The 288,358-nt window shown below is 42.9% G+C and overlaps 3 protein-coding genes and 2 non-coding genes across 6 annotated transcripts; 3 read left to right on the top strand and 2 right to left on the bottom strand.

The window, feature by feature from the left end:
• The first annotated feature begins 9,127 nt into the window (after positions 1 to 9,127).
• Positions 9,128 to 61,902, top strand: LOC145359340 (transcription factor CP2-like protein 1). The gene is made up of 15 exons (XM_080213943.1): positions 9,128 to 9,261; positions 20,231 to 20,382; positions 23,312 to 23,388; positions 24,375 to 24,480; positions 32,284 to 32,390; positions 35,116 to 35,268; positions 36,156 to 36,266; positions 36,356 to 36,456; positions 39,961 to 40,012; positions 41,901 to 41,994; positions 51,259 to 51,349; positions 54,719 to 54,816; positions 59,001 to 59,143; positions 59,283 to 59,334; positions 60,964 to 61,902. Exons 1-15 carry the CDS (start codon positions 9,176 to 9,178, stop codon positions 60,999 to 61,001), a joined length of 1,461 nt encoding a protein of 486 aa, XP_080070069.1. The 5' UTR covers positions 9,128 to 9,175; the 3' UTR covers positions 61,002 to 61,902.
• trnac-gca (transfer RNA cysteine (anticodon GCA)) lies at positions 21,877 to 21,948 on the top strand. Its single transcript has one exon. It is a non-coding gene; the product is annotated as a tRNA-Cys (tRNA).
• Positions 61,903 to 77,680: 15,778 nt separating the features above from the next.
• Positions 77,681 to 211,131, bottom strand: LOC145358994 (F-box/LRR-repeat protein 20). 2 transcript variants are annotated; one of them, XM_080213352.1, is made up of 16 exons: positions 210,941 to 211,131; positions 170,745 to 170,836; positions 158,695 to 158,756; positions 137,161 to 137,215; positions 120,809 to 120,883; positions 115,441 to 115,535; positions 110,998 to 111,066; positions 107,095 to 107,190; positions 102,130 to 102,256; positions 101,584 to 101,658; positions 98,446 to 98,576; positions 97,706 to 97,766; positions 97,204 to 97,248; positions 89,313 to 89,369; positions 85,456 to 85,668; positions 77,681 to 83,800 (listed from the first exon to the last, which is right to left on the bottom strand). In XM_080213352.1, exons 3-16 carry the CDS (start codon positions 158,754 to 158,756, stop codon positions 83,693 to 83,695), a joined length of 1,269 nt encoding a protein of 422 aa, XP_080069478.1. In that variant the 5' UTR covers positions 170,745 to 170,836; positions 210,941 to 211,131; the 3' UTR covers positions 77,681 to 83,692. The 2 variants fall into 2 exon arrangements, with proteins under 2 accessions (XP_080069478.1, XP_080069477.1); XM_080213351.1 differs by lacking the exon at positions 170,745 to 170,836.
• On the top strand, positions 160,820 to 161,012 carry LOC145359362 (U2 spliceosomal RNA). Its single transcript, XR_013889573.1, has one exon. It is a non-coding gene; the product is annotated as a U2 spliceosomal RNA (small nuclear RNA).
• A 25,006-nt stretch (positions 211,132 to 236,137) lies between the features above and the next one.
• Positions 236,138 to 286,831, bottom strand: med1 (mediator complex subunit 1). The gene is made up of 17 exons (XM_080213881.1): positions 286,703 to 286,831; positions 276,896 to 277,002; positions 276,076 to 276,154; positions 274,139 to 274,193; positions 273,884 to 274,016; positions 271,602 to 271,630; positions 270,647 to 270,718; positions 269,869 to 269,943; positions 266,913 to 266,986; positions 265,276 to 265,365; positions 262,844 to 262,955; positions 257,369 to 257,493; positions 255,397 to 255,518; positions 253,843 to 254,044; positions 248,923 to 249,018; positions 247,702 to 247,807; positions 236,138 to 245,669 (listed from the first exon to the last, which is right to left on the bottom strand). The coding sequence occupies exons 1-17, from the start codon at positions 286,818 to 286,820 to the stop codon at positions 242,438 to 242,440; spliced, it is 4,827 nt and encodes a 1,608-aa protein (XP_080070007.1). The 5' UTR covers positions 286,821 to 286,831; the 3' UTR covers positions 236,138 to 242,437.
• Positions 286,832 to 288,358: the final 1,527 nt, after the last annotated feature.

Below are 288,358 nucleotides of genomic sequence, written 5' to 3'. Positions count from 1 at the left end.
AAATGGGGATCAGGAGCATATCAGCCATGATCGAATGGTGGAGAAGACTCGATGGGCTGAATGGTCCAATTCTGTTCTTATATCTTATGAACTTATGCTCATCTGGGAGTCATTGCAAATCTGACCTTCAACCAGTAAAGAAACACAAATCAGTGCACCAGCCGTGGCATTTTTGGTAGCATGTCTGCTTCTGAGTCGGGAAATTGTGGGTTCAAGTCCCCTTCCAGCATTAAAACCTATTTTGATATTTGGGTGCCATGCTGTGAGAGTGCTGCATAGTTGGAGGTGCTACTTTTTGGATACATAGTTTAACCAAGACCCATCTAACTTGTCAGATGGACATGAAAGTTTGCATGGTGCTAATTTGAAGATCAGGGAAAATCCCCGTGGTCAATATTTCTCCCTCGATCAACATCAAAACAAATTAGTTGACCATCAGTTTGATGTTTGCGGAAGTTGGTGCGAGGGTATTGGCAGCTGTGTTTCTCACACTTCATTAATTATAAAGCATTGTCAGGTGTCCTGAGACCAAGAAAGGTGCTATCAAAATGCAAGTTCTTTCTTTATCTTCACAAAGTCAGGTGGCACAGTGGTTAGCACTGCTGCCTGACAGAATCAGGGACCAGGGTTCAATTCCTGCCATGGGTGACTGTCTGTTTGGAGTTTGCAGATTTTTCCCATGACTGCGTGTGGGTTTCCTCTGGGTGCTCCAGTTTCCTCCCACAGTCCAAAGATGTGTGGGTTAGGTGGATTGGCCATGTTAAATTACCCTTATTGTCAAAATATATGCATGTTAGGTGGATTTGCCATGCTAAATTACCCCTTAGTGTCCAAATATGTGTAGGTTAGGTGGATTGGCCATAGTAGATTGCCCCGTAGTGTACAAAGATGTGTAGGTCAGATGGTACATGTGTGATGTTACGGGAATATGGCAAGGAGGAGGGCCTGATTGAGTGAGATTGAGAAAAAAAGAAAAGTACTCACTAAGATGTCCTTCTATGGATGGATAGATTCATCGGACCCCTCCGCAGAGGACTGGACACAATACGCAGAGTGTCTGGAGTACCATGTAAATGTGATGTGGAGATGCCAGCATTGGACAGTGGTACCATGTAGATTCCCATGGATTACACCTCATGACCTCATTACACCTCATGGCACCACGTGACTGAGGTACCCTGTAGATGGACATGGATTACACCTCATGGGAGACAAGGTCAAGGCCATAAACAAGGCATCAGCCCCCAAAAACACACCTGAGCTCAAATCATTTTTGGGAATTGGAAGTTACTTTGGGTGTTTCTTTACCAAACTTATCGATGTTATTGGGCACCTTGTTTATTCTGCAAAAGAAACAGACGTGTTGATCTTGGAAAACTCCCCAGAAAGAAGCTTTCAACCGAGTAAAATAATTTCTGCATTCTTTGAACTTGTCGGTACATTTTAACCCATCTAAGGAACTGGTGTTGACCTCCGATATCTCTCCATATGGCATTGGTGCAGTGTTGTCCTATGGGATGGATGACAGATCTGAAAAACCAATGGGATATGTCTCAAGAATCCTCTCAGAAACTGAAAAAAAGCCATTCACAAATTGAGAAAGAAGGATTATCAATAGATTTTAATGTCAAGAAGTTTCACCAGTATTTATGTGGTAGGAATTTTGCCATCATTTCTGACCACAAACTGCACTTTGGTCTTTTTAAAGAAGACAAGGCTATTCCACCAATCACATTGACAAGAATTCAATGTTGGGCATTAATTCTGTTCGCCTATGAATATACATTCAAACACCGAGCTGGAGCACACAGAGCAAACGTGGATGCATTTAGCAACTTACCTTTATAAGAAAGTGTTACGGCTGCTCCAGTAAAACAGGAAATTGTCATGGTGTTGAATTTTTGGGTATGTTGCCAGTCTTGGTGAAGCAAATCAGGGACTGGGTCAGTCAGGATCCACTAGTGTCCAAATAAGCAAGATAGGGCATTGGTGAGGCCGCAGCTGGAGTACTGTGTGCAGTTTTGGGCGCCGTACTTACGCAAGGATATTTTGGCCTTGGAGGGAGCGCAGAGGAGGTTCACTAGGCTGATGCCGGAGTTGAGGGGGTTGAGCTATGAGGAGAGGCTGAATAGATTAGGCTTGTACTCGTTAGAGTTTAGAAGAATGAGGGGAGATCTCATTGAGACGTATAAGATGATGAATGGGATGGATAGGATAGAGGTGGAAAGACTCTTCCCGCTCAGAAAGGACAGTAGGACTAGGGGGCACAGCCTCAAGATAAAGGGGGGGGGGGGCGGTTTAGAACAGAGTTGAGGAGGAACTTCTTCACTCAAAGGGTGGTGAATCTCTGGAATTCTCTGCCCGTTGAAGTGGTGGAGGCTGCCTCGCTAAATATTTTTAAGACGCGGGTTGATGGGTTTTTGATAAGAGAGGGGATTAAAGGTTATGGGGAGAGGGCGGGAATGTGGAACTGAGCCACGACAGATCAGCCGTGATCTTATTGAATGGCGGGGCAGGATCAAAGGGCTGGTTGGCCTACTCCTGCTCCTATTTCTTATGTTATGTTCTTATACTTACAGGCTGGACCAATGAGGCAGTTCCTGGAGAAACAAAACTATTTGTTACCCACAAGGATGAATTGAGTTTCCAAGATGGCATTGTACTCTGGGGACCGAGAGTAGTCAGTCCCTGTATCAGGCAGAGAGCTGCTCCTAATGGAATTACACAGAGATCATCCAGTCATCTCAAAGATGAAGATGCTCGTCAGAGATTATGTGGTGGTGGCCTGGCATTGATGCCAGCATCGAGAGCCTAGCCAAGCATTGTGAACAGTGCCTGCTGCAACCCCACTGCACCCTTGGAATAGCCAGGCCGGCCATGGGTAGGAGTCCAAATTGATTATGTTGGTCCCTTCATGGGCATAATCATTCTGCTCATTGTTGATGCACACTCTAAGTGGATGAATGTTTTTGAGGTGAAGTCTCCTTCATCGTACACTTCCACTGAAAGATTACATCAATGTTTTTCATTGTGTCTGACGATGGAACAGTATTCACAAGCACTGAGTTTCAAAACTTCACCACACTCAATGGTATAGAGCATATTAGAACTGTGCCTTACCATCCAGCATCCAACTGACTCGCTGAGTGAGCCATCCAAACTTTTTAAGCCTGGCCTAATGGAGCAGTCAGGAGGAACCCTGGAGCTCACACTTCCTTCTTAGCCACTGGACCGCTCCACATGGAACAACAGGAGTCCCGTCAGCAGAGCTGTTAATGATCTGTCACCTCAGAATGAGACTGAGCCTCATGTTTCTATATTTGCCAGGGAGGGTAGAGGCCAGCCAAAGCAGTCAGAAGTCAAGTCATGATTCATGTCAGTCAACACGGTTGTTTATGATGAATGATGCTGCGTATGTGAGGAATTTTGGTCGTGGGTGGAGTTGGGTCTCTGGAATCATTATTGCTGAAACTCCTGTCTCATCAAGTGGACATAGAAGGAAGAGTCATCCAAAAACCCATGGACCATTTGAGATGAAGAGAGATGGCCCAGCAGCCAGATTGCCATCAGGAAAGGTTGCCGACTGTTTTAGCACTCAAGTACCTGGTCATCCTGTGGCAGGCACAACCAACATCTCCATGGAAACAGATAGAATTGAACTGCCTGTGTCGGAAGAGACACCTGTCATTGTGGTTTTGGCTGATGGCAATCCTGTGGAAGTGCCCCAGACACAGGGGTTACACTGCTCCACAAAGATTCAGAAACCCCTGAGAGACTTAATCTATAATTGACTAACTCCATGTACTAAATGGACTGTGTAAATTGATTATTGACATTTGTATAAAAGGATTTAGAGGGGAGGGATGTGGTGATTGTCCTCTTAAGGATCAATCTGCAGAGTAAGGGTCACATGACCTGGGTAACCAATCAGGGAGCAGAGTGGGGATCACCCTGGTAAGTATGGGTTTCTGAACTCAGAATCATCTCGGGAGCTGACTGCAGCCTCTGTATAGTTTTAATCTGTAAGTAAACAGGTTGTTTTTCCCTAAACTAAGCATCTTTACAGTAACTGTGTAATGTGTCATTAAATGCCCGAACTAAACATCAGATCATAAACGTTTCAGAATTCAGAGCAGCAAGAGGCCATACAACCTGCTCCACCAGGCAATGAGACCATGGTTGATCTGATCTCGGCCTCAACTCCACTTTATCCCCCATTTTCCATGTCCCTTGACTCCTCTATTGTTCACAATTCTGTCCACCTAAGACTTGAATTAACTCAATCTCCACAACGTTCTTGGGTAGAGAATTCTAAAGACCCTCTGAGAGACAAAATTCCTCCTCTCTGTCTCAGATGGGAGACGTTTTATTCTGAAACTTTGTCCTAGATGCCTCCTTGAGGGCAGCACTGTGGTTAGTACTGCTGCCACACAGCGCCAGGGACCCAGGTTCAATTCCAACCTCAGGTCACATTCTCCCTGTGTCTGTGTGGGTTTCCTCTGGGTGCTCCGGTTTCCTCCCACAGTCCAAAGATGTGTGGGTTAGGTTGATTGGCTGTGCTAAATTGACCTTGCGTTTGGGGGATTAGCAGGATAAATGTGTGGGCTTACAGGAATAGGTGGGATTGTGGTCAGTACAGATTTGATGGGCCGAGTGGCCACCTTCTGTACTGTAGGGATTCTATGATTCTAGGGGAAACATCCTCATAACATCAACCTGTCAAGCCCCTCAGAATCCAATAGATTTCAATACTATTACCTCTCATTCTTCTGGACAATGAGCATAGGCCCAATCTACACCATCTTTCTTCGTAAGATATCCCCTTCATCCCAATAATCAAATCAGTGGCTCTTCTCTGAACTGCCTTCAATGCAAGTATATTCCTCCTTGAATAAGGAAATCAATACTATCAGCAGTATTCTGGGTGTGGTATTACCAATGCACTTATGGCAAGACCTCCTTGCTTTTCATCTCTATTACCCTTGCCATAAAAGAGGCAATGAAAAATGCAATGATTTCAAGTTGTTCTGGAGCACTGTGTCCAGTTCTGGGCAGCATACTAGAGGAAGGGTGTTGTTGTATATGAATGTGGTCAACTAACTCGTATGGCAAAATACAAGAACAAGAAGGTTGCCACATGATGGGTTACTTCACCAGTTAGTCGCGCTTTATTAGACAGACACTGGCACAGTGGTTAGCACTGCTGCTTCATAGTGCCAAGGACCTAGGTTCAATTCCTGGCTTGGGTAACAGTCTGTGTGGAGTTTGCACGTTCTCCCTGTATCTGTGTGGGTGACCTGGTTTCCTCCCACAGACTGTGTTGGTTAGGTACATTGGCTGTGCTAAATTCTCCCTCAGTGTACCTGAACAGGCCCCAGAGTGTGGTGGCAGGGGATTTTCACAGTAACTTCATTACAGTGTTAATGTAAGCCTACTTGTGACACTAATACGTAGACTTTAAAACTTTTAGATATGGGGTTCTTTCAGTCTAGGATGGAAGAGAGGGAAAAACCTGTAAATGCCTCTGATGATGTCACCACTCCTCACGTGACTATTCAGAGGTAATTACAATATCTAGCATCCCTCTGCCTTTACTTCAACACTACGGCAACAAACTTTAAACATAACACTTACCCACTATGAACATAGGTTACCTTACCAAGTATTAGTATATATGTACAGTTAATACAAAAGTCTTTTGATGGACATCGATTTTATTTTGCTAAGATATGATGTTCTGGAGTTTTATCTTCAATATCCTCAGTAGTCTGTTCTACACTAACATCAGGTACTTCACCCAATGAAGTTGCTTTGTTGTCAGCTTCCAGAGATGTAGCTTGTTCTATTGGAATGGTATCTGAACTGGGTTCTTAAGTAATCCTTGGTTCAGGATCTTCACAACTCGGGTGTTTGACATAAGCCTTTCTGATACAGATTCCGCTAATTCACTCTGAAGTGAGGATTTGATCTGTGTGTCTCATAGGAACATAGAGATTAGGAGCAGAAGCTAAGCAAATTCAGCTCTTCGAGCTCCACCATGACTGATCTCTCCCTGGTCTCAAATCCACTTCCCCACTTGTTCCCCATATCCCTCTTTCCTTTTGTTTTGGTAGAAATATCTCTATCACCCTCTCGAAATCATTCAGACTCCACTGTGTTATGGAGCAGCAAGTTCCACAAATTCACCCACCCTCTGCAAAAAGCAGTTCCCCCTCATCTCAGTTTCACATCTCACCCTATACCTGTGATTTCTTGTTCTAGATTGCCCCATAAGAGGAAACATTTGATCTACTATTATTTTATCAATTCCTTTTAAAATTTTATATACCTCGATCAGATCCCTTCTCATCCTTTTAAGCTCCAGCGAGTATAAACCCAAACTGTTTAATCTCTCCTCGCACAAAGGACAAAGAGCACCACAGCATAGGAACAGGCCCTTCAGCCCACCATGTTGTCCTATCTAGACCAACCGCCTGTTCATGTGTCTATCCAGATAAGCCTTAAATGTTGCTAATGCGTCTGCCTCAACCATCCCACTTGGCAGTGCGATCCAGGCCCCCACCACCCTCTTTGTAAAAGACTTTCCCCCGCACATCTCACTGAACCTTTCCCCCCTTGTAATTATCATTTCTGCCCTGGGAAAAAGCTTCCACCCTAACCTATACCTCTCATAATTTTATAAACTTCAACCTCAGAATCAATCTGGTGAACCAAGGAACAGAAATTGCTGTGTGTGCTCTTCTTAAATTTCCAGTTAAGACAGCATCCTTGTCTATTGCATTACTTTCTACATGAATCTGAAATTGCAATTCGCAGTTTAGGGAAACAGTTGTTTAATACTTAGAACCTGATACCTATTGTTTGGCTATAAATACCTTATGTTTACCCTTGGGCACAATCACATAGAACACACGTATTCCACAGAATGGATCCTCGATATAATAGATCATTGTAGGAGCTCCCAGAGTACGCAAATTCTTGTAAGAATTAACCCTCTGTGTGTGTCAGCAGACAAATCCATCTCTCTAATGCTGAGTTCTTTTTCTTTTGTGCCTTATTCAGCAAGAACATAGTATTTACTCATTATTAAATAACAACTAACAATTAGGTTAATATCGCTGCCCCTCATCATCAGAGACCCAGGTTCAATTCTTGTGTCACTGCCTGCGTGGAGTCTGCATGTTCTCCCCATGTCTGCATGGGTTTCCTCTGGGTGCTTCGGTTTCCTCCCACAGTCCAAAAGATGTGCTAGTTAGGTACATTGGCCACACTAAATTCTCCCTCAGAACAGGCACCAGAGTGTGGTGACTAGGGGATTTTCATAGTAATTTCATTGCAGTGTTAGTGTAAGCTTAAAAAGTAAAGTTTATTTATTAGTCACAAGTAAGGCTTATATTAACACTACAATGAAGTTACTGTGTGTGAATCCCCTAATCGCCACATCCCAGCACCTGTTCAGGTCAATGCACCTAAGCGGCACATCTTTCAGACTGTGGGAGGAAGCTGGAGCACCCTGTGGAAAACCACACAGACACAGGGAGAACCTGCAAGCTCCACACAGTGACCCAAGCTGGGAATCGATCCCAAGTCCCTGGCGCTGTGAGGCAGCAGTGCTAATCACTGTGTCGCCATGCAGCCAAACTTGTGACACTAATAAATAAATTTTTTTTAACTACTTTGAACGCACAACTTACTATCATTTCTCTCTCCAGTGTTAATGTCAAAGTTGTGACACTAATGAATAAACTTTTCCCTTGGTAATGCACTAAAGCATTGGTCTATATGCTCAGAGCTCGGAGGGGATTCTAACCCTGCTGGCACGGTGGGAGATCTATGTAGGTAAAAGCTTGCCAAAGGGTTAGAATCCCCTCTGAACTCAGAGCACATAAACCAATGCTTCTGTGCAGTACCATGGGAAAAGTTTATTTATGGGCATCACAAGTAGGTTGACATCACCAATCGATGGGCTGAAGGGACGTATCTGCATTCTATGGCTCTCATTCAATTTTCCAGCATTTATCCCTTTTCCTTGAATGTTGATATTCAAATGCTCATCCAAATACTTTTTAAAGCTTGTAAGCTTCCCAGCCTCCACTACCTTCCCAGGCAGCGCGTTTCAGATTCTCATTACCCACTGAGTGAATTTTGTTTCTTTTAATTCCCCCTCTGAAACTCCTGCCCCTCAACCTAAAACTCTGCCCCCTCATGATTGACCCCTCAACCAAGGGGAACAACTGTTCCCTATTCACCCTGTCCATAGCCCTCGGAATCTGATACACCTCAATCATCACTCCCTTTGCCTTCACAGTGGGCAGCATTGCTGCTTCACAACAGCAGAGACCTGGGTTTGATTCCCAGCTCGGATCACTGTCTGTGAGGAGTCTGCATATTCTCCCCATGTCTGCGTGTGTTTCCTCCCACATTCTGAAAGATGTGCTGGTTAGATGCATTGACGTGAACAGGTGCCAGACTGTGGCAACTAGGGGAATTTCACAGTAACTTCATTGCAGTGTTAATGTAAGCCTCACTTGTGACTAATAGATAAAGTTTACTTTCTTCCCTGCTCCAGAGAAAGCAAATCCAAGCCTATCCAATCTTTCCGAAATAGCTCAAATGCTCCATCTCGAAATGAGTGGCAAAATCTTTTAAAAACTCTTGACATTTTTTTCCTCCATGGTTTTAATGGTTGCATTAGGCAATTAACTTTGAACAGTTCAGCTGCCCTGCAAAGTAACAAGCAGCGCATTTTTTTTGCCAATAGGTGCCAGCAACAATTTGTAAACTCGTGAAATAAAATGGGATGCAATGAACAGAAAATCAAAAGATTTGTGGCATGAAGAAAGTATATTCCTTTGCAAAAACCTGGATCAAAAACGTTCTTGTTTCTAGTTGGAGTCACACTGTTGCAGCAATGTTGTGGGCCAGTGGCCAGGTTTTCACAGGGCGTGGACTGATCATTCACCTGAAATGGCGTTTTAATGCAGTGCCTGAGGGGGCTGTTTCTCCTCTATTTGCATGTAAATTGCTGCGTAGAACTTTCCACCCATTTCCCTCCCGCCAGCTACTGCCTGCAGAATATAAGGACAGGAAGGGCAGGTGCTCAGTTTCCAGCTCCCTCCGACACCCAGCACACTGCTGCTCACCCCTTCAAACTTTCCCAGCCTGGAAATTCACCATGTTGTACTGGCACAACCAGACAGAGCATTACTGGCCAGCTCAAACAGAACACTACCACCAGTACGTCACTGCGAATGGAGGACGGTGAGTAAGAACATTGCTGTACAGAAATCTGTAGGCTTTTTGAGTTCTTTTTTAAAACTGGCCGTGTTTGATTTTTCCTTCAAGTACCTTTGCTGGGTGCAATTTTAATTCCCAAGAGAAAGTTGATAACAATCTGCGTATTGGTTTTGGCTTTACGGGCATTCTCTAACTCAGAGGTTGTGGAGTCAAAGTCATAACTAGGTTGACACTTCAATGCCGTACCGAGGGAGGGCTACACAGTCAGCGTTGCCAACTTTTGGGTGAAACATTAAATCGAGACTCTGTTTGTCTCTCAGGTGGATGTAAGTGATCCCAGGGCGCTATGTTGAAGGACAGAGGGTACTTGACGCAGAGGGAGTAAAGGTGTGGAATGCCCTGTCTGCAGCAGTTGTGGACTCGCCAACTTTAAGGGTGTTCAAATGGTCATTGGAAAGGCATATGGATAATATTGGAATAGTTTAGGTTAGAGGGCCATTAGATTGGTTCCACTGGTCGACGCAACATCGAGGGCTGAAGGGCCTGTACTGTGCTGTAATGTTCTATGTTCTACAGCTGCTGTCCTGGCCAATATTTATCCCTCAATCAACGTCACACAGTGGCACAGTGGTTAGCACTACTGCCTCACAGCGCCAGGGACCCAGGTTCAATTCTGGCCTCGGGTCACTGTGTGGATTTGAATCATAGAATCCTACAGTGCAGGGGGAGGCCATTCGGCCCATCGAGTCTGCTCTGATCACAATCCCACCCAGGCCCTATCCCCCTAATCCCATGTATTTACCCTAGCGAGCCTCACCCCCGGACACTAAGGGGCAATTTAGCATGGCCAATGCATCTAACCCGCACATCTTTGGATTGTGGAAGGAAACCGGAACACCCGGAGGAAACCCACGCAGACACAGGGAGAATGTGCAGAACCCACACAGACAGTGACCTGAACTGGGAATCGAACCCGTATCTTTGGTACTGCGAGGCAGCAGGGCTAATCACTGTGCCACCATGCCACTCATTAAGTTTGTACATTCTCCCTGTTTCTGTGCGAGTTTCCTCCCATAGTCCAAAGATATGCGGGTTAAGTTGATTGGCCATGCTAAATTGCCCTTAGTGTCAAAGGGATTAGCACAGTAAATATGTGGGATTACAGGAATAGGGCCTGGGTGGGATTGTGGTTGGTGCAGATTCAGTGGGCTTCTGCACTGTAGGGATTCTATGAAGGTGGACCGGAATTATCATTGCTGTTCCTGGGATCTTGCTGTGTACAAATTAGCTGCTGCCTTTCATACATTGCAATGTTTGGTTGTAAAGTGCTTTGGGACAACTGGTGCTTCTGAAAGGCGCAAGTCTTTTTTTTCTTCTGAGACTACAAAGACCCTAAAAATGATGTGCAGGTTAGATGGATTGGCCGTGGTAAGTAGCGCCTCAGTCTCCCAAGATGTGTGGGTTAGGTGGAGTAGCCATGGTAAATGCGTAGGGTTACGGGGATAGGGTGGGGGACAGAGTAGGTGCAGGTTCAATGGGCTAAATGGCCTCTTCTGCACTGTAGGGATTCTATGAAACTCCTGGTGACAGCTGGAGATGACCACAGTAGATTTGTTGAAATGTTATTTATATGTCAATTAAAGTCAGTTTGCTTCTGGGACAAAAGATTGCTGATCGCTATCCCCACTGCCCTGCCCCATGGGATTTGGGCCACATAAAACTCACTTGCAGCAGTGAGCAAGGAGCTGTTATCATTTCACTAAAATATTCAACTAAAGCTCTATCCACTTGTCAGTGTGGTTCAGATGAAAGGTTCTGCTCAGTCCACATGTGAATTATCACAACCTGTCCCGGGCACCATGCCTTAGTGGTCTTGGAGAGAAAGAGGAGTAGGTATGTTACCTGTGCGCCACGGAATACTTTACGGGGAGAAATTAAACAAACTAGGCTCATAGTCCCTGGAATTTAGAATGGGATTAAAATATTGAACATTTTAAGGGAACAAATAGATTGGATGATTGTTTCCACTGATGAGGGAGGGTCTAAGACTCAGGTGCAGGGTCTAAAATTTATAGCAGGTCTGTTCAGGAATGAAATTAGAAAACACCTCTTATTTCGTTGCATGATTGGAATTCTTTCCCTAAATGGCAATTTTTGATTGGTTGTTAATTTTAAAACTGAGATTCATTGCTGCTAGCCAAAGAAAACAAGAGATATGGGACAAAGGTGGGTATATGGGCAGCACGGTGGCACTGTGGTTAGCACTGCTGCCTTACAGTGCCAGGGACCCAGGTTCGACTCTGGCCTGGGGTAACTGTCTGCGTGGAGTTTGCACATTCTCCTCGTGTCTGCGTGGGTTTCCTTTGAGTGTTCTGGTTTCCTCCCACAGTCCAAAGATGTGCAGGTTGGGTGGATTGGCCATGCTGAATTGACTCTAGTGTCAGTGGGCTAGCTGGGATAGATGTGTGGAGTTACAGGAATGGTGCCTGGGTGGGATTGTAGTTGGTGCAGGCTTGAAGGGCTGAATGGACTCCTTCTGTACTGTATGGATTCTATAATATGGTGTTAGGTCACAGATGAGCCTGAATGGATGTGCGAGGAACTAATTTGCCTCTTCCTGTCGCCATGCTCCTATAATCCTCATAGAAACCTACAAAATGCTAGCAGGACTAGACAAGTTAGATGTGGGAAGGATGCTCCTGATGGTGGAGGTCTCCAGAACCAGGGGTCACAGTCTGAGGATACGGGGGTAAACCTTTTAGGACTGAGATGAGGAGAAATTTCTTCACCCAGAGAGGTGTGGAATTCGCTGCCACAGAAAGCAATCAAGGCTAAAACATTTTTATGTTTTCAAGAAGGAATTAGATATAGCTCTTGGTATCAAAGAGTATGGGGGGGATGGGGAGGGGAGTCGGGATCAGGAGTTGGATAATCAGCCACAATCATAATGAATGACAGAGCGGTAGAGAAAGGCTGGATGGTCTCCTCCTGTTCCTAGTTCCTATGCTTAAGGATTTTTATTAGTGTCACAAGTAGGCTCACATTAACACTGCGGTGAACTTACCGTGAAAATCTCCTTGTCACCACACTCCGGCATCTGTTTGAGTACACTGAGGGAGAAATTAGCAGGGCCAATGCACCCTAACCAGCACGTCTTTCAGACTGTGGGAGAAAACTGGGGCGCCTGGAGGAAACCCACATAGACACAGGGAGAACGCGCAGACTCTGCACAGACGGTGACCAAAGCCAGGAATCGCACAGGGGTCCCTGGCGCTATAAGCCACACTGTGTCACCCCATGCTACCAAGAACAGGGAGTTCTCTCATGTTCCCAACATGACTGGTTGTGGAGTCACCCTGCTGTGTTTCCCCTGGCAGTAACCCCACTTCAACAAATTAACTGAATGTAAAATGGTCTTTCTTGGTGTCCTTAAGGTGAAAGTCTCTTTTTTTAATCTAGAATGCACATTTGCTGATATCTTAAATCTGAATAAATCTTAAAGATTATATTTCCTACATATATTGCATGCTCCCTTTTTGGAAATTACCCATTGAGTGAATCAGGATTGAAGGAAAGCTGATTGATTCTAACTATTGAGAAGGCTACAAGAGATCCTGCAGTAAGCTCCTGAGACATTAGTGCTTGTGTGAAATTTCTCTGTCCAGTTTTTTAATGGAAACGTTTGCTTTACATAAATTAATTCCTCCGTTATGTCAGTAACAAATGAATCCCGTGTAATGCATGAAGCATTGATAAACTAACATCTCTGACTATCATGTCAGTGAGAGAATACTTGTTTAAAGTTAATTCTCTTCTCCTACTGTGAAAGTACTTGTTCAGGCTGGCCTCCACTCCAGAGACACATGAGAAACTCTCTGGTACTTATGTGGGAGATTTAAAAGTGAAGGACAATCAAATCCTCCAAGACTTAAATCCTGCTCCTATATCCATGGAGCAACCTTCAAAAGCTGCATTCACACTCCTGGACAGGATACAAGTAAAAACAAATGATTTACGTGGATATGGAACTTTTCATAATCTCAAGATATGAACAACTAAAATAGGTGCTCTGGTTTCCTCCCACAGTCCAAAGATGTGCAGGCTAGGTGGATTGGCCATGTAAATTGCTCTTTAGTGTCCCAAGATGTGTAGGTTAAAGGGATTAGTTGGGGGGGTCTGGGAATTGGGTGAGATGCTCTGTCAGGGAGTCAGTGCAGATTTGATAGGTCCAATAGTATCCTTCTGCACTGTGGGGATTCAGTACACCAAGTGTTTTAGTTGTGTGGTGTAGTCATTGTTGTAAGACAGACACAGCAGCTAACCCCACACAACAGCAACGTGACAATGACCAGGTCATTTTTGTGACGTTGAGTTAGGAATGAATGTGGACCAGGACCTTGTTCACTTCAACACTGTGCCGTGGGTTTGGCTGTATACACAGTAAGAAGTCTCACAACACCAGGTTAAAGTCCAACAGGTTTATTTGGTAGCAAATGCCACTAGCTTTCAGAGCGCTGCTCCTTCATTAGGTCTTTGTATACATCAGAAGGCAGACTCACTGCACAGTGTCAGCAGAAAGAGTACCTCTGACTGTGCAATCTTCCTTCACTGGAGCAACAGCCTAAATATTTGTGCTCAGGCTCCTGCAGTGGGACTCGAACCCACAACCTTTGAAATCAGGAGTGCTACCACTGAACCATCATTTTGAGAGGTGATCTCTCTAAACTAAAATCTCCCCGTCCCCGCCCGCCACCCCCATTCTAATTGCCTTTGTCATTCCTTGCTTCATTCACAGAATAGAGTTCCTGCAGTGCAGGAGGATGCCATCAAATCTGCATTGACTCTCTGTCAGAGTATCTCACCCAAGCCCATCTAATTCCCAAAACAGCCCAGTAATCCCTTTAACCTACACATCTTTGGACACTATGGGGCAATTTAGTTTCAGTTCTTCACATTTTCCTCTCTGTCCAAAGATGTGCAGGTTAGGGTGGATTGGCCATGTTAAATTCTCCTTCAATGATGGGGAATAGAGGGATACAGGCGGTTGGTCTAGATAGGACAACGTGATTGGTGCAGGCTTGGTGGAACGAAAGGCCTGTTCCTGTGCTGTGGTGTTCTTTGTTCTTTGCTCTTTGTCCCAAACAGGCGCCGAAATGTGGCAACTAGGGGATTTTCACAGTAACTTCTTTGCAGTGTGAATGTAAGCCTACTTGTGACTAATAAATAAATAAAAAGTAACCCCATGATATTGCTCGCAGTGTGTGGCTAATATGAAAGCAAGATGTGGAGATGCCGGCGTTGGACTGGGGTGGGCATATAAGAAGTCTCACAGCACCAGGTTAAAGTCCAGCAGTTTTATTTGGTAACACAAGCGTTTGGAGCTCTGCTCTTTCATTGCTCACCTGATGAAGGAGCAGTGCTCCAAAAGCTCATGATTCCAAATTAACCTGTTGGACTTTAACCTGGTTGTACAAAAGAAAAGTAATGATGTATCACATTATGCAACACATATTAATCTGCTGGTAAAATGCCACAAAGTTGAACTGTTATTAAGTAAATGCAACGTGAGTTAGTCTGCTTAAGATGCTGTCGATATTCTGGCTTTGGTATTTTCAATTGCTGTTTCTCTGTATACAGAAAACCAGTCAGGATAAAATACCCACTTGATCAGTACCCCATTCACCACCTTAAATATCAACTCCCTCCATGACCAGTACATATAGCAGCATTGTACAGCATATGTGTACTGTAGTAACTCATAATCATAGAATCTACAGTACAGAAGGGGGTCATTCAGCTCATTGAGTCTTCACCAACCACAATCCCACCCAGGCTCAGTCCCCATAACCCCATGCATTTTACACTAGCTAGTCTCCCAATCGCTAAGGGACAATTTAGCGTGGCCAATCCATCTAAACTGCACGTCTTTGGACTGTGGAAGGAAACAGAGCACTAGGAGGAAACCCACGCAGACATGGGGAAAATGTGCAAACTCCACACAGACAGTGACCCAAGCCAGGAATCAATCCTGGGTCCCTGGTGCTGTGAGGCACTGCCACCGTGCTGCCCGTATTTGACAGCAATTTCCAAGCCTACAGTCTCCACCTAGAGGGACTAGGATAGCAGACGCATGGAAATACCACCATCTGCAAGTTCCCCCGTCCAAGCCTCACATCATCCTGACTTGGAAATATATCGGCTGTTCCTTTGCTGTCACTGGGACAAAAACCAGGAACTCTCTCCCTAATAGCAATGTGGCCGTACGTACACCACCAGGACTGCAAGGGCTCAATGAGGCAGCTCAAGACCACCTTCCCAAGGGCAATTAGGGATGGGCAATAAATGCTGGCCTAACCAGCAACATTAATATTCTTTAAGGTATCTTTAAAAAAGGTAGGTTTCTTTAGGCTATTTGCAAGTGTAATATGCGTGAAGAAAATGTGTGACAATTCAATTGACAGCCAATGAATGGCTTTTTAAGTAGAACATGTTGGCCAATGTTTACACAGCAAGATCCAACAACCAACTAACCAACTGACATAAATAACCATTCAAATTTGTTTTTATGGTACTTGCTGAAGAAATGAACAATGACCAGTGCAGTGACAGAATTCCCCTGCTCTTCTCTAAGTTGTGCCACAGGAGGTTTACTTACAGCTGGGCAAGCAGACTAGGCCATAGCTAGTCAACCTCCAACAATGCAAGGGCCACTCAGCATTGTGCCAACATGTCATTCCATATGTTATGCTCAGGTCTTGAATTGGGGCTTGAACCCACAACATTCTGAGTCGAAGGCTGGAGGACTATCCTTGGACACAATATACTGTTCTTGCTTTTGGTCAGAAGCCTCACAGCGCCAGGGACCTGAGTTCGATTCCCAGCTTGGGTCACTGTGTGTGGAGTCTGCATGTTCTCCTGTGTCTGCGTGGGTTTTCTCCAGGTGCTCCAGTTTCCTCCCGCAGCCTGAAAGATGTGCTGGTTAGATACATTGGCCATGCTAAATTGTCCCTCAATGTATCTGAACAGGCGACAGAGCGTGGTAACTAGGGGATTTTCATAGTAATTTAATTGCAGTGTTAATGTAAGCGTACTTGTGACACTAATGAACAAATTTTAAACTTAAAACTTAAGGCATAAGAAATAAGAGCAGGAGTAAACCAGATGGCCTGTCAATCCTGCTTTGCCATTCATTACGACCATGTTTGATCTTGGGCTTCAATTGCATTTTCCTGCCTGTTCCCTGTATCCCTTAATTCCCTGAAGGACCAAAAATCTGTCTATCCCAGCCTTAATGGAGCCTGTTAGCTTGCCCAGAGTTGTTAGTCCAAGAAAATGTTATGTGTTTGTGTGTGTGTCCTGGTGTAACAGACCGAGTAATTGCAGACTCTCCAAATCTGATAAGAATTGGTATTGTTGTAATATTTTGAGGTTACAATACCACCTGTGAGGAGAGTAAGGATAGTTTGGGGAGGTGATGGCCTAGTGGTATTACCGCTAGGCTATTAATCCAGAAACTCGGCTAATGTTCTGGGGACCGAGGTTCAAATCCCACCACAGCAGATAGTGGAATTTGAATTCATTACAAAAAAAATTGGAGTTACGAGTCTAATGATGACTACAAAACCATTGTCAATTGTCACAAAAACCCGTCTGATTCAATGATGTCCTTTAGGGGAGGAAATTTGCTACCCTTTCCTGCTCTGGTCTACATGTGATTCCAGAGCCACAGCAATGTGGTTGACTCTCAACTACCTTTGGGCAACTAGAGATGGGCAATAAATGCTGGCCAGCCAACAATGCCCATGTCCCACGAATGAATTAAAAAAAACTCATTGCCATTATAGCATCATCTATTTTGCTATGGAAGAGCTTGCATTTATATAGCACCTTTCACAACCTCAGGACATCCCAAAGCACATTACAACAAATGAAGTATCTTTCAGATGCAGCAATTGATTTGTGTATAGCTAGGTCTACAATAAAACAAATGGTGAGATCATCTACTTTTCCAGAGCCCGACCACCTCTTGTAGTGCAGCACTCCCTCAGTACTATAAGTGGAATATAAATTGGTCAAAGGATAACTATTGGCTAGAGAATGGGGAGATCTACCCTTTTGCTGTTCACACAAGTGTCATGAGATCTTTTACATTCTCCTTAGAAGATAGATTGGGCTTGTTTAATGCTTCACTCAAAAATGTCATCTCCGACTGTGCTGTATGCCCTCAGTGCCACACTGGAATATCAGCCTAGACACAGTGCTGGGATCTCCGGAGTTGAATTTGATTTCAATTAAGCTGAAGAAATGGCCACGTTACCCATTGAGTTAAGTGTTATAGTCATGCCAGAGTCAAAAAATGCGAGGGTTTTACTATATTATGTATGGTGACATATATTTAGTTAAGTTAATTTTGTTAGCGTCACAAGTAGGCTTACATTAACATCGCAATAAAGTTATTGTGGAAATCCCCTAGGCGCCTGTTCGCGTATGCTGAGGGAGAATTTAGCATGGCCAATGCACCTAACCAGCATGTCTTTTGGACTGTTGAAGGAAACTGGGGCACCTGAAGGAAACCCATGCAGACATGGGGAGAATGTGCAGACTTTTCACCTCAGAATCGAACCACTGTGCCACCATACCGGGTTAGCATTCCTGCCTCCTGAGCCAGAAACTCAGGGTTCGAGTCCCATTCCAGGGAATTACTAGCAATGGAGACAGATGAAAGTCTGCCTTAATGCATCACCAGGTGTGGGAAGAGAATTGGAATTTTGATCCAAAAAAGCTTGTGTCTTATTTTTGGCTCATTTTCTGCACTGCAGGGAATCTATGATTTTAAATTGCAAATGATTTAAAATGTTTTAAAAATTCTGAAAGAAAATATGGATATAATATGTCAGCTGAAAGAGAAATTCCTCTGGAGGAGTTAAAGAGCTTTGAGGAGTTATATCAGAGTCCTGAGGCTATAATCTGCACTTATTCAGAAAGTGAGTCTTTATTTTCTCTAAAATTTCTCACAAAATGTTTTAATATTGTCAAATATTTCCCATCGTCCCCTGAAGGTTCAGTTCTATGGTATGCCTTACATTACCTAGCCCCAAATTGGTGGTATTCTTGTGCGATCCCAGACACTGAGCACTATTCAACTGTAGCTGCATCACAGCAGAGCCCATTTTAGTCTGTCCCCACATGTTTAGGAGTCGTTGATATGTAGAAAATAAGAGCAGGATTAGGCCACTCAGTCCTTCACGCCTGCCAGCCATTCAATATGATCATGGCTGATCCTCTATCACAACATCATACTCCACTCTCTCCCCATCTCCCATGACACCTCCAGTGTCTAGAAATCTATCTATTTCCTTCTGAAATACATTCAGTGACTTTCTGGTCCACAACCTTCCAGAATTCTACAGGTCCAGCATCAACAATGGCAGCTGTGCTAACCTTTCCACCCCTTGCTCTGTGGATACTGAGCTAGGTTGTGGCACCTCTACGATTACCCTGGCAGTTGGCATGGTGGCACAGCGGGTAGCACTGCTGCCTCACAGCGCCAGGGAATGTAGTTGGTACAGACTTGATGGGCTGAATGGCCTCTTTCTGGACAGTAGAGTTTCTATGATTTTATGACTCTGCTTTCGAGACATGCTTCACTGACCTGTCAGTGAAACTACAAATAGAAGCTTTCCTACAGCAGCAATTTTGCTCCAGTGGTTTAAGAAATAGAAACCACTTCATTCTAGATTCACACTCCAGAATTTACTGATATCTTTGCTTAGATATGCCATCGTTTGCTGAGATTATAACATGAGGCCCTGTCTGCCTTCATATGTGGAAGTAATTTTTTTGATGATTCGTTTCTGGGACGTTGGTGCTGCCAGCTGGCCAGTATTTATTGCCCATCCCTAGATGGCTGAGGGCAATTGAGAGTTAACCACATTGCTGTGACTCTGGAGTCACGTGTAGGCCAGAGCTGGTAATGATGGCTGATTTCCTTCCCTAGAGGGACGTTATTGAACTAGATGGGCTTTTCCAACAGTCGACAATGATTTTGTAGTCATCAGTAGATTCTTAATTCCAGATTATTTTTATTGAATTCAAATTCCACTACCGGCCGGGGCAGGATTTGAACCCGGATCCCTCAAACATTAGTTGAGTTTCTGGATTAAGAGCCTAGCAATAATACCACTAGGCTATCACCTCCCCAGCAAAATGATCCCATGATATTGTGTCAGTAAAGTGTAGGAGATTTCTCGTCTCCCCTCTTCCACCAACACCCCCCCCCCCACCCCCACTTCCACAACACCCCCCACCACCACCAATGTATCCTTCACCCAGCATCATTAGATTATCCGGCCATTATTGAATGTGTCTGGGATCTTGCTGTGATAAATCACAACAGTGACTATATTCCAATTCCCTTCCTCTTAGGCAGTCCCTCAGGATGGAGGATGATTTACTTCCATTCTGTTTTGATGGACTCTGAGATGGCTGCCACGTCTTCTGTGCGAACTCCAGACTCTGCCACAAGCGGGGCAGGTAGTCCTTGAAGGGCTGGGTAGATGGACTGTTTGGAGTTTGTGCGCTCACTCCAATGCCTTGCCTTTATTGCTGCGTTCTCCTGACAATCTCTCAATGTGTTCGGTGCCTGCATGAACTTGCTCCACTTTGGTTAGTTACAAGCCAGGGAGCCCCATGAGTCAATGGGTACATTTGATTCTTCAGAAATGCTTTGAAGACATCCCTAAACCCAAACCTGCTGAGTCTGGGTCCCCAGTTGCTTCAGGAATCTGGTGTGAGCACTTTCGTTGGTTGTAGAACACTTTGGGATGTCCCGCGGTGCCATAGAGATGGAAATTCTTGTTTCTTTCAATCTCATGAGAAAACTGTTGAAAAAGACAATGAAACCTCCGTTTTTGTTACCCCCGATATCAGCACCAGCAAAATAGTCAAGGCTTTACTCTGTTCTGTGAAGTGACTGCAAGTTTTCTTCTTTCAGTGAGATGTTGCCCTTACCACTCTTCAAGCACGAAGACTCGGCCCTCTCATCTGACCATGAAGCGAGTGCCATTACCTTCCAGTACATACTGGGTGCAGCTACATCACCTGCGGTTAAACTGCACGAGGAGACACTCACTTACCTCAACCAAGGTATGCTGAGCAAAGTGGCCGAATTACACAAGATAGGCACAGAATAGGGAAGTCACCCTAACTCGAGCATCCAATAAAACCTTGCACACCCTCTGTAGCAAAGGGATTCTCTCCCCATTTCTTCCCTCTACAGGTACCATCTCCCCATTTCCCCAGTAATCTATCTAAAAGGTCCACTTCATCTTGACTCCTTGAGTAAAGTAGGACTCCCAAACATCAGTTCAAAATGAACCTTTTACTCGTTTGAATGCATGTTCCCTTGGCCAACTGTTACTGTTTAGTTTGATGTCATGTTCTGGATTAGGTTTTTTTTTAAGATGTTTATCTTACAATGCACTCAGAGATCGTATCACAATCATCATAGAACATAGAATGGCTACAGTGCAGAAAGAGGCAATCCAGCCCATCAAGTCTGAACCTACCACAATCTCACTCAGGCCCTATCCCCGTAACCCAATGCTAGCTAGTCTCCCTGACACTCAGGGGCAATTTAGCATGGCCAATCCACCTAGCGTATCTTTGGACTCATCTCCATTTCAAAAGTAGAAAGTCCCAAGTCCCTCAATCTTTCTTCATGAGTCAGACTTGGCTCTGCTGAAAGGTTTGCAACATAACACAGCTGCTCTGTAAGTGACTTGTCCCATTTGCTTCCCATTGCTGAATAGAGTCAGTCATTAAGGCACAGAAGGAGGCCAATCAGCCCATTGAGTCCATGCTGGCTCTCTGCAGAGCAATCCAGTCAGCCCCATTGCCCGATATTCCTACAGGTTTATTTTCCACAACTGCCCATCCAATTTCCTTTTGAAATGTTTAATCTATCCAACTCCCGTCGCTCTCATAGGCAACGAGTCCCAAATCATTACCACTCGCTGCACAAAGAAAGTCTTTCCTCGCGTCTCTCATATGTCCTTCACAGAGTCACAAAGTTGTTACAGGGCAGAAGAAGTCCATTTGGCCCATCTTGTCTGCACCAGCTCTCTGAGTGACCAATTAACTTAGTGCCATTTCCCCTGCCTTCTCCCCGTTGCTCTGCACATTCTTCCTTTCCAGATAACAATCTGATTCGGTTTTGAAAGCAAAAGTATAATTTTTATAATCCTTTCCTCTTCCTCCAGCTGTTTGCTACTGACGGATTCTCCAGTCTCACCGGCAGTGCACCTATTTCCCCCCCACTTCCCAACTTGTTTTCCAGCACCATGTGGTGGAATCAATGGGAAATTCCATTGACAGCGGGGGGAGCTGAAGGTCCCACCACCAGTGACCGGTACCCCACCTTTCACTGCTGACAAAACTGCTGACGGGAGGCTGGAGAATTCCGGCCATGGTCTCCTTGTCAGGCAGCTCCTTGCACTTTGTACCAAATGATGATCCTGACCAGATGAGTGTTGCTAGGCTGTTTGATCTTGGAACACTCTCATAGCCAACGTCAATCCTCTTTCCCTTTAGCATCCACCTCAACAGGGATTTCTGGATTAATCAACACCCATGACATGAGGGGGTATAGCTCAGTGGTAGAGCATTTGACTGCAGATCAAAAGGTCCCCAGTTCAAATCTGGATGCCCCCTATCTAATATTTATCTTAGCAAAATAAAAATTAAAGTCACACACCCCACCCTTCCGCAGTTTGTAACTGCAGCAATGAGCTATAATAATCCTGAAATGAGCTTTTTGGTGCCACTACTGAAAGAGTGGAAGATTTTTTTGGGCAGCATGGTAGCACAGTGGTTAGCGCTGCAGCTTCACAGCTCCAGGGACCTGGGTTCGATTCCCAGCTTGGGTCATTGTCTGTGAGGAGTTTGCGCATTCTCCCTGTGTCTGTGTGGGTTTTCTCTGGGTCCTTTGGTTTCCTCCCACAGTCTGAAAGATGTGCAGGTTAGGTTGATTGGCCAAGCTAAATTGCCTGTTAGTGTCCTGGGACGAGTGGATAAGTATGTAGAGATCAGGCTTGGGTGGGATTGTTGTTGGGGCAGACTTGATGGGAAGAATGGCCTCTTTCTGCACTGTCAGGTTTCTAACACCCATTTGCATTTATATCGTACCTAAGGTGTGATAAAACATCCCAAAGAGGCTTCACAGAATTAGCATCATCAAACAAAACTTCACACTTTTTTTAATTGTGGGGTGTTACTGGCTGGTCAGCATTTATTGTCCATCCCTAGTTGCCTTTAGAGTTAAGATTGTCATGGCTCTGGAGTCAGACCAGGTAAGGACGGCAGATTTCCTTCCCTAAAGGACATTAATGAACCAGATGGGTTTTTCCCCGACAATCAGCAATGGTTTCATGGTCATCAGTAAATTCTTAATTCCGGATATTTTTTATTGAATTCAAATTCCACCATCTGTCGTGACAAGATTCGAACCCAGGTCCCAAAAACATTAGTTGAGTTTCTGGATTAATAGTCTAACGATAATACCACTAAGCCATCGCCTCCCCTGAGGAAGGCAAAGAAAGAATGTAAGGTCAGGTGACCAAAGGGTTGATCAAAGGTAGGTTTTCAGGAGCGAGGTGGAGAGTTTTAGGCTGGGAATCTCAGAGCTTTAGGTTCTGGCAGCTGATTGCACAGACGCCAATGGCCTGGCCTTGAAAATCTGCTTACACCAGAGGCGAACATTAGAGGAGAACAGAGATCTCGTAGGGTTGTGGAGTTGGAGGAGATTACAGAGATGGGGAGAAGACAGGGTCACGGATTGGGAAGCCTAGTTGGCTTCCTACTTTGGGCACTGCACACTGAGGAGTATTATATTTCCACAATTGCTGCCCAGCTGAGAACAGGCACCTCACGGTAGAGCCTGGAGTTTGATCTTAGGGCCCTGCCAAATTGTGGGTTTTTTAACACAATGGATAAAGTTACTGAGGAGAGTGATAAAGAGATCTGAAAGCATTTGAGCTGTTCCTTTGGCTACATGTGTCTGTTGTTTCTTATTCAGGTCAATCATATGAGATCCGCATGATGTGTAATCAAAATATGAGGGGACTATTGGAGCCAAATGGGAAGTTGTTGAAGGTGAGTGTGGGGAAGGGAGCATGGTCAAGAAGAATAAAGGTCTAAATGTGGGTTAGGAAGTTCCAAGCAGATACACCAAATGCTGAGGAACAATGACAATAGTTTCCTACACAACTTATTGATTTGGCATTTGCTTACCAGCAGAGCTTACCCAGCACAAAGCAAAATACTGCGGATGCTGGAAATCTGAAACTCCTGGAAATACTCAACGGGTCAGGCCGAGAGAGAGAGGGAACCCTGCAATGGTAGTGAGCTGTGGAAACCACAGGCCCTGGGACCCCAACGCTGAGGGCTTTCCATCTGGGGCTTTAGCATTAGTCAGGCAGCAAGATGGAATGTCAATGCCTGCCTGTGGGGGGCAAATGATTAGGACATTGCAAAGAAAGAGAGGGGAAAGGAGAAGAAGTGTGGGAAGGAAATTCCAGAGAATGGGGCCTAAACATGGCCACCAAGGACGGAGTGAAGGAACTCAAGGATGGGCAAGACTGCAGGATTGGAAGAATGCAGGATTCACAGAATCATATAACTTATGGAATCCCTACAGTGCAGAAGGAGGCTATTTGGCCCATTGACTCTGCACTGACTGTCTGACAAAGTCCCAATCCCCATAACTCCACGTATTTATCCTGCTAATCCCCCAAACCTACACACCTTAAGACATGAAGAAACAATTTAGCATGGCCAACCCACCTAAGCTGATATCTTTGGAGCGTAGGAGGAAATGGGTGGAAACCCACACAGACACGGGGAGCACGTGCAAACTCCACACAGACAGTCACCCACGTCAAGAACTGAACCCGGGTCCCTGGCATTGGTGAGGCAGCAGTGCTAACCACTGAGCCATCACCATTCTCAAAGGGCAGCTGATTGCAGACGGGTGACGATATTATATCAGGTGGTTGGGGAAGGAGGAACTCTGTTACCGTAAACAATGTTGAGTCCCCGCCTGCCCACAGTCATCCTTTTTCATCATTTTGTTTTTGCAGAGTATAGTCAGGGTGGTCTTTCATGACAGACGTCTGCAGTACAGTGAACACCAACAGTTCCAAGGCTGGAAGTGGAACAGGCCAGGAGACCGACTGCTTGATATTGGTATGTTCCATTTACCATCCGCATTATGGATGACCCTGAGGACAGCTTCCAGTGAAGGAATCCTTCCCGCTATAGAACATAGAACATAGAACATAGAACATAGAACACTACAGCACAAACAGGCCCTTCGGCCCACAAGTTGCACCGATCACATCACCTACCAACCTACAGACCTATCTATAACCCTCAATCTCATTAAACCCCATATACTCATCCAGAAGTCTTTTAAAAGACCCCAGCGAGTTCGCCTCCACCACCACTGACGGCAGCCGATTCCATTCACTCACCACCCTCTGAGTGAAAAACGTACCCCTAACATCACTTCTGAACCTCCCTCCCCGCACCTTAAATCTGTGTCCTCTCGTAGCGACCATTTCAACCCGGGGAAATAGCCTCTGAGAGTCCACCCTATCCATTCCTCTCAACATTTTGTAAACTTCTATCAGGTCGCCTCTCAACCTTCGTCTCTCCAGGGAAAAGAGTCCCAGCTCCCTCAACCTAACTTCATAAGGCATGCCTCCCAGTCCAGGCAACATCCTTGTAAATCTCCTCTGCACCCTTTCAATAGCTTCTACATCTTTCCTATAGTGAGGCGACCAGAACTGCGCACAATACTCCAAATGAGGCCTGACAAGGGTCTTATAAAGTTCCAGCATTACCTCCCGACTCCTAAACTCAATCCCTCGATTAATGAAGGCCAGTACACCATACGCCTTCTTGACCACCTCCTCCACCTGCGAGGCCGATTTAAGAGTCCTGTGGACCCGGACCCCAAGATCCTTCTGCTCCTCAACACTACTCAGACTTCTGCCCTTGATAGTGTACTCGTTCATCCCGTTGGTTCTGCCAAAATGGACGACTACACATTTATCCGCGTTGAAGTCCATCTGCCACTTCTCCGCCCAGTCCTGCATCCTATCTATGTCCTGCTGCAACTTTTGCCATCCTTCCAGATCATCCACAACACCACCGACCTTCGTGTCATCAGCGAACTTACTTACCCATCCCTCCACTTCCTCATCCAGGTCATTTATGAAAATGACAAACAACAAGGGTCCCAGAACAGATCCTTGAGGCACTCCGCTGGTGACTGACCTCCATTCAGAAAAAGCCCCATCCACAACCACTCTCTGCCTTCTGCAGGCAAGCCAGTTCTGGATCCACAAGGCCAAAGGCCCTTGGATCCCATGCCCTCTCACCTTCTCAAGAAGTCTTGCATGGGGGACCTTATCAAACGCCTTGCTGAAGTCCATGTACACTACGTCCACGGCACTTCCTTCGTCAATGTGTTCAGTCACATTATCGAAGAACTCAACTAGGCTTGTAAGGCACGACCTGCCCTTGACAAATCCATGCTGACTATTCCTGATCATGTCAAACCTCTCCAAATGTTCGTAAATCTTGTCCCTCAGAAGCCTCTCCATCAGCTTACCAACCACTGAGGTCAGACTCACCGGTCGGTAATTTCCCGGGCTATCTCTGTTCCCTTTCTTAAAAATAGGAACTACATCCGCAATCCTCCAATCCTCTGGAACCTCTCCCGTCTCCATTGACGACGCAAAGATCATCGCCAGGGGCTCTGCAATCTCTTCCCTCGCCTCCCACAGTATCCTGGGGTACATCCCATCTGGTCCCGGCGACTTATCTACCTTGATAGAATTCAAAAGTTCCAACACATCCTCCTCCTTAATATTCACGTACTCAATCCTTTCCATCTGCTGCAAATCCATAACAAAATCTCCCAGATCGGCTTCCACCGTGAATACTGAGGCGAAGTACTCGTTAAGCACCTCCGCCATTTCTTCTGGTTCCACACAAACCTTTCCCCCCTCACCTTTTATAGGTCCTATCCCTTCTCTTCTTATCCTTTTACCTTTCACATATTTATAGAAGGCCTTGGGATTCTCCTTAATCTTACTCGTCAAGGTCTTCTCATGACCCCTTCTGGCTCTCCTAATTTCCCTTTTAAGTTCCCTCCTACAGTCCTTATACTCCTCAAGATCTTTAACATCTCCTAATTCCCTGAACCTCTTGTACACTATCAAAAAAAACTGTACCAGTAATCGGCCTAATTTCACATTCAGCAATCCCAACAGAGTTGCAATGCTTCAAGATGGCCTGGGATGCTGGACTCAGTATCTTCATAAAACCTAATTAAACACTCCACTGATGTCTCAGTTACTGAAATACATTGTGCTGTATTGTCTATGGAGTCTGCACAACGTTCCTCTGGGTGCTCTGGTTTCCTCCCACACTCCAAAGATGTGCAGGTTAGGTGGATTGGCCATGCTAAATTGACCCTCAGTGTCCACAGATGTATACTTTGGGAGGATTAGCCATCGTTGCCGGAATAGAGCAGGGGTGTGGGCCTAGGTAAGATGCTCTTTTGGGGGCGGTGCAGACTCGATGGGCCGAATGTACTTCTGTGCTTGAGAATTCTGTGGTTCTAATGCATATTGAACCATCCAAACTGCAAATACTCAGATTGGATTCCTGGCCTGTGACAGTCTGAGGCAGATAACATTGTTGTATGGTGGAGACATGTTGGGACTTTTTTGTAGCAATGTGTCTCAAAGCACTTCACAGGGACAAAATCAAACAAAACATGAAGCAGATATTTGGACAGCTTGGTGTAAAGATTTTGATTTGATTTATTATTGTCACATGTATTAGCATACAGTGAAAAGTATTGTTTCTTGCGTGCTATACAGAGAAAGCATACCATTCATAGAGAAGGAAATGAGAGAATGCAGAAAGTAGTGTTACAGTCATCACTAGGGTGTAGAGAAAGATCAACTTCATGCAAGCTAAGTCCATTCAAAAGTCTGACAGCAGCAGGGAAGAAGCTGTTCTTGAGTCAGTTGGTACGTGACCTCAGACTCTTGTATCTTTTTCCTGACAGAAGAAGATGGAAGAGAGAATGTCAGGGGTCGTGGGGTCCTTAGTTATGCTGACTTAAAAGGACAGAGAGAAGACAGAGTTTAGGGAGGAAATTCCAATGGAGATGGGAGTGAAATTACCTGATTGTCCTTATCCGGAGCCAGGATAACACGATCAGTGACTTGAAAATCCTGTGGAAGATTACAAAAAATGAAATGCATTTGATCAAATACAGCTTGGGGATACAGCTTAGTGGTAGAGCAATTACCCCCAGTCAAGCCATCCTTGGTCCAAACCCAGGTGCCTCTATCCTTCGTCTGGCATGCAGAGCCTGGGAGTGTGGAGGAGGCAGGTTCAATCAAGGCATTCATAGAAACATAGGAGCAGGAGGAGGCCATTTGGCCCTTTGAGCCTGTTCCACCATTCATCGCGATCATGGCTGATCATCCAACTCAATAGCCTACTTCTGCTTTTCTCCCATAACCTTTGATCCCATTCACCCCAAGTGCTATATCCAGCCAGCTCTTGAATACATTCAATGTTTTGGCACCAACTACTTCCTGTGGCAATGAATTCCACAGGCTCACCACTCTTGGGGTGAAGAAAGATTGCCTCACCTGCGTCCTAAATGGTCTACCATAAATCCTCAGACCTGGACCCCTGGTTCCGGACTCCAATTGATGAGGGCTTTAGGTAATTATTTGAAGGGAAACAATGTTCAGGGGAAGGGGGGAAAGGCAGGAGAATGGCACTAAGTCATAATGCTCGTTTTTAGGGTTGGTGTAGTTGTAATGGGCCAAACGATCTCCTTCTGTACTCCAATAATTCTGTCATCTTGTGAAATATCAAATGTCATTGTCCTCTTCTGCCTGGGCTGCAGAAGGAAAACATGTTCAATGAATTAGAATGATAATTAATACATTATTAGACTCTGTTAGTGAGAATATAGGGATAACTTTGTGAATTTGCACCCAGTAAGGAGCATTGCCTGTCAGAAGCACATATTGAGATTTGACACAAAGATCAGCAGGTTTCATTATAATTGCCCAAAGGGAAATCTAACCAGCACAAAACAGTGGAGCTCACATTTGTAAGTTTTACCCTTGCAAGTTGTCAAGTGTTGATTAATGATTCAGGTATACAGGGTGCAGATAGGGCTCTGTTCACCTTACGTCTTGTTTCCACTGCACACAGTGAAACTTGTTTCCCCTCGATACCTGATAAAGTCAGAGCCTTGTGCTGTTTACATTAGATGGTGCTGGTGATAATTCTGCAAGGAAAAAAAGCAAAGGAGAATGAGACAAAAGAGAGCAGTTTACATTATCTCTGTATTCAAAGAGGACTAAATAGTGAAAAATCCACATTTTATTGCACGCCACCTGCTTTGCACAGGATCCTTATGCAAAAGAGGATTCCGGTGTCCTGCTGTTGTCCCTGTTCCATAACAACAAAGACCTGCATTCATATAGCACCTTCCACAGTCATAGGATGTACCAAAGTATATTACAGCCTTCCTCCAAGATGGTGCCAGAGTGAGGCAACTTCTTGCAAGTTGTGCCCAGCATACCTTTTAATTCTATCCTTTACTCTCATTCCAAGCTTCTAAAACTTCATTCTAACTCTTTTAAACTCTACGTTTACACTAGCTATGACTGTAACACTACATTCTGCACCCTCTTGTTTCCTTCCCTATGAACAGTATGCTGTCTGTATAGCACGCAAGAAACAATACTTTTCACTATGTTAATACATGTGACAATAATAAATCAAATCAAAAAGTACCTCTGAAGTGCAGTCATTATTGTTTTTTTTAAAGTTTGTTTATTAGTCACAAGTAAGCTTACATTAACACTGCAATGAAGTTATTGTGAAAATCCCCTGTTGCCACACTCAGTGCCTGTTCGGGTACACTGAGGGAGAATTTAACGTGGCCAATGTACCTAACCAGTATGTCTTTCAGACTGTGGGAGGAAACCCTTACAGACATGGGGAGAAGGTGCAGACTCCACACAGTGACCCAAGCTAGGAATTGAACCCGGATCCCTGGTGTTGTGAGGCAGCAGTGCTAACCACTGTCACCCCGTGCTGCCCAGCAACTGCTGTTTGAACACAGCAAGATCTCACAAACAACAGCATGATAAGGAGCAGATGATATGTTTTGTTGATGATGTTTGAGGAAGTTTGGAGGAAATTATATGACTAACTCTTATTGGCAAGTTTCTGAGCCTTTGAGTTACGGCAGGGAGTGTTATGATTCACAATGTAATTTTGCTTTTGATTGACATGTATACTTAAAATCAACAGGATTTAATGTAGAGGTCACTCATTTGTTGGAACCTTTGTCCTTGACTTAACAACTATCTCACTGATAGGGGGAGCTTGATTAAAGTGTTAACATACGCAAAATCCATCAAACAAATGTGTAATTCCCAATCGCCATGTGTTACGGCAGGGTACTGCAGATAACCAAAGTGCTGGGAAAGAACTTGTATTTTGGTAAGAAGAATAAAGGAGCCGAATACTATTTAAAATGGAGGAAAACTGCAGGAAGTTGCAGCACAGAGGGATTTGGAAATCCTCGTGCATAAATTACAAATATCTTGCACGTAAGTTCAGCAGGTAATAGAACAGGCATATGAATATTGGCCTTTTAATTCAAAGGGAATGAAGTATAAAAATGGGGAAGTCTTGCGAAAATTGTACAAGGCATAGTTAGACCAAACCTGGAATACTGGGAACAGTTTTGGTCCCCTTACCTAGGGAAATGTATATTGGTATTGGAGACAGTCCAGAGAAGGTTCACTAGGTCGATCCCAGGTATCGAGGCATTTTCTTATGCGGAGACATTGGCTCGAAGGGCTGAATGGCCTATTCCTGCTTCTAGTTTCTATGACTGATCTGATGTGATAATCCTCGCATCGGAAAATGCCTCAATACCTGGGATCAACCTGGTTAACCTTCTTTGGACTGTCTCCAATACCAATATATATTTTCCTGGATAAGAGGACCAAAACTGTTCACAGTATTCCAGCTGTGGTCGAATTATTGCCTTGTATAATTTTCACAAGCCTTCCCTATTTTTATTCTTCTTTCCCTTTTGAGATAAAGGCCAATATTCATTTTGATCATTGAATTCAATATCCTGATTGCACCCTCCCCATGGTCTCATTGGCAGAGAAATGGTCTACTTCTGCACCTGCATATTATGGTCTTAACATCAAAGCACGGAATAGTACAGCCCGGAAGGAGATCTTTCAGCCCATCGAGTCTGTACTGGTCTTTCGAAAAGCAACCCAATTGGTCCCTCTCCACTGCTCTTTCTCAATATCACTGCAATGTTTTCTCCTTTCAATCAACCTATCAGGCAGTGCAATCCAAATCATAATCACTCAGAACAGACAATGCAACATAGATTTCTTATAGACCAATGGCCCACTGAAGGCTTTGGTTGACATCTGCAATTAAATTGTTTGAAATTCTTTCATGAAAGGAGAAATATCCTTAACACTTGAAAATATTCTAGCATTCAACAGATTCCTGGCACAATTGTATGACCAATGGAATATAATAGCTCCATAAGACAGCCTATCCACTGGGAGTGTTAAGGAGCCTTGTAGCCATAGGGTCCTACAGCACAAAAAGAGGCCCTTCAGCCCATCGAGTGTGTGCCAGCCATCAAGCACTAATCTATTCGAATCGCATTTTCCAGCACTTGGTCCATAGCCTTGTGTGCTAGGGGGTTTCAAGAGCTCACCTAAATGCTTCTTAAATGTTGTGGGGGTTCCCACCTCTACCACCCTCTCAGACAGCCAGTTCCAGATTCCCACTACCTTCTGCATGGAAAATGCTTTTCCTCAAAATCTTGTGTTGCACCTTTCCAAGGGCGTGCCAGAAGGAGCTGGCCAAAATGAATTCTCTTAAACAGTCATTCGTGTTAAAAATGATTGCAAATTACTAGTTGTTCTTTTTGGTAGTATGCCTGAGTGTTTGCGCTGCACAAAATGCTATATGGCTATAAATCTAGGCTGCAGTTTAATATGAGGCAGCCTAGCTTTTCATTTGTGCTCTGCCTTCCAGATTGGCAGAGCACGAGGTATCATTGGGCCCCCTATGTGCTCTACAGAAAAGCAATTTACTGCAACCGGGTAAATTTTTGGAGCTGGGATAAGTGAGCCCAGTGCGGTGGAGAAATTGTAGGTTTTAACTCATTAAGAGACACAGCCAGCCTCCAACAATCAGCCAAGGTATTATAAGAAGCATTAGCGATTGGGTAGAGTGACGAACAGTATTTGTATGTTAACCAGTTATGCCACGTGGTTTATTGGCAATTTGCAACTGGTTTGCAATTGCAATGCCTCAAATAGTGAGATGTCAATTTTAAAGTAAAGTTTACTTATTAGTCACAAGTAAGGCTTACGTTAACACTGCAATGAAGTTACTGTGAAATTCCCCTAGCCGCCACACTCCGACGCCTGTGCTGGAGTGTGGGTCAATGCACCTAACCAACACATCTTTCAGGCTATGGGAGGAAACTGGATCACCCAGAGGAAACCCACATAGACATGGGGAGAATGTGCAGACTCTGCATAGGTGGTGTCCCAAGCTGGGAATCGAACCTGGGTCCCTGGCACTGTGAGGCAGCAGTGCTAACCACTGCGCCACCCACATTCCTTTGTGCCGTCATCTGATGGGGGTGGAGGGGTGTGGCAGTCTAATCAGGCTATTGTCTTCGACTCAGTTGAGCCAAAATCAACACAGGCTTGGGGCCAAGGCCTGGAGCCTTGCTGCCACCTATTCTTTGGACAGGGAACAGTTCTTTGGTCTGAAACATTCAGGCTTAATTGAACTAATCCATCATTTGCTGTGGTTTTTCTTTCGCACTGTGACATTTTCTTTCTTTCTTAAACGATTTTGTCACTTCAGATATTCCTCTGTCAGTTGGAATTGTCGACCCAAGAATAAACCCCACGTTGCTGAATGCTGCCGAGTTTCTCTGGGATCCAAAGAAACAAACCTCTGTCTCCATTCAGGTTTGTGTCTTCCTCTCACTCGTTCCTCTCTCCTTTCTTTTCACCTCCTTTTAAATCCTCACATTTTCCTTCCACTCTCATCTCTTTCTTCTTCTTTTTTTTATTCCCCCCACCACCCTCAGTCACCCCTCTAATTTTTGTGTCACTTCAGCCCCAGCCTCTCCCTGGTCTTTTCTCCCATGTCTCCTTGACTTATAACCTGGCCCTAGATTTTAACCTTCCTGTAACCAATTCTGTCTTTGGATGTTGCACAGAGCCCACCCTCTGTGGACTGGTGTTTAGAATTTTTCTTCCTCTCTGGCTTCACAAAGAACAAGGAAAATTACAGCACAGGTACAGGCCCTTCAGCCCTCCAAGCCTGCACCAACCATTCTGCCCGACTTAACTAAAACCCCTTACCCTTCCGGGGACCATATCCCTCTATTCTCATCCTATTCATGTACTTGTCACGACGCCCCTTAAAAGTTACTACTATAGCCGCTTCCGCTACCTCCCCTGGCAATAAGTTCCAGGTACCCACCACTCTATGTAAAAAATCTGCTTTGTATATCTCCTTTAAATCTTGCCCCTCACACCTTAAACCTGTGCCCCCTTATAATTGACTCTTCCACCCTGGAAAAAAGCTTCTGACTATCCACTCTGTGCATGCCTCTCATAATCTTGTAGACTTCTATCAGGTCTCCCCTCGACTTCCGTTACTCCAACTTTCCTCATAGTTAATGCCCTCCATACCAAGCAACATCCTGGTAAATCTTTTCTGTACCCTCTCCAAAGCCTCCACATCCTTCTGGTAGAGTGGCGACCAGAATTGAACACTGTATTCCAAGTGCAGCCTAACTAAGGTTCTTTAAAGCTGCAACATAATTTGCCAATTTTTAAACTCAATACCCTGGCCAATGAAGGCAAACATGCCGTATGCCTTCTTGACTACCTTCTCTCCCTGCATCGCCACTTTCAGTGACCTGTATACCTGTATACTCAGATCGCTTTGCCTATCTATACTCTTAAGCGTTCTGCCATTTACTGTATATCGCGTTGGCACCTTTGCAGCTTTGGCACAACAGGAAATTGTCATTGAGGGTTATCTATCAAATGCCATCTACTGTTATTGCCTGGTCTGTGTATGGGCTTTTCAAGTACTTAATTAGCAAACATCACTGTGAAAGAAGATCAATTTACAGAAGTTCAATGAGCCAGCACTGATGCCATAGAAACTTATTTGGATTGCATTACTCCTCTCTTTCCATTGTTGCATTCTTTTTAATGAGAAAATCTGGCAGTAGAACTGACCCAAGTTGCACTCTTCAATTGAGTAAAAATATCTCCATGTCTCCGGATTACATAATGTCAAATCCAAGTTTGCATATTTGTTGTAACATCTAAAATACTAAGTAGACTTGGGCCGTTATCAACCAGATGTTTGCTGCTGGCACAAGTGTTGGGCACATTTACCAGTCCATGGCACAATGCTTTGGAACTCAACTTGTTATGGCGCTGGGTTGCCTATCTCCAGAATGCCACAATTAACCAAGGTCATCATCTCCTCCTTTCATCTTTACGGTCTCCTCACCACCATCAATACCTTCCGAAGAAAGTGTTGCACAAACTTTATTGCTTGCTCAGAGGGGGAAAACGTGGAGGAATGTCACTCAGTCACAACTAAATGTTTTTATATCTGCGTATCTTATAAGTTAAACATTTTGTTGATGCAAAATTTTCTAATCGCTACTATTTTGAGAGTGGACTACTCCTCACTTTTATTCAGGATTTAGCCACAGTCTGAGATTCCTTCCATTCTGTATCAGTTTACAAACTTTACCAGTTCTCATAATTTAAAATAGCCATTTCCTGCACTAGCCATCTCTTACATTGAGTTTGCAGGTGGAATTCCAATTGGGGCAGCACGGTGGTTAGCACAGCTGCTTCACAGGGCCAGGGACCCGGATTCAATTCTTGTCTTGAGTCACTGTGTGTGCAGAGCCTACACGTTCTCTCCGTGGGTTTCCTCCGAATGCTCCAGTTTCCTCCCACAGTCAGAAAGATGTGTTGGTTAGGTGCATTGGTCAGGCTAAATTCTCCCTCAGTGTACGCAAAAAGCCACCTAAGTGTGATAACTAAGGGATTTTCACAGATATTTGATTTGATTTATTATTTTCACGTGTACTTGTAGACAGTGAAAAGTATTGTTTCTTACATGCTATACAGAGAAAGTATACCATCTATAGAGAAGGAAAGGGGAGGGTGCAGAATGTAATGTTACAGTCATAGCTAGGGTGTAGAGAAAAAAGTTAAAAGTTTATTTATTAGTCACAAGTAGGCTTACGTTAACACTGCAATGAAGTTACTGTGGAAAAACCCCTAGTCGCCACATTCGGGCACCTGTTCGGGTACTTAGAGAGGATTGTAGCATGGTCAATTCACCTAACCTGCACATCTTTGGACTATGGGAGGAAACAGGAGCACCCAGAGGAAACCCACACAGACATGGGAAGGATGTGCAAACTACACACAGACAGTGACGCAAACTGGGAAAGATCAACTTAGTGCGAGGTAGGTCTATTCAAAAGTCATTGCAGGGGTAATGTAAGCCTACTTGTGACAATAATAAACACATGAACTTAAATAGTGCAGAGGTGTATAAATATTCAGCCACACTGAGAGGTAACAGACTTACCCCTGCCAATTAAGGAATATCAGTTCTGTCAACTCTGCTCTCCTTTTCCAGGTTCACTGTATCAGTACGGAATTCACACCCAGGAAAAATGGTGGCGAGAAGGGGGTCCCTTTCCGGATTCAGATTGACACCTTCAAGATGAGCGAGAATGGAGACTACACCGAGCACCTGCACTCTGCGAGTTGTCAGGTTAAAGTGTTTAAGGTAGCCACCTTTCCCACCACATTTAGAATAGAATGTGGCTAGAATCCATTTATCATTGTCAAAAAAACAACCACAGCTGCAAACAGCCCGCTATGCTTCATGATGTCGCACAGTATTAACAACATAACCAACTAATTCAATGAGGAATTGAATGAAGAACTTTTTACATGAAAACGTAGAAGGCAGGAACAGGAGGAGGCCATTTGGCCCTTCCAGCCTGCTCTGCCATTCATTATGATCATGGCTGATGGTCCAACTCAATAGCCTAATCCGGCTTTCTCCCCATAATCTTTGATCCCATTCACCTTATTGAATCATAAAATCCCTACAGTGCAGAAGGCGGCCATTCGGCCCATCAAGTCTGCACCGACAACAGTTCCACCCAGGTCCTAAACCTGTAACCTCGCGTATTTCCTCTGCTAGTCCTCCTGACACTAAGTGGCAATTTGACATGGTCAGTCCACCTAACCCATACATCTTTAGAGTGAGGGAGGAAACCGGAGCGCCCGGAGGAAGCCTACGCAGACATGGAGAGAACGTGCAGACTCCGCACAGACGGTGACCCAATGCTAGAATTGAACCTGGGTCCCTGGTGCTGTGAGGCAGCAGTGATAACCGCTGTGCCGCCCACGTATGATTCACATCAGTTCATTTTTAATTCATCAAATCCATTAAATTCCTCTGGAACTTATTGCCTTTTTTTCCTTGCATTTATATAACACCTTCCATTATCCAAGGACACCCCAAAGGCGCGTTAGAGCCAAGAAATTAATTTCCTCTGAAGAATAGTCGCTGTTGTAATGTAGGAAACGCAGTATCCAATGTACACACAGCAAGCTCCCACACACAGCAATGTAATAATGATCAGAACATCTGTTGAATCCCAGCCCAAAGGTGCCGACAGGAAGCTGAAGACTGATAAAGAGAAGATAGAGAAACGCTCACCGCAGGAGAGATCCAAGTACCAGCCAGCGTACGAAACCACAGTCCTGACCGAGGTGAGGCATTAGCTACCGGGGTTTGTGGAGATCTATTCTTTGCCGTATTCCTGACGCGTGAATAATTGTTCTTTAACTGTTTCAATTAGTGTTCTCCCTGGCCTGACACCCCACCCTGTGCGAACATTAGCCCAGCCGGAAGTCCAGGCTACAGCCCAGCCTCTCCAATACCATTCAACCTCCCAGAGGGGTAAGTTAGTTCTGACCCTGAATCTAATACCTGTGCAGAACCTCAACAGACTAAGAATCAGCTCTGTTAAAGACATGTTAACCACGTGTTCCCACTTCTAGAACAGTCTAGGACATTTGTAGAGTAAGAGGGGGAAGGTTCAAGACCGAAATAAGGAGAAGCCACTTCTCACAGAGGGTTGTGAATCTACGGAACTCACTGCCCCAGAGTGCAGTGGACGCAGAATCAGGGGAGGTAATGGACTAGTGGCGAATATTGCTATACTATTAATCCAGAAACTCAGCTAATGTTCTGGGGAGCCAGGTTCGAATCCCACCACGACAGATGGTGGAATTTGAATTCAATAAAAAAAACCTGGAATTGAGGATCTACTGATGACCAGAAACCGTTGTCAATTGTCGGAAAATCCCATCGGGTTCACTCATGTTCTTTAGGAGAGGAAATCTGCCATCCTTACCTGGTCTGGCCTACATGTGACTCTAGAGCCACAGCAATGTGGTTGGCTGCCCTCGGGCACTAAATGCTGGCCCAGCCAGCGACGCCCATGTCCCATGAATGAAATTTCAAAAAAATCAATGGATTCAAGAAGTAAATAAATATTTGATCAAAAGCGGGACAAAGGGCTGTGGAGAGAAGGCAGGGAGGTGGAGTTAGGATGAGATGAAGATCAGTCATGCTGATAGAGAATGACAGAGCGTGCTCAGAGGGCTGAATTGCCTATTCTTGCTCCTAATTCTTAAACAAAAGTATAAGGGAAGGGTTGATGGGTTCTTGATAAGAGAGGGGATTAAGGGTTATGGGGAGAGGGCGGGAAAGTGGAACTGAGCCACAACAGATCAGCCATGATCTTATTGAATGGCGGGGCAGGCTCGAGGGGCTAGATGGCCTACTCCTGCTCCTATTTCTTATGTTCTTATGTTCTTATGTAAACAAAGCTATTCAGCCCATGAAAACCCAGTGCTTAAACTTAATAGAGCCGTTTGTTTTTTTTTTCCCCTTTGGATCTTTAATGGGATGTGGGCAGCACTGGCAAGGCCAACATTTGTTGCACATCCCTAATTGCCCTACAAATGTGTGGCTTGCCCTTGTCCTTTTCAGAGGGCAATTTGGAGTCAACCATATTGCTGTGACTCGAGTCACACGTAGGCCAGACCAGGTAAGGATGGCAGATTTCCTTCCCTAAAAGACATTAGTGAACCAGATGAATTTTCACAACAATCGATGATAGTTGTCATGGTCACCTTTAGTCATTATCATTAATTTTTCAGATTTATTAATTGAATTTTTAAACTCCAGCAGTGGGATTTGAACCCCTGTCTTCAGAGCATTAGAATGGAAATCTCGGGAGTCGGTTTAGCTTAGTAGGCTGGACAGCTGGTTAGTGATGCAGAGTGATACCAACAGCATGGGTTCAATTCCCATTTTGGCTGAGGTTATTCATGAAGGCCCCACCTTCTCAAACTTGCCCCTTGCCTGAGGTATGGTGACAACCTATGATTATTTTTAAAATTCATTTGTGGGACATGGGCATCACTGCCTGGCCAGTATTTATTGCCCATCCCTGGTTGCCTAAGGACAGTTGAGAGTCAACCACATTGCTGTGGCTCTGGAATCACATGTAGGCCAAACCAGGTAAAGATGGCAGATTTCCTTCCGTAAAGGACATTATTGAACTACTTGGGTTTTTCCAACAATCAACAACAGTTTCATGGTCATCAGTAGATTCTTAATTCCAGATACTTTTTATTGAATTCAGATTCCACCAACATCCATGGGATTTGAACCCAGGTCACTAGAACATGAGCTGAGTTTCTGGATTGGTTGTCTGGCAATAATATCACTAGGCCATCGCCTCCCCTGGGACTTTTACACTGGATATCTGTATTTTTCTGAATTAATTTGATTTATTACTGTCACATGCATTGATGTACATTGAAAAGTATTGTTTCTTGCGCATTGTACAGACAAAGCATACTGTTCATAGAGCAGGAAAGGAGCTGATGCAGAACGTAGTGTTACTGTCATAGCTAGGGTGTAGAGAAAGATCAGTTTAATATATGGTAGGTCCATTCAGAGGTCTGTTGGCAGCAGGAAAGAAGCTGTTCTTGAGTTGGTTGGTACGTGACCTCAGACTTTTGTATCTTTTTTCCACGGAAGTGGAAGAGAGAATGTCCAGGGTGTTTGGTGCCCTCGATATTCGTTCAGTGACATTACTGCTATACCATCATCTCTGCCAGAGTATATCACAAAGGATTTTATTAAGCATAAATAACCAGAAGCTGTTTTGAGTGGCAGAAGGGTTGGTAAACAAGACGTAGCATGACAATTGTTCAAATTTGGAATGCGCTACCTGAAAGGACGGCAAAAGCAGATGGAATTGTAACTTGCAAAAGTGAACGGGATAAATACTTGAAGGGGAAATAATTAGAAAAGGGACATGGGGAAGGAACTGAGCAGCTGGATAATTGGATAAATCCTGCCCGTTGGTTCTCATCCAAATTGATTTCCAGTTCTATATGGAGAGAATGAGGTAGGCACTCAAAGTCACAAGCCAGTATTTTATGACCTCACTCAGGCAAGGCTCGTAAAATCCTGCCCGAGGCCAATGGAGAATTCCATTCTGCGAGCCAGATCGGGATGGGTGTAGTGGTGAAATTCCAGTCGTAGAGCGATACAGGATGGAAGCAGGCCCTTCGGCCCAACCAGTCCTTGCCAACCATCGTACCCTCCCAGCTAGTCCCAATTGCCCATGTTTAGCCCATATCCCTCTAATCCTTTCCCATCCACGTACTTATCCAAATGCTTTTAGAACATTGCTACTGAACCTGCCTCAACCACTTTCTCTGGTAGCTCGTTACACATGGGCAAACCCTCTGCATGAGAAAATTGTCCCTCAGGTCCCTTTTAAATCTTTCCCTCTCACCTTAAACCTATGTCCTCTGATTTTCAACTTCTCTTCCCTGGGAAAAAGACTGTGGGCAGGATTTTCCAGCCTCACTCATCGCGAAACCCTAAAAGCCAGCCTGAGGTCAGTGGACATTCCTATGCTCCACCTCTCGCCCGCTCCGATTCCTGTGGCAAAATTCTGGCCGATGTGCGTTCATCTTATCTATGCCCCTCATGATTTTATACACCTCAATAAGATCACCCTTCATTCTCCGACATTCCCAGGAATAAAGCCCTAGCCTGGCCAACCTCTCCCTATAACTCAGGCCCACTCGTCTAGGCAACATCCTTGTTAATATTCTTTGCATTCTTTCCAATTTATCAATGTCTTTCCTATAATAGTGTGATCAAAACTGTACACAATACTCAGCTTGGAGAATAGGAGGCCACTTTTAAAAGAAAGCACCTTGCTCCATTGGGTGACTGAGGCTAAGAGTCTGGAAGAAGAGTGGTGACTACTGGCAGTAGGTTTCTGTATGTTTAATGTTACATGCGGGGTAAATCTACAGCTAAAGAAGGACAAGTAATGTCTGATAAATATGTTTCTGCCTGCAGCAGCTGTTCATCCCCAAGTCAGCAGGTGGACGGATCAGTACAGAGCACTATTGAGGTCAGTATTCTCTTTCCTGCGCTGCACTTTCCTTCAGACACCTCAGGTGTAGTATTTGGTGCAAGTTATGATGTGGAGATGCCAGCGCTAGACTGGGGTGGGCACAGTGAGAGGTCGCTCAACACCAGGTTAAAGTCCAACAGGTTTTGATAGAATCATGAGCTTTCAGAGCACTGCTCCTTCATCAGGTGAGTGACGAGGTTGATGAAGGGGCAGTGCTATGAAAGCTCGTGATTCTAACAAAACCTGCTGGACTTTAACCTGGTGTTGTGAGACTTCTTAATGCAAGTTGAGACAGAAATCTGAGTCAAGTAAAGCACTGATATCTGGCTCATGTGCCCAATGCCTGAATGGCAAGAAAATCTCAAAAACCCAACCATGTGCGATATGAAGAAGAAATCTGAGGAGGTGAATTGTATCTCTTAGAAATCAGTTCTGATAAAATAGCATTTATTGTCCATGCCTGCTGCCTTGTGGGGATGCTGGTGGGCTCTTCTTACACACAGAAGGAGGCCCTTTGGCCCACTGTGTCTGTGCTAGCCATCAAGCACCTATCTATTTAAATCCTCTTTTGAAGAGGAGGCAACTCCTCATTTTCTTTATTCATTCTTTCATGGGATGTGGGTGTCACTGGCAAGGTCAACATTTGTTGCCCAACCCCAATTATCCTGGAACAGAGTGGCTCGCTGGGCCATTTCGGAGGGCACTTGCAAGTCAGCCACATTTCCGTGGGTTTGGAGTCACACATATGGAGTCACCAGAGTGGGTAAGGACGGCAGATTTCCTTCCCAGAAGTGATTGTTTCAAGGTTCAATTACCGAGATTGCTTCACAATTCCAGGTTATTTAATTGAACCTGTGGCAGGATTTGAACCTATTTCCCCAGAACATTTACCTGGGCCTCTGGATTACGAGCCCAGTGACATTACCAGTATGCACTGTCTATCCCCCAGCCTTGTAAATCATTTGCTAGGCCATCTCAGAGGGTATTAAGAGTCAACTCATGTTCCTATAGCAACTATAACACCTTTCAGCAACACCTTTCCCAAGATGTTTCACAGGAGTGTGACAAAGTAAGATTGACGATATTAGGGGATTTGGCCAAAGCTTTAGTCAAAAAAGTATATAGGTGGAGAGGCTTAGATTGAGAATTCCAAAGCTTAGGTCCAGGCAGTTGAAGGGATGGCTCCTAATGTAGTCTGGGCCATACAAGCTGTTGAATCTCCTTTTTCTGAAGGACAATAAAATAACAACTGAGCTTTAAGGGATAATTTTTCAGGGTCATTTACCTAAAATCATAGAACCCTTACAGTGCAGGCTCTGCACTGACCACAATCCCACCCAGCTCCTATCCCATAGCCCCACATATTTACACTGCTAATCCTCCTGACACTAAGGGGCAATTTACCATGGCCAATCCACCTAACCTGCACGTCTTTGGACTATGGGAGGAAACCGGAGCACCCAGAGGAAACCCACACAGACACGAGGAGAACGTGCACACTCCACACAGTGATCCAAGCTGGGAATCGAACCCGCATCGCTGGCACTGTGAAGCAGCAGTGCTAACCACCGTGCCACCTGTCTATATCGTAGCAAAATGTACTGAGTTCAGTTGTACAACTTGCCTCGGGATTTGAGTTCACCACCATGGTTACACTGATCACTCAACTACGATTGCACAGAGGAAAGTCCAGGCGCTGAACTGTGGTTGAACTGGGATGTTTTGGACAGTTAGGGGCTGAACTCTGTGGAGTTCAACAGGTTGTCCCTCAGATGTAAACTACATAATTCATTGCAGTGTTAATGTAAGCCTTACTTATGACACTAATAAATAAACTTTATTCTGGGTTGAATGCTATTTCAAGGGATTTCTCTCTGTTTTGCAGCACTTGTCCCCAACTTTAACAATTCAGGAAACACAACAATGGCTTCACCTGCACCGATTCACCACCTTCTGCAAACTGTTCGCAAATTTCTCAGGTAAGAATCTCAAGTTCTGTTCATGGATGGGCTGAAGATAGAATGACAGAAAGAGGGGTGAATCTTCTCAAGGAGAGGATTAAGTTTGAGCTCCTATATCTTGGGGTCTTATAGTCTAAGAAAATGAGGAAGATTCTGAAGAATCCAACTCTTTGGGTGATGGGTTGCAATAAAATTCTCTCAGTCAATGAAGAAACACTTCCAATAGTTTTGTTTTGAAGAGTAATCATCTCCCGGCTGTCATTTCCAATGAGTGATTCAATCAGAAGGTTGAAATTACAATTACCGATGATTTGTGCTGTTTCAAACTTGCATAACACTTCTTTTGCCTTCATAGAATAGAATCCCTACAGTGCAGAAGAGGCCATTCAACCGATCTGACAGAGTACCTTATCCAGCCCTCTCCCCCATCCTATCCCCATATAACCCCGCACATATGCATATCTCGCAATGATAAGGGGCAATTCAGTATGGCCAATCCACCTAACTTGCACATCTTTGGACTCTGGGAAGAAACCGGAGCTCCCGGAGGAAGCCCATACAGATATGTGGAGAATGTGCAAACTCCACACAGATAGTGACCCAAGCTGGGAATTGAACCAGGGTCCCTAGCACTGTGAAGCAGCAGTGCTAACAATTGTGCCACCGTGCCCTTTGTTAGGTGTCTGTGAAAATACATTCCACTCATCACAGTTTTCCACAAGAGGCTGGGTTTAGCAGGAAATTGTTAGCTGCAATGAACAAGTATTGATCTATATATATCACCTCTTCCTCTGCCTTTGGTTACCACTGCTTAAGAGAGCAACTATAGACATGCATGGGATTGCTCCCTGATTATCTTTGGCAAAGTAACTGCAGTGGTTTGCCTTTGCCTAATGCAGTATTGTTTAGTTGAGTTCATTTATTAGTCACAAGTAGGTTTACATTAACACTGCAGTGAAGTTACTGCGAAAATCCCCTAGTCGCCACACTCCAGTGCCGGTTCAGGTATACTGAGGGAGAAATTAGCACAGCCAATGCATGTCTTTCAGACTGCGGGAGGAAACCGGAGCACAAGCCGGAAACCCACAGAGGCACGGGGAGAACATGCAGACTCCACGCAGAGAGTGACCCAAGCCAGGAATTGAATCTGGGTCCCTGGTGCTGTGAGGCAGCAGTTCTAACCAGTGTGCTGCCGTGCTGCCCCCATGGAAACACACCTGCTCTTACGATATCATAGAATCCCTACAGTGCAGAAGGCGGCCATTCGGTCCATCGAGGCTGCACTGACAACAATCCCACCTAGGCCCTATCCCCGTAACCCCACACATTTACCCTAACACTAAGGGGCACTTGAGCAATCAACCCAACCTGCGCATCTTTGGACTGTGAGAGGAAGCCAGAGCACCCTGAGGAAATGGGGAGAACATGCAAATTCCAGACCGGAATTGAACCTGGGTTCCTGGCACTGTGGGGCAGCTCTGCTAATCACTGTTCCACCGTGCCACTTACTGCCATTAAGGCATATTGGAAGGATTTATAGACTGATAATCAAGCTGTTTTGCATATGAGTGTATCTTTCATAACCATCAAGTTCTGAAGTGGGAATTGGACCCAGAGCTTTTGGCTTAGATGTAGACACCCAACCCCCTGAGCCACAAGAGATCCCTAAGTGTATCACAGGCATACCTATTTCAGATATATTTACCTTAGGGTTTTGAACAGACAGCCCTGATTTTCTTTCTTCAGTCCAGCGATTTCTAGAAGTGTAAGTCCCAGTCCCCAGGTCTCCCGACAGCATTAGAAAAGCGCCCAGGCTTAGCATCATTTGCTCCTTATCTTGAGATTTATCTCCTTCACTATGATGAACTCTGGGAGTATCCCACATCGTGGACCATGAACCTTCACTTGTGTTTCTCAACAGACTGGGAAAAGAACAGCGTTAAAATTAGAAGTGTGTTTTATCCCTTCATTCTGCAGCTACTGATAGGGAGATTTATAGATAACACCTGGTATCTGGGATCTCGAGACTGGTTTTAATCACCCGAAAGGGGTTAGAGAGAAATTTTCCAAAATGCTCCCCACCCCTGCCCCCCCAATCATTGACCCGGCCAGAGGAATGGAGGGGGGGGTCGGGGATGGATTGTTGTTTCTGCCAGTTTGCCTCTTGCAGGAGATTACACAGCTACCCAGGGTGGGCAGAGGAGACAAGGATGCGAGGGCATAGCCTCAGAATAAACCTTTCGAACCGAGATGAGGAGGAATTTCTTCATTCAGATGAGGTGAATCAGGTCACTGTGTGTATTTAAGACAGCGATAGATAGATTCTTGATTGGTAAGGGGGTCAAAGATTACGGGGAAAAGACGGGAGAATGGGGTTAGAAACGTAGAAACTAGAAGCAGGAGTAGGCTGTTCGGTCCTTCGAGCCTGCTCCACCATTCATCTTGATCATGGCTGATCATCAGATTGAATATCCTGATCCCTCCTTCCCCCAATATCCCTTCATCCCTTTAATCCCAAGAGATATATATCTAATTTTTTACTTCAATCAGGCAACATTTTGGCCTCAACTACATTCTGTGGTAATGAATTCCATACAGTCACCACCCTCTGGGTGAAGACATTTCTCCTCACCCTAAAGATTTACCCCATTTCCTCAAACTATGACCCCTAGTTCTGGACTCCGCCACCATTGGGAACACTCTTTCTGGATTATAGAATCTACATTGCAGAAGGTGGTCATTTGGCCCATCGGGCCTGCATCAACAATAGTCCCACTCGGGTTCTATCCCACTAACTCCATATATTTAACCTCCTAATTCCCCCTGACACTAAGGGACAATTTAGCATGGCCAATTAACCTAACCCACACATCTTTGGATTGTGGGAGGAAACCGGAGCACCCAAAGGAAACCCACGCAGAGACAAGGAGAATGTGCAAACTCCAATAGCCACTCACTCGAGGCCAGAATTGAACCCAGGTCCCTAGCGCTGTGAGGCAGCAGTGCTAACCACGGTGCCACCCGTTAATCACTCAGAATTAATGAGGCTTTGGGAACTAGATGTGCTCCTCATCTCTCACCCTGCCCCTGATTCTGCATCCATCTGCTTTTGAATTTTTGTACAGGCAGCATTAAAAAGTTTGCTTAATTAGCCGAGATATGCTAATAATAAAGCAGCGGGGCTGGAGTCTCACTAACATCTCAGTGAGCTCCTGGTGATTTTCTTCTTGCTTCCAGCTAACGCTTAATTGACAGGAGGTCTATCTTAGCTCTTCCCCGAATGGAGACCGTGGGTTTGTTTGTGTACAAAGCCCGCGGCAGATAGCTGGAGACAGCAAAGCACATCAGATTGTCGCGCACTTTCTGTGCACCAGAGTGTCTCGCTGCGAATAAAACAAATCACAGAAAACTCTGATTCACCTGCAATGCAGCGTTAGCATGAGCCTGACAACAGGAATGAAAGAGGAGGCGATAACGGGAAGTGGAAGGTGAAATATAGCGAGAGGAAATGCAAAGGGACAAAGAGGCAATTTGCAAACAAGGGGGAGGAAAGGGAAAGAAGAGAAACAGAAGAGAAATTTTCAAGGAGTTCTGGCCAAAGAGCTGGGATCTAACAATGAAGAGAAGGAGGGTGTGACGGGGAGAGGTTGGAGGCCAGATGTCAAAGGAAGTTGTCTCTCTCAGGAGTTAATGGAAATGACCGCACAGGAAAGTAGTAAGACATCAGTCAGTTAAAGACATGCTCAGCTGGAGTAGGGAATGTTACTGACTGTACCAGCATCAGGGATGGGTTCACGTGTCCAGGCTATCCAGCTAGCTCACTTGTCAACAATCTCTTTCTGCTCTGGTGTTAGAATGGGCTCCTCCAAATAGGGAAGTCTCACAGGGACTTGATTGTATAAAGAGATAAGTTTGAAAGTAACAGTTTGCTGTGATAATGGAAATGAACAGTCAGGAAAGCAAATGGTACATTGGCCTTCATTGCAAGAGGATTTCAGTACAGGACCAAGGATGTTTGCAGCTGCAGAAGATGATGAATGCCAAATGGACTTAAGTTTACATTCATTTATTAGTGTCACAAGTAGGTTTACACTGCAATGTTGTTGCTATGAAAATCTCCGAGTCGCCTCACCCCGGTGCCTGTACAGGTACACTGAGGGAGGATTTAGCTTGGCCAATGCAACTAACCAACACGTCTTTCGGACTGTGGGAGGAAACCAGACCATCCGGAGGAAACCCACGCAGACACAGAGAGGAGGTGCAGGCTCTGCACAGTCAGTGACGCAAGATAGGAATTGAACCTACATCTCTGGCGCTGTGAGGCAGCACTGCCAACCACTGTGCCACCGTGCTGCCCCGCTTGAATCATGTTTTCCCTCCCTGTAGTTGCTGCCAGACCTGCTGAGCTTTTCCAGCATTCTCTGTTTGTTTCAGACAGCATCTGCAGAATTTCCCTTATTTTGATATCCATACTGCAGTTGTACAGGGCCTTGGTGAGACCACACCTGGAAAACTGCTCGCTGTTTTGGTCTCCTTATCAAAGGAAGGATATACTTGTCACAGAGCGAGTACGGCACAAGTTCACCAGGCCGATTCCTGGGATGGCAGGATTGAGGAGAAGTTGGGTCGGCTGGACCTATATTGACTGGAGTTGAGCAGAATGAGGATGGATCTTATTGAAACAGATAACATTTTGCCAGGGCTGGACAGACTGAATGCAGGGATGCTGTTTTCTCTGGCCCGGAGGCCTAGAAAAGGGGGGTCACAGCCTCAGGATATGGAGTAAGTTATTTTGGACTTAGATTAGGAGTAACCTCTTTACTGGAAGGGTGGTGAACCTGTGGAATTCTCCACCACAGAAAGCTGTGGAGGCCAAGTCACTGAATATATTTAAGAAGGAAATGGATTTCTTGACTGCAAAGCTGTCAAGGGGTATGGGCAGAGAGTGGGAGTGTGCTGTTGAAAGGTAGGCAATGGTGTAGAGGTGTTGTCACCAGAGTAACCCAGAGAGCCAGGGTCATGCTCTGGCAACCCAGGTTTAAATCCCAACACAATACAGCAGATGTTGAAATTTTAATTCAGTAAAAATCTAGAATTAAAAACGGTGGGTGCACGGTGGCACGGTGGTTAGCACTGCTGTCTCACAGCGCCAAGGGATCCATATTCAATTCCTGCCTCAGCTCACTGTCTGTGCAGAGTTTGCACATTCTCCTTGTGTCTGCGTGGGTTTCCTCCGACGGTCCAAAGATGCCTGGGTTAGGTTGATTGGCCATGCTAAATTGGCCCTAGTGTCAGCGGGATGAGCAAGGGTGAGTATGTGGGGTTATGGTATTAGGGCATGGGTGGGATTGTGGTCTGTACGGACTCGATGGGCCGAATGGCCTCCTTCTGCCCTATAGGGACTCTGCATTTCTACGAATGACAACCATGAAACCATTTTGATTGTTGTAAAAACCCATCCGGTTCACTAATGTCCCGGTTTTACCCTACATGTGACTCCCTCCCGATCCGCAGCAATGTGGCTGATTCTTAACAGCCCTCTGAAATGGCTGAGCAAGCCACTCAGTTTGAGGGCAATTACGGACGGGCATCAAATGCTAGCGTTGGCAACAATGCCCATATCTCACGAATGAATAAAAAATGATAGAGGATCAGCCATGATCATGTTTGAATGGGGGGTGGAGCAGGCTCGAAGGGCTGAATGGCCTATTCCTGCTCCTATTTTCTGTATTATTACCTTAAAAGTAGCCATAAGAAATAGAGAAGATGGAGAATTCTATTTGAGTTCAGGGACAGGTGAAGGGAGCGTTGACGGTAGGAGATTGGAACTTTGGATAGTCCTGAAAAGCTCTGAAAAGTTGAAAACTAAAAAGTATGGAGGAGCTCAAGGTGCAGTTTGGTGCAGTGGAAGATTTCTGGAGTTAGTGTAAACCATGGGTGTGAGATCTAAGGTGTTTAATGAATGTCGGGTAGATTTATTGGCAAGGATGCACAGGCCCAGGCAACGAGTTGGAAGGAGATTACTGACATGAAGGGGAAGCAGAGTGGGAGAGTACAGAATCCTGAAGGACCCTTGATTAATGGAAATGAGAATGCGAGTGCTGTAATACATCAATCATCACAGAGAAACTTGTTCTTCTAAACGAGACAAGCAGAATGTTCCAGTGCCAGAGGCACATTTGCTCTTCAAAGCAAGGACGAGTTTAAAGTTAAAGTTTATTTATCAGTCACAAGTAGGCTTCCGTTAACACTGCAGTGAAGTTACTGCGAAAATTCCCCAGCTGCCACACTCCAGTGCCTGTCTGGGTACGCTGAGGGAGAATTTGGCAATGGCCAATGCACCTAACCAGCACACCTTTCGGCTTGTGGGAGGAAACCGGAGCACCCAGAGGAAACCCACGCAGACACGTAGAAATGTAGAAGATAGTGCAGCAAGAGGCTATTTGGCCCTTCGATCCTGCTCCACCATTCATCACGATCATGGCTAATCGTCCAACTCAATAGCCTAAGCCTGCTTTCTCCCCATAACCTTTGATCCCATTCACCCCAAGTGCTCTCTCGAGCTGCCTCTTGAATACATTCAATGTTTTGGCATCAACTACTTCCTGTGATAATGAATTCCACAGGCTCACCACTCTTTGGGTGAAGAAACGTCTCCTCGCCTCTGTCCAAAATGGCCTAACCCGAATCCTCAGACTGTGACCCCTGGTTCTGGACACTACCGCCATTGGGAACATCCTCCCTGCATCTACCCTGTCTAGTCCTGTTAGAATTTTATAAGTCTCTGGGAGATCCCCCACCTCATTTGTCTGAACTCCAGCGAAAACAATCCTAACCTAGTCAGTGTCTCTTTGTACATGGGGAGAACGTGCAAACTCCACACAGACGGTGACCCAAGCCAGGATTCGAACCCAGGTTCCTGGTGCTGTGAGGCAGCAGTGCTAACCACTGTGCTGCCCGCTGTTTGGAGTGTGGAGGGGCGCTGGCCAGTTTATTTGAGAATCCTCCATGTTGGGAATGTCAGCAAGGATTGATCGGGCGTGACCACATTGTGGCTAGGTTGACCTTTGCATCGTGCACTTTCACTAATTTGGCAAAACTCGTCAATCAAAATCATTTTGAAGGAAAGGGTTCTAGAATTTTGAAAAGTACTCACACCTGCCAAATACCAGCACTGCCCTTTGACCCGAACTGTTCAAAAAAAAGGAAGAGTGTGTAGTAATATCGCGCTTATTGTGAAGCATCTCACTGCAAATCCAGCAAATCTCAGCTGGCTTCAGCTCGCCTGCAATGCAGTATTAATAATATTCTGACAGGAAGAATGAGAAGAAAGGGGATATTGTGAATAGGAAGGGAAAATACAACTCAGGAAGAAATAGAGAATCATAGAAACCCTACAGTGTAGAAGTAGGCCATTCAGCCCATCGAGTCTGCACCGATCACAATCGCACCCAGGTCCTATTTCTATAACCCCGCATATTTACCCTGTTAATCCCCTGACACTAGGACCAATTTATAATGGCCAATCAAACTAACCCACACATCTTTCAGACTGTGGGAGGAAACCCACGTAGATACAGGGAGAACGTGCCAACTGCACACAGACAGTGACCCGAGGCTGGAATTGAACCCGGATCCCTGGCGCTGTGAGGCAGCAGCGCTAGGCGCTGTGAGGCAGCAGTGCTAACCACTGTGCCACCCCAAAGGATTGGCAACAATCCCAGCACAGTCCCAGAATCACAACTTAAAGGTTAATCACCCGGACACTGCAGGGGGAAAAATGGAGCAAAAGGAAGAAGTTTATTTCATTCTCTTTGAACGTTCTTGTTTACCAGTTCTAAGAATATTGGAGATGGGAGAGGGGTCTGTTGGGCTGAGTCACTGGGGGCATGAAATTCTTTGACAACGTCCAGTAATTTATCAGACACTTTTATGAATAGAGAAGGCTGGAATATCAGATTGGAGAAAACGAGAAGCAGTTGGAAGGAATGAGGTGGAAGGGAGAACGAGGCAGAGGGGCAAAGGCCAGTGAGACTAGATAAAAATCAGTAGATCACTGAAACTTAAAATATTTTGATAGGGCTGGACAAAGTGGATGCAGTTTCCCCCGGGATGTAGAGTCTAGTAAGAAGTCTCACAACACCAGGTTAAAGTCCAACAGGTTTATTTGGCAGCACAAGCTTTCGGAGTGTCGCTCCTTCTTCAGATGAGTGAGGACTTGTGTTCACAAACAGGGCATATACAGACATAAACTCAAATTACGAGATAATGGTTGGAATGCCCCTGTTTGTGAACACAACTCACACATCTGAAGGAGGAGTGAGAATCCGGAAGCTTGTGCTACCAAATAAATCTGTTGGGCTTTAACCTGGTGTTGTGAGACTTCTTCCTGTGCCTACCAGAGTCCAACACCGGCATCTCCACATCATAGGGAGTCTAGGACAGTCTCAGGATAAGTGGTCGGTCATTTAGAATTGTGATGAGGCAGAATTTCTTCACTCAGAGGGTAATGAAGCTTTGGAATTCTCTACCCCACAGGGCCGTGGAGATTCAGTCATTGAGCATGCTCAAGATTGATAGATTTCAGGTTGCTAATGACATCAAGGGATATGGGGATGGTGGTGTTGGGGTAGATGATCGGCCATGATCCAATTGAATGGAGGAGTAGACTCAAGGGGCTGAATGGCCTATTCCTGCTCCTTTGCTGCTTGGGAGAACAGTGGGATGCAGAGGGGAAAGGACACAGAATTCAAAATGGAGTTTGACCCATGTGAAACCTTCTGAGCGATAGTCTGCTGCTTGGTTATCTCCAGAGTTAAGTTGCCAAGCAGGTTTCCACTCATCTCTCAATGTCTATGTTCATTTGTGGAACGTGGGCATCACTGGCTGGCATTTATTGCCCATTCTTAGTTGCCCTTTGGAGGGCCGTCAAGAGTCAACCACATTGCTGTGGCTCTGGAGTCGCACGTAGGCCAGACCAGATAAGGACAGCAGATTTCCTTCCCTAAAAGACATTACTGAACCAGGTGGGGTTTTCCGACAATGGTTTCATAGTCATCAGTAATTCCAAATTTTTTTATGGAATTTAAATTCCACCATCTGCCAGGACGAGATTCGAACCCGGGTCCGCAGAACGTTAACTGAGTTTCTGGATTAATAGTCTAGACATAAAACCACAAAGCCATCGCCTCCCCTAATACCATGAGCCCTAGCTTGGTGTGGCACAGTTGAATTTTAATTTATTTTTAACGCTTGCTAACTGTTCCAAATTCAAATCCATAGGTGCGGATCTGCTTAAACTCTCACGTGATGACATCATTCAAATCTGCGGCCCAGCAGATGGAATCAGGCTTTATAATGCTCTCCGGCTGAGGTAAAGCTGTCACTATCAGCCAGAATCTCTCAACAGATTAATGACTCCTCAACTCCACTTTGACAGGTGCAAATACAACATCTAATGCTGAAGTCTTCAAGATTCTGAAAGGGTAGACACAGAAAAGACGTTTACACTTGTTGCAGGGGGTGTGGGAGGGTAGGGGGTGTGGGAGGGTAGGGGGTGGGGTTGAGGGGGGGAGCGACTGAAAATGGGAACTATAAATATTTGATAGTCACCAATAAATCCAAGAGGAGCTTCAGGAAGAATGGTGGCACAGTGGTTAGCGCTGCTGCCTCGCAGTGTCAGGGATCCAGGTTCAATTCCAGTCTTGGGTCACTGTCTTAGTCACAGATGTTTACAACATGGAAACAGGCCCTTTGGCCCAACTTGTCCATGCTGCCCTTTTCTTTTTAAAACCCCTAAGCTAATCCCAATTGTCCGCATTTGGCCCATATCCCTCTATACCCATCGTACCCACGTAACTATCTAAATGCTTTTTAAAAGACAAAATTGTACCTGCCTCTACTATTACCCCTGCCAGCTTGTTCCAGACACTCACCACCCTGTGTGTGAAAAAATTGCTCCTCTGGACACTTTTGTATCTCTCCCCTCTCACCTTAAATCTATGCCCTCTAGTTTTAGACTTTCCTACCTTTGAGAAAAGGTATTGACTATCTAGCTGATCTGCACCCCTCATTATTTTATAGACCTCTATAAGATCACCCCTCAGCCTCCTACACTCCAGAGGAAAATAGCCCCAGTCTATCCAGACTCTCCTTATAGCTCAATCCATTAAGTCCTGGTAGCGTCCTAGTAAATCTTTTCTGCACCCCTTCTTGTTTAATAATATCCTTTCCATAATAGGGTGACCAGATGGCCTGTATGGAGTTTGCAGGTTCTCCTTGTGCCTGCATGGGTTTACTCTGGGTGCTCCAGTTTCTTTTCATGGGTCCACTCACCTGATGAAGGAGAAGAGCTCCAAATAGACCTGTTGGACTTTAACCTGACATTCTGAGACTTCTTGCTGTGCCCACCCCAGTCCAATGCCAACATCTCCACATCATGGCAATCCAAAGATATGCAGGTTAGGTGCATTATCCATTCTAAATTGCTCCGTAGTGTCTAAAGATGTGTGGGTTAGATGAATTAGCCATGCTAAATGTGTGGGTGTTATGGGGCTAGAGCAGGGGAGAGGAACTGGGTTAGATACTTTGACAAAGAGTTGGTGCTGACTCAATGGGCCAAACAATCTCCTTCTGCACTGTAGGAGTTCTATTTTATGAACTACTTTATCCCAGAGAATGACAAGGACGTGGAAAAATTTACCTTATGGAGTACTTGAGATGAATAGCATTGATTTGTTTAATGAGAGGCTAGATAAATGCATTGGGAGATAGAGTGATGGGAGCAGTAAAATGTGGAGCAGGGACACCAGCATAGACCAGATGGGCTGAAGGGTCTGTGTCTGTGCTGTAACTTCTGTGTAGGTCTGTGAGAAGCTGAGAACAGTCATTATCTCCTGTGATCAGCGAGATCCAAGTGTTTAATCTTGGTAACCTGGAACTGACAGGTATTTCTCACTGGACCCATAACGCATTGCTACAATCTCATGTACAGATTTATAAAATTCTAACAGGATTAGACAGGGTAGGTGCAGGGAGGACGTTCCGGATTGTGGGGAGTCCAGAACCAGAGATCACAGTCTGAGGATTCGGGGTAGACCACTTAGGACAGAGAAGAAGGGACATTTCTTCACCCAAAGAGTGGTGAGCCTGTGGAATTCATTACCACAGAAAGTAGTTGATGCCAAAACATTGAATGTGTTCAAGAGGTGGCTGGATACAACACTTGGGGCAAATGGGATCAAAGGTTATCGGGAGATAGCAGGATTGGGCTATTGAGTTGGACAATCAGCCATGATCGTGATGAATGATGGAGCAGGCTCGAAGGGCTGAATGGCCTCATCCTGCTCCTATCTTCCGTGTTTCTATGCTAATCTATTGATGATATATTCCACTATGTTAACAGTGACATTGACTTAAACTTAAAATAGCTGGGAGTTAAAATAAATGGGTGGGGGAATATTACAAACATGTGTTAGTAATATTATTATTTCAGGATATCCCGTCACAGGATTTAAGGTAAACTTCATTGGTGGGTCTGTGACATTTCAGTACTGAAGGGAACAGTCCCTGGGCAGAGGGACTGTATATTCTCTAGAATAAACTCCCTGGCCACCAATTGTTTACATACAATTACTGCCATTTAGAATACTTCAATAGCTTTTGAATGAACAATTTCCGTTTTGGCCAATATAAAGTACATGATGAATACAACCCTATACTTAGGCAAAGGTTGCCCCCTAGAGGCAATACAAGTTCTTTGACGTTGGCCTCAGAAACAGAGAGTCTGATTTGATATATTATTGTCGCACGTGTTGGGATACAGTGAGGTGTTTTTTGTACACTTTACAAACAAATCATGTTCCTAGCGTACATAGGGGAGAAGGAAAGGAGAGGAAGCAGAATATAGTGCTGCAGTTACGGGTCGGGCGTAGAGAACGATCAGCAAAAGAGCACTATTAGAAAGTTGAGAAGATTTAGTTCAGTTTTAAGAGTGCAGAACAGGAAAAAAAAAGGTGGAATTACAGGGTGTGCTGGGAACAGCTCGCAAGAAATCGCCAAGCACTGGTACCAACTTTTTAAAACAAAATCTTCAGCAGCTGGTGAGAGAACAGAGGCAACGTTTCAAGATGTTTCTGTAAGAAGTAACATGTCAGAATCCTCTGTTTTTTCCAGTGAGGAATTATTCCACCTGAAACGTCAACATTCTTTCTCTCTCCACTGATGCTGCCAGACCTGCTGAGATTTTCCAGCATTTTGTTTGTATTCCCAATTTCTAGTCTCTTCAGTATTTGGCTTTTATCTTACTTGTTCATTAGTTGAGCATTAACTAGAGATTTACTTAATTTTTTAATATCCCTACAAATGCAGAAGGAGGCCATTTGGCCCATCAAGGCTGCACTGGCCACAGTCCCACCCTGGCCCTACTCCTGTAACCCTACACATTTACTAGCCTCCCTGACATTCGGGTTCAATCAACCTAAGCCACACATCTTTTGGACTGTGGGAGAAAACCCACGCAGGCACAGGGAGAATGTGCGGAGTTTACACAATGACCCGAGGCCAGAATTGAACCCAGGTTCCTGGCATTGTGAGGCAGCAGTGCTAACCACAGTGCCATCATGCTGCCTCGCTCAGATTGAGAGACAGAAGCAGATTTCAATTTCTGGCATACAAGTGATTTTTCAACCCTTCAAAGCCAAAGATGAAAACACCCTGGTGACGCTACTGCTTTTGTCCGCAGGTCCATTCGGCCACGCCTGACGGTTTATATGTGCCAGGAACCGCAGCCAGAAAAGGAGAAGGAGGATGGGCAAGACTCTCCCAATGCTGCCATGTGCGGTGCGTAAGCCTCATCACTATCAAAACACCGTGGTTCGGTGCACTGTGACGATGAATAGGTCAGGGAGTACTAAAGAACATAAGAAATAGGAGCAGGAGTAGGCCATCTAGCCCCTCGAGCCTGCCCCGCCATTCAATAAGATCATGGCTGATCTGAAGTGGATGAGTTCCACTTTCCCACTCTCTCCCCATAACCCTTAATTCCCTTGTCTGTCAAAAACCTATCTACCCGTGACTTAAATATATTTAGCGAGGCAGCCTCCACCACTTCAATGGGCAGAGAATTCCAGAGATTCACCACCCTTTGAGTGAAGAAGTTCCTCCTCAACTCTGATCTAAACTGCGCCCCCCCCGCCTTATCTTGAGGCTGTGCCCTCTAGTCCTGCTGTCCTTTCTAAGTGGGAAGAACCTCTCTACCTCTACCCTATCCATCCCCTTCATTATATTATACGTCTCTATAAGATTCCCCCTCGTCCTTCTAAACTCCAATGAGCACAGACCCCGTCTAGCAGGCTGTCTGGCTGCTCCGGTGGGTGAGGAGGGAGTGGGGTCAACACGGACCTGCTTGCTTCGGTCTTTATCCACCTCTCCAAGGGTTGTTAACCCTACAGAATTGCCCTGAAACCTCCAGGAATTGAACGAAGATTCCTCTCCCGGGCACGGCTGTGAGCAATCCCAGAAGAAAGCACGTTGTCCTTTATTTATTTTCTTTCTAACTCATAGAAAACATGTTCAGAGATATTGGAGCTGGGAAAGATTGCTGCTTGAAAATCTAGAATTATCCAATTGGTAACAATGGGGGGGGGGATTTACTGCCCAATCTGCCTCGTGTTTCGGGGCGGTGGAAGACTGCCTACCATTGGTCAGTGGAGGGACCTTTCGGTCCCGTACCCATCAACAGGGGTTTCCTTCTGAATGCTGCCCTCACCGTCTTGGAACCTGCGGACCAGGGGAGTGTGGGGGGGGTGGGGGGGCCCTCATTCCCAATAGAGATGGGGAAAGCTGGAAGAGCTCAGCCTAAAAATTGAGGCTGGTCAGGATGAGGCCTGCAAAGTAGCCACTTAAGGGCCTCAGTCGGTGAATGGCAGGGTTTTTCCACCCAAGGCTCAGGCCACGCAAACATGAAATTGCGTGTGGGTTTGGGGGGGGGGAGATTCCCGTTCATTCAATTTTATGGCCATTCCCCCACCTCCCCACCCCCCAACAACGCAGAAGCCGCATTGGGGAGAGGGTAAAACCCCCACCCCACCCCCACAAGTCAGAGTAAGGATCCTGTCCGATTCTTGGTGCTTGGAACGATGCTCTGGCATTTTTATGGCTGAGCTACAGCAGGATTGACACTTTTTAACCCCCTGTCCACCATTTCCCAAAGGTGAGACCAGCCAACGTGAAGATATTCTCAGAAAAATAACCAGGCTTTAAAGTTAACCTTCCTCAGGCTGGTGAAAGGGAATGACACCAACTCCCCCAAGTGACAGAATGTGGGATTACGGCTTCACTAACTTGTCACCGCTTTGCAAAAAGGAGTTCAAACAATCCCTCTGTGAATTATTAGTTTTTATTTTGCCTTAATATTATGACAGGAGTTCTCTCCCTCACAGTCATAAAGAACTTTACAAGATGCCATTCTGCATAGTGAGTGACACAAGCCTCTCCAAACCAGAGTCCTCGATTGATCAATCACGGCGGAGCAGACATGATTGGCCGAGTGGCCTCATTCAGCTCCTATGTCTTGTGGTCTTGTGATCTATTGAGGACTCTCATTTGGAAAGGTTTTCTCATCCCCATTGTCCTGCCCTTTTCCCCATAACCCCTGATCCCCTTATTAATCAAGAACCTATCTGTCACTGCATTGATTCTGGATGGGGCAGTGAGATAGTCTGAGGGCCAGTCGGATGGTTCCCGAGGGTGAGCGCCTCTGTTAATTTGTAACGGTATTCGCACAATAGACAGGAATGACCCAAGTTCAGGAGATCAGTAGGTTTAGGTTGAGGTGAGACTTAATGAAGGTTAAGAAGTTACTTTGCAGGAGTGGTGTACAAGGCCCTAAATAGTAACCACACGGTAGGGTCTAAAGGAAGAACTAATGAGAGCTTGTCAGGAAGGTAAGGTGATAACATTAAAGCACAGTATCATAGAATCTCGACACTGCAGGAGGCCATTCAGCCCATCAAACCTGCGCCAACAACAATCCCACCCAGGCCCTATTCCCACTATTTCTTTATTTATCTTCCAAACTTTATTCCCTAAATGGTATCTTCTTTGGATTCAGTTATTTAAAGACAGTCCCTAATATCAATTACCAACCAATCAACTTACCACTTTCCTGTGACATCACTCTTAGTGAGCGTGCTGTTTGGTAGCTGTCCCTCGTCAGTCCCTGAGCCTCATGCTCCCTCCTCCACCCCCCAGTGTCCCTCGTCAGTCCCTGAGCCTCACGCTCCCTCCTCCACCCCCAGTGTCCCTCATCAGTCCCTGAGCCTCATGCTCCCTCCTCCGCCCCCCAGTGTCCCTCGTCGGTCCCTGAGCCTCATGCTCCCTCCTCCACCCCCCAGTGTCCCTCGTCGGTCCCTGAGCCTCATGCTCCCTCCTCCACCCCCAGTGCCCCTCGTCAGTCCCTGAGCCTCATGCTCCCTCCTCCACCCCCAGTGTCCCTCGTCAGTCCCTGAGCCTCATGCTCCCTCCTCCACCCCCCAGTGTCCCTCGTCGGTCCCTGAGCCTCATGCTCCCTCCTCCGCCCCCCAGTGTCCCTCGTCGGTCCCTGAGCCTCATGCTCCCTCCTCCGCCCCCCAGTGTCCCTCGTCGGTCCCTGAGCCTCATGCTCCCTCCTCCATCCCCCAGTGTCCCTCGTCAGTCCCTGAGCCTCATGCTCCCTCCTCCACCCCCAGTGTCCCTCATCAGTCCCTGAGCCTCATGCTCCCTCCTCCATCCCCCAGTGTCCCTCGTCAGTCCCTGAGCCTCATGCTCCCTCCTCCACCCCCAGTGTCCCTCGTCAGTCCCTGAGCCTCATGCTCCCTCCTCCATCCCCCAGTGTCCCTCGTCGGTCCCTGAGCCTCATGCTCCATCCTCCATCCCCCAGTGTCCCTTATGGGTCCCTGAACCTGACGCTCCCTTCTCGAACCTCAGTGTCCCTGGGGGTCCCTGAACCTCGTGCTCCCACGTCCAGTGAGTCTCATGGGTTTCTGAGGCTGGCACTCCCTTTATCCTCCATCCCCAGTATCCCTCACGGGTCCCTGAATGTGGCGCTCCCTCCTCGACCCGCAGTGTCCCTCGTGAGTCCCTGATCCTGACTCTCCCTCCTCGACCCCCAATATTCCTGAGCCTCGCACTCCCTTTATCCTCCTCCTCCCCAGTGTCCCTCACGGGTCTGGTGTTCCCCACTCCCTGAGGGCTCCGATCCTCGCAGTCCCTTTATCCTTTGCTCCTGAACAGTGAATGAAGCAATGTGGGAAAATGGGAAATTGTCCATTTTTGCAGGATGAATAAAAAAGCTTACTATCTAAATGGTAAGAGATTGGAGGGCATAGATACAGAGGAAACTGGGTGTCAGCTGAGGTGATGCTTCAGTTATACCAAGCCCTGTGGAGTATGGTGTACAGTATTGGTCACCTTACTTAAGGAAGGATGTAAATGCATTGGAAGCAGTTCAGAGAAGGTTTACCAGATTAATACTGGAGTGGGTGTATAGTCACATGAGGAAAGGTTGGGCAGACTAGGTTTGTATTTGCTGGTGTTTAGAAGAGGTGACTTGATTGACCCTAAGGATTCTCGACAGGGTTGATTTGGGGAGGACGATTCCTCTTGTGGGAGACTCATAAAACTAGAGGTTACTTTTTAGAAGTAAGGGGTGTGTAGGGATATGGATATGGAGATGAGGGGAATTTTTTTCACTGAGGGTTGCAAGTTTTTGGAACTCTTTTCCTCAAAAGGCAGAGGTGAATAGATTCTTGATAAGCAAAGGGGGTGAAAGGGATGTGGAGTTGGGGGTTACAATTAGATCAGCCAGAACGTAACTGAATGGTGGACCTGGCTCAAGAGTTTGAGTAGCTTACTCCTATTCTGAATTTATACATTTGTCTGGTACAGATTTGTCTCAAGTCAAGATGGTTACATTTCATTGCTTGTGCGTTTGATGGCTTTCACATGAATTGAAATAAGTCTCATCTCTCTACTTTCCTCTATAGTTTACAAGGAAATCTACCTGGAAGATTTAACCAAAGCTGAATTAACCAACAAGTTGGCAGCTCTGTTCAGTATCTCACCAAACCAGATCCTTCAGATCTACAGACAGGGAGCAACTGGGATCCATATCCTGGTTGGGGACCAGGTGAGTTACTGAATACTGGCTCACATGGGGGCCAGACTGTGTGGACATTTAAAGTTGCTGGATACATACCATTAGACATTTAGGTTTAAACTGAGTGCAGAAGGAAGGTGATTTTCTAATCTTTATATCTTTCTTGCAGATGATTCAGAATCTTCCAGATGAATCCAGTTTTATAATTAACTCACTGAAAGGTAAATGATCCAACGTGTGTATAACATGAGTGAGCCCACACTTGCAGGGTTGCATCCTGGAATAGCCATGATGAATTCTTGAGGGAAGTTAGTTGTTCTTCCAGTTGAACCCTCTTGAAGTGATTTTGCAAGAGACAGTACTATCTCTGGTGTGTGCTAAGAAAGTCTACCCAAAGCACAATCATTAGTCTCTCCATCCTTAGTACACGGGAAAAACGTGTTGGGAAATGAGGCAAAGAGCTGTCCAGTGGCCAGAAAAGAAGGCCGACTCCACCTCCACTAGTTGTGCTTCTCTTGCCATCATAAGCAACATGAAAGGTCCATCTCAAGGAGCTGGTGACGTATTGGTGTTGTCCCTGGATCAGTAACCCATGCCAATGATCTGGCAGTCATAGGTTCAAATCCTATATGGTAACTGGTGAAACTTAAATTCAGTTTGTAAAGTTTATTTATTAGGGTGGGAATATTTGTGACACTATCTCCATAATCTAACTACACACCAAGGGGCAATTAAGATAAAAGCAAAATACTGCAGATACTGGAATCTGAAACAAAAACAGAAAATGTTGGAAAATCTCAGTAGGTCTGACATCTATGGAGAGAGACTAGAGCCAATGTTTCGAGTCTGGATGACCCTTCATGAGAGCAGTGACGAAGGATGACACAGTAGTTAGCACTGCTGCCTCACAGTGCCAAGGGCCTGGGTTTGATTCTCAGCTTAGTTCACTGTTGATGTGGAGTTTGCACATTCTCCCCATGTCTGCATGGGTTTCTTCTGGGTGCTCGGTACTGTGCCGCCCAGCTGCCCCTTAAATGCTATCGTACCTGCTCCCACCACATCCGTACAGTCATCCAAGACTGGGGGTGGCTAGCTCAAGATAATTGGGATTCATTGAAGAATGGCCAGATGAAAGCAGTAAGATTGGATGGATGGATGGATTATAGATGGATGGTAGATAGGGAAAGCAGCCAGAATTCCATATTCTGGAAAGGTTGAGGTAAAATGGGTTAAAGAATTATTTTCATTTGAACTCATCTTGTTGACTGAGACACACATTAATAGCTTCATATCCTTGCAGCTGCTGTCACTTAGCTGGAATGCAATGGATGGAGAACCCTGCATTTGCAATCTGTACATTACTTGAACATAATAAACACTTTCTTAGTTTAGGTGGCGGCCTGGTAGCACAGTGGTTAGCACTGCTGCTTCACACCTCCAGGTAACTGTGTATGATTCCCGGCTTGGGTCACTGTCTGTGGAGTTTGCACATTCTCCTTGTGTCTGTGTGGGTTTCCGCCGGGTGCTCTGGTTTCCTCCCACAGTCCAAAGATGTGCAGGTTAGGTCGATTGACCATGCTAAAGTTGCCCCTTAGTGTCCTGAGATGCGTAAGTTAAAGAGATTAGTGAGTAAATGTGTAGGGATATGGGGGTAGGGTCTGGGTGGGATTGTGGTCGGTGCAGACTCAATGGGCCAAATGGCCTCTTTCTGCACTGTAAGGTTTCTATGCATGTTGAAATAGCCCAATGTAAATGGAGGATACAACATCTGCCAGACACTGGGCATCTTGTAATCTTACTGTCGAGTTATCAATCTGACTTTGTAAGATATTTTTGTATTTCCCTTGCAGTGGACAGTTTGAACGGTTACTACATGATTTTAAAATAGGAAGCCGGGAGCTTTACATCTCAAAGTGAAACCAGGGAAGTAGTGAACTTTGATCGTCCACTCAGAGCATCTGGAACACCGTTCCACCTTGTGAAAATTATTGCACAATCAATATGATCAGCAATTTAATATCACAGGCCAAAGCCTCCCTCCAAGCACAGCCCTGAGCAGATGGATTCACCTTCGACACACTCTGGGGGTACAAGACTGCGGGATGGAATGTTGAGCCCTTCCAACAGGTGTTTGGGTCGGTCATTGACCTTATAGACGTAACAAAACCCGAAACATTCAGAACCGACAATTCTCAACAGTTTGAGTAGTACTGTTCCAAATTCAATTCCAAAACTATCCGGTGGGAACAATGATGCCATTTAGTGGATATTGGGAGTACAAACCAAGCTCTTAATTTCCAAAGCATTTTGGTGGTGGATCGGGGGGGGGAGGAAAGATAACAGCCTCCGAGATCCTTGTGCTAGTCACGTACCCACTTCAAAACTTCCAGCTGAAAATTGTGACTCAACCCAGACATGGTCCCACCAACCGTCCCTCAAGGATTTCCCAAAAGAAAAATGAATCAGAAAAATACAATAGCCATGATAGAGTATCCATCTGTTGGAACCTTCTATAATATAATAAAAAACAACAGCAAAGGAGGACAGATCTTAAAGCCAATCTCCAGCAGTTTGGACTGCAATAATTTAGGAGATAGAACTGGAGATTGGGACCAGCTGGGTAGCTCTTGTGGGAGCCGGTGCAGACACGATGGGCTGAATGGCCTCTGACTGTGCTGTAAAATTCTATGATTCTAACCTATTTACTTTCCAATGTTAAGATCAATCCCACGAATTGTAGTTAATTCATATTTAATCATTGTAAAAATGTAAACATTTTATATCAGATGTTGAAGTCACTTTTTTTTTTACACATGTAAGTAATGAAGACATAAATAAAAGCTTTACAACACTCCAGAACAATCCTTTCTTTGTGACAGAGGTTTCTCCTGTCAGGTTGACAGCAGTTACAAGTGTTTTTTTTATTTCTCCCCTGAGATTTATAGGATTGACTAATTTGCAGAAACCCCTCCAATTGTAAATCACAAGCTTTCAGCACTGCTTCTTCCTCACCTGATGAAGGGGCCACGGTCCAAAAGTTCGTGATTCTAAATAAATCTGTTGGACTTTTAACCTGGTGTTGAGAGACTCGTTACTGTGCCCACCCCAGTCCAGAGCCGGCATCGCCACACCAATTGTAAATGACATCAGGTTCTAGAGACATAACCATGTGGCAAGAAATTTTAATGATACATTCCAAAAGTTTACTAACCATTAAAAAGGTGACAATTCAGAAAGATAAAAAAGCAAAGAGCCAACGAAAGCAATTAGCAGTAACTAACACTAAGAGAAAGCTTAACTTTAACAAAAGGCTTCTCACTGCCCTTCTCAGAATGAATGGTAAAGTGATGACATCAACGAGAGCCCTCAGCACTTGGCTCTCTTCTCACCTCATGTCCTTTCCCCGAAATGGCTTCTCAGGGTATTTTTTTATTAACCTACCTTAAAATAGTGAAAGGCCACTTTAGTCAGTGTTGTTGGAGAAATAGCCAATTGGTCTATAACCTGTCAATAATGAAATTAGAGTTAGCCCATTGGTTTTAAGCTCGATATGCATTGTGGGTGGGATTTTACAGCTCTGCTCATGTAAGACTGGAAATTCCCACCCAGAGGTCAGACATTTCCATTGTCTGCCCCTCGCCAACTTCAATTCTGTGACAGACAAGCAATAAAATTGTCTCAGTTTTAAGACAACGCTTATGAGTGCGAGGTGATTCATCTTGGTAGGACAAACTTGAATGCGGATTACAGGGTCACTGGCGGGGTTCTGAGGAATGTGGAGGAACAGCATGATCTTGGGGTTCATATCCACAGATCTCCAAAGATTGCTACTCAGGTGGATAGAGCCATGAAGGTGGCTTATAGTGTGTTAGCGTTTATTAACGGGGTTTAAGAGCCGTGGGGTTATGCTGCAATTATACAGGACCTTAGAATATTGTGTGCAGTTCTGGTCACCTCACTATAAGAAGGATGTGGAAGCATTGGACAGAGTGCAGAGGAGATTTGCCAGGATGCTGCCTGGTTTGGAGGGTAGGTCTTATGAGGGAGCTGGGGCTTTTTCTTTAGAGCAGAGGAGGATGAGAGGCAACTTAATAGAGGGTTATAAGATGATGAAGGGGATAGATAGATAAAGTGGACATGCAGAGACTATTTCCTCGGGTGGATGTAGCTGTTACAGGGGGCATAACTAAGATTCATGGTGGTAGACATAGGAGAGATGTCCGAGGTAGATTCTTTACTCAGAGTGGTTGGGGTGTAGAATGCACTGCCTACTGTGATAGTGGATTCAGACACTTTAGGAACTTTCAAGTAGTTATTGGATAGGCACATGGAGCACAACAGAATGATAGGGAGTGGGATAGCTTAATCTTGGGTTTGGACATAGCTCAACATAACATTGAGGGCTGAAAGAGCTGTACTGTGCTGTACTGTTTTATGTTCTTTGCTAACTACATTTCTTGACTCGAGGTAGGCTTAGGTCTTCAACTAATGACTGATTAACATGCTGTTTGTCGTTTGGAGCTGAGGTCCCTCAAGCAAGATCTCATTCAGTCTTTCCCCATTCAAGGTGAACATTCATAATCATCTCTTTACGCGATGATATGAGAACCACATGTTATTCCTTCCTCTGTATTAATGCTCAAGTGTTAATAACATGCTCAGTAAGAAGTCTCACAGCACCAGGTTAAAGTCCAACAAGTTTATTTGGAATCATGAGCTTTCAGGTGAGTCAGCGCTCTGAAAACTTGTGATTCCAAATAAACCTGTTGGACTTTAACCTGGTGTTTGAGACGTCTTACTGTGCCCATCCCACTCCAATGCCATCATCTCCACATCATAATAACCCTATTATTGGGAAAGTTATAAACATTTGGTGTTCTACATTACATTTCCAGCCTGACATATCTATTCATTAATTACTTATTTAATTGTCTCACTTAAAGCCGTCTTCTTAGTTTTAATTAAAACATCTTCCATCAGTTTCAGCCAAGAACGTATTATTTCAAACCATAAAATGAAAACTACAAAATGATTGTCTCATAAACTGAAGCTACCAACACAGGTGAGCAGATAGTCTAATTGGCATTTTGTTACAGAATTAGGAATAATTGGAAGATGCTCCCTCTACTGGCTCATTCAGGCTTGTTTTTCATCCAATTCTCACTTGAGCTGCAGCTTTCTCCTCTCCATCTGTTGAACTTTACTTATGGGCCGTGCTGCCATTGTGCCATGACCAGTCTGGCATTTCGTCACAGTGCCCTACATGGGGATATATTACTGATCTCACTGCAGATTGACTGCATCCATGTTTCAAAATGGTGCTGGAGCATGGCAAATCTTTGTGAGCTATGGTGGCACAGTGGTTAGCACTGCTGCCTCACAGTGTCATGGACCCGGGTTCAATTCCCAGCTTGGGTTACTATCTGTGTGGAGTGTGCATGTTCGCCCCATGTCCATTTGGGTTTCCTTCGTGTGCTCCGGTTTCCTGCCACAGATGTGTGGATTAGCCAACTAAATTGCCCCTTAGCACTAGGCGGACTAGCTAGGGTAAATGCATTGGGTTATGGGGATAGGGCCAGGGTGGGATTGTAGTCAGTGCAAACACAAAATGGCCTCCTGCACTGTGGGATTCTATGTATGGTACAATTTATATGGATAGCACACAAAACAATACTTTTCATTGTACCTCAGTACATGTGACAATAAATTAAAATCTCACTCATATATGGAAGCCTAGTCAGTAAATACAAACAGATAACTGACCACGGAGGGGTTCAGACCCTTCCTCAATAAGTGTCTGAAAACCTGAGCTTCCCAAATGGGTAACAACAGTGGAAATTCTGGTTAATACAATATAAATAGTGCAACTTAAAACTTTACCATGCAGAAGGAAGCCATTTAGTCCATCAGGTCTGCATGGACTCCAACAGAGTACTTTACCAATGTCCTTTCTCCCATCCTATCCCCACACATACCATGGCTAATCCATCTTACACTTACACTTCTTGGGACACCAAGGGACAATTTAGATAAAAAGCGAAATACTGCAGATACCGGAATTTGAAACAGAAACAGAAAATGCTGGAAAAATCTCAGCAGGTCTGACAGCGCCTGTGGGGAGAGAATAGAGCCAACGTTTCGAGTCTGGATGGCCCTTCATCAGAGCAGGGGCAATTCAGGATGGCCAATCCACCTATCTTCGGACCTTGAGAGGAAACCAGAGCACCCAGAGGAAACCCACGCAGACACGGGGAGAACGTGCAAACTCCACACAGACAGTGATCCGAGGCCAGGAATTGAACCTGGGTCCCTGGCGCTGTGAGGCTATGGCACTAACCAACAACCGTGTCGCCGAGACTTCTCTCTTTCCCACTCCCTAACAGCATCAAACTGCAGCAATCCCTCATTTACATAATGTATTTTGATGTGATTTATTATTGTCACATGTATTAACATAGTGAAAATCATTGTTTCTTACACACTATACAGACAAAACATACCTACATAGAGAAGGAAGTGAGAGAGTGCAGAATGTAACGTTACACTACAAGTACACTAGCTGACAAAGTAGTGAATAAAGTAACAAATATGTTCTTTGTGAATCTTGAAAAAAATGTTAGAACGAATAGTGAAAAGTCCCACATGCGTCACTGGTTTATAATTGCCAGCTTGCACTCCCCTGGCCCGCACAACTGAAACAAAAACAAAAATTGATGGGAAAACTCATCAATGGAGGGGGAGCTGGAAGTAAGCGTTAAGCAAGTGGAAGGATTGACGGAACAGGGGAACCAAGGGGAAACTCTACCCCTCCAGGGCTGGAAGGCAATGGGGATTGAATAAGAGTTCACCATGCGAGGAGAACATTAATGTTGATTTGGCAAAATAAGGTTGTGTACAAATGAGACACAGATAGCTACGTTAAAAACCTTCTGAATGCAACAAAGAAAGAGACATCCCAGCAAAAAGAAAAATAAACGCCAAACAAACTGAAGTTGGCTGGCAGGGAAAGAGGTTGTGGAAAAGGGAGTGAGTGTTAGGGGTGACTGAGTGGTGCACTAAGGTGTCCCAAAAGAATGTTGGAAGGGGAAAGCAAGGGAAGATGGATTTGGTGGAAGCATCATGCAGGAGTTGGAAGAACTTTTGGGGAGATGTAACACCTGTCCTTTCACCTCCTTGTTTCTTACTGCCTAAGGCCCCAGACACACCTTCCAAAATGGAAGCAATTTAGTTGTACGTCTTTCAAGTTATACTCACTCTTCACGACATAGTCCCTTCTATCTTGGAGCGATCAAATGGAGGCCGGGTGACAGCATTACAGAAACACCTCTGTTCAGTCCAAAGACCCTGAGCTTCCACTGCTTGATTAAGAAATGGATAGATTTCTAGACACTAAAGACGACAAGAAGTTTGTGGAGTAAGTGGGAGTATGGCATTGAGATAGAGGATCAGCCTTGATCATATTAAATGGGGGAACAGGCTCGATGGGCCAAATGCTTCTTGCTTCTATTTTCTAGTTTTGCTGCTTCTCATTTAATTATTTCAATTTGGCATCCTATAGTCTACTGGACTCAAGATTGAGTTTGACAACTTAGATCATAAGTGCCCCTTTATCTTGTTCCATGTTTCTTTTTCTCTTTTCCTTTTGTTGGAATAGTTTGTCTTGTTTCTTTCTTTATCCAACACATTGCGTTGATGGTTTATATGCAGCCACTTACACCTCATTTGGACACGATCTTTGATACATTAATTATCTCTCCCTGGCTAGTGCAGCATGAATCTTTTGTCATTTAATCTCCTCTAGCCTCCACCCTATCACAGACCTTCTCTTTTCTTCTTCCTGCCCTGTTCCACTGGCTGAAAAACTCCAATGTTTCTCCAGTTCTGATGAAAGGTCGTTAACCTGAAACATTTGCTATGTTGCTCATAGAATCTACAGTGCAGAAGGAGGCCATGTGTCCCATCGAGCCTGCACTGACAACGATGCCACCCAGGTCCTATCCTATCCCTATAACCCCACATCTTTTACCCTCCTCATTCCCCCTGACATTAAAGGGCAATTTATCCTGGACAATCAACCTTACCTGCACATTTTTGGACTGTGGGAGGAAATCGGAGTACCCGGAGGAAACCCACACAGACATGGGGAGAACATGCAAGCTCCGCATAGACAGTGACCCGAGGCAAGAATTGAACTCAGATCGCCCTCTACAAACAATTCCTGACCTGAGTTTTTCCAGCAATTTTTGTTTTAGATTTCCAGCAGCTGCAATATTCTGCTTTTGTGCAATTGAAATAAGTTGCATTGTCTGCTATCTTACCTGGTCGCAGAATCACTATCACAATCATCTTTCACTCTCCAAGTAAGGGCAGGTTTACTTTTCAGGATTGTTTAGACATCAGGATTAGACAGGGTAGATGCAGGGAGGATGCTCCTGATGGTGGGGAAGTCCAGAACCAGGGATCACCTCAGGATGGAGGTGAGCAGACATTTCTTCACCCAAAGAGTAGTGAGCCTGTGGAATTCATTACCACAGGAAGTAGTTGATGCCAAAACATTGAAGGTAATCAAGAGGCAGCTGGATATTGCACTTGGGGTGAATGGAATCAAAGGTCATGGGGAGAAAGCAGGATTAGGCTATTGAGTTGGATGATCTGTCATGATCGTGATGATTGGTGAAGCAGGGCCAAATGGCCTCCTCCTGCTCCTATTTTCCACATTTCTCTGTTTCTATCAGTTTGTCTGACCAAACAGGAACACACCAAGGTGGTCAATTTCCAAGTAGAAATTTCAAAATATGGCTCGAACAGAAACATTATTGCTTCCATAAACCTAATATATATCTGGCAGGTGTGACACCATGATCAGGCAGGGGGTGGGGCTAGCCCATTGCACTGGGGGTGTGTTGACCTGTGCGATGGTGATTTGCCCAGGCTAGGGCAGATTAAAGGATCAGGGTAGTCAATGAGGTTAAACTGAGGCTTTACCTGATGCAATTTTTCAAAGCCACCTCGGCTAAGATGAAGTGTTAGATCCAGCCCAGGATGGGATGCAATGCCTCATTCTGTCAGCTTGGATCTTGTTTTCTCTAGAGAAGGCTGAGGGGGAACATGACTGAGGCGTGTAAGATTATGAGGAGTATGAACAAGGTTCAAAGGAAGCAGCTATTCCCATTGGTTAAAGTACCAGCCACAAGGGGACATGGTTTTAAGGCAGGGGCAGAAGATTCAGAGGGGATTTGAGAGAAAAAATTCACTCAGATGGTGGAGGGAGTTGGAAATGCACTGCCTAGGAAGGCAGTGGAGGCTGGAAACCTTTAAAAAGGATTTGGATGAGCACTTAAAATATCATAACAATCAAGGATTTGGGACAAGCATTGGGAAATGGGATTAGCGTGCCACAAGGGGTAGTTACTGTCAGTGCAGACTCAATAGGCTGAATGGCCTTTTCTGCACTGTATGACTCTATGACTTAGGGGTTCACAGAGTAAACTCCAGATTTTTTCTGTTCCAAAATCGGCAGTTTGCTTCTGTTTTGTTTGCCTTTCAATGAGGCTCCAGGTCAGTGTTGTGTAACACTCCCAAAATCCTGGGGGAGCAGGGCTTAATGGACCAGATAGATGGTTCAGGTGAGATGATAACACATGGATCCATTTGTTCCGTCAGGTGAACTATAAAAAAAGGCCATGACACTGTTCCTAGAAAAACAGTGTCCAGACCAATATTTATCTTTCAAACAACATTATCCACTAATGTAGATTATCTATTTATTTAATTACTGTTTGTAGGATTTTTTTTCTGTTTGCGCTTTGGCTGCTGTGTTTTCTACAACAGTAAATACACTTAATTGCTTGTGAAGTTCTTTGGGATGGTTCCAGGTTGTGAAAGGCAGTGCAGTAATTGTAATTTCTTCTTCCTCTGGGCTCGGAATAGGTTTTACTATACTGTACATTTCCTTATAAACAAACCTCCCATTAAACTAGCACATTTCTACATTAAAGATGTTATATATACATTCTAAAGCAGGCCCACTGGAGAATTAAACAGACAGAGTAGGAAGAGAATTAGAGAGATTGTGTATGCATGAAGGTGACAAAATGGAATAGAACAGGCATGAGAGTGAGAGCAGACACAGGGCGGAATTATCCCAAAAGTTGGCACAGTCTAATTTTAGGCAGGGAAAGTGGCATTTAACTCACTGATGGTAATTGTGACTTTTTCAACTGTACTATGCGGTACTTATCCCAAAGAATTGCACATGTTCTACACTAGCACTGATTGGCAGCCTCTGATGCACCGGCTTCTCCATCACCTCAGTAATGCAATGATCTGGGCACCACAGTTAAAGGGCAGCCCTGCACATAGTGAGCACACTGGCCACTGGGTGGTCATGGCTGCCAAAGTCAAGAAGCATAACTGCCCTGAAATTCACCCTTGAGCGCGTGCGTACTGGACCTTATGGAGGCCCACTGTGGTGTACTCCACCCAATCACCTGGAATTAAGGTCACCAGTGGTCAGTGTCAAAGCCCAATGCAGAAGTGGACAGCCATCTAGTGCCGAAAAAGGATGCATAATCTCCTTTTCTCCACCAGGTAAGTCACTCTTCTCATCAATCATTCATAGGGATCTCAAACATCAGCTCAAAGGACATCATCACTCTTTCCCACACATATCTTCATTTCCCCTGTGGGTCATGTCCTCGTCTCCTCCAAGGTCCCACTCACTATCCTTATCACCTGCCCTGGCACACATCTTGCTCACACTCTCTCCATCTATCTTCATGCCGAACCAGCTGGTACAGAACGAAAGAGGTCCCAAACAGATGGAGGGAAGGCTGAACTCAAGATCCTGACTGACTTTGAGCCAGAGTGCCTCAGCTGACTAGAGAGGACGTGCTCAGTTCTTGTACTGATGGGGAGGTCAGTAGTGTTCAACCAAGTGAGGATCCAGAACTGTAGCATCCATTAAACTACCATACTGCAAGTGGCCTCTGGATTCCCAGGCCCCTTCCTTTCACAGGCACATCTGGAAGTAGCTGAGGGAGTGAATGATGACTTAGAATCCCTACAGTACAGAGAGAGGCCATTCGGCCCATCAAGTCTGCACTGAACACAATCCCAACCAGGCCTTACCCCCCATATCCCTACATATTTACCCAATAATCCCTCTAACCTATGCATCTCAGGACACTAAGGGCAATTTTAGCATGGCCAATCAACCTAACTAGCACATCTTTGGACTGTGGGAGGAAACCAGAGCACCCAGAGGAAACCCACACAGACACGAGGAGAATGTGCAAACTCCACACTGACAGTGACCCAAGCTGGGAATCAAACCCACATCCCTTGAGCTGCAGCAGTGCTAACCCCTGTGATACCGTGCCGCCCATATGATCCTAGACTCCAGCTCTGACCTCAGCACAGAAGAGGAATTCACAGACGCTGATGTTGAAGACCCATCACAGCACTCACACACACATACACCCCACCAGCCCAGAGGCACACACTTCAGACCTACCTCTCCAGCAGCCTCAGGATCACAATCTGGTGAGCACATCACAATGTCCAATCTACAGCAGGTGAAGACAGGGATATTACTTTTTATTTATTTGTAAATCAGAATCTCTACAGTACAGAAGTGGGCCATTTGGCCCATCGAGGCTGCACCGACCACAATCCCACCCAGGCCATATTCCCATAATCCCATGTTTTTACCCTGCTAATCCCCCTGACACTAGGCTCAATTTAGCATGGCCAAACAACCTAACCTGCACATCTTTGAACTGTGGAAGGAAACCCACGCAGACATGGGGAGAACATGCAAACTCCACACAGTGCCCCAACGCTGGAATCGAACCCAAGTCTCTGGCACTGAGGGGGCAGAGCTAACCACTGTATCACCCCTATCCAATATCTGGGAGTACCTGCACTCAGAGGAACGCTGGAGGCCAGGAATTTGCTGAGTCCAAGTCAGATGATGAACGTGTGGACTCGGTCAAGCCTCGGTTGAAGAAGCTCCAAAGGTGACTTCAGGTGTGTTGCCACCCATCCGAATATTCTCTTCCTGTGATTCCATCAGCTCCAGAGGCCGAGGAATGTGGCAGTGCCACACAGCAGGACCCCAAAAAGCAGGCCCACTGAAGGACATCGGCCAAGGCCATCACAAAAAACAAGGAATAGCAGACAACAGACTGCTACTGGGGGATGCACCAACACATAGCAGCAGGGTCAGGAAGGTTAAAAAGTTGTAGTTACACAGCACGGGCATGGCTGTTAATCACTTGTATATAACGTTCACTTCTGTAAGTAAACTCCCATCGATTTCACCCTTTGTTTCTTTGTTATGTCGTGCTGTGTTCCTGTCAGTCTGAAGTGAAAACTTAATTCCTGCGCAAGATAAAGGCAAGATGTCCAGTCCAGGACTTCCTCATTGTGCTTTCTTCAACCTCCCAGCATATTGACGGTGGTCCTCTACAGTGACTGAATCTCAGTGGTAACAACAGTGCAGCACAGTTAGCACTGCTGCTTCACAGCACTAGGAACCCAGGTTTGATTCCCAACTTGCGTTGCTGTCTGTGTGGAGTCTGCACATTCTCCCCTTGTCTGCCTGGGTTTCCTCCCACACTCCAAAGATGTGCGGGTTAATGGATTGGCTATACTAACTTTCCCGTTAGGGAGACTAGCTGGGGTAAATGCATGGGGTTATGGGGATAGGGCCTGGCTGAGATTGTGGTCAGTGTAGACTCGATTCTATGAAACATGTTCTGTGGAATGTTCTGCAGGGCTCCACTAGACCAGTCCAGGCACTGTAATCTCATCTTCAACACATTAGTGTCTGATTTTCCACCCACAACTCTAATAGTACTTCCATACACCAGTGTGTAAGAATGGGACATTTTCGACTGAGGGCACATGCCCTTTTGGAACTGGGTTGAGACTCATTTCATATTGTACCACCACGAGAGGAATTTTCAGCCTATTTATTTGGGCTGGATTTGAACACTCCAAAGATGTGCAGGTTAGATGGATTGGCTATGCTAAATTGTCCCTTAGCATCAGGGAGACCAGCTAGGATAAACGCAGGTGGTTACGTGGATAGGGCCTGGGTGGGATTATGGTCAGTGCAGACACGATGGGCCGAATGGTCTCCTTCTGCACTGTAGGATTCTATGATTCACTAATACTAGCAGTGAAAGGGCAATGTGCTGAATCACTGGCATTCAGTGCAACAATGAATGTGTGACTGGATGTGAAATTGGATTAATGATGTGGTGACATGGGTTTAAATCCTACCACAAATTCAATTAAAATGAATAATTTTTTTAAAAAATCCGATATCAGCAATGGAGATCATATAACTACAGGATCATTGTAAAAGGCCATCTTTTCCATAAATATGCTTCAGTCTTTGCCTGGCCTGTGATTTCAGACCCACAATGTGGTTGACCGTCAACTTCCCCCCCGAAATAAGCCACTCAATTCTATTGCAATGTTAGTGTATCTTGAAGAGGTTTCACAGCCTTGGGTGATCTCATTACTGGAAGGAGGAGAAAAAAGTGTGAAGCTCAGGTAACAAGGATTGATTTTTTTTCAGTTTTGTTCTGGCTGCAGTGTTAGAAGCATAGCTGAAAAGAAGTACCTCTGTTTTTATTTTGTAAGTTTTATCAGTTAGCTGAAAGTACATCTTGTTTACCATCCTACAGTAAATAATTGTTTTGGTAGCTGCAGTAAAGAGTCTGTGCTTCAGTTTTGGGCAACTGTCACAAGAGTATTTGACTGCAGAATTCAAATAACAGCCTCAATCCCAGCATCAAATGAGCACTAGTCTGTGCCATGTTAAACCTGTGAAAAGGGTCTTTGGTTTATGGAGATTGGTTTTGATTGGGACAGCTTATTTTTATACATATATAAAGGTTATACATTAGAGTGATTTTGTTTCTTGTTTGTAATCGATAAAAATTCTTGCTGATTTCTTCCTATACACGTTAGCTATATTCTTAAATGAACTGTTTGATAAAAGCTCCCTAGTGGGTCTTTTGAATCACACTGGAAGTGAAACATCAAGGAACAAAAGAAAATTGCAGCACAGGAACAGGCCCTTCAGTCCTCCAAGCCTGTACCGACAATGCTGCCCGACTTAACTAAAACTCCCTAACTCTTCCAGGGACCATCTCCCTCTATTCCCATCCTATTCATGTACTTGTCAAGGCGCCCCTTAAAAGTCACTACCGTACTCATGTTTATCCTAGCCAAATTCAAGATGCAAATCTTATGATTCAGGCAGGCTTCATAAAACAATTTGGAGTTTTAAACCTGAACCATAATACTATTCAAAAGGTTTCTATGGGGCAGCGTGGTAGCATAGTGGTTAGCACCACCAGTTCCAGGGACCTGGGTTCAATTCCCAGCTCAGGTCACTGTCTGTGCACAGTTTGCACATTCTCCTCATGTCTGCATAGGTTTCCTCCAGTTTCCTCCCAGTCCAAAGATATGTGGGTTAGGTGGATTGGCCAAGTTAATTTGTCCCTCAGTGTCCCAAGATGTATAGGTTTACTGCAGGTAAACATGTAGGGATACGGGGATTGAGCCTGGGCGGGATTGTTGTCGGTGCAGACTCGATGGGCTGAATGGCCTCGTTCTGTACAGTAGGGTTTCTATGGTATATTTCCACTACCACCTTCTCAAGGCTAACTAGGGATGGGCAATAAATTCTGGGCTTGCTAGCGATGCACACACCCCATAAATGAAACATAAACACAGGATCCTAATTGCTGGAATTTTTTGAGTAATGCTCTCTATTTCAACACTGCACATTGCTTTGCAGGTTCTTAATGCCTTGTAAACTTATCTCCAAATATCCTCATTCGTCAATATCTTCATGCCAAGATTGGAACATCAAACTCTTCTAAACAGTGGAATGGTATTACAAAATAGTTAGATCACTTTAAATCAATTCTTATCTATTTTGTAAGTAGTCTCACAACACCAGGTTAAAGTCTTGAAGAAAGGGCAACATTCCGAAAGCTTGTGCTATGAAATAAACCTGGTGGACTTTAACCTGGTGTTGTGAGACTACTTACCGTGCCTAGCCCAGTCCAACACCGGCAACTCCATATTATATATATTTTGTGAAACAAAAAAAATGCCACACAGTAAAGGAAATACTCCACTATTTAATACATTGGCATTATATTATGAACACTCAGTGTTTGAGAATATTAGCACAGATTACAATATAATTGGAATACAGTATGTACAACACAGGTTTTTATATAAGGGATTGAACAGGATTTCAACCTATTTACCAAATGTAACATTTAAATGTAACACGTTCTTTCAAAGCCTGAAAAACAAATTGTCAGGTTATTTCTCATTAGTGAGGCCTGTGTGGACTCATTGCAGCAATGAAATGGCCCTACCCACCTCGATATTGAGAAATGAGACAGACAGCTGACAGTCTTCACTCACTTTAGTGGTTGAAACTCGACGGAGGGTAGAAACATTTAAAAAAGAAAGGAAAAGAAAACTGCAGATTCAACACTGATTTTCAGAAAATTACACCATGGGAATGGTCAGAGAAAACAAAAGAAAAAAAACGCACCAAACGTTTAATCACAGGTTTATATGCATCCAATCTATGGACAGTCCCACCAGGCGTGACATACACAGGAACTACACAGAAGGAAGAAACTTATCACACATCAGTTTAACACCAGGGGACAACCTCTGACATTATTTTGCTGGGTAACCGTACAGGCCTCACTGTAAACTGGCTCTGGACCCAGGTTTTGTTAGAAACTCATTTAATTCTCATTTCGCAGAGAAAAATAACACTAATGCAGAAAAAAAACGCAGAGAAAAAAATGGTTCTACACATTTGCGTACACTCCAACCACTTGCCGTTACTGAAGTGTATCAACATTCCTTCCACAGGTAGCGGGCACTGGGACCAGAGTACAACTGCCAGGAGTCACAGCCTCAATAACTAATGACTTTAATCTCTCGCATAATTTATAAAGAGAATAACCTTGATGATTAAGGCCGCACACCACGCTATTGAATTTTTAAAAATTTTTCCTCTTCCTTTTTACAAAATATGTACATTCTTAAAATGATTTTTCTTCAAGTAGCCTTACCTTGCATAAGTAAATGAACTGTACTGTTTCATCGGACATGTTAAAACAATGTTTCAGCTCCTTAGATTATGCTGTAGCTCGAGAAAGATCGTAATTTTTCTTCTGATCGGGTTAACCCTTTCACCCACTCTCGACATTACATCCAAGCCTGTTCAATACAGCAAGGTCCTCGGTTTGTGTCACAGGTTAAGTGTGTACGAAAAGGCGCACACTAGAATGCTTCTGCGCGCACACAAGGGTTTTTACACTGCATCTTCTCTCCCCTCCTCTCCTGACGGCTTGACTCAAATTGAGTTAAGGCTCCCTCGTACAAGCTGCCATTCTCTCTCACACACACACACAAAGCATCTGCAGGCTGTTCAACAATGATGGGCCTCACAGCCAGATCTACCTACCCAACATCCAATCCAGAAGTACAGATCATTGCAAAGCTGTCAGGAATCAGACTTTCCTGCCTGATTTCTCCATTTCCTGGTCTAGGGAATGGAGTCTAAATTCAGGTCCAGTTGATCATGCAGGAAACTCAATTCAATTGTCTCATTCATACTTAAGAATGTTTCTCTTGGGGGCTGAAAGCATTGAAAATATAGGCAGGCAACAAATTTTAAAATCAAAGGCTGCGATGCTTTTCCACAGCAGGATTGCTTTTGCCTGTGATGGTTCCAAATCAGCATTCCAGGGCATTTTTCTCATTTTAAATCCAATTTTAACTCATAACAACTTTAAAAATGAAACATGTTGGGTGATCATTTTTATTCACTTCAACTACCTCAACAAATATGTCAAACTGTAAAACGATTTAAAAGCCACTTAATTCCTACATTTTCCACTCGCTCGCTAAAGATATTCTAATGTTTAATGAGTTGCACATGTGAGATTGCAGTGATCATGCCAAGTACAGGATCTAACAGCAACACCTCAGGCCTGACTTTAAGTTAGCCCAGAAGGCAGGTACTGTTCTCTATTCTGTAATATCACATTGTAAGAGGGTTCTCTGTCTCCCTACAACACAGACCCCCATCCAACCAGAAAACATCTAACCTTAACACATTGTGTTTCGCTGTGGATTACTCACTATTTCCAATATGCCCATGACTATGTCACTCAATTTCAAATGGAAATAGCAATTGCACAGCAAAGCTTTGCAGCTGTAACAGTTTCAACATCAAGGCCAGCTGATCTCACCACAAAACGTTGCTTGCGAAACGAAGCTTCAGATCAGCAACCGAGCTATAACACTAGTCAACTGATCTGTCACCAGGATTATCAAGTTAACTCAATACGAAGGGGTAGTTGTGTGTGCCTGAATTCAAAAAGCTAAACAAATATTTGCATTCTGGAGAAATGGGCAGCATTGCTGCCTCACAGCTCCAGGGACTCAGCTTCAATTCCTGGCTTGGGTCACTGTCAGTGTGGTATCTACACGAAGTCTGCATGTTCTCCCCATGTCTGTGTTGGTTTCCTCCTGGTGCTCTGGTTTCCTCCCACAGTTCAAAGATGCGCAGGTTAGATGGTTCGGCCATACTAGGTTGTGTCTTAGTGTCCCAACGTGTGGGGTTAGAGGGATTACAAAGATTGGGATGGGGTGGGGGAGGAATGGGCCTGGGTAAGGTAATCTGTCAGACTCAATGCTCTGTGCTGACTCAAATGGTAGTCATGATATGGAGATACCGGTGTTGGACTGGGGTAAACACAGTAAGAAGTCTCACAACACCAGGTTAAAGTCCAACAGGTTTATTTGGTAACAAACACCACTAGCTTTCGGAGTGCTGCTCCTTCGTCAGGTGACTGGGGAGTTCTGATCACAAACAGTGCACATAAAGGCACACACTCAGTTTACAGAATATTGATTAGAATGTGAGTCTTTACAACTGGTCAAGTCTTAAAGGTGCAGATAGCATTAAGCATAGGTTAAAGAGATGTGTATTGTCTCCAGACAGGACAGTAAGTGAGATGTTGCAAGCCCAGGCAAGTCGCGGGGGTTACAAATAGTGTTACATGAATCCAAGATCCCGGTTGAGGCCGTCCTCATTTTGAATTATACCCAGGTAAGTGTTCTCCAAGGCGACCTTCACGGCACATGACAGCACAGAGTCGCTGAGCAGAGACTGATAGCCAAGTTCCGCACACGAGGACAGCCTCAACTGGGATCTTCGATTCATGTTACACTATTTGTAGCCCCCATGACTTGCCTGGACTTGCAACATCTCACTTAGTGTCCTGTCTGGAGACAATACACATCTCTTTAGCTTAATGCTATCTCCACTCACATTGTCTGCACCTTTGATTAGCTGTAAAGACTCACATTCTAATCAGTATTCTGTAAACTGAGTGTGTGCCTTTATATGCACCGTTTGTGATCAGAACTCCCCACTCACTTGACGGAAGAACAGTGCTCCAAAAACTCGTGGCATTTGTTACCAAATAAACCTGTTGGACTTTAACCTGGTGTTGTAAGACTTCTTACTGACTCAATGGGCCAACTTGCCTCTTCTGCATTGTAGGGATTCTATGAAAGCACAGCAGGGTCGTATCACAAATCAGATCTCCTACTGCATTAACTTGATTCTGTGCCTTAACAATGTTAGGAGAGCACTCAGCAACTGTCATTGAAAGAATAATGTCTCCGCAGTATTCTCACATTTTACAAAGGATGGCATCTCTCACTGTGCAAATCAACTTTGCACAGCAGCTTTATCTGATGGGATCTTTCACTTATCTGATGAGGTGCAGAGAAGTCTTTTAACAACACTTCATTTCAACCCACTCCAGTGCCACTTCACCATACCCACTCCCTTTCGATAATGATTTTTTTTAACCAACACGTGATGTGATAGGACATGACCTGATGCATTGGGCTTCCTTTCTTCAACACAAGCATAATTCTTCATTTTCCTTTGTTGACCCACTCACTCCTAGTCAGTACTTCCATAAGAAAGGGCTTACATGAGCTCCAAGTTCTTTCACTGTATAGAAACCACGCTCCCACAGGGTCACAGGAGGGGAAGATGCGGTGGATGGCGCATCAACCACACATGCAGGTAACGCTAATCATTTGTATTTGACATCGCCACATTGTGCAGGGAATAAAAATCCTGATCAGGATCCTCCACTCAGTCAGGGAAATGCAGACCACAGTGCTGATCTGCTGCACTAACTGACACAACACCTGCCACACTCATGCTCAATAACTCTGCATTTGCTGGGAACGGCAGCATAGGTTTTGTATTTTGTCATGTTAACGAGCAGTTAGGGAACCTTTCCCATTCACTCCCGTTTCAGATAGCTAACTTTCAAAGATCTTGTTGCTGTTTCTTTCATTTTTGAATTCCTCTACACCAATGCTGCTTTGGTGATACCACCCATAGCAGGGTATTCAGCAAGATCTGTTCTTGCATCGGTCAGCACTCTCTTTTCATAACAATGTCCACAACTCAAGCCAAGCTCAAAGGGCTTTAAACGTTAATGTGCAGTAGGGCTTTTACTGCAGAGGATGGTCAAAGTTAATGTTTGTGGTACTGATCTTCCAAACACATCGCAGCTCCTTGCCAGATCTAGCTAGGAGTTTGGCCTGATCCTGGAAAAAGAGACTCCATCACATAGGGGAAGATAAAGAACACGCATGGCAAAAAAAGTAGACTCTGCGCCGGCCCATTACAGCAGCACTCTGCTTCCGTACCAGCAATGCTCCTCAATTCAATTCTTTGATATTAATACTTCCAGTGACAACCTGGCCATGAGTCAGCAAATGCCAGATGGACCCACCTGGCATAACTACCTCAAACTGCAAATGGCACAGTTGTCCTGCCATGATATCGAACAATGTGGTTGCATTTCTGGCCAGACATCATACTGGTTTTCTATCATTTAGCATCAAATCCTTGAGGAGATTACCTTTGATTCTCATTAGCTAATCCAAGGTCACTCTCCCAAGCACCACTGGAAATGCACGTTCCTTAAAGGCACAATTGCTGAAGTTTATTCCCGTTCGGTGAGCAAGATCAAATCTGCTCCATTTGAGATGATGGTTCCATTATGCATTGGAGAAGATTAATTATAGATAGAAAATCTACCGGTACCAATTGATACAGTCACCAATTTTACCACTGTGGTGTTATTTCAGAGTTATACTGCTATATAACAATTATTGGACAAGTGAAACCAATTAGCCTCTCAGTTTACCTATCCAGAAATACACGCAAGTTCCCTCCCTTATTCCTATAACAGCACTAATTTAAGATGGATATTATTGATTATAGACATCCAACTAAACAAGAAGCTTTCAGTCACAACTCTCAAACATAGGAGTAGGCCATTTAACCCAAGTCTGTGCTACCGTTCAATATCACCCGTCCTCTTACATTTAACTTCAGTGATCTGTTCAGATGCTATGGTATGCAGAATACTATGACAACATATCATATTTTTCAGTATTTTGCTAACATGATTGTTCTATACTGTGAAACAGGCTTGCATGGGCGTGATTAATATAATTAAAGACAGTTAGAATGCAAGGTTAAAACTTCAGAAAGGGGTTAGGTATGAAAGCAAACATTTTAAAGTTGAGATGAGCAGGGCTAAAATGGGATACTGGCGAGCAGCAGGAATGTAAATTTGCATTAGGAGGAGAAGGGGTGACTTAAGTGCATCTCAAAAGGAAAGAGTAAATTGGCAAAAATCGTAAATTAATAAAAAAAAGTTCATTTTTATCTAAAAATAGCCATAAGATAACAAGAAGTATATATATTTTGGGAAAGGGAACTTCGAAAGGGATGTAAATACAGTAGATTTAAAGATGAAAGGGGAAAATATATGTGAAGACAGGCTGAAGGCAGTATAGGTAGGTGTGGCCATGAGATCCTGAAGGGTATGCATGCTGAAAAAGACCTGTGGAAAGCAGCCTACAGCCTCCTTCAGGGAAGACAAATGCTGTGTCTGCAGGGTTTTGATACAAGCTTTTGGTTTTCTTGTATGAGTGGAGAGGAAGAAGCCTATGGAATAGTTCTCTGTTGCAACAGCAGACTTTTGTGGTAATCTTACTGGAATTTTCACACAGAAAAGCAATGAGGACTATCGTCTAAAAGGGTTGTTTAGCTTTGAGTTTGATTAAGCAGAACTCTTGTGGGAAATGTTTGCAGAACCACTGTAAAGTGCAAATGTAATCTTGTGTGTTTATGGTTTTAAACTAAATGGTTAAACTTATTTAAAAATCACCACAAGTGGTTTGAAACTTTTGCTCCTGACTTGAACACAAATACCTTCTCTTAATCAAATATAAATTGCAAATCATTGCAATAGCCTGTCCCAGTTTCCCTTTGGGCAGCCTGACAATTACCACCTGTCGTATCATAACAATACCCAGACTAAAGCAGGGAATGCTCAACGCACAAAGGACAACAAAAGCATACATGAGATCCTGAAGACCATGCCAAAATAGATGGGAGTGTATCTGACAAAACTGGTCTTACATTAGTCCCCATGGCTGAGAATTTGAAATATCTATTAGTGTACTGAATGTTTGGCCCTGGACATGACTGTAGCAGAAGACACAACAACCAAGTTTACAGTTTTAGACAAAAAGGTGCAAGAAGCATTGGCAGCAGCTGCAAGTGCCTTTCAGATGACTTGATACCCGGAATAAAAAAAAGCATACAATACAACTTGCATTTAACACATTAAAACATCCCAAGGTGCTGAGAAAGACAGGCAGAGACAAACAACCTACAAGGACATTGTTCAGACCAGAAGATAAGGTTTTAATCTGGAAATACTGAACGGAAGGGCCAAGCAAAAATTCCATCTTTGAGAACGCTGCACAGCTGATCCCACCAAGATCCAGAATCAGAAGTACACAGTGGGGTATTATGCTGAAAACAACCTTTTTCTTTTAACTAGCTGATATGTGAACAAAAGCCTCTAGGACTTTGTCAATGGAAAAAGTGCTGGATTAACTGGACGACGCAGGATTGACATCAGGTTAGCACAAAACAATTTGCAGTGACATTTAACATATATCCTACCAGCATATTATGAATGTGATATGCAAACCAGCAGTTAATACAAATAGCTGTTGCTTAAAAGCCCATCAGTAGAAAGGCATTCCCACTAGGCAACATCTAAAACAGGGAGGAATAAAATGTATACGACAAAAACCAGCAGTTCAGACAATCAAAGATATTCGGCTGTAAAAGGGAAGCCACAGAAGAACTGAAAACCAGTCGAAACTAACAGAAACAAGAGTCTTGAACAGAAGGAGGGCACAGCCAGAGGTGGAGCTTTGAAAATGTGCTCCAGCAAGAATATGACAGTTTCTCTCAATTAACTGCTGTATTTTTGGCAGGAAATCGACGTAAACCTGGTCTTGTGTAAATGGAAATGTGCAGATGCTGATCTCTCACCAATGTTACAGCAGCCAATTGGAAGCATCCCTGAAGAAATGTCATCATTTTAAAAAAAAACAAGATGTTAACTAGTAGAAAAGAGGCAAAGCCGATTTTTTTTTTAAACATGTAAAAATATGAATAGCAGAGGATATAAATAAACTCAATAACATACAAATTTTCTTAACATTACTTTCATCTTGCATACAATTGCCAGGAAGGATGTATCTACTGCAATGAATAGTTTTTGTTCTGCTAAATATTCCCTGTGCTACTGAATTGTAAAGGGCAATTTTGGAGGGACGAGGGTTATTGTCCTCTGCATGTTCCATGGCCAGTTCCACCCACTGTGCTGATATTGTGCCTTTATATTCAGAAGCAGTTGTGATGACTTCATTAATTCCAGACTTGCACTGAGATAAACCATAAAGAAACAGCTTCAACCTTTACTCCAAAATCCAGCCCATAGCATACCTCACGCTCCCATGAATAGCTTAACCTCTCAACAAAAATTATGTCCAGAAGGTGAAAGGTTTGTGGATCTAATGGAATGGGCCCTGGGTTCTTTGACTTAAAATAGCCACAGTTGTATTGTCAGTCATTGGTGAACGCTTTTAGGATTTTTTTTGCGGCGAAGGTTTAATTCAGGAACGCATCACTGATCTCAGAACATCAAGCAAGGTTCCTGTAAACTCTTAGTAAAATACGAACACAATGATACACGCCTTGCTTCTTCGTCACCCCAAATCTCAAATGAAAAACGTGCAGATCTTTCAAGAGGGGATTGTATTGACTGTGCAATTTGATTGTAAAATAGTTATTTGTATTTGGCTCCAGCCCTGACATCGAGATGCATTCATATTTGAGATCTTATGAAAATGGAAAAACAACTTTTACACTGGTGTGTCTGTGGTGCTTTACTTGAAGCAAGAACCACAAGCTAGGGAGTGTCAATGCGGAGTTGTACACTATCAGTCAAATAGAAATGATTGGAGAAATATTACAACCGTAGTTCTATATTCTTTGAATTACAGAAACTACTATCTTCTTTTGATACTCAGAGCTAATAGAGAACAATCTTGAGCTGTACAAGGTTTACTTCTCTCTTTCTGTGCAGAGTTTGCTGATCTCAGCTCAGGGAAGGGTAGAATACAACTGGTTTCAGCTGCCCAGAGTTACTGAAAAGAATTTCCCCTAGGGCTCTTGATCTGAATTTTTACCCAGCAATGCTGACCGTGTCAAATGAGGTCAGGTTTGTGACTGAATGGAGTCCATCACCCGGCCTACATGCCCAAACATGCTCAAACACCTGACAAAACTCACAGTTGCAACTCACATCAACACTGACTGCTTGTGCACGATACAGAAGGTGCCACACGCCAAGGAAGGAGTCAACGTGCTCAGGTGGGGAGGGATGAGAACATTTCTTTAAAAAGAAACAAAACAAAGCAGCTACCTTGTGGAGGGCTATGTTCTAGGATCAGCTGTGCAATGCTGAATAATATTGGCAAATTGCACTGCCGATAATGCCATCCCTCTGCTTCCCTTCCAAAGGAGGAATAGCAGGATATCCTGCAGGTTTGCAAGCTCTGTACAAAAACTTTGAACTAAGAATCCAATTGTACAATTCCCTTCCTTTACCGTGTAAAGTGAGACCAGTGGGCAAAAGGGTTAGTACACAGTTTTAAAGGTGGTTACGTCACACGGCACTCTTGTGCTGCCAGCATAGATTATATAATTCGAAAACAGGTTAAAATTTTTCCCCAATGCAATACATGAAAACCAATTTTTTTTTCAATCCAACATTGATTTAAAAAAAATAAATTATCCATATTCTTGGGAAATCTCTGAATTGAATCATACAGTGACAGAACTAGTATATGGCTGCACCCACTTACATGGGCATCACCCACGCTGTCTTAAACCATGTGAACAGTCACAGCCACAATAATTGGACAGCCTTACTGTACAGTCCAACAATCCACCAGGATCACCACTGATGAGGCATTCAATCGTCTCCATTCTAATGCTATTTAAATAGATTTGGAAAAAAAAGAAAGCTGGTGTCATAGGACGATGCAGCACTTGCAGAAACGCTGGCGACCACCGCTCACTGATGCAGGAGGGGTCACTGGAGCGAAGTAAGCATGGACTTTGATGTTCGGTAAGTGCGTCTGCAATTTCAAAAAACAGGAGAGAATTAGGTCAGAACCAAGTTTATTAATTGAACTCGTTGGAATTATCTGAAGATTAAGCTCAAAATTGCATCATCGAGGCCCTATGTTAATCATTCACATCCACATGATATGAGGTTATTGAGGGCATTTACCCACATCATGCTGTCAGGTAATTTTTTTTTATTCATACATGGGATATGGGCGTTGCTGGCTGGCCAGCATTTATTGCCTGTCCCTAGTTGCGCGAGGATAATTGTAATTGAGAATCAACGACATTTCTATGGCTCTGGAGTCATATGTAGGCCAGATTAGATAAGGACAGCAGATTTCTTTTCCTAAAGGACATTAGGGAGCCAAATGGGTTTTTTCCAACAATCGACAATGGTTTCGTGGTCATCAGTAGATTCTTAATTTTTTTTTATTGAAATCAAATTCCACCATTTGCCATGGCAGGATTCGAACCCGGGTTGCCAAAACATTAGCCGAGTTGCTGGATTAATAGTTCATTAGGCCATCGCCTCACTCTTTAATGCTTTAAAAAGAGGGGGATTGTGAAGTGGAAAAATTTAGGTAATGAACTCCTGAGCAGAAAGCCTACTCTGCGGCTCCATGGGTAGCAAGCACACCTCCCAAGTCGGGGGTTGTGGGCTCAAATCCCACTTGATCCCATAATCCAGGCTGTTGCTCCAGTGTGGTACTGAAGTGGCGCAGTACTGACAGAGGTGCTGTCTTTCAGGTGGAATGGGAAAAAAATTAGCTGACTTTTATTGTCTTGGGGGGAGCAGGGGTGGATGCCAAAGATCCCATTTGTGATGAAGAGAGTTCGCCCCAGTCTCCCAGCCAAATATATATCCTTCATTCAATATCACGCCAACATCTAGCTATTTATCGCAATAGCAGTTGTGGGATTCTGCCACGCACAAATTGGTTGCCTCGTTTTCCAACTGTGATCACAATTCAAATTTACTTAAATTGGCTGTAAGCATCTCAAGGTCATTAAAGGCGCTATGGAAATGCAAGATTTCTCTTTTGAATGTTAACATGTATTATGTGTCAAAATCTTAAAATGGAAAGGAAATACATAAACATATATTAACAAAACCCCATTTATCAGTCATGCTGTAATTACAGATCAGTGGCATCAGATGATGCCACTAGTGATTCCCACTACTTTGCTATTTTTTCTATTTACTTTTGATCTCTTGGCACACAAGCTTATAGCTGCTGCCTTGGAGCTTAAACCTACTCCTATCACAATAAATGACTACCCAAAGATATGGGTATTAACTATGTACAGAAAACTACTCATGAACACAAAGTACCCAGGGCCACAATGTCTGCCATCTTTCAACTTGCCTCTCCACCAATAAAAGCAGAGGTCTGATCTCTGGCCTGACAGGAATTAACTCTCGAAAGAACTCATCTAATGTTTACTTTGGAGAGCACATATCCACAAAATAATTAGTTGCATCACTATTGTCATTATAAACTTATCTGATTTGCATGAGAAACATCAAACAAGGCTCATGAGGATACAACAAAAATAATTAAATACAAGGTGTGGGACTGTGGACAAATAACTAGGTAGCAATTACAATCTAATAAATGAAACAAATATGGCTCAAATGCACAGAAGAAAGCAACATGCTTACCCGGAGTCTCTTAATCCCAGCACGTGTTATCTGCTGACAGTCATACAGCTCTATCCTCTCCAGACTGTGACAGTTCTTTAGATGTTCGAGTGATGCGTCAGTAATTAGCGGGCAGTTATCTAACTCTATCACTTCCAATCGATCATGAGCACAGGCCCCATTCCCAAGATGGCGAATTCCATCGTCAGTGATCAATTCACAGTGCGATAAACTCTGCATAGAAACATCAACTTAATTCACGCAGTGCTTTCAACTTCAAACTGTCCCAAGCACTTCAGAAAATAGAAGTGAATGAGCAGATAAAACAATTCCCTGCCAAGGAGGAAAGGACTGGGTAGTGGTACTGAAAGCTTGTTTAAAACAAGTTTCAAGAAGATCTATCCAAGGCAGGGTCAGAACTGGAGTGGCAGAAGGAATTAGCAAGGATACTTTGCAAAGTAGTGCTGAGGTGACAAAGAGAGGGGAGTATGCACACAAGGGCAGTATCAGGCCAATGGGGCTGGGAGAGTTGAGAGAAAGATTTAAAATCTAGGACTTTTGGGCGGCATGGTGGTTAGCATTGCTGCCTCACAGCACCAAGGACCTGGATTCAATTCCCAGCTTGGGTCACTAACTGTGTGGAGTTTGTGTATTCTCCCACGTCTGCATGAGTTTCCTCCGGGTGCTCCGGTTTCCCCCCTCAGTTTGAAAGATATGCTGATTAGGTGCATCGGCCATGCTAAATTCTCCCAAAGTGTACTCAAAGAGGCACCAGAGTGTGGCGACTTGGGCATTTTCACAGTAATTTCATTGCAGTGTTAATGTAAGCCTACTTGAGACACTAATAAATAAACAAAACTTTAAAAACTCAAAATTGTTTTAAAAACGAGTTCCAAAGTCCAAATTCCTCAAGTGCAGAAATAAAACTTGCGTTAAAACCTGTTAAGCTCAGGTGCTACTGCCCAAAATTCTTATTTTAAACATTTTAATCGTTGCTGCAATGAGTTTGTTTTTAGACTAAGTGGAGGTTTCCTGTAAAGGGTGCTTAGTCACACTCCAAATATTTCAGAAATCTTTGCCTTCCGGCAGTTGTTAGGAAAGCAGAAGGAAAGACAAGGCAGCACGTCAAGCAGAGAATAAATCCTAACAATCAGTAGCATAGAAAACTGAAAACCATTACAGCAGAAACTGCAGTAGAATAACTGCACATAATTAAGAAAATCGATATCACAAAAACATTGGCAGGCTGTAAATCTAACTAGCAGAAAAGAAGAAAACAGAACCATTAATGACACACAAAAGAGTTAGAAGGGCAATTAATAAAGAAAAATTCAGACACACAAATCTAATGTTAATTTTTAATTACAGAACTTGGGCCTCCACAACAGTGAACTGTCAACAGCCAGTTGCAGCCAAAACATTGTGATTTCCAAGAAGAAACTTTAGGAGCTAAAGGGAAATGGAGGGGAAGGTGCAACGGGCAGGCAGATTTTTTTTTTCTCTCCCTAGTCTTGTAAATTCTCCTGGCCAGCTGGAAGCAGGTCTCCTGGCCTTCCTGGAGTGAAAATTCTGCTGTTGGTGGTTTGCTAGCTAGCACCTAGAGTCTCTCTCACTCTCTTTTGGGAAGCTGTCCTGACTTCAAGCTTGTCTATGTGTGTATCAAGAGGACTGCAGCATCCAACCAAAAGACTAAGTTCCTGCATCATGTGAGCATTTGTAATTTGTTAGTTAAGAAACATATGGAATTTGTTTGGTTGGAATGATGTTTAGCTGCTAAGGTATAACAGCAAAATATCATTCCAATCCAACCAAACAAATCCCATATGTCATAATATCATTTTTTTTCTTACTTCTAATTGGTAAAAGTTATTGATAATTTTCTTTCTATGTATGTTAACTGTACACTTAAATAAACTGTTCGATAAAAGCTCCCTGGTGGGTCATTTGAATCGTACCTGAAGTGAAGGATCTCATGCTTACGTCAGTCAAATTCAAACTGCAAAACTTATGATCCAGGTGCACTTCACAAAACACTTTGGAGTTTCTGACCTGAATTTATAACAATATGATCAGCTATGATCATGACAATTAGCAGAACTGGCTGGAAGACCCAAATGGCCTATTCCTGCTTCTATTTTCTATATTTCTAACTCCTGTCCTTTTGTACAGCATAAACAGGGGCAGAGTTAGACACAACAAATCTGCTAATGGTAGATATCAATCATAAGCAACATTTTTAATAATCCAACAGTTGAGCCACTCAAGTCCACAGGTGCAACTGCCAGCTTAAAGAACTGATGGAAACTTAAAAAAAAAACCAATCCTGCTATTTGGCTCAAGATCACTGCAAGCAAACGTCCTGATGGCCAAAGTAATTTCTGGCCAAGCAACAAGAAACTTGGCACTGTTCTGTTCTGAACAGATTTAGTAGCCCCAACATAGACTTGACAAGGGGAAGGGAAGAAAGGGAAAAGAGCAAAGTGATAAGATAATAGAGCTAAGACGTGCAAGTTACAGCTTTGAGAGCACATTAAAACACGACTACAATTACACAAGAACCTCTTAAGCAAAGCACCTTATGAAAATTGGGTACAGTGAAGAACAAAGGAGGCCAGAGTTCAAAGATCTTTGCTGATTTTCTTGAAGATGACTGATGGAGTTGATAGAGGGAAATCCTCCTTTGGAGGGCCCAGAACAGTAGTACATAAAAATTAGAGCTAGGCCATTTACAGGCAATGTAAGGAAGCCGACTCGCTAATTTTTACAGATGCGCCATAGAAAGCATTCTTTCTACATGTATTGCAGCTTGATATAGCTCCTGTTCTGACAGATTGCAATAAACTACAAAGTTAAAGTAAAGTTTATTTATCAGTCAAAAGTGAGGCTTACCACTGCAATGAAGTTGCTGTGAAATTCTCCTGGTCACCACATTCTGACATCTGTTCGGGTACGCTGATGAAGAATTTAGCATGGCAAACTCTCAAAAGTGCAAACTTCATACAGACAGCAACCCAAGCTGGGAATCGAACCCTGGCACTCTGAGGCAATAGTGCTGACCACTGTGCCGCCCACATATTGTGAACATAGCCCAGTCAATCACACATACCAGCTTCCTATACATTAACACTGTTTACACTTCCTGCTGCCTTGGGAAAGCAGCAAGCACAATCGAGGACCCCAAACATCCCGGACATTCTCTCTTCAACTTTCTTCCATCGGGAAAAAGATACAAAAATCTGAGATCAACTGACTCAAGAACAACTTCTTCTCTGCTGCCATCAAACTTTTGAATGGATCTACTATATTTTAGGCTGATCTTTCTCTACACCCTAGCTGCAACTGTAACACTATCTTCTGCACTCTCTCCTTTCTTTCTCCCCTATGCACTCTATGAATGGTATGTTTGTATAGCATATAGGAAACAGTACTTCTCACTGTATCCCAATACATGTGACCATAATAAATCAAATCAAATAGAGTGAGGTTTATAGCATGGAAACAGGCCATTCGGCCCAACTTGTCCATGCCACCCTTTTTTTAAGCCACTAAGATAATCCCAATTGCCACATTTGGCCCATATCCCTCAACACCCATCTCACCCATGTAATTGTATAAATGTTTTTAAAACACAAATAAATCAAATCCCTTCCTCAAAATCAAAAGTGATAATCTGGAACTGAGCGTCAAAAAATAAAATAACTGTCGAGGATCAACTGAAATCGTCAAAATGGAGTTTGATGGATTATTTTAAGGCAAGAGCATTAAGAGAATGAAACAGTGGTTGGTGGATGGGATTTCGATACAGATCAGCATGACCTAACCGAATACGCTCGAGCTGAATGACCTGCTCCTGTTCCTATCTTTCTGTTTCTACTCACCAATACTTGAAGCCGTGGGCAGTAGATTGAAAGCTGAATTAAAGTATTGTCTGTAATCTGTCAAAGAAAAACAAAAGTAAATTGAATACGTGAACATAGGATATTGAAACCTACTGCTTCAATACATCGGCTTTGAGATGGGATCGGCAGTGTGTGGCTACACTGCCAAATTTTTGGATGACTTTTCTGGTACAACGGATAGAGCAATTCTCAAATGTTTTGATGAGTGTTCACATCACTGGTTGCAGGAGCATCAAAATGCTAAACATTGGATTATCTTTCCTGAAAACTTTGTTATCTTGACTTCATTCATTCTTTGAATATCAGTAACAAGAAGTCTGCCACCAGTTTGTTCTGAGTTAGCAAGATAGTGGGCAGGGAGGAAGGGAACAATTTCTTTGGAGGGAGGGGAGTAGGGTGAACTGCACATTTGAAAAGTTATCATTTGTAGGATGCGAGCTTTGCTAAAGGGCCAACATTTGCTGCCTGGAGTTTGATGTAGATAAAAGGTTTCCTAGGGCAAAGGGGGTTTTCTTCCCCAAAGCACATTATTGAACCAGTCGGGCTTTTACAACCATTTTGGCAGCTTTGCAATCACGTTTGCAGGTACCAGCTTTGTATTTGCAGATTTCCTTTATTTAAAAGGAATTAACATTTTCAACCAATATGATTGAGCCCATGTTTCCAGCATTGCTAATTGAGCCACGTAACTACCACATAATCATGGGGTGGCCCGGTGGCACAGTGGTTAGCATTGTTGCCTCTCAGCTCCTGGGACCTGGTTCGATTCCCGGTTTGAGGTCACTGTCTGTGTGGCGTTTGCACGTTCTCCACTTATCTGCGTGGGTTTCCTCTGGATTCCTCCCACAGTCCAAAGATGTGCAGGTTAGGTTGATTGGGCAAGCTAAGCTGCCCCTTAGTGTCGGGGGATTAGCTAGGATAAATGCATGGGGTTATAGGGATAGGGCCTAGGTGGGATTGTGGTCAGTGCGGACATTTGGCCTCCTTCTACACTGCAGGATCTAATGATCATACCCACCTGGGTTCTTGCTTCCAGCTGAGTCCCATGGAGACTCAGCTTCAAGCTGCCAAATGCAACCTTATTGTCCCACTTAGTATGCTGGCATGTTTTGCTCTGCAAAATGGCGATACCTTACACAGCACCACTGAATTCCAGGTACCCATCTAAAGAATAGTTACTTGTACGAGTAATATACCCTTGTTAAGAGTCACAGTCTTCAGAAAAAGGGAGAAAATGGGATGATGTTGGAATGAAAATATCCAACTCGTTACAAGTTACACATGACATAAGCTGCATTTTCAGTAGCAGCTTTGTCTCCACGCAAATATGTTGCGAGGAAAAATGAAATTACAATCGGTACAAACAGAATTTTGTATCATTCCACAGATTTTAGTTGAGCTACCTTTATTTTTCCAGTGTTCTGCTGGCCCAACATTTTTGCAATACTGCAAAAATGGATACATCATAGATTACCCATTCACTGGCCAACAGGTGACTTTACATTGTTCTGTACTGAAACAGTTTCACACTGGTTACTGTGATCAGATACTTCAGGAAGTTTGCAATATTCAATGATAATGTCCGGCTGGAATGAGGTCAATGTTATGTATCATGGACCAGGGATTCCATTGGATCTAACAAACACTTTTTCCCAGAAAAGCAATGGTAGCTATTTTCCTATTCTTTCATGTGATGTGAACATTGCTGGCAAGGCCAGCTGTGGTTATTCATCCCTAATTGTTTTTGAGGTTCTACAGGATTTCTATCCAGGATCGGACAGCGTGGTTGTTTACTCAATAGAAACAGAAATTTGTTAAAATTGTATCCTGTAACATGAATGAACTACAATGTGGAGATGCCAGCATTGGACTGAGGTGGGCACAGTAAGAAGTCTCACAACACCAGCTTAAAGTCCAACAGGTTTATTTGGTATCACGAGCATTTGGAGCGCTGTTTCTTCATCAGGTGAGTGGTAGGGGAGACAGCGGCATAATGACATTGTGACGAGACTAGTATTTCAGAGACTTGGGGCAAGGTCCAGGGAGCCAGTTCAAATCCCACTATGGCAGATGGTGAAATTTGAATTCAATCACTCACCTAATGAAGGAGCAGCGCTCTGAGCTTGCAATATGAAATAAACCTGTTGGACTTTAACCTGGTGTTGTGAGACTCCTATGAATGAATTAAATATGCTGATTTTTGGTGGCAATTATTGCATGGTTATATTTCATGAAATATCAAAATATATTTTAAAAGTGCATCTTTAATCATGAATTACAAAATGATGCTTCAAGATTTTAAAAAAGTATGAAAAAATGTACTAACTCAGATGCTGTTAAACAAAGTTTCTATCTTCTGTCACGCCCAGTAAATGCATATTGTATTCATAACTGGAAACATGGACTACATTGACTCGAGATTTTCTTGAATTGCTAACTCAAAAGTGGATATGAAAAGCCAGCTACGATGGTTGCCAAGGGTCAGGTGACTTTCGCAATTTCTCCAAACACTGCCTCAAGCATCTAGAATGTTCCTAATTGAATGACTATGGATAAGTTGCGCCATTTAATGGGCATATCAAGGCAAAGAAAATCTGTGGAATTCACATCTTCTGTTGTTTAGGGATTTATCCAATTGACTTTCAGACTCCTCGAATTTAATACTTGACAAAAAAGTTAATCACAAATTAAGTATAAATAACTCCACATTCATTCTTCATTGTGGAGCAGTGACTTCCAACTTCAAATCATTCTGGGTGAACAAAGAAGTATTGATCATGTGACTGAAACTGGCTACAGAAAATAAATTTCATTGCCCCAGGAACCAAGGTAAAATTAGGCAGTCTGCAAGCAAACAGAGATCACAGCAGAAAGGGCAGCAATAGCTATGCCTTTAAAAACTGCAACATCTCAATCTCTCTCAGTTTCTTCCTTTTCAAATCCATCAGTACGGAAACATGAGCTCCTGGTAAGAACATTGCAAGTAACCGGATGAAAATCCACCTATTTGGGAGTTTTTTTTTGTTTATATCTCCCATTCAATTTGATCAAAGTCCAGTTCAATCCATCAAGTGAGACATTCCAGATCCAAGCTGACAAGACAGGCCTCCCACTTCCTATCTTGGGCTTGATCTACATGATCTAAGCTGATTGGAGAAGGCATTGCACCTTCTCCAAGGTTTGATCTCATCTTCATCTTAGCCAAAAGGCCGAGATGCTGCTTTAAAAAATTGCTTCAAATGAAGCCTCAGTGTAACCTCATGACTTCAACCAACTGCAGGACGTCAAAACTACACTTGATCTTAGCCACTCAGCATCTTTGGGGAAATGCTGCAACAATTCTCATGTACAAATCCAGCTACTGAATCTAGCTCGACTACATTTCTTCATTGGACCTGTAAGGTATACTTTTCCCCAAGGCAAGCCGAAAACATGAATTACATACTGTCCTTTTGTGACTTTTAAACATGTACTGTTCTCTTTATCTATATTTTTTCCACTCGAGCATGTGCACAATGTGAGTAACATAATGTTATACTTTCAGGGTAAATGCACAAATAAATAATCCTCTCACAAAAGCTATTGGTTATTCAAATTGACCACATGCTCTGGAGTTAAGAAACACATGCACTTCCTTTCCAAAGATACACAGATTGTAGAGAGCAAGGGAAAGGAATTGGGGTTACAATTCTTGCTTATCCCTGTCCACAGCACTAACATCAAGGAATCAAAATACGGGAAGTCTGTAGTGGAAAGCATGTTTAACATCTGCATAGAAAGCCAGATCAGTTTTGTTTGGGTCTCATTAGCCATTTGTCCAAAGAATACTGGGCTGAATGTAATTTCTTAAAATGCAATGACCATAGAAATTGCATATTTTGTGATTGTGTATGAAATTTTAGATGGAATGCCCCAGTTTAATTGACTTGCTTCTGCATGAGGAGGTTATGGGGTCCAGACAGAGTTTGAATTCAAATAGGTTACCAAGCCAGTGCAGCACTGAAAGCGAGTGTTGTATTGTTTGGAGTGCCTTCCTTTGGAAGTTCACCCAAAACCTTGCGTGTTTCAATCATTGAGGTCAACACTGAGCATCTCATGGTCAACATCCCTCCCCATCCACCCCCTAATAAAATAGACCTATTGGTCCTTCACTTCTGCAGAATGCTGCTGGCACAAAATGGCATCTCTGCTTGCCCATATGAAGCTCATTTTGAGAGTTACTATGACTGTAACACTACATTCTGCACTCCTTTCCTTCTCTATGAATGTTATGCTTTGTATAGCAGGGCAGAAACAATACTTGTTACTGTATACTAATACATGCGACAATAATAAATCAGATCAAACATAAGCCCCCCCACTAACAAATGCAGAAATTACTTATAGATACACAATGTGAAGTACTTTGTTACTCATTCAACTATCAAGACCTTTCTGCAAATTATGGGCATCAATTCTGAATCCTGTCTTCCAGGCTAAAGATGATCTTGTTCATTTCAGCAGCTGCTTGGCAGAGTTTTAAAAGGGTTGAAGGATCAAGGTTTCTCATGTTTAGTTAGATGTAATCTTGACCGCATTGCTTGTGATGCAGATTACGGGGAATAGTTGATGCATCTGATAGCAACACTCTTGTGTTTAGTTTCCATTTGCGATTCTGCAGCTGAAGACAGATCAAGTGTCAGCTACAGCATCCCAATCAATTAAGCATTGTAGGTAGCTAGGCATTATCTATTGCACAAGTACAGTGAGTGGAAGCCGAACAAGAACAATTGCAAGCAAGAGAATCTAGAACGGGAAAATAACAATACGCCGGTGCACCAGGGGCTATGGATAGGAAGCAATGAGATTGCGCCTGTATTTCTCTTGAGAAACAAAAGAACTTAGCTGGGACTTTCCACCCAGGGTAATAAGAGATTTAATACTGATCTTGGGAGTTATAAATCAGTTCTGACTCCAAAAATAAATTTGCCCCGTGCGGCAGAAGTATCAAGTTTAAGGACACCACCACTCAATGATCCCTCCTGGTTGAACTGAATAAAATGTACTGCATCGGATTGCGTGAGGAAAGAAAACCCTCAAGTCAAGCCATCAGTAATTAAACCCACGTATAAATTAATCCCAATTTCATTGTTGATTGATTAAGGAATTTGCAGATATAGAAACATAGAAGATAGGAGCAGGAGGAAGCCACTCAGCCCTTCGAGCCTGCTCCGCCATTCATTATGATCATGGCTGACTGATCAAATCAATAGCCTTTCATAGAACTCTGCAGTGCAGAAAGAGGCCCAATGGCCCATCGAGTCTGCATCGAACACAATCCCACCTAGGCCCTACCCCCATATCCCTACATGTTATACCCACTAGTCCCTCTAACCTACGCATCCCTGGACACTCAGGGCAATTTCTTAGCATGGCCAATCAACCTAACCCGCATATCTTTGGACTGTGGGAGGAAACCGGAGCACCTGGAGGAAACCCACACAGATACGAGCAGAATGTGCAAACTCTACACAGACAGTGACCCGAGCTGGGAATCGAACCCAGGACCCTGAAGCTGTGAAGCAGCAGTGCTAACCACTGTGCTACCGTGCCGCCCCATTCTCCCCATAACCTTTGACTCCGTTCATCCTAAATGTAGTATGTGTATTAAGACAGTAAGGCATTGTGGTACAGTGGTTAGTGTTGCTGCCTCACAGCGTTAGGGATCCAGGTTCAATTCCCAGCTTCAGTTACTGTCTGTGTGGAGTCTGCATGCTCTACCTGTATCTGCATGGGTTTCCTCTGGGTGCTCCAGTTACCTTCCACAATCTGAAAGATGTGCTTGTTAGATGCACTGGCTGTGCTAAATTCTCCCTCAGTGTACCCGAACAGGCACCGGAGTGGGGGGAGGGGATTTTCATATTAACTTCATTGCAGTGTTAATGTAAGCCTCATTGTGACTAATAATTAAATATTAAAGTCCAGCTCAGATCGAGACAGCACTGTATTAAGTGCAGCTTTGGGACTGAGTTAAGGGGCCATGATATGGAGATGCTGGCATTGGACTGGGGTAAACACAGCAAGAAGTCTGACAACACCAGGTTTAAATTGGACTTAAACCAGGTGTTGTCAGACTTCTTATCAAGTTAAGAGGGCAGAGGCAAGACCAGCTGTCACCCTGCCCCAGTTCCAAAATGATAACCCTTAAAGCAGGCAATACTAAAAACCAGAAGCTATATCCCAATGGTTCCCAGATTTTGGGGTCAAAAGATCTGAGGGTGCAACAGTGGCTACATTGCTCGGACTAAGCTTTTGACAGCTGCAATTCCCCTTTAAATATTCAGGGGTCTTTTTTCTGTTGGAAGACAGGGCTTATTAATCTGTTCTATAATGCCACCACAACAGAAGCCTGTAAAAACCTGAGTCTGTTTTTTCAGGGCAAACAGTTTTAATCACCATCTCCTTGGCCACATTTTCACTCTGGGGTCACCACAAAGTCTGAGGCATTGAAATGGGGTCACATCGGGAAGTAGTCTGAGAAATACTTCAGCCCATTCCTTGATCAACACGAGGAGAAAAAATGTTCCAGCTCATTCCAATTTCTTTTGGTGGGTGAAAAAATAACCTATCGATATGAGCAGTGCCACTGGCTGGAAATTCACATTCATAGAATATAGGAACAAAGGAGGAGCAAGTTATTCAGCCCCTTAAGCCTGTTCTGCCAAACAACCAGATTATGGCTGATCACCTACTTCAATGTCATTTTCCCACACTATCTCCAAATCCCTTGGTGTCATTAATCTCCAGAAATATTTCAATTTCTATGTCTCACACAAACTCCAAGATTGAGCTTCCATAGCTCCCTGGACAAGAGAATTCCACAGTTGCCTCTGGAATGAAGAAATTCCTCCTAATCTCAGTCCTAAAAATGGCTTGCCCCCTATTCTAGGCAGTGCCCTGGCTCTAGACCGTAGCCAGGGGAAACATCCTTCCATCATCTACTCCACTGAGCCCCGCTTTTGTATATTTCAATGAGATTATCTCTCATTCTTCGCAACTCTTCAAGGATACAGGTCCAGTCTCCTCAATCGTTCCTCAGGAGACAATCCTGCCATCCCAGGAATGCCTGTTCTTGGGCAAAGGGGTCAAGACTATACACAATGTTCCAGATAGGATCTAACTAAGATTCAAAAGCATTTGAAACAAGGCATTTTTAACTCCTGCGCTAAAACCAAGCATACTATTTGCCTTCCTAATTGCCCACTATTACCTGCATGATAGCTTTCAGTGACTCATGTTCAAAGAGACCTGGGTGTCCTTGTTCATCAACACTTCCCAGTCTCTCAAGAAAGACTCTGCAATTCCATTCCTCCTACCAAAGTGGATAACCTCACACCCAGCCACATTCTTTCATCTGCCATGTTCTTGCCCACTCACTAAGCCTGTCTAAATTCTCTGGAAGCCTCTTTTCATCATCCTCAAAACACATGTTCCCACCCAGTTTGTGTCATCCGCAAACTTGGACATATTAAATTTGATTCCCACATCCAAATCATTGATATAAGCTGTGAACAGTTGGGGCCCCAAGGACTGATCCTTACAGTATCCCACTAGCCACAGCCTGCCATTTGGAGACTGGCCCATTTATTCCTATCCTCCACTTTCTCTCCGTTAGCCATCATCAATTTGCGCAGTTAATTCGTCCAGCTAATAGACCTGCAGATTCTGTTTTCTCTCTCTCTCTTCAAGGAGGCATTGGCTCAGATTTAAAATCACGGTGTTATTCATCGACAGTGTATGGTCTGTAGCAAAATTGTTGTAATCAGGAAAATCACAATTACCTTTCATTTCACAGAACAAAAGTTTGTAAAAACTCTGAAAATTCAATCACCTGAACACACTCTTCCAGGTCCATCTTTTCAAGCTCATGGCAATTCTGCAAATAGAAACAGGCTGTATTAAGACAAAGCAGCACCTCCCCTGTCCCCCAGTACATTTATTCCTCTAGCAATATTTTTCTTTTAGGTTCCAAACTGTCTATAGGACCCATTGTAGATCTTACACCTAAACGTTGAATACCTTTCAACAAATCAAAAATTTGAGCGAGTGTAAGAAAAATGTCATCTGTAGACAACATACAAGGCCAAATTGTCTTACTCCTCTTGGGGCAAGGTGACACTATTGCAAATACACCTCGCTCTCAGTCACAGCTTCATCCTGAGTAGTTGCTCCTTTTAACAAGCACTTCATTAAGAAAACAGCCTCTGGTGATGCTGATGACTTAATGCACATTGCTCAAGTGTGTATTTTTCAAGGGCTAACCATTTACCCTCCAGGCATCCAAAACATTAATTCAGTGCACAAGGCTACACTTGGGACATCTGTGCACTTACCCGGGCTAATGTCGTAAATCCCACGTCTGTTAACTGTGAACATCTAGCGATCTCTAATATCCTGCAAAATAAAAGCAAAGTCAGTTAATGAGGGAAAACTCGAGTGACAATCTCACTATTTTGTCCTTTTTGGTCTACTTCTGTGGTTTTGCGTCATTACATGTACAAGCAGCGACATTAGAGGTGAATGTTCTATTTTAAAAAAACTGTTTTAAGGTATCCTGAGATTGTGAAAAGCACGATAAAATGCAATTTATTTTCTTTATCATGTCGTCAGCTCAAGTCAATTTGGTTCAAAGGAAATGACAATTAATGTTTAACTAAATTTCCTTTATTTCTTTACCTACTGCAAGCAAGATCAGTTATACATTTCTATCCATAATGATTTTATTTCAGTATTTATGAGATTTTTTTCCTTTTAAATTCAATAGTGTTTGAATTTAGCCCCGCGATTCAAAAACAGATCTGACACAGCAAAGCTTTCAGAATCCAGTGATCTCAGCTGACAAACTTCCAATCACTCCAGTGAATGTCGTTGGTTCAGGACCAAGACAGTCAAAGGGCAAAGCAAAATGTTACGAAAAAGCACAAAATAAAGGGGCACTTCTTTCTTATAGCTGATGTAAATGTAGAACGACAATTATAGTTTCGTATTCAAGTGGTTAATTGCACAAGGATGGCACTAAAAGGTCATTACTCAGCTGCTTCTGCCTTATGTGTAGTTAACAGACTATGCTTACCTAAGTCGAATGCAATTCTGTCCTAATGCATTCAAAATAGCATCGGTGATATTACTGCAGCCAGAGACGCAGAGTGACTGTAACTTATGACATCCTCTGCAAATTGTAATCAGTCCCTCATCTGTGATTTGCTATAAAATGACAGAAAAACAGTAAGTATTTACAGGTTGTGGCTCAAGTAGTGAAATGACACAATGCTGTCATAGGCAGTCCTCAATTTTATGATGTTCAAGTTACGACAAACATGCTTACAATATTTATAAACTGACATCCCATTTCGTCTTTACGACAGCGGTTTCAACATGTACACATGCACTGACTTTCTGCGCCACTCACTCACATGGCTGGACAGGTCAAACTGAATTCATTAAGTTGGAAATGAGCATTTTATTCTGCTAACTTTTATCATGGTGATTTTACTGCATTTACATGCTTATGTTGTATTGAATGCATGTTCAGTCTCGCAGCAGTTCAAGGTGAAACAGGCCAAGCCATCACGTGTCTGGCTTGTAGATGGCATGGTGGAGATGCCGGCGTTAGACTAGGCTAAGCATAGTAAGAAGTCACCTGAAGGAGGAATGACTCTCCAAAAGCTTGCACGACCAAATAAACCTAGTGGACTTTAACCTGGTGTTGTGAGACTTCGTACTGTAGATGGCAGACAGGGTTTGAGTCAGGAGGAGAGTGAAATCAAGGATTCTGCATCTCTTTGATCCCATAGATTTGATAAAAAGACAAGATAGCTGGTCAGCCACCTCACTGCTGAATGCCAAGCCTCTGACCTGCTCTCATAATAAGAAATCTTACAACACCAAGTTAAGAGTCCAACCAGTTTATTTGATAGTAATCTCACAAGCTTTCGGAAAAGGTGTTCGTCAGGTGTGTGGAAGGTTCTGATCAGAGAAGGGCATATAAAGTTACACACAGTTTACAAATTACTGATTAGAATTCAAGTCTTTACAGCTAACCCGCTATTCAAGTCTTAAAGATGCAGACAATGTGAGTGCAGTTCCGACGCGCCACAGCAAAAAACTGCGCCAACCTCCTCAGAAGACAAACACGGGACATGGTGGACAGAGTACCCTTTGTCGTCCAGCACTTCCCCAGAAGCTATGACACCTTCTCCGGAGTCTTCAACACATCATTGACGAAGACGAACATCTTGCCAGGGCCATCCCCACACTCCCACTTCTTGCCTTCAAACAACGGCACAATCTCAAATAGACTGTTGTTCGCAGCAAACTACCTAGCCTTCAGGAGAACAGTGACTACAACACCACACAACCCTGCCACAGCAACCTCTGCAAGACATGCCAGATCATCGACATGGATGACATCATCCCACGTGAGAACACCATCCACCAGGTACACAGCACATACTCTTGCAATTCAGCCAATGTCATCTACCTTAAACGCTGCAGAAAAGGATGTCCCGAAGCATGGTACATTGGGGAGACCATGCAGACGCTACGACAATGGATGAATGAACATCGCTCAACAAGCATCAGGCAAGACTGTTCCCTTCCTGTTGGCGGAGCAGTCACGGGCATTTGGTCTCTGATCTTCGGATAAGCGTTCTCCAAGGCGGCCTTCACGACACACAACAGCGAAGTCACTGAGCAGAAACTGACAGCCAAGTTCCACACACGAGCACGGCCTTAACCAGGATCTTGGGTTCATGTCGCACTATCTGTAACCCCAATGACTAGCCTGAGCTTATAAAATCTCACTTACTGTCCTGTCTGGAGACAATACACATCTCTTTAACCTATGCTAATGTTATCTCCACTCACATTGTCTGCATCTTTAAGAGTTGACTAGCAGGTTAGCTGTAAAGACTTGCATTCTAATCAGTATTCTGTAAACTGTGTGTGACTTTATATGACCTTCTCCGATCAGAACCTTCCACACTCCTGACAGAGGAACACCGTTTCCAAAAGCTTCTGAGGTTACTATCAAATAAACTGGTTGGACTCTAACCTGGTGTTCTGAGACTTCTTACTGTGTTTACCCCAGTCCAATGCCAGCATCTCTACGTCATGTCTGCTCTCATAGCCCAGTTCTGGTTAATGGTAATACCCACTCCTCCCCCAAGGATGTTGATGAGCGGCGTGGATTCAGTAATGGTAATGCCATTGACTGTCAAGAGGCAATGGTTAAATTCTCTCTTGCTGGAGATAGTCATTGCCTGGCACATGTAGCATCAAAGTTACTTGCTACTCATCATTCCAAGCGTGAATATTATCCATTTCTTGCTGCATAGGGACACCGACTGTTTCAGTATTTGATGATTCATAAACAGTGGTGCACATTCACCAGCAAACATCTCCAGTTCTGACCACACGATGGAGGGATGATCGTTGAAGAAAGTGAAGATAGTTCAGCCTAGGATCCTGAGGCACCCCTGCAGTGATGTATGAAGGTTATTGGCCTCCATCTTGCTTTCTATTGGGTATGACGCCTCAATTCCCCATGACTCTAATTTTGTTAGAAGTTACTCATGTCAAATCCAACATTTATGTCAAGATAGTCTCACTAATCTCACTTAACAGCATAACTGTTATTAAAAGGTTAAAACAGTTCCAAGTCATACGTTAAAATATTTTAAGTTTCAGTATGAACATTAAACAAAGAATACTTGAAATTAGAAATCTGGCTGAGCTGTACTGAAATCTGACTAATAATTGACAAAATGCAACATTTTTAAGCAAAAAGTAAAACACTGCTTCCAGGTAGCCTTCTTAGAAAAACAAGTTTACAAGATACATTCCTGGAAGAGAAGGGACAGTGAGTTAAACATTGGCTGAAAGCAAATAACTGTGGATGCTGGAATCTGAAACCAAAAAAGAGAAAATGCTGGAAAATCTCAGCAGGTCTGGCAGCACCTGTAAGGGAGAGAAAAGAGCTGACATTTCAAGTCCAGATCACCAGCTTTGACAAAGGGTCATCTAGACTCAAAACTTCAGCTCTTTCCTCTCTTTACGGATGCTTCCAGGCCTGCTGAGATTATCCAGCATTTTCTCTTTTGGTTTACAAGACACATTTTGCTCTCCTAGAGAACCCAGACAGTTAATAATGCAGGCCATCACTTTCTTGCAAAAGTTGAATTGTTTCCCATCTTCCATTAAGTGTACTTACAGAGCAGGTCTGTAGATTCAGTGTGACGAGCTCAGGACAGTGGGCCCCGATATATTTCAGAGCTTCATCTTCTAGCTGTATATGTAGCAAAGAGGTATAAAAAAGTTATTTAATTTAGCCATTGTTAACAAAAGAGTATCAGTGTCAACTAAAATTCAATTACGATAACATGTGCCTCTTTAGCGATTGATGTACCCAACCTTTAGGAAGAAGTGAGCCAAATAAACCTTCATTTTGTGACGAGAGAGAGACGACGAGGGTGAGGGGGGGGAGAGGGGGAACGAGGGTAATAGAGAGGGGGGGAACGAGAGGGAGGGAGGGAGGGAGGGAGGACGAGAGAGGGAGGGAGGGAGGGAGGATGAGAGAGGGAGGGAGAGAGGACGAGGGAGGACGAGGGAGGGAGGGAGGACGAGGGAGGGCGAGGGAGGGAGGGAGGGAGGAAGAAGAGAGAGAGAATCAATTATTGCCAGACTCAAAATTTATTTCCCATCATTGTTCAGGCAACCACACAACATAACCCTTAGTACGATAGATCGTTACACAGACCTGCGTACATCCTTTAAGAAACAGAGCCTTCAATCCACCGCAGCCTCTCACCAGTGCCTGGATCCCATCCTTCGTCACCTGGTCACACCAAGATATATTCAGCTGTTCTAGAAGTGGACACCCCTCACTGGAAACAAACACAATTCTTCAAGAATAATTGTAGACTTGCAACAGCAGTTTAAAAAACTGCAATTGTGATTTTAAGCAGTATAAAGCTTAGATTCACTGATCCTGAGCTTGCAGCAAGAAAGATTTCTTCACTGGGAGAACGTGTTGGTGAAAGGGCTATGATGCTGCTGTGCCAATTCTCTAAACAAACTTCCAAGTGCAGGATCACTGAATAAACTCTCAATAATAAAATTACATTGGTGGACTGAAAAACATTACTCCCTTTATCATGCTAAAAATGATAGAGTAAAATATTGTCATTTAAAATCAGTTAACTATAGAATAAAAGTGTGCAACAAATTAAGAGGATAGACCACAACAAGATGTTGACAGAGTCACAAGTTATGAGAACCAAATTCAAAGGATTTACAAGTCAACCTTAACATGCATCACTTTTACACATACTGTGCACATGCTACTCAAAGTTACACAAATCTGCGCACTCATTCTTTCCCCACTATCATAAATCAGGCATAATTTGGCAAGTGATGATATTATGCCATGTGATGACTTAACAATGGCATGGCATTTAACAGAAGCTACAAGGAGTGTTTACTTTATTCTATTATTTGAGAGTTCTCCATTGTATAAAAACATTCCACAGTGTTAGTTTTCACACGTACACCGATGACACCCAGCTTTAGCTCAATACTCTCAACTTCTCCATTGTTGCCAAATTATCAGACTGCTAATCTGACAGCCAGTAGTAGATGATCACACATTTCCTCCGATTAAATATTGGAAGATCGGATACATCGATTTCAGTCCACACCCAGAACTCTGTTCCCCAACTGCAGACTACATCCTTATCCAGGCAACATTCTGAGAGCTAATCAGTCTACTTGCCACCTTGATGTCACAGTTGACTTCGAGATGAGTTCCAACCACATATTTGCACTAAGCTTATCTTTTTCCACCTCATTGTCACCTGACTTCACTGCTGCCTCAGTTCGCCTGCTGCTGAAACCCTCAATCATGCCTTTGTTGCCTTGAGACATGATCACTCCAATGCACTCCTGGCTGGCCTCCCATTTGTACCCTCTGTAAACTTGGGCAACATTTAAAGATCTGCTGCCCTGGTCTTAAACTCTCACCCAAATCCCATTTCATCTCTAATCTCTGTGTTCACTGACCAACAACGTCTAAGCAAAATCTTTAGTTTAAAATTCTCATTCTAGTTTACCAAACCCTCCCTGACCTTTCCTTCGCTATCTCCATAATCTCTTACAGCCTCATAAACCCTCATATCTGTACTCTGGCCTCATCAGCACCCCCCCAATTTTAATCGTTCCACCATTTTTGGCCTTGCCTCCAGTTGTCTAAGCCTTGAGTTCTGGAATTTCCTTCTTACACTTCTCTTGTTTCACCGCCCTCATTTAAGAGTGTTTTTCAAATTCAACTCAAAGTTTTTAGCTTGTCATATTTTTATTGCCCCTTTGAAGTTCCTCGGGATGTTTAATAATATTAAGGCACAATAGGTGGCATGGTGGCACAGTGATTAGGACTGCCACCTCACACCACCAGGGACTTGGGTTCAATTCCAGCCTTGGGTCAGTGTGTGGAGTTACGCATTCCCCCCATGTCTGCCTAGGTTTCCTTTGGTTGCTCCAGTTTCCTCCCAAAGTCCAAAGATGTGCAGGTTAGGGTTAGAAAGAGTCAGAAGCTGCAATTTAATTGCAAATAAAATCAATGCACTAGATTACAAAGTGCTCAAGATTGCGATTAATTGACTCGAGTTTAGCTGCCGCAATCAAAGACACGTGCAAGACGGCTTACAGTTTATGATACAAACTCTAATGCAGATCATGCTAAATTGTCCCTAGTGTCCCGAGGATTAACAGGGCAAATATGTGGGATTACGGGAATAGGGCCTGGGTGGGATTGTGTTGGTGCAGACTCGATGGGCCAAATGGTCACCTCCTGCACTGTAGGAATTCTATGATATAAATAAAAGATGTTGTTGATTGGATCTGGGAAATTGCAGCCACTTGACAGTGAGCAATCTGTCACAAACTTCCTTTGAAATCTTTTCTGCAGTCTATGCACCCCTCTCTCACACAATGCAAGCATTAACTCACTGAGCAATGCCGAAGATCTGTTAATTCATTATAAAAAAAGAGCGAGAAGTGCAACTCTAATTTCCCTTGTGGTTCAGACATGTAAATATATCACGCTTATTGTGGTCGCAGGTCTTTAAAAATCAAACTTCCTTTTACAGCCACACTGATAGAGGGACACAGTTTCCTCACTAATCAACTACAAATGACTCCCTGATGATATCAAAGATATTGAAGAGGTTAAGACTCTCCAAGGAGCATCATGATCTTCAAAAAATTGGAACCTGCCGATTATGGAAAGAATCAGAAGCTGCAATTTCATCGCAAATAAAATCAATGCACAAGATTATAAAGCGCTCAAGACTGCGGTTAATCTGAGTGTTTAGTTGCTATCACCAACACGTGCAAGGCTATTTACAGTTAATGGTACAAATTCTAAACCTGCATTTGATTACATTGCATACTTGTATAACATATGTCCTCAGGTTAATTCAACCACTGGATAAAACCAGCATATACTGCCCATTCCTCATTGCTACAAGGGTAGCTTGCATCTTGAATTGCTATTTTGTTTAGTCATTGATACAACTAAGTAGCTTGCTAGGCTGAGGGGACATTGAGGAATCAACCACATTGGTACATGGCAGAAATCACACGTAGGCCAGACAAGGTAAGAATGGCTGGAGTCCTCCCTCGAGGCACATTTGTATTTTGGATAAAATGGTAAATCAACAGCTTCATGGTCACTCCAAAGAATTGTCAAACTGCACAAGTGGGAATTGGTCTCAAGGCCCCCTGGTTATTAATCTAGCAACATAACTGCTACCCTACCATGCCCAACATACTACCATTGATTGTCTGCTTTTAGAAATGTGGCCTAATGGATCCTGCAAAACTGTACTGCGCAGGAAAACGACTACTTCAATGTTCTCCTGCATCACAAAAACTAGTGCTTATAAAATTTTAGACTTCTGCCTTTAATGCAGCAAAAGACAGACTCTCTTTACTTCCCTTCAACTTTTTTTTAAAGCACCAGCCTGTTTTTCCCGATTGGCATGATATTTCACATTGGCATTACCCTTCACACAAGATGGTGTAGATTAGTAATCTGGGTTACTGTCATTCAGAGAAAGCTCGATAGGTTTTGGATATCATGCTTAGCAGTAAAAATATAACCAGGCCCAAGATCAAAGCATGACCTGACCTCACCTGACATAAAATGGGACTTCATCTTAAATTCTACATTAAATTTCATTTGGAGAACATTTTTATTTTGATACGATCATGATTTAAGTAGTAAAGCAGTCTTGTCTCACTGGATTGAGGTCTCATTGTACCATCCACAGCCAAAGAGAATGCCTGGGTATCCCTAGAAAGCGATACAGTTGTTAACACTGCTGCCTCACAGCGCCAGAGACTCGGCTTCGATTCCCAGCTTGGGTCACTGTGTCTGTGTAGAGCTTGCATGTTCTCCCCGGGTGCTCCAGTTTCCTCCCACAATCCAAAGATACGTGGGTTAGGTTGATTGGCCACGCTGAGTTGCCCCTTAGTGTCCCGGGATCCATAGGTTAGAGGGATTAGCGAGGTAAATGTGGGGCTATGGGGATAGGGCCTGGATTGAATTGTTGTCAGTGCAGACTCAATGTGCTGAATGGCCTCATTTAGAACTGCAGGGATGCTAGATGTCTCTAATATCCCCACCCTCCCTGAAGAATAGCATTACAATAAGCATTTAGTGATGCAAAGGTAGTGCGCAGACCCTCAATACAAACCACTGTCCCACCTTTTAATGCTGCTGTATGCCAGTACTTCAATAGTGTGTCACCAGGGTCAGAACAAACAATTACTGACATCAAATTGAGGAGCAGATGAAAGCATTTTGAGTTGTTAATTACTGTGATAAGTCCATACAGTTGCTTTTGGTCATGCAAGTCACATGATCTCGATGACTCTCCAGGGGTTTTGGGTTGGGGGGGGGGGTGACAAAAAGCCTACGTTTATGAGAGAGAAAGGAAACATTAGCTGAGTGTTCCAATTATCAATGTTGGCTCCAAATTTGAAGTAACCAACTTAACAAGAATTTTGTTGCCTCATTCTTCTTTTCTAACCTCCATTCTGCAAGCTATCATGTGGTGATTGAGCCTTACTCTGTTGTGTTGCCCTTAAAGGGACAATTACCATCCACTACTTCCCCGACATCAGCCTGTGCAGCTAAAGCTGCTGGGCTTTCCACATGGCATGGACCTCACCCCATTGTAGGTTAAATACCAGTGGCAATGGGTTTGCCTTCAAGTGGCCATCAATTAAGGGCCTCTAAGTCCAATGGTGGCTAGGCCACATGATTCCTTCCTTGCCTCTTCCCCCTAAAATTTCAGGCTAGCTGGGAGCAGGTAGTGGGAAGGCCACCCGCTGGATTTTATGTGCCTCAGTCATCTTCAAACCAGAAGCAGGGCAGTAGACAATCCAGCCCATCATTTTTCTGTTGGCGTATGGAAAATAGGTCCCTTTTCAAAGGCATACTGGTTCTTATCATGATCCAAATATTGTTAGAATATTTATATGACAATTATACATTTAAATCAGTGGAACATCAATAATTCAGCAATTTACCAAAAGTCAATGCCTATTGCCAGCACAAATTCAAGGTTACAGGCACACAGACACTAAGTGGTCTTAAGCCACACTACAAGTTAAACAAACACAAAACAAATTGGATGGAAACTCTATCACTGAAACTCACCTCAGAGCTTTCAAAGAAAGGTTTGTGATTGATGTGCATGAAGCTAAGTCCAGGCTTCTTAGTTTGGAGCAGAATTTACTTAGACTGGTACAGGTTCTGTAAAACAAGTACAACCTGTAAGTTATCAAGAAGCCAATCCTCATTCCACCTCCTAATTTTATTACTCAAGAGTAATTCTCCAATGATTTTGATGAGGTTCCGCCCTCCTTTGTTCTCTCCATTAGTTGTTGCCTGACCTACTGAATATTTCCAGCACTGTCTCATTCTTCCAATAATAGAAACAGCAAGAGACTGAAATCTTTGCAACCATTGTTTTAATTAACAGCAAGATTTACTTTCACGAAAGCCTCACATGCTGAGCTAAGTTAATTGAGCTCCAGTTAAAGAGTAAACTTATCAGGTAAAATGAAATGATCGTTCAGCATTTTAATGTCTTGCAATGTTGTTTGAAGTAGGGATCCTGGGGTGGATGGGGTGTAGAACCTGACACTGAAAAGGAACAAAATTAACTTCAGCAACTATAATTATAATTAATCTAGATGCTTTAACAATCTTGCAATTTCTACTGTGCAAATCAATTTATTTTAACCACAGCACCGGGCTGCATAATTGGATTGGAAAATTACAAATGCCTCTCCATTATTTAAAGAGGGTAAGAAAAAAAAATAGGGTTAGATCTGTCAGTCCCGCATCAACTGTGGGAAGTTAGTAGAACCGGGTATTTGGAACAGATTTGACGGAGCACTTGGACATTTGAGTTGATCAGAGAGTTTTCTCAGATTTCTTAACAGAAAGTCACATCTGACCAATTGAATTTGTTCATTTGATTTGTCACATGTATTAGTATACACTGAAAAGTGTTGTTTCTTACGTGCTAGACAGACAAAGCATACCGTACATAGAGAAGGAGAGGAGAGAGTGCAGTGTTTAAAGGATGTCACCAGCAAAGCTAAACCCAAGTGCCTATGTTGTCTGCATGGAATAGCAGAGGCATTTTGTCAGGCTCCTCTCCAAAGTGGCATAGTGGTTAGACTGCTGCCACAGTGCCGAAGATCCGGGTTCATTGACAGCTTTGGGATACTGTTTTTGAACAGTCTGTATAAGTTTCCTCTAGGTGCTCAGATTTCCTCCCACCAGTCTGAAAGACAAAAAAGACAGTAGGACTAGGGGGCACAGCCTCAAGATAAAAGGGGGGCGGTTTAGAACGGAGTTGAGGAGGAACTTCTTCACTCAAAGGGTGGTGAATCTCTGGAATTCTCTGCCCGTTGAAGTGGCGGAGGCTGCCTCGCTAAATATTTTTAAGACGCGGGTTGATGCGTTTTTGATAAGAGAGGGGATTAAGGGTTATGGGGAGAGGGCGGGAAAGTGGAACTGAGCAGCGACAGATCAGCCATGATCTTATTGAATGGCGGGGCAGGCTCGAAGGGCTAGATGGCCTACTCCTGCTCCTATTTCTTATGTTCTTATGACGTGCTGGTTAGGTGCACTGGCCATGCTGAATTCTCCCTCGGTGTACCCTGACAGGCGCCGGAGTGCGGCGACTAGGGAATTTTCACAGTAACTTCATTGCAGTGTTAATGTAAGCCTACTTTTGACACTAATAAATAAACTTTAAATTATTAGTAAAAATTAAAGCAAAGTTCATGATAACCTTGTGGCGTGGTTTTGAAATTGCTTCAGGAGTAGGAAACAAAATAGTTATTAAAAGTATGTGATCTGGTGACCTGTGGCTTGTAATACTCCAGGGATTTGCGCTTTTAGCTATATTTATAAATGATGTATTACAAAAAATGGAAGAGTTGTAGATCCAGGTTTGCTGATGACAGTAAGTTAGGTAGCTCAGTAAAGAGTGTACACAGAAGCAGAAAGTTGCAAAGGAACATTGATAGACTGCGTGGGCAAAAATGTATGAATGGAGTTTAATGTGGAGAAATGTGAAGTTATCCACTTTGGACCAAGGAAAGATAGGTTAGAGTGTTTTCCGAATGGAATAAAGCTAACAAACTCTGGAGGTACAATTTTGTATCCATTTGCAAAAATCACTTAAAACTGGTGGACAAATATAAAAGAATAATCAAATGAACTACAGGCCTTTACTTAAGTGGGCTGAAGTACAATGGGGAGGAAGTTATGCTTCCGCTGCATACAGCTTTAGTCAGGTCCCTTCTGGAATACTGCATTCTGTTTTGGGCACTACATCTCATGAAAGATATAATTAGCCAAGGAGAGCACTTACGTACCAGAATGACAAGGTCAAGGTAATAAGCTATGAGGACAGACTGAATAAACTTGGTTTATATTCCCTTGAGTAAAAATGATTTAAGGGTGAATCTCATTGATATGGCTAAACGATAAAAGATTTAGCAAAGCAGACAAAGGAAAACTTTCTTCCGGTCAAAGGATCCAAAACAAGATTATTCAAGAGCAAAGTCAAGAAGTGCTTTTGTACACAAATAGCAGGAGAAATTAGGAAGTTTCTTCGCAGAGGATTGTGGACGCTAAATCAGTTGAAGCTTTTAGGACCAAGGTCATTAGACTTTGAAAGGTAAGGGTATCAATGGACATGGAACTCAAGTGAGTAAACTCAGACATGATGTAATTGAATAGTAGACCAGGCTCAAAGGCCAAATGGCCTACCACTGTTTCCATATTTCTACATTCTATAAAGCTAGTTTCCCAGCATCAGTGATCCTGCTTCATCAAAAATGCTTTAAAAAAAGTCAATTTATGCTGTGACTACAATTTATCATCAAAAAAGCACTCAGATACTTTTGCATTTTCCTCCTCTCCCTTCAGACCATTAACATATAATCCCACCTCATGCCACACTTCATGTGGGAACAGGCTATTCAGTCAAGGTCAGAGTGTATTGCTGCTTTACAATTGCACAAGCTACTTATATTTTTTTTATTCGTCCAGCATTTATTGCCCATCCCTAGATGCCCCTTGAACTGAGTGGCATTTAAGAGTCAACCATATCATTGAGAGTCACATATAAGCCAGACAGGGGCAGCATGGTGGCACAGTGGTTAGCACTGCTGCCTCACAGCGCCAGGGACCCAGGTTCGATTCCCAGCTTGGGTGACTGTCTGTGCGGAGTCTGCGCCTTCTCCCTGTGTCTGCATGGGTTTCCTCTAGGTGCTCAAGTTTCCTCCTACTGTCGGAGAGGTATGCTGGTTAAATGCATTGGCCATGCTAAATTGTCCCTCAGTGAACCCAAACAAGCGCCTGAGTGTGGCAGCCAGGGGATTTTCACAGTAACTTCAGTGCAGTGTTAATGTAAGCCTACTTGTGATACTAATAGAAAACAAATCAGGTAAGGATGGCAGATTTCCTTCCCGAAAAGATATTAGTGAACCAGATGGGTTTAGACATCAGTCAACAATGATTTCATGATCACTGGACTTGAATTCCAGATTTTTTTTTAAATTCAAATTTCACCATTAAGCCTGGATCCCCAGAGGATTACCTTGGGCCCCTGAATGACCAGTCCAGTGACAATACCACTGCGCCACCACCTTCCCTTACATGCACAAAGTGAAAGGTAACTGTTAACATTTCTACTCGAAATCAACTATAATATCAAGGAAAAGCTCGTGCATTACCACGGATGAGGCCTCATAAACCAGGTGTAAGTACAGCTCGCCAGAAATTCACACCTCTCCAGTTATTTTTGCAGATTAAACAGTGGATACTTCGTTTGGGAAATGGGGTAAAGTGTTTTTCTTAAATAAATATAGCGTATCCAGTGAGAGTGATCACTTCCTAATTTATCCGTTTTTCCTTGTCTTTCCAACCAATGTGGCCTCCTGCACTTCAACCTTTGTTTTTCTTTTAATACAAACCTGGATGAGGAGCAAAGGTTACAGCTCGCTCTCAAATTACTGCATTCAGCTTACTTACGCGTCTGTGATTTTTGTGCATCCATTCAGATTTAATTGTTCAATATTCCTGCAGTTCTGAGCAAATGTCCTAGAGTAACAAAAAACGAGAACAGTTACAGTAAAATGCACTTAGAATAAACGGAATATTTCCAGCAAGTGCATATACATATATACACACACACATACATACACACACACACATTGATGCTGAATCAATATTCTTCTTTGTGCATAACAAACAAAAACTTCTTAAAAATACCCTTTGTGTAACAAATGTCTCAAAATGCTTCACAGAAGTGTTATCAAATACAGTCAGTCATGTTCAGAGCATTAATTTGGCAGAGTGGTTAGCACTGCTGCCTCACAGCGCCAGGGACCCGACTTGGGTCACTGTCTGTGTGGAGTCTGTGCGGGTTTCCTCTGGGTGCTCTGGTTTCTTCCCACAGTCCGAAAAACGTGCTGGTTAGGTGCACTGGCCATGCTAAATTCTCCCTGGGTGTACCCGAACAGGCACCACCGGTGTGTGGTGACTAGAGAATTTTCACAGTAACTTCACTGCAGTGTTAATGTAAGTCAACTTGTGACAATAATAAAACAAAAGTACAAAAAACTGATAGGCCCACAAAGTTTGACAACACGCAATTGGACTTCTATCTTTTCCCCTACTGTTTAATTCAACTGGTACTTTTCCCTCATGGCTCAAAACTATTGCTGGGCAAGATCCTACTGGATATTTCTAGTTGGCTGAATATTATGCTACACAGTAGTGAAAAAAATAGAGGAGAGGTCTTTCATTGGTAGGGCAAACATCCCATCTTTCACATCAATGAAAGATGAACATTATGCATGGCCTACAGTACAGTACTCAGATTATTCTTGGATTAACCTTTAACTGTGGACACAGCAGGACGAAGACTGCAAACTGGCAAAGTAATAATTAGCTGTGGCTAGTTAAGCTTTCATATTTCCTGAAGTTAATGATTACTTCCCTGGATTCACTATGAACAATATATCCATGTTCAAAGTTACCAGTATCCAACAGATCTCTTATTGCTGTTAGTATTATACAATAAACAACCAAGTCTGAGTTTACTTTTCATATTTGAGGATATCTACTACATCATCTGTTTGAAAGTTATGCTTTTGAAAGAAAAACTGATGAATGATAAATTGTAGAAATGTTTTCCTTCAGGCAAATATGCTGCCCTTATGGAAAACACTCAGGTTCCAGGTACAGATGTCAAAGTTCAAAAGGTCCCAAATAATAACATCACTTCAGTAGGCTGAACGACAAATAAAGTTCACCACAGGAACAGGCCTTTCGGCCCTTCAAACCTGTGCCAATCACAATGCCCTAACTGAACTTAAGAACCTTCCACCCTTACTCGGTCTATGTCCTTCAATTCCTTTCTTATTCATGTACCCATTCAGGTGCCACTTAGCCTGTTTCCACAACCTTCTCTGGCAGCATGTTCCAGGCACCCACCACTCACTGTGTGAAAAAGCTACCCTCCATATCTCCCTTAAAACTTTCCCCCTCTCACCTTGAACCTGTGCCCCCTTGTAATTGACAGTTCACATTGGGAAAAGGCCTCTAACTATCCACCCTGTCTATTTTGTTGACGTCTATCAGGTCTCCCCCTCAGCCTCTGTCTTTCCAGTAAAAGCAGTCCTAGTTTATTCAACCTCTCCTCATACTGAACATCCTTGAAACCAGGCAACATCCTGGTGAACTTTCTTTGCACCCTTTCCAAATCTTTCACATCCTCTGGTAGTGTGGTGGCCAGAACTGCATGCAATACTCCAAATACAGGCTAACCAAGGTTTTATACAGCTGCAACATGATTTCTCAATCTTTGTACCCAATCCCCAGCTGATGAAGGCAAGCATGCCATATGCTTTCTTAAACATCTTGGCCACCTCTGTTGCCACTTTTAGGAACTGTGGATCTGCACGCCCAGATCCCTCTGTGTTAACGTTCCTAAGGGTTCTTTCATTTACATTATAATTCACACCTAAATTTGATCTTCCATAATGCATCGCCTCGTATTTGTCTGGATTAAACTCCATCTGCTATTTCTGTGCCCAAGTCTCCAATCTATCCATATCCTGTTGTATCTTCTGACAATGCCTAGCACTATCAGCAACTCCACCAATCTTTGTGTCATCCGCAAATTTACTAATCAGATCCTCCACACTTTCCTCCAGATCATTTATATATACCACAGAGGTTCCAGCACAGATCCCCTCAAAACTCCACTTGCTACAAATCTCCATCCTGAAAAACACCCACTACGCTTCTATCTTCTATACTCTATAATCAAGCCAGTTCTGTATTCATCTAGCCAGCTCACTCCAAATCCCATGTGATTTTAGTTTTTGCAGTTAGTAATGAGACATTACTAAAGTCTATATATGCTACATCCACAGCCCTTCCCTCATCAATTATCTTTGTCACCTCTTCAAAAAATTCAATCAAGTTGGTGAGACATGACCTTCCCCACACAAAACCATGAGGCCTGTCACTAACTATCCATTTTCTTCCAAATGTGCGAACATGCTGTGTCTCAGTACCTTCTCCCCACCACTGAAGCCAGGCTCACCAGCCTATAATTCCTGCTTCCTTTCTTAAACAAAGGAACAACACTGGCTACTCTCTAATTCTCTGGTACCTCACCTGTGGTCAAAGATGATATGAAGTATTGCCATAGTAACCTATGATAGATCCCATCTGGCCCTAGGGACTTGTCTATCTTAATGCCATTTAGGACACTCAACGCTTCCTCCTTTGATGTTCTCTAGAGCGTTCACACACCTATCCCTGACCTCAACATCCGTCATGTCCTTCTCCTTGGTGAATACTGATACAAAGTACTCTTTAAGGATTTCACCTGCTTCCTGTGGCTCCACACGTAACTTCCCTCCATTGTCTTCCAGTGGGTCTAACCTTTCTCTTGCTACCCACTTGCTCCGAGAATATGCATAAAAAGCCTTGGGATTCTCCTTGACCATGTTTGCTGAAGACATTTCATGCCCCTTTTCAGCCCTCCAAATTCCTTGTTTAAGTTCCTTTCTACTTTCACTATACTCCTCAAGGTGTATACCCCTCTTGATGAGGCAAGAAAATTATTTTCCCCTTTCAAGTCTTTGTTCATTTGAATTTGAGAGTTTAAATTGACAAATATATTTTGAAACTCCACAGTATGCCAAATATATAATACTCGCATTGATGGCTTTAGATTTCATGACAAGAGTATTTGATAGACTACATATGGAGGAACCAGTACCTTTAATGGGGGAAATCAAGAACAGCAGGACATAATCTTAGAATTAGAGCTATAGCATTCAGGAATTAAATCAGAGAACACTTCCTCATACAAAGAATAGCACAGGGCTGTGAAATGTTGAGACAGTTTAAGGTTTCAGGTCTAAGATAAATGGAATTTCTGCTTGGCAATGATGGGAAGTGACATGAGGCAACAATATTATTTAATTAAGTAGCAGAAAAGGGTCTATCTAGGCTTACTCCTGTTTGTAAAAGTATAACTATTGTTAATAGGGCTCAGGTCAGCAGGTACCTAGTTACACACATTCTGATCATATCCCAATGCTCAGAATTTTGAATGCTTTTTCTAAAAAAACTACAAAGAACCATGACCCAGCTTGCTATTCTAGAAATCTCCGCACTTTGCATGACCTACCACACAATAGCAAGGCCTCACCCTGCAACAAACAGGTTAGCATAGCTTTCTATTGCCTTTTAGAAAATGCATTTCGCCTATCTCAGACAGCTGCATAGCGTTGACCACAACAATGTGCAGCTAGAACACATTCCAATCAGACAGATAGAAATAACCTTAGTTTTAGCAATTGGAACTGGCTCAGAAGCTATTTTATGGCATGTGGAAGTCAAAGCAACAACTATATATATAACATTTAAAACAAATTGGCACATATCTCAATATCTCTCAATGAATCAGACTGTATACATCATGGGTCAAGGTGGCACAGCAGTTAGCACTGCTGCCTCTCAGTGCCAGGCTCCCAGTTCAATTCCAGCTTTGGCTCTGTGTGAAGTTTGCACGTTTTCCCCATTTCTGTGTGAGTTTCCTCTGGGTGCTCCAGTTTCCTCCCACAGCCTAAAGATGTGTGGGTTAGGTTGATTGGCCATGCTAAATTGGCCCTAGTGTTGGGGGATTAACAGGATAAATAAGTAAGGTTATGGGAATAGGGCCTGGGTGGGATTGTGGTCAGTGCAGACTCGATGGGTCAAATGGTCTCCTTCTGCACAGTAGGGATTCTATGGTCTAGTTTAAACTGCAGATGTTTAACTGCATTGAGCCTGGTTCTAGAAACTCTAGCCATCATTGAAAGCCTTACCCTACATCACCATTTGTGAAAATATAGGCATATAACAGTACCATTTTATCATCCATCACCAAAAGATAATGCACGTTTTTACCTTAAAGAGTTATCACCAACACCGAGGCACCCTCGCAGGCTAAGTTTCCGTAAAAATCCACCACATCGTTTGGAAATATTCTCTACCACTCGGCCCTGTGTCAACAAGAAAAATAATTTTTAAGAAAGGACGTTATCCACACATCATGGAATTTTGGTATGCAAGTTATGATTTCAATGTTTTCTAAAAACTCAACGAATAACTTCCATTACTGCTTACAAAATACAATAGAAACATGCCAGAATATATCAACTGAAAATTTTCACTGCTGCTTCATAGTGTCAGGGACCCGGATTCGATTCCCGGCTTGGGTCACTGTCTGTGTAGAATTTGAGCGTTCTCCCTGTAGCAGCATGGGTTTCCTCCGGGTGCTCCAGTTTCCTCCCACACTCTAAAGATGGGCAGATTAGGTGAATTCGTCATGCTCAATTGTCCCTTAGTGTACCCAAAAAGTGCGGCGAGTGGGGGCTAGAGGATTTTCACAGTAACTTAATTGCAGTGAATGCAAGCCTATTTGTGACTAATAAAAATAAATAAACTTTAAACTTCTGATCTAAAATGAATATGCAAAATGACAAAAAAAGTTGAAGATGCACAGTAGATCTATCAATATTCAAAAGATGAAAAGACTGGTTAATGTTTTGTGTGTAGCTCCTTGATTGGAACTGGGTTTACTGTGTTCTAATGAAGCTTGTCTTTCTGCTAGACAAATATACAAACATGAAGCCAGAGGAAGGGGTAGGGGTAGAGCAGGGAGAAGCATAGCCACAAGACTGAAAATTCAAAGTTTAAGATTAGTGAACGGACCAACACCAACCCCTCATTCTCTGCTCCATCTCTGCCTTTAAAAAGACATTTATCTGTGTTCTGACACAAATACAGCTGGCACCAAAACCTCCCGTCATCAGAAGTGACCACTGATGTAACACACCCACTTATAATTACACTGTTAAATTTCTATGCCTCGGCTCATACCAGAAAAATTCACAAACCAAGTTAAGAAACTTAATCCTTCCAACATAATTGTTCCCCAGATGATCCAGGAATTAGCATGAAAATATGCTGACAGAACTAAAACACATTTAAAAAAAATAACCTCAGTATTATATATGCTTTTACATAGAAGGTCCGAGGTCAAACCGATTATTAACAGAAGTATTCTATACAGTAGAAAGATTTGCTCGTCAGAGGACATTCAGGGATTAAAAGTAGTCTCAACAGCCAATGGAATGACAGAAATTCCACTCTGCTGCCAATTTGGGCATTAGGGTTGGTTTAACTGTCAAGGAAGATGGACTGATTATAAATGCCAGGCAGCCTAGACTTTGGACCCAGTTTAAAAGCAGAAGAATGTTGTAATCACACAGCAGACCTGTCAGCATCTTAAAAGAGAAAGTTTCACGTTTTAAGAGCAGTTTCTTTGCAATACCCTTTATAGGGCTGAACGAAGCAAATAGACTGGGGGATATAAAATAACTTATTTAGCAATCATCTCTGAAGAAAGGTCTATGCAAGAATTATTATCTGCTCTTTATTCTAATGGGTTTCCCCCCCCCCCCCCCCCCCCAAAACCAGGCGTTTCTTTTTTTATCTTCAGACTCAGTTAACTGGTCTCAGTGACCGAGATAACAGTGGTTAGCAATGCTGCCTCACAGGTTCAATCCCTGACTTGAGTCACTGTGTGCGGAGTCTGTGTTTTCTCCCCACGTCTATGTGGGTTTCTTCCGGGTGCTCCGGTTTCCTCCCACAGTCCGAAAGATGTGCTGATTAGGTGCACTGGCCATGCTAAATTCCCCCTCAGTGTACCCGAACAGGTGCTGGCGTGTGGCAAATAGGGGATTTTCACAGTAAGTTCAATGCAGTGTTAATGTAAGCCTATGTGTGACAATAACAAAGAAGCTTTAAACCTTATAACCTGCCACTGGATTGCAGCATTAGTTGAATGATAACTTTCATTAGGGTCCAAGCCAACAACTAACAAATATAACTTCCAGCTGGAATAGCTCCTGCAAGTGCACTCTGCAGTTACTGCCAATCATGTGAATTTAATTACTGCAAGACAGTGGTTTTTTTGTACCCAGTGATAGGTATAATTTTCCAAATGTCATCCTTCATTTTCACATCACTGCAATAACCTGGACCATTGATGATCTACCCAAAATAAGTTATTTCAAACCTATATCGGGGACAGAAATTCTTCCAAACTGTTACTAAACATGTATTGCAGGGAACGCCTGCGAAATAGAACACATGGTGTTCAGGTCATTGGAACTAATCATCAGGTAGGTATACAAAATGCTGTCCACCTTTGGGATTTTGAGTAAGGCTATATGGCACACCCAATGAAGCAGTTATACAGCACTCATTCGCTAACTGATTCTGTATTTTCAAAGCTAGTACCAAGTCTCCATCGGATTTTCAGTGAGAGACAAACGTAAAGAAAGTGCCAAACTGACCACTTTTTGTTCACTTTTATCCTTCTTCCTTTCATACAGTCTCCACTATGTCAAAATTTCCAATTCAGTTAGTGTAAGGTGCACAGAATAGGTCAGCTTTTCTTCTCTCTCTAGGTGAGATTGAAGCCATTTCTTGAGAGGCAAATCCTGAACATATTTAGTCCACAACTCTATAACTGGTAGGTACTTCACAAATAGCATTGGCAGAGTCCGAGGGCTCTCAAAATCATGTGCACACTTGGCTTAAGGTAGGATTTGGGAAGAAACTCAAAGAGAAACATCAGTTACATGACATTCGTAGAATCCCTACAGTGCAAAAAGAGGCAATCGGCCCACCACGCTTACACTAACAACAATCCCACCCAGGTCCTGGCCTCTATGCATTCAACCTGGTAATCCCCCTGACATTAAGAGGCAATTTAGCATGGCAGTCAACCTAACTTGCATATCTTTTGGACTGTGGGAAGAAACCAGAACACGGACAAAACCCACGCAAACATGGGGAAAACATGCAAACACCACAGTCACCCAAGGCCGAAATTGAACCTGGATCCCTGGCGCTGCGAGGCAGTGCTAACTACTTTGCCACCCATGTTTGAATCCCTACAGTGCAGAAGGAGACCATTCAGCCCATCAAGCCTGCACTGACAACAATCCCACCCATTCCCTATCTCCGTAACCCCACATATTTACCCTGCTGATCCTCCTAACCTAGCATTGCAGGACACTAAGGAGCAATTTAGCATGGCCAATCAACCTAACGCACACATCTTTGGACTGTGGGAGGAAACCGGAGCACACAGGAAACCCACACACAGATACAGGGAGAACGTGTAAATTCCACACAGAGTCATCCAAGGCTGGAATTGAATCTGGATCCCTGGCACTGTGAGGCAGTGCTAACCATTGTGCCGCCCTGAACTGACAAGTGTCAAGCAATCATGCAGACTTATTTACCAGATTAGGAGCTTCTCATAGCTCAGGGGCAAGACAAAAATTGCAACTGGAAAAATACACAAAGAATGTTTGAAATTAATTGAGAAATACAGTATAACCAACAGGAAGTCAAGGTTTATTGACATAATAGCAATTGCACTTCCCCAAAACATTCCTTGTATGGAGCAATCGGTAGGACAATTAGGAAGTCCCACAGTAACTTGATGCAACTCAGTTCAAAGAGCTGTGACAGAATTTTCCCTTTGGCTTGCACTATCTGCAACGAAAACTCATGCGAGGGAGAATCAGTTATCCACTATAATGTCATCAGTTCATCTGCTCCAAAATATTTCAGGAACAAAACCAGGTATTTCTCTGACGAAAACAGGCTAACGCTTCTGTTGAGGCTCTCTCCCTTTTATAGCGAATACTTGGGCATCCTGAGCCCTTTGTTTCCTGGTACTCTGAGCAGTGCTGCAATATCCAAAACTTCCCACACTGTCAAACCTAGAGCTCACCGACCTATCATGATGACATTTTTTTGACGACCACATCACTTTCTCATTTTCTTTTGTTCTTCGCTTTCCCTGCTATTCCTGAACTTTGGGACTGTAGTAGGCGATATTAAATAGAAATCGCACAGCCACACGTTCTTGGGAAGCTGCCAGCTACCCACCACCAGCACCTTCTAGACATTAAAACTACAAAGGCCACTGAGCCTTTTCCACAAAAGGAGTTAAGCTTACTCACTTTAGAAAAATGTTGAAGCATTTTCTGTGGGAAAACAGTGCATTTTATAGAAAGCGGAATGCTTCTGTTATTCCTGGATGCATGACAGGAAGGAATATACCACTCTACCCAATTAAATAGAGGATGTAAAGCACATTTATTTGGACCAATGCAATCATTTCCTTTCTTGCTTTAGTTTTGTGTGCTTTCTTTATTTGATTTTGTCAACCAAGTCTATTTAATGGGTGCGAGAGGGTGAAGAAGGAGAAACAGCAAAATTCTTAGCATAAAAAGGTCCATGTTAACAATTAAGCATTTGAACAGTCTATAGCAACAACCTTCAACCTTTCAGACTTCAGTTTGCTCCGAACAGTAGACCTTATGAAATCTACCAAGGGGCATTCAATCAAATTTCACACTACACAAGAGCGAAAATCATTATCTGTTACCTAATGAAGACCAACATGCATTTCCTTTGCTGTATATTAATCAAGAAAGATCAACATAATTAGAATTTTTGATATTGACAGAAGAGTGATAATAAAGAATTTATGGTAAAAATACACCTTTATCATTTCAGCTACTGCCCACCTAAGATGAAAGAAACTTGCTCTTATTGTGCCAGCTCACACCTTAAGCCTCCAAAGCATTTTGTAATCAATTAATTGTATTTCCAATATAACCACTGTTGGTAAAGTAAAATATAGACATTTTTAAAAGTTTATTAGTCACACAAAGGCTTAAATTTTGTGCACAGTAACATTCCACAAATGACGAGCTAAGTGAGGTATTAGGTCACAAAGGCATAGAGGGAACCCTCTGCACCTCTTAGAGGCACTCAAGGATCTATTACATAGGCCACTGGCACTTAGCTTTGAAGATCAGCACCTATCGCAATGCTAATGTGCCTCAAACTTAGAATGAGGTTTTGAATCCACTACTTCATCCAGACAAGAGCATTACCAATTCGCCAAGCTAACACACTAAAGAAAGAAATTCATTTCTGTGACTTGTATATGGGTTAGGGCTGGCTTTCCAACTGAATACTGTTGTGGTATTTTCAGAAATAGATAGTTTATGTTAAAAAAAATGGATAAGTTATGTCCATGTCCACCCAATTATGGTCAAAATATACCACACAAAAGCCACTTGCAAGTGAAATTACGCTAGCAAAATACAAATAATGCCATTTAATTTTTTTCACAATATGTAGCTTTCCATCAATAAGATGATCCTGTGCACAGTACCTCAATATCTCTTTGGAAGTCAAACAAGTCGATTCTTTGCCAGTTGCTGCCATCCAGTGCCAGGACATTCCAGTACTGAAAAAACAAGAATTTGGAAAAATTGAGAAAATCTAAATAAACTGACTGAGATGAAAAAAATGCTAAAGATAGAAAGACATGAATAATTGGGCAGAAGAATATTTTTCTTTCGGAATTGTAAGCACAACATAGAGAAAACCAACCTCTGGGAACTGAATGCAAAAATTTAACGCTCCAAATTAAAAGTGCATTGTTACTGAAGCTTCTGTCAAGGTTTCATGATCTGTTAGGGGCATGGCAATTTCCTCGAAGAGCTGTGACAGTAAGTTAGCATCGCCTGGAATGCTACCTGTCAAGGACACTACCCTTTCAATACATTTTCAGTCCCCTTCAATACCTGATACTTTAGAAGAACCAAGTCCATGCAATATTCAACAGATGCAAGCGGATCTGTTCAAAATGTTCATGTCGGAGTTCTATTCTTCCGATCATCCTAATAGTTCCAATTTTCCAATCATTGCAAAATAACACATTATTCTATTTGTAAAACAGCAAGTGCAGCTGAGGGACCGAGTGCATACCTATAAGTTTAGCAAGTGGATGGGGTTGAGAAAAGGTGGTGTTCTTTTCTTTTTTCTACTTTTTCCACACTGTAAAAATTAGTTCTTACCCTACTATAGGGAAAGGAGATAGCAGTTTGGTTAAGTTTCTGGTTCAGTCCCAAGGTTTCAGATGATATGCAAACAGGTGATAAAGTTATTTTAAAAAGCAATATAGATAAGTGAATAATACAATTACACATTAAGGACAGCAGGACAAGTGATGTGTCAAGGCTACAGCATGTGCATGCTTCTGGATGCCAATGTGATTCGTGGCAAATGTGTCAGTTCAGGGTCACTGAGTTGAAGGCTGAGCTGCAGACACTGAACACATTAGGAAGGGGTAAAAGTTACCTGGATGCTTTGTACCAGGAGGCAGTCACATCATTTAGGGTCTAGGACAGGGAGGTGTGACTTCGAGTAAGGCAAGCAAGAGGACCCAGAGGGCAGAAGTCCAGGAACGTCAACCTCTGCAATTGTCCAACAGGTTTGAGTTTTCTCAGCTTGTTTGGAGTGGGAGCTGCAAGCTGGATGAGAAAGCTGACCCTGACACTGTGGTACAGGAAGCCATTCAAGTGCATGGACCAAACAGGAATGTAGTGGTAGTAGGGGATAGTATAGCAAGGGGGAGGTTAACACTGTCCTCCGCAATAAAAAGCAAGAGTGCCAAGGGTTGTGTTGCTTGCCTGGCTTCAAGGTTTGGTCTTCTGCTCAGGGTTAAAGGGGAACAGAAAGGAGGAGGATCCAGTCATCATGATCCATGTATGTACCAGCAACATAGATAGAACTAGGAAGGAGGCTCTGCATAAGGAGTATGAGGAACTGGACACCAAATTAAAAAGCAGTACCTCAAAAGGTTATAATCTCGAGATTATCTGAGCCACGTGTAAATTGGCATGGCGTGCATAAAATTAGAGAATTAAATGCATGGTTTAGGAGAAGTGTGCTTTGGCTAGTGGGGTATTGGCACTAGTACTGGGAAAAAGTTGGGGCTGTACTGTTGGGATGGTCTACACCTGAACCAGGCTGGGGCTAGTGTTCTTGCAAACCACATAGCTAGGGAAGTAGAGGGGTTTTTAAACTAAATAGTTGAGATAAGGGACCAAACATGGTATATCAGAGAGTAGGCATAAGACAAAGAAAAGTGCTAATATGGGAAATGATAAACCAGTGTCACAGGAAAGGTCAGAGAAATAAATCTGAAGAGCAAGTCAAGAGATAAGGTTAGAGATTACAAAATTAAAAGAAGTACAAAACCTAAGGCTTTGTATCTGAATAAACGTAGCATTCAAACCAAAACAAATGCACCAATACAGATATGATCTAATAACTATTAGAGTCATGGCGACAGCATGACATAGATTGGGGCCCAAATACTCAAGGGTACGTGACTTTTAGGAGGGATAGGACATTAGGAAAAGGTGGTTTTGTTAATTAAAGATGGCATGAGCACAATAGAGGTGGATGGCCCATGTTCACAAAAGCAGGATATAGAAACGGATTGGGTATAGATGAAAAATGATAAAAGGTAAGAAGTCACTTGGGGGAGTAGTGTACAGGCCCCTTAACAGCAATCACAAGGCAGAGCAGAGTATCAAAAAATTGTGTAAACTTGTCAGAAAGGCAATCGTGGAGATTTTAATCCACAAATAGACTGGAATATTCTGGTGTGCAAAGTAAACATCAACTTCATAGAATATTTTTGGGATAATTAGATCAGCATGCTCTGCAGCCAAGCAGGAAGCAAGCTGCATTAGATGCGGTATTCTGTGTTGTGCTCTCACAGCAATTCAGAATCCCTACAGTATTGAAGGAGGCCATTGAACCCATCAGGTCTGCACCAACCACAATGCCATCCAGGGCCTATTCCCGTAACCCCATGCATTTACCCTAGCTAGCCCCCCTGACACTAAGAGACAATTTAGCATGGCAAATGCACCTAACCTGCACATCTTTGGATTGTGGGAGGAAATCCATGCAGATACGGGGAGAATGTGCAAACTCCACACAGTGACGCAGACCAGGAATTGAACCCGGGTCATTGGCGCTGTGAGGCAACAGTGCTAACCACTGTGCTACCATGCCGCTCTTGAACAATTATATAACCAGCCAGTAGGAAAGTCTTCAATGTTACAAGGGGAACAAGGTTACTGGACAAAGGTGCCAGCAACATTTGGCACTGCCTCTTCATTTGTAATGTAGGCTAAAATGTCCTTTATTCTATACCAGTTTTAAAACATTATTAAATAGGCACCACGAAACAGACTAGATTCTAAATCACTTTCTCCACTTTTAGAACATGGCTGAAGGAATTGGGGATGGCATTAATCATTTGTATTGAAACACTAACAGTTCATCATGCATTAAGTGACTTACTACACGCTGAGCTTCGTTATAGCCAATGTTGGTTCTGTACAAATCTACCACCACCAACTGGTGCTTCGTCAGACTAGGATTGATTAGTAGCTTTTAGTTAAAAAAAAATCAATTCACATTTCACTCAATTATACATCCTTCCCATAGGGCTAAGTTTCAGAGTTGATCTTAATTTGTTGGCTTGAGTTCTCTTGCCTAGTGAACGGATTGTTAATAGTTTTATTACAAAGGTCTTAGATCAATATTTATTTCAAATAACAATATGCCCTGCTACAAGTATCTTGTCTGCATTTTAGTGGATCCCACTTAAATCTGGTTTAAATCATTCACTACAGCTTCTGAGTTGCCACTTGATCCTCTCTTCTCAGCCAGAAAATAAGGAGTGCCAACCAAGGACAAGGCTACCAATACAGACAACTAAAACAGGAAACTGCTGGAAAATCTTAGCAGGTCTGATGGAATCTGTGGAGAGAGAATAGAGCAAACATTGAATCTAGATGTATAGAAACCAGACAAAGTGGGTGAGATCCTTAATGAATACTTTGCATCGGTAATCACAAAGGAGAGGGACACGTCGACCAATGGTATCTTGGAGGGGTGCGTAAACCCTTTAGGGCAAATCATCATTATGTGGGAGGAAGTGTTGGCTGAATTAAAAAGCATTAAGGTAGACAAATCTCTACAGCCAGATGGCATCTATCCAGATTACTGAGGGAGACAAGAGATGAGATTGCTGAGCCTCGAACAAAAATTTCTGTTTCCTCATTGACCACTGATGAGGTACTACAGGATTGGAGGATAGCCAATATTGTCCCATTACTTAACAAGGATATCAAGGACAATTATAGGTCAGTGAGTGTGGCGTCAGTGACAGTGAAACTGTTGGAGGGGATTCTTAGGAAAAGGATCTATACATATTTGGAACTGAATGGTCTTGTTAGCGACAGACAGCATAGTTTTGTATGTGGGAGATTCTGTCTCACAAATTTGAGTTTATTGAGGTGACAAAAATGATTGATGAGGGAAAGGCTGTGGATGTTGTCTATATGGACTGTAGTAAAACATTTGACAAGGTCCTTCATGGCAGGCTGGTGCAAAGATTAAATCTCGGGATCGAGGTGAACTAGCTAGATGGATTTAGAACTGGTTTGGCCATGGAAGACAGGAGTAGTGGCAGAAGAGCATTTTTCTGAATGGAGATCTGTATCTAGTGGTGTTCCGCAGGGATCAGTGCTGGGACCTCTGCATTTTGCAATATAAGTGACTTGGAAGAACGCAGCTGGTTGTATTAGCAAGTTTACAGATGATACTAAGAGTGCCAGAGATGTGGATAGTGATGAAGAGTGTTGGAAAATACAGCAGGATATAGATAGACTGAAAAATTAGATAGAGAAATGACAGATGGAATTTAATCCAGACAAATGCAAGGTGATTTTGGTAGATGCAATTCAGGTGAGTCATGAAATAGATGGCAGAACCATCAGGAGCATAGACACAGATCTGGGAGTACAGGTCCAGAGATCCTTACAAGTGGCAGCACAGATGGAAAAGGTGGTGAAGAAAGTACATGGCATGCTTGCTTTCATCGGATGGGGCGTTGTGTATAAAAGTTGACAAATTATGTTACAGTTGTATAAAACATTGGTTCAGCCACATTTGGAATACTGTGCCCAATTCTGGTCACCACACTACCAGAATGACGAGGAGGCTTTGGAGAGTGTGCAGAAAAGGTTTACCAGGATGTTGCCTGGAGGGTATTAGCTATGAGGGGAGAATATACTGGGATTGTTTTCCCTGGAGAAACAGAGGCTGAGGGGCGACTTATAGAAGTTTATGAAACTATGAGGTATTTAGATAGGGTGAGCAGACGGAAGCTTTTTCCCAGGGCAGAAATGACAATCACAAGGGGGCTCAAGTGCAAAGGGTGGAAAGGTTCAGGAGATGTGCAGAAGGATTTTTTTTTAAAAAAGCACAGAGGGCGGTGGGGGCCTGGAATGCACTGCCAAGTGAGATGGTTGAGGCAGTAACGTTAGCCACATTTAAGTCTTACCTTGATAGACACAGGAAGAAATGCAGAATAGAGGGATATAAGCAGTTGTTTAGACAGGTAAACGTGATCAGCGCAGGCTTGGAGGCCCAAAAGGCCTATTCCTGTGCTGTAGTGTTCTTTGTTCGATGACCCTTCCTCAGCTTTAACAAAGGGTCATTTAGATTCAAATGACTGGCTCTGTTCTCTCTCCGCAGACGCTGTCATACCTGAGATTTTCCAACATTTTTCTATTTTTACTTCAGACTCCAGCATCCACAGTATATTGTAGCTACTTAATACAGTCCTTTTAGGTGATTAGGTTCTCTTTGTGGAGACAACCGCTGTCTGACACTTGTTTGAAATGGTGTTACTTGGTGGATAAATGGTGTTAAATGGTGAATCTCTGGAATTCTCTGCCCGTTGAAGTGGTGGAGGCTGCCTCGCTAAATATTTTTAAGAAGCGGGTTGATGGGTTTTTGATAAGAGAGGGGATTAAGGGTTATGGGGAGAGGGCGGGAAAGTGGAACTGAGCCACGACAGATCAGCCATGATCTTATTGAATGGCGGGGCAGGCTCGAAGGGCCAGATGGCCTACTCCTGCTCCTATTTCTTATGTTCTTATGTTCTTATGTTCTACTTGCCACTTCTCATCAAGCCTAGATGGCTTCCTGCATGTGGGAATGGGCTGCTTAATTATCTGAGGAATTGCCAATTTAGCTGAATACTTTGCAACCACCTGCAAACATCCCCACCTCCGTCCTTACAATGGAGGGAAGATCATTTAAGCAACAGCCATAGATAACCTGCTCAAGGACCAAACACCAAAAGAACTCCTGAAGCAACAGAATGGAACAAAGATGTTTGACCTTCAACAATCACGACCATCCTCCTCTATGCCAACTATGGTTCCAGCTAGTAGACAGTTTTTTTTCAAACCTCCACTGATGTTAGTTTGGACTCGAGTGCCACAACTGAGGGGAATGCTGCGTTGATGAGGAGAGCACTCACTCTCACCTCACCAACAGAATTCAGCTGGTATGCATGTCTGGATCAAGGTTGTATTAAAGTCTGGAGCAGAGCAGCCCTGAGAGACTCCAAACCAAGCATCAGCAAGAAGGTTGTTAGTGAATAAGTGCTATTTGACACCACTTGACTCCTGCCATCACTTTAATGATGAATGAGTGTAAACAGGGCAGTATTTGGCAACGTTTGACCTGTCCTGCTTTTTATGGATATAGCACATACAGGCAATATTTCCCTTGGAATTGACAAATTAGTTACAAGTTACATTGGCGATTCAATTAGTTTTAATATAGGGATCATGCAAGTTTGCTTCAATTTATAACTACAGAAGCTGGAAACTCACAGTATAACTAAGTAGTTCCTTGGATGTAACAATCAGAGCAACCCTGAATGGCAAGGTATATTTCCCAAATCTCATTTTAAAAGCGAGAAATAAGGCAAACACAAGTGCCAGGAAGTCATATTCTAACATCATGTCTGCATTTTAGAATCATAGAATCCCTGCAGTGCAGAAAGTGGCCATTCAGCCCATCAAGTCTGCACTGACCTTTTATATACATATTTATTTATTTCAATCTAACTCACACATCTTTGGACTGTGGGATGAAACCAGAGCACCCCGGAGGAAACCCACACAGACGCGCGGAGAACGTGCATACTTCACACAGACAGCAACCCAAGGCTGGAATTGAACGCAGGTCCCCGATGCTGTGAAACAGCAGTGCTAAGCACTGTGCCACCCAAATTCTAATGTACACTTAACAGTTGGTATTATCCTTCTTGTATTTACTGCAGTTGCTTACAATTATTTCTCAAATGCAAACAGGTAGGAAAAGCCATTGATCAGCAACCAGCACAAATATTTTTTCAAATGTGTCATGGCAGTCATGTCCTTTTCCATTACATCGTGTACAGCTAAAATTACATTCATAGTAAGTATATAAAAACTGCAGAAGTAATTTCTTAAAAAAAGTGTTTGCTTGACTCCAAGAATTTCTCACCCCTGCCAATTAATACCATATATACAAACTGGCCACTCTTCTGCCCCTGACACTCACACTCTCCAATCCCCCTCCCCCAAACCTATATTTAATCTTCAGTCAACAAGTCAACTTTTCATTTCAGATGTACCACACAGTCTTGAACGAATATTACAAAGTAAGCCACGCAGAAAAATTCTTCCTCCAAACCACCATTTTCTGGACCACTGCATAGCTGGATCATGTGTGTATACTCATTTCAATATCACCAATCTGCTGAATAAAGCTATCAACCAAGTCCCATCAGTGCAGATTGCAACCAAGTCCCATCAATGCAGATTACAGCCAACTCCCAAATGTCAACCACTCCTTCACACACACACACACACACACACACACACACACACACACACACACACACACACACGGGCTCAATCGCAAAGCCCAATTTGTCTCACTTACATGCTGCAGTTCCCAGATATCCTTGTTTCATCTAATCCTGCATTTTACATACAGGCTGTCATTTTGATCTAGCAACCTACAGTTTATCACAGGCACGATACAAAAATTCAACAAATCGGCGACATGGCTGAAGGGTATAATATCATCAGAAGACAGATAAATGTAGACTAAGGAGGAAGTGAAGACTTTTAGCAAGGTAAAGTTAAAAAGTTAAAGTTTATTTATTAGTCACAAGTAAGGCTTACATTCACACTGCAATGAAGTTACTGTGAAAATCCCCAAGTCGTGACATTCTGGCACCTGTTCGGGTAAATGCACCTAACCAGCATGCCTTTCAGACTGTGGGAGGAAACCCATGCAGACATGGGGAGAATGTGTAAACTCCACACAGACAGTGACCCAAGCCAGATTCAAACCCAGGTCCCTGACACTGTGAGTCAGCAGTGCTAACCACTGTGCCAAAGGGCCAGACAAAAAGGGAAATACAAACATTTCATTGTGATTTCTGTAAGAGCTTCACACAGCGAATGCGAGAGGAGAGTAAAAAACAAATAAAAAGACAGAGGGGATTGGCCACTTGCGGGGGTAAAAAATTTACTCCCCTATTCTATCATTCCAAGTCTGACCATAACAAGATTTTGTTGGTAAATTTAGAGAAGATGAACTTTGCCAATATTGGAGTCCCATGATTCACACTTTCAGATTAGCAAGAATTAGTCAGACAGGTCTTCTCAAATCTGCCACTCCAGAGCCTTTTGCAGCCTCTTAGTATACCATTTTGATCTCTATTATGTGATCTATACGGTTTACTAAACAGTTCTTAAACAAATCTTAAAATACTGCTGGCTGTATATTCCAGAGGAATCTCTGCTGTTTTTTTGGAACAGATAATTCGGTTCTCAGAAACTTTTGAAAGGTTTCAGTATAGTGTAAAAATGAACTGGAAGTGGGCCTTTCACACTTCCTAAAGGGTCTGGATGTCAGTATTTTCTCATCCCGCCTGGTGGAATATAAGTTTGTACAGTGTAGCAGACTGCCAGTCCTCCATTGCCTTAATAGGATTACAGTTTATTTTTTTTTTTAAATCCAGCCAGAAGAATTAAATATTGCTTTTTTTTAAATTACACCCTCAAAACAGGACACAGAAATTGGAGCTGTCGGGCTGGGGAGGGGGTCTGGTGTGCAATAAAGGGCAAGTTACTGAAGAGATAAGTCTGTGTCCATGAATAACACAATAGAATATCTGCTCGTAATAGCAGAAAGATGAATGGACCCCTTACTGTAAAAAGTTTCACACTCGTGTGTCCAATTACTAGAGGCACAGTCGTTAGCACTGCTGCCTCACAGCTCCAGGGACCTGGGTTTGATTCCCAGCCTGGGTCAATGTGTGTGGGGAGCTTGTATGCGCACTCTCCCCCTTGTCTGCATGGGTTTCCTGTGGATGCTCCAGTTTCCCCCCACAGTCCAAAGATGTGCAGGTTAAGTGCACTGGCCATGCTAAATTGCCCCTTAGTGTCCTGGGATGCACAGGTTAGAAAGGTTAGCGGGGCAAGTATGTGGGGTTGCAAGAATAGGACCTGGGTGGGATTGTTGTTGGTGCAGGCTTGATGGGTTGAATGCCTCATTCTGCACTGTAGGGTTTCTGTGAAAACATATGAACTCTTGTTGGGAGTTAAACGGAAGCAGTATTTTGATCCAGTAATAAATTTGGAAGAGTAAGATGATTTAAAAAGTGATACAAAACTCTCAGAATTGGTGAAGTCATAAGCACTAACCTTTTACTACCATAACCGCCCTAAATGTGGTTAACTCCATGATGCAAGCAATTTTTCAAGTTTTTTTATCTAGTAATTATCTCATCAGGCACAGCCTATTAACAGATACAACAGCAACTCCAATAAGGGAAAATTTCACATTATTAAAAATTTCTCCAGCAACTACTTTTATTAAGATGAAAAAAAATCAGGCTCTCCACTTGTTAAGTTCTCCTCTGGTCATTAATCTGAGCAAGGAAAGTCAATGCATGTGTAACAATGGGTCTACATTTACTCTCATTGGTGATCAGACGAAACTGAATCATTAAATCTTTCTTTAGCATTCATTATCCCCTCAATTCTGAATAGATTCTTTTGTTGATTAATATCTAGTAAAGGGACAGGAAAAGACATTTCTTCCTGCTAATTAATTCTGATAAGCTATGTCTGCTCCGATTGCAGAGTAAGTAGTTCACATCCTGTGCATATAACTTAGAGCTAGGAAAAGCTTTAGAACTGCTGATTTAGTGAGAAATGAATATTTTACAATTGCACTTTTCAAAGAACAAAAATACTGATCAAATACAAGGAGTGAGCTGTGAGAAATTTTGACAGTGCAGAAAAAAGTTAAGTGGTGACGGAGAAGCAGAATAAAAGAATGGATAAAAGTCACGATAAAATATAAAGTTTATTATTAGTAACAAGTAAGACTGACATTAACATTGCAACGAGATTACTGTGAAATTCCCCTAGTTGCCAGAGTCCAGTGCCTGCTCGGGTCAATGCACCTAATCAGCATGTCTTTCGGAATGTGGGAGGAAACTGGAGCACCCGGAGGAAACCCACGCAGACACGGAGAATGTGCACACTCCACACAGTGACCCAAGCTGGGAATCAAACCCAGGTCCCTGGCGCTGTGAAGCAGCAGTGCTAACCACCATGCCGCCCATGTTATGGGGAGTCTAGAATATTATTTATAATCACACAGCGTTAGGAGCCTTTGTATCTGCGTTAGTTTCCTGAAAGAGCCAAACAATTATTCACATTCCCCCAGTATTTTCCCATAGCACTGCAAACTTACCCTGTTCAAGCCTTTTGCAAGTTACTAGCGAAGCTGCTTTGACACCCTTCCAGACAGTGCATTCCAGATCATGACCATGCGGCATTTAAAAATCCTCTTCATCGCCCCTTTGGTCCTTTTGTCAGTTAGCTTCACCGTCTCTTCTGGTTAATCTGGCCATTAATCTGTCTTTTTTTTTATTTGCTCTATAATAGCCCTTCATAATTTAAATGCCTTTATTAAACATCCCTTAACCTTGGGAACAATCCCATCTTCTCTTGCCTTTCCACATAAATGATGCACTTCATCCATGGTGCCATTCTGGTAATCTCCTTTGCGCCTTGACATCTTTCCTCAAGTGATGTCCAGAATTGGACAAATTAAATTTCATCTGCTGGGTGTGTTGTATCTGCTTATGTCATCCTGAAGTCTATCCTCCTCACTGAAGCAATAAGTTTTGTTTCAACTGCAAACACCAAAATGATCCCTATGTAACAAAAGTCTGGGTCATTTGCAGAGCAGTGGTCCTGGGAGACTCCACTTTTTGTGTTCAAACCTGTTAGACTTTAAGCTGGTGTTGAGACTTCTTACTGTGTAAACACCATTTAAATATCCCTTCAGTTGGAGAAACAACTATTCCCCAATAGTCTCCACTTGTTAACAGATAATTTCATTACCATACTGCCACTCTCCTTTTCGTGAGGGAGATAGATAGGTGGATGGTCAGAGGCTCTTTCCCAGGGTGAAAGGGCTAACCACAAGGCAGCACAGGTTTAAGTTAAGAGATGGTAAGTTTAGGGAAGATGTGGTGGAAAGTTTTTCCACAGAAGCTGGTGACTGCCTGGAATGCACTGCCAGGGAGGTAGTGAAAACAGGCACATTAGCAACGTTCAAGGTGTATCTATGTATGGGTGCACACTTGGTGGGTCGAAGGGTTCCTGTGCTGCATTGTTCTTGGTTCCTTTAATCCCAAGGACTTCGATGTACGACAGAAAAGTAGCAGAGAACATAAAACTTTGATCAGCAACGTCAAACTAGTTAACTCAAACAGTGATAAATGTTTGAAATTCATCCGAAAAATAGGATAGAAAAACCAACATTAGCATCGCTTAAAACACATTTGGATGGTGATTTGGGAAAGTTAGGGTAGAAGTGAGCAGAATGATTTTACCTATTATTCCACTATCTATTGAATGCAATTTAGATTCCTTTCCAGTTTTACACCCAGACACACAAATTAATAGAAAAACACTGAGAGAAAAGGCTATATTTCTCATTAAACCCATATCCAGCAAATTTGCCAAAGTATATATCATCAGAGACTCCTTTCAATTTAATTAGTCTCCCCAGGCATGCAAAGCACCAGCGGTTGATCCCCAAACTACAAACTGCTGTTCCCCAAGATGGGCGACATAGTGGTTAGCACTGCTGTCTCAGCTCCAGCGACATAGGTTCGATTCCCAGTTGAGGTCACTGACTATCGTTCTCCCCACGTCTCCTTCTGTTTCCTCCCACAATCCAAAGATGTGCATGCTAGGTTGATTGGCCATGCTAAATTGCCTCTTCCTGTCCCAGGATGCGTAGGTTAGCAGGGTTAGGGTAAATATATGGGGATAGGGTCTGGGTGGGATTGTTGTTGGTGCAGAATCGATGGCCTCCTTCTACACTGTAGGATTTCTATGATTCTATGAAAGATTACTCTGTCACCCAAACTTTCAGAGCATCAACTGAACATTACAATTTACATTATTTTAACATCGACCAGCCTGCCTTTTCATGGTTTAACGGGATCAGATGCACAAGGTTCTGGGTGGAGCTCACCAATAGGGAGAGTGAAATTACAATGTTGGGAGTGTAGTATAGACCTTCCAACAGCCTGCAGGAGATAGAGGAGCAGCTGTGTAGTCAGACACTGAAAAGGTGTGAAAGAAGCAGGGTCATTGTGGAGGGTGACTTTAACTTTCCCCCATATTGACTGGGACTCCCTTAGCCAGGGCCTTGGATGGAGAGCAATTTGTTAGATGCATCCAGGAGGGCATTTTGATGCAGTATGTTGACAATCCAAACAGGGAGAGGCCATACTAGAACAGAAAATGCCAGAATATCTCGGCAGGTTTGACATCATCTGTGGCAAGAGAATAGAGCCAACAATTAAATCCAGTTGACACTTCTTCAGAGTTTTTGCTCTTATATAGGGGGCCATTCGAGACTTGGTGTTGGGAATGAGCCAGGCCAGGTGATCGATGTTTCAGTGGGACAGCATTTTGGGTTTAGTGACCATAATCCCATAAGATTTTGGGTAGTCATGGATAAAGACAAGAGTGGTACCTGGGTGAGGGTTCTTAATTGGGGAGGACCAATTAAATCCAAATTAGACAGGAACTGGGCAACGTGGATTGGGAGCAGCTATCTGACAACAAATCCACATCAGCCGTGTGGGAGACTTTTAAATGCCAGTTCACTTAAGTGCAGGACAGGCATGTCCCTGTAAAAAATGAAGGAAAGAAATGGCAGGATTCAGGAACAATGGATGACAAGGGATTTTGTAAGTTTAGTCAAAAGAAAAATGTATATGATAGGTCTAGGCATCTAAAAAGTGACAAAGCTCTGGAGGGGTATAGTGAAAGTTAGGAACGAACTTGAACGTGGAATTAGGAGGGCTAAAAGGGACGACAAAATGTCTTTAGCAAACAGGGTCAAGGAGAATTTCAAGGCTTTTTATGCATATATTAGGAGCAAGAAGATAGCAAGAGAAAGAGTAGGCCCACTCGAGGACAATGGAAGAAGTTATGTGTGGAGCCACAGGGAGTGGGTAAGATCCTTAATGAGTACTTTGTATCAGTATTCACCCAGGAGAAGATGGAGGTTAGGGATAGGTGCATGAACGCTCTAGAGAATGTCAATATTTCTAAGGAGGAAGTGTTGAGTACCTTAAATTACATTAAAGTAGACAAGCCCCCGGGCCAGATGGGATCTATTCCAGGTTACGGCAGGAGGCAAAGGAAAAAAAAAATCACTGGGGTCTTAACAGATATCTTCATATCCTCTGACCACAGCGAGGTTCCAGAGGACTGGAGAATAGCTAATTTTTTTTTAGTTTAGTTAGGGCATCATGATCAGCTCAGGCTTGGATAGCCAAAGGGCCTGTTCCAGTGCTATAGTTTTCTTTGTTTCTAACTGTTATTGTACCTATAGACTCCACACTGATCTTTAAAAAGGAGTTTGGCACTAGCTTCTTTTGACAAGATCTAACAAATGCAGCCTTAGTTTGGGAGCTGAAAGGAGAAAGGAATTCTGGGCAGTACTTGGAAATCTGACTTGAGATCTCAGTGTAAAATGATGAGACATCTAGGTAAAAATGACATTTCAGAGTATCTTGATGAGCTAGATCATGCCTTTTCTCCATCGCTCTCTCCAAAGATGAGCTGAGCTTGGACAATAGGTTGATAGAACTGGACTCCCAAAATCACCATATTTTAAAAATCTGAATCCTTCCCAATGTGCTAAATATTCCATCAAGTGTTAAAATGCCAATGATATTCAAAATGTGGCCTTCTGAATGACAAACTCATCCAGTACTGCATAGTTTTGACATCAGTTGCATTCACCAGAAAAGTTTAAACACAGTTAATAATCTAGCACTAATATGCTATTATTTTTCTTATTTGGCTGAAGCTGTCACCCTTTCTGAAGCAAGGCCATGGCTATCTCATCAATGCAGAAACACATCTTCTACAATATGTCCCTGGTTGGAGCATATTTTACAGCACTATTGATATTACCCATTATGGGGATTCCCCATCGGCACAGGGCATGCCAACTGTACACATAAAACAATTAAAGTCCGAATAGTGTCAAATTTAACCCTTGCTCTGTGCTGCATGAGCTAACTTCGGCTGAGGTGGAGAGAAGAGCACAAGAATTAGGTTTAGTACACCTGGACCGGATTAGCCAAAGTTCCATCTCATGACCATCTTTCAGTAGCCCTTGCTAGGAGTGTAAATAAACGCAGTTGAGCACAAAACTGAGATCACATACAAATAGAAGTCAGGCTCCGAGAGTGCTCGAAATCCATTAAACTGTGCAGCATGGTTTCAACAAGAGGGGAGACTAAGAATGTCTTTGGAGGAAAGTTCGAGCAGCTTAAGCCTATACTTATTGGTGTTTAGAAAAACAAGTGGTGATCTTCTTGAAGCACATATTCTAAAGGGGCTTGGAAGGGTAGGCACTAAAAGGATGTTTGTCCTCATGGGGACACAGTTCAGAATAAGGGCTCTCCCATTTAAGATGGCAACAAGGAGGAATTTCTTCTCCGAAGGTCATGGGGTGACCGAGAGAAGAGGGGAGGCTGGGTCATTGAATATATTCAAGGTCAAGTCAGACAGATTTTTAAATTTAGAGGGAGTCAAGGGTTATATGGAGTCAGGCAGGAACTTGGAGTTGAGGCCAAGATCAGGTTAGCCACAATCTTTTGAACAAGCTCAAAAGGTCAAATGTCCCACACCCATTCATTGCATGCATCTCTGAATCCCTACAGCGCAAGAAGCCATTTAGCCCATCACGGCTGCACTGACAACAATCCCACCCAGGCCCTGTCCTTGTAAGTGTTTACCCTGAAAATCCCCGACACAAATTTTGCACGGCCAATCAACCTAACCCGGAGGAAATCCACACAGATACAGGGAGAATGTGCAAACTCCACACAGTGACCCAAGGCCAGAATCGAACACAGGTCCCTGGTGCTGTGAGGCAGCATTGCTAACCACTGTTGGCATGTGTATGCAAGACGGCTCAGTTAGCCAGCCAGCTGGTTAGCGATGCAAAGCAACACCAACATCCAGCATGGATTCAATTCCCATTCCACCCAACGTGTCATGATCATAGTAACATAGGAATTAGGAGCAGAAGTAGGCAAGTTCAGCCTTTGAGCCTGTTCTGCCATTCAATCAGATCATGGCTGATCTCTCCCCACTCTCATATCCAACTCCCCACCTATTCCCCATATCTCTTTATTGCTTTTTTAAAAAATTAGGAATATATCCATGTCCTTCTTGAAACCATTCAACAATTCTGACTCCGCCGCGCTATGGAGCAGTGAGTTCCACAAATTCATCACCCTCTGCGAGCAGTAGTTCCTCCTCATCTCAGTTTGAAACCTACCGCCGCCCCTCAGCCTATACCTGTGACCTCTTGTTCTAGATTTCCCCACAAGGGGAAACATATAGTCTACTTACTTTATCAATCACTTAAAATTTTATATACCTCGATCAGATCCCCTCTCATCCTTCTCAACTCCAGCTTGCATGAGCCCAAACTGTTTCATCTCTCACACACCAACCCTTTCATCCCCAGAATCAATCTGGTGAACCTCTTTTGAACTGCTTCTCATGCCACCACATCCTTTCTCAATTGAGACCAAAACTGGACATACTACTCCAGGTGTGGTCTCACCAACACCCTATTACAATTGCAACAACACTTCCCTACTTTTACACTCCAGTCCCTTTGCAGTCAATGCCAACATCCCATTTGCCTTTTTTATTCCATGTTGCACATGCATGCCAGCTTTCTCAGGTTAAATCTCCACCAGTCATGCCTATGGCCATCTGGGACTATGGCGGCTTAATATAAGAACAAACATTTTGTAAAGAAACCAAAGTAAATGATACATTGTAAAAGCATCATCATACTGACCAGATTAATTCTTGATTCATATAATTTGAGTTACTTTAGCAGGTGAATCTGGCTCAGTTTTTTTGCCCCTATTTCTTCCATGCTAATGTTTTCTCTCCCCTCCAGATAGTGTCAACCCCTTGCCAGCATGTACCATCCAAATATCCTGACCAGAAACAGGGACCTCGTCAACTTTCTCATTTTTAATATGGGGGCACCTGTACCACTGCCCTGTTTGATGTGAGCTGATTTAACACAAGACCAGGGATAACAATCTAAATCGTTGTTGACCTGTGTTTTCACTTCTTTAATTAGTTGAGCTATTGTGGCAATCTAGATTATTAAAAAAAGTGAAGAAAGTATTTGGAGAAACCTTACCCTGGAAACCTGAGCACAGCGACACAAGGTGACCACATCCAGAAAGGAGAATATTCTGTAGGAAAAGAAAAAAAACATTGTTTGAACATAGCCAAGGGTAGGAATAGTCATTAATACACCAACAATAAAAAATATGCACGGTATACAGTTAACAGATATTTACATTCCTAACTTTCTAATAGAATCCTTCTATTGAGGGTGATTGCATGAGAGATTTCCAATGGTGAAGTATCTGCTCCCACTTATATGAATATACAGTCGAAAAGGTATTTCAGGTTGTGGGCTTTCTCGCAATCAGACAATAAGTACTCTGGGCCACAGTTGCCAGAGAAGACGACAGATGTTGCCATCACCAGTAACTGTTTACACCGCTGGTCTGACTCTGCTGAGAGCGATTAATCACCGTAGAATGGTCCCTGTATGGTTACAGAGAAATTACAACAAAAATAGGCCCTTCTGCCAACCAGTCCTAATTACCGCTTATTCGCCACTGAAGCAGCATTCGTAATCCTATTTGCTGGCTGTCCCAACATTCTTCATTCCCCTTTCCTTTTACTATTAGATCAAAGCACCCTGCAACCTCCTTTTGTTCCGAATCAGAATATTGCAAAAGCGTATACACACAGTACCTAAAAATACACAAGTCTAATTTCTACTTTGGAGATGGGGTAAATTTCAGATTATTTATTGGAACTATTCTCACCTCACAAACACATCCTCTTCTTTTTACAGCACATCAGAAAGACTGTAGAGAATTACACAATCATGTATTGCACTGAGCATTTAGAGACCATGCATGTTAGAAAAACACAAGCTAAATTCCACATCTGATTGGGAAGGCAATCCCCAGCCAATGCATAGGCCATAGGCTTCCCATTTTGGAGGGTTATTGATGTTGTGTATTCATAGAATCCCTACAGCGTTGGAGGTGGCCATTTGGCCCATCAATCCTGCACCAACAACAATCCCCATCCAGGCCTTACCATACATATTTACCCTCGCTAATCGCCCTAACACTAAAGGGCCAATCCACCCGACCTGCATACCTTTTTTGGACTTTGGGAGGAAACCGAAGCACCCAAGGGAAACACAGAAAGAACATGCAAACTCCACACAGACACTCACCCAAGGCCAGAGACAACAGTGCTAACCACGGTGCCACTCTGAATATCAAGTTTAGGATGTAGCTGAGAGGGGGAGAAATGTAGACCTGCCATAGGCTAATCCCCAACAGAACAGGATGCCAGTTGATGGATAGTGAATACAAAAGAATTGTCTTTCTGGTCCTGCAAATGGCATTGCATTGTGAATCATCATAATGTTAGATTAATGATTTGTATTTCCACTTTATGCATTAAACAAGTAAAACTGAAGTAAAATAAGTCAATGCACTCTAAATTCTAGCCCAGAAGAATCACTCTCAAATATCACTGCTACTATTGTCAAGTTTGTTTGACCTTACCTCTACAAAAGGTTGGAGGCCCCTTTTGAACAGCACAATTAAAAGGCTTCTATTTCAAGCAGAACCTGCACACAGTTCAACTGGCTCGTCACTGACAGTCAACATCAAACAAAATAACAAGGCTAGCAATAAAACTTAGCTCGCAAACTAATATTGTATTTACTTCACCAGCCAACAGTTCAACAAGCTCTAGGTTCTGACAAATGGTCATCGGTCTGAAACACCCTCAACAACAGCTTGCACTTAAGAGCATCATTAAATCGGAAACATTTTCAAGGCCCTCCACAGGAATTAGATAAAATTAATAAGGCCCAGTCTCTTATGTTTTAAGAGAAGTGTGTGCAAAAGTGTGCAAAGTTAAAAGATAGAATGCCAGGCCTTGGGGCCTAGACGGCTGAGGGCACAGCTGCCAATGATGGGGTGAAGTATGCAAGGAATGCACAAGAGACCAGAATTGGAGAAAGAGTTTTCAGAGTTTTACAACAAGACTATAGGGATTACAGAGATAGGAAGTGGAACAGTAAAGAGGGATTTAATCAAAAGGATGAGAACTTAATGTTTGATCCTTTGGTACACAGGTCATCAAACACAGGTGAAAATGTGTGAATGGGACTTGGTGGATGCTAGGATACAGACCACAGGGCTTTGGATGAACTTGTCCAAAATGGCCTCCTCCTGCATTGTGGGGTTTTATGGTTCCACATTGTTTTGTTACTGTTGTCATATTAACAAATTATAAAATTAAAAATGCAGATTTCAACCTATTCTGCCTCCCTATGCCCCAAAGTTATTCATGGAAAACATCCAAGCAGCTTGCAAAGACAAAAAAACTTGGACAATTCCAACGAGCATTGCAGCAACAATTATTCCACTAACACGTAAGTACCAACACAGGCAAGTGCTTTATAACCATGGTCAACTTCAACAGATCATCTGGACTGACAATCGATGTTTTGTTTACTAAGAGAGATTCCTGAGAAACAAGGCTTTATGTTCGTGCCCTGGGAGGGAAACCAACCTTTACTCAAGCAACGCTGCCAGACTTGTTTAGGTCACTGTTCAGAGAATACTGCACAAAGCCACAATGTTTAAAAAAAATGGAACCAGTAGGTGGTAAAAAGGTTAAACGACAGAGTTCACTACTTAAAAATAAAGGAACATGCAGTTCAGACAGCAATGAGGAGAAATCTTTTCTCTGAGAGTCATTTCTTTGGAACACTTCAAGAGTCAGTGAAAGCAGAGCATTTGAATATTCTTAAGGCAGATTCTTGAGTAACAAGGATTGGAAGTTTCTTGGCAGTGTGCAGGACAGGGTAGGACGGAACATGGGGTTAAGGTTACAATCAGATCAGCCATGAACTTATCGAATGGTGCAGCAGACTCAAGGGCCATGTGGCCAACTCCTGCTTCTAATTTGTATTTTTCTATGTTAGCTCCGAATGATTTTTTCGGAGTGTCATTACCGGCAGATGGGGAATATAACCAACTATTTATAATCTCTCCCTATCAGTTTCACAATGCAAACAAACGTAATACTGAACAGAAAGATCCCAATATGCGCCCTCATACAAAGGGAAGGTAAGTTAAGTACCTTCACCAACCTGATTACTCCAAGCCTGAATAGTTCTTGCAAATGTCTAATAAAGCTAATTAAAGATAATAAAACATGTCCTTATCAACAATAATGAAATTGAATGAAGAACGAAGTTACTTAAACTTCAAAACAATTTCAAAATTCAGTTTCTACAAATGGAAATAAAAATGTGTTGCGAGAATACACAGTGTACACGACTTTAATCTGTACGCACCTGTAAACCCACAGGTAAATTCAAGATGATTATTAAATGCACATAGGATTCCTCAACCATGGTGGGTTGCTTTCTGCACAATGGTTTAAAACACAAACAAATCTCATATTTCAAATAACCAAAAACTATTTGGCGTATTACTGCTCAAGGCATCATCCAAATGAACCTTATACCATCTGTGATCCGGTTACTCAGCCATTGTTTAAATAATCCACTGCAGCTCATTTTTGTACTCCTTTCCGATAAGAGTGAAATTTTGCTAGGTTAGAGTTCTTGACTGTCTACAACTTTTTGCTGCATCATCCAAATGGTCCTCCTTCAACATACACCAAGACAGCAAGAGTCAGGAAGCCATTTGTACACAGGGAGCTCACATCCAAGCCAAATCACTTGATTTCTGCAAACATATAATTTTCACACAAATCACTGGATAAATGATCAAGCGCAGGAACCACCCACTGCTCTCCACCCACCCCAGGGTTCAGGGAAATTGAAGCAGCCTCGGAAAGCCCCAGATCGAGATCACTTAGTTCAGCATGGACACTGGAGAACGTTTCTGATCTGCATATCTACCCACACATCCATGACCAATCATGGAGGAAATATCACGTAGTTTCTTTGTATCCTCACTGGCTACAGCGGAGGTCCCAGAGAATTGACGAATAGCCAATGTTGTTCCTTTGTTTAAGAAGAGTAGCAAGAATAATCCAGGTAATTACAGGCTAATGAGCCTTACATCAGTGGTAGGGGAATTATTGGAGAGGATTCTTCAAGGCAGAATTTTTTCCCACTTGGAAATAAGTGGACATATTAGTGAGAGGCAACATGGTGTGTGAAGGGGAGATTGTGTCTCACCAACTTGATTGAGTTTTTTGAGGAAGTGACAAAGATGACTGATGAGGGTAGGGCAGTGGATGTTGTCTACATAGACTTCAGTAAGGCCTTTGACAGGGTCCCTCATGGCAGACTGGTGCAGAAGGTGAAGTCGCATGGGATCAGAGGTCAAAGACAGAGGGTAGCAGTGGAAGGGTGCATTTCTAAATGGAGGGCTGTGACAAGTGGTGTTCCTTAGGAATTAATGCTGGGATCTTTGCTGTTTGTATGATTTGGAGGAAAATGTAACTATTGATTACTAAGTTTGAGGACAACATAAAAGTTGGTGGATTTACAGATAGCAATGAGGACCATCAGTGGATACAGCAGGATGTAGGTCTATTGGAGACTTCGATGAAAAGATGGCAGATGGAGTTAAATCCGGGCAAATGAGAGGTAATACATTTTGGAAGGTCTAATACAGATAGGAAATACACAGTAAATGGCAGAACCCTTAAGATATTTACAGGCAACGGGATCTGGGTGTACAGGTACACAGGTGAAAGTGGCAGTGCCGGTGGAGAAGACAGTCAAGGCGGCATATGGCATACTTGCCTTCATCAGCCGGGGTACTGAGTTTAAAAATTGGCTAGTCGTGTTGCAGCTTTATAGAACCTTAGTTCTTGGAATAGTGTTCAATTCTGGTTACCGCACTACCAGAAGGCGTGGAGGCTTTAGAGAGGGTACAGAAAAGATTTACAGGATGCTGCCTGGTATAGAGGGCATTAGCGATGAGCAGAGGTTTGAGAAACTTGGTTTGTTCTCACTGGAGCGATGGAGGTTGAGGGGAGACCTAATAGAAGTCTACAAGATTATGAGGGGTATGGACAGAGTGGGTAGTCAAAAGCTTTTTCCCAGGGTGGAAGAGTCAATTACTAGGAGCATAAGTTTAAGGTGCGAGGGGCAACGTTTAAAAGAGATGTACAAGGCAGATTTATTACACAGTGTGGTGGGTGCCTGGAACTTGTTGCCCTGGAAGGTAGTGGAAGCAGATATGGTAGTGACTTTTAAGAGACATCTTGATAAGTACATGCATGAGATGGGAATAGAGGAATATGGTCCCCGAAGGGTGGGGGTTTGAGTTAAGTCTGGCAGCATGGCTGGTGCAGGCTTGGAGGGCCAAAAGGCCTGTTCCTGTGCTGTAATTTTCTTTCTTAGTGAAGTACTGCCTCACTTTGTAGAAACAGAATCACTTTGAAACTCAGGTTGCTGGTATTGCCACTACATTTGGGTATGACTTGCATAAGTTGATTACAAATTGATTAGAAGTTTAAAAGTCATAAAACCTGGATTTTCTGATCACTGCAATTGCTGCTGTTAAACAACCAATTAGATTTTATCATTCCAAATAATTCCAGCATAAGCCAAATTACACTGGCACAAATTGGATTTCACACCAAATAGTCTATAAATCGTTAAAAGGATAGTGATCGAAGGATAAACACAACTAATCACATCAAACTCTTTGATGAATTGAGCTTGGAGCATGATACTATATATAAATATCACCCAAACTGAAACTTCAGTCCATAATGGATAGAAGCATGCAAAGAACAAAGGCCTCTCAGATAAGATATTCAAACATAGCCAAGTGATTTTCATTCACCTGAACAAATAGACATGTTGCTATAAGAATAGGAAATTTTCCATGCAGCAGGTAATATCCTTACCACCACAAGAAACAAATTCTCCATCTCATTGCTGTCTGTCAAATCTTAATTTGTTCCTACAATAATCTTTGCTAGTACACAGTTCATGGCCAATTGATGAATAAGGCTTACTTTAATATGAAAAATGATTGCTAGACGTACAGCGGATGCTTCCACTAGTGGGGCATTCTAGGACAAGAGGTCATAATCTTAGGAAAAGAGGTAGCAAATTTAAAAACAAAGTTGAGGAGAAATTACTTCTCCCAAAGGGTGTGAATCTGTGGAATTCGTTACCCCAAAGTGCACTGGATACTGGGACAGTGAGTAAATTTGAGGAGCTAGACAGATTTTTAATTGGTAATGGGTTGAAAGGTTATGGGGGTGGGGAGGAGTGGAGAAGGCAGGAAAATGGGAATGAAGAGCATATCAGCCATGATCGAATGGTGGAGTGGATTCGATGGGCTGAATGGCCTAGTTCTGCTCCTATATCTTATGAATTATATCTTACGATGACAATGCAGAGTCAATTAAATATTGCGACCTATCAGATAATCTAGTGACAACAGCCTGAAATTACTTTATAATAGCTGGCAGTGAAAAACAGAGTAATGCTGACAAAGCAATTTAAATGTCAAGACCAGAAGCCAGATGTACATTCAGGAAGTGCATATTCTAAGACAATTTCTTATACAGTTATGTATCTCAATATCTACATACAATAGATTTACTGAGGAACATGTGCTTGCTCCATTTTGATGATTTTTTCCTTCCAAGTAGCACCAATATCTAACAGCAGCCAAGGCATCAAGTCAACTGGCTAGTTCTACAGGGGCCACATTGGATTCCCAGTTTGTTACTGAACAGATTTTCCTGCATTAGATCACCAAGACCATCATTAATCATAATTATGGAAACCATAACTGGCTCTGAGATAGTACGGCATCCATTGTAAAGGCTGCATTTGTATTCGGTTTAAATTTATTGCCATAGATTCTGAATATTTGAGCTGGTTAAGCAGCTGTGCCAAGCAGAGCTGTCTCAGTCAATAGCCAGTTTGTTGGCCTCAACAGCTTTGGATTGGTACCGCTTGATCGGCTGTGGACCTCTTCTATTGCCACTTTTCGTTTGATATTTGCTCACCCAGATGATGCGCTTGGCAACTGGCTGTCTTGAGGTGACACCGCGATTTTTAACTTCTCCTGTTCCGATATCATAATGAGGATATTGGCAGGACAAGACTCAGTGAAACAAATACAATATTTCTGACAAAGAAATTCTAAACTAACAGGAAGAGTTATTTAAGAGTAATCTGCATAAACTGCATTGTAGTATAAAAGCTGTACGCACCCAGAAAGGTGTGGGTTTATATTTACAACACTGGAGAAATTTACAGTAAACTTGCTTTGGCTATACTCAAATAACTGGCAAATGAGGCATGGAAATGGCCCATCTAGATAAACAGACAGATACGACTAATCTATTGCAATGAACAAAAGAACACATTTTCCTCCTCTCCTCAATGTTCTCCAGGTCAATACCCAGTTTGTTGGCTTCATTCTTTGGGTTGGAAAGCAGGGCAATCTGCTTTCAGAGCACCGTCATTGCAAGTAATTTTCTACCTTCAGAAACATATAGTCCGTCGAGTAGGTCTCAATCAACAGCAGTTGGTAAACGTCACCAAACTGGCAGTGTGTCAGCAGAATTATAATTACCCCAATGGCCAGCTGAGATGTGCCTTTTTTAGTTCAGTACATCAGAAAAAGAACTTGCCAGTCACTATCTTAGGATGTTGCAAAGTGTTTTTATAGTCAAAAAAAGGTATTTGAAGAGTAATCGCCTTTGGGAACATGGGGAAAACTTAACAGCCTATTTGCATGGAGTATGCTCCCACAGAAAGGCAAATAATTAGATAATCTGTTTTAATAGTACTGACTGAGGGATAAATACTGGCCAGGACATCCAGGAGTTCCCCTACTGAGTCTTCAAGTAATGTAATGGCATTCCTTACAACCACTGAAGGCGGCAGATGGTACATCCAAAGAATATCTGACATGCTGCTTTCTGATGTGATGCAGTGACAATCCCATTTGCACAGAACAACTGGAACCATGCTAGTGAAAAAAAGAAAGGCCTTTAACTTTCAATCCTTTGAAGGGAAGCAGGGAGCTCTCCTGTATAAGTAGTGCCAAGATATTTTTAAGCACTGATATGACATGAATGGATGTATTTCCTTTTATTCTGTTGGATCAATCACAAGAACATGGAATGGCTACAGCACGGAAGGAGGTCATTTGACTCCTGGGAGTCTATGCCAACTCCCTTCAAGAACCATTTTGCTAATTTCACTTCTGTGCCCTTTCCCTCTAGTTCTGATAACATGCCTTTCAGGTGCTTGTCCCATTGCCATTAAGGTGGCCACAACTGAATCTGCTGCCACTACCCTTTTAGGCAATGCACTGAGACTGTGACCAATCATTATGTAAAAATATTTTTCCTCATACCACCTTGGTTTTTTTTGCCAATCAACTCTGATTTTTGACTCTTCCACCAATGGGAGAAGCATCAATCCATCTGCTCTACCCTCATGGCTCTGAATGTTTCTACCAAGTCTTATTTATTTATGCACATCACAAGTAAGCTTACGTTAACACTGCTATGAAGTTACTGTGAAAACCCCCTGGTAGCCACACTCCGGCATCTGTTCGGGTACACGGAGGGCGAATTTAGCACGGCCAATGCATCTAACCAGTAGGTCTTTCAGATTGTGGGAGGAAATCAGAGCACCCGGAAGAAACACAACCAGACACAAGGAGAATGTGCGAATTCGTACGGCTAATTATTACGAAAAATTGAAGAAAAGGTTAAAGAAACGTTGTGGTGAATTTTCTTAGCATGATGCATAGATCATTAATTTGTATTTTAAAAAATGCTGGTTCACGTTTAATCAACATCTGGAAACTTAAATGAACTGGATCATCAAGCCAAGTAATCGGTCAATCAGAAAACATTGATTTCATATCAGGAGTCATGGCAGCAGAGTTCAGTGCAATGATATATAAACTATCAAATGGAATTAATGAATGACTACAACCAATTCTTCAATGCATTAAAAGCAACTTTTAAGCAGTAGTGCTGATTCAGAGAGCAACTCTGAAGTTTCTTGCATCTCCTTGCATACACAAAAGTCTGAACAGCAGATGCTATAACCACCAAGCTCACGCCAACCACAGCCCAATTAAATCTAAATTTGATGGGAGAACTCCAAGGCTTTGTCAGCATCCATTTGTTGGCATTTTCTGACAAAAATCATGCCGGCATGAATCGCAATTAACTCAACAATTTTGTGACCAGTGCATTTCAATTCAAGAACGTTGCTCTGATCAGCAAGGAATCAGAAAGACCTCACAATGGGATCACCTTGATGCTTATTTCTAATAGCTGGAATCCCTGAACTAATCAGATTACATTACCTGAAATATCACTACAGTAAGGGTCAGCAGACTTTGCCCTTCTCTGCTGATCCAAATTGCTTAAGGGATTTCAGATGTCCAATCATTTTGTCAACAAACTTTTTCAATTTTAGAAACAGTCCTTGTGTTTTGGATTCCCCAAAATGGATGAAAAGTACTATTGCCTGACTTGGTACACTAAAATATTAAGACAGCAAAAGGTTCCATCACAGGAATGCAGGCAAGAGCTGGCAAGGTCTGCACCTAACAGCAGTAAGGAATATGGAATACGTTCAACCTTGGAATAAGAATTCACAAGAAATTTAACATGGCGAAAGATGTCCAAAAGGGGAATAATAAAATCGCAGCAGTTCTGGGAACGATTTATTTTTGGAAATGAGGCTCAGTCCAAATCAGTTCCTGCCTTCAACAGGAACAAAACAAAACACTGCTTCAATTTAAACTGGAATTCTGCTTCAAGCAAAATATTCAAGGAAGTTTTGAAACAGACTATTTTAAAAATGCTATCAGGCCCACAAATTTACACGGTGGAATAACAAACTACTTTTTAAAAAAGAAAAGGTGGCAAAACCTTTGAATAGAAATTTATAAAAAGGTGATCAACAGCTCCATTGAAGAGATGGCAATGAAGGAAGCTTTTAAAAAGGGGAGAGAGAGAGAGAGAAAGAAAGAAAAAGAAAGTGTGCACAGCTTCAGTATGGAATTCCAAAAATTAGGTTGAGATGACCCAAAGGCTCTGCCATCATCGTTAACACAAAGGTACAGGTGTTCAGGTCATCAGTACTGTTCAAAACTTGAATAAAAGTGAGACACATTAAGAGATGCATTGAGTACTTTGAACAGAAAATGCTCCTCTTAACGTTCTACACACATCTCCCTAACTTTCCTTATATAGGTTTTATTTAAAAGAAGAATTTCAGTTGTGGTTCTTACTCCTTTTAAATATGGACCAAGTCATATGTCCTCATGTGATTTTTTTTTAAACCAGACACCAGTATCTCATAAGGAAAAGATAATATTTGAAATTTCACCTCTACAACTACTCCCAACTCATTATAACTCATTACAAGTGTAAACATCATTGACTGGGACAGGGAATACTAGCATCTGGTGAGTTGACACAAAATATGAACAAGAGCGGGTGGATGATAAGAGAGAGGATTAAGGGTTATGGGGAGAAAGCGGGAAAGTGGAACTGAGCAGCGACAGATCAACCATGATCTTATTGAATGGCGGGGCAGGCTCGAAGGGCTGGATGGCCTACTCCTGCTCCTATTTCTTATGTTCTTATGATGGCTGGGGGAAAAACAATTTTTGCACAAGAACTACTTCAGTTGTTTCACTAGACAGGCTGTTAAACAATGAGTGAGTTCAGGCCTGAGCTCTTAACCCAAGCTGTAATTACATTTCTTAAATTAATGTTTAAAGTATTTTATCAACAATCTGAGCACAAATCTTCCTTGGACAAAAGTGAGGCAGATACCAGAGAAACAGCAGAAAAAAATTGAATAAACCCTCAAAACCCAAGATCAATCAAAGCTCTGGTGCCAGTGTCCTATCTCTCAATAAGGAGGTGTTAGCATCATGGTAATGGCACTGGACAGGTAATCCAGAGGCTCAGGCTAATGTTCTGGGCAAAGCTGGTATAATTTAAATTCAGTTAATATAATCTGGAATTGAAAGCTAGTCTCAGCAAGTGTGACAATGGCAACTATCAATGTCGTAAAAACGCTTCTGGTTCCATTAATGCCCTTTAGGGAAGGAAACCTGCCGTCTTTACCTGGTCTGGCCTACATGCAACTCCAGATCCAGATCAATATGGGTGGCATGGTGGCACAGTGGTGAGCATTGCTGCCTCTCAGCACCAGGGACCCACGTTTGATTCCGGCCTCAGGTCTGTGTGTTTGTGGAGTTTGCACAAGTGTCTGTGTGGGTTTCCTCCTAGTGCTCTAGTTTCCTCCCACAGCCCAAAGATGTGAGAGTTAAGTGGATTGGCCGTGATAAATTGTCCCTTGGTGTCAGGGGGACTAGCAAAGGTAATGTGGGGTTATGGGAGTAGGGACTGGTTGGATTGTAGTCGGTGCAGACTCAATGGGCTGAATGGCCTCCTTCTGCACTGTAGACTTTCTATGGACCTTATGAATGCTGTTGATGCTTAACGGTTCCCAGAAATGGCCCAGCAAGCATGCAGTGCAAGGGCAATTAGGAACGGGCTCACTAATTATTCCTCATCTGTTAGTTCCTTGATGTCTCCTCATGCTTAAATCTTTTCATGGCTGTGACTTTTCATTTTCCCTTTTCTTTGGCTGTAACCTACACCAATCCTACAGCAGTTCCTCGCATTGAAACCCCATTTCTGGGAGTGAATGCCATCTCCTTATTGCTGTGCCTTCAACCGCCTGAGCGGCATGATCTGAAATTACCCCTTTAGCCTTGCAGCCTCTCAATGTTCCTCTTATAAGATCCCTATAATGAAGGAGGCCATTCAGCTCAACAAGCCCAAACTGACAACAAGCCCAAACTGACAACAAGCCCAAACTGACAACAAGCCCAAACTGACAACAAGCCCAAACTGACAACAAGCCCAAACTGACAACAAGCCCAAACTGACAACAAGCCCAAACTGACAACAAGCCCAAACTGACAACAAGCCCAAACTGACAACAAGCCCAAACTGACAACAAGCCCAAACTGACAACAAGCCCACCCAGGCCCTATTCCTGTAAATCCACATAATTACCCCGCAAATCCGTCTAATGCTAAGGATCAATTTACCATGGCCAATTAACCTAACCTGTCCATTTTTGGACTGTGGGAGGAAACTGGAAGAAACCCACGCAGACATGGGAACAACGTGCAGACTCCATAAAGACAGTGACCCATGGCTGGAATTGAACCTAGGTCCCTGGCTCTAAGAGACAGCAGTGCTAACCACTGTGCCACCTTGCCATCCATGGCCTTTTAAGGTTCTTCAAAAACCAACAGACCAAGCTTTTGGTCACCTCATCAATATTTTGAAATTTTTTTATTGGATCTCTCAAACACAAAGGGGTGTTTTTTTTAAAAAACATACAAATGCAAGTCATCAGCAAACCTCTCCCAGGCAAGCCTACATATTTGCTCCCTGTGTCATCAGCTCAACATGCCTTTTCAAATACTTTGAATCGCAGAAGCAGCAAATGTTTGCCAGTGGCTGTAACAGTTACTAGGACACACAATAAAAAAAAACAAGGTATTAGCTTGGCACTGTACAAGGTAGAGTTCCAGACCTGGCCCTCATTATCTTCCTGCATAGGCTTACCTCTGTTTGGATGTATTCTTGGAGACTTCAAAACATGACCTCCTGAATGTCACTGCCCTGCCTTCACCACTGGACTATCAACATGTGCATCCTCTCAGTGCACCAGCTTTTCAAGACAATTGAAAAGTGAACAGATTTTATTTTCCATTTAAATTCTTCTCAATTTCAAATCAACTCTTTTACCCATCTCCAGTAGTCTTTTTGTAATCAGTAAGTCTAAGCATTCAAAAAAAAAACAAACTGATGTTTAATGCCTCAGTGCATTCTCTCTCAGATACTGCTGAGAGCACCCCTGGAGTTCAATCTTCAATTTCTGGAGACACCAGGAGCATCCTGGGCATTCTCTCTTCCACCTTCTTCCATCAGGGAAAAAGATACAAAAGTCTGAGGACACGTACTAAGCAACTCAAGAACAGCTTCTTCCCTGCTGCCATCAGACTTCTGAATGGACCTACCTTGCATTAAGTTGATCTTTCTCTACACCCTAGCTATGACTGTTAACACTATGTTCTGCATTCTCTCCTTTTCTTCTCTATGAGTGGTATACTATCTGTATAATGCTCAAGAAACAATACTTTTCACTGTATGTTAATACATGCGACAATAATAAATCAAATATCAGGTGCTCTTGTTCTTCTAGATGGTAGCGGTTGGGGGTTTGGAAATTTCTTTCCCAATTTTTTGATATCTCTGCACACTAATTTTGTTTCATGTACAAGGACACTTGGATGCCTTTGTACCACATCATTCTCCTGTCTCTCTCTCTCTACTAAAATAAATATTTTGCTGTTCTAACCTTCCTAACAACATCATAATCTCACATTTTCCCAGATACTCCATTAGCCAAATTTTCACCCACTCAGAACCATTGATTCACTTAACCTATTCTGATTCTTTAATGGACCGTGTTCTCCTCACAACTTGCTTTCCCACCCATCTTTGCAATGGCAGCAAATTTGGTGAAATTAGTTTCAGCCCTTTGATCCAAGTCATTAATTTGGATTTGCAATGTTAATTGCTTTGCTGGACTCCTTTCAGATATATCCAGAGTTTTTTGGGGGAAATTGTTTTCATCACAAGTTCCACATTCAAGTTTGCCTACATTATTTATTCCTCTCAGCATTTTAAAGCTTGCCATAATAGGATTGATACATTTCTCTATGAAACAGCAAGTTCACTTGAATCTTCTCATAGCTCACAGCCCCAATTCTCATCTGAATCTCCTGCAGCACAATTCTTTTTTTAAAAATAGATGCCCAAATAGCACAAAATGTTCTTCTGTGATGTAACTAAAGATCCATTTATAGTCTATTTATAGTCAAGAGAAAATGAACATACATTTATCACCTTATCCCATCTGTCACAAGGCCCCAAAGCACTTCACATATAATTAATTACTTCCAGAATTCAGTCACTACTGCTAGCAGTTAATTTGCACACAGCAAGATTTACAAACAGAAATATGATTACTAGTTGGTTAATCTATGATTGCATAATGCTGTTAGAGGGAGGAATGTTGGTCGGGATAGCAAGAGAACTTCTTGCTAACCTCAATCGTTAATGCTCACCTGAACCATTTTTTCTTTGTCTGCCTTTTCAAAGTCTCGTCTATTTCTAAAAAATGTAGCTTTCCCTCAGTAAGGTTCTGAAGGATCAGTATAGATTATACATTCAAATAAAATCTACATAAAATGTAGGTTGATTAGGAAGAGCCAGCATCAACTTCAAAAGGGGAAATTAATGTTCAACTAACTTGATGAGATAGCAGAAAGGGTCTTTGAGGTAATGGTGTTGATGTGATGTACAAAGATTTTCAAAAGGCATTTAATACAGTGCCACACGACAGACCCCATAGAAAACTTATAACTCATGCAGTGAAAGGGACAATAGCAAAGTGGATACAAAATTGCCTAAGCTAATGCTCAACAGCTATGTTTTGGGCTGGAGGAAGGTTTGTATTGGAGTTCCTCAGGGACTGGTATTAGGACTCTTGCTTTTCCTGATATATATTAATGATGATGTGGGAATGCCGGCGTTGGACTAGCGTAAACACAGTAAAAAGTCTGACAACACCAGGTTTTAGTCCAACCGATTTATGTGATAATACTCACAAGCTTTCGAGGGGACTGCCTCTTTGTCAGGTGAATGGAGAGTTCTGAACTCTCCATTCACCTGACGAAGAGGCAGTCCCCTCGAAAGCTCGAGTATTATCAAATAAATCGGTTGGACTAAAACCTGGTGTTGTCAGACTTTTTAATATATTAATGACCCAGATTTTGGCATGCAGGGGACAATTTCAAAGATTATAGATGACAGAATTTGGAAGAAGAATGTGGAACTTTAAAACATAGGCAAGTTGGTAAAGTGGGCAGATAAAGTTCAATGCAGAGGGGCAGCACAGTGGTTAGCACTGCTGCCTCACTGCGCTAGGGACCTTGGTTCGATTCCTGGCTTGGGTCACTGCCTGTGCAGAGTCTGCATGTTCTCCCCATGTCTGAGTGAGTTTCCTCCAACAGTCCAAAAGATGTGCTGGTTAGGTGCTTTGGCCATGCTAAATACTCCCTCAGTATATCCAAACAGGCGCCGGAGTGTGGCAATTGGGGGATTTTCACAGCAGCTTCACTGCAGTGTTAATGTAAGCCTACTTGTTTGCTAATAAATAAACTTTAAACTTTAAGAAGTGCAAGGTGGTTTATTTTGGTATGAAGAACATGAAGACAATATTAAGCAATTCAGCTCTAAGGAGAAGTCATTCAGACTCAGGTTAATTCTGTTTCTCTCTTCGCAGATGCTGCCAGACCTGCTGAGTTTTTCCAGCATTTACTGATTTTATTTCAGATTGCTATATCCACGGTATGTTGCTTTTAATGTGAGTACAATTCTCATCAAATGAAGAGCAAAAGAACCTGGATGCATATGTGCATTGATCATTGAAGATCGTAAAACAGGTGGAGAGAGAGCACTTAATAAAGCATGCAGTATCCTAACTTTTATAAAAAGGGCACAGATTGCAAGAGCAAGGAAGTTATGCTGAAATTATACAAAATGCTAGTTAGACCTCAGCTAGAGTATTATAGACAGATGTGGGTGCCACACTATAGGAAGGATGTGAACGCAATGGAGAGAATTCAGAAAAGTTTTACAAGTATGCTCCATGTTAAAGGATAGATTGAAGAGGTTGGGGCTCTTCTGCTTGGAGAGAAGACTAAGAGGTGGTGTGACAGAGCTCAAAATCATGAAGAGGTTAGACAGAGTAGATAGAATCATAGAATGTTTAGTGCAGAAAATGGCCATTCAGCCCATCAAGCCCGCACCAATCACACCCAGGCCTTTTCTCCATCAGTCCACATATTTACCCTGCTAATCCCTCCGACACTAAGGGGCAACTGAGTATGGCCAATCAACCTAACCTGCACATTCTTTGGTTTGTGGGAGGAAACCAGAGCACCTAGAGGAAACCCACGTGGACACAGGGAGAACGTACAAACTCCACAAAGGCCAGACTTGAACCCAGATTCCTGGCACTGTGAGGCAGTAGTGCTAATCACTGTGCCACCAAAACTGTTCCTGTTTATAAAAATAATGAGAACAGAGGGCATAGATTTAAAGTGATTCGCAGAAAAAAAAGCAAACATGATGTGATAAAAAAACTCTCAGATGAAGTGGTTTGGGTCTGGAATGCATTATCTGGAAGTGTAGTGAAAGCAGGTTAAATTCAGGTGTTTAAGAGGGCATTAGATGATTATTTGAAGAGAAACAATGTTCAAGGCTACGGAGGGAAAAGGCAGGGAAACCGCACCAAGTCATAATGCTGATTTGGGAAGCTGATATAGACACGATGGGCTGCATGCCCTCCTCCTGTGCCATAACGTAACGCATGACTTGGTCAAAAAATAAAATCACTATCCGATTCCACTTTAAATGCTGCATGTTCCTCACCACATGCAAAATGTATAACTTACAACCTCAAGGAATAGGTGAGGACAATAGCTTGGAATGCTTTGAGAAGCTATACATGAAAGATGGAGAAAGGATACATGCAATAATGCAAGATGACGTGTGGTTGGAAGCAGTTCAGACAAAGCAGAAACACTTCCAAAGATCTGATGGGATGAACGGATTTCCAGTGCTGAAAGTTTCCACGTAATTCAATTTGAAGTTCAGGTTTCCTGCACCAAACATTGATCATTTTGGATTTATCTACAATAAAATCCTACACCCTCTCCATTACCCATCTATTTAGTTGTTTCAGAATACTTAGATTACTGCCAGCTACCCTTGTATTCATCATACTAAATCAGCAAACTTTATTACTTTAACAGCACATACAAATATCATGAGTGGTAGGAGATGAAATAATTGAATGGTGTTTATTGCAAGGAAAATTGAATATACAAGTAGGGAAGTATGCTTCAATACAGGCCATCTGTGAGACCACATTTGGAGTATTGTGTACTGTATTGGTCTTCTTACTTAAGGGTACAAAATGTGTTGGAAGCAGTGCAGAGAAGGTTTACCAGACTAGTGGAACAGAAGGGCTGGACAAGCTAGGCCTCTTTTGCTCGAGTTTAAAAGAGCAAATCTGACTTGACTGTAACAAACAAGATCCTAAGGCATCTTGACAGGGTGGACGTGAAAAGGCCTGAGAGAGAATCTGGAATTAGATATCACTGTTTAAAAATAACAGGGTCATCAATCGAAGACCGATGAGGGGAATTTTGGTTCTCTGAGGGTTGAGTGTCTTTGGAATTCTCTCTCAAAAGACAGTGCGCAGAGTCTTTGAATACTTTTCAGGCAGAGATAGATATATTCTTGATGAGCAAACGGGTGAAAGGTTACCAGAAGTAGCAGGAACGTGGAGTTTAAGTTAAAATCAGATCAACCATGATCTTATTGAGTGGCAGATCAGCTTGAGGGGCCGAGTGGTCTACCCTTACACCTAATTCACATATTCGCATGGTTTGGGACTATGGGTTTACTTATTTTTATGCCTAATTCTTCAGATATGCATTTTGTTTCATTCATTCATTCAATGGATGTGGGCGTCAGTGGCACATGCTGCTCATCCTTAACTGTTCTTGGTAAGATGGTGGTGATCAACCCTCTTCACAGCTGAGTAACTTGATAACCTATTTCAGAAGCCAGTTAAGAATCGACAGGATTGATGTGGGTCTGGAATCTCTCACAACCCAAATCGCATAAGGATGGCGGATTTCCTGCCCCAATGGGCATGAGTAAACCAGATTGTTTATATGGCAATCTGGTGGTCACGTTGCCAGCATTATTGTTAGCTTTTTATTCCAGATTTATTTAATTAACACAATTTAAATTGTCCAGCTGCTGGGGTGGGATTTGAATGCATCTCTCCAGATCATTAGTCCAGGTCTAGGGATTACAGCATTTAATAGACAGCACAGCTGTAAATAGTATTTAAAAGTGGGGGAATCATGAGCTTACAACACTACGACACAAGATTCCACTTACACCACCATTTATGCCCCAACTTATTTATAAAGTGGCATGTTTGTGATCAAAGCTATTATGCCTGCACTATATACATTCCACGCTGCCCACATTTCAATAGTCTTAAATTACATAAATACTTTAGTATTTTTCCACAGATTAAGTGCTAAAAAATATATTGTTTTCTGAGTATTTTAATAATCATTTGGTGTTTAGTTCAATCCTGCTTCCTGCACAAATTATTTTTGGCAGCTGCCAAAGTAAAACACCAGGAAAGCTTTTCAAAATACTGTAAATTACATAAACATTTAGATAACTGCTTTTTAAATTCCCAGTTTCCTAGCAATCCCCCAGTACACTGAACAAAAAAACAAGTTTTACATTACTTCTAATCCCAAGATAAACATTCTCCATGCTTTTTTTTACTTTAGAAATAAAGCCACAAATTGCCGCACCTTGCTATTCATTTCCTCATACTTCACTGATCGCGATCACATTGCAACCCCCATCTCATCAGTTTTCTAAAATAAGCCACCTTTATAATTGCACTCTCCTTAGGCCTTTCAAAGTTATGTTTTTCCAAAATGAAATCTATTCTATAAATACCTTACTGTATATCAAAACCCTTCACAATGGACTGCTATTTGGTCAAATCTGGTAGTTATTTTATGCACAAGAAATTGTCAGTGCTTCTAACAAAAACGAGGACTGGAATCATAGAATTCCTATAGTGCAGGAGGCCCTTCAGTCCATTCAATCTGCACTGACCACAACCTCACCCACATCCCACTGCACTTCTGTAATTTATTCTTAACCACATATTTACCCTACTAATCCCCCTGACACCACAGTCAATTTAGCATGGCCAATCAACCTAACCAGCACATCTTTCGGCTGTGGGAAGAAACCCACGCAGGCACAGGGAAGATATGCAAACTCCACACACAGTGACCAGAGGCTAGAATCGAATGCGGGTCCCTGGCGCTGTGAGGCAGCAGTGCTAACCATTGTGCCACCTCTGGTTATCTGCTTGTGGTTAAAGACAGAGAAATGTCAGACCAACTCCCTGCTGCCTTTTTTCAGAAGTGCCATAGAATCTTTAATGCCATCGCAGCCACTAGAAATGACAAGTTTACCCTGAAATACCATCCAAAGAACTGCATCTCCAACAATGCAGCAAACTGCACAAGAGTGTCAATCTAATCAGATTTTGCTTCTGTAGATTGGAGCAGACTTGGAACCTTCCAATTCAGACAACCTCCAGCAAAATTATTATCCGTTGTGCGAGTCTTCAGGTTTGTTTGGCAAAGCAAATGAAGTGCCATATATTCAGTGATCTCAAATCAGGGAAGATTTCATCCAAAGTACTAAGAACCTGCAGGTGCCCTGAAATAGCTTGTGAATATTGCACCAAAGGTTGGAAAAATAACCAAAAATTAATCAGTTTTAAAATTATATTAGATATGAAAATAGTTACAAAAAAGGAAATAAAGTGCTAATGTCAATTGTTTCGGCATCCAAGCAAAAGAATCTTAAATAAAAAGAATTTTCGTTTAACATAGATCCCAAAGGCGAGATTCTACCATTTTTATATGGTCAGGTTTTGTTCAGTATTTGGCCAAAGGTACATCTTCACTGCCAGAAAGGGGAATGGGATAGCGTTTCAGACATAACATATCTCTACACCCGAGAAACCCACTGTCCTTTGGTCAACCACACAGCAGCATTAATAATGAACATACAAAGACAAATTGCAACCTATTGATGCAAAGACAAATCTTGTTGGTGACATTTCAAAATGGCAGGGCTGGGCACCGCCGCTGGTATATGTTGAGCCGCTGGGAGAAATATTTTTAGCCAATTCATAGGTAAAAGTCAAGCAAGTCATACTGGAAATTTATCAAGAGCAGCATCAGAAGGCACCATCATCAGGAAATGGGCCTGCTGAGGAACTGCACAAGCCTGAAGGCTGTTTAACTAATCATCATTGGTTAAGAATAAATTACAGATGTGTAGGAGGTCAACAATCAGCCTGTTATGTCTGCTCTCTGAACTCTGGATGAGCATTATGATTTGATGCCATTCTCCTGCCTTTTTCCCATAACCTTCCACCTTTGCCCTTGAATGCCTCAATTGAACCTGCCTCCTCCACACTTCAAGCAGTGCATTTCAGACCTGAACCACTCACCATGTGAAATGCTTTTTTCTCACATCATATTTGTTTCTTTCGCAAGTCACTTGTGCCCTCTGTTCTCAATCCTTTTGCGAACGTGAACAGTTTCTCCCATCCAATCTATGATTTGAAACCTCTTTCAAATCTCCTCTTAGCCTTCTCCTCTAAAGGGGAACAATCCCAAGCTCTCCAATCTGTCTTCATAACAAACTTCCCATCCCTGAAACAATTTCTGTTTTCTGCACTCTCTCCAATGTGTTCACATCCTTCCTAAAGTGTGGTACCCAGAACTGTACACAAAATTCCAACTAATGTTTAACTAGTGTCCTATACAAGTTCAGCACAACTTCCTTTGCTCTTCTATTCTCTTCTCCCATTAATAAAGCCCGTGATCCGAGTGTGCTGTATTAACTGCTCTCTCCACTTGTCCTATCACCTTCAAGATCTATGCACAAACATTCAGACCTCTCTGCCGCTGCACATCCTTTAGAGTTGTACCCCTTGTTTTTTACTGTATGATTTTCATATCAAAATTATTACATTTTAAAAGGCACAAAGCATGCCGTCGCTTCAAATGTATCTTTCGGTAACTTTACCATTGACCCTTGCACCCCTGCCCAAAACTATCAGTGCTCAGCAGCAAGGTGTACAGGTGGAGGTTTTTGAAGATCATGTGCTGTCTGATGATTTTTTTTAATTTTAATCACTCCAACTTTCTAGCACCCATCAAATATAGTTTACAACAACATTAAAAAATATCAAATTTGCAGATTTAACTTTAAGATGCATCCTCCTAGAATTGGGGAATTACAGAAAAGCCAATATGTTCAGTTTGAGGTGAAAAACTACACACTTATCGCCTATGAGCAGCACAGTGGTTAGCACATCGGTCTTAATGCCACAGTTTGATTCCCAGCTTGAGTCACTGTCTGTGCAGAGTTTGCACGTTCGCTTCATGTCTGCATGGGTTTCCTCGGGGTGCTCTGGTTTCCTCCCACAGTCTGAAAGACGCGCAGGTTAGGTGCATTGGCCATGCTACATTTGCCCTCAGTGTACCCAAATAAGCAGAGTGTGGCAACTAGGGGATTTCCACAGTAACTTCATTGCAGTACTAACATCAGCCTATTTGTGACTAGCAAATCAACTTTAGCCATAAAAATTGAATAATAATTGCTTTTGCTTTAAGTCACAGCTTAAACTTTAGAAGGTTTTGCTTCCAATTTTTGGAAGCATGTTAGTAGAATTTCAACATTATAGATTTGTACATTTGCCAATCTATAGTCTCCACTGAGAACAGAAAGAACTTCAATGACATTTGATTTGTGTTGTTCTTACCGGAGCAGCAGTTCCTTTGGGAGTTTCTTGTTTATCACAGCTTCATCGTTGTTCGAGAACATCTAGAAAACAGAGGGCTAGTGTTAGAACGTGCCAGGAGCAAAACAAAATTTAACTAACGAGAGTGGAAACGAACACGGAGATTCTATTTTCTATTCACTGCTGTGTAAAGTGGCAACAGTTGAGAATGGGAAGTAAGGAATTGAGTGACCATTTCAAACAAGGATCAGTCGCCCGCAGACATCGAAACAGCAGTAATTGAGCATTGGCATTATCGTGTGAACGGCAAACTTGTACCATTACCTCATCCACCCTTGATCAAGATTGAGAGGGGAAGAAAATCTCTGAAAAAAATTCAGCTGTTGCATACAAACAGAAAATATGTAGCTCAGCAATAGACAAGCTTAGGAGTAATCCTGGCTTTCTGTTTCCAAGGTCTCATCTGGGCTATCTTATTTGTCAGTTGACAAAAACATTACAAAGTGCTGATCTTGCCTCCCAAGCCTGACTCTTTCAGTGAAGAAATGACACATGTATGGGAGGGGCAATATATGAAGCACAATGATCTAATTTTTTTGGTATATCAAACAGTTAAACACAATGCCAGTACACAGTAGGTCCCAGTCCTCTCCCCAGGCACTGTGCAGTGCCAATCATAACTGTTAACTTTCTGTAGGACACTTTAATGGGAAACTAGATTTTTAAAAATTTCATATAGCTGCTGTATCTTTCTGGTTTGCCTTCCAACTTGGCAGGCCTGGTGGAGCACGAGAACCTTCAGGCCTTAACCAGAAAAACTAGCTCAATTACTAGTCATCATAAAAAACACAGATCATTTCACCTAATAAATGAGCAAAAATGACCAATCAGCAGTTAGCAAACAGCTATCATTAAATAATCAAGAAGAGAAGCTAATGACGTGATTCAAAATATTTATTTGAAAATTCTTCTGGCTGTTTTATTTTGTCAGCAATTTGAGAGCAAATATAAAAATGTGATAACAGCAGTAGTTTGCATTCCAATCTGAATACACAAATATGTGATTCACAAGACAAAAAGAGTAGCTTATTGTCATTTTTTCAGTGTCTGAAATATTTCTCTACGTTTCATTCCAAAATGGGGAGGTCCTCTCGCATCTATTAGTTACCCTGAACAAACAGACTCCAAGCAAACTGCAACATCCAGACTGTTCAAGTGCCATGCTGTTTATGTGGACCACAAACTCCCGAAGTGCTGCTTTCCTTCTGACTCCCACAAACATGTAGGAGCTAGAACAGTGGACCTGGTACAATACTCCAGGATTTGCTTTGTGACAACTCTGACAAACATTCATGAAATGCGCCAGACACAATGTTCGCAAACTCCACCTTGCCCACAAAACAGGACAGAATTGATAGCACAGAAACCTCAAAGCCATTGTAAAGACCAGTGAATCCTGGGAGACATTATAAACTGTCACAACTCCTGACAAGAAATATATATATTCGTATCTACAAGATACAGCTGTATAATGCGCCTGAAGTTCATAGCACTACAGTACTGTTAAAGTGGTTTATGAATAATGTGCATATTAAACTTCTTATACATATGACAACACAACAAGGATCCAAATACATACATACACAGACAGATGCTGAGTGCAGTACAGGTCCATCCCCCAGAAAAACACAGTGGAGAGGGAAAGAAAGTTAAACAATAGTTTTTTTTGTTTACATATCCAATCAAATTCCAATTCAAAATCCCAACAAGTGAGACATTCCTGATCCAAGCTGACAACAGGCCTCTCATTTCCTGTCTTGGGCTCGATCTGTGTCATCCAAGCTGATTGGAACAGTCACTGCACCTTTTCCAAGGCTTGATCTCATTTACATCTCAGCCAAAAGCCCGAGATGCCACTTTAAAAAATTGCTTCAAATGAAGCCTCAGTGTGTAACCTCATGACTTCAAACAAGTGCAGCACATCGATACCACGCTTGATCTTAGCCAAAAAGCCGAGAAGCGATATGTATAATAAACACACAAATATACATACATACACAGACATGATGAGTACAAGACAGGTCCATCTCCAGAAAAAACACAGCAGGGTGGGAAAGAAAGTTAAAGTGTTTCTTAAAGCATTCATATCGCTTCTCGGCCTTTTGGCTAAGATCAAGTGTAGGATTGACATGCTGTACTTGGTTGAAGTCATTAGGTTACATTTCAGCTTCATTTTGAAGCACTTTTTAAAGGCGGCATCTCGACCTTTTGGCTAAAATGCAAATGAAATCAAGCCTTGGAGAAGGTGCAATGCCTGCTCCAATCAGCTTGGATCATATGGATCAAGCCCAAGACAGGAGGTGAGAATCCTGTCTTGTCAGCTTCGATCAGGAATGTCTCAACTTGTTGAGACTCTGAATTGGACTTGATTTGATCGAATTGGGTTAAAAAAATTCATGCATATCCTCAATGTGTCTGGGCTAAGGGAAGCAAACAGGCTGCTAAAAACTCTCGATCAGAGTTGGTGTTGGCCACAAAAAAAAATTAAGGCAAAGCAGGAGAAAAATCTTTGCCAGCAATGTCCATATCCCATGAATGAATAAAGTGTCAATGCTGAAATAAGAAATGACAAATATATCCAGATTACTGAGCCAGTAAATGTTTATGTAGAAAGCTTTGGCTTTTGGCATTATATATGATTAGAAAAATTACTTCAGAATACTGAGATTTATCTTTCCAATCTAATTTTCCTCATATCAAATTGTTTGCATTCTTTCCATTTTCTTCTACTTCTTTTGGTTTTTTGTCTTTATCTCCAGCAAAGTAAAGCCCAATAATTCCACCCCTTCTCCCTGCAAATCTACCACTCAGCAAAGTGTTTCCTATCGCTCCTGACCTATAGCGAGACCACTGACCTCAGCACAGCGGAATTATTGACCCCTGCAGTGAAAGCGATTTCAATTATAAAATCTGCTGGGAGTAGCTGACATCAGATTAACAGCTGCAGATTATAATAGACAGGCGCATGCTGCACATTAACTGCTAAAATCCTACAAAGTGAGTCACTTATATTTCAGCTCATTGTTAACAAGATGCAAAACAAAACATCTCTCACTTCCTTGGACAAATCTTCCCTAACCAGCTTTTACACAGATCGTGCTCCTCCTCTCTTACAATGACATGGCTCAAGGTGCTTTCTTATTGGTTTGCTTTTCATCGAAGGTGCTCACAGTCCATAAGTCAATCCCAGTGCCTTGGCTGTCATGTCCAGTCAGACACATCAATGATACTCCCAGGAGCTGAAACCAAAGACCAAAGTAAATGAAGCAAGTGGTGCTTCAAATACCAAATACTGCCATTACTTTAGAGCACCTACGTAAACAAGACTGCAGTATCACATCTGGTAGCAGATTGCAGAACTCTCAAAAAAAAACGTTTTCTCCTCACTTCCAAGATGTTGTTGAAAGTAGCTGAACTGGGCCGGTGATGAACAGTTGCTGCCAGCCATCCCACACACTAGGGACAACACAGAGGCACGGTGGCACAGTGGTTCGCACTGCTGCCTCAGTGCCAGGGACCCAGGTTGAATTCTCAGCTTTGATCATTGTCCATAGTGCAGGGAATGTTTAAGTAGGCTTGGTCTTGGATGATGCTGAGCATAAGTGCTGTTGGAGCTGCACTCATCCAGGCAAGCAGAGAGTATTCCGTCACACTCCTGACTTGTCAAGTGGACAGGCTTCGGAAAATCTGGAGGTGAGTTACTCACCTCAGGATTCATAGCCTCTGGCCTAATCGATAATATTCATATGGTTGGTTCAGTTCAGTTTCTTGTCAATGGTAATCCCCAGGACGTTGATGGTGGGAATTCAGTAAGAGCAATGTTGTTGAATATCAAAGAGAGATGATTAGACTCTCTCTTGTTGGAGGTCATCTGACACTTGTATGGCTCAATGTTACCTGCATTATCTGTCCAACAGTCTATGGAAGGTCTTGCTGCATATTAATAACATTTTTGCAAAAGACTACAACAAAGAGGCACTGGAGGGGGTGCAGAGGGGATTCACCAGGGTGCTGCCTAGAATGGAACATTTAAGTTAAGAAAGAAAGATAGGATAAGCTTGGTTGTTTTCATTGGAGCAGCGAAGACTGAGGGGTGACCTGGTCAAGGTGTAAAAGATTGCGAGACATGGATAGAGTGGATAAAGAGCAGGAATTTTCCTTAGTTGAAGGGTCAGTCATGAAGAAGATAGGTTCAAGGTGAAGGGCAGGAGGTTTAAGGGGATGAGGGGAAAAACTTGTTTACTCAGAGGGTGGTCACAGACCGGAATGCACTACCTGGGAGGGTGGGGGAGGCAATTTGCCTCACATCTTTTGAAACGTGCCTGGATGAGCACTTGGCTATGGTCAAATGCTGGCAGATGGGACTTCATGTGTGGATTTGATGGGTCGAAGGGCCTCAGTCATAGATTTACAGCATGGAAATAGACCTTTCGGCCCAACTTGTCCATGCTGCCCTTTCTTTTTTAAAACCCCTAAGCTAATCCCAATTGCCCGCATTTGGCCATATCCCTCTATACCCATCGTACCCATGTAACTATCTAAATGCTTTTTAAAAGACAAAATTGTACTCATTTCTACTACTACCTCTGGCAGCTTGTTCCAGACACCCACCACACTGTCAAAAAATTGCCCCTCTGGACACTTTTGTACCTCTTCCCTCTCATCTTAAACCTACGCCCTCTAGTTTTAGACTCTCCTGCCTCTGGAAAAAGATATTGAATATCTGGCTGATCTGTGCCCCCTCATTATTTTACAGACCTCTATAAGGTCATCCCTCAGCCTCCTACACTCCAGAGAAAAAAGTCCCAGTCTATCCAGCCTCTCCTTATAACTCAGTCCATCAAGGCCCGGTAGCATCCCAGTAAATCTTTTCTGCACTCTTTCTAGTTTAATAAAATCCTTTCGATAATAGGGTGACCAGAATTGCACACAGTATTCCAAATGTGGCCTTACCAATGTCTTGTACAACTTCAACAAAACGTCCCAACTCCTGTATTCAATGTTCTGACCGATGAAACCAAGCATGCCGAATGCCTTCTTCACCAATCAGTCCATCTGTGACCCCACTTTCAAGGACCTATGAACATGTACCCCTAGATCTCTTTGTTCTGCAACTCTCCCCAACGTCCTACCATTAACTGAGTAAGTCCTGCCCTGGTTCAATGTACCAAAATGCAACACTTCGAATGTCAAAAGTAACTTCTGCACTGTATGATTCTATGATTCCAAAAAAACACATTTTTGTGCCATTTACTGTGAAATATGTCAAATTCATAGATTCCTAGGCAGAATCAATTTGTAAGTTGGGATCACTCACGCCAAAAACATACCCGTGTAAAACAAGACACTGGAAAAATAAAAAACAGTATTTTAAACACCCTAAGGAATTTCAGTATTTATTCAATGGCAGAATATGGCAACCAAATAATATTTAGATTTTTTTAATTAAATGTATTCATCTGGCTAATGCTTTATCTATCCCTGTGATAAACAGATTATTGGTAAATTAGCGCTTTGCTGCACACCTGCAACATGGTAGCTCAGATCTGTAGAATTAAAAAGCAGCAGGCAAGCTGATAAAAATCTGACCCAGAAACAAATTCTTCATCGTACACAGGAAGAGACCATTACTACCCTGCATAACATGGCACATACACACACTGTCCGATTCAGAAACAGAAGAATTCTGCACATACATTGAGAGAATTTGGCTTTTTAATGATTAAGCAACCCAAACAAAGACTTTAGCAATGCAAAGCACCAAGAGTAACAGGGGAGACAAAGCAAAATAGTTGGGCTACACAGAGGTGGGGTTTTAGATGCTTATTAGAAGGAAGAAATAGATAGTGAAGTCATAGAGGTTTACAACATGCAAACAGGCCCTTTGGCCCAACTTGTCCATACAACCTCTTTTCTTAAAAAACCCTACGCTAGTCCCAATTGACAAGAGTAGAGCCTTAAGTTTTCACAACTATAAAACCTAGGCATTGTATCCTTCTCAAAAATTAGAGGAACCTTAATACCATGACTTTTTTTTAAATCGTTCTTTGTATGAAAAGTGTTGGTGATAGAGGAAAAAAATCTGAATACTGGGGGAAAGATTCACTGGCAAGATGAACAAAAATGGTATTCAATCCAGAGAAATACAAGGTAATGAATTTGAGGAGAGCAAATAAGGCAGGTGAATACATACTCAATGGTAGAATGCTGTGGAGAAACAGAGGGACCTTGAAGTTCATGTCCATAGATCCCTCAAGCTAAATAAAGTGGTTACAGTGGTATATAGCATACTTCTCTATTAGCTGAGGAATAGAATACAAGAGCAGAGAGATTACACTAGGACTATACGAAACACTAGATAGGCCACAGTTTGCTTACTATGTACAATTCTGATCACAGCATTGTAGAAAGAATATAATCGCATTAGAGAGGAGATGTAAAAACCACAAGGTAAGATTGGATTGGCTGATGTTGTTTCCTCAAATAAGGAGGCTGAGGGGGTTTAATTGAGCACAAAATTTCAGGGAGCCTAAATAGAATGGATAGGAGGAACCTATTTCTCTTAGCAGAAATGTTAATAAGCAGGGGGCATAGATTTAAAGTAACTGGTAGAAGGATTAGAGGGAATTTGAGAACAATTTATTTCACATAGATGGTGGTGGGAGTCTGAAACACCAGTTGAAAGGAAGACAGAAACCTTAAAAAGACTAGGTGAAGTGCCATAACTTACAAGGCAACAGATAATCGTTGGAAGTGGGTTAAGGCTGGATAGCAATTTTTTTTGCCTGGCACCGACAACAGGCCAAATTACCTCCTCTTGTAAATTGCTATGATTCAATTTTATTTGAAGATGATAGAGAAAAAGGTACAACCAATCTGTTGACACTGTTATTGGTCATCTCGAAGTTGTTTGCAGCTCTTCTCATATTTTTGAGGCAATGAAGTCCGAGCTAAGAGCCTCAACTTGCTGCTGAGCCACTGGACGAAGTCAGAAGTCATGGCGGCACAGTGTTAGCGCAGCTGCCTCACACTGCTAGGAACCCAGGTTCAAATCCAGCTTCAGCTCACTTTGTAGAACTCCCTGTGTCTACGTGGGTTTCCTCCAGGTGCTCCTGTTTCCTTCCACAGTCCAACGATATACAGGTTAAGTTGATTGGCCAAGCTAAATTGCTCCTTAGTGTCAAGGAAATCGACAGGGTAAATATATGGTGTTACAGCGATAGGTCCGGGCAAGATTGTCATGCAGGCTCGATGGGCCAAATGGCCACCTCCTGCACTGTAAGGATTCTACGATTCTATTCTGTAAATTCAGAACAAAGTTCAAAATTTACCTAAATGGTAAAACTGGTCAAATGATTGCCACAGTGAGATATTAATCATATTACCATCTCCTGCATCTCAATTAAGTGACTTTGAAGAGGATTTCAAGATTTAGGGCACCGCTTCTCATCCACTTGAAGCACAGTTTGTCAGGCACGGTAGCGCTGTTCATCTCTTTTTAGCTTTTTCTCTAAGAATTTTGTAATAAAGTTGGCCATTCTTTTTAGCCTTAATAATTCAACTACACTCTGGTGGATTTTGCCTTCCAGTTGACAAGAATGATGCGCAGGACATGTGAAATAACTTGGCAAAATGGTAACTGTTAACACTGTGGCCATTTCCTTTCATTTGCGACACATCACGACCTAAATTTTGAAACCTATGTGGCATAGGTCAATGAGCTTTTCAGCAAATATACACATCATGAATTGGGAGAAACTTCAGACTGTAACAAGAGTTTTACAGCTCCAAAGAAATAATTAAGATCACGCCAAAGATGCGCAGGTTAGGTCAAGTGGCCATGCTAAAGTTGACCGAGTATCGAGGGACTAGCAGGGTAAATGTGTGTGGGGTGACAGAGATGGGGCTCAGGTGGAATTGTCGTTGGTGCAAGCTCAATGGCCTTCTTTTGTACTGTAGGGAGTCTATGACTATGGAAGAAACCATGATTTCAACAAATGTCAATAGTTTGTATTGTCTTTGCTTCAAGCTGCAGTAGTTTCTACCTTTCTCAAGACATCTGTCAGCAACTGATCTTGTAGCTAATATAATGTATTTTTGGTGTTCTGTTCAGGTTAGACTTTTACTGAAGTCCAAGTTGTTTGCCATTACTAAGTAGGTCAAATTACGTATTCTAAGTTGCTGTCAACCTCACCCAGCTTCATCTCAGACAATGGGGTCATGTTAATGACAAGGGAATAGTACGAATAAACCTGCAAGACAGAAATCATCAAGATCCTGTGCTAGGCAGCAAATTCTTCCCAACCAGCATTTCCATCTCTCCTATTATCGGAGGGTATCCTTAACAAACTTAAATTCTGGTGAGTTTGGTGCATCATCTAATGTGAGTCCACAGAAAAAAGCTTCAAAACACCATAATGAGATTGTATATCCATATATTACACAAAGAACTTTGGAGGTGCCTATCTAGGCAAACTGGGTAGCTCCATTCAGTCTATACTGATGGATTAGATTGCTGAGCCTAGCTTAAAGTGTACACTGCTGTACAAACAGGGAATTAGCTTCCAAGCCATGAACTAATACTAAACGTAAAAGCTGTTTTGTATTGAGGACTCATGTCACTGAACGTTATGAATGTTTGTGAACTCTTCACTTGCCAATTGCTACAATGGTGATTAGTTTGCACTTCTGCAAATCACTGTTGCCCATGTCTTTTTTTTAAAATAGAAAATATACTGAGATGTTATTAATAGACATCTTACACACAACATACAATACATTCTAGTGCCAAGCTTCAGCTGTATTTAATCTACCTGGTCCCTTTTAGATCTTAATGCCTAATTAATATAAATCCAAAGGTCAAGTGCTCTTACAGATTGACAAGTGCGAGTAAACTTCCAGCTCCAGTTTAAATGAAGCCAACATGAAAATACTGCCTTTGATATTTTTGATGGATTTGCTGACAACACCACCGCAGTGGGTCAGACCTCAAACAATGACAAGACAGAGCATAGGAATCAGACAGAGAATCTGGTGAACTGATGCAACAACAATAATCTCTCCCTCAATATCAACAAAACAAAGAAGATTGTCATCGACTTCAAGAAGCAAAAAGGAAAACATGCTCCTGTCTACATCAATGAGGATAAAGTAGAAAGGATTGAGCTTCAAGTTTTTAGGTGTCCTGATCCCCCCCCATGCCAACATTATAGTTAAGGAAGCCCATCAACGCCTCTACTTTCTCAGAAAACTTGGCATGTCTGCTATGACTCTCAACTTGTACAGATGCACCATAGAAAGCATTCTTTCTGGTTGTATCACAGTTTGGTATGGCTCTTGTTTTGCCCAAGACCACAAGGAACTACAAAAGGTCATGAATGTAGCCCAATCCATCATGCAAACTAGCCTCCCATCTATTGGCTCTGTCTACACTTCCCACTGCTTCAGCAAAGCTGCCAGCATAATTAAGGACCCCATGCACCTTGGACATTCTCTCTTCCACCTTCTTCCATCAGGAAAAAGATACAAAAGCCTGAGGTCACGTGTCAATCAACTCAAGAACAGCTTCTTCCCTGCTGCTGTCAGACTTATGAATAGACTTACCTTGCATTAAGTTGATCTTCCTCTACACTCTAGTTATACTGTAACACTACGTTCTGCATTATCTCGTTTCCTTCTTTATGAATAGTATGCTTCGTCTATACAGTGCACAAGAAACAATACTTTTCACTGTATGTTAATACACATGACAATAATAAATCAAATATCATTTTTCTATACCAGAACGTCATCATTACATCTGTGGTCTCCGCTTATTTGTACTGTTTTATCTACTTATTTCTAACACAGATACATATACACACTCATGGTATTTTATTCTTGCATCTGCACCCCAACTGCACAGCACTCATTACCTCGAGACTGGGCTATTTTAACACACTCCTGGTTTGGGGTCTGTCATTCAGCCATCTGCAAACTTGAAGTCATCCAAAACTCAGTGGAAGCAACTCCTATTCCTCTATCAGCTTTGAGTTCGCTAACCTACACTGGCTCCCAGTCAAACAACATCCTAACTTTTAAGTTCTCATCCTGGTTTTCAAATCCTGATAGCTTTGCACCTCTTCATCACCCCTCAAATGTCTGTGCACTTCTAATTCTGACTTCTCAGAGATTCCCAATCAAAATTTCTCCATCATTGGTGGCTGTGCCTTCAGTTATTTTGGCGCCAAGCTCTGGAAAACCCTTCCCATGCCTCTAACTTATTTGCCTCCTTTAATACATTCTTTAAAACTAATCTCTTTGACCAAGCTTGTGTTAATTTAACTTAAATTTTTCCTTGGTGGCTTGGCATCGTACTTTGTTTTACAACTCTGTAGTGCCACGGGATGTTTTCATTCTGTCAAAGGCACTATACAAATACAAGCTGTGGACATCCCGTGACTGTGCATATGATACATCAACTGATGTACAAAGTCACATAATGCACAAAATTTTACTACCCTGAATTTGTATACAGCTCAACACTGCAGTTATGTAGCACTGCCCTTTAGTACCAGAAAACCTAATGTTTAAGTAAACAGAGTTTTAAATTATTCAGAGTTTACCGTTGCTTGATCAGGAGGCTTTGCAAATGGGAATACTATTCACCAGTCTTCAGCTTCGATCAAAAGCAAGCAGAATTTCAGGTAGCCTGGAGACCAAATGTGATGTCTGTGCTTGCAGATGCAGTATTTTCAACGTACGAACACAGAATACAGCACCAATGTTACTTGTGGTGAAGTGGAGACCAAACACTGTTTTACACCATCAACAAATCATTCAAGTTGCACTGGATTATGGGAGTACTTGCAGGTTTGACAACACCAGGTTATAGCCCAACAGGTTTATCTGAAATCACAAAAGCTTTTGGAGCGCTGTTCCCTCATCAGATGAAGATGAAGGAGCAGCACTCCAAAAGCTTGCAATTTCAAATAAACCGACTGGACTATAATAGTGTCGTGTGACCTCTCATCTTCTCCACCCAAGTCCAATACTGGCATCGCCACATCATTGCAGATTTGAATTACACAACTATATCCGTATTTATATAAAAGTTATCAGGAGCTTTGTTTATGACTTACAGTTCTTGAAAAGGTGTCAGATGATGTTCCAAGCAGGCGGCTTGTTGTAGTACGTGGAGGGATGACAGGATAGCAGGAGTATGCAAGGGTTCTAGAGACAATGGAGTATCAGCATTTGGAAGCAAAGTCACAGCATGTGACTATGGGACTGAAAATTAAATCTGTGGCAATAGTGGGAGGATGGTTTTGGAGTAATAAATGGTGGTGAAGGCTGCGGGAGCATTTGGAAAGGGATTTTCTGGGCACAGACACCTTAGGTGTAAGCTGCAGGGTCTGGGACCACTGGAGGGACAGCTTGGGATGATAGGTTTGGAAAGCACGGAGTGCATGGACAAAAACCTGGAAATATCGAGGGGGTGGGGAGGAGGGGCATAGAATGTGGTGTTATGTTTATGGGGTGGAATCAGTTTCTGGAACAGCAAAGTGAAGAGAAATGAATGCCCTCTGTCTCCTCAAAACATAAGAGGTTACCCAGCACTGAGGTGGAATGTTTTCTTAGAGCACTCATTGCACTTGCAATAATCAACCACATGTCAGCAATTACAATCCAAACATGCTCTGCACTTGACATGCTCCTGACTAAACTGCCAGAAACCTGCCCTGCTCACAGAAAAACCTGAAAATCATTGTCAAGTCTCACTAGGCATTTAAGTTCTCTGTGCATGTCCCAAAACGTAGTGATGGAACTTCCCTGGCAGAGAATAGATGGGGCAGAGGGGCCCAATTTTCACAGGCTTTGAGGAAATTAGCACTGTACAGAACAGCGATTCAAAAATTGGGATGACTCACAGCCGACAGTCAGAGGAAGAATGAACCAATTTGAGGCAAGTATAACAAATAGGCTTAGATATAGGAAGTTTAAGGATGACAGAAAGTAAATGTTACACTTACAGGAAGTGGCGCTATACACAAGAGAGATAGACAGATATCCTCTGGTATGGTTTTCTTCGAACGTAGCTCAATCACAAAATATAAATCGCTCTCTGTGAAGTCAATTATATTTAAGAAGTAATTAGGTACACATTGAAGAGGACAAATGTTAAAAGGATATGCACAAAGAGAAGGGCAATGGAATTAGAATAGTTCCTATGTGGACCTAACAAGTACAGACCTATGGCCAAATCGCTTCCTTCAGTACTAAAACTTCTACAATTCTCTGGCTTGATCCTGGTTGCTGAGGGAAAGGTGGTAGGGTAGATTCTTGCACGAATCTGGCACCACTGTAGTCTGCACTGGTCAGGTGATTACAAAGGGCTAATTTTGAATCATGATTCAGTGCTTGACAGAAAGCTGAAAAGACAAATCAGAAGTTCTAAGGCCTACCAGAGACACAAAGTGCACTGAAGGAGCTTTGAACTGTGACCAAATGGAGAAAAAAGGTAAAATTAAACTAGCATTTTTCTCCACTTATATAACTTCCACATATAAAAGTTACATATTACCACTGGGCAAGGACAAACAACAAAATTTCACTTTGATGCTGATTTCATGGGTATCAAACATTGAGCTCCCGAACCATAAGGCACAGGAAATTTTTAATCCTTGCCTGCGGCGTGCTAACATCCAACATTCAAATGGGACCCTGCAGTTTGGGCCTTGGGCCTCATCATGCAATTGGCACAGTGCTAGAAGCCTCCACAGGCTCGAATGTTAACTCTTAACTGAACGGTTGGGTAAGATTACAGAGGTCTGGAAGAGGATTAGCTGTGCCTTGTGTGACCACAGTGCTGTCAGTAGGCAGGTAAGGCAGCAGCACTGGTCACCTATTTTTTTTCTTTGGATGGCACAGTCGATTTGTTAAAGAATGCGGCCCTTAACTTTTTTTGCATGACCACACACGTCATAACGGATTTGCCTGCAGCCCAAACTTTCGAGTTACTATGCGGTTGGGCAGCTTCAAGGCAATATTGGACTGAAGTATAGTTGGAGACCAGAGTCAGTAATAAGACTGGAGATCTCAGGACCAGAAGGGAAGGAGATTATAATCCTTTAAATCCAGACTGTTTATCACTGAACTTCCTGGAGACAAATCAGTCCTCATGCTGGTTGCCTCAGGCAAGAACCAAAATCGCAAGACAGAACAGAAACAGGCATTAGGCTACTACAAACTATATGCAAACATGGGCCTAACACCCATTTCAGAAGGATTTAAAGAATGCCTCTTATTTGACTTTGCTATTCATCAGCCTGCATCAGTGTTCACAGTGTGGTGCTGATACCATTTGAACTCAATGTAGCATTTATACCACAAACTGGGTGGCCTGGCACAAAGCTGCCAACCATTAAGATTTGTGCAGAATTTCAAGTAAACTAAATAATTGCATTGCAAAGTAAGAATGCATATATTGGTGCAGGAAGTAAGTGGAAAAATTTAGTAACTTTTCCTGGTGATTCGGTTCCATGCAAGAAACAGATAGTTATTAACTGCTATGTAATTATGGGTTTACCCAAGTCTACACCTCTTAATACAAAGTCTGAATTGTACAATTCCTCAAATTGTGTAACACCATTTTTTAAGCACTGAGCTCTATTTTGTCATATTTATAATGCTCAATTCAAATTATTGGATAACTACTTTTGCACATGCAAGATTGAATTTTCAGCAGTAAACTACAACTTGTGACTTATCCCTAGTTCTAACTATACGTAGTGCTGAAACTCTTATCAATGGAGACATTGAGTGCCAAGCCTACTTAATTCCTCAAATTAACAAATCTCGCAAAATTACAATATTAGACAATCAAATGTGGGGTTTTGAATGTGCACACTAATAAGTCTCACAACACCAGGTTAAAGGCCAACAGTTTATTTGGTAGCACGAACTTTTGGAGCACTGTTCTTTCATCAGATGACTCATCTGATGAAGGAGCAGAGTTCCGAAAGCTCACGATTCCAAATAAACCTATTGGACTTTAACCTGGTGTTGTGAAAATTATTAGTGTGCACCCTAGTCCAACACCAGCATCTCCACATCATCATTAATAATAAAAGCAATGATCACTTTTTTTAAAGAACAGTTTTTCAGCACTTCAGATTCAGAAAACTCACTGGTTAACTTTTACTAAATGCCATGAAAGAAATTTTAAAGAGCCAGTATAGAACAGTTAACCTCAAGTATTAGACTGGAGTAAAAAGTAACAGCAAGTTTTAAAAATCCACGTTAATATTGCATCTCATTACTCTACTGAAATATCTTAAAGCACTTTATCCAATGAATTAATTCTTGGAAGTGCACTGCCCTTTAATACATTAGCGAGCGCATTCATTCTGCTCAAGTGATGTACCACAAAAAGCAATGAGAACCAGTTAATCTTTTAGCGGAAGGTTGGCCAGTATATAAATACCCTCCTGCTCCTCTTTAAATAACACCACAGACTCTTTAATGCACTTGGAACAATAGACCACTTTAATGTTCATCCGAAAGATTAGCAACTGAGCCGCAAAGGTTATATTCATGATGATTACAATGCACAAGCTACTTTTAGGAGTCGTTATGTTTTGACTATAGAACATATTTTGGGATACCATAAATAGCTAATAATAATAATAATAATGATGATGAAGAAAAAGTAGTTTTGCTGCATCAGGCACATGTATTGAGGAAACAAGCTATGCAATGAATGCTGTGAATAACAGGCCAAATCCCTACCTCCAACACTTACCATAAGTTAACAGTGCGACTGCCGTTTGCTATGAATAGATCTTACAACTAATATCAATGGGCGCTATCACAAGGTGCATCAACAGACAATGCAATTAGTTTCAAAAGGTTTCTCTAGGATTTATCTGTTATAGTGTTTTATCCAAAATATTTATCACATTTAAAGACTGGTTTCAATGGTATCAAGAAGGACCCTATTCTTCTCCAAAAATGACCACCAATACACAATTGATCTACGCAATCCAACATTTGAATTTTTAAAATGTCTATCTTTATGTTCTCTTTGTCTTTGATCAAGAATGAATCAAGACACAAAGTTATTTGGTGGCTAATACAATCTACTTAAGACATTTGTTTCAAACTCACATTGCAATTTCTCTTCAGTTAGGTGAATTAGCAGTGCTAAATTCGCTCTCTGCGTACCTCAGCAGGCACCGGAGTGTGACGACTAGGGGATTTCCACAGCGACTTCATTGCAGTGTTAATATAAGCCTACTTGTGACACTAATAAATACATTTTTTTTTTAAATCATATCCAATTGCTGAGCCATTAAGAACAAACGGTAAACCTTTTAAAGTTTATTTTATTAGTGTCACATGTAGACTCACATTAATACTGCTATGAAGTTATTGTGAAAATTCTCTAGTCATCACAATCCAGCACCTGTTTGGGTACACAGAGGGAGAATTTAGCATGGCCAATGCACCTAACTGGGGTGAGCCGAGGAGAAATTTCTTCACCCAGAGAATGGTGAATGTGTGGAATTCACTAGCACAGAAACTAGCTGAGGCCAAAACGTTGTCTGATTTTGGGGAGGAATTAGATATAGTTCTTGGGGTTAAAGGGATCAAGAGATATGCTGGTGGGTGGGTGGGTGGGGGAGGTAAATGAGGGGCCAGGATATTGAATTTGATGATCAAAATAAATGGCAGAACAAGCTCAAATGGCCTATCCCAGCTTCTAGTTTCTATATTAATATACAGAGGGAGGGATGAGCTTTCAAACGTTAAAAGTTCAACATCAGAGGTCAGCCAAGCTCCCAGTGTGTTTACCTCAAGGAAATGGCTCTAGCCCGAACGGCATCCAGTAGCAGAAATTAGAATTGAAATGGAGTAGTGACAGAATCAAGAGATCTTAGATAAACTAAGATTCAGCATCATCCACATACATTATACCCAAAAGGGTAAAAGACAGGCTGATTATTTCTTGTAAAAGTCAGTCACAAGGGTTTTTTAGTCCCTTAAGGATCAATTGTAGAATGAAGGCAACATATTTAACCTCATTTGACTTTCATATATAATTAATCTGTATCTAATTAATCTGTAAAGAAATCTGCTCAAGTAAATTTACCCTCTGTACTTTGGTCCCGTAGAACATCATGTTCTACCTTTTTGAAAGGTAGGACAATGTGGCAGGCACCCATGTGATCTCCAGTGATCAATATTTTACCATTATAAGTTAATGGTTAACCCAAGGGATACTAAACCAATTGCATCATGGTCCAGAGAGAGTTCAGCTTGTAAAGATACTCAGCCTGCTTAAGGAAATTGCTTCTTAGTTACGAACACAAGACAAATGCATAGGGCAAGAGTTTGAACCGTAACCAATTATTTATTGCTCAGAGCCTCTGTAACATTGAGCATTCAAAATGCAATGTAAAAGAACCATCTTTAGTTTACATCAGAGCCACAGCTTTGCGGCAGCAAATATCACTGCATTACCACTTGGATGCAGTCTATCTAGTCTCCAAATAGCACATCTAACTAGATGGGTTTTATAAAAAAGCTGGTCACCAAGTCAAAAGAAGTGCCTGTTTGAAACTGCAATCAACTCAGCACGTCATCTGTTTAGCGATGGATGAAAGAGATAATGTAATTCATCTGTTGGTCTCAATGAAAACATCCTAGGGATCACTGTGGAAGAGAGGTTTGTTCCAACAGTCCAAAAAAATGCTTACAATCACCACAAAAATAGCTGAGGCAATCAGCCCCCAACATCATTAACTAAAGGTCAGCTCCATAAATTTAAATCCAAACAGTGATTGTCTACACACAAAACAGAATTACATCAGTAAATATAACTGTAATGAAATTACTGTGTTGTTGCAGTTCCAGTCCAAACTGACAAAATCTGTTCATCCCATGCACTTTACAGCACAACATGAGTAATTACACTTTTCATTCACACTTATGCACCGTTAAGCGAATAACAGCTTGCATTTACCCAACACCTTTAATGCTGGAAAAAGGTCCTAAACAAATATATCCTGAGACTAAGAAGGCAAGAGAAAGGTTTAAGAGGGAATTCCAAAGAATGGGATCTAGGTGGAAGACTGCCTGGCAATCAACGGTGCATCAAAAGCAGAAAGTGCTATCGAGGTCCTAGCCAGGAATGAGATTTCAGCAAAAAGGGTCACAAATTGGAGGAAACCAAGGAGGGAGGGAGTGGAGAGATACTTAAATAATGACAGACTTTTTTTTATATTGTTTTCTAATTTTAAGAGATACCAACTAGTGAAAACTATTAGGATTGTGAATGGCCAACATGAAACCTACCATTTAGTACTCATTGGAGTTTAGAAGGATGAGGGGGGATCTTATAGAGACATACAAGATAATGAAAGGGATGGATAGGGTAGAGGTAGAGAGATTCTTCCCACTCAAAGGACAGCAGCACTAGAGGGCACAGCCTCAAGATAAGTTGGGGGGGGGGGGGCAGAGTTGAGGAGGAACTTCTTCACTCAAAAGGGTGGTGAATCTCTGGAATTCTCTGCCCATTGAAGTGGTGGAGGCTACCTCGCTAAATATATTTAAGACATGGGTAGATAGGTTTTTGACAGACAAGGGAATTAAGGGTTATGGGGAAAAAGCAGGAAAGTGGAACTGAGCCACTTCAGATCAGCCATGATCTTATTGAATGGCAGGGCAGGCTCAGAGGGCTAGATGGCCTACTCTGCTGCTATTTCTTATGTTCCTATTTATTAAGTTGAAGATATATGGTGCCCTAGATGAAGTTGTAAACAGATATATTGCATGGTACAAGACTGTGCCAAACAGACTCCAGCAACATCTGTACTTCCTCATTTATGATCATAGAATTTTGGAATCTCTTGAGTAGAAAGAAGCCATTCAACCCATCGTGGCTGCACAGACCACAATCCCACCCAGGCCTATTCAAGTAAACCCACATATTTACCCTACTAATCCCTCTTAAATAAAAGGGGCAATTTAGCATGGCCAATCAACCTAACCGACACATCTTTGGGCTGTGGGAGGAAACCAGAGCACGTAGAGAAAACCCACGCAGACACAGGGAAAATTTGCAAACTCCACACAGTGACTCAAGGCTGGAATTGAACCCAGGACCATGGCACTGTGAGGCTGCAGTGGCAACCACTGTGCCACCCAGTTTTTCTACAGAAGCTGGAATCTGAAACAAGAATGTTGACTCTGTCCTTTCTCCATAGATGCTATCAGACTTGCTGAGATTTTCCGGCACCTTCTGTTTTTACCTGCAATTTCTTGCTGTGTTTGTGTTGGGTGAGCTCAATCACTTGATGCACTGCAACCAGTCTCAACACCCTGCGCTGATGTGGAAGGGAGTGAAGGGGGGGGTTAAGAATCAGGAAGAAAACAAACTGCTTGGGTTTCCATTCCTGAATTGCTATCCAAGTAGCACTGCTGGAAGCACACGGTGCATGCTGCAATATGATTAGAAGGTGATAGGAAGGTGGAGGTTGGGGTGAAAGAAGAAAGAGAAACACAAACAAATTTCACAGAATTAAGTCCATATTTATTTTGAAGAGGAAGCTTGCCATATTGAATCTGAAATGTCAAACTTCTCACACAGTATGTAGCAATAGTTCTTGGTATTTCTCCATCAGTTTCCCTTCTTGTCTAAGAGGCAGTTTCTGGACTCTAATTTGCATCTTCCCACAGAAGTACAGATAATACAAGAAACTCCACTCATGGAGATTATTTGCACAAGCATCAAGCATTCTGGGGGACACTTCAAAAAAAACCTCTATTTAAAACTAAATACTCAGTAAATCATTACAAAAGGCAAACATGCATTCAGCTGCTTGGACATCAAGCTCTGGAAGTTCGTCCCCAGGCCGCTCCCCCCTCCCTTACTGCCCGCCTCCCTTCTAAGAACCTCAAAACCTACCCCTTTGACCAAGCTTTGCACAAGAGCCTTGGATATTTTACTATGTTAAAGATTCTACCAAGCTTAAGTTGCCAATTCTCCTTTCCTAACTACAGCTTCCCTGCCAGTTAGTCAGATATGTGAACACAAAAATAAACTTAGCAACACCGAGAGAAGAGTGATTATAATACATGGAATGTTAATTTTTTAAAACTTCTTTGAAAAATTCAAGTCCAATTTGAAAAACAATTCATTGTCAGAGAGGAGGACGAGTAATCTATTACCACAGGAAGTAGCTGATGTCAAAGCATTGAATGTATTCAAAAGGATATATATAACTCATGGGGTGAATGGGATCAAAGGTTATGGGGGGAAAGCAGGATTAGGCTATTGAGTTGGATGATCAGCCATGATCATAATGAATGGCAGAGCAGGCTCAAAGGAATGAATGGCCTATTCCTATCTTCTACGTTTCTAAAAACTTAGTTAATTGTGCAACCTAAAGATTGGCTTCGTTTGGATCATCTACATTTCACTACTATTGATAGCTTACCCAAGATCATTTAAACCAGATTCCCTACGTAATATTGTTTGAATTTTGCACTGGAGAATTTCAAGTTTAAATCCTTGTTGGATTTCATCTAAATCTATTTCTTCTCCTCTCAGTCAGATGGTTCAATGGGGAAATGCTCAGTCAAGTGATACTGAGTTGTCTATGCCAGGAAAGACACAACCCAAATTCTTATCTGTGCCAACATATGCCCAGAAGGTGCTGAACCACACAATTAGCCTTGGTCCAAAAGAGGGGGATAGACCCAGAGCGCACAACTGTGACTCAAAGGACATGCGAGAGCAAGAGAATACCAAAATACTCAACTAGCTGCTTAATTTCTGCTGGTAAATAGTCTACCAACATTCACTAGCCAAGCTCACTTGAAGACGAGCCAGCTGGCAAGATACCAGAACACCATCAGCACCTGCGAAACCAGTCAACTGTGTGTCATGATCATGCTGTAGTGGGGGGGAAAAAAAAAAATCGCAAAGATGGCTACCTGGCACATAAAAAAGTTACCTGGGAGAGAGGCATTAAGCAGGCACTGACTTCTGGCACGGACAGCTACTTGAAACTAAAAACATGCAGTACAGACAGTTATTTAAAGTTAAATATGCATGAATCCGATACTGCAGGAAGCCAGTAGAGAGCTTGAGGCACTTTTAAGATAAGGACAGACCAAGGACCATAAGGAGATGAGTCATAAATGGGAATGGGAATACATAAATGCAGGAAAACCAATTACTGCATGTATAGACCGAAAGTCATTGATAGTTACTGATAGAGGAAATGTATCCAATCTATAAAACAATACAATGTTAAATGCCAACGTCTGCATATGTCTGGCTGTAACATTGTGTTAAACTATCAATCCTACTCAACTATAATGATGTGTTAAATGGCTAATGTCCGGACTATCCATTGTCTGAAAGGTATAAAAATAAACCACTCCTATTGTATTATTGACAGAAGGTAGCTGCCCAGTACTGCGGAGTGCCAGTGCCTTTTCTCCACGAAGCTTCATTAAATAAAACTGTATTGTTGCACCCCCAGTCTGATTCCAAAGTGATAATCTCCCACAACAGCGCCTACAATTCTAAGTAGTTAATTTAGCCTGCATGAAATTTTACAGAGCTGGAGGACTGGGAAGAGGCTCAACTTAGTGCTGGTGTCTCACTGCTGGGCAAATCATAAATCAGAACACCAAAATAAAAAGTACCTGCTATTTTGAGATACATGCAAATTAGTAAGAACTGAATATAAACTTTCTACTGGTAGAATGGACAAAACAGAATGGTTGAACACCCCAAATAGAACAATACAGTATCCCCATAAAGTGAGCACAAAAGGAGGCAGTATCTCTTTAATCTGTCAAAACTCATGCTTATCATTGTTCCATTAAAAAAGCCCCATGCCACCACTGTTGCCATGAACCAGAGAAAGTCAATTTAAAAGTTATTTTTATTCGTTCATGGCATATGGATGTTGCTGCTGGGCCAGCATTTATTGCCCATGCCCAACTGCCCTTGAAATGTGTGGCTTGCTAGGCCCATTTCAGAACAGAGTAGCACCTGAACAGGGTGGCTTAATTGGAAATTTGGAGAAAAGGGTGGAGTGACCTAGTATTTAAAATCAATAATGACTGAGGAATATAGATAATAAGAGTTGAGTTACAGCTACAGGAGTTGACCTGCGAGAGCACAGCAGGGAAGGGCAGAGCACTCCCTACTCACTCGCTAGGCAGCACAGTAAGTTTTCTCCACTTTAAAGCTACATTAAGGTAGTTCTAGCTTTTAAGAAAAATAACCTTAAATTTCTATTGTGCATAAATTTAACGATAAATTTCTATAATAATTTAATATTAATATAAATATGGATCTAGTGCTGAGTAGTGAACCAAATGGATTTTTACAGCAATTAATGGTTAAATTCTACAATCTGCCATGGTGGGATTCGAACCTGGGTCCCCAGAATATTACTCTGGGTCTCAGGGTTACCAGTGACAATACCACTACACCACAGCCTCCCCGTTGGCAAAACAAACATCCATGTCACAAGGGAAAACTTATTTTTACCCTCAGTGGTAATCTAGAAAGCACTGCCTGTAAGTGGTGAAGGCACAAACATGGTTTTCAAAAGGGAATTTTGTTAAGCACCTGAAGAGAAAAGAAATGCAGGACTATAGGAAAAGTGCTGGGAAATGGAACTCATTGAGTTGCTTGTGCAGAGCAGAGACACAATGGGTTGAATGACCTCCATGTTGTAACCAATGCTTTTTCATAAAGACTAGAGGGCTGGCTAATGAGAGAGGAAAACTTTCCTTTATATAGCTACATTTGCTTTTTCATAAATTGAAATCAAATAACTGTATTTAGATCACAGCCATAATCAATATTATGGCTGAAACTTTCCTTCCTCATTCATGGCTGGGATTTTCCAGTGCTGCTGAAAGCGAATGGAATTTTTGGCTGGATGGTCAACTTTTCTGGTCTTGCTCACAACGAATCCCACCACGGTTGAGATTGGAGAATCCCAGCCTAAATCCAGACTGCAAGGAGCATCTGAGAGTTCCCACATACTATAGATGGTATAATGTTCAGGACCGAGCTCCCCTGCCATAACTCCTGGATCCAAATTTCCAATTAAGCCACTGTTCAGAACCCTCAATTAACTCAGTTGAGATGCCAGGGATAAAACTCAGAATTACCTTAATCTTTCATGGTGAGAACCACTAAGTAATATGAAAAGTTGAACAATATCAAATTCCTATTGATCTAAATAAGGTTGAAGATAAAGCTTGTAAAAGTATAAAAAGACTTATAAGCAAAGTGCTAGTTACTGAGTGCTGTAACTCGAGATATCATAAGTACTAGAATTTTCAAAATTCTGACCAAGACAATGAGCATGCGGTTAATTATTAAAAGCTTTACCTAGATTTAAATTCATCTCTCTTATCCTGGTTATGCATCATACAATAGGTCTGGTTTTTCAAGTTAAAATAGACTCATCTCAACTACTCCACAATACTTTAACCTTATATATTTCCATCCATTAGTCGCAAATCCATTAGAAGAGTCAGAAGTTAAGATATTGTGTACTAAACTGTGTAGATGAAGTTTGGGTTAGATCCTCAGCAAAGGGAGGCAGTGGCATAGTGGTATTGTCATTGGGCTAGTAATCTAGAGAGCCAGGGTAACGTTTTGGGGACCCAGATTCAAATCTCACTATGGCAGATGGTGGAACTCATTCAATAAAAATCTGGAATTAAAAATCTCATGACAATGAAACCAGTCATTGTTGTAAAAACCCATCTGGTTCAGAAATCTACAATCCTTACTGATCTGGCCTAAACGTGACACCAGATCCACAGCAATGTGGTTGACTCGTAAGTGCCCTCTAAGTGGCCAAGCAAACTACTCAGTCCAAGGGCAATTATGGATGGGCAGTAAATGTTTGGTATGGCTCCTGCTCTGCCCAAGACCGCAAGAAATGACAAAAGGTTGTGAATGTAGCCCAATCCATCATGCAAATCAGCCTCCCATCCATTGATTCTGTCTATACATCCCACTGCCTCAGCAAAACAGCCAGCATAATTAAGGACCCCATGCACCCCAGACATTCTCTCTTCCACCTTCTTCCATTGGGAAAAAGACACAAAAGTCTGAGGTCACGTACCAATCGACTCAAGAACAGCTTCTTCCCTGCTGCTGTCAGACTTTTGAATGGACTTATCTTGCATTACACCCATCTTTCTGTACACCCTATGACTGTAACCCTACATTTTGCACTCTCTCATTTCCTTTTCTATGAACAGTATGTTTTCATAGAATCATAGAAACTCTACAGCACAGAAAGCGGCCATTCGGCCCATCGAGTCTGCACTGACCACAATCCCACCCACGCCCTATTCCCATATCCCTACATATTTTCCCCACTAATCCCTCTAACCTACACACCTCAGGACACTAAGGGGCAACTTTAGCATGGCGAATCAACCTCACCCACACTTTTTTGGACTGTGGGAGGAAACCGGAACACCCAGAGGAAACCCACAAAGACACGAGGAGAATGTGCAAACTCCACACAGACTGTGACCCAAGCCAGGAATCAAACCCAGGTCCCTGGAGCCGTGAAACAGCAGTGCCAATCACTGTCTGTATGGATGCGCAAGAAACAATAGTGTTCACTATGCTAAATACATGATAATAAATCAAATTTAGGCGATTTCAGTGAGCCTACAAATGGCCTCCGAATCTTGGTGTTCACCTGCATTCTGACGCATCATCTTTTCTTGAGCAATTTCAATTGCATCGGGTTAAACTTTGAGGTCTTGCCATTGTCCTATCCCACAAGAATAGATGAAGCAGGCAGTTTACCGCTATTTTCACAAAACAACTCGGGGCATCAAGCATTAACCATTAACTTTTTTTTTGGAGTGAGAGAGAAGGAATTCAGAATTAGAGTCCAAGGTAAGAGATAGAATCAAAAACATCATCATGTGCCTCAATTTCAATGCAGGGAGGAATGAAAGGTTTCAGCTAATAGCAGCCTTTTGGAATCTATTCACCTGGCATGAGTTGTGGGCTTCCATTCCTAACCTTCCCTCACATCTGTTTGCAGTGGGAGTTGGCAAAGTACAAACTGTTATCTTGCAATACAACTGAGAAACCTCTCTCCTCAAAGACTAAATGCAGACTGCATGACCGCTCTGCAAAACACCTTTGTTCAGTCCTCAAGCATGACCCCAACCTTCCGGTTGCTTGCCATTTCAAATCTGCATCTTGCTCTCATGCCTACATGTTCATCCTTGGCCTGCTGCAATGCTTCAGGTGAAGCCCAGGGGAAACAACACCTCATCTTCCAATTAGACATGTTAGAGCCTTCTGGACTCAGTGAATTCAACAGCTTTGGACTTGAACTTTCTCCTCCATCTCAACCCCCTTTGTTTGTTCCAATGCAAACCTTCTCCTGTCACTTGGTCTTTAATTTTGCTTTCACTGAGTACTAACCTTTATTCTCCCATTAACACATTCTGCTATTTTACCTTTATGCCATTATCAGCACCTTTAGTCCTTAGTGCTACCTTTAACACTCCCCTTGCTGTATCCATAACACCTCTGACAATCTCTCCTTAGCTCTGACTTATTCCTGACCTTCTCCAACCCCCTCTCTAACTATATAATGCATCACATCGCTACCCCTTTTCAACCCTGAAGTATCATACAGACGCAAAACATCAACTCCGCTTCACTGGCCAAAGATGCTGCCAGACTTGGGGAGTTTTATCCAGCATTTTTTGCTTTTATTCCTCTCTTTACTGGGCAAAGTAGGAAAATACAGGACATGAAAAGTGAGCAGTGCAATGAGAATTGTGCAAGTACACAATTTTAAAATGTGTCACACAAAAAAATCTTTGCATGTCATAGTTAATGCACACAAATGTATACGAATTGCAGGGTGTAGCTACGGAACATTATCTGAAAATGACTGGGCTTGGGATCACAAACAAATGAAGTTGATCATTCTCAACATCACAAAATGGTTATAGTGCAGGAGGCGGCCATTTGGCCCACTGATTCTGTGCCAAACTTCAAACGAGCATTATGATCTAATGCCATTCTTCTGACTTTCCCCCGGAACCCCACACATTATTTGAATAGAAACAATCTAATGCCCGCTTGAATGCTTCAATTAAATCTGCCTCCATTACACTTCCAGGCAGTGCATTCCAGACCCTAACCACTCACTACGCAAATAAGGTTTTTTTCACATCACATTTGTTTCTTTTACAAATCACTTCAAACCCGCACCAACTCATTTTCAATCCTTTAATAACACAAATAAGTTTCTCCCCGTCTACTCAGCTCAGCCCATTCATGGTTTTGAACACCTTTACCTAATCTTCTCTTAGCCTTCCCCTCTTCAAAGAGAAGTGCCAACTTCGCCAATCATCCTGGAACCATTTTTGTAAACATCGTCGGCATTCTCTCCAATATGTTCATATCATGAATTGGTTGGATTTCACAGGTATAAAAGCCCTGGAAGGTATTAAAACTGGGCTACCCAACAACCGTGCTCACCGATCTAAAAGTTAATTTATTAGTCACAAGTAGGCTTACATGAACACTGCAATGAAGTTACTGTGAAAATGGGTCTGTCAAGCAATGATCTAATTTTAAAATTCTCATCCTCCTTCCATGGCCTCCTACCCCATCATATCCTAACGATTTATCTGCATTCATCCAATTCTGCCTTCTTAAGCATGACTACTTTTAGTTGCTTCTCTCATAGTGAATGTGCCTTCAGCTGTTTTGGCCTCAAATTCTGGAAACCCCACCATAAACCTTTCCAACCATTTCCTCATTCAAGACACTCTTCAAAACCTGCTACTTAGCAGGTCAATTTATCCTAATATTGGTTTAGAAACATAGAAAATTGGAGTAGGCTATTCAGCCCTTCAAGCCTGCTCCAACCAGTATTATTACGGCTAATCTGCTACCTCAGTGATATACTCCTGCTCTGTCCCCAGACATTTAGAGTATAGAAAATCTATCAAATATATTCAGCAACTCAGCCTCGTAATCTTCTGTGATAGAAAATGCGACAGGTTCACCATACTTAGTGAGAACGTCTCTCATCTCCTAAATGCCCAAGCATATCCTGAGACTCCTTGTTCTGGGCCCTAATGCTAGAGGAAACATCATCCCTACTTCCAAACTGTCTCACCTGTCAGAATTTTATATGTTACAATCCCCTCCCATAGCCCTCAAATTTCAACGAATACAGGCCCAGTCGACCTAATCTCTGATAATCCTGATACCCCAAGAATCAGTTTGGTGAACCTGTGCTGCACTCCCTCAATGGCAGGTATATCCTTTCTTAGATGTGGAGACAAGATTGCTCACAATATTCCAGCTGCGGTCTTACCAAGTCCCTTACACCATGCCACGGTGTCAAACTTTGCTTAGTAACACTTCTATAAAATTTGCTTAAATCTTGGGGGTGGGTGCGCTGTTGTTTGATCAGTCTAGGGAAATCAATTCTTTATCCTTTCTGCTGATTGTCATCCAATGACTGCCAGAAGATGCATACATTGGCACAAGCTAAGGGTGGGATTGAGCTAGTCATGCTTCTTTCCATGGGCTGTAACCAGTACTCAAACCTGAATTGAGATATGAGTGATCACATGGATGACATACAGGGGAGTTGTTTATTTTCATGGAATCCTATGGCAACACATCTCTTACTTTCAAGAGCGGAAGATGGATAAAGAAAAAGCATCCTTTTACTTCTGATGTCTAACTGCAAATAATCAGGTTTTTGAAGACTTACTGAGTTAGAGAATGGAATAGAGTCAATTTTAAACACACAGTCGGAGCCGAGGTACTACTGCTTACTGACAACCTCCATTACATTAATTAATTCAACTGCTTAATGCTTTCAAGAGTGGCAATGACTCCAAGACCAGTATCTCCAATGTCATCACTCCCTGCTTCATATCATCACAACATTTAAACTACAAATCCCACAAGTTTCTGAATGATGGTGTCTGCCTGGTCAGATTTCACATGCCCTGTTGACATTGCCAATACTGGGTGTTTTGTAATCAGAACTGCTGTCATTTGGGAATTGTTGATACATCACATTTTCCGCTTGCTATTGTTCTGATTTTCTTGGTCTCGAAAGCAGAAAGTGCTGGAAATGCATTACAAGACTGAGCGACTAAAATAGAAATTAAATACACAAACATCAAGTGGGATCAGTTCATCACAAACCAGCTGGACATTTTCGGCATTTTTGTCTTATTTGACTTCAAGCTTAATATCCAAAAATAATGATTGGATGGTAAATAAATTTCCTAAAAAAGGTACAATGTGAGCTTCACTGCTTCAGCAGACACAAGCAATTCAAATATGGATTCAGACATCGGGCCAGACATCTTAGTTGAGGACTGGTGAGCGTACAAGATAAAAATAAGGACTGCTGCTTGTCCATTCATCCAAAATGAGCAACTAAAGTCGACCAAGCAGGTCTTTAATGACTGCTTTCACCTTCATCACTCTTCCCAGGTCTCCATTCCAACAGTCAATGACCCTTTGTAGAGAAATTCAGTACGGACAGATTTCATGAAGACAGGTGTCATAATCTACCTAGAAAGAATCATGCATGTCGTTGCCCCTCTATCTTTCCAACCTCCTCTGGCCCTACAACCATCTGAGATAAGTGCTGCTCCAATTCTGGCTTTTTGCGGGTGCCTAATTTTAAAACCACGCCACGATGAACGACGGCTGCCAAGGCTATGAACTCTAGAATCCTCCACGCCGGACATCAAACACAAATTTATTCTAATCCCATTTTCCAGCACTTAGTCCATAGCTTTGTCTGCTATGGTGTTTCAAGAGCTCATCTAAATACTCTTTAAAATTTTGAGGGTTCCCGCCTCTACCACCCTTTTAAGCAGCGAGTTCGAGATTCCACCACCCTCTGAGTTAAAAGGTCTTTCCTCATTTCCTATAAACCTCTTGCCCCTCAACTTAAATCTATATTCACTGGTTATTGACCTCTCAGCTAAGGGAAGCAGTTCCTTCCTACCCACCTGATCGATGCCCCTCAATTTTATACATCTCAATCAGATCCTCATCAACCTTCTCTGCTCCAAAACAACCCCAGCGTATCCAGTCTCTGTCAATAGCTGAAATGCTCCAGCCCAGATCACATCCTGTTGAATCTCCTCTGCACCCTCTCTAGCGCAATCACTTCCTTCCCATAGCGTGGTGACCAGAACCCCACACAGGACTCCAGCTGTGGCCTAACCAACATTAACCTCCTTGCACTTGTATTCAATACCTCAGTTAACAAAGGCAAGTTTCACACATGCCCTCTTAACACCCTACCTGTCCTGCTGTCTTCAGAGATAGATGGACATGCACACCAAGGTCCCTCTCATCCTCTGTACTTCCTACGATCCAACTATTCATTGTATATTGCCTTGTGTCGTTAGTCCTTCCAAAATGCATTACCTCACACTTCCCAGAGTTAAATTCCATTTGCACGGTTCTGCCCATCTAACTATCTACATCATCATATAATCTAAGGTTTTGCTCATCACTATTTAACACACCACAAATTTTTGTGTCACCTCTGAATTTATCATACTTCCTACATTCACATCCAGATTAAATGTTAACAATAAGAGAGCCAGCATCAATCCTTGTGAAACACCACTCGACACAGGCTTCCAGTCACAAAAACAACCTTTCATCCTCACCCTCTGCCTCCTCCCACTCCTACCTACCTAATTTTGGATCCAGTTTCCAAATTGCTCTGGATCCCATGGGTTCTTACCTTCATCAGCCTCCCATGTGGCACCTTGTCAAAAGCCTTACTGAAGTCCATGTAGACTACATCAACTGCATTACCCTCATCTACACACCTAGTTACCACCTTGAAAAATGCAATCTGTAAAACATGATTGGCTATCCTTTATTAGCCCATCCGTCCCAAGTGGGGTTTAGGGAAATTTAATTCTGTTCCTCAGAATTTTTTCCAATAGTTTCCCTATCACTGAAATTAGACTCAATGGCCTGTAATTTCCTGGTTTTTCCCATCATCAGCCCTAATACCTCATGCGATGATGATAAATTTTGTTTGATGCTCTTGTGAAATGCCTCAGGGTGTTTTACTATCTTAAAAATGTGTCATATAAATGCAAGATACTGCTTCTGTAACTGTTTAAATAGCCCACACATTCCTGAACCTCAATGTGCATTGAACTCCAGTCTTGTTCCACAGGCACTGTGCTTGAATACTGCAAGTGACAATCAGTCTTCCCAATTAAATTCTCCTGCATTCTTTATTGAAACTTTGCATGATGAATGTATATTACGACCTTAGTTTTGGACGACCCCATTAATGGAAACATGCTATATTTGTCCAACTCCATTCATAATGTTAAAGATTATTATTCCACCCCTCAACTCGGTCTTTGCTGGAAAAAGCCCCACCTACTTGTTCCGTTTTTCCCAATTGTTATAACCTTTGTATAATAACTCAGGAAGCCAACTGGAAAAATGTTATATTCTTAAATCAAAAGTTAAGCCACAACTGTGTGATGCATATGAGTCCTGTCCAGGACAACAGAATAGTGGACCTGCTCAGGACCTCAGAAGCTCAGGAGAGGAGTTCTACCTGGGTAGTTTAAAGTTTAAAAGTTTATTTATTGTCACAAGTAGGCTTACATTAACACTGTAATGAAGGTACTGTGAAAATCCCTTACTCTGGTGCTGATTCAGGTACACCGAGGAAGAATTTAGCATGGCCAAATGACTGTGGAAGAAAACTGGAGCACCCAGAGGAAACCCACACAGACAGGGGAAAATCGTGCAAATTCCACACAGATGTGATCCAAGTCAGGAATCAAACCCGGGTTCCTGGTCCTGTGAGGCAGCAGTGTTAACCACTGTTCTGCCCTGCATTATATTCAAATCGCCTATTACCATGTGAACTCATATCCACGAGTCCCACAGGGAGATCAATTAAGGATTCCCCATGTGAGTCCTGAGGGTTATCATACTTTGTTATCCACCCACGAAGTGAAGAACTCTGATCATATAGTTACAAAGCACGAAAGCATTTGCCCTTTTAAATACAAGAGGGGAACAATGGAATGCATAATTGCGGTACAGGTACCGTCTTTGTACCAAATATTGCTCATTTTATTTTAATAAAAGTTTACCCCATCGAGTGTTAGCTCAATGGGACACATATCGAATCCATCTCTCATAGGTGAGGACAGGGAGCTATGTTCAACATCTGGCCACAGTATTATTGACCAAGATACTGGGCAGGAAAAGCCATGCTCCAGTTCATAGCATTGTGTTACAGCCATTTACAGGAACAGTCAGTGGTGCTGAAGTATCTAGCACAAAATCCAGAGTGCAGTATCTTTTTTTAAAAAAAACTCCAATAGCACCCCCCACTTCCTCTTTAAAGTCAGTTTCTCTAGCCAGCCAAGCTTAGTTCCGCAATACGGAGAAGCAGACTACAGCCTCTCTGTACTGCCTTTCTCATTCGAGTATTACCCCAGTGCTATTGTAACTAGAACTCTGCATCATATCCAAACAGCGGCTAGACTAAATATCTATACAACGCAAGGAAAAACCTCCATATGGTTCAGTATTGTTTGCTTCATTAATTGTTGCCCCACAATGTATTTATGACATGCTAAGTTTATTAGCACCCGTGTCTCACCCAACTCACCATTAGCTATTTATAATCAGCATATGCAAAGCATTCAATCGATTCTTCCAGTATGTAGTAAATGCGTAAAATTTTAATATGCTACTGTTCTACGTATTTACATATTTTATACAGTCTCTCTTCTAGGTTCCTGTTGAAACAGTGTAGGCTGAGGCCTTGAACTATCACGCCAGCAACACTACACTTCATGGGTTGGCACATTGCTGCCCTAATGCAAGGTGTCAATGTGCGGGTCACTCTTTATTTTTAAAATGCATTCACTTCCAATAACAACCCATCAAGTTGAGGCACGGGAGCTCACTCCAGTTCTCAAAACTACACGGTCAAACATATGCTCAAGAACAATGCCAAAAACACATCAATAAATCTTGCGGTTTCAAGAACAAAACCAACTCATTAAATATTAAACCTCTCTTGTTGATGGGTATTGTATATGATTGCACTGAATTTTTGCCAATGTTTATTTCACTACCAGTTGCCAGTGCTTTTGCTATAATTGAGGCTATAATTTATTATAAAATATAAATAATTTAATACATATTAATTTCCTCAAAATATTTACAAGTATATATTTTAAAAGTTTCCTGCAACACTCTTGGGCTTTATTTGATCCAATGAGTAAGGTGATCAAATAACTTCCTAATGAGCCTTGAAGGCACATTTTCCAATGGGAGCCATTCCATAGCCAGTACAGCAAGTGCCACATTCACGCAGGTTAATATAATCATGAAGGGCATAGATAGGATGAACACAGTCTTTTTCCCCAGGGTAGGGGAATTGAAAATTAGAGGGCATAGGTTTAAGGTGAGAGGGGAAAGATTTTAAAGGGACCTACAGGGCAACTTCTTCACGCAGAGGGTGGTGCGTATATGGAAGGAGTTACCAGAGAAAGTGGTTCAGGCAGGTTCAACAGCAACAGTTAAAAAGCATTCGGATAAATACGTGGATGGGAAAGGATTCGAGGGATAGAATTTGAGCCAAGTGTAAGGCCACACTTGCAAGACTGTGTATAGTTCTGGTCACCCTACTATAAAAAGGATATTAAACTAGAAAGAGTGCAGAAAAGATTGCTAGGATGCTACCAGAACTTGATGGTTTGAGTTATAAGGGGCTGGATAGACTGGGACATTTTTCTCTGGAGCATCGAAGGCTGAGGGGTGATCTTATAGAGTTCTACTAAATAATGAGGGGGTATAAATCAGTTAAATAGTCAATAACTTTTCCCAAAAGGTAGAGGAGTCTAAAACTAGAGGCCATAGGTTCAAGGTGAAAGGGGAGAGATACAAAAGGGTCCAGAGGGGCAATTTTTTCCAGAGGGTGGGTGAATGTCTGGAACAAGCTGCCAGAGTTAGTAGTAGAAGTGGGTACAATTTTGTCTTTTGAAAAGCATTTAGACAGTTATATGGGTAAGAGATATATGGGCCAAATATGGGCAATTAGACTAGCTTAGGGATTTAAAGAAAAGGTCGGCATGGACAAGTTGGGCCAAAGAGCCTGGTTCCATGCCTCTATATGTGCCAAATTCAGGCAATTGGGACCAGCTGGGAGGGCACCATGGTGGCATGAACTAGTTGGGCCAAAGGGTCTGTTTCTGTGCTATATTGTTCCATGACTCCTAATTCTCATTCTAATACAGCAAAATAATAGGACTCGAGTGGACCATCTTCTAATCTTCCCCACACAGGTTGCAATGGGGAGAAAATATAAAAGCTTATGTCAGGACATTACTTAATGGATCTCAGAACCCTACTGGGAGATGTGTGCCAGCCATGCCACAGTGGAGCAGAGCATCACCACATGGCCTTAAAGGGTCAATAATATGAGGCAACAACCAATCACACTAGAAACTAAAAAATGACTCATTTATATGTGCACAGATATTGCCTCAAAAACTACTCGGAGATTCAAAGTCCTATTAAAAAGAACCCAAGAGGAAGTGATTGGATTACTGATCGAAATAAAAACAAAAAGTGCTGGAAATACACAGTAGGTTCTTTAGCAGTTTCGTGTTTTAGGCATGGGCCATTACAGGAACTCTGGAAACATTAACATGCCTTCTTTCTCAGGTGCTGAAAAGCTTGCTTGCAGTGTTTTCTATTCCATTTTAAGAGTTATAACAGTTGTAGGTATTTTTTTCCATTGTTATTGGTCTTCCTGTGCCTCTATTGCTTTAGCTTTATGGTGGACTGCTGGCTCGAGACAATGGTCTACTGAAGAGTTTATTGGCCCAGCTAGGTCTTGAACAGGGGAACCAGTACCAAGGAGGAACCACAGTGCACCAGGCTTCCATGCAGTGCTACATCTAGCACATAGTCACTGGACACGGGGAGAAACAGTTAGCTGTCAACGGGAAGGGGAAAACATTGAAAAAAAACTTTCAGGAAAATGTTACGATAAAGATTTATGATCAAGAAAGAGCAAACAAACATAAACAAATAGAAATTATATTAAATAAAACCAGTGAGGTAAAAAGTGTATGATAGAGAATGAGGATCCTTCATTGGAATTAATAAGTGTGGACCCATACCACAGAGAAGATTCACTCAACTTACTGGAATGCCTCAACCCACTGTTTACAGGAGAACCAAGCAGGTAAAAGTCTGTCCCTCCCCAAAAAAATGGAGCTTAATTTTCCATCCCATTTAAATTATAGACGGAAAACCTTCACTCCTCCCCAACTGATTTTCCCTTGTTCTCCGGCCTCCACATCATCCTAATCCAGAACCTGGATCATCGGCATCAACAATTTTAGTGCTAACCCAAGTCCCAAATTTGCACAACTTTGTTGACAGTGTGATACAGAAACCACCTTGCACCTTTGTAGTGCAAATGCAATCCTCCTAGGCTCAGCAACTCTGAAACTGTATACATTAGAGAAAGAACATCAGAGAAAACAAAAGATTTCTGGCACCTACTTGGAGGTATAAAGCAACAGTGACAGAATTCATATGTTGAGCCCTGCTTTCACAAGATAACCTGTTCCAAAGTGGGTGCAGTCATAGCTTTATGCCTTGCCCTGAGCTTCCACAATCTATCAACATTTGCAACAAAACCACTGACCAGATCATTCAGTTCTCCATGGAGACCTAGAGAGGAACGTCTAAACGCTGGGTGGAAACATGAACTGTATTACTGAGAAAAACAATGAACCTCTGCAACTGTTTCAGACAATCCAAAGTAATTTGTCAGCTCAAAAACAACTAGGGAACTTATAGCAATAGAGAACCCAAGATTACAAAATTAAAGTATTAAAAATGCACCCAAACACTCCATTAGGTGAACTGCTGAATCTAGCATGTGCATACTTCCCACTCCAGATGTTACAGTGTCTTAGATACAAAGCAGTATTAAGATAGTGCTGTATCTAATCTGCAATTGGCAAAGACAAAAGCTCCGTGACAGAATTAAACTGATTGATTATAGTCCAGGCCTACTTAACCATTTGTCTCCGTCACCTTAAAAAGGATACATATGCCACATTAGCAGAAGAGTGTGGTGTATTACATGGTTGGAACACAACTATTATAAATCAGTAAATCATATGACAGTGAGCAACACCTTGGAAAATCTGCTCAGCCTTTTTAACTCATTGACATTCTACATCCAAAATATGTTTACATTGGATCATTATACATTTAAACAGTCTTATGATTGAGACTTGCAACTGAGTGCCATTTGGTACCAGGCAACATAACTGGAAAGGTTGGATCACCATTTTCATTCTTCACTGTTAGTCTCTATGCAGTCACTTTCTGTAAGTTTATTACTGCCATAAGTAGGCTTACATTAACAATGCAATGAAGTTAGTGAAAATCCCCTAGTCACCATATTCTGGTGCCCGTTCAGGTACAGAGGGAGAACTCAGCATGGCCAATGCACCTAACTAGCACATCTTATGGACTGTGGAGGAAATCCACACAGATACAGGGAAAACATGCAGACTCCGCACAATGACCCAAGCCTAAAATCAAACCCGGCTCCCCAGGCGGTGTGAAACATCAGTGCTAACCACTATGCCACCGTGACACCCTAAAGCCAGGTCTCAAGAACAAAGAACAAAAAGCAAAGAAAATTACAGCACAGGAACAGACCCTTCCGCCCTCCAAGCCTGCACCAACCATGCTGCCCAACTAAACTAAAAGCCCCTACCCTTCATATCCTTCTATTCCCATCCTGTTCACGTATTTGTCAAGACACTCCTTAAAAGCCACTTCCACTACCTCCCCTGGCAGCGAGTTCCAGGCACCTACCACCCTCTGTAAAAAAAACTTGTCTTGTACATTTCCTTTAAACCTTGCCCCTTAAACCCAAGCCCCCAGTAATTGACTTTTCCACTCTGGGAAAAAGCTTCTGACTATCCACTCCTACCATGTTCCTCAAACTTGTAGACGACTATCAGGTCATCATCAATCTCCATTGTTCCAGTGAGAACAAAGTTTCTCCAAACTCTCCTCATAGCTAATGCCCTCCATGCCAGGCAACATCCTGGTAAAATCTTTTCTGTACCCTCTCCAAAGCTTCCATATGCTTCTGGTAGTGTGCCGACCAGAACTGAACACTACATTCCAAGTGCGGCCTAACTAAGGTTCTATAAAGCCCGTTCAGGTACAGCGTCCTGAGATGCTTGGTTTAGAGGGATTAGCGGGTAAATATGTAGGGATATGGGGTAGGGCCTGAGACTCAATGCCCTGGCCGATGAAGGTAAGCATGCCGTATGTCTACAACTACCTTCTCCACCTGCGTTTCAGTGATTTGTGTACTTGTACATGCAGATCCCTCTGCCTTTCAATATTCTTAAGGGTTCTGCCATTTTCTGTCATATTTCCTCTCTGCATTAGACCTTCCAAAATATATTACCTCACATTTGTCCGAACCAGAAGCTCAGCCAACTTTCCAGACCCATATAGGAGATTCTTGCTCATTGGGAGGCATATGAGTAGCTGGTTCTCTGTTGCCAAACAGAGATGGCCAGCTTTATTTCTAAATGAAGCCAAGAACAGTACAAGTGCGAGCAGCATCAACTGCTCTTTTCTAATATAAAGGCCAAAAGATTCTGCTTTGAATGCTTTCAGTGATCCAGGTGTAAATAGTGCTTTATGAAATGAAAATTGTTCGCTCAGGATTCTGCTCAACTTCCTTTGCATACAACCAAATACAAAATCATCCATGAGCCAGTGCAAATGAACTGCTTTTAAAGCATTATATAGAATCATAGAAACCCTACTGTGCAGAAGGAGGCTATTCGGCCCACTGAGTCTGCACTAACCACAATCCTACTCAGGCCCTACCCCATATCCCTACATATTTACCCGCTAATCCCTCTAAACCAAGCATCTCAGGACGCTAAGAGGCCATTTTGAACAAGGCAAATCAACCTAACCCACACATCTTCGGACTGTGGGAGGAAACACATGCAGAGATGAGGAGAATGTGCAAATTCCACACAGATAGTGAGCCAAGTCAGGAATCAAACCCAGGTCCCTGAAGCTGTGAAGCAGCAGTGCTAACCAACTGAATATGAGTTTAAAATTTATAACATTAATTACACAAATGAACTTACGAGAAACTTAACTGAATCCCTACTGTGCACGAGGCCATTCGACCCATCAAGCCTGAACTGACAATAATCCCAACAAGCCCTTTCCCCATAACCCCGCGTTTATCCTGCTAGTCCCGCCAACATTAAAAGGCAACTTATCATGACCAATTCACCCAACCTGCACATCTTCAGAGTGTGGGAAGAAGCTGAAGCACCTGATGGAAACCCATGAAGATACGGGGTGAACGGACAAACTCCACACAATCATCCAAGGCTGGAACTGAACCTGGGTCCCTGGTGCTGTGAAGCAGCAGTGCTAATCACCCCGATGTACAGTAGTCAATTTTAGTAAATTACTATAAAATTTTTTGAAAATGGGCCAGTTAGTGAGATTGTGCCTAAAAAAAGCCCAACTCCAAGAGCCTCTGAAATCCTACAAATGAGTCTAATTATCAGAAATTCTCAATGGTGATTAACCAAATCAGGGGCCTGGTCAGCTTTATGGTTGGTACGGGCTTTCCAACATTGTGTTTTTCAACTAGCGCAAAAGATAATGGAAATTCAATTTGTGATGAACAAAATGAGTTGTAAATTTCTCAATATTTACCACTGATTGGACTGATTTCAATCAAAAAATTACTCTGAAAAGAAAGAGCAACCAGGGTGAAGTTCCAGGCCAAGCTGTCTTTATTGGAACACCGCGCCAGTGCCCACTCTGCTAAATCTCTCTCACTCAGATACACAGAAAACTGGGCCTCTCTCTTTTGCTGGGATTCAGGAGCTGTAAGTAGCACTGTAAATGCAGGGAAACCAGCTAAGATGCCAGTCGAAGAAATAAAATGGAATCAATTAAAAAAAGCAGCTATTAAAGTGTCTGAGGGACCTCTTCTCATTATGGTGCCACCACTAAAAGCAGTCCTGACTTCAGCAGCAACACTGCAATATAAATGATGCAGTGTTTATGCCTCTAGCATCACAAAGCACATAAATGTCATGGAGTCAGTCAGACACAGCCAGCCAGACAGTAAGTTAGCCAGACTCTCATGTTCTCACTCACACTCGGAGTACAATTGCACCACCAACAAGACAAACAGCTGGCTATAACAGTGTGAGCTGTTTCTGACTGCTGTTTTTAGGTCAGGCCATGTGTACAGTAGTTCCCCAGGTCTGTACAGTTTTAATGACTTTAATCATCAAGTCATTAGGCGAGCTACATTAATGCATCCCAGCACAATAGGTCACTCACTTCCAAATTCAGTGGAGGGTTTTGTCGTTTTGTCAATCAACAAATCACTTTACAACACTAGGAGGGTACCGCAACGAGGGAAAAATGTAAATGGGTTGCAGCTGCTGTCAACATTTTTTTTCCCCACATCAACCCGTAGAAGTGAGCTGCAGGTAAAACTGCTGGAGTCCAACCTTTCCTGAACCCACTCAACAAGCAATCCCTATCCTGCTATTACATACAGTTCTATTCAGCAGTCCAGCCACCAAATACCAATACTCTTCGGACTAGTACAAGTGACTCAGTGGAGTGATGGGCAACATTCACAGCAATCAATCTCTTGATATTCAGTTTGGAATCAAAACGGTCGCATGCTCTTCAAGGAATATTTCTAATTTTCTCAAATCTGTTTTGAATGATCTCAAAACCAGGGACTTTATTAAATGTTATTGATAGGCAAGATCATTTTAACACAAAATGATGCTTTTATGTAGTGCCTTTCACCATCTCACCCAGTTTTTAAACCAAGCAACTTCTGAAGTTTAGTTGCTGTTGTGATGTAGGAATAGCCAATTTGTTCACAGGGAGCTCCTACAGACACCAATGAGATAACCAGATAAACATGTTGTTTGAGGAACAAGCACTGGTCAGGTACTCTTTTCTGTGTAGTGTCAGAGTCCATTACCTTCACTTGAGGACACAAACAGGGCTTCAGTTTAAACTTAACTGAAAGATGACTCTGCCAACTGTGCAGCATTCCCTCAGTACTACAATGAGCCTGAAATTTGTATTCAAATTTCTTGTTGCAGGACTTAACTCATGTTCTTCTGATTTAGAGCTGGGAGCACTTACCACTGCCACCTAAACTACTCAAGACAGAAATCCAGAGTAAACAAAACCAGCCAAGCAAATAAATGTTAGCAATATCCAGAATAACACACAAGTGTCAGCCAGTTGACTCCATGTCATTTCCAAGCTGAGTGGGTCAGTGCAAGATTGTGTCTGAATTGATTCAGCACTTCCACTGAAAGGCCAGCAGCTATCAGCAACAATAAATAAAAATCAGCATCTTTTCATCCAAAAAGACCTTTCCACTTCATTCTGCACTTCCAGCAAACATGGAAAGCTTTGCAATTCCATCCAGCCAGCCCGAAGTTTGCTCACTGCACTGACACCAGCTCAAAAATCACAGAATACTGCCATGCAGAAGAGGTCCTTCGGCCCATCGAGTCTACACCAAAACATGAAAGGGCCCTGACCTGCCCACTTAATCCCACTTGCTAACACTTGGCCCATAGCCTTGAAAGTTATGGCGTGCCATGTACTCATTCAGGCACTTTTTAAAGGATGTGCGGCATCCCGCCCCCACCACCGTCCCAGACAGTGCATTCCAGGCTGTCATCACCTTCTGGGTAGAAACGTTTTTCCTCAAATCCCCCCTAAACCTCCTACCCCTCACTTTTAACTTAGAAACAGCTGCTCCCTATTCACCCTGTCCGTGCCCCTCAACCTTGAACACATCAATCAGGACACCTTTCAGTCTTCTCTGCTCCAGAGAAAACAAGATGTGGAGATGCCGGTGTTGGACTGGGGTAAGCACAGTAAGACGTCTCACAACACCAGGTTAAAGTCCAACCCAACCAAGTCCAAAACAACCCAAGCCTATTCAACCTCTCTTCGTAACTTACATGTTTCATCCCAGGCAGCATCCTGGTAAATTTCCTCATTGGGTCTCTGCCCTTGAGTCATTGCCCAAGTCATCAGTGATGACTTGGAAGGAAAATATTAGCCTGTGGTTTAAATGCATTTAATCTGTGACAAATTTGCATAAATGCAAATATAACAGAAGTTTGTTCTATGTCCACATCACGGGTTCCCTTTGCCGGCTTGAAATTTAGCATCACATTCCCAGTTAGAGAAGATCCAGCACTCTGCTAGGCAGAGTGGGATAGATCTCAAATTTGAACAATTGTGTGAAACAAGTGACAGCAAGACAGCTGCTCAATTTACATCTCTCCCCGTTTCAATTTCCACTGACTTCAAATCAAAAGGGATGTAAAGTGGGCTACCTATTGAATAGGCTCTAGTCACTACCTGCACTTTATTATACTGCTCAGTGAAGGTCTACCTCAATGTCTATTCTGTGATCAAAGACTCAAAACTTATGGGTGCAAGTTCTACATTATAAAGTTATTAAATATGATATTCTACTAAACCAGGGTTCTGCCTGCACAATGCATATGCAGCTTTGTGTATTGCATTTAATTACTAAATTAAACATAGCAATTCTCCCATGGCATTTCTGGGGTGAATCAGCGTAAAGACGCACTGTTTTAGAAACAATGCATTAACTATTACTGCTATCCAGGGAAAACAAACATCAGACCTGGAATCTCTGTTCTCCAAGATAGGCCAAAGAAAATGCCAAGCTTCCACTTGTGATCACTGATCCAGATACTCCTCCTGAATAGTTTGCATATGCAGGTGCTGGTGAGGTAATGAGAAGGTGCTGCCCATGAAACTAGACCAACAGTGGGTCATTGTACTGTGGAGTGGAGGAGGGGGTGAGAGTCACACTTCCAAAAGTTCATCATGCAAGCCACCATCAATCCTGATGATTTACTAGTTCAAGACCCCAAACACCTCTCAAACCATTACCTCTGGCCATCCGCAAATGAACTGAAACAGTTGTCTCCAGCCATACTCTCCAATGTGCTGAATGATACCACAATCAATCATCCAATGTGTGTAGTGATGCACAACGTGCTACTCCACAACAAAAGCCATGGTTAGCGCAATTTTTTAGAAAATGCTGCAACACAAACAACTCAAAAGGTGCTTGTTCAAAGCCAGTGTTATAGTTTTCTTTTTAATTCATTAATGGAACATGGGTTGCACTAGACCAGCATTTATTGCCCATCCCTATTAGCCCTCACCAGTGTGGTGGTGAGCTGCCTTCTTGAACCGTTGCAGTTATGGGTTCAATGAACAATTAGATACTATTAACTGCTTTAAACAAGCAGTTTATCTTTCTGAACAGCTCAGATCAGATCACAGCCTTGCAACTACCCTCAAGCACCTCATTTTTTTCTTGCTTATACAACATCAACATTGTCCAAGCCATCTGCAAACACTTAATGCTACCCCACACCTTGTGAATAAATGAACTGGTCATTGTCAGACTAGACCCAACAATGAACAATTGTAGCACATTCCTCAAAATAAATACACAAATCAGTTTATAAGAGCAACCACATTTCTCAACCTGGAAACTCAATCTCATTTGGGGAAATTCAAACTGGCATTTAAACTTGCTAGACAGTTTATTACCTCTTAACGTAGTCATTAAGAGGAATACAGAAAAAGAATACAGAGCAGTGTGTAACTTGATGGCATGAATTAGAAAAATAGGAAAATGGAAAAGCTGCCATGACCACGACCATAATTAAAGTGTAAAACAGAGTTCCAATGAACAGCCTCTCTCACATCTTCTCCTCATTCAGAATTCTTGTAAAAACCCTGCGTCTAAATTTACAGTTTAACACATTTAGCCAAGTCATCTACAGGTTCTCCACAAATCAGTTCTCAAAATATGCCAAAGTGTAACATCAATCAACGTTACATTGGCAGCACAGTGCCAGGGGCCTGGGTTCATTTCCAGCCTTGGGTGACCGTGAGTTTGCATGTTCTCCCCGTGTCGGTGTGAGTTTCCTCCAACGATCCAAAGATGTGCTGTTTAGGTGGACTGGCAATGATAAATTGCCCCTTAATGTCCAAAGATGTGTAGATTAGATGGAACAACCATGATGAACGTGCAGGGTTACGAAGAAAGGGCATGGAAGACGGCCTAAGTAAGATACTTTGTCAGAGGATCAGTGCAGACTCGATGGGCCGAATGAACTCATCTGTGATTCTATGAACCATACTTTAATATACCTAAACGATGTTGTCACCCTGGAAAACACATACTAAAAGTTAAAATAAGAATAAAGGATGAAATGTTAGCACTGACTTAGCCTTAAATATGTAATGAAAATCAGTGTAGTTTTTAAATACTCCCCCTCCCAAATTGCTATCATTTGTCTCTACTCTAACCCAGCTGGTTCCAAGTTCAAGCCTTTCTCAAGGGCTGGAGTCCAAGCTGACCTTCAGTCTGGTATTGGGAATGCTGTGTGGTTAGGACTGCTATCTTTTGATGAAATATTGAAACAAGGTATCAGCCTGCTCAGATATATATATAAAGCTTTCTTCATGTTATTCGAAGGAGAACAGGAGACCTATCCCAGTGTCTTGGCCAATCCCCAGCCACTTTATTACTTTATCAGGTGTATGTAAACTGGCTGCTGTGTTTGCCCACGTAAGAAGGACACTTCACAAAATTAACTCACTGACAGTAAAGTACTTGGAGAAGTGAAAGGTGTTCTGTAAATGCAAGCCCTTTTCTTTCCAGATCACGAGTGAGGAGGCATAAAAAGGGTGGCACAGTGGTTAGCACTGCTGCCTCTCGGTGCCAGGAGCCCAGGTTCAATTCCAGCCTCGGGTCATCATCTGTGTGGAGTTCGCATATTCTCCATGTTTGAGTGGGTTTCCTTCAGGTGGTCCAGTTTCCTCCCACAAGGGTGCGCAGGTTAAATGGATTGGCCAGGATGAATTGTCCTTTAGTGTCAGGACGACTAGCTAGGGCAAACTGCATGGGGGGGGGGTCAGGCCAGGATGGGATTCTGATCAGTGCAGAATCGATAGGCTGAATGCCCCCTTTCTGCGCTGTAGAGTCTATACTAAGAAGTCTCACAACACCAAGTTAAAGTCCAACAGGTTTATTTGTAGCAAACACCACGAGCTTTTGGAACTGGATATTCCTTCGTCAGGTGGGTGGGAGTTCTAATCACAAACAGGGCATATAAAAACAAACTCAATTTACATGAATAATGATTGGAATGTGAGTCCTTACAGCTAATCAAGTCTTAAAGGTACAGACAATGTGAGTGGAGAGAGCATTAAGCACAGGTGAAAAGGTGCGTATTGTTTCCAGTCAGGAATGTTAGTGAGATTTTGCAAGTCCAGGCAAGTTGTGCGGGTTACAGATAGTGTGACAGGAATCCAAGATCTCAGTTGAGGCTGTCCACATGTGCGCGGAACTTGGCAACCAGTCTCTGCTCAGCGACTCTGCGCTGTCGTGTGTCGTGAAGACTGCCTTGGAGAACACCTACCCGAAGGTCAGAGGCCGATATTCTATGACATTCTGTAGATTCTATAACAGGCCAAATAGCCTCCTCCTGCACTGTAGGGATTTGATGAGAACTTTCCCACCCTTACTGTCTGGGATCACTGACATTTTCTAAATGGAAAGAAAGATTCGTCTGAATCCTGGAATATTTTCCCCACACTAGAAGCACCAATCTAAGCGAAAGATTTCCAATCAGAAGTCAATGGACTGCAAAGGTTCATAAAATTGACTGTATCCTCTATTAGAACAGCGGCCACATTTCAAAAGTAGTTCATTAGCTGCAAACCGCTTTGCAAGAGCTTGTGGAAATGAAAGGTGCTCCACAAATTCTAATCTGCTTTTTTTTTTAACATGGACTTTTTTTTTTAAAGAGCACTTAAGAGATCATTAATTTGTAGCTGTATGGTGAAGACTTGCTGAAAATTATGATAGCTTCTAAAATTGGTGAAATCATAGTAAGTTTGCCCAAAGCATGGCTCCACAAACAACAATAATATAAAGACCAGTCTCTTTGTTGCAGTGATGGTGGCTAAGTAATAAATATTGGCCAGGGTACCAGGGAGAAGTTTCCAGTTCTTCCACAAACTGGTTCCATCCAGTAAGCAAGTTCGGAATGATAGGTATTAGGTAAATAGCATAAACTATAACCCAGGGGCAATGCGTGAGGCCCAGCAACTCAGGCGGTCAATTCTGTTTGCGATCACATTTCCATCTCTAGTCTGTCCCCTTACCAGTTTAATGAATGTGGAAATTTGAAATGGCTATTTCATAGTTGTTGCCTCATTAGTGGCTAAACAGCGAATCAGGATACCAAGATCTAACTTGCGCAGCTCGAGATAATAGAAGCATGGATTTAAATGTTCTAGGTGGTCCTCAGGGATCTAAGCAAAGCTCCCAAGCTGCTCAAAATGATGCAAAGCTTGGGCAGTCCAGGGCAATAAGATTCAGAAAGTGAAGATTTGCAAATATGATTAAACTGTGAGATGCTATGTATTCAATTATTCTGCACCCAATTATGGCCTTAGGAAGCACAGAAATTCCTGTATTGTTCAATAATATTAAATTGAATGTGAAAAATGGGTGAACAAGGCCTCCCACCCATCACTAGATTGGACTGAGGTGATATGCAGCAGTTCTTGTATTAATGCTTACACTAAAGTTAACATCATGTTTTTCCCAATCTCAAAAAAGGTGCTGAAATAGGACATGGCTGGAAAGACGTTGATCAGATTCGGCTGGCTGGAGGACAGTCTCATCATTCTAAATTGAATAAACAATTTCCTAGCTTTCTTCCGTTTCCACATTTTGCAAGATCTGCAGTTTGAAGTAGTGGAGGAGAGAAAACATAGTGCCAGCCATTCTGTGGCAATCAAAATATAACACAAGCATCCAGTTGCATAAGCAGTTATGGAGAGTGGGCTACTGATCAGGACGAATGATATCCAAAACACACAAGCGTTGCTCTAGCCTCTTTACTCCCTACGGGAATTTCACTGCTGTCACTGATCATTCTGTCAAATACTCCACTCGGAATATTACACCATTCTTCAGGGACCGACATCCACAGTCAATGATATCTTAGACCTCATTTTTTATAGCAGGACACCGCCACCAACCCCCTACCACACCCCTCCCCCCCACTCCTCCAAACAATCCCCAAAGAACCACCTCCAGGAAAAGGAAGTTGAACAAAAAATAAAAACTCCAGCATGCTAAGCAGTTGAGCTGCTAAATTGCCATTCGTAAAATTGATTGTTACATTCCCTACCTCCTTCCCCTGGGACTGACATTTTATATGGTGCACGCTATGTAATCTGTGGCCAGCAGGGAGCTGTGAATAAGCATAAATTTTTAAAAAGACCAATTAGCTGCCGCATGCACCAACATGCACCTTACTGCCACTGATAAGTAGGCACTCACGCTGTTTCAGCAAGGATAATGTGGTCTTTAAATTCCACTTTCTCCATACACCCCTCTAAAGAGCTAAACAATAGATTATTCCTAGCTCACCCAACAACACGATGCCAAGATGAGAGGCAAATTCCAAAGAAGCAACAGTTTGCTCAAAATAAGCCAAGTGACGCAGGGATACATTGCTTGAAAGTCTGCAGTAAATTACAGAACCAATATTAAGGACGGGATAACAGAACTAAAGTTCACCTCTTGAACCCCAAACAAAACCCCAGTACAGCATCTGACTACCTCAAACATTCAGCACCTTCACGCTGATTTTTGTCCTTTCCAATCATTATTTTTGTTTGATATTAGAAATCATAATACACAACTTGAGACAGCCATGTAGAGACAAACTACAAAAATTGTACACAATTCCTGAACTTCAATTAACCCTATGGGTACCCCAGAGAAAGTTCTGTGCTACCAGCAGAGTACCAGAGAGAAGATACTGGATGATACTTTCTCTCCCATTTATATTAACACAGTACATTCTGTCTGAAATAAGGCAAAATGTAAACTGTGGATAGACAATGCAATGGATCAGTGGATGTGGTACAACACTCAGTCACACAAAGCACCAGATCCCAAGTTTGATTTATAATTCATGCAGAGTTGGTGGATCTCACCAGGGTAGCTGGTGAGGGTTTTATAAAGTGCACTCGCCTCAATATTCTGTGGCTAAGATGGAAGAGAGGAGCGCAGAGAGATTAATCAGGTCTCGATTTTAATGAAAATTCAGAGCACAAACCCTGCTGAAAAGTACAAATATGGATGCCCAACAAGTATAACATCAGACTGGACTGCAGTACCCTCTGTGGCTGAACTGCCCAGTGATATACTGCAACCTCCCACATTATAAATGGCCATTCAAATGAAGTATTGCAGTTTTGCCTTCACCCATATAACTTGTGCCCCAGAAAGCACCTTCAAGGAGGAGTGAAAACTAGGAGGAAAAACTAGAATAGCCAGCACTGAATATTTTTTGCCAGCATCATCCACCCTCCGCAAGGAAATACGCCAGTTAAGTACAGGCAGGGTCCCACATAACTTTTGCCCAACTGTTGCTGTAGGTGAACACAGTCAGGCAAAATTAGTTCTCCCAATTCTGGCAACCCTCTTCTCCTTCTCCCAAACACAAACCCAACTCTGAGCCCAATGCTTCTGTAGCTATTGGTAGCTCCTTTACACACACTTATCATCCTGCCTAATGCCCCCATGACTCATTCTGAGAGAGGTAGCTGCTTTATTTCTGTTTGGCAGAAGGTCAGAAGTTATTCTGTAGTTCATTCAATCACTCAGATGTCAAATTTACAGTCGACAACTCTTCCTGATGTAAGGGGAATTTTTTCTCTTTTTCAGCATCAAAAGTCTTAAAACACAGCCCTCTTTTTTCTGTCCCAATTTTCAATCCTGCATTGAAAAAAAAACAGTACCACCCTAGTGCCTCATCCCTGTGTTTGTGCTTCATGAGTGAGCCTAAACAATAACTGCCAATGAGCTACTCAACTGTGGGAATCATTAAAGGGCATTAAAATATACACCGACACACACGATAAGCACGACTTAGTGATCAGGACAGGGACTATGAAGTTAGTTCAATGCAGACTGAGGATTGGGCCCATTAAGGCAGCACAGTAGTTAGCGCTGCTCCTCTCAGCACCAGGGATGCAGGTTCAATTCTCAGCTTGGGTCACTGTCTGTGCAGAGTCTGCATATTCTCCGTGTCTGCGTGGATTTCTTCCAGGTACTCCGGTTTCCTCCCACAGTCCAAAAGGCATGCTGGTTAGGTGCACTGATCATGCTAAATTCTCCCTCAATGTATTTGAACAGTGGTGACAAGAGATTTTCACAGTAACTTCATTGCAGTGTTAATGTGACACTAATAAATACGCTAAAAAAAGGTTCCATTTTAATGCTAAGGGGAAAAACAGCTTAGTTATAATAATCTAATTTTAAAGACTTTCAGAATTAAGAAACCATATTAGTGACTAGTGCGGTAGGCAGAGGGGAACCGGTGGGTGTGGTATTTTTAGATTTCCAGAAGGCGTTCAATAAGGTGCCTCACAAAAGGTTGCTGCAGAAGGTTAGGGAGTTGGGGGTAAAGTGTTAGCGTGGGTTGAGGACTGGTTATCTAACAGAAGCAGAGAGTTGGAATCAATGGGTGCTTTTCTGATTGGCAGTTGGTGACTAGGGGCATGCCGCAGGGATCGGTGCTGGGGCCTCAACTGTTTATCATATACACAGACAATCTGGAGGGGGCTGAGTGTAGGGTAACAAAATTTGCTGATGACACGAAGATGAGTGGAAAAGCGAATTGCATGGAGGACGCAGAAAGTCTGCAGAGAGATCTGGATAGGCTGAGTGAGTGGGCGAGGACCTGGCAGATGGAGTACAACGTTAGCAAATGTGAGGTTATCCACTTTGGTAGAAATAATAGTAGGAAGGAATATTATTTAAAGGATGAAAAGTTGCAGCATGCTACTGTGCAGAGGGACCTGGGGGTCCTTGTGCACAAATCACAAAAACTCAGTCTGCAGGTGCAGCAGGTGATCAAGAAGGCGAATGGAATGTTGGCCTTTATCGTGAGGGGGATAGAATATAAAAGCAGGGAGGTCTTGCTGCAACTGTACAAGGCACTGGTGAGGCCGCAGCTGGAGTACTGTGTGCAGTTTTGGCCCCCTTATTTGTGAAAGGATATATTGGCCTTGGAGGGAGTACAGAGAAGGCTCACCAGGCTGATACTGGAGAAGAAGGGGTTATCTTACGAGGAGAGATTAAATAGACTGGGCCTGTACTCATTGAAGAAGGCTGAGGGGGGAATCTTATAGAGACTTACAAGATAATGATAGATAGGGTAGAGGTAGAGAGATTCTTTCCGCTTAGAAAGGAAACCAGAAGTAGAGGGCACAGTCTCAAAATAAAGGGGGGCAGTTTAGAACGGAGTTGAGGAGGAACTTTTTCACTCAAAGAGTGGTGAATCTCTGGAATTCTCTGCTCATCGAATATGTTTAAATCACGGGTAGATAGATTTCTGATAGACAAGGGAATTAAGGGTTATGGGGAGAAGGCAGGAAAGTGGAACTGATCCACTTCAGATCAGCCATGATCGTACTGAATGGCGGGGCAGGCTCGAAGGGCTAGATGGCCTACTCCTGCTCCTATTTCTTATGTTCTTATGTACATTGCGTCCTCGCTCCTTCCTCCTCCATCATCCTTGGCAAAAAACCTCACTCCCAAAAATACACCACACCCTGCCTTGGCAATAACTCCAGTTGAAAATACCGTTTTGAAGACAGCAAAGAGTGCGGAGTGGGGGGGGGGGGGGGGGGGGGGGGGGGGCGAGCGAGCGAGCGAGCGAGAGAGAGAGGAGAGAAGAGGAGGAACTGAATATGGGCAGCCACAGGGAGCAAATTCCTGGTGGCAGTAATTATGTCACACACCATAGAAATTGGCAACAAGTCCAGCAGTTGCAAAGTTCAATATAAATCCTTGTGGTTGTGGTTCATGTTCAACTCTTGCCCAAAAGCCACACTCGAGGCAATTTTCATTGGCTCTCAGCTACTCCACAAAATGCATTGTTTGATTTAATATTGCTCTTTTTGCACTCCCTTCTTTTAACAAATTACTACTGCTTACCAGACAGACAATGAAATAACAAACAGTATTCAAGATACCAGTGTAAATTCCTGGCATCACCAGAAACATTTTTTTCCTGTATCACTGGCTCTTCCTGTCACATGCAGGAAAACTCAGACTCCCATTGTAACATCAATTCGACCCCCGCTAGTGACACGACTACTTGCTTTGAGAACAAAGAGCATTCGGCTCAACAAGTCACTTTTATTTACACAAATTAACTCAGCATATTCTTTAATCCTTTCTCCCTGTAGTAACATAATTTCTAACTGTTTAAGATCACCAGGAATATTGTGCAGGGTCTCACATAATTTTAAAGGCACAGCCTCCACTACTAGCAATGTAGGATTCAGATAAAATTCAAATCACTGTCGCTTCACTTTTCCAAGAGCAAAAACATCAAAGGCCCCCCCAACTGTTACAATTTTACAACCCTTTTATTAAAAAATTTGCACGATTGGACCCTATCTTAGCGGTGGCACATCATTAGCACTGCTGTTTCTCAGCACCAGGGACCAAGGTTCAATTCCCAGCTTGGGTCACTGTCAGTGTGGAGGCTACACATTCTCCCAGTGTCTGCATGAGTTTTCTCTGGGTGCTTCAGTTTCCTCCTACCTCTGAAGGTTTACTATTTAGCTGCATTGGGCATGCTAAATTCTCCTTCAGTGTACCCAAACAGGCACCATTATGTCGTGATCACAGGATTTTCACAGTAACTTCACTGCAGTGTTAGTGTCAGTCTACTTGTGACAATAATAAGTGAGTCCTAAGTGAGAAATAGGTGCGTTTTCAACATCAAATGTTTTGCAATTTGCATGATTATTTTTCTTATATCGCTCTTGCTATCTGTTTGGGAATGCATTTATCTTTGTTTTATGAACAAAACATTAACTACAAGACTTCAAGAAGCCTAAAAGACTATCAAAACATGGACAAGGAGATCAGTGGATGGAGTTGCCAACGTGTACTTATTTGGCAAACCTTGGGTCTCCTAAACAACTTTGACGACATTCTATAACCAAACCAACCCAAGATAACCACCCAGCACTTGAATGTTCATACAGTACCAAACATAGATTAAAGTTATCTTTATTGTCCTGTTAAGAACTGCCTCAACGTAGTATAAAGTCACGGACTCCCTGTCACACAATCCAAAAGTTACTCTAATAATTCCATAGCAGTAAATGCAGATAACCTAAAGTCAACAGCATAAAGCAACATTACTGTATGGAGGATATCACCATTCTATTTCATCATCACAATTATTCAGGTGCTTACCAAATTTCCAGCTTCAACCCCATTCCCTTCGCTGCAATCGTCACATTTAAGCAAGTTTTTTCTTTAATAATTACAATTAAAGAACTTCGTAACATAGAAATAGCAATTATCGTATTAAAGGGATATGAGACTTCTATGAAGCCAGCTCAAAGTCTTGTTTGAAGCCATGATCCCAAACTCGGATGGAATTTTGCTTCCCCACCCCCAAATCCTATCATTAAAATAGTCAGTGTAACTTCAAAGCAACTGAAGACAAGGAAGTATTTCTTAAATACTTAATTCCAAAATTCACAGCATCACAGATCGAGGAACAGGAAATATTTGTTTAATACACACAACAATCACCTGATGATGCAAGGCACAAAAATGTTAAAAATTAAGAAGGCTGTTCACTTTTTAAAAGGTTGGGAAAAATTAAAAAGGGCGTGTGGCACGGTAGCACAGGGGTTAGCACTGCTGCTTCACAGCTCCAGGGACCTGAGTTTGATTCCTGGTGTGGGTCACAGTCTGTGGAGTTTGCACATTCTCTGTGTCAGAGTGGGTTTCCTCCAGATGCTCCAATTTCCTCCCACAGTCCAAAGATGTGCGGGCTAGGTTGAGCGGCCATTCTAAATTGCCCCTTAGTGTCCCGGGATGCATAGGTTAGAGGAATTAGTGGATAATTATGTAGGATAGGGTCTAAGTGGGATTGTGGTTGGTGCAGACTCAATGGGCTGAATGGCCTCTTTCTGCGCTGTAGGATTCTATGATTCTACGCCTGATTTTTTTTAAATTAAAAGAATGGTCATTATTTTAAAAAAATCCAAAAAGTGAACAGGATGATCAAGTAAAATTTGGAGAAAGATGTCAACCTAACAGAAAAAAATTAAAAGGATGTTAACTTGTTAAAAAAGAAAAGCAGATCAGGCTTCTTTCCCTCACGTCCACTGGACATACAATAAACAAGGATGTTCAATTTTAAGAAAATTTTAAAAAGTTGCTCACTTTTTAAAAGAAAAAAAGTAAAACAGAACACGAAAATAAAGAAGGATTTTCACATCTTGAGAAAAAGGACATAAAACAGGCAGAGATAACACCGGGAGGGGGTTGTTCAAAGCATTTTGATCAGCTGTTGCACATCGCACACAAAGGAATACACAGTCCCTGGCTTCAGAGGAGGAAATGTAAAGAGAATTTAATAAAGCAATTTTTATGCCAGTGAGGTTTGAAAGGTGGGACAAAAAGGTGTTATTTTTTGGTATGGGGAGATAGGGCAAGGGAAGGGGACCAAGTTTGTTATGAGGTGAGGGGAAGTGATGAGGAGGACCAACGTTGAATTGAGGGGGTGGGGACAGGGGTCTGGGACCCAGATCAGCTGAGAGGCAGTTACGTGGGTGGTGTGGTGTGGTGGGATGGGGTGGGGGAGGGGGGCCTAGGGGCTTGGGGGTGGGAAGGGGGGGGGTGGAAGGAGGAGTGGGGTGGGGGGGGGGGGGGGGGGGGGGAGAGGTGGGAAGGGGCCGGCCTAGGGGCTGGAGGGGGGGAGGGCTGGAGGGAGGTCCTAGGGGTTGGGGGGGGGGGGGGGGGGGGGGAGAAGGGAGGGAGCCGGGTGACTGGGGAGCTTGGTGGGGGTGGGTGACTGGGGAGGGTGGTGAGGGGGGGGAGGGTGGTGAGGGGGGGGGGGGGTGACTGGGGAGGGTGGTGAGGGGGGGGGGGGGGGTGACTGGGGAGGGTGGTGAGGGGGGGGGTGACTGGGGAGGGTGACTGGGGAGGGTGGTGAGGGGGGGGTGACTGGGGAGGGTGGTGAGGGGGGGGGGTGACTGGGGAGGGTGGTGAGGGGGGGGGGGTGACTGGGGAGGGTGGTGAGGGGGGGGGGTGACTGGGGAGGGTGGTGAGGGGGGGGTGTGACTGGGGAGGGTGGTGAGGGGGGGGTGTGACTGGGGAGGGTGGTGAGGGGGGGGGTGACTGGGGAGGGTGGTGAGGGGGGGGGTGACTGGGGAGGGTGGTGAGGGGGGGGGTGACTGGGGAGGGTGGTGAGGGGGGGGGTGACTGGGGAGGGTGGTGAGGGGGGGGGTGACTGGGGAGGGTGGTGAGGGGGGGGGTGACTGGGGAGGGTGGTGAGGGGGGGGGTGACTGGGGAGGGTGGTGAGGGGGGGGGTGACTGGGGAGGGTGGTGAGGGGGGGGGGTGACTGGGGAGGGTGGTGAGGGGGGGGGTGACTGGGGAGGGTGGTGGGGGGGGGGGTGACTGGGGAGGGTGGTGAGGGGGGGGTGACTGGGGAGGGTGGTGAGGGGGGGGTGTGACTGGGGAGGGTGGTGAGGGGGGGGGGGTGACTGGGGAGGGTGGTGAGGGGGGGGGTGACTGGGGAGGGTGGTGAGGGGGGGGGGTGACTGGGGAGGGTGGTGAGGGGGGGGTGACTGGGGAGGGTGGTGAGGGGGGGGTGACTGGGGAGGGTGGTGAGGGGGGGGGTGTCTGGGGAGGGTGGTGAGGTGCCTGGGTAGGTGGGTGCCGGGGCGTCGAAGGGATAGGTGCTGGGTGCAGGTGGGAGGGGGGCCTAGCCGGGCCAGGGGCAGCGTTGAAGCCTGTACTCCGAGCCTGCCTAGCAACCGGGGGGGGGGGGGGGTGACTCACCTCGAACCTGCTCTTGGTGACTCCATTCATCCTGCGGCGGGGCTGCGGCCCGGGGCCCGGCCTGTGTGTGTCCCGGGGGATCTTTCTCTCTCCCTTTTTCTCCTTTTCCTTCCCCTCAACTTTTCAACAAAAACATTAAAACAAAAACAGACAGGACACTCCACCCACCCGCCAACATCCTGCCCGCCGATTGGACCGGCCCCGATCTCCGCTCCGCAATGATTACCGGCCCTGAGACCCCCTCCCCTACCCAGACAGCCAGTTAAACTCTCCCCCCGCCCCGCTCCTCCCTCAGTCTCGCCGCCCGCTCCGCCCAAATCGCTTCATTAAAATTCCGCCACCGGCGGCCTTCCCTCTCCCGCTTCCGCCTCAGGCCCCAGCTGACCACCTCCTCCAATCAGCGTGGCTTTTACTGCCAAGTGCTGGGGGGGCGGGGCCTTCCACCTTACGTCATTTTTGCGGGAAAAACAAGCATGGACTCAGCCCCGCCCCCTTCCCCAATACTGACAATAACAAACCCCCACAGACTCTCAATGTCCCCCAATAACAAACTCCCAAACACTCTCAATGTCCCCCAATAACAAACTCCCAAACACTCTCAATGTCCCCCAATAACAAACTCCCAAACACTCTCAATGTCCCCCAATCCTGACAATAACAAACCCCCACAGACTCTCAATGTCCCCCAATACTGACAATAACAAACCCCCACAGACTCCCAATGTCCCCTAATAACAAACTCCCAAACACTCTCAATGTCCCCCAATAACAAACTCCCAAACACTCTCAATGTCCCCCAATAACAAACTCCCAAACACTCTCAATGTCCCCCAATAACAAACTCCCAAACACTCTCAATGTCTCCCAATAACAACTCCCAAACACTCTCAATGTCCCCCAATAACAAACTCCCAAACACTCTCAATGTCCCCCAATCCTGGCAATAACAAATCCCCACAGACTCCCAATGTCCTCCAATAGTGACAATAACAAACCCCCACAGACTCTCAATGTCCTCCAATAACAAACTCCCAAACACTCTCAATGTCCCCCAACAACAAACCCCCAAACACTCTCAATGCCCCCACAACTGACAATAACAAATCCCCAAATACTCTCAGTGTTCCCCCAATACTGACAATAACAAACCCCCAAACACTCTCAATGTCCCCCCAATACTGACAATAACAAACCCCCAAATACTCTCAATGTCCCCCCAATACTGACAATAACAAACCCCCAATCACTCTCAATGTCCCCCAGTGACAAACCCCCAATCACTCTCAATGTCCCCCAATAACAAACCCCCAATCACTCTCAATGTCCCCCAATAACAAACCCCCAATCACTCTCAATGTCCCCCAATAACAAACCCCCAATCACTCTCAATGTCCCCCAATACTGACAATAAAAACCCCCAAACACTCTCAATGTCCCCCAATAACAAACACCCTCAATGTCCCCCAATAACAAACACCCAAACACTCTCAATGCCCCCACAACTGACAATAACAAACCCCAAAACACTTTCAATTTCCCCCAAAGCAAGAGTAATAAACCCCCAAATACTCTCAATGTCCCCCCAATACTGACAATAACAAACCCCTAAACACACTCAATGTCCCCCAATACTAGAATAATAAACCCCATATACTCTCAATGTCCCCCAATACTGACAATAACAAAGCCCTAAACACATTCAATGTCTTCCCAATACTGACAATAACAAACCCCCAAACACTCTCAATATCCCCCCAATACTGACAATAACAAATCCATAAACACGCTCAATGTTCCCCCAGTACTGACAATAATAAATCCACAAACACTGTCAATGTCTCCCAATTCTGACAATTCCAAAACTCCAAACAGACTCAATGTTCTCCCAATACTGACACTTCTAAACCCACAAACACTTTCAATTTCCCCCAGTACTGACAATAACAAATCCACAAATACTCTCAATGCTTTTGATTTGATTTAGTATTGTCACATGTATTAACATAGTGAAAAGTATTGTTTCTTGTGTGCTATGTAGACAAAGCATACCGTTCATAGAGAAGGAATGAGAGTGTGCAGAATGTGGTGTTGCAATCATAGTTGGGGTGCAGAGAAAGTTCAACTTAAAATAAGGTAAATCCATTCAAAAGACTAACAGCAGCAGGGAAACTGTTCTTGAGTTGATGGTCCCCCAGTACTAACAATTCCAAATCCCTAAAATAATCTCAATGTTCCCCCAGTACTGACAATCCCAAGTCCACACACTCTCAATGTTTTCTCAACACTGACAATTCCCAATCCATACACTCTCAATGCTCCCCCAGTACTGATAATCCAAAATCCCAAAAATAAGAACCGGGAGCAGGAATAGACCATTTGGCCCCTCAAGCCTGCTCCGCCATTTAATAAGATCATAGCTGATATTTTGGTGGACTCAGCTCCACTTAACCACCCGTTCACCATAACCCTTAATTCCTTTACTGTTCAAAAATTTATCTATCTTTGCCTTAATAACATTCAATGAGGTAACCTCAACTGCTTCACTGGGCAGGGAATTCCATAGATTCACAACCCTTTAGGTGAAAAGTTCCTCCTCAACTTAGTCCTAAATCTGCTCCACCTTATTTTGAGGTTATGTTCCCTAATTCTAGTTTCACCTGCCAGTGGAAACAACCTCCCTGCTTCTATCTTATCTATTCCCTTCATAATTTTATATGTTTGTATAAGATCTCCCCTCATTCTTCTGAATTCCAACGAGTATAGTCCCAGTCTACTCAGTCTCTCTTCATAAACCAACCCTCTCAACTCCTGAATCAACCTAATGAATACCGTCCACACTCCCTCAAGTGCCAGTGTATCCTCTCTCAAGTAAGGAGGCCAAAACTGTACACACTACTCCAGGTGTAGTCTCACCAGCACCTTACACAACTGCAAAATAAACTCCACACCTCTAGCAATGAAGGACAAAATTCCATTCGCCTTCTTAATTACCTGCTGCACCTGCAAACCAACTTTTTGTGATTCATGCACAAGGACACCCAGGTCCCTCTGCACAGCAGCAGGCTACATTTAAATAATAGTCCATTTTGTTGCTATTCCTCCCAAAATGGATGACCTCACATTTACCAACATTGTACTCAATTTGCCAGACTCTTGCACACTCACATAAACTATCTTAGAAGGATGTTTCCTGGATTGGGTGGCATGCCTTACGAGGATAGGTTGAGAGAGCTCGGTCTTTTCTCCTTGGAGAGACGAAGGATGAGAGGTGACCTGATAGAGGTGTATAAGATATTACGAGGTATTGATTGGGTGGATTCTGAGGCTTTTTCCCAGGGCTGAAATGGCTGCCACAAGAGGACACAGGTTTAGGATGCTGGGGAGTAGGTACAGAGGAGATGTCAGGGGTAAGTTTTTCACTCAGCGGGTGCTGGGTGCGTGGAATTGGCTGCTGGTGGTGGTGGTGCAGGTGGATTTGATAGGGTCTTTTAAGACTCTAAGACTTCTGGATGAGTACATGGGACTTATTGGGATTGAGGGTTATAGGTAAGCCTAGTAGGCAGAGATACGATTGGTGCAACTTGTGGGCCAAAGGGCTTGTTTGTGTTGTAGTTTTTCTATGTTCTATCTATATCCCTTTGCAAACGTTCAGTGACCACTGTGCACTTTGCTCTATCGCTTTTCTTAGTGACATCTGCAAACTTTGACACACTACATTTGGTCCCCAATTCCAAATTATCAATGTAAATTGTAAAAGAATACTAATTCCTGAGGCACACCACTAGTCTCTTTCAATATTCTCCCAATACTAACAATTCCAAAACTCAACACTCAGTGTTCTGCCAAAACCGACAACTTCAAATCCACAAACACTCTCAATGCTCCCCCAATATTGACAATTACCCAGGCTCTGATTTTATTTAATTTTTCTCATTGTTTAATCTTTCCATGGGATGTTGGTGTCACTCTGAGGCCAGAATTTATTGCCCTTCACCATGGGAAACACAGGAGCTGAAGTAAGCCATTCAACCTCTTAAGTCAGTTCTGTCTTTCAGTTAGGTCAAGGCTGATCATCTACCTCAATGCCAGTTTCTCACGCTATCCCCATATCTCTTGATGTCTGTCCTGAATACACTCAATGTCTGAGCCTCCACAGATGTCAGGTATAAGGAATTCCAAAGATTCCCATCACTGAGTGGAGAAATTCTTCCTCATTTAATGGCTTGCCTCTTATTCCTAGACGATGTCTCCTGGTTCTAGACCCCCTCAGCCTGGGGAAACATCTTTTCTAAAGCCACTCTGTCTAGCCTTAGGCCAGGGATTTCGAGGTGATGGGGATGTTGCATTTTTTCCGAGGTGGTTTAGAGGATGTCAATGAATGACAACCTGCAGCAGGAACCCTGTCTAATGTTACCTCTCCCTGACTGAAGGCTGCTGTTTGCACTGAAGTATTCCCACTGCTAACTGATCTGAAATCAGCTTCTTCAACACAGAGCGATAGTCTGTGACTCACAGTCACTTTCCTATAATTCTTAATGCTTCACTGATGGCATGCTTACCCGCTAGGTCAGTGGAGCTGTTCAGGCCTGTCCTTTGGCAGGTTTTCCAAACTCAAATAGTACTTTACTGAAAGATCTGAGAGCCACTTTCCTTTGAACTGAAAGAAGAAAACAAATTCCAGTGAAAATAAACCTTATAATTATGTGAAACAGCCTTGCACTGTGGCTGCACAGTAAGAAGTCTCGCAACACCAGGTTAAAGTCCAACAGGTTTATTTGATAGTAAATGCCACTAGCTTTCGGAGCACCACTCCTTTGTCATGTGAGTGGAGAGTTCTCTAATGAAGGAACAGCGTTCTGAAAGCTAGTGGCGTTTACTATCAAATAAACCTGTTGGACTTTAACCTGGTGTTGTGAGACTTCTTGCTGTGTTTACCCCAGTCCAACGCTGGCGATCGCCACAGACTGTATTATACCTTCTCCTTTAACATTAAATGATTGCTGAAGGAAGGAGCTTTAATTTTTGCCAGGGTTACTCATGGTCATAGAATCATAGAAACCCTACAGTGCAGGAGGCCACTATTCGGCCCATCGAGTTTGCACCAACGACAATCTCACACAGGCCCTATCCCCCTAACCCACATACTTACCCCACTAATCCCTCTAACCTCCACATCCTAGGGCACTAAAGCACAATTTAGCATGGCCAATCAACCTAACCCACTTTGGAATTTGGGAGAAAACCCATGCAATCTCGGGGAAAGTGTGCGCCCTCCACCCAGTGTGGAGTTTGTTACATTTTCATTAAAGTGAAAGCATTCGCAGTTTCCTAATTGCATTTAGGGGCCCGAGTTTTACGATATGGCCGGCACAATGGCATTGCTGCCTCACAGCGACTAGGACCTGGGTTCAATTCCAGCCTTGGGTGTCAGTGTGGAGTTTGCGCATTCTCCCCGTAGGTTTCCACCAGGCGGTCTGGTTTCCCCCCAAATCCCAAAGACGTGCTGGTTAGGTTGATTTGCCATGATAAATTAGTATCGGGAGATTAACAGGGTATATAAGTGGGGTTATAGAGATCAGGCCTAGGTGAGATTATTGTCGGTGCGACTCGATGGGCTGAATGGCATCCTGCTGCACTGTAGGTTCTACGATTCTACGATATTTGTGCTATTGCCCACTGCCTATCGTACTTTGAAAGTTGGTATTGGTACTGACAAAAAAGAAAGCAGGGTAGTAAGAAGATGTTACTTTCATTTATTGTAATGTTTCTTCACTCTTTTTAACAGAGTGAGCCTTTGGTTTCCTGAGCCAGAAGTTACCATGGTTCACAAGACCACTCTACAGTAAATGAAGTCTGTGATGACATTCAGTGTCCCTCAATGGGCACACCGCTTCCAATCTCTGCAATCCATTGGCCTTACAACCCTCTGAGAATTCTACACTTTTCCAGATCTGGCCTCTAGAGAATCCCTCACACTTCTGTCATCCCAGTATTAGCAGCCTTGCTTTCTGCCATTTAGGCCCCAGGCTCTGGAATTCCCTCCCTAAATTAAGTGTCTCACCTCCTTTAAGACACTGCTCGAGACTTACCTCTTTGACCAAGCTTCTAGTTATCTGCGTTAATGTCTCTCACTTTGGCTTTGTTTCAATATTTGTCTGGTGATACGCCTGGGAAATGTCTTGAAACGTTTTGCTGTGTTAAAGTTGTTGCTGTTAATCTCGTGCTTTTTGGTCCTGCTGTCATTGTTTAATTTTTGTTCAGCTACATTATTTAGCATGAACTATCTCTCATTGTCCTTTCCAACCTGTCCTCAACTTTTGCCATGGTTGACCATACTGTCCTTTACCTATGTTTCCCTACTGTTGATCTGCTAGATGGGAAAGCATTTGGATCTATCTTTGTCTATCTAACCATTGCCAAATGATCATTTTCAATGGTTTCTTTTCCCACCTCCGCACAGTTACCTCTGATGTCCACCAAGGATCTATCCTTAACTCCTTCCTATTTCTCATTACGTGCTGCCTCCCTAGTGATTATAGAATCATAGATTCCCTACAGTGCAAGAGGAGGACATTCTGGTCTGCACCGACCATAATCCTATCCAGCCCCTATCCCCATAATCCCATGCATTTACCCTAGCTAGTCCCCCTGACACTAAGGGGCAATTTAGCATGGTCAATCTACCTAACCAGCACATCTTTGCAGTGCAGAAGGAAGTTATTCAGCCCATCAAGTCTGCACCGACCACAATCCCTCCCTGGCCCTATTCCTGACACTCCGCATATTTATCTTGCTAATTCCCTGACACTAGGGACAATTTAGCACATCCGATCAACCTAACCCACACATATTTGGACTGTGGAAGGAAACTAAAGCACATGGAGGAAACCCACGCAGATACGGGGAGAATGTGCAAACTCCACACAGACACTGACCAAGGTCGGAATCGAATCCGTGTCCCTGGTGCTGTGAGGCAGCAGTGCTGACCACTGTACCACCCCGGCATAATATCATCCAAAATAATGGAGTCGGTTTTCATTGTGCGCTGACAATAACTTCTCTACCGTTTCTCTAAAATTGCCTCTAATCAAATATTGTGAAGACTGCAACCATTGCCTTCAGCCCCCGCAACTACCTTTGCTTAAACTAGACTTTTCTCAATCCTGGGATTTGACACTTAGATGAACTTTCAAACATCTATCTGTACCAACACAAAGACCGTCTATTTCTATCTTGCTCACAGTTCCTGATTTTGCCCTGCCTCAGCTTTCCTGTTGTTAAAATTCCCATCTGTACTTTGTTCCGTCCAGACATGACTATTCCAGAGCAGTCCTCGCCACTATTCCACTGTGAACATTCATTGACCTTAATGTCATCCAAACTTCTGCCGCCTATATCCCAAATTACACTATGTCACACCCACCCATAATGTCTTTGCTGACTCAACTGCATTGCCTCCTGATTAAGCAACATCTCGATTTTAAAATTCTCACCTTTGCTTAAAATTCCACCACAACCTCACCCTGCCTATTCATGTCATCCCCTCCAGACCTACAAAGTTCTAAAATTTCTGCACTCTTCCAATTCTGGCCTCTGAGAATCTGCAATTGTCATTGCACCGTTAGGAACTGTGCTTTTGCCTAAGTTCTGAACCCTAGAATCGCAACCCCCCCCCCCCCGGCCCCCCAGAGAAATCTGTATGTTTGCTGACCTCTCAACAGGGGTGGCACAGTGGTTAGCACTGCTGCTTCAAAGCACCAGGGACCCAAGTTCAATTTCAGCCTCAGGTCACTGTCTGTGTGGCGTCTGTAAGTTCTCTCCGTGTCTGTGAGGGATTCCTCCAGTTTCCTCCCACAGTCCAAAGACGTGTGGGTTAGGTTGATCAGATATGCTAAATTGTTCCTTGTGTCAGGGGATTAACAATATGTGGGTTGTTGGGAATAGGGCCTGGAAGGAAGTGTGGTTGGTGCAGAGTCAATGGGCTGAATGGCCTCCTTCTGTACTATAGGGATTCTATGATTCTATGAAGATGTTCCTTAAAACTTACCTCTTTGACCAAGCTTTTGGTCATATTGTCTCACATCTACTTGTGTGTCATATTGTATTTGATAATATTCTTATGAAGTACCTGGTTTTACTCTGTCAAAGGCGCAATATAAATATAATTCATTGTTGTCAATATACGGCTTAATTATTTTAACACTTCAGCAGCACCTTCCAAACCTGTGACCCCTATCACTAAGGAGGACCAAGGGCAGCAGAGACATGGGAACACCACCACCTGAAAAGTCCTCTCCAAGTTACACACCTTTATGACCTGAACTATATCGCTGATTCCTTCACTGTTGCTGGGTCAAAATCCCGGAAGTCCCTTCCTAACAGCACTGTCGGTCCTCCCACACCACACGGACTGCAGCGGTTCAAAAAGGCAGCTCACCACCATCTCCTCAACAATTAGGGACAGTGAACAAAGTCGGTTTTAGCCAGAGATACCCCCTGTAAAAGAATTTTTAAAAAATATTGCCATGAGAATTTTAAATATAACATTTTGTTATTTAAGGCAACGCATAAAATTTTGTTTTTCTTCTGGAGGCACATGTGAAAGAAGCAAAGAGGAACTTCAAGATGACACATGATACTATCTCCCTACTCAGAAACCAAATCTTTTAAGTCTGACAGAGTTTCAGGAAATTGCGTGGGTGGGTAAAAGTCTGTCATTCACAGTTTGTCGGAGCTAAAGAGATATTCAGACACAGCGTTCATGAGTGACAGGTGTTTTATTGCCTTCTTACCAATAAGGAGAGGAGAATTGGTGGAATTCCTTAGACTTCTTCAATCTGCCCTGACCAATTGTGTATAGTCAGCTTTTTTAATGGGCCACAACTGCAAGTAAAGATAATTGTTTCTAGTCATGCACACCAGTAAATTATTTGCATATGATTCAAAGATGTAGGACCGAAACAATAGCTGTTTAATCGCATAATGTTATAATCTTTAGTGGTAAATGGATGGAATGTCTATTCAGACAATGGTCATTTAATCATGTCTTAATCACAGTTTCAGTGTTGTTAGCAAGGACATTTAGCCGTGTCCTGTTGATAGATACAGTGAAACATCCCCTTTGTCTGCACTGACTATTTCACGTATATGCAGAGACAGCCAGTCTAAGGTGAGGGTGCTACTGGTTTTCCTAGCCTCCTGCCCGAACCCCTGCTGAGCTCCATTCTCCTCTCCCACAAGTTCTCAGATGAAAATAAGATAAATGTGGATTAGGTACTACTTTAAAACTTGTGCTTTATTGAAAATTAACCATCAGAACAGTTCAGACAAAGAGCGGGAAACACAATCAGCAGGATCGTACATCTTTCATCTGGTTAGCACTAGTATGTTCATTGTGGAAGGTTTGAAATAGAGTGTTGAGGGATTTAGGAAAGATGGCAGAATCACTTTTGGCTGATAATTATGCCTAGTGAGCTGCTGGGATTGGAGACTCTGCAAATCTGATTGCTGTGATCAGGTTCAGCTAATACAAAATTATCAGTAAAGTTTATTTATTAGTCACGAGTAGGCTTACATTAACACTGTAATGAAGTTACTGTGAAAATCCTCTAGTCACCACATTCCGGCGCCTGTTCGGGTACACTGAGGGAGAATTTATCATGGCCAATGCACCTAACCAGCATGTCTTTCAGACTGTGGGAGGAAACCAGAGCACCCAGAGGAAACCCACGCAGACACGGGGGGAATGTGCAAACTCCACACAAACAGTGACCCACCCGGGAATTGAACCCAGGTCCCTGGCGTTGTGAGGCAGCAGTGCTTACCACTGTGCCACCATGCCATCTCCAACCAGCAAACAGGACACCACAAGATGTCAAACTCCTTCAATTTCAAATCCTCGGTGACCTACATTCACTGTGTAGCATGAAACCGAACACTATAGACATGGAACTTCGCTGTTTAGCCTGAGCCTGCACCAAAGTATCATCCAGGACTCAGTCATGTTAGGTTAGACATTTGAGAGTTCAAGCTCACTGAACACAGTGGGTGGCACAGTGGCTAGCACTGCTGCCTCACAGCACCAGGGACCTGGGTTTGATTCCTGGCTTGGTCAGTGTGTGTCTGTGTGTGTGTGTGTGTGTGTGTGTGTGTGTGTGTGTGTGTGTGTGTGTGTGAAGTTTGCACATTCTGCCTGTGTCTACACTCCAAAGATGTGCAGGTTAGGTGAATCAGCTATGCTAAATTCTCCCTCAGAGTACCCAACAGGCGCCGGAGCGTGGTGACTAATGGATTTTCACAGTAAATTAATTGCAATGTGAATGTAAACCTACCTGTGACACTAATAAATAAATTTAAACTTTTACTTTTCACTTCTGAGACATAACAGGCAGTATTTCACCAGAGTGCTGCTCTGTCAGTTGTAGAATCACAGAATCCTACACTGCAGGAGGAGGCTATTCGGCCTATCGAGCCTGCAATCCCACCCAGGCCCTATCCCCGTAACCTCACATATTTACACTGCTAGTCCTCTTGACACTAAGGGTCAATTTAGCAAGGCCAATCAACCTAACCTACACGTCTTTGGACTGTGGGAGGAAACCCATGCAGACATGGGGAGAATGTGCAAACTCAACACAGTCACCCACTGCAGGAATTGAACCTGGGTATCTGGCGCTGTGGGGCAGCAGTGCTCAACACTGTGCTCAACTTTTAGATGAGAAGTTAAACTGAGGCCCTGTTTCTCCTTCTCAGCCTGTTGTGAAAGGTCCCATGGCATCATCTGAAGTTCCCTCAATATTTATCTCTCAATGAATCAAAAGGAAATGTTCTGATGGTTACCTGGTTGTTATTTGTGGGATCTTGCTATTCCTTTCCCACACTACCAGAGTGACTTGCACTTTAGAAAGTACATAACTGCCCGAGATCAGGAAAGGCACTTTATAAATAAAATTTCTCTCTTTTGGAGTTAGCCAATTTAAGTACAGATGGCTGATAACTCACAGTAAAAAAAAAATCGCCATAATATTTCCTGAGAGGAGGAGAAAGAACTGAGTCATGTCTTGCTCATCATTCAAGGAGTTTTGATCATAGTATAAACTCTGTGTGGGTGAGGAATCTGGATTAGCTGCAATACTCTCAAACCTCCAATCCCCAGCAATACACTATTGTTAATCTAGACTATTAATCCAGAAACCCAGCGAATGTCCTGGAAAGCCTGTCATGGTGGGTAAAAGCAAATTACTGCAGATGTTGGAACCTGAAACCAAGACACAGAAAATGCTGAAAAATCTCAGCGGATCTGGCAGCATCTGTAAGGAGAGAAAAGAGCTGATGTTTCGAGTCCAAATGACCCTTTGTCAAAGATGATGAAATTTGAACTGAATAAAAAAAAAATCCCGAATTAGGAATCTACTGATGACCATGAAACCATTGCTGATTGTTGTAAAAACCATTTTGGTTCCTTTAGGGAAGGAAATCTGCCATCCTTACCTGGTCTGGTCTACATGCGACTCCAGAGCCACAGCAATGTGGTTGACTCTGAACTGCCCTCCAAGGGCAACTAGGGATGGGCAATAAATGCTGGCCAGCCAGTGACGCCAATATCCCATGGATGAATTAAAAAAAACTGTCAGTTCTAACTTCACCGCGCCACATATTTCCAACCGTGTTTCTGCTACCTGTAAGTGATTGACAGAGTACTCATTACTCAATCACTCCCCTTCTTCATTTATATGCAACTCTTTAGTGACACCACCTGCAGGCAAGCTTCCATGCATATCCTAATGGCACACAGCATAAACTCTTTACCCAACCATCTCCGTGCTGTCAAGCTACCAACATAACTTTTGGATGCATCATAATTTCCCTCAAATGAACACTGAAGACAAAAGCACCTGTTTTGTTTTGGCAAAACAAAAGGACTCTGTTCCTTTGCCAGTGATTTTATTCCTTTCTCTGACATTTGCTCAGTTTGGAAGACACTATATGCAACCCTGGCACCCCATTCAAAGCACAGCTAATGTTGGAATCCTGAAGCCGATCCATCACCGAAACCTTTCAGTTCTTTACGGACAGAGTTACCAGTCCGGACCTCTGGCTTACCCCGTGGTGCCCAAAATCTTTAATCACACTTCTGTCATCTCCAGATTCAATTCTTATTTCATAGCTCAGTATGACTCCTGCTCTGACCAAGACCGCAAGGAACTACAAGAGGTTGTGAACAAAGCTCAGTCCATCACTCAAACCAGCCTCCCAACTGTTGACTCTCTACACTTGCTGCTGCCTCGGAAAATCAGCCAACATAATTAAGGTTCCCATGCACCCCGGACATGCTATCTTCCACCTTCTTCCGTCAGGAAAAAGACATAAAAATTTGAGGTCACATCCCAACCAACTCAAGAACAGCTTCTTCCCTGCTGCCATCAGACGTTTGAATGGACCTACCTCGCGTTGAGTTGATCTTTCTCTACGCCCTAGCTATGACTGTAACACTGCATTCTGCACCCTCTCCTTTCCTTCTCTACAGTATGCTTTCTCTGTATAGTGTACAGGAAACAATACATTTCACTGTATGCTAATACATGTGACAACAATAAATCAAATCAAAATCCATTTTGCCGTCACCCTGCAAAATCTCATCTTGCCGAAATGTTTAAAGTTTGTTTATTAGTGTCAACAAGTAGGCTTACATTAACACTGCAATGAAGTTACTGTGAAAATCCCATAGTCGCCACCCTCGGCACCTGTTACGTACACTGAGGGAGAATTTAGCACAGCCTATGTGCACCTAACCAGCATGTCTTTTGGACTGTGGGAGGAAACTGGAACACCCAGAGGAAACCCATGCAGACACGGGGAGAACATGCAGACTCCGCACAGACAGTGACCCAAGCCAGGAATCGAACCTGCGTTCACTGGTGCTGTGTGGCAGCAGTGCTAACCAGTGTGCCGCCCCTTCAAATGCAGACGTCTATGTTCAATTATTCTTCACGGCGATCTTGTTCACCAACTTCAAGCTCCACACAAGAATCCTCCTGCCTCATTCATCGAACCCATCGGCATAATCCTGCAATCTGTTCTCTCTCCTGTATTTATGCAGCTTCACACCTGAAAAGCAGTTTGACAGAAACAGTTGAGAAAGAAGCGGAGTGCACCTTGTACCTGCTCGCCTCATGATACCTTGAGCAAAGCCGCTCCTTCGAAACGGCACTTCTAGTAATTTGAGTTGTTGCTTCATAAGCTGATAATGTTTTCTCACGCAGAGTGTGTTGTAACCAAGCAGGGTTGTAGAACGTGCCAGGAACCTCCTGGTGTTTCTTCAAGGAGCAAAGTGCCAGATCTGCCCAGCGTTGATCACAACATTTTGTTAACAATGGTTAGACAACGCGGCACATTTACAAATTGCTGTATCACCGCTGCAACTCGGTGTCGAACAATAACCTTTAGGAATTAATCCTTTAGCTGCAGTGATTCTAGACAAAGAGATTCCAAACAAAGCCAAACTTAAAAGTCAGCTGAAGAGCTGATGAACATCTTTACAGCACGTCATATCTTTATAAAATATTTGTTTTTATTCTTTGCAAACAGAGAAAGTATCAAACAGGAATGTATACATGAGATTTCTTGTTTTCCAGAGTTGTGTGTTTTAGAAACACAGAAACTAGAAGCAGGAATAGGCCCTTCGAGCCTGCTCTTCCATTCACTTTGATCCTGGCTGATCATCAAATTCAATCATTGATCTCTCCTTCCCCTCCATATCCCTTGATCTCTTTAACCCCAAGAGCTATATCTAATTTCTTCTTGAAATCAGGCAACGTTTTGGCCTCAGCTACATTCTGTATATTGAATTCCACAGATTTACCACCCTCTCCTCACCTCAGTCCTAAAACATTTACCCCTTATCCTCAAACTATGACCCCTAGTTCTGGGCTCACCCACCACTGGGAACATTCTACCTGAATCTACCCTGGCTAACCCTGTTTGAATTTTATAAGTTTCTATGAGATCCTTCTCAATCTTCTAAACTCCAGTGAACATAATCCTAATCAACTTAGCCTCTCCTCATATGATAGGTGTGCCATCCCAGGAATCAGCCTTGTAAACCTTCACTGTACTCCCTCTATAGCAAGGACATCCTTCCTCAGATAAGGATACCAAAACTGCACACAATACCCCAGGTGTGGCCTCACCAACACCCTATACTCAAATCCTCCCGCTGTGAAGGCCAACATATCATTTGCCTTCTTTACAGCCTGCCATACCTGCTCGCCTACTTTCAGTGACTGATGCACGAGGATTCCAACGTCTCGCTGAGTATCCACCTCTCTCAATTTACACCCATTCAAGTCATAATCTGTCTTCCTATTATTGCTACCAAAATGGATAGCCTCACATTTATCCACATTACACTGCACCTGCCATGCACTTGCCCACACACTCAGCCTGTCCAAATCACACTGAAGCATCTCTGAATCCTCCTCACAGCTCACCCTCCCACCCAACTTTGTACCATCTGCAAATTTGGAAATAACACATTTAGTTCCCTCATCCAAATCATTAGTATATAATGTGAACAGTTGGGGTCTTAGCACAGATCCCTGCAGAACGCCACTAGTCACTGACTGCCAATCAGGAAAAGATCCATTTATTTACAGTGTGATGGGGGCTTCCATGTTACTTAGAATTGTCGTCATAGTAGCCATTTGCTCGAACACTTTTAATCTTAAGTCTGAACTCTATCTTTCCCTTGTGTTTTGAAATGCAAATTTATGTTATTAAAAGTTGCATAAATCTTGTAGATGATTTGCCCCAGCAGGTAGCTGCATATTAGTTACGGATATGTAGAACATTCACACAAATAGGTGCAGGTAGCTGCACATTAGTTACAGATATGTAGAACCGTCACACAAATAAGTACATACCTATTGGCTGTCTTTAGTCTATGATGCTCTTGTCACCTATCTTATAATGGCAGCGAGACATGAGTCACTTATCAAAGACATAACCAGGAGAAACTGGAGAACTTTTACCATTGCTGTCTCCATGGGATACTCAAAGTCAAGTGGGAAAGCACGCAAACAAACTCCAGTATCTGAACCGAAGCCATTCCTCCACAAAGGATCATACAACATCTATTCCTCAGCTCTGTACACTGGGTTCACATGTCAAATAACCCACTTCCAAAGCAGATCGTATTTTCACAATATAAACAATGGCACCCCTGCTCTGAAGAAAGAGACACTCTGAAGGCTTCACTGTGAAACGGGCAAATTGACATCCATATGTGGGAGGAACCTTTCCACCAACCATGCCATGTGGTAGTGCCTCAGCTACTGCAGAACTAGAAACTGGCAGGACAAACTCTGCTGCAGAGAAGTGATGACAGTGGAAAGAGAGGGAGCAGAATCCTGGCTCAAGAATCCCCAGCCTCAGGGTAACTCTTTTCTTCCCTGCGCAAAGGTTGGGCCTGCAGCTCCAACTTGGGCCTGTGGCTCCGATTCAGGCCTGCAGCTCTGAGCTGGGCCTACCTGCAGCTCCGATTCGGGCCTGCGGCTCCGGGCTGGACCTGCAGAGTCACTTAAGGACACACGAATTATAAAACCCTGGCAGACAACATCTTATTTCTAGGCACTGATGATGGCAATGATTGGCTAGATAAATAGGTGCATGCCTATTGGCTGCACAGATAAATTCAGCACAGTTAATTTTGCAAACGTGCTGGTTAGGTGCATTGGCCGTGCTAAATTCTAACTCAATGTACCCGAACAGGCGCCAGAGTGTGGTGACTCGGAGAATATCACAGTAACTTCATTGCAGTGTTAATGTAAGCCTAATGGCCAAAAATGACAAAGGGGAACCCTCCATGGTCACAATGGAAGAACATGATTGATGCTTTAAAACAAGTGAGACAAATTCTTCTAATTTTGGGGAGGCAATGGCGTAATGGTATTGTCATTGGATCAGTAATCCAGAGACCCAGGTTCAAATCCCACAGATGGTGAAATCAGAAATCAATAAAAATCTGGAATTAAAAGTCTAATGATGATCATAAAACCATTGTCGCAAAAACCCATCTGGTTCACTAATGTCCTTTAGGGAAGGAAATCTGCCGTCCTTACCTGGTCTGGCCTACATGCAACTCCAGAGCCTTAGCAATGTGGTTGACTCTTAACTGCTCTCAGAGATGGGCAATAAATGTCAGCCCAGCCAGCGATGTCCACTGCCCATGAACAAATAAAAAAAGTAAAAGATTTTTCATTTGGTAATTAATGAGGCACAAACAAAACTGCATCATCAGAATTTGCATCCTCTAAACCTGCCAATTCCTTCAGTTAGAAACATAGAAACTAGCAGCAGGGGTAGGCCACTCGGCCCTTCAAACCTGCTCCTCCATTCATTATGATCATGGGTGATCATCAAATTCAATATCTTAATCCCCCCTCTCCGTATCCCTTGTTTCCTTTAGCACCAAGAGCAATATTTAATTTCTTCTTGAAATTAGAAAACTTTTTGGCCTCAACTATTTTCTGCGATAGTGAATTCCACACATTCACCACCCTCTGGATAGAAACAGTTCCGTACCCCTCTTCTATGAATGCAACACCCAACACCCAATCTCCTGAGGATTCCAATTCATGTTTATCTGAGATGCGTGTGATCAGATCAGTTTTGCATATTTACAGGTGCAATCTTCTTCTCTCACTCTGTCCCCAAAATAAATCCATACATTCCACACTAAGCACATTTGCTACACTAGGTTGTAACTGACAAAGAAGATTCTTGTCTCCCCAGTGGTAAGTTCGCAGTGGCAGCAAGTCATGTAGGTTTGATGGCACTAGACTCATTGCTATGCTAACTGATATCAACTGTGGCATGAACATTCTAACTTCTTAATGCCAATTCCCTGCTTGTTCTCCAAATCTCATAATACATTTATTGCCTAAAGAGTTATCATCTCCCTTTGGAACACCTCAGTTAACTTTGCAACGAATGTTTTCTGGACCATTGCACTTGCAATCCTTTATGAAGAAATATTTCCTCAATTCATTGCTCATCAGTTTAGCTTGAGTTGTAAGATTATCATAGAATCCCTACAGTACAGAGAGAGGCTATACAGCCCATCGAATCTGCACTGACTCTCCAAAAGAGCATCTTACCCAGACCCTGTCCTCATAACCCCACGTATTTACCCCACTAATCTCCTTAACCTACACATCTTGAAACACTAAGGGGCAATTTAGCATGACCAATCCACCTAACCTGCACATCTTTGGAATGTGGGGGGGAACCGGAGCACCCGGAGGAAACCCACATAGACATGGGGAGATCATGCAAACGCCACACAATTTCCTGAGGCTGGAATTGAACCTAGGTCCTTGGCACTGTAAGGCAGCAGTACTAACCACTATGCTACACATATTACCTCTCCTTGTTTTGACCTTGCAGGTCATGTCCTGTACAGCACATCACTGTTATAAGCACCTTAATTGGACTCTGGTCATCTCTAGGACATATAATTCAAGTTTATTTATGAGCCATTGATTTATGGTAAGCTAAGAGTTAAGCAGCTATCAACTAATGGAGCCTACCCTTAGACTAGTAATAATATTTGTTTAATTGTTATTGGATTGGTTTAACATGGAAGAACTAAATAAACAAAATGTAGCTTCATATATTAAACTCTAGACATGCCAAAGTAATTCCAATACATTTCATACATTAGTTATGCCTGTCACAGTTAATCATGCAAATATTAATGGGTGCTTTGTCTATAACTTGGATTCCTAAAATTAAATGGGACTTGGGCTAGAGACTCACATTAATCATATATGGCAATAAGAAAAAAACACGTCTAAATTCCTTTAGTATGGATGACTCATTACTAATTACTCAACAAATGCTGCAGTCCCACAAACACTTTCTCCTAGAATTTATTCTTCAGGTGATTGATCAGAAATATGAAGGAAAGTGTCCAAGAATGGCACAGATTTTGCAGTGTTTAGACTGAATACCCACAGTATTTGCAGGATGCAACAGCAGTGAGAATGAGTTATTATACCTATTAAGGAAGAGTCTGCATTGTTATGCCTTTTATGTGCTCAGCATATCCCAAAGCAGAGACATGGCTGAGAATTATAAAATAGAATCCCTACAGTGCAAAAGGAGGCCATTTGGCCCATCGAGTCTGTACCAACAACAATCCCACCCAGCCCATATTCCCATAACCGCACATATTTACCCTGCTAATCCCCTAACACTAGAGTCAATTTATCACGGCCAATTAACCTAACCCACACACCTTTGGAGCGTGGGAGGAAATTGAAGCACCTGGAGGAAACCCACGCAGACACGAGGAGGATGTGCAAACATCACAGTTACCCATGGCCGGAATTGAACCTGGGTCTCTGGCACCGTGAGGCAGCAGTGCTAACCACTGTTCCACCGTATCACTCCCTCTCTGAGGGGACAGCTGGATTGGCAACTCAACATTCCAGGGTATAGGGTCTTTAGCGAGACAGAGGAGGATGTAAAAACTGAAGGTGGTGTAGGGTTATTAGTTAAGGGGTCAATTTCTGCGGCAAGGAGAGAAGGCATCTTGGAAGGGTCTTCAAACAAGACTTTATGGGTAGAATGTAGAAATATAAAGGGCGCAGCCATGTTACTGAGAGTGTATAATAGGCCCCTAAAGAATCAGCAGGAAATAGAGGAGCAGGTTGTGTAGACAATTCACTCAGGGGTTTAAAAATAATCAAATAACCATACTCGGGGATTTCAACTTCCCCAACATAAATTGAGATAGTTATAGTGTAAAGAGCTTAAAGGGGGGCAGATTTCTTTAAATGCATCCAGGGGAGTTCTTGTATCGATATGTAGAAGGCTCAACAAGGGATGGAGCGGTGCTGATCTGATTTTGGAGAATGAAGCTGGGCAAATGTCCAGTGTTGTAGTGGGTGAGAATTTTAGTGAGAGCAACCACAACATGGTATGGTTCAGGTTTGTTACAAACAAGGAAAAATATAGCCTGTAAAGACGGTTAGGCAGATTTTATTAAAATACGGCAGAATCTGGCCTGACTGGAAACAGCTCCTTGCGGGAAAGTCTACAGCAGAGTTGGGGGGGGGGGGGTGGAGAGAAGAGACATTCAAAAAGCAAATGGGGAGAGTACAGATCCAACATGTTCGCCAAAGGGGAAATTGTAGGAGCAATTAATTCAGGGAACGCTGGATGTCTCGGGCAATTCAGGGCTGGATAAGGAAGAAGAGAAAGGCTGTTAGCAAGTCCAAAGGGAGCAATTCAGTTGTGGCCCTAGAGGAATATAAGAAGTGCAAGAGGGAACTTAAGAAAGCAATTAGGAAAGCAAAAAAAAGGGCATGAAAAAAAACTTGTGAACAATTTTATGGAGAATCCCAAGATACTCTAAGTACATTAAGGGGAAGTGGTTAACTAGGGAAAGAACAGGGCCCACGAGAGACCAAGGGGGCAATCTGTGTGAGAAGAGATAGGATATTGGAAGCATGTTAATACTTCTCATCAGTCTTCATTCAGCAGAGGAGAACCTAGGTACAGAATTGAGGATAAGGCACTGGAAGGACCTTGAACAGTTTGACATAAGAAATGGAGGCTTAAAAATAGACCTTAAAGTAAATAGACCCTAAAAATAGATCCAAAGCCTGGATGAATTACATCCCAGGCTTCTGTGGGAGGCGAGGTAAAAAAAAAATGCAGGCGTTCTGACATTTTTAATTCCTCTCTGGCCATCGGGTAGATACCCCAGTCCAACGCCGGCATCTCCACATCATCGGGTAAGCGCCAGAGGACTGAAGGACAGCTAATGTGGTTCCATTTTTCAAGAAGAGTGGTAGAGATGAACCAGGGAATTACAGACCGGTGAGTCTCATGTCTGTTGTAGGGAAACTATTGGAGAAAATTCTGAAGCAGAGAATTAATCTCCACTTGGGTTCTTTCTGGAATGATCAGAATGGCTTTGTCAGCGGGAGTCATGCCTAACATATTTGATACAATTTTTTGACATTGTGTGGTTAAGGGAAGGGCAGGTGATGTAGTTTATATGGATTTTAGCAAAGCCTTTGACAAGGTCCCATATGAGAGACTGATCAAGAAGTTTGAAGGAAATGGAATTCAGGGAAACTTGGCAAGATGGATCTGAAACTGGCTTAGTAATAGGACACAAGGGTAGTGGTAGAGGTTGTTTGAGAGACTGGAGGTCAGTATCCAGTGGCATACCACAAGGTTCAATGCTATGTCCCTTATTGTTTTGTTTTACACATAGATGAGAATGTGGGGGGAATAATAAGCAAGTTTGCAGGTGACACCAAGATTGGTAGGGTGGTAGTGAAGATGGTCATAGGTTACAGGAAGAAATAGATGGATTGGTCAGATGGACAGAGCAGTGGCAGATGGTATTTAACCTTGCTAAGCGTGAGGTAATGCCCTATGGAAGTAGTAATAGAACAGTATTTAATGAATGGCAGGACACTAAGAAACTCAAAGAAACAGATGCATCTTGGGGTGCTTAGTCACAAGTCCCAAAAGGCAGCAGAGTTGGTGAATAAAGTGGCGAAGGCGGCACACGGGACACTTGTTTTTATCATTTGTGCATAGAGTATAACAGCAAGAAGGTTATGTTGGAGCTGTACAGAATGTTGGTTTGGCCAGAGTTGTTCTGGTGTTTGCAGTTTTGGTCACCTCACTATAGGAAGGCTGCAGGGGAGGTACAGAGGACATTCACCATGATATTGTCTGGGATGGAGCATTTGAGCTGTAAGAAGACTGGATAGACTCAGATTATTTCCTTTAGAGTGGAGAAGGCCAAGGGTGGATATGGTTGAGGTGTATAAGATTATTAGGGGTTTGGACAGGGCAAATAGGAAGCAACTATTCCCCTTGACTGAGGATCAGTTACGAGGGGGCATAGTTTTAGGGTGAGGGGGTAGGAGATTCAGAGGGGATTTGAGAAGAAAACCATTTTCAGAGGGTGGTGAGAATCTGGAATGCGCTGCCTGGGAAGGTAGTGGAGGCCAGAAACCCTAAAAAGTATTTGGATGAACATTTGAAGTATAATATTCAAGCGTATGGGACATGGAAAATTGGGATTAGTGCAACTTTAGTAGTGGTTGTTGGTGCAGATTCAACGGGCAAAGGGCCTTTTCTGTGCGGTTGGACTCTGTTGCAGGAATTTTATCACCATGCTTGCCTGGCATCAGGGCAGGCGAGACTCGCAGAACGGAATTCTCCGTTGGCCTCAGGTGGGATTTTACAAGTTTCACCTGAGTGAGGTCGAAAAATAGCGGCGTGTGACTCTAATTCACACCCAATAGGCTTTGAGAAATGCTTCCAGGGGACTGGCAAAAATTAAATGTATGACAGATCAGCCAGATACCAATATGCAGAATAAGTTCAGTCAGTTGGCCTTGGTTGGGGCAATCACAGGTTTGCTTTAATCAGCTTTTGAAATCCTCAGGTAGGAAAAGGGATGTAAGTTAGGGCAAATGTTTTTTAAGTTTATTTATTAGTGCGACAGGTAGGGTAACATTAACACTGCAATGAAGCTACTGTGAAAATCCCCTAGTTGCCACACTCTGGCCCCTTTTGGGTACATGAAAGGAGAATTTAGCATGACTAATCAACCTAACCAGCACGTCTTTCAGACTGTGGGAGGAAACCGGAGCACCCAGAGGAGACCCATGCAGACATGGGGAGAACACGCAGACTCTGCACAGTGACCCAAGCCAGGAATTGAACCTGGGTCCCTGGCGCTGAGAGACAGGAATGCTAACTACTGTGCCAGTTTGAATTGTACAATGGTATTTCTACATCTGCTAGGACAAAGCGGCACAATCTCACTTGAATGACGGCATCTCCAAATGAGTTAATTAGGATGCGGAAAAGGAAGCTGAAATTTGACTCAGCTCTAGACACTTTCTTAAAGCCAGCTACCCCCATTACATACCATCAATTAGTGGTAATTAAACCATGTCTCTCATTCCATGTTACAGAATGGTTCTGGCTCGCAGCTGCAGTTTCCCCATATTTGGTCTCCATGTTCCACCTCTGAAGTCAGATATTTACTTCTTTGCAGCTATTGCTTCTTCCCAAGAGATGGCGACTTGTATCACAGAATAACGCCACACAAGACATTCACGGTGCCCCTTTAGTTAAGCTACTCAATTAATCCCATATGCTTCCCACCGATGCTCCACCCATTTTCTTCTGACATGGAGCACACCTGCACTTTCAGCGTCAGTCACCAGATCACAATCAGGAAAATACATCCTGACCTACTATCTGAAGAATGTTGATTGCAGCGTCCGGACTCCCGTGGCGATCAGCCACCTCAATTTATTTGGTGTACTGCAACATGCAATCTTGTTAATCCATCGACCTGTCTAAATTGACCAACCAGCCAGCTCCCTGAAAGAGTAATTTAGCTAATCAAGGAAAGGAAATCCAAGATGGCGCTGGAGTGTGGCAACTGCTTACGAGCTGGGCCCAGCATACCTTCTAATTCTATCTTTTACTCTTGTTCTGCGCTTCTAAAACTTTATTCTAATTCTTTTAAACTCTCTAACAATGCTTTAATTCAATCTCTTACAGACTTGGCGACCTGACTCCACACCCTAGCTGTGGAGAGAGTGCACCCTAATTGTGCACTCTCTCCTTTCCTTCTCTATGTATGGTATGCTTTGTTTGTATAGTGCATAAGAAACAATACTTTTCACCAATTACTAAAATGTGACAATAATAAATCAAAACTTCAATCCCCACCTTTTTTCTGCTCTCTCTCTCTCCGTTACGCTTATCCAATTCCACCTCCACCCATCTCCTACACCAATGCTTCACTCTCCTAGGTCAGCATCGAGAGACAGAAATCCCAACTTGCTTCAATGTGAACCAACATACATCTAAAAAGACCTTCTTGGCTCACTTGATTCAACATGACAGAACTCCACATCCTGCTTCCAAAAGTTGCTCTGGAAGTTTTTTTTTAAAAACAGAATAATTCCTTTCCAGTTTTTGAAAGATTAAAACCAGACCCAAATACATGGCCCAGTGGTTCAGACAGACTGATTTTGCTGGTTAACTGGTTAGCCATTGCACCGTCTTTGCGAAATCTTGCAAAATGGTCGTAGTTGCCTAGGCAGCAACAACTGCACCTCATTTGTTGTCTGCAAAGTGCTTTGGGATGTTTGTAAGACAGGATTAATTGCTACACAAACAGGCATCTTTCTTCTTGGACGGCACAGTGACACAGTGGTTACTGCTGCTGCCTCACAGCGCCAGCGACCCGGATTCGATTCCCGGCTTGGGTCACTGTCTGTGCGGAGTTTGCATGCTCTCCCTGTGCCTGCATGGGTTTCCTCCAGGTGCTCCGGTTTCCTCCCAAAGTCCAAAGGATGCGCCGGTTAGGTGGATTGGCCATGCTAAATTGTCCCTTAGTGTCAGGGGGAATTAGCTAGGTAAATGCATGGGGCTGTGGGGATAGGCCTGGGCAGGATTGTGGTCGGTGCAGACTTGATGGGCTGAATGGCTTCCTTCTTCGTGGTAGGATTCAATGATTCTCCTCACTGATATTTCATTACGCCAAATTGTTTCAGCAATAGAAAAGGCCTCAGTGTGAAGTATGCCCAGGACAGACAGGTTCGACAAGCCTTCATGCAAATTTGCAGCATCCCAAATGTGACCCATGATTGTTGACTGTGGAGGTCAAAAATGTGAGGTCTAGCACTTCCAACAATGGTAATTTGCACAATGTATCACAGCCTATCAGAAACTGGATCGAGACGATGCAAATGAATGTCACAAGTAATTAAAATTTTATTTACATTTTAAAATTTACAATTTTAAAAAGGATGCATTAACAGAGCAATCTGGTAGTGTATGTACATAAATTTCTGAAGATGGCAGGACAGATTGAGAAGGTTGTTTAAAAAGCTCATGCGATCCTTTAACGATAGAGCCAGTGAGTACAAAGCAAAAAAAGTTAAGCTAAACATTTATAAAACACTGGTTAGGCCCCAACTTGAGTGCTGTATTCAAACCTGCACACCACACATTAGGATGATGTCAAATTCTTGGAAAGGGTGTGGAAGGAATTTATTAGAAAATACCGGATGAGGGACTTCAGCTATTGGCAAGACTAAAGAAGCGGGAGTTGTCCAGATTAAGAGATAAGCAAAATACTGCGGATGGTGAAAATCTCAAATCAAAGCAGAAAATGTTGGAAATACTCAGATCAGGCGGCATCGATGCATAGAAACAGAATTAATGTTTCTGGTCGAGATGACCTTTCACCTCTCATTCACATGAAAACGTTTGAGAAGGATGTTCAAAATCATGAAAAAATCAATGGCTTTGACAAGAGCGAAAATAGGAACTATTCTCAATAGCAGAAAAGTTAGTAACTAGTGGACAAACATTAACAAACTAGGCGTGATGTGCAGAAACCGAAAGAATGTTGGAAAATCTTAGCAGGTCTGGCAGCATCTGTAAGGAGAAAACAGCTGACACTTTGGGTCCAGATGACCCTTTGTCAAAGCTAAAAGGCACAGAAAGTGGGAGATATTTATACTGTAGGGTGTGGGAATGAGCGATGAGTCATTGCCACATAAACCAGGGGAAAGAAAGAGACAGTATGAATGGCCAAACAGCAGAGAAACTGAAATGAAGACGTGTGTGTGTGTGTGTGTGTGTGTGCGCGTGCGTGTGGGGTGGGGGGGGAATGGATGGAACAGAGGCAAGATTTAGAAAAAGAGAAACAAAAGGGGGAGAAATATAAGGGAAAGGGGATAAAGTAGGGGAAAAGAAAAATGAAGAAAGACAATAAAGAAATAAAAGGTAGAGAACAGTAAAAAAAATCAAACAAAATAGAGTGATGTGCAGACTTTCACTCAGCAGCTTGTTAAAATCTGGAATGCGCTGCATTAGGTTGTGGCGGAAGCAGATTCAATAATAACAATCAAAATGGAATTGAATAAATACTTGCAGGAGTCGAGTGGAATTAATGGGGTAGCCCTGTCATGGACTGAAATGCCTTCTTCTAAGATTCCAAATGTACTTCACAGGTAATCCTTGAAAGCTTTCAAACCCAATAGAGTGTCAAACACAGTTATCAAAAAACAAAAGGACTTTGTACACTCAAATCATCCCTCCAGCTTCCCCACAATTTATTTTTAAGAAAAGACAGATGCAATGAGAATGTCAAAATTACAATGCAGAACCATTCAACACTGCAGTATACAGATCAGGTTCCTGAAGATGCAATGTTAACACGCAGAGATGCGTCTGCTAAAATGCTTATTTCCAAGTATGAACAATAACACGTGTATTTTTTTTCTCTGCAAAGTTAACACCCTCTATTACAATGCGCGCACCAGAAACAAAATACATTTACATTTTGCAAAAAAAAAGTATGGCACAAATCTAGCCTTTATGTTAAATAAGAGAAAATTTGCAAATCAATTTACATGCTGGATGGAAAGAAAAGGCAAGAGTTGCTCAGTAGAATACCAAAACAGTCACCCCATTTTCTTAACCTACATCTGCTTTAGGCAAACACTGGGAACCTTAGTTGCCACACCATAAGATCACTATACAAAGAGAAATTACAAGGTGTTATGCCAAAATACGTATAAAAATAGTTTTTTTTTAGAAAACCAAATATCTGAATGTTTCTGGAAATAATTTAAAAGAACAATCACACATTTTGACTTTCATTTTTATATATACAGAGCCGACCAATGAACACTTTGAAATGGCTGCCTAATTGGGAGGGTGGGGAAAACGCAGTCTTTAGTTCTAGAATAGGGATTCTGGAATGGCTTCATTGCATCAGTTTTCTCTGCAATTACTGTCATCACCCACTCTTGCTGGGGTAGTTGCAGGGTACCTGCTGATGCCTCACCCAGGGGTCCTCCTTCATTCTGGGCTAGACTGGCTGCCTGTTCTTGGTCTTTCGACTATCTGCTGTCTTTGCCCAGTGCCTCCATCTTTTCTGACAGAGGATCACTGAGCACTGATGAGGAATTAAGGATGATCTTTCTCCTCCCTAAAGCCAAGGGATAACCAAGGCTACAATAAAACTCAGCATGGACGAGGGTTGAGAGATTAGGCATTCTGATCTGTCTTGCTTAGCTTAATACAGAGGAGTAACTTGACTCTCCAGGCTACTGGGAAAAGATTCACCCACCAACAATCCAGGCACACGCAACACTGTGTGAAAGCATTGGGAAAATGTAAGTTGTACATCAGTGTGTCCAGCTTCAGTTAAAATTCCAACAATCAAGAAATGGTTATTTGCTTTTCAGTCAATTCTGATAACAGTGGCCTCCATTGAAAATATACAAACTAACAAGAGTTAGCCATTTTGCCCCTCTAGTCTGTTCTGCCTTTCAGTAATGATCATTCTCACTGCCTGATGTTCTCACCCAGCCCGACTGAAGACTTATACTTCAATACTCCATAAAAGTTTCAACATTTTCATTGATTTTTGTGCTCTTTTAGAATCCATAGAATCCCTACAGTGCAGACAGAGGCCATTCGGCCCACCAAATCTGCACCAACCACAATCCCACCCAAACCCTATCCCCATAATCCCATGCATTTACTCTAACTAGTCCTCCCACCCCTCCCTCCCCCGACACTGAGGGGCAATTAAGCATGGCCAATCCACCTAACCCGCACATCTTTGGCCTGTGGGAGGAAACTGGAAAACCCAGAGGAAGCCCACGTAGACACGGGGAGAACGTGCAGACTCCACACAGGTAGTGACCCAAGCTGGGAAGCGAGCCTGGGTCCCTGGGCAGCGGTGCTAACCACTCTGCCGCCCCATTTTTCCTGCCCTCTGAACATTAGTCTGGTTCCAATAACTGCAGAAATGCTTATAAAAGTAGAACCAATTCAAACAACAGTCGCATGCACTTCATATCTATGAATTGCAGAGGGGATTAAAAAGAAAATCATCACGCTGTAAATTTAAATAAAAGCACAAAATGTTGGAGCTAGGTCAGACCAGTCAGCAGCTGGAAGAGAAGAATGAAATAAGAGGTGCAGGTGGAGCAGTTCTGGGGCAGAGTGCAAACACAATGAACCTACTTTGTTCCCTTTTGGCTGCTTGTTAACCAGATGTGCACTTTGACCTTTTTATTTCACAAAAAGTGCCCCAACTTAAAATAATCACCAAAAGATTAAAACAAAGATTTTTTTTTGTAGGTGTGGGAAATTCAGAAATTTCACTCTCAGATTCTAATTGAAACACAGCCCATAAACTCATCTGCAGGAGATTTAGACAGGTGCTCAAAAAGAGAGGAGCAAATAAGAGGTGTAGGGAGCAAGCAAAATGATGGATTTGATTAAGTGGCTCAGGTGAAGCTTATTGCTGGCGCAGACTCAACGGGCCAAATGGCCTGCTTCTGTGCTGCAATGTTTTGCTTCTATCATCCGGTATCACACCTGTGGTTAGCCAGGGTGCATAAAACATAGTTGAGAAAATCACAGCATCTGCATCTTTTCTGAGCTGCTGAACTGTGCCAAATGCAATCTGAAGTACGCTGTTGCTAAAATTGTGGCTTTCACACGTTGTTGGCAAAAACAATACGAAAGCTTTTGCACTGGAAAATTATAGGTATAATAAAGACTGTCATTTGTTAATGACAGGACTTAATTTCATATTTTGAAAACATTTCTCAGTGTGAACTGAATGATTTTCTTAATACTGTCAATGCAATTTTCTTCAAACTTGACTGATCTTTAAAAAAATTGTACATGACTGGTGTCTTAAATTTTACCAATAAAAGTCGTCAGTTTTGTACGAGATACTTTCTCACGATGCCTGATGGAATCCCCACAAATACTTTTATTTCCCCGTCTGTACCTTCGTTAAGAAACCGCTACAATCTATGTATTCTCCTACCTAAGAAACAAGGTATTCCCCAACACAAAATGCACAAGCTTTAACCAATGAACAAAACAGGGTGGATTTGCAATCTCTGCTGAGTGAGCTGACCTCAATTGGGTTTGCAGTTGAGGGGGGGTTAACCGCACACCAGTGGTAGGCAAGTCAGCCCACGTTCCTGCTCTTAATTACCATCATGTGGAGATGCCAGCGTTGGACTGGGGTAGGCACAGTAAAAAGTCTCTTAACACCAGGTTAAAGTCCAACAGGTTTATTCTGGAATCACGAGCTTTCAGAGCACTGCTCTTTCCTTCAGTGATGAAGCAGCAGTGCTCCCAAAACTCCTTATTCCAAGTAAACCTGTTGGACTTTAACCTGATTACCATCACGTGACACTGTTTGGAAGCTGCAACTGCACAGGATGTTAGTCAAGAACAGGACGGGGCTTTGAAACAATGCCCTTCACAGTCAAAGAGCCAGCTGACACGCTCTCTGCCATGGCTTATAAAAGACGGCTACTTGGTTGCAGTAATGGTTGGCAGCTGATGTTTGCATTCCTCTGTCCTTGTAAGAGTCAGTGCCTTGAGGACCAAGCAATGGGGAGGGCTGATGAAAGACATGGTGATGCAACAAATGTACACTGGATATGAGAATCTGAGTTAAGGTCAACAGGAAGAGGAAAGGAAATACTCTTAAGGTTAATCTGGCACTGGTAAAGCCAAGAACTGCTCTAAGATAAGAGAACGAGGAGAATTTTCACTTTTGAGCATGGGTTGAGCACTGGTGGCGTGGAACATCGGCCCATTAACACCCAAAAGATTTTCTTTCCATTCATTTCAGTTGGCAAAACAAAATCAGGTTGGATGCATAAACAAGTGTCCAATCCATAAAAGCCAGCCTTTCTCCCAGCTCAGTAAAAAGTACCTGCCACGTGCACAATACAACCTGTCCAAGTCTGGTCACAGACCCTTTACAGCTGTTCAGTACATTCAGTAGTCACCTTTACACACTGGATAAATTGTAACTGTTATCATTCATCAAAATCATCCATCAACTGAGCAAAATGCCAATGAACCTTTATTTGGCAATACTATTGAGTATGATTTCTTTGGCCAAACTGGACAACAACATGCAAGGCAGAAGGAAAAAAAACTCTTCCATTATCTGAACCACTGTTGAGACCTGAACAACTCAATAATTTAGGGTCCTAAATTTAATTTTCAGGATGTCAACACTCGCTTTGAAGTGGATATGGGCAGTTTGCTCAGTTACGGTGCACTCGTAAATTTTTGTAAACAACCTGTAAGAAAGATCATAGAATCCTACAATGCACGAGAAGCCCATTCAGTCCATCGGGACTGACCACAGTCCCACCTAGGTCCTATCCCCATAATTCCATGCATTTACCCTAACTAGTCCCCCTGATGCTAAAGGCACAATTTAGAATGGCCAATAAACCTAACCCACACGTCTTTGGATTGAGAGAGAAAACTGAAGCACCCGGAGGAAACACACACAGACATAGGGAGACTGTGCAAACTCCACACAGACAGTGACCCAATGCTGGAATTGAACCCAGGTCCATGGTGCTATGAGGCAGCAATGCTAACCACTGTGCCATCCATCTGTAGCTTTTACTAAAACCTAGTGTCAGAACAATCCTGAAAGGAACTTTTTTTTTATATTCATTGTGTTTCCCTTTCTAGATTCTTTGTTCATTCATAAAGTCTTGAATTAAAATGTTCATCCAACAAAGGGACAAAGCCAGGTTGAGCATTAGTCTGTGATTTTCATGGTCCTACTGCATGGATGGTGCAATTGTTTTAAAGACGCTTCACTCCTCCAATAAACATACATCAAATGATTAATGCGGGCCAGGACTCTCCCCACCAGAAGATGGTACATGAGCTCTTTGAGTTTTCAATTAAGCACTGTTCTATTTTGGTACCAATCATGTTTTTCTCCAGGGGAGCATTAAGAGTTATTTGGATTTTAAGCATCCTATAGAATCACAGAATCCCTACCGTGCAGAAGGAGGCCATTCGGCCCATTGAGTCTGCACTGACCACAATCCCACCCTGGCTCTATCCCCATAACTTCACGTATTTACCCTAACAGTCCCCTTGATACTAAGTGGCAACGTCGTATGGCCAATCCACCTAACCTGCACATCTTTTGGACAGTGGGAGGAAACCAGAGTGCACATAGCAAACTCACACAGACACGGGGAGAACGTATGAACTCCACACAGACAGTGATTCAAGCTGGGACTCGAACCCAGTCCTTGGCGCTGTGAGGCAGCAGTGCTAGCCACTGCAGATATTATTTTATATCAGGATTCTCTCCCTCTTTTTTTGAACAGCATTTAAGGAATGGTCCCACAGGGGGCACCAACCTACCAACAGTACAAAAGGGTGAACATTTACTTACCACATGGTTATGTTGTGGGTGCAAAATTACATTAAATGGACTGTGGATCTGGCAGATCAGTTAGCAAGTTTGGCTGGTTCAGTTTTTCAGATAATGGATGAATGCTTTCAGTTTAAGCCCTTTGGTTCCTTTGCACGCAAAATCCTTTATTGCCCAACTCAAGGTATGAAACTAGGGGGGAGTGGGAAAGGTAGCGAGACAAATTCTCACACCGAATTTCGACAGAAGGTGACAGGAAAATGATGGAAACATCCTTCAAATAAACAAAACCATCAGCCTCAAAGTGTTTACACAAATAATAGCACATATTCTTACTCTTCACAAAAAAGTGGGAGAAAACAAACTGCAGCACAACTTGTATATTCAAAACAACGCACAACCTCAACTTCGAAAAGGATTACAAAGAAGCTTTAGAAACTGTTAAAATGATTTCAATAAGCATATGAAAAAATACTGAAATTAAGAGATTAATAAATAGTTAAAAATAAAGCATGTTAAAAGCATCTTAGGTTTTTACATAAAAGAATCTGGGCCTCGCAAACAGTTAAATAAAATCTTCTATCTTTCGCATGCAAGATGGGAAACATGGGAGAAAATACTCACATGGGCCATCTTTATTTGAAAACTATGTAAGACTTTTAGCACACAAAGTCTCAGCCTCTTCTGATTTTAAAATAGATTTCGGTCATTAAAAGAAAAAGTTGTAAAATATGGGAGCCAAACACAAGTCGGATCGAGCCAGGTTTAGAAGCTTCGAAGCTTTGCTAAGACTTTTCTGAGACCAACCCTTCGTTTCGGGGGAGGGAGTCTTCAGACAAGGGCCCCCATACTTGGGTAGACCTTGCTCCCTTAAAAAAAAGTGATAGTTAAGGGAAGACAAAAAATGTTTATGTAAAACCTGACAAAGCCCAACTCCTCAAAAGTGTACTAAAAAAGTTGCATCTCACATACACTGGCTGATAGGTGATTGCTGACATCAAAAATAACGACAAACTTAACACCTTGAAAACTTTGTGATGAATGTGCCAACAGATCTGAGGCAACTGCTGAAATCGAGACAAGTTACCAGCTTAAAGCCAAGAGCCCTCGTGTAATCGGAAACAGAATACTATCGTCATACAGTAGACAGTTTTGCTTTAAGAACAATGCATTTCATCTCAGTTACCAATCAGAGCCACATTCATGAGGTCATCATCATCGCCAATCAAAAATGCTGGGCTGGGGCGAGACGACCTTTCGGAGTTCAGGGACGTGCTCCCTGCCATAGACAGGGATTGGTCAGTTGAAATTGGCGACTTTGACCAACTTTCTGGCTTGATGCTGGAGTGAGATTTTTTCTTCTCCCGGTCTCTGTCACGGTCTCTGTCACGATCCTTGTCTTTCCCTTTCTTCTTCTCCTTTTTGTGCTTTTTATGCTTTTCTAAGCTGTACTCGGGGAGCGGCCGGATGTCGTCGTCTGAGCTTGGACTGTTCTGGTGGGATTTCTCAGCGAAGGATGACCCTGATTCACTGCCGCTATCACCACCTTGAGGGGTGTAGGCGGGAGACTTGCTGTAACTTGGTGAACACCGTTCATGCTTTGGTGTTGAACCACTGAACAACGGTGAACCATAGTTTTTTGCGCCAGTTATCTGTGGCCTCAAACCATCTCCGCTACCGTCACTTGGCTTCTGCAAGGTTACTTTGGCCTTAATGCTGGGAGAACCGCCATCATGTTTGCTGATGATAATTTTTGCCACACCAGTACCACCGCCATTCTTGGAGTCGGAAGATTTCTTTCCACCGTCACCTGAGCTGCCTGAGACAGAGACCTTGGATTTTCCTTCTTTATCGCTTTTCTCTCGCTTTCCCTGGTAATCTGCAGGAGACATATTGTGCTTGGATGGCAAGCTATGAGCAGAAGGCATTGCTGCTGCAGCCATTTGACCGTCTGGACAATCTTCTGTACCCGAACCGCCTACACCACCCACGCCATGTTTCAATTTGTCAATCACTGCAGTCAAGGATGGCTTCTTGGTTCGACTTGGCGATTTCCCCTTGATTAAATTTCCATGAGCGTTTTGAGATGAAGACATCGAGGAAGCAGAGGACGACGAAGAGGAGGTGGAGGTTGGAGGCTTCTGGCTCAAAGAACTGGAGGAAGCCATGCCAGAGGACTGTTTCATGCTTGAACTGGAGCTAGACCCTGACATGTGAGAACTTCCCGAGCCGGAGCTTACTGGAGATTTAGCTTTTGTTGGCGGAGTCCCTGGAATGGGTTTCAATGGTGATGAAAGTTTATCCAAGTTGCCTGAAGGTCTTGAGTGGGAGGGAGACACATTGGGTTTCCCTCCAGATGGATTAACCAGGGAAGATGACGACTTAACTTGAGGTTTCATTTTGTTGCTGCTACTGCTGCTGGAACTCAAGCTACTGCTGCTACTGCTGGTGGCCAACCCATGCTTGGTGACTGGAGAAGAGCTGGGTTTGCCCATGGACTGCGAAGAACTCTTGGACTGGCTTGAACTGCTACTGCTCTGACCTGAATAAAGGCTGCTGCTCATCTTGGAACTGGAAGAGCCTTCGGCTTTGTTGCTTTTCACTTTGCTAGAGGAAGAGGAGTTGGAGGAATGAGAGTGGTGACTCTTACTGCTGGATGAAGGACCCGATCCAAACTGGCTGTGTGAAGATGATTTGCCAACCATCTCTTTGCGAATCTGAATTGTGATTTTTGGGATCGGAGGCGTAGCCCCACTCGGTGGTGTTTGAGAGCGGCCGGAGCTCCCAGGGGATTTGGAGCCAGTGGTGCTAGCCGGTGGGGTGAAAGGTCGACTCGACACGCTATGAGATGGGGACTTACTTTCTGAGTCCGTTTTTTTACGCTTTGGAGGCTTTTCTTTGCTTTTGCCCTCATTCGATGGTGTCCTGGTGCGTTTCCCAGGCTTTCCATCGATGCTGATTCCGGATAAACTGCTGCTGCCACTGCCATTCCCTTCCTTCCCGGATCGCTGCTTTTGAGATTTGTCAATTTTTCCAACCTCCACTGTGCTCAGCAAAGGGCTCTGATTCCCACTATGTTCCATCCCATCAGATGGTCCTAAAGACTTGCTGCCACTGGTAAACATGCTAAAATCCACCATGTCCGCATGGCTGCTCCCTTTGGAACGTTCTCCAACGTCACTGCTCATGGCCTGCACGTTCATCGAGCCAAGTGCCTGTGAAGCAAAGCTCTTGGTGTCTTCAACGTCACCACTCTGGCTGTTCTCATCAAAATAGCCACTCACAAAATTATTTCCACTTTGATTATCTAATAAAAAATCTACTCCATCAGGAAAAAACTGGTTCGAAGAGTCACTGGTCGGAGTAGCTGTAGCATCTGCTATTAAATCTGCAGGATCAGTGTACGTGTTCTCATTGCCTTCACCCTGGAAAACATCTGCGTCAAACGTACTGTTCACAGCAGAATGCGAAGAGCTTGAAGAATCTCTTACCGGCGTCCCAATGGACTGGCAGTTGTCCCCGGTAGTGGCCAGCTTTGCTGTCTGTTCTGCTATATCCGATAGAATCTCTGTGACATCAGCTCCAATGCTGTCTGTACTCGGTAGGCGCACCATTCTCTGCATGCTGGACTGCTGAGTATGCACTACCGATGAAGGGTACGTGGTTGGAGGTGTGTTACATTGACTGGGGGCAGGGGTAATGTGTGGAGTATCCAAAGAATCTCCAGCCAGATTTACATCAAAGACACTGTTCGGAGCATCAAAGTCCATGGAGATGAGTTCTCTCTGGAAGTCCTCCTCAGTCTGTTGCTGCTTGGGTTTATCAGTTTGTGACCTTGTCCTCTTCTTTTTCTGTTTTGTGCTACCTGAAGCCACGTCAATTCTCGGAGAGCTCGATGAAGAATTTTGCCTCTCCAAAGGGCTACTATTATACAGTGTGGAGAAATCCTGGCTTGGGTTGTCCTTGAGTAAGTTCATGAGCATGGGGTGATTTTTGGTATTACTTGCAGGGGAAGATACTGGTGGTGGCGTATGGCCGGGCGGCGTAGGGCTTGAACCAATGGATGAACCAACATTCCCTGTAATTTGCAGCAAACTCGTCAGAATGGGGTTCTGGTTTACCTTAAAGGAATCCTCCCCGTGCCCTGACTCGTGCCTTTCCTTCACCCCCATGTTTCCCAAATTGAAGATGGTGGAGATGGGGCCAGGAAAGGTATTGGTCGGAGTCGTGGTGCCACTTCCTGGATTGTTGCCCAGTTGTGTGCTGTAGCCAGGACTGGTGGCTGGGGGTGGATTCCTTTTCAGCATGTCCTCAACGGTCTCCGCAATGAGAGGCAAGGCCGGCGTGTCAGCTTGGATGGTCTCAGCCTTTCGACGGATTGCTCGCATCGTCACAGGGATGGACATACATCTGGAAAACACAGGTGGCATTAGTAACATCACTGAAGGTTATTTTCATTCATCAGTGCTTCACCCCCACGGTACAAAACTCTTCAGTTTGGTCTCAAAGTGGAATTCAATAAAACAAGAAACATTGACACTGTCTACACTTCCTGCTGCCTCAGATAGCAGCCAGCATAATCAAGGACCCCATGCACCCCAGACATTCCCTCTTTCACCTTCTTCCATCAGGAAAAAGATACAAAAGTCTGAGATCATGTAACAACCGACTCAAGAACAGCTTCTTCCCTGCTGCCATCAGACCTCTGAATGGACCTATCTCGCATTAAGTTCTTTCTCTACACCCTAGCTGTTAACAGTAACACAACATTCTGCACTCTCTCCTTTCCTTCCTTATGTACAGTATGCTGTCTGTACAGTACGCAAACAATACTTTTCACTGTATGTTAATACATGTGACAATAACAAAATCAAATCAGAACCTTGAATTTATTCGAAACACAGCTTTGCAAACATGAGCCCACTCCATTCCACAATATACTTTACAAAATGAGAGGAGACCCATTCAAGCAGAAAGTAATCATATCACATTATCTAACCACATCTCAAATAATTCCAAGTTTTTGTCCCCACTATATTCCTACATATTGAAAATTCTCCTGACATCACCTATAAATTTATCTTTTTCTTTCACTGTCCTTCTGTTACAGTCTTAAAGAAGTGCTCCATATTTACCTTTTCTGAACTGTTACTGTCTTATGCACTGTCACCTATTAGCTGTCAATTTTTTTTCCCAACATCACTTCAAGACAAGCAGGAAGCATTGTGGGGAAAAAAAACTATTGTAAAAGTCTCGTTTTCTGAAAGATCCTGAGTAAAACAACATTGGAATGAAACAAATTCTTTCCTATTGATTTTCTTCTTCCTTTATAGAAGGAAATCTTATTAGGGCACTGTTTGATGTTAACTGGCAACCCAAAAGTGGCTTGCCTCCCAGCTGAGAAATTAATGAGTTAGGGTTATTTAGTTACGGATGGTATCAAAATCGATGAATTTTTTTTCCCCCTAATATCCAACTTCTGCACATTTTCCAGGAGAACTAGCTGTAAAGTGAATAGGGGTAGGATACCTTGGCTGAATCTTCTTCTCGAGCCCAAAATGCTGACCTTAAATTGAGTCTGAGAGCTTCTGTTCTCTATGTGGTCGTGCTAAACCAAGCAATGCCACTTCCCACTAGACAACTGGAGAAACATTGAAAATAGGAGCAGGAGGAAGACAGTCAGCCCTTTGAGCCTCCTTTGCCCTTCATTATGATCATGGCTGATCACTCAACTCAAAACGTTAATCTCGCCTACCCCCAATAACCTTTGATCCACTTCACCCCAAGCACTATATCTAATTTTCTTGAAAACAACTACCTCAACTACTTTCTGTGATAGCGAATTCCACAGGCTGACCTCTCTCTGGATGAAGAAATTTCTCCACATCTCAGTCCTAAATGGTCTACCCTGTATCCTCAGACTGTGACCCCTGGTTCTGGATACCCTCACCATTGGGAACATCCTTCTTGCATTTACCCTGTCTATCCTGTTAGAATTCTATAGATTTCTACAAGGTCTCTCCTCATTCTTGAGCTCCAATGAATACAATCCCAACTGACTCAATTTCTCCTCATATGTCAGACCTGCCACCCCAGGAATCAATCTGGAAAACCTTCTCTGCAGTCCTTCTAGAGCAAGAACATCCTTTCTCAGATAAGGAGACCAAAACTGCACACAGTACTCCAGGTGTGGCCTCAGCAAGGTCCTGTATAACTGTATCAAGACATCCCCATCTTGTACTTGAATCCTCTCACTATGAAGATCAACATTCCATTTGTCTTTTTTTACTGCCTGTGAATGTAATCTTCAAAACTCTGGTGTGAATCTCAAATTGTTGCTGAATAGACATGGAATGTGAGTAACTCGGTCTCTATAAATCAGTAAATCCCACCCAGAATCTTGCTTTTACTCCAATGCATTCATTCGAGAGAAGACCCTTACCGCTGCACCACTCTGGTGATGAAGTCATCAGTACAGATGAGGGCATCGGATAGCCCTTTATACAGCTTACAGCTCACTTGCCTAGAGTCCACCACATCCATCACAACTGGCAAAACAAACAGCATTGAAAATTGAAATAAATAGTAGTTGAAATGGAGAACAGAATTACTCTTTAGCAGCCTTCAAAATAACACATTATTCAGAACCAAGGTGACATTTAAAATAATTGAACAGGACGCAGAGAAAGTATAGAAATCATCTTAAAATTATTGGGGCAAAGGGTATCACTCAGAGGTACAGATTTGACCACATATCAAGAAGTCCCCCAGTTCAAAGCTGGGGGCTCACTCCTTGACTTTTATTTAATGGAACTGGCAAAAAGTGGGTTGTTAGAATCTAAAAACCGCTGAAGAGGGAGGTGGAAGCAGTTCCGATAATAAGTTTTAAAAGGGAGTTGGATAAATACTTGAAGGGGGGGGAGGAATTTGAGGACTATAGGGAAACAGCAGGAATGGGGACTAATTCTTTCAAAGAGCTGGCACAGATACAAAGGGCTGAATGGTCTCCTCTGTGCTGTCAGATTCGATGATTTGAAGAGGCTCACGCCAGATGGTTGAGTGCACTAATCAGTACTAATACAAAAAGATCCCAGGTTCAGTCACCAGTCTGTGCTTAGTGGGCTTAACTCTCATACCCATCATGGCTAGACACCTAGTTTAAGCCCATTGACAAAAAATGGTACTTTGGGCAGGGTACTACTGAGCATTGTCTGTATGATCTGTATGAAATCTCACATCACCAGGTTAAAGTCCAACAGGTTTATTTGGTAGCACATTTCGGAACGTTGCTCCTTCATCAGGTGAGTAAGCCATTCACCTGATGAAGGAGCAGCGCTCTGAAAGCTTGTCATATCAAATAAACCTATTGGACTTCAATGTCTTGAGACTTCTTACTGTGCCCACCCCAGCCCAACGCCGGCATCTCGACATCATGTATAATTTGTACCACAGCACCAGTCAGGGATTATAATTTCAGAGAAAATGGCACGCTGGGGGAAAACCTGCATCTAAACAAAAGTAGATTGTTGCTGCAGGTATTTTATGAGGTAACAAAAAAAACTGATGTTTCAGAACCTTGTGCCAGTAACGAGTATTCTAGTAATCGGCCTTACATACGATCAGAAGTAACTAGTTAAAGATTTGAGACAGTAAAGCAGCGTACCACAGACGAGCGAGTCATTGACTGGGTGTTGGAAGGACAGGCTGAAGCTGGTATCAGTCAGTGGACATACCTCAAACTGCAAACGACCAGGTAAATCTGCAATCACACAATTCACACAGAATGATAAGGAATAAAATTCCTTCCTTTCTTTTTTTAAAGGAAGACAATTTCACAACAGTTCTGAGTAACAGACTGGAAAGTGTGTGTTGTTTCTTTTCATTCTTGGAAATAGATTCCTTCCCGACTTGACCAAGATAATGTTCTTTTTCCCTTGTTAAGAAATTTTCTTTGAAATGTCACCCAGTTCTTGGTGAACATGAGTTAAGAGAACCTTTATTATGAAATTCTTTGCGAGAGTGAATAATGAGATTGCTTCTCCTTTTTCCAGTAAAATAAATTTCACAATTTTGCCAAACTATGGGCATTCTAGTAGCCTAAGAATTTTCACAATAACCTCATAGCAGTGTCAACATAAGCATACTTGTGTCACTTGTAGTAAATTAACTTTAAAACTATACTGGACTCCATTCAGTATTCCAACTATGCTCCAACCAAAATCTCATTTCCTTGCTTCCATAATAAGTGACCCTGTGTGTAACGAGTCCCAATCTCACCATGGCAAGTTACAAGGTTTAACTCAGCAAATTTGGTAATTGTGGACAGAACTGTGTATTCACATTGATCGTGACAGCTGCCAGGCTGTTGTCAAGACACAACTGGTTTGTGAACAAACTTCAGCATAGGAAAGCCAATAGTCAGTGCCTGACTACAGTTGCTTGTTGTTGTTGGTTCTGAAGGCCCTCTGAAGTGGCCCAGGAAGCACTCAGGAAGAAATTCTGCCATTTCCTGAGGGCATACAGCAAGTGACAGACCATAAAGTGTGGCCTTGTTATGTAACAGTCATTAAAAATTGACTCTCTGAACGTATCAATACATGGTCCTGAAGATAGTGGTAATGTTGCGGTAGGCTCGCAACCCGGAGATTAGATGGCAGGGTGGCTAGCCCTGCTGCCTCACAGCCAGGTTCGATTCCCGACTTGGACACTGTCCGTACGATCTGCTTGGGTTTCCTCCAGGTCCTCCAGTTTCCTCCCACAGTCTGAAAGACATGCTGGTTAGGTGCATTGGCCATGCTAAATTCTCCCTCAATGTATCCGAACAGGCGCCGGAGTGTGGTGACTAGGGGATTTGCACAATAATTTCATTGCAGGGTTAACCTAAGCTTACTTGTGACATGAATAAAAATAAATTAATTAATGCATGCTCTGGGGACATTGGTTCAAATTCCACTAGCTGGAATTTGAATTCACTTAATAAATCTACAATATAAAACCAGCCCCAATAATGGTGACCATGAAACTATTACCAATTGTCATTAAACTCATCTAGTTCACTAATGTCCTCCAGGGAAGGAAATCTGCTGTCTTTACCTAATCTGGCCTACATGTGACTACAGACACGCAGCAATGTAGCTGACTCTTAACTGCCCTGTGAAGTGACTTAGCAATCTACTCAGATCAAGGCCAATTAGGGATGAGCCACCCATTAGTGACCCCCACATCCCACGAAAGAATCATAGAAATCGTAGAATCCCTACAATGCAGAAATCAGGCCATTCGGCCCACTGAGTCTGCACTGACTCTCTGACGGAACATCTCACCCAGATTCTAACCCTGTATTCCAATGTATTTAATCCACCAATCCGCCCCCTCCCTACACATCCCGGGACACTAAGAAGCAATTCAGCATGGCCAATCAAGGCCATAAAAGCAAAAAAAAAATACAAGTACACAATCTGAAAAGGCTCCTAAGCAGAAGTGAAGTGGCTGGAAAATCAAGCTAAGCTGGATAGATGAACTAATGTTTCTGGCACGATCTCAGAAAGACCTTAAGTGGTCTGCCTTGGAAACAAGTTATCCATTCATTTGAATATTACAATAGACCAAAATGATTTCTGCCGACTTATACAGGATGCTCACTTCAGTTATCTGGAATGGGCCCGAGGAGACAAAAAAATGCAACCGCATTTTTAAAATTTTTTTTTAAATCATTTGTTCCATTTTGCAGCACATTTATATATAGATGATCTGGAGGAGGGAACCGAGTGTAGGGTGTCGAAATTTGCTAATGACACCAAGATTGGAGGAAAGGCAAATTGTGCGGAGGGTGTGGAGAGTCTACAGAAGGATCTAGATAGGCTGGGCGAATGGGCCAGGAAATGGCAAATGGAATTTAATGCTGGCAAGTGCGAGGTGGCCCACTTTGGTAGGAATAATGGTAGGAAGGATTATCACTTACGTGGCGAAAAACTGCAGCAGGCGACGGTGCAGAGGGACCTTGGGGTCCTTGTGCATGAGTCGCAAAAACCCAGCTTGCAGGTGCAGCAGGTGATCAGGAAGGCAAATGGGATGCTGGCCTTCATAGCGAGGGGGATTGAATATAAAAGTAGGGAGGTCTTGCTGCAGCTGTATAGGGCATTGGTGAGGCCGCAGCTGGAGTACTGTGTGCAGGTTTGGGCGCCGTACTTACGCAAGGATATTTTGGCCTTGGAGGGAGTGCAGAGGAGGTTTACTAGGCTGATGCCGGAGTTGAGGGGGTTGAGCTACGAGGAGAGGCTGAATAAACTAGGCTTGTACTCGTTAGAGTTTAGAAGAATGAGGGGAGATCTCATTGAGACGTATAAGATGATGAATGGGATGGATAGGATAGAGGTGGAGAGACTCTTCCTGCTCAGAAAGGATAATAGGACTAGGGGGCACAGCCTCAAGATAAAGGGGGGGGCGGTTTAGAACGGAGTTGAGGAGGAACTTCTTCACTCAAAGGGTGGTGAATCTCTGGAATTCTCTGCCCGTTGAAGTGGTGGACGCTACCTCGCTAAATATTTTTAAGACGTGGGTTGATGGGTTTTTGATAAGAGAGGGGATTAAGGGCTATGGAGAGAGGGCGGGAATGTGGAACTGAACCACGACAGATCAGCCATGATCTTATTGAATGGCGGGGCAGGCTCGAAGGGCTAGATGGCCTACTCCTGCTCCTATTTCTTATGTTCTTATTTGTTTACATAATCTCATACTTTTCTTCTGAGTGCTTAATGGTAAACTTTCTGGAAAAAATGTTACACTTCCAATGCAGTATATTTGAGGCAGCACAAGGTGACAGAAGGCAGTGTGGGATGATCAGCAGGCAAGAGCGCTGGTATGTGCACACTCACCCTTTATACCTCAAACCATACCAAGTGAAAGCACCACTACAAACTCCAGGTCAGCATAGGTGGCACAGTGGTTAACACTGTTGCCCCACAGTGCCAGGGACCTGGGTTCAATTCCAGCTTTGGGTCTGTGTGGAGTTTACACGTTCGCCCCGTGTCTGCGCGGGTTTTCTCTGGGTGCTCCAATTTCCTCCCAAGATGTGCGGGTAAGGTTGACTGGCCATGCTAAATTGCCCCTTTGCGTCAGGGGGATAAGCAGGGTAAATATGTGGAATTATGGGGATAGGGCCTGGAAAGGATTGTTGTCAGTGTGGGCTCAATGGGTCAAACAGCCTTCTTCTGAACTGTAGGGATTCACTGATTCTATGAAGCCACCTTCTGCAAGATCGGCAACCAACCTGCAACACAGGTAGCACACCACCAAGTTAAAGTCACGTTTCCCACCTTTACTACCTGGAATGGCAAACAGCACAACAGCGAGTATCACTGAGCAACTGGGAGGTACAAGTGCAGCACCACTAAATCACTAGCCCACAGGCTTGATTTATACTTCCAATCATTATGCCAGCCAGTTGATTTTGTTGGGATACCTCGTCTCCCCAGTTAGCGCTCGATGAATGGGCAGATCATATTTATAACCTATATAAAAAGTTTTAGGGTGGCACGGTAGCATAGTGATTAACACTGCTGCTTCACAGCTCCAGGGACATGGGTTTGATTCCCGGCTTGGGTCACTGTCTGTGTGGACTTTGCACATTCTCCTTGTGTCTGCGTGGGTTTCCTCCGGGTGCTCCGGTTTCCTCCCACAGTCCAAAGATGTATGGGTTAGGTTGATTGCCCATGCTAAAATTGCCCTTAGTGTCCTGAGATGCGTAGTTAGAGGGATTAGCGGGTAAAATATGTAGGGATATGGGGGTGGGCCTCGGTGGGATTGTGGTCAGTGCAGACTCGATGGGACGAAGGGCCTCTTTCTGGACTGTAGGGTTCTATGATTCTATAATTTTATTATCCACTTGCACTTTTAGGGGCACTGGCATACCCAAATCATTGCCGCTTTTAGTGTTCAGCCCTAGCAGCCAGAAACTGATCATGAATAAGTTTATTTATTAGTCATTAGTAGGCTTACATTAACACTGCAATCAAGTGACTCAAAGTCACCACAGTCCGGCGCCTGTTCAGGTACACTAAGGGGCAATTCAGCATGGCCAATGCACCTAACCAGCACATCTTTCTGTGGGAGGAAACCAGAGCACCTGAAGGAAACCCAAGCAGACACTGGGAGAATGTGCAGACTCCACACAGACAGTGGCCCAAGCCGGGAATCGAACCTGGGTCCCTGGCACTGCGAGGTAGCAGTGCTAACCACTGTGCCAAGTGAGGGACAACCATGAAAAAACTTGGCACAGCAGTTACGCTGCTGAGTGTTGCGCTTGCTAAAAGGTGTTTCATTTGGCTCGGAGGCATCACAACAAATTCATTTTGTCGCCTTTTCAAGGGTTAAAAACATCACAAGTTGGTCACATACACTTGCTTAGTTGCAGAAGCTATTTTCAACAATTAATTAGCAGAAGTGACCAACATGTTCCTGTCCCCCCCCCCGCACCTCCATGGGGGCAGGTAACAGATTGGGACACCTCAGTTTCTCAAAAGAATAAACATAGAATCCCAATATGCAGAACGGTTAGGTTCGTGCATACAAAACCTCCACGTACCTTCCTTCAGCACAGTCCTTTTCACACAGCTTCCAATCAGTGTGTTGTAGGACACTTGGTGTCGGATAAGTTCCAGAATTTGAGGCACCTGGCCTGGGTGCCTGAAAGGGATTTTATGAAGCAGTGCACCCTGCAGACATCTTCCATCGTGAACTGGAGCGTCCTTGTTTAGGAAATAGCAATGCTGTTGCCCTGGTAAAGACTGGCAAAACACCAACATCAAACTTTTAATTTAGTTAAATATATCATGAATACCCATAGGAGGCAGAATAAGTCAAGATTCCAATTAACTTGCAGAGAACTTTTGTCAAAGATGTTACCCGGAGGAGGATATCTGTCAAAATGCAGGGCTTCCTTTATTTAGTTTGTTCTCTCCCACTACCCATTGAACCTTATTTAAACAGGCAGAACAGCATGGTGGCACAGTGGTCAGCGAAGTTGCCTCACAACACCAGGGACCCAGGTTCGATTCATGGCTTGGGTCAATGTCTGTGTGCAGTCTGCACAATATCCTCATGTCTGCCTGGGGTTTCTTCCTGATTCCAGTTTCGTCCCACAGTCCAAAAATGTGTGGGTTAGGTTGTTTGGCCATGCTAAATTGACCCCAGCTTTGGGGGAACTAGGATAAATGTGTGGAGGTTACAGGGATAAGATGGGATTGTCAGTGGGCTTGATGGGCTGAATGGCCTCCTTCTTGTACTGTAGGGATTCTATGAAGAAGTCAACCAAGTGAAACAGTGAAAGACTGTGACTGCGATTCTCCCATTCTGCTGTGCTGCTGGGGTTGGGCACTGCAAGGAGACTGGAGATCAGGGGGGTCTGAATAGGGCGGGGAGCAGTGGCAGCACTGTGGATGTTGCGAGGCTGGCCAGCAAACTGAAGGCTGACAGTTTGGGGCCACTGCACATGCACAGAGGCCTGCTGGTTCCACCCTCCCAGGCAGGGGATAGGCCCTGCCCATTGAAATTGTAATGATATTCACGTTGGTGGCCTCTGCAGTGCACAGAGTGTGGGAGATTGTAATGTGAAGTCCGATTGGAGAAAAAAAGTGCGAATTACTCCAGTTTTCCCATGATTTCAACACTTCAAATTTGTTTTGGGAGAATTCCACCCAGTGCGTCTGCCATGTGCAACTACTTGAAAATTGACACAATGCAATATTTAATTCAGGAGATATAACCTCAACTTGCTCTCTGCCTTACTAAAAGTCTTGCTATTTTTACAGTTTGAGCTTGAGAGAGCTTTCATGTGAGGATGGTGAACATCAACAGGTTATTTAACTGTGGAGGAAAACACAGTCAAATCTGACTTGGTTCTTACTAAACGCCCACACAGATGCATGCCCTCCAATAGGTACCGATGAATATAAGGAAGAGCACTGGCTGATGCTTACACTCTCAGATCTTAGGGTGGTGGGGCTAATAGTGTCCCAGCTTAAGTCAGCTAATTCAACATGGAAACACAAATCAGCTAATGAATAAATCAAAGGTAATGTTTCAAATGAATCATCAAGATTATTACAAGTGGATAAATGCCAATAATATTGTCACTCACAGCATAAAACCGCATGTTGTGCTTCAAAGTTGATGCGGTGCCATCCTTCCCTGAGAGTACAAATTGCGTGATCAGTTCATAGAGTGGAACCAGAGTGGCAGGAGGATCGAAGAGCGGGGTACCTACCCAAAAAGATACACAGTCATGGGAAGAAAGTAGAGAATCACATGCCGTCAAAGTGTGAACTTGCGATTCTTCTGTTCAGACTGTATATCGAATATAATGGGCACATTTCCAAATTCTGGTTGACTCTTGAGCCAAAATGGCCATAAATGGTATACGCTATCCATTCCTTATTCAAAAAATGGTGAAAATGTTACAGTAGTTGCTCATATTTTAGACTCCATAGTCCGTAATCTACTTCCGTCAATAGGGTGCAATAGAAACATACATTTAATTTCCTTGTAGTATCCACTTTCACTACTAGATGGCGTGAGCATGCTTATTAAAATTTAGCAGTAGATTAGCAAATATTCAAATCAACTGTGTTAATTTCTAGTTTGAAAACATTGTAAATTCAGACTTTATTTTTAAATTCATTTATGGGACATGGGTGTTGCTGGCTGGCCAGCATTTATTGCCCACAAATCGTTGCTTGGACGGCAGTTGACAATTAACCACATCGTTGTGGCTTTGGAATCAAATGTAGGCCAGACTGGGTATGGGCGGCAGATTTCCTTCCCTAAAGGACATTAGTGAACCAGATGGGTTTTTACAACAATCGACAATGGTCTCATGTCATTTGTCGATTCTTAATTCCAGGCTAGATTCTTAATTTAGACTGAAGTGTTTGATCCTGGACTAGGGAAACAGGACTGATTCAATTTAGCAATCCAATCTTACCGTCCCAAATTCCTCTTTTACCTCAGAAAAGTGTCGGGTAAAACCCTTCCAAGTTCTCTGGGATGTGGGGCATGAATCTGCAGGGTGATAACAGAAATAGCTGATTCTGCTCCCAACCAAATTTTAAAGAGATTAGAAGCAGGAACCCAGAATGATTTTATTCTTTAAAAACTCTCTCTTGTCTACGGGCACTGAGTTTTTCCTCAGCTGGGATCAGCTAACTTGACATTGATCTGGGAGTCAACCAAGCAGCACTTTGGCAGATCCTGAGGTTTCTAACAGTCTGGTTTCCTTTAGAGGGCCCTGCAGGCACACTTACTTCCTGAGCCCTAAGCTGTGGAACTCCTTCCCTAAGCCTCTCTCTCCCCTCCTTTAAGACACTCCTAAAACCTACCCCATGTCATCTGCTCTATTACGTCCTTATGTGGCTCAGGGTCACATTTTGATTGTTATTGTTTCTGTGCCATATCTTGGGATTCTTCACAATATTAAAGGCATGGAATAAATGCGAGTCATTAAAATAGAGAATCTGCAACATCAGAGAAAATACCATCATGTAATATCTCACAACGTCCTGAGTTAATAAGCATAGTGGAACATTGGTTAGCACTACTGCCTCACAGTATCAGGGACCTGGGTTTGATTCCGTCTTTCAGTGACTAGTTTGTATGGAGTTTGCACGTCTTCCCTGTATCTGCGTGGGTTTACTCTGGGTGCTCCCTTTTCCTTCCACACTCCAAAGTTGTGTGGGTAGATTGATTGGCCATGCTAAATTGCCCCTTATTGACCAAAGATGTGTAGATAGGTGGATAAATGCACGGGGTCACAGGGATAGTGTGGAGGTGAGCCTGGAAATTTGGTGCCAATCAATGGGTCAAATGGTTTCTCCTGCACTGTAGGGATTCTATGAAATAGTGATCAACAAATTAAAAATATCGCAGTGAAACTTTAAAAACAGCATACTGTGCCAACAGTAGAATTTTGATCAAGAATACAAGGAAATACTTCAAACTTCCATTGTTTAATGCTGCTAAGTGTTACCAAACTGGAATAGGCAAAACCCTTGAAGGACAAATATGATGTCACCCTGCACTCAGGTTTCTCTCGTGACCAGTGCATGTAAACTAACCTAAGAAGTTCTGAAGTTTCTGAATGCAAAAAGCTGATACAGGAATTGGCCGTGGAAATTTTAGGAAGAAACAGGCTGGAAGATCCACACTGTTGGCATTAGTCACAGAAGAGAAGGAAGGTGTGCTGGAAGAGAAAAAAAAGAGGCAGGATTATTACACAACTACCCAACAGTCAGGATGCTGAGACAGATTTACCTGCAGCACTTCAGGTCTCTTAAGCTGTAATGTTGACCAGAATCTTATTTAGCTAGTCAGTATCAACAGAAAACAGGAAATATTTTGTTTAATGCAAAATAATAATACTAATATACCTAAATATATATACCTAGATATAAATTTTCTAATATTTATTGTAGGGCACCCTTAATTTATCAATTCAAATTGCTCCCAGTGTTACCACCATTACAAGCGTTTTTGCCAGAATTTAAGATGTCTGTTTGGTTCCTCCATCACTAAATCAGAGGATTGAGTTCAGGTCCCAAAATTGGCCATCAGCACATACATTATCCAGGTTCACATCCTGCACCATTCTGTGGGAGTGCTGCATTATCAGAAATGTGGTCTTCCAAATAAGATGTCAAAGCAAGGTCCCAGCAGCTTGGTCTTGTGGTTCAGATGGATGGCAAAGATTGCATCACACTCTTCGATTAGACGGTTCTCCCAGTGCCCAAGCCAACATTCACCCCTCAACCAGCAGCCATGAGAAACAGATGAACTGGTCATTAGTTCACTTGCTGCCTGTAAGCCTTTGCCTTGGGCAAAATGACTGACTACCAGTTTATTCCATAACAATGGCTACACTTGATAAAAACACTATGAAGCATTTTGGTATCTCTTGAGGGCATAAGCCTCATTGCAAACGCAAGCACCTTCTTTACTTCATCCTACCACTGTGCAACATAAAATACTAAATTTTGGAAAATGAAACCTATAAACTAACAGATGATTGGTATTTTCAATAATTATGGTAAATAAAAAGAATAGAGTTGTGCAAGGCAGACACCTAATTCACTATTACTAGATGGCATTGTGGCTTTTGACACAATCTAGTTCATTGCCATGGCGGCACAGTGATTAGCACTGCTGCCTCAGCACCAAGGACCGGGTTCAATTCTGGCCTCAGGTCACTGTCTGCGTGGAGTTTGCACATTCTCCTCGTGTCTGCATGGGTTTCCTCTGGGTGCTCTGGTTTCCTTCCACACTCCAAAGATGTTGAAGTTAGGTTAACTGACCAGTGTCAGGGGGATTAGCAGGGTAAATAGGCGGGGTTACGGCGATAGGGACTGGGTAGGATTCTGGTTGGTGAAGAATCGATGGGCCAAATGGCCTCCTTCTGCACAGTAGGGATTCCATGACTTACAAGATGATTTAAAGAAAAGCCTGGGAATTTGACAATGGGCTTCTCTTCTTATTTAGGACTGGAGTTACAATCCCAGCTGATGTTAATACTAGACAACTCAGACCCCAGGGCTTCAAAGATCCAAAATTTTTTTTTAAAAACATGGAAGGAAGTGACTGAACAAATTCACAGGAGCCTGCTGATGAACTTTAACACAAATAAAATATTTATTCAAACAAAAAATTGAACTATATTACACAAGACAAAAGAGGTGGGAAAGATCTCAGTACAAACACAAGATGACAATTCAAATTCCCACTGTACCTTTACCCCAGCAACACATAAACCAGTGAAGAGTTAGCACTACTTTGTCACAAACATCTTCTCATTTTGGACCGGGGTAGTTGCAAATGGCTTTCTTCTAGTGAATTCCTGAGCATTCACTCGACACATTTCACCCAACTTGCACCTCTCCCCATGACACCCAAGCACCACACACTTATCATTGTTCCCTCAACAGCAGAGCAAACTAATGAATTCCCTAAACCCTTTCAGCAGCATCTTTGCTAAGATGATCACTTTACTGAGTTTTATAACTGATTATTCAGTTAACTACTGACCCAATAGCCTGATGAGTTTCTTCTCAGAGTTGAAAATCACTGTCTTCACCCCCTGACACACAGCACTACCTGTCTCAACTCCTGTCGTGTTCCGTGTCTCGGAGGTTCACCAGATTGATTCTGGGGATGAAAGGTTTGACGTATGAGGAGAGATTTATTTGGGCTGATACTTGGAGTTTCTAAGAATGACAGGGCATCTAATTGCGGTATATAAAATTTTTTAAAGGGATCGATAAAGTAAATGTAGACCAAATGTTTTCTCTTGTGGGGAAATCTAGAACAAAAGGTCACATCTATAGGTTGAGAGGTGTAGATTTAGAAGAGATGAGAAGGAACTATTCTCTTAGAGGGTGGTGAATTTGTGGAACTCGCTGCCCCGTAGCGCTGCATAGTCCGAATCGTTGAACGGTTTCAAAACGTAGATACATTTCTAACTAAAAAAAGGATAAGGGTGAGCAGGTGAGGAGGTGGATTTGAGATCAAGGAAAGATCAGCCAGGATCTGACTGAACAGTGGAGCATGCTCGAAGGGCTGAATTTGCCTATTTCTGCTCTAATTCCTATGTTCCTATGTGTCACTAAATCACTGTTACTAGGCAATGGTAAAGCATTTGAGTTTCTCTCCCTCGTAGAATCAATGAACATTCAACCCCTTAGAACCCACCTCTTTAAGTTTGGGGTAATAAGACCTTATTAAAATGTACATATGCAAACAAACTCAAAATACCTGACCTTTTAGTCAGGAAATTATCCAATCTTCCAGGCACCAAGACTGACAAACCATCTAAATGAAACTGAAACCATTTTACCTTTTTAACATACTTATATGTCCAAATTAAAAGTTATATAATGTTCATAATGGTCTGTGACACTAGGGGGCCTATTTTAAAATAATTCCTGCACCAAATTTTGCAAATCAGCAAACAAAACCGCAGAGAACATAAATTAACTTACAACATCAAAACATATTACATAAAATCACCAAAACGAAAGACAGGCTTGGTAAGCACCTAACAAATAGTTGCTCTCACTATGGTTGACGGATGGTTTGTTATTGAGATGTTGCAACCTTTAGCAGCACACCCACATGGTTTGGCAGTCAAAAAAACCTCTTCCTGCAGCTGAGGCTACACAAACTACAAATCGAGTGTTAGATTGAAGGGGCTGTGGTTTTGTACCAAACCAGAGCATACCATATAAACCTGGAGTTAAGATTCAACTTCCAGTCAGTCCCTTTCCCCTGCTCTATCACCGTAACTCTGCATGTTCATTTCTCTATGTATTGAACACATGATATGCAGGGCAGACTTTGGTTAAAAACGAACTGAGCTTTGTTAACGGTGTGTGATCTCTTCCATGGCTGCTTCGTCTGTTTCCAACACTAGGTCTATTACATCATTTCCAGTGCACACATCAATACAGCATAGCTCCAACAGGAATAAATACAAATACATAACACTCTCATGTGCCCATCCAATTTCCTTTGGAAATCACTGATTGTGTCAGCTCCCACCAAACCCGTAGACATTGAGTTCTATGTCATTACCACTTGCCGCATTAAAAAAAGTTATCTTACCCAAAACCTTCAATCTGCGTCTCTTAACCCTTGTACCACCAGCTAATGGGAACAGCTCTCCTTTGTCTACTCTACAAAATCTGTCACAACTTGTCAACCTCTATCAAATCTCCCCACCCTTCTTTGCTCCAACAAGAAACACCCCAGTTTTTCCAACCTCACCTTGTAGCTAGAATCCCTCATTCCTGAAATCAGTGGTAAATCTGTTAAGGACCCTTGCAATCTTCCTAAAGTGTGGTGACCGGACTCCCATGATGGCACCGGAGTGAGGCGACTTCATGCAAGTTGTGACTTGCATACCTTCTATTTCTATCTTTTATTCTCGTTTCATGCTTCTAAAACTTCATTCTAACCCTTTTAAATTCTCTAACATAGCTTTAATACATTCCTCCTACTTTGCATTAAGTTGATCTTTCTCTACACCCTAGCTATGACTCGAACACTACATTCTACACTCTCTCGTTTCTTTCTCTAAGAATGGTATACTTTGTGCAGTGCGCAAGAAACAATACTTTTCATTATATCCAAATACATGTGACAATAATAAATCAAATCAATCTTCTACTTGTGGGTTAACCAAAGCTTTTGAAAGGTTCAGCACAAATGGCCTCAGCTATTTACCATTTATATAGATGATCTGGAGGAGGGGGCTGAGTGTAGGGTGACGAAATTTGCTGATGACACAAAGATGAGTGGAAAAGCAAATTGTGTGGAGGGTGTGGAAAGTCTGCAGAGGGATCTGGATAGGCTAAGAGAGTGGGCGAGGACCTGGCAGATGGAGTATAATGTTGGCAACTGTGAGGTTATCCACTTTGGCAGAAATAATAGTAGGAGGGATTATTATTTAAAAGGCAAAAAACTGCAGCATGCTACGGTGCAGAGGGACCTGGGGGTCCTTGTGCATGAGTCGCAAAAACCCAGTCTGCAGGTGCAACAGGTGATCAAGAAGGCGAATGGAATGTTAGCCTTTATAGCAAGGGGGTTAGAATATAAAAGTAGGGAGGTCTTGCTGTAACTGTACAGGGTACTGGTGAGGCCGCAGCTGGAGTACTGTGTGCAGTTTTGGTTGCCGCACTTGCGGAAGGATATATTGGCCTTGGAGGGAGTGCAGAGGAGGTTCACTAGGCTGATACCGGAGATGAGGGGGCTAGCCTATGAAGAGAGACTAAATAGACTGGGTCTGTACTCGGAGTTTAGAAGGATGAGGGGGGATCTTAGAGAGACGTATAAGATAATGAAGGGGATGGATAGGGTAGAGGTAGAGAGATTCTTCCTGCTTAGAAAGGATAGCAGGACTCAAGGGCACAGCCTCAAGCTAATGGGGGGAGGCAGTTTAGATCGGAGTTGAGGAGGAACTTCTTCACTCAAAGGGTGGTGAATCTCTGGAATTCTCTGCCCGTTGAAGTGATGGAGGCTACCTCGGTAAATATATTTAAGTCACAGGTAGATAGGTTTTTGATAGACAAGGGAATTAAGGGTTATGGGGAGAAAGCGGGAAAGTGGAACCGATCCACTTCAGATCAGCCATGATCTTATTGAATGGCGGGGCAGGCTCGAGGGGCTAGATGGCCTACTCCTGCTCCTATTTCTTACGTTCTTATAACTTTTCTGCTTTTGTACTCAACTTTACATATGAAGCCCAAACCCACATGCTTTGCTAACTACTCAATGCCCTGTCACCTTCAAAGATATACTTAGTTTTTGATTCTGGATTCAAGCTGCATTCACTTCATATTTGCAGTGTTATCAACCTCCAGTTTTTGGTGTAAATGCATATCGATGAGGATAATTATTAGGAACGTCATCAATTATTGCATAGCCAAGTTAGGAAAATCCCTTTCAAGACTATACTTAAACTATTACTTCCAAACTGTGGCACTTAATGAGCAAGGATTTCTTTAAGCCCAAATTCCCCATTCATCAACAGTATGATTCCTTACCCTTTATTGTCTGTGGGATGGGAGCCAGTGATCAGGGGAGCTATGGGCAGTTTGTACATTCCCGTGGGGCCCTCGATCGTTACAAATACATTCATGCCCAAGGAACGGGGAACTGCACAGGGAGAATAAAAAACAATTAGCTGCAGAACTGCAACAGATCAGAACAGAAAATAAACAGAAATGCCAAATCCCTGCTACTTAAACGTTTGTTACCTATAAAATAGCAATATACAAAATAATGCATGGGTCTGAGTGTATCACAAGAACACTTAAACTTCCATGGTTGAAGCAGTTTATAATACTCACCTAAACTTATTTATCAGTCTAAAAGGAAAGCTTTTCTAGAGTCTGTTACTTCCACCATGTGTATTGCATTTTTCTTTTATAGAAGTTGGAATTATGATTGTTGCACTTATGTGCTGTTTTTGATCACATCACAGGAATTAAACATCTTGCCAAAGTTATAATACTCAGCTGACTGACGTAGGATTATGATAAAACAATCGCATTTTAAAATGGTCTAAATTAAGTCCGATAATTGAGTTGAGGAGGAACTTCTTCACTCAAAGGGTGGTGAATCTCTGGAATTCTCTGCCCGTTGAAGTGGTGGAGGCTGCCTCGCTAAATATTTTTAAGACGCGGGTTGATGTGTTTTTGATAGGAGAGGGGATTAAGGGTTATGGGGAGAGGGCGGGAAAGTGGAATTGAGCAGCGACAGATCAGCCATGATCTTATTGAATGGCGGGGCAGGCTCGAAGGGCTGGATGGCCTACTCCTGCTCCTATTTCTTATGTTCTTATAATATCAGGTGTCCACAATGCTGGAATAGATGGTATGGCTTCAATATCAGTCTGCCCTAAACAGCCAAAACATGGGGTGGTATGGTGGTTAGCACTGCTGCCTCACAGCGCCAGGAACCCAGGTCACTGTGCGGAGTGTGCATATTCTCCCTGGTCTGTCTAGGCTTCCTGTGGGTGCTCTAGTTTCCTCCCACAATCACAAAGATGTGCAGGCTAGGTTGATTAGCCATGTTCAATTGCTCCTTAGTGTCAGGGTGATTAGCAAGATAAATACATGGAGTTACAGGAAAGGCTCTGAGTGGGATCGTTTTTAAGGCAGGCTCAATGGGCCGAATGGCCTCTTTCTGCATTAGAGGGATTTTATGATATTGGCCAAACGTAGATGGAAAACGTATAGACGGTTCCATTAGTTTTACACGGAATTAGGTGGAAGCGTGGAGCAGACTTCTCAAGTCAGACGATCTTACAGGAGAATTAGTTGGATACTCTTTTAATGAAAGATTTCACTGAAATATTAACCTACTTTTCACTGTCTGAGGAACTAGAGCGAGATGCTGCAGCTGCTCCCTTAACATGGGCCACAAGCTTCCAGGGTAGGGGAAGGGGCTAGGACAATGCCTATCCACACTATTCTCAGAGCCCAAGAGTTGGATGCAAGGTAGGACTTATGGCAGGGTTGATAGCAGTCTGTCATATAAGCCACCAGAGAGTTACAGTCTCAGTGTGAATTCCCAACCCGATCCACAAAATGTATTGTTTTCGGCCCTTAGATCCAATATTTACTTAATGTTGTCATGAGTTCATCAATCCCTTAAGTATGTCACTCTACCCTGGTTTCTATTACTCAGCGAAAGCTGTATCTAAAACCTTTGATTTAGGAGGAGAGAAAAACAAATCACAAAGTAAAGTTTATTTATTAGTCACAAGTAGTCTTACATTAACACTGCAATGAAGTTACTGTGAAAATCACCAAGTCACCATACTTGTTCGGGTACACTGAGGGAAAATTTGGCATGGCCAATTCACTTAACCTGCACCTCTTTGGACTGTGAGAGGAAACCGGAGCACACGGAGGAAACCCATGTGGACATGGGGGAGAATGTGCAAACTCCACACAGTGACCCAAGCCAGGAATCGAACCTGGGTCCCTGACAGCAGTGCTAACCACTGTGCCATCGTGTGTCACAAAATGGAGTCCCTTCCAAAAATAACCTGCAATTTATTTGGAGGCGCACATACGTTAGTTACGTCTAAGGTTTCTGTAAGAAAAATGATCAATTCTATGATGGAATAAGTCCAGACACTATAATACTAATTGCTGTGTCTATTTTCTTCCTTGGAGATACAAGGGCAAAGGCATCGACAATACATCAAATCACTTTTGAAATGGACAAAATTCTAACTTGTATGTAGTCTTTGACTGCTGATACATTTGATTCAAAATGAAATTGGGGATTAATTCCCCCCCGCTATAGCTCAGTAGGTTCCTAAATAACAGAGTGTTCTTAGCACATTCAATTATACAACTCTACTAGATCGAGGAAATTGCATCAAAAACTCCATTTATCAAGAACTCACTGTCCTGGATGTTACTCTCCCAGCCCATTAATTTTCTACTGACAATAAGCATACCATTATTTTCATTAAGGTTCAGAGATGCACCAGTTCCCTCTTCAAACAGGTCGTAGGGAGAGATGTAGTACTTTAAGTTCATTAAGTGTCCTGTAAAATCAAGCAAAGATATTTTGATTCAAAACACATCCAACATTAAACACCTGGTGGAAACAAAATTGAAAGCACTGGAAATACAAAGATCAATTAGCACCTGAAAGATAGCTTTATGTGGTATCCTTCAACACTTTTAATGAGGGATTTCACTGAAACATTAACCTACCTTTCATTGTCTGAGCTAAGAACAGGAACTAGAGCGAGATGCTGCAGAACTGCTGCGGCTGCCTTAACGTGAGCCACAAGCTTCCAGAGTAGGGGAATGGGTTTGTGCTGGGACAGTGTCCATCCACACTATTGTGGTAGCCCACGAGTTGGACTTATGGCAGGGCTGAAAGTAGCCTGTCTTACAGCAGACTATTTTAAGCAGTACACTACTGCAAATGGTCAATTTACTCAGCAAACATACTCTAAACAAACTTTAGCAAACAGAACTCATGATCAAAGCTACAGCAACATCTCCCAATCAAAAAATGGTGATTTGCCTAGCAAAATTCAGTGAGTGAGGCTAGTTACAAATACAAATTTTATGCATAATGTCAGCCCCCAACAGCACAGTCACCAGGTATGACTGACACGGAGTTACCTGATCATTTCCACTCTGACTAGGCAGATTCACAGAATACGACAGTGCAGATGAGGCCCTTCAGCCCATCGAGTCTGCACTGACGCGTGAAAGGCCCTGGCCTGCTCACCTGATCCCACTTGCCAGCACTTGACCCATAGTCTTGAATGTTATGGCGTACCAGTACTCATCCAGGCACTTTTTAAAAGATGTGAAGCATCCCTCTTCCATCACCCTCCCAGGCAGCACATTTCAGGCCGTCACCACCCTCTAAGATTTTGCTCAATCCCCCCTCAACCTCCCACCCCCCAACTTTTAACTTGTCTGTCCTCGTAACTGACCCTTCAACAAAACATAAGAACATAAGAAATAGGAGCAGGAGTAGGCCATCCAGCATCTTTTATCCAGCCCCCCTTTTATCTTGAGGCTGTGCCCCCTAGTCCTACTGTCTTTTTTGAGCGGGAAGAGTCTTTCCACCTCTATCCTATCCATCCCATTCATCATCTTATACGTCTCAATGAGATCTCCCCTCATTCTTCTAAACTCTAACGAGTACAAGCCCAGTTTATTCAGCCTCTCCTCATAGCTCAACCCCCTCAACTCCGGTATCAGCCTAGTAAACCTCCTCTGCACTGATGAACGGAACAGCTGCTCTCTATTTACCCTGCCCATGTTCCTCATAATCTTGAGCACCTCAATCATGTCACCCTTCAGTCTTCTCTGCTCCAGAGAAAACAACCCATGCCTCTCCAAGATTGATGTTACTATTTGTAGTCTAAGGGAAGGAGGTTAAACTAAAACTTAAAAGATTGCTAACAGTTCTGAGACTATCTGGAGCTTTACAAATACACAGATGAATTCCATTGCTGCTATTGTTTCAGTGGTATAACAGTTAAAATCAATCACCCTCATGCCAAACTGTTTATCTAGATACTGTTCGGAAATAAGCACAGATCAAATATTGAAAGTAACATACCACCACTCCTTGGGGTAAGATAACCAACACTTCCTTGAAGTATTGTATCAAGGTTACTTGCATTTGTTGCTAATCTACAACAAGAAGAATAAAAAAGTTTTAATGACAGGATTATAAAACCAATGCTGCAAAATAACATTTCTAACTGATAGTCTGAAGGATTTTGTGAATTTTTATCATATTCCAATGCTCCTATCCAGTGCATTCATAAATAATGAAGACCCTATTTAAATATCCAGCTCCCTTGACGGCTTAGTCAATTTATTGAGTGAGAAGCTAAATATAGGCACTAGGACATTCCCTGTTCTGATGCCTGGAACAGCAAGTACTCCACATGAGAGTAATCAGCCAGAATTTGCACCCTTAATTATTATCCAGCTATGAAGATGGGGAGGCGATGGCCTACTGGTATTCTTGCTAGGCTATTAATCCAGAAACTCAGCTAATGTTTTGGTGACCTGGGCTCGAATCCTGCCATAGCAGATGGTGGAATTTGAATTCAATTTTTTAAAAATCTGGAATTAAGAATCTATTGACGATCATAAAACTATTGTTGATTGTCAGGAAAAACCCAACTCGTTCACCAATGTCCGTTAGGGAATGAAATCTGCCATGCTTACCTGGTCTGACCTACAAGTGACTCCAGAGCCACAGCAATGTGGTTGACTCTCAACTGCCTTCTAAGGGCAACTAGGGATGGGCAATGAATGCTGGCAGCCAGCGACACCTCAAGTTTCACAAATGAATAAACTTAAAAGATTTGCACATGGTCACTGGGTGAAGACAGGAACAAGCTTGGCCTCTCCGCAGTCCAAAGATCAACCCAGTGAGCAGCGTCAGCGTAACATACTTCAGCACAAAGTCAATATCTTCAGGAGTATAAGGGGAGAAAATTGACAAGAAAAAATAATTTAAAACCTTCCAATCAATAGTTCAAATATACCTTGCTTTCAATGCCGGCTTCAACTCCACGTCTGTAGTGACAAAATAATTGGTGTCCAATGCACTTGTTACATGTAGCATATCAGTCAGAGACATGCAGTGAACGAATGCCCTTCATCAGCTAAGAGATTTTAATCTGATGGACATTAGAACCCTGCAGTAGCTCATTCGACTGAGGACCCCAGCTCCTGAATCTGACACAATCCATGTCCACATCAAAGGCAGAAAATCCAAAATGCAACCCTTAATATTAAAAAAATTGTAGCCTAGCTTCAGGTATGCAGCAGATAAAGTGAAAACATGATTAAATATTTTAATTGCACCGTAATTGGATGCTTTTTAAAACTTTTTCCATTCACAGGATGTAGGGATCGCTGGCTAGGCCAGCATTGATACAACAGTTTGATACAACTGAATGGCTTCTTGGGCCATTTCAGAAGTTAGTTAAGAGTCAACCACATTGCTGGGGTCTGCGATCACATGTTAACCAGACCAGGATGGTAGATTTTTTTTCCCTAAGGGGCACGAGTGAACAAGATTAATTTTATGAAAACTGACAATGGTTTAACCAATAATGAAACAAGTTTCCAGAATGTCCTATGTTGATTGAATTTAAATTTCACTAGCTGCCATAGTGGGATTTGGATCAGTGATTCCAGAGCAAGCCTCAGCCTCTGGATTACTCATTCAGCAACACTATCACTTTGTCATCACCTCCCCTAATGCCGTGTAGGAATTAGTTGCTGCTACTAAAAATATTCTTTAACAGCTGTCACAGTGCACCAATGCTCATCTTTAGTCCTATCCTTCAATTCCAGTTAACTTTTAGGAGATTGTTCCAAGATTCACCACACTTTTTGTGATATATTTTGTGTCGAATATGGTGACGTGATTGCCAAAAGTTTACTGGGCACTAAAATCCGACTGGACAACACTGACCTAAATAATCATAACTGGAATGTTAAATCGGCTACAGGGAATTGGCAGAAGTTAGGGTTTCAATTCCTTTCCTGTAATCCAACTGGAAAATGTATGAGCATTTCAACTGGGCTTGAATGTGAGGCTTCCATGGAATGGCAGCAGCATGGTGGCACAGTGGTCATCACTGCTACCTCACTGCACCAGGGATCCAGTATCACCTCCAGCCTTGGGTGACTGCCTGTGTGGAGTCTGCACGTTCTCCCAGTGTCCGTGTGGGTTTCCTCTGGGTGCTCTGGTTTCCTCCCACAGTTCAAAGATGCACAGGTTAGGTGGACTGCTCATGTTACAATTGTCTCCTAGGGTCTCAAGATGTGTAATATAGGGGGATTAGTGGATAAAGTACATGGCGTGATGGGGATAGGATCTGGGTGGAATGCTCTGTCGGAGAGTTGGCACAGACTCAATAGGCCAAATGGCCTCTGTCTGCACTGTAGCGAATCTATGACAAAGGTTAGCCAGGCAACATAGTCTGTCTCAGGACACACGTGCCACTTGAGTGCCAGTGGGACTGTCCCCTCAGCACAAATCAGCTAATCTTCTGAAGTGAGAAATGTTTATATTTGTGATGGATTTCATAATTCATGTGCTTGGGTGAGGAATTTAAATGTCAATCACAGCAATCTGCAAACCTTTAGTTCATAATCTCTATATGAAATGTCTTGCATCGATAATCAGATTTCAAATTAAAGCTTTCAGTAACTTGATCACAACTAGGAACACAAAGGAAACAATAAAAGCATGAATACAACATATGTCTGAATGAGGAACCCACTGAGATTGTTCCAATCACAGCTGCAGGAAGTATCAATGCTCCTTTCACTTCACCGTAGCTGCACTTCGACGGTTAAGAATCTGTACTTGTTCAAAATCAATCCCACACAGGTTCTTCTCACCGTTCGTGGAAAGCCACTGCACTTACATTATACAGAATTATTTTCAACGATCTTATCTCTTTCATTAAATCATTTTGACTCCATTCGTCACAAACCAATCTCAACAATAGCTGCAGCAAATTACAGAAGTGACGAGTTACCTGAACATGTGTGCCATCTTTGAAAGGTCAAGCTCTAGGGACTGTAGAGCCAAGTACATCTTAGTTTTCAGCTTACTGCAGGACAAGAAATGAAAAACTGAGAATGTAACATATCCCCGATTACCCATATTCTCAGCTATGCTGAAATATCTCCAGGCAGTCAAGCAGTGATCTGTGCTGCAGGCAGCACTAAGAGGAGCACACTGATCAGGAGAGAAGGGCCTTTTCTCTATAGCTATCTTTGTGTTCTATATTACTCTTTTATGGGACTATTGAGATATTCCATTCGGGTGTTCTTTACGGTTATGCACAGTGGTCAGTACTGCTGCTTCACAGCACCAAAGACCCGGGTTCAATTCTCAGCCTCGGGTCACTGTCCGCATGGAGTTTCCACATTCTTCCTGTGTCTGCATGGGTTTCCTTTGGGTGCTCCACTTTCTTCCCATAGCCCAAAGATGTGCAAGTTAAGCTAACTGGCCATGCGAAATGGACCCTACTGACAGGGGGATTAGCAGGGTGAATATGTGGGATTACGAGGATAGGTGGGATTGTGGTCAGTGCAGACTCGATGGGCCCAATGGCCTCATTTTGCACTGTAGGGATTCTATGATACTAGCCTGTGACCACCTTGATCCCAAGTTTTGTGATTGGCTGTGCTAGGTCAACATAAATGTTAGCATATTTGCATCAGGTCTACATATTTCTGCAAACAATTACAACAACACTTACAAATTAGTGAAAAGTTGGGGAAAAAGAGATAAAAACGTCCGTTACTTACTTGTCCCCAGGGAGTTTATATAGATTGACAAGACCTTTAAGATGTTTCGAGAATTCCAAAAAATTCTTCTCTCTGCAATACAATAAAAACATTAGCTTCCATTATCAGAAAAGTATAATACAAAAGCAATTTTTCAAGATATGTTCATTTCCCTTTCTATAACTTCCTGCAGTGATCACTCTGGCTGCAATACATCGAGGAATGATGGAACAAGGATTCAACTATTCTGCTCCTTTGAGCTGGTCAGACATAGTTACAGGTAAATCATCAGAAATTGTGAAGGATGGGGGAATGAATGGAGAGCGTTCTCCTGCTGTTGTCTACCATCTACTGGTGGACCTAGTAAAAGACCAGCCTGGCCTCCCCTTCTATTGACCATCACAATGTGGCTGACTCTTTAGCACTCTCGGAAGTGGTCTAGCAAGCCTCTCAATTCACGGTAAATCAGGGATGGGCAACAAATGCAGGTCTTGCCAGCAATGCCCACATCCCCTCAAAGAATAAATAAAAGATAGCAGTCTGTTAGGAGAAACAAAATAGCAAAACTGCCCTGCCCAGCACCTTCAGTCCATTGTCTCAAACTTCTCAGCCGAGAAGCAACATGAATTACAAAATCAATGCAATGCTATTAACTTCAGAAATTTGAATATCATAAAAACACATTTATTATATTACAAAAATACACTTATATGGCAACATTTAAAAAAAGATTTTCAGCTTATTTCTACATATGGTTACAGGAGAATTCGAGAAATGCTTCTCCATCCTAGTATCTGAATTGTTTTCTGTGCTCAAGTATCACTGCTTCCTTGAGTCAATGTCTCACTAATACTGACTAGCTCTACATATTTACTATCCAGATTGGCTGATGGCCTTTACTCCCGTCATGAAGACTTTCAATTATTCACAAAATTGAAAATATCAATTCCATCAGCTGTTGAAAAAAATGCCTTACCTTAGATATTGCACCAGTTCTTGGCAACTCTAGGGAAAAACATGTTTAAAAACATGTAGTTATATTCTTTTAGAAAAAGTCTGGCAATTGCAGGAACAAGCACTTAATCAGTTAAAACCTTTAGATGTTGAGTTTCTCGTTAGAAAGGTTAATCCAATTATCATTGTTTATTTAAAAAAGATTCAACAACAGAATTTGCATTTAAGAAACAGCATTTTTAAACTTGTTAGTGTTTGCGGAATCCCCTAGTGTCCTGCGTTGTGTAAATTAGAGGGATTAGCGAGGTAAATATGTGGGAGTATGGGGATAGGGCCTGGTGGGGATTGTTGTTGGTGCAGAATCGATGGGTCAAATGACCTCGTTCTGCACTGCAGAGTTTCTATGATTCTAATCATTGCATAAGGAGGCCATTCAGCCCACCAAGTCTGCACCGACCACAATTGAACCCAGGCCCTATTTCCGCAACCTCTCATGTTTATTCCAAAATTAGTTAATTTAGTATGATCAATCAACGCAATCCGCACATCTTTGGTCTGTGGGAGGGAACTGGAGCACCCGGAGGAAACACACACAGACACAGGGAGAACGTACAAACTCGACTCTGACAGTGATCTGAGGCCGGAATTGAACCCAGGTCTCTGGCGCCATGAGGCAGCAGTGCTAACCACTGTGACACACTGCCGTCCCACCAAAAGTAAACAAGGCTCCCAGATATGACAGGCCATTTTAGACATTACAATGCACTACTTTTGCACTGGTACTTCAGTGCAGTATTGAGGGAGTGCTGCACTGTTAGAAGTGTCATCTTTTGGACGAAACCAAAATCAATGTCCCATCGCTCCTCTGAGGTGGTTGTAAAAGATTCTATGCACTATTCCAAGAATAGTGATGTCCCCCTGCTGTCTTGGCCAACATGTACCTTGTAATGATCACCATCAAAACTAGATTATCTAGTCATTTTTTTAACCGGTGTAGAGACTGGTTGTCACGTACCTGACAATACAACACCAACTACACTACAGAACTACTTCACAGACTGTGAAGTGCTTTGAGATCTCTCATGGTTATGAAAAGTATTCATAAATACAACCGCTTTCCCCCCTTTCTTTCTTTGATGAGGTTCAGCTTGGCACAGTCAGAACAAGGCGAAGTGACACCTTGATGGGGGAGGACTACAATAGCGGGCATTGTTCATACCCTTGGTGGAACTCAGCACTGTCATTTGTGGTAGCTCTCGATACGCTGCACACCTGGGTCAAAAAGTAAAACGGAGTTTTACAGAATCAGAGAGCTTTTCAGCATAGGAGTCCTTTAATTCCTTCAGACTTGTACCCACTCTTGAAAAGAATGTTAATGTAACTTTGTTTTTCTGCCCTCTCTCTCTGATCCTTTTATTTTTCTCTGCAATATTTTCAATTTGAAAATTAATATGGATTTTACTTCCATCAGTGTTTCAAATAGTTCATTCTATCCTCAATAGGTATGTCTCACATCATCAGGTTAAAGTTCAATAGGTTTATTTTGCAGCACGAGCTTTCGGAGCGCTGCGTCTTCATCAGGTGAGTGCCACCAGATGAAGGAGCAGTGCTCTGAAAGCTTGTGCTACCAAATAAACCCGTTGGACTTTAATCTGATATAGTGAGATTACTTACTGTGCCTCCCCAAGTCCAACACCAGCAACTCCGCATCATTCTACCCCATAACAACTATGTAAAATAACGCCTATTCTTTCCCTTCATTCTGTTGATGGTCTGAAATTGATGCCTCCAGTTAATGAGCATTGGAAATAGTTATTTTTCTGGTCCGCAAAAATCACTGTTTTGCTTCCAAACTCTTCAACATATCCCTTTATTAATGTCTTTCCTATGTGCTTACCTAGCTTCCCATCGAATGCAGCTATGCAATAGGCCTGAACTTACTACTTGTTGCGAGTTCCACATTCTAACCAGATTGAGGGTAGATTTATTTCTCCGAATTCCTTATTGGATTTATTATTGACTATCTTTATATTTATGGCCTTAGGTCCATATATGAATAACTAAATGGATAAAGTACAAATAGCTGAAGATGTGTGACTACAATCCTAACAAAGGTCAGGGGTTCCAAATGTAATGAGCACAGTAATCTGTTTTATAGACAGCTCTCTTACACTTAAGGCTACATAACTCCCATGAAGCAACATGAAGTCGTAAGTGGAGAATTTTAACTGAGGCCGAGATCACTAAGTGGGAAGGCAGTGGAATAATCACAGAACCCCAGCAGAAAGACAACGAAAAGCTTACCACGGGATTTTCTCCGTGGTGCGCCACCTTGACATCACAGACTTGCCCTGTTGAATCCAGCAGCACTTCAACATAGAACATGTCTGAAGTAATGTAACACTCAGTACCCGAAGGACTCAGGTGAGAACCAAGGCTGGATGAGAGAGATGGATAGACTGGGATTAATCATCTTAAAAACACTTTCATTGCTTAGTAAACAGTCTGAACTATGGCAGATCAATGAATTAATTTGGCATTCAAAGCACGGTAACTTACCCATTCTGTCTGGCAATCGACTCCAGACGATCTGTCATTGCAGGCAGAGACATGACTGAAGAAACATTGAGAATGAATTGAGAGTTAGTGTCAATGTGAAGATTCAGAGAAAACAAGGGCGAAATTTGAATTTGTATGGTGCCTCTAAAGTAAGTTTGAGTTTTAAAAGTTTATTTATTAGGCACAAGTAGGTTTACACTGTGGTGAAGGTACTGTGAAAATCCCCTAGTCACCACATTCTAGTACCTGTTCGGATACAGAGGGAGAATTTAACATGGCCAATGCACCTAACCAGCACACCTTTGGACTGGGGGAGGAAATCCACACAGATAAGGGACAACATGCAAACTCCACACAGACAGTGACCCAAGATGGGAATTGAACCCGGGTTCCTGGCACTGTGAGGCAGCAGTGTTAACCACTGTGCAATCATGCTGCCCCATGCCATAGAGACAGCAGATCAACTTGATGGAAAAACTAGGCTTTAAGGTGACTTTTGATGGTGGAGAAAGAACTACAGAAGTTCCAGGAGGTTGTTCAGAGAATAGGGTTGCGGGGTTGTAGATCATAGAATCAAACAGTTCAGAAGGAGGCCATTCGGCTCATCGGGTCTGCACTAACCACAATCTCACCCAGGCCCTATCGCCATAACCCCATGCTACTACCCTAGCTAGTAGCCCTGACACTAAGGGGCAATTTAGCATGGCCAATCTACCTCACCTGCACATCTTTGGACTGTGGAAGGAAACCGGAGCAGCCGGAGGAAACCCACGTGGACACAGGGAGAACATGCAGACTCCACTGGCACAGTGGTTAGCACTGCTGCCTCACATTGCCAGGGACCAGGTGCTGTGAGGCAGTAGTGCAAACTACTGTGCCACTTGGTTGATGGTTCTACAAACAGTAAGTAGTCTCACAACACCAGGCTAAAGTCCAACGGGTTTATTTGGTAACACGAGCTTTCAGGGTGCCGCTCTTTCATCAGCAACTCGGGCAACTCTGCATCAAGTTCTACAAATAGTGTGTAAAAGGGAAAAGGGGATGAATAGAAGGCCATTTTAGAATGTGAAGGACAGCAGGGCTTGAGGAACTGGCAGAGGGAGAACCGGGTAAGTAGTGGAGGGAGTTATCAACATAGTTTTTAAAGTTGAATGTGCTGGGGACAGGGAATCGGCGAGGGTGGGGGATGTTCTGCCCTGGACCTTGGAAGATCATGGGGGATAAAGTTTTGGACAAGCTGCAGATCATAGTGGAATGCTAAAACAGCTGAGTCTCAAAGAGACAAATGTATAAGAAACAATTTCCTTATGAGATATAGGTCTAAAAATAATCTAGGCCATTCAATATATACATGCACAAAAAACAAAGCCTTCATCCATGACTGTACATATAAATACTAAAACATATTAGGTTTTTATATTGCATTAATAATTATCGATGGCTTAAAGGAGTGCAAATGGCTCCCTTAGTAGGCCATATGAATAATGACACCACATAACAATAAGCAACAGACTCAGGGCCCATCTCTGGTTTGTGCTAAACTTGCTGATTTCAGTTAAGAATTGCACAATTGATTCTCGCGACCTAAACCTACAGGAGAAAATGAGATGTTCCTGTCCTGGTTGGTTTCAAATAGCCTCTGCTGGATACCACTGGTTATCTTAAAATTCTACATAACTTAACCTGTGGAAGTCATAAAGATTACATTCAATGTTTTCTCAAGCTAATAAGTGCATTGCATAGAGGTAACCATAGAACAAGAGAAGACTGCACATGGTCTGTGGAAAGAACATGATTGATGAGCCAAATGGCCTATTTTCCATTGCATACATAATAAACTCACGTTCATGCTGAAATTCTTTATCGACCCTACAGCCCTTAACAATGGTCATGTGTAGCTTAGTCATCTGCATCAGCTTGTGATAATCTTTACTCACCTTTTAATGCTTTCTGCAGAGTCTCCAAGCAGGCAATAAGATGCTGGTGGCCTCCTGTGTTCATTATGCCCCGTTTCTCCTTTATATAAATACAATACATCAATTAGAATGGTTGTTAATTTTAAGGTGGAAAGAAGGCAGGCTAGGATATATGTTTAAAGTTAAAATGTAATTATTAGTCACAAGTAGGCTTACATTAACACTGCAATGAAGTTATTGCAAAATTCCCCTAGTCGCCACACTCCGGAGCCTGTTTGGGTTAATGCACCTAACCAGCACGTCTTTCAGAACGTGAGGGGAAATCGGAGGAAACCCACACAGACACAGGGAGAACATGCAAACTCCAGAAAGACAGTGACCCAAGTTGGAAATCGAACCCAGGTCCGTGGCGCTGAGGCAGCTAACCATTGTGTCACCCCATTTATCGGTAGATAATATGGATCATGATGACTAATAGTACACCTATATATTACCAGATTCTGTATCTAACAGAAATTCCCACCTACTTACTACTAAGGTGTTGACTTGGGATCTTTGAGTGATCACTGGGTGGAAAGAATAAGATCTTGGTTGAATGTGATCCAGGATACCGTTGTTAACTGAACCATCCACTGCCACATTAACAGTGATCAGCTATCTCAGATTGCTAAATAAATGATTCAGCTTCACAATGGGAAATGTATTTTTAACCTGTGTCACTAAAGGGCTGGGTGAACACACTTAAGCACAACTCTCTTAAAAACTGTGGCATTTTTGCCAGCTGCGATCTAAACCTCAGAACAGCATATTGATTCTTGCCTGATCTGTACTGCAATCTTACCATGGCTTGCCGCACAAGCTTTGCTGTCTCAGTCCAGGGTCGTGTCTGGCTATATTTCGCATGCAGTTTCTCCAGCAAGGAGTTCATTTTATTCAACTTTTCAGCTTCTGCAAAACAAGCAAAAACAAAATTAATATGACACTCCTGGGAGAAAACGCCTGTTATTAAGTACACAGCTCAGAATGCTCTCTGTTGGTACACACTAAATTAAATTTTCCCACGGTACAAATTAATATTTGCAGTTGAAATGCTTCATCTTTTGCTGAATTCCTATAGACAACTTTGAGCATCTAAAATACAAGCACACACCAAAGAGTAGATTAGAACAGAGGTTCTCAACTTTTTACATGCCATGACACACCTCTATACTATAAAAACATTGAGGCAAACCTCCTAGTTTCTCCGCCTTCTTTCCATACTGGAAACATCATTTTTAACTTTTTCTTATCCTTTTGTCTATTTTTTTTAAACCTCTCCCTTTTTCTTGCTTCTCCAAGTTTTTTGGAGATAAATGGGACCTTTATCTTCAGCTACAAGTCCTGTTGGTCATGTGCATGGGCCTAACACAACATAAAAAATCTTAAACCTTGCATGTGCGGCTCCTTCCCAGCAGGTGCATGCGCGGGAGGCCCATGTCTTGTTGGGCCTTGGATATGCCAACCACAAAGGACGGCACAGTGGCACATTGGTTAACACTGCTGCCTCACAGCGCCAGGGACCTGGGTTTGATTCCTGGCTTGGGTCACTAGCTGCGCAGAGTCTGCACATTCTCCTCGTGTATGCACGAGTTTCCTCAGGGTGCTCGGTTCCAAAGACGTGCTGGTTAGGTGCATTGGCCATGCTAAATTCTCCCTCAGTGTACCTGAACAGGCACTGGAGTGTGGCGACTAGGGGTTTTTCCTAGTAAATTCATTGTAGTGTTAATGTTAGCCTACTTGTGACAGTAAATAAATAAACTTAAACCTTAAAACAGAGCTGAAGACGAAGATTAGTTTTAGTTAAATTCAATGAATTTTGAATCTTTTTTCATGACACACTTGATGAGGGGTGCGGTGGGGTGATGTTGCTTCATGACACACTGATTGGGAACTACTGGACTAGAAAGTCACAACTATTTGCTGCACCAGCCAAATTGCAAAAGCAAGCATGGCAAATCAACAAAGATTAGCACTATCTCAATAGCTGCATTCTTATAGTTATTGTGAAATACTTGTCCATTTTTGACTCATGTTCAGAAATTTTTTTCAATCAATCCTAGGTCTCAAAGATTTTGTTTTAAAATGCCATTGCTGCTACTTTCATCTCCTCATCTCTAAAAGATGCCTGATATCCAGTCAAACTGTGAAAGCATGTGACGTGAAGAAAGAGGATCCAACAGGTTCCCTGGTTGTTTTTGTTTAACACCAGTAAACGGAAAACACGAGGAACATTGAAGTGCTGGCAACACCTCACTAAGGGAATAAGGGATTTCAACAAAGAGGCTTCAGCCCCTTGGGATTCTCTCCAGTGTTAGAATCTCTCATTCTCCAAGGACAAGAATGACAACATTTATAATCAGAATGCTCCATGACCCGAGGTGTGGAATCGCAGTTACATGTGTTAGTCATTTCCTCCATAAGTGCTGGAATAAATGGCAGATCTACCTATCACGCTCTGTCCCTTTGTAAAACCTGGTGTGGTGGGGTCAGTTTTTGTTTAAACCACACCCTGGATTGTGCAAAGCAAATACTCACTATCTGATCCTTTTAACATTTCATGCAACATAACGGTAGCAAAAAAAAGCACACTGGCATCTTCCAATGAAATAACTTGGGGTAATTTGAATCTCAATTTGTAATGTCTGACAACCTGATTTAGAATTTAATATTGAAAACACTTAATCACACTTAGATTTTAGTTCCATTTAATGTGGTGGCTTCAACACAGCTACCTCATCACTTACGCCAAGTTCTGATTTTTACAAGCTAACGCTACGCAATGAAGATTTACAACTATTGGACTATTCTCAGGAGAGGAGGCTTAATGCCAAGAGGGGCTAAGCTGGTTGCTATATTGATGCAAAAGTTTCTTGCTATAATATTCAATATGGTCAACAGCTACTTATTGTGTCAGGTTACATCTATTTTGTTCTCTTTGCAACATTCTATGCTGCATAATTTACCATCTGCTCAGATGATTTAGTCCAGGATGATGGTGATGCTATTCTGCAATCAAATTCTAGAAACACGAGCACTTTCCTTTTACTTCTTCCCAAATCTTCATTCAGCAACAGCTAGATTCTCCAAGAACAAAGAACAATACAGCACAGGAACAGGCCTTTGGCCAATCAAGCTTGCACCAACACACAGTTGCTACCCCTCTATTTGCCTCCCGCTCACATCTATCAAGATATACCTTGAACACTGTTAATATGCCTGCTTCTACCACCTCCCCTGACAGTGCGTTTCAGGCACCTACTACCTCTGTATGAAAAACGTCCTGCGCACGTCTCCCCTACACATACTCCCACTCACCTTAAACCTGTGCCTTCTTGTAGTCAACCTTTCACCATGGGAAAAAAGCATCTGATGATCTGATAATTTTGTAGACCTCTATCAGGTTTCCCTCAGCCTCTGTCTTTCCATGAAAACAATCTGAGTTTATCCAACTCTTCTCATACCTAAAACCCTCCAGACCAGGCAACATGCTGGTGAAACATCTTTGCACCCTAAACATCCAAATTCTTCTGGTAGTGTGGCAACCAGAACTGTGCGCAATATTCCAAATGTAATTTAACTGAAGCTTTATATAGTTGCAGGCAAGTCATTGAATACAGAATCCCAGCACTAGCCTGTGGCCACTATTACAAAACTCTCAGCTTGTTAACCGTGCTGCTAAAAAGTTGAGAAAGAAAAATCCATAACTAAATTACCTAATTTGATTGTCAGGAACACCTTCTATTATATTGTGCGCAGTATATTTAATACACATTACCAAACCAGAAATAATTGTGAACTAAGAGGTGAGAAAGAACTTAAATCAATTATAATCACTGGGTAAAGGGTACAAAGAAAATTATTAGAACTAAAAGCTGATAAGTTCCCAGGTTCTGGTGGGCTTCATCCGGGAATAAGAAAGCAGCAAACTATTGGCCAGTTAGGTTCTACTATCGGAAAAATCTATTATTAAATCTATTATGGAACCTACTACTTAAGAGGACAAAACGAGGCAATTTGAAAATCTCAGTGCACTCCTGCACAGTCAACATGGTTTAGTGAAAGAGAAATCATTACGACTAATTTATTGGCATTCTGACGAAGTAACAAGTAGTGTAGATAAAGGGAAACATGTAGATGTGGGGTACTTGGATTTCTAAAAGGCATTTAGCTGCTAAAATGGTGAATCCATTGGTTTTAATTTTCCAAAATTCCTTACATTCTGGATTGGTACCATCAGATTGGAAAAAGCGAATGTGACTCCTCCATTCAAGAAAGTGGGGGGAGACAGAAAGCAGGAAACTATTGGCCAGGTAACATCTATTATATGGAAAATCTTGGAATCAATTATGTAAGAGGACAAAGCAGGGCAATTTGAAAATTTCAGTGTGATCTTGCACAGTCAACACAATTTAGTGAAAGGGGAATCATTTCAACTAATCTAGTTGAGTTCTGATGAACTAAAAAGTAAAATGGATAAAGGGAAACCCGTAGATGTGGGGTATTTAGATTTGCAGAAGGCATTGAAAAGACGTACATTAAAAGTTACTCCACAAAATATATCTTCATGGTGTCAGGAGTAACATATGGGCATGAATAGAGGATTGGTAGCTAACAGGAAACTAAGAGCAGGCATAAATGGATCACTTCCAGGTTGGCAATCTATGACGAGTGCAATGCCACAGGAATCAATGCTGCGGCCTCAACTATTTACAATTTCTATCAATGACCCGGACGGCAGGTTCCAATGTACAGTTGCTAAATTTGCTGAAAACACAAAGATAGGTTGGAAAGTGAGTTGTGAAGAGGACATAAGGAATCTGCAAATTGACACAGCTATGTTAAGTGAGTGGGCAAAAATTTGGTAGATGGAGTATAACATAGGAAAACGTGAACTTGCCCACTTTGACAGAAAGAGTCGGAAGGAGCATATTATTTAAATAAATAGATTACAGAGCTCTGTGTTAGAGGGATCTGAACGTCCTGGTACATGTATCACAAAAGATTAGTATGCAGATGCAGCAAGTGATTAGGAAACAAAAAGAATATTGTTTATTGCAAGGGAAGTGGAATATAAAAGTAGAGATTTTTATATAGGGCTTTGGCAAGACCACATCTGGAATACTGTCTTCTTCTTTTAAGGAAAGATATGAATGTGTTAGCAGTTCAGAGAAGATTCACTCAGCTGGCGATTTATCTTATCAGAAAAGATGGATAGATTGGCTTGTGCCATTGGCATTTAGAAGAATTACAGGTGACCTTATTGAAACATGCAAGATCTTGAAGGGCCTTGTTAAGGTGGATGCTGTAAGCATGTTTCCCCTTGTTGAGGAGACTAGAACTAGGGGACAGTTCAACAATAAGGAGTCTCCCATTTAAGATGGAGAGGAGGAGATTTTTTTTTTCTCTCAGAGCATTGAGAATCTTTGGAACTTTCCTTCCCAGAGAGTGGTGGAGGCAGGGTCACTGAATATTTTTAAGGCAGTGTTAGATAAATTCTTGACTGACAAAGGAGTCAAAGATTATCAGTGGTTGGTGGGATGGAGAATTGAGGCCACAATCAGATCAGCCATTATCTTATTGAATGGTGGAGCAGGCTCGAGGGACCAAAAGGTCTACTTCTGTTCCGAATTCACATATTCCTACGTGTGCCTGTAGCATGGTTTGCTTGCTTTCATGTGTTTACAATGAAACTAAAGAACTTGCATTTATATAAACACTACAAATCCCCAAATCATAAAGTACTTAAAAATCAACAAGTTACTTTTGAAATGCAATCACTGCAATGAACTCGGCAAATGTAACCATTGAGGGCTTGAACAGTAATGAGGTAAATGAGCAGTTAGTCAAGGTGGTTGAAAGATAAATGTTGACCATGGCGATAGAGGAACTTACCTTTGCTTCCTTAAATAATGTCATGGGGTTTTTTGTCAACATAATCACAAACTTTGGTTCAAATGAAAGACAGTACATCTAACAATGCAACAGTCTCTCATTACTGCATTGTTGAGTCCTAAAGCAAGGCTTTAACTCTTGACTTTCTGATAAAGCCTCAAGTACTCCTGCTGAATTAAGCGAGTTGTTAAAATTAAATACTCATCTATATACTCATGATATTAAAAATGAACAGTTTGAAAAGGGAATTGTGTACAGGAAGAGTCCATCTGATGACAAAATGAATCCAAAGTATAGTTGATCGTACAACTCAGATCTGTTTATTACACATCAAACTCTACCGACACTGGAAAATCTCAGCAGGTTTGACAGCAGCTGTGGGCGGAGAATAGAGCCAACGTTTCGAGTCTGGATAACTCTTCGTCAGAGCTCTGACAAAGAGCCATCTAGACTTGAAATGTTGACTCGATTCTCTGCCCACAGACGCTATCAGACCTGCTGAGACTTTCCAGCATTTTCTGTTTTTGTCTCAGATTCCAGCACCTGCAATGTTCTGCTTTTATCTACAGACACTGCAGTCAAACTACAGCCCTAATTTAACAATATATTACCCCAACTCATTCCTGCATGAAGCAGAGTTTGCTTTTAAAGGTTAGCTATCAATATATTTTCATTTTAAACCAGCAATACTATTCATAAAACTGCCTCAATTCACTCTTTTTCTAAAATTTCCTTTCACACTGCTGCAATTTGATTGCTTCTATGTACCCTTTTCCTAAAGATATTCAACATGTATCTGATCACAGATGCTCTGAACCCAGCACAAAGGCATCTCAACCTTCAGCAAGACTCAGTTGTATTTTCCACGTTCCTCACCGATTCTTACCGAATCCTTCCTTTTCAAGTTGCTCAAACTTCCTCAAATATTTCCCATTGCAAGTGACCATTCCTATTTTCTGTGTTGATAGCTGGCGATTTCTAATAAAAATAATGATAATTCACCTTTTGCGTATAAATTCTCAGTGAGGAACAAAGGCAAATTTAAACGCACCATTTCTGAAGATAAATTCTTTTCATTCCCTCAATGCCTCTCATTTCCATTCTGGTCAAGTTGATGTCTTTACACATAAAGCAAAACACATAGAATCCCTACAGTGTAGAAAGAAGCTATTCGGCCCATTGAGTCTGCACTGATTCCAAAAGAGCATCCTGCCTCTCCACCCTGCCCCATAACACCACACAAATATCATGGCTAATCTACCTAATTTGCACATCTTTGGAGTATGGAGGGAAACCAAAGCACCCAGAGCAAACCGATGCAGACACAGAGATAATGTATAAACTCCACACACAGTTCAAAATTGAACCTTGGTCCCGGATACTAAGGCAGCAGTGCTAACCACTGTGCCACCCTAATCCCTTCACACCAAAGGACAGAGTTACTGTCAAACTGAAGAGCAAACCTAAACTTTTTTTTAGAAGTTTATTTATTAGTCACAAGTAAGGCTTACATTAACATTGCAATGAAGTTACTGTGAAATTCCCCTAGTCGCCACAGTCTGGTGCCTGCTCAGGTCAATGCACCTAACCAATACGCCTTTCAGAATGTGGGAGGAAATTGGAGCACCCGGAGGAAACCCACACAGACATGAGGAGAACGTGCAAACTCCACACAGTGACCCAAACCAGGAATTGAATACGGGTCCCTGACGTTGTGAAGCAGCAGTGCTAACACTGTGCTACCGTGTCACCACAAATAAGTAGTTATCAGAGATTATATTGCTGCTGCATTCCCCCATTCCATCACCAGGGCCAGTTTTTTTAGCTACTGCTCTTCAGAATTCTTCCAACAGCACATCAGGCTACTTCATCCCTCTTCCTTACAAAGCCACTCAAAAATCATCCTCTTTTCAATTGTGCTTTCTCTCATGAATATTCTGCCTAGCAGCCTTTTTCCCTTGTAATGGACTTGGATAATTTGTATACAATGCTTTGGCCATACACCTAATACTCTCTGGTATGCTATTTCCCTTCTATCTTTTGTATTGAATTTTACACAATTCAATTAAATCTCTCCTCGGTTTCAAGAAAATTATTTCCTCAGTTGAAATTCTCCTGGCCGAGCAATAACAGCAGCAACTTGCACGCATTAAAATACTGCACGTGTCAATAACATCGTGCGGAGGGCCAACTATGGATTGATACATCTCCTCTGTACCCTCTCTAGTTCAGTCACATCCTTCGTATAGTGTAGTGACCAGGATTGCATGCAATACTCTAAACAGCATTTTATATAATTCTAACATAATTTCCCCAGCTCTTAATTTTGTACCTTTGCCAATAATGTACCTTAACCACCTACGTAACAGTCCTACTACTTTCAGACACCTGTGGACGTGAGCACCCAGTCACCTCTGTCCCTCGATACTTCTCAATAATCCATTCATTGTTTTCCCTTTGCCTTGTTTCCCCTCCCCATATGCATTATTTGAAGTCTCTCTGGATTGATGTTTGTTTGTCACTTTTTTGCCGAGTTAGGGCGGCACAGTGGCTAGCACTGCTGCTTCACAACACCAAGGATCCAGATTCAATTCTGCCTTGGGTAACTGTCTGTGTGGAGTTGGCACATTCTCTCCGTGCCTACATGGGTTTGCTCCGGGTGCTCTGACTACTTCCCACAATCCAAAGATGTGCAGTTGATAGGATAAATTTAGTTTGGCCAACCTGGGGTTACGGGAACAGTGCCTGGGTGGGATTGTGGTCAGTGCAGACTCGATGGGCTAAATGGTCTCCTTCTGCATTGTAAGAATTCGTGCAGTACAGCTTTCTCCCTCACTACCTTGCCTACCAACATTTAAGCACAAATCATGAGTCTGTATCACAAGGGGCAAGGAACCTCACTGGAAAATGACTTCCAATCACAAAAACCCTTACCAAAGAGGTCACAAACTAAGGCGAAGAATTAATGTGATCAGTAGAAAGATGAGAAGGGAATTGAAAAGAAATCTTTTGACACAGAGGGCAGTGGGGGCCTGGAACTCCTGCTTGAAACACTAGCAGAGGCAGGAAACATCAACGGATTTATAACATTTAAGTGTATTTATTAGTCTCAAGTAAGGCTTATATCAACACTGCAATGAAGTTACTGTGAAATTCTCCTCATCACCGCACTATGGTACCTACTTGAGTCAATGCACCGAACCAGCATGTTTTTCAGACTATGGGAAGAATCAGGAGCACCCGGAGGAAACCCACGCAGACATTGGGAGAATGTGCAAACTCCACACAGAAAGTGACCCAAGCCAGGAATCAAACCCGGGTCCCAGGCGCAGTGGGGCAGCAGTGCTAACCACTGTGCTGCCCTATATTTGGATGTGTACTTGGAGTACCATAATCTTCAAGGCTACAGACCAAGAGGTGGAGATCTGGATCAAGTTGGTTCAATCTTTTTCAGCCAGCAGAGATATAATGGGTTGAATGGATTCCTCTGTGCCATAATTCTCTGAATCTATACTATAAACATATCAATAGGGCAGCAATCAGATTTGAACCTCCAATTTACACGTGATGGAATTTCAGTTCCCATTTCTTACACACTTATCTGCAGCCTCATCTAGTTTTGTAGTTTTCTGAAAGTACACCTGAGAGTGTTTATGGTCAAATGATACACACTTTATGTTTATGGCTTATGATACACACTAATCTGCAGCCTCATCTAGTTTTGTAGTTTTCGGGAAGTACATCTGTGAGTGTTTATGGTCAAATTGAGTTAACTCCGACTTTCTTGCAAGCAGCATCGTGTCTTCTTCATTATGGAAGACATCATTCACACAAGCCAGAAACGAATAATAGTCAGTCACAAATAAGAGTACATTCACCCTCGTAGATCTTTAAAAGGACTGTTAGGACCCAGACAGTGACAGCGATTGTTTAAAAAGTTTAAGTCAAAGATTGAGTTGCACTGTCACTAGGTTGTCAATCAAATGCAAGGATGAATATACTCATAGAATCCTTACTGTACAGGAATAGCCATTTGGCCCATCGATCCTGCACCAACAACAATCCCACTCAGTCCCTATTCCCGTAATCTCACACATTTATCCTGTTAGTCCCCTTGACACTAAGCGACAATTTGCCATGATCAATCCACCTAACCCACAATCTTTGAACTGTGGGAGGAAACCCACGCAGACACGGGGAGAACATGCAAACTCCACTCAGTCACCCAAGGCCAGAATTAAACTCAGGTCCCTGGCACTGTGAGGCAGCAGTGCTAACCACTGTGCCACCTTGACGACAAAGTGTGTGTCTGGGGAGGCTATTGTTGCACAATATTGGAATGCAGGGTAGAGATTTGTCTCTAGCATGAAGACAAATCAACCGATCCCTGCCCTACCACCCCCAACAAAACAACCCTACGTTTATTGGTTTAATCAGCCAGGATCTGAGATGCTGTGGTTTGTCCCCATTCGGATTTATTCACTCAGGTTGTTTAAATGGGGCCTGTTCTCAAACAGGGTCGAATGGAGAGGGCCCCCAGGAATCAGTGGAAGTGAGGGGTTCTCAAATCCGGGGGGAGGCGGGGGGGCGTAAACCAGCCCCAGTCTGAGGCCCGAGTCCCGCCACTGTCTCCGCTTTAGGTTCATTGCCGACTCTCCCCTCCCCCCAACTCCCTCCCTCCCCGCGGGGCTTTACCGGCCCGGGGCCCGGTCTGTACCTGTCGCCTCTTCTTTACTCCGCTCGGCGTGCGGCGGGGGCTGCGGGCCGGCCGCTGTGTCGGCAGAGCCGCTGTGACTGTAGGCGACGGAGACGGGAAAGCCCTGCAGCGCCGCCATCTTCCCCTTCCCTCCCTCCGCTCAGCCCCCGCCGCGCGGAATGATCTCGTCACTTCCGGCGCAGTCAGATAGACGTCAAAGGACCCGAACCGTGCCCCTAGTGGCAGGATGCGGTAACTACAGCCCAGAGTTCGAAACTTGTCCAAACATGTCCAAACTTTGCTTATTCTGCCATGTGATGGGGGCATCACTGACAAAAGTTTTAAGTTTTAAAGTTTATATATTAGTAGGCTCACATTAACACTATGATGAAGGTACTGTGAAAATCCTCTGGTCGCCACCCTCCAGTACTTGTTCGGGCACACTGAGGGAGAATTTAACATGGCCAATGCACCTAACCAGCATGTCAATCAGACTATGGGAGGAAACCAGAGCACCTGGAGGGAACCCACACAGACACGGGGAGAATGTGCAAACTGTATACAGACAGTGACCCAAGCCAGAAATCGAACCTGAGTCTCTGATGCAGTGAGGCAGCAGTTCTAACCACTGTGCCACCCCCAAGGGCAGCATTTTGTACCCTTTCAAGGTCAAACCAAATAGACAAACTCAAATTAAATTAGGACAAAGTAAAAGGGGCAGCTTCCCAAAAGGAAAGGGAACAGCCCGAACAAAAACAAAAGTACAAAGGAAACTTAAGACACATCAAATCAAAATGTGATTGTCGGGGTCTATAACGCACCCCAGCCCCTGTGGTGCCCACTGGGCACAGAAGACATCAACTGCGCCCACGGACACCGCATGCTCCCTCTCCAGGGACACCTGGCCGCGAACGTAGCCGTGGCAGTCGGGATGGACGCCCCGTCAATCGCCTGCTGCCTGGACCTATTGATGGCGCATCTCATAAGAACATAAGAACATAAGAAGTAGGAGCAGGAGTAGGCCATCTAGCCCCTCGAGCCTGCCCCGCCATTCAGTAAGATCATGGCTGATCTGTCGTGTCTCAGTTCCACATTCCCGCCCTCTCCCCATAACCCTTAATCCTCTTGCCTATCAAAAACCTATCAACCCGCGTCTTAAATATATTTAGCGAGGCAGCCTCCACCACTTCAACGGGCAGAGAATTCCAGAGATTCACCACCCTTTGAGTGAAGAAGTTCCTCCTCAACTCTGTTCTAACCCGCCCCCCCCCTTTATCTTGAGGCTGTGCCCTCTAGTCCTACCGTCCTTTCTGAGCAGGAAGAGCCTCTCCACCTCTATCCTATCCATCCCATTCATCATCTTATATGTCTCAATGAGATCTCCCCTCATTCTTCTAAACTCTAACGAGTACAAGCCTAGTTTATTCAGCCTCTCCTCATAGCTCAACCCCCTCAACTCCAAATTCCATTTGCCAGTTCCTGGCCCATTCGCCCAGCCTATCTAGATCCTTCTGCAGACTCTCCACACCCTCCGTGCAATTTGCCGTTCCACCAATCTTGGTGTCATCAGCAAATTTCGACACCATACACTCGGTTCCCTCCTCCAGATCATCTATATAAATGGTACATAGCTGAGGCCCCAGCACCGATCCCTGGGGCACTCCACTGGTCACCAAC

Source organism: Carcharhinus amblyrhynchos, chromosome 27, assembly GCF_965287045.1.
Source record: "Carcharhinus amblyrhynchos chromosome 27, sCarAmb.v2.hapA, whole genome shotgun sequence".
NCBI classification, from domain to species: Eukaryota; Metazoa; Chordata; class Chondrichthyes; order Carcharhiniformes; family Carcharhinidae; genus Carcharhinus; species Carcharhinus amblyrhynchos.
Note: the sequence above shows the minus strand (reverse complement) of the source record. Positions and strands in the feature narration are given on the sequence as shown.

What these genes read in the sequence shown, in the direction of transcription:
- LOC145359340 (XM_080213943.1), top strand. Translation starts at nt 9,176, where the DNA reads ATGTTGTACTGGCACAACCAGACAGAGCATTACTGGCCAGCTCAAACA. An exon ending in AGACCGACTGCTTGATATTG is followed by an intron (nt 24,481 to 32,283) that starts GTATGTTCCATT and finishes TTGTCACTTCAG; the next exon opens with ATATTCCTCTGTCAGTTGGA. An exon ending in CAGTACAGAGCACTATTGAG is followed by an intron (nt 40,013 to 41,900) that starts GTCAGTATTCTC and finishes TCTGTTTTGCAG; the next exon opens with CACTTGTCCCCAACTTTAAC.
- LOC145358994 (XM_080213351.1), bottom strand. Translation starts at nt 210,970, where the DNA reads ATGAATGGAGTCACCAAGAGCAGGTTCGAG. An exon ending in ACTTCCAAAGAGATATTGAG is followed by an intron (nt 115,536 to 120,808) that starts GTACTGTGCACA and finishes TTGTTGACACAG; the next exon opens with GGCCGAGTGGTAGAGAATAT. An exon ending in GATTTACGACATTAGCCCGG is followed by an intron (nt 97,249 to 97,705) that starts GTAAGTGCACAG and finishes TTCTATTTGCAG; the next exon opens with AATTGCCATGAGCTTGAAAA.
- med1 (XM_080213881.1), bottom strand. Translation starts at nt 286,820, where the DNA reads ATGGCGGCGCTGCAGGGCTTTCCCGTCTCCGTCGCCTACAGTCACAGC. An exon ending in TCTTACCCCAAGGAGTGGTG is followed by an intron (nt 265,366 to 266,912) that starts GTATGTTACTTT and finishes TTGATTTTACAG; the next exon opens with GACACTTAATGAACTTAAAG. An exon ending in GAACCTTAATGAAAATAATG is followed by an intron (nt 262,956 to 265,275) that starts GTATGCTTATTG and finishes CTCCCTGTGCAG; the next exon opens with TTCCCCGTTCCTTGGGCATG.